Below are 243793 nucleotides of genomic sequence, written 5' to 3'. Positions count from 1 at the left end.
TTCCCCTCCGAGCGCCCACATTATATCTTTTCTTTTTCAACTCAGGAGAGCTCCCTGAAAGTACCCAGTCTCCACTGGGCACAGTATCAAACTGAGGTCTGGAGGAGGGGCATAGAAGGAGGAGCCGGTGCACACCCAGATCCAAAGTCTTTCTTAAAGTGCCCATGTCTCCTGCGGAGCCCGTCTATCCCCATGGTCCTTATGTAGTCCCAGCATCCTCTAGGACGTTAGAGAATTATTACAAGTGGTCAAAAGATCCACAGGTGGTTCTAATTATTGACTTGTGATTCTGTGAGGAGACCTGAACACATGCACAGGATTTGAGAAGCACTGGCCTAGACACACATTTGAGAAAAATAAGACCAAGGAGTTCTATTAACCCAGCACTTAAGGGGTTTATTTACTAAGAATTACAGTAAGAAACGCAGTGTTTCTGATCTAATTTATGCCCAAATGTGCAAGGGCAATAATTTTACTAGCAAAATACACCTAGTTAAAACACTGCCCTTTACATTTTGGGAACAAATACGATCAGAAGCGCTGCGTTTAGAAACCAGTTCTTAGTAAATAAACCCCAAAGAGCTACATTGCACTAAAGCTAGGTGAATCCTGAGCACAGTTGCAATTCAGGTCTCAATTTGAGTTGCACTGACACATACGAAGCAGTGACATATCTGAACTAGTGTTTAGTGTATAAGCTTTAATTCTGAAACTCAGTAAATTCTGGTGTTAACCTGCTACATAGAATTTTCTCTGTCTGATGATGGGATGGCAGCTGTTTTGTATGAAGGATCTCACAAACACTAATCATTTTGCTAATATAAATGCATCTTGTTACAGTTTCAGAGATTTATCATCAAACCATAAACAAAGAACAAATTCACAGTTACAATGAGAAAACAGTTGTTGGTTTTCGTTTTTATTTATTTATCTTTTAACTCTTGTTGTAGTCTAATTAAAGTGGAAGTTGGACTAAGATCTAAAGTTGCTACTGCACAATGTATAAATCACTCCACCGGATTAGGCATTAGAAACATAATAAATAATATTCCAAATATTTAGATGTACAGGCATAAGGAGAACGGTCATAAAAACGTAAAATGAAACCAACTAGGGTTTTAGCAGTGTTGCTACTTACAAGAACTACCATTCATTTATCAGACTTGTTCAAAGAAAGCAGATATTGACTCCTCTTGTGACAATAAAAATTGGTATCTACTTCTAGTGGTTGCACACCACTTTAGGAGAAAAGAAGTAATAAATGTGAAACAAGCATGAAAAATGTATTCTTGGAGAAAGTAAAGATCAGGTGATATAATTTGCATTGGAACAGAAAGGGCTCCAAATCTTATGCAGGTATAACATGGTCAGTACACTGAACACTGTATTCTCCATTTCCAGATGTTGCTTCTTCTTTTCAGAAACTGTGCGTTATAGTTTGTTCTGTTATATAATGTAGTCCCATATGTTTTTGGTGATCCGGAAGAGTGTGATTAAGGACCACCATAAGCCTCTTTGCAGCTGATCTCTAGCAGTCAAGAGACACAGATGATGGCAAACAATTAACCCATCCAAGAAGTTGGCTAATAAACCAGTAGTTAACCTCTACAGTTCTGTTAAATTTATGCTTCACAACCACCAAAATCGAACATACACAATCAGCATAACTGAAAACACAGCAACTGCGGCCAGTTTAGCGTAGGTGGAGCGCATGTTCAGGTATTTGGCATCTTGGCGGTATTTTTTTGACAAGGTTGACAGGTTGCTGGCCTTTGTATCCAGTGCTGAAAAAAATAACAAATACAACATAAAAAATCAACCCATACATATTTATATGAACATGCAAGAGTTGAAAACTTGATATCAAATAAAAATGATGTTTACTGTTCTGTAGCACGGTGGAAGTTCATTTTACTTCTTTGGTTTAGCTAAAGCCATCTATGGCATTAGTCAGTCAATTTCTATTAGGATACCAACAGTACCACCTAGCACAAAGGCCAAAGAATTCCACACACATGCAATAAAATGTATAAATATTATTTCAGTTAATATCATCAAAAACTAACCAGGATCAGTGGCAAATGAAGGGGGTTTTCAGAGTACACGGAAACATCCCCTGAGGAGTCAAATTTTCTATTTTTCAGTCGGCGACACAGCTGTCTCCTTCTCAGCTAAAAGCCGCGATCACGTACGCGACCGTGAAGCTGCTGCCCTTCTTACAGAATGCCCGGCGAGGAACTGCTGGCTGCACATGCTCAGCCACAGCAGCTCCCTCCGTCCTCAAGCTGCTGCCCATCTGCTCCCAGCCCCTGGTGGGGAAAACGGTATTCAACGTATGCATATATTTGTAGGTATGTATGCATGTTTGTGCTGGTGTGTATATGTGTGTGTATTGTGTATATATATATATATATATATATATATATAAGAATAGCCCGGCACTCCCGTGTACCTCAGTATGTAAATTGCTGCGGTGCCCTCCTGGTGGCAATAACCACTATATGGATTGGTAGAAAGAAGGCGGCACTCAGTCAGACTCTTAATGAAGACTTTGGGTCATTTATTTAGACCATGCTGCCCAGCATGGTCTAAATAAATGACCCAAAGTCTTCATTAAGAGTCTGACTGAGTGCCGCCTTCTCTCTACCAATCTATATATATATATATATATATATATATATATATATATATATATATATATATACACACACACACACATATATATATATATATATATACACACACACACATATATACACACACACACATATATATATATATATATACACACACACACACATATATATATATATATATATATATACACACACATATATATGTATATATATATATATATATATATACATACACACACACACACACACACATATATATATATATATATATATACACACATATATATATACACACATATATATATATATACATACACACACACACACACACACACACACACACACACACACATATATATATATACACACACACATATATATATATACACATACAACCAAGGACAGACAAAAAGTTGGAGCAAATTCAGGGCACATGATCCGTCCAACGGGGCAGGAAGATATCAGTGGAAAACAATACCAAACAAAGGGAGAACCACTAGAAATATGAGTACAGACTCCACATCAAGCCCACACATAAGAACGACAAATAGGTTCACAGCTTTACAAAAAAGAGATTCAACAGGTGACCAGGATTTTTTATCCTTAAGAACGGGTGCACGAGCAAAAGACAGTAAGAAACATGGTGAAGGAGGACAGCAGACAGGCCTCACCAATGAAAAAAAGATTCCTAGAAGAAGAGGAAAACGGGGCGGCAGGAGGGAGAGAACAAAAGAGAAGGAACCTGTAGCAGCCGAACTACAGACCAAAGGCATCTTCAATTTGTCCAAACACAACCTAACCAAACCTGAAGTGACCCTTCTGGATAAGGGACTATCCTTTGCGCCTACAAGTGGTTTAAGTAAATTTGAGACGTTCATTGATTTAAATAAATTTATACGAAAACTAACATTGAAAAGACATTTTTTGAGGAAAGAAGAAGCCGTCATCAATAATTATGAAGACAGATCCAAATCTGGTTTAAAACCAACATCTAAATATTATCCTTTGGAGTCTAAAGGTAATAATGTTAGCATTTTTTATGACTTGGTAAAGAAGGATTTATGCGACACGGAATTGAAACCAGTCAAGGAAAAGAATATGAACAACCGGGAATGTGAAGCTTTGAAGAATCTACAGAAAAACAACAATATCGTTATAAAACAAGCTGACAAAGGGGGGGGATTAGTCATTATGGACTATGAGGCATATACCAAGGAGGCACTAAGGCTTTTGGGAGACACTAATTCATATATACCGCTACAAAGTGATCCGAAAGAAACTTTTTTAGACGAACTCAGAACCTTACTCCTACATGGCCTTCGAAGTAATATACTAACTAAGGACGAATATCAATATTTGATGCAGTCTAATACCATTACCCCCATCTTCTACTTCTTACCGAAAATACACAAATCCTTGACGAATCCACCGGGCAGACCAATAGTGGCAGGGATAGGGTCACTTACCGCAAACCTATCGGAATATGTTGATGTGTTCCTAAAGAAATATGTGAAAGAGCTCCCATCTTTTTTAAAAGACACCACATCGGTACTCAACATAATAAGGACGGTGGAGTGGAAAAACACCTACATCTGGGCAACTGTGGATGTCCAATCCTTATATACATGCATCGAGCATTCAAAGGGTATAGCCGCATGCAGGGAGTTTTTGGAGAACGACCCTTCCATAACGTGTACCCATAGGGATTTTATATGTGATCTTATGCATTTTATCCTTCGCCACAACTATTTTAAGTTTTTAAACCAGTTTTACTTACAACGCTGCGGCACAGCGATGGGAACAACATTTGCCCCGAGTTTCGCTAACCTTTTTATGGGAAGCTGGGAGAGAGTCTATGTTTACAACTCTGGAGTCTTCAAGGAGAAAATAATACTATACAAACGCTACATCGACGATATTTTAATCATCTGGGACGGCACAATAGAGACTTTTAATGAGTTCCTCAATACCCTGGGAATCAATTACATGAATCTCGCCTTCACCTCCACGGTGGACAGTAGATCAGTGGAGTATCTAGATCTGATTTTAACTGGAGAGAATGGAGGGGTTACTACAAAAAACTTCATCAAGAAGGTCGATATGAATAGTTACTTACACTATCAGAGTAACCATTTGGAAAAGTGGAAGAACAACATTCCGGCATCCCAATTCTCAAGAATAAAGAGGAACTGCACCAGCTCTGATGACTGCAAAGACCAACTTGAGGTTTACAAGAAAAGGTTTGAGGACAAAAGATACCCTGGGCCTATTCTGGATACAGCCCTGATAAAGACAGAAAATCTCAACAGAGAAGACCTACTCAAGTACAAAACCAGGGAGGTAAAGAAAGACTCAGTGGCCTTCATTACAACCTTTAGTCAACATGAAAGAGTGATAACAAAATCATTGAAAACCCATTGGAACATCCTCCTAATGGATCCAGTGCTTAAAGAGATTTTACCGCCACAACCAGAACTTATCTTCAAAAAATCCAGAAATCTAAAGGACATCATTGCACCAAGTATGTTAAGAGGAGAATCTACACACAAGACTCCGAGGCTGAAATGCACAGGTTCATACAAGTGTGGAAAATGTAACATCTGCAGATACCTACACCGGAACAGGAAAACCTTTAGTGGTACAGAAGGTGATAAGGAATATACCATAAAAGACTTTATGAACTGCAACACAACATCCGTAATCTATCTTTTGGAGTGCACCTGCAGTATGAAATACGTGGGAAAGACAAAAAGACCGTTGAAACTACGGATCCAGGAGCACATAAGGAACATTAAAAACAAAGTAGAAAGTCACGCAGTTTCCAGACACTTTGCGCTACAACATAATTCCAACCCAGAGGAACTTACATTCAGGGCTATCGAACATGTGGCCTTGGGTGAGAGAGGAGGGGATCTTGTTAATAAACTTTCCAGACGGGAAATGTACTGGATATTCCAGTTAAAGACTCTACATCCAGCTGGTCTGAATGAAGGATACGAGATTGCACCTTTTCTATGAGGTGCAGTATCCTTCACCCCACTCTCGTTCTTGTTTCTCTCTCGTTTGCCTACTTTGCACTTGAATTAAGCACACTCACAAATAAAATTAACTTTTTGTATTAATAATTAGTCTGTCAGTTATTAATATACAATCCGTGTACAGTCTAACCACCCTGGCACGCCCAAACTCGTCTGATTTTGGAAGCTAAGCAGTGTCTGGGCCCGACCAGTACCAGGTAGGGCGACCACCTGGGGAGATCGGGTACTGTAAAGGATGATAGCCGTTGCACAATAAATAATATTATCATCACCACTATAGAATCACATATATAGTGACAACCGGATTCCGAGTGCAATGGTGCCATGGTATCTGTTTAAGATTCACGTACAGTCAAACCACACTGGCACGCCCAATCTAGTCTGATCTTGGAAGCTAAGCAGTGTCCGGGCCTGACCAGTACCAGGGAGGAGACTACCTGGGAAGATCAGGTACTGTAATGATAACAAACGATGTCCAATGAATATTCACCTAAAATTAGCACCTAGTTAGAATCACTGTATTTATCACTGATTTATTTATTTTATTTTTATTATATTTTTTTAGTAATATCATTCGGATGGACTTCGATATAATTCTAGTCACCTATATTTATATAGTCACAGGGCTTATTACAGGAAGATTGCACCATCACCACCAATAAATAACTAAAGTCACCTGATATAGTCACCTATACTGCACAAGCTTTTTTTATCCCATGGGCAAGGATTAATCTTAATATTATAATCTTAATATTCTAATAAATATTTTAGTTAAGAAATTTGTGTCTCTGAATACTCATATACATCACTACTTTAAAATTACCATTGTTTTCTATTTATTCTATGCATGGAATCCGTTACTATGGAAACCGAGGGGCCTGGAATCTAGAAGTGTCTGCTTATCCACACAAAGATGGCCGCCGTAACACCATGGAAAAGTATCCCAAATATCCCATGCAAAATGGACTCCGTTTGATACAGCTCAAGGAGTCAGAATGTCATCATCCACTTAGGAGCAGCCCTGAACACCCGCAGACGCATGCGCAATGAAGCCGGGAGCCGCCGCGGGCGCATGCGCAGTTGCCACCAGAAGTGGGTCGGAAGTGACCAGCGGAGTCCTCCGTCACCGGAAGTGTGGCGGAAGTGACTCTCGATTATACTGTGAACGTTTTTAAACATGTTTGTTACCTAAGATCACTCGTTTTTAGCACTAAGGAGTCTGCCTGACCTGGTAATCAATCCAACTTTGTTATAAAATAAGCTCTGTCAAGTTTTTAAAATGCATAATGTGTAATCATATCACATGATCAATTATGATGTCACAAACCTCTGACTTAGTGATATGGGTATAAATAGACATGCAGCTTCATTCTATCCTTACCCCTTGAAGAAGTCTGTTGAGACGAAACGCGTTGGGGCTTATACTGACCACCCACTATTTACAAGCTAAGTTTTGAATTCCTATCCTTTTAAGTGTATTTATATTTTTCATTTATGGACAAAAGATTTTTATTCTTGTTTTTTAAAACCATTCTTGGAAACTGTTTTTACTCTCATATATATTAAAAATATTTTTATAAATTTTAGAATTTTTTTGGCTTCTAATTTTAAGCTTTTAAAACATAGTTTTTAGCCACACTCGTCGCCAGTACCCCTATCCCCCCAGTTTTATACCTTTTAACATTACCATACCAGTTTTGTATTTTTAGGGGTAGGCAGACACCATTTTGAAAGTTTACGTGGGCTTAAAGCTTTGATAACAGAAATTTCTAATATATTCATACATTCTTTTACTGAGATTTAACCTCACAAGTGGCGCTATACTATCCTTTTTTCATATATATATATATATATATATATATATATATATATATATATATATATATATATACACACACACACACACATACACACACACACACATATATATATATATATATATATATATATATATATATACACAGTGGAGGGATAAGGGTACCGGCGACTATTGTTGTGTAAACGTGCAAATGGTTAATGTTAAAAGTTTATGATTCATGAGCCAAAAAATATATAAAATCGAACAAACAGTTTTAATAGTACATAAAGATAAGATATCAAAATTCAGGTAAAAAGGTACAAGGTAAAATGGTAAAAAGGTAAAAAAAGGTAAAAACTTAGCTTTTTCAAAATAGGCAAGGGGGTCACTACAGGGAACCCAACGCGTTTCGTCACATCAGACTTCTTCAAAGGGTCTATATATATATATATACATATATATATATATACATATATATATACACCGTATATACTCAAGTATAAGCCGACTTTTTCAGCACCTTTTTTTGTGCTGAAAAAGCCACTTCGGCTTATACTCGAGTCAGTTGTAGGAGGGACACGGAGGGCACAGCGAGCGGCTCTCCTGTGTCCCTCCAGCGTCTCCGGCGGCAGCAGCGTGTATGTGTTAAAGGAAGTGCACGAACCGGCACTTCCTTTAACACACACGCCGCTGACGCCGGAGATGACGGAGGGACACAAGAGAGCTGCGCGCTGTGCCCTCCGTGTCCCTCCTTCAGAAGACAGGGCAGGAGCGACGGGACAGCGCGGGAGCGACGGAGGGTAAGTACCAAACTGGCACTGTGGGGCACATCTGGCAGCATTAGGGCACATCTGGCAGCATGAGTGCACATCTGACAGCATAAGGGCACATCTGACAGCATAAGGGCACATCTGACAGCATAAGGGCACATTTGGCAGCATGAGGGCATATCTGGCAGCATGAGGGCATATCTGGAAGCATGAGGGCATATCTGGCACTGTGGGGCATATATGGCATTTTGGGGCATATCTGGCTGCATGAGGGCATATCTGGCACTGTGGGGCATATCTGGCAGCATGAGGGCATATCTGGCACTGTGGGACATATCTGGCAGCATTAGGGCATATCTGGCACTGTGGCGCATATCTGGCACTGTGGGGCACATCTGGCAGCATGAGGGCATATCTGGCACTGTGGGGGCATATCTGGCAGTATGAGGGCATATCTGGCACTATGAGGTCTGTGTACATCTAGAGCTGCATTTCCCACCCTAGGCTTATACTCGAGTCAATAAGTTTTCCCAGGTTTTTGTGGTAAAATTAGGTGCCTCGGCTTATATTCGGGTCGACTTATACTCGAGTATATACGGTGTGTGTGTATATATATATATATATATATATATATATATATATATACATACACACACACACACACACACACACACACACACACACACATATATATATATATATATATATATATATATATATATATATATATATACACACACACACACACACACACACACACCCACAGAGGGTGGTGGTCAGCTGACCGACAGTCACATGATCTACCCCACCATCGGCTCACTATCCCGATGGTCGGCATGCCGACTAACAGGGACTATTTCCACTCGTGGGTGTCCACGACACCCATAGAGTGGGAATAGAACTGCGGTCGCCACCGAGCCCGCAAGGGGCTTGCTGCACTCGCCCCTCCCCGCCGGGATCCCGGCGTCGGTAAGCTGACAGGCGGTCTCCTGACCGCCGGTCAGCCGTACTACACCCTCCACAGAAACCTACCCTCACTAAATCCTGCGTTTGCCCCTGAGGATATACATTATTATTCTTAGTAGCTTAATCTTAAACTTACAAACCAGTGTTCTCTATAAAAAAAATTGCCAGCCAGGTGACATTTAGAAGTAACCAGGTGGGACAGTGTAATACTGTGTAATGTTGATATCATTTGTAAAAACTATTACAGAAATGACCCACTTCCTGGATGGACACGGATACAAGGGTTGTGCAATAAGTTTTCATTTGTGCAGTACACAGATTGTATAATAGATACAATCTAACTGTCTGGTTGTGAACTGTAATCTCTGACTTTAATTCTTGTGAAATGTCAAAGCACAGAACCATGGCGGTCATTCAGAGTTGTTCACTAGCAGTTTTCGTTCGCAGCGCAGCGTTCAGGCACAAAAAGGGGCACTTCTGCGCATGCATATGCGGCGAAATGCGCGACGTACTTTCACAAAATCCGAAGTAGTTTCACACAAGGGGGTAAATTTACTAAGATGGGAGTTCTATTTAAGAAGGGATGTTGCCCATAGCAACCAATCAGATTCTACTTCTCATTTATCTAGCATCTTCTAGAAGATAATACCTGGAATCTGATTGGTTGCTATAGGCAACATCCCATCTTAAATAGAACTCCCATCTTAGTAAATATACCCCATGGTCTAGCAACGCTTTCCAGTTGCACTGTTGCCCGCAGAGTGATTGACAGGAAGTGGGTGTTTCTGGGAGGTAACTGACCGTTTCCGATGAGTGTGTGGAAAAACGCAGGCGTGTCAGATACAAACGCAGGCGTGGCTGGCCGAACGCAGGGCGTGTTCGGGACGTCAAAAATAGGATTTTGATAACCTACCGGTAAATCCTTTTCTACTAGTCTGTAGAGGATGCTGGGGACGACATCAAGACCATGGGGTATAGACGGGATCCGCAGGAGACATGGGCACTCTAAAGACTTTTCATTGGGTGTGAACTGGCGCCTCTCTCTATGCCCCTCCTCCAGACCTCAGTTGTAGGAACTGTGCCCAGGGAGACTGACATTTCGAGGAAAGGAATTACTTGACTAGTGGTGAGATATCTACCAACTCACACCCCCAACCATGCCGCACACATGGCATTCAACATAATACACGCCAACAGGCATGAACTAATTGCAGCAACATGCTGAAACCAAGATAACACAACTTGTGTAACTGTAATAACTAAACTGCAGGTAACGTACGCACTGGGACGGGCGCCCAGCATCCTCTACGGACTAGGAGAAAAGTATTTACCATTAGGTTATCAAAATCCTATTTTCTCATACGTCCTAGAGCAGGCATTCCCAACCACGGTCCTCAAGGCACACCAACAGTGCAGGTTTTAGTGATATCCAGGCTGCAGCACAGATGGTTAAATCAAAATAACTGAGCTACTAATTAAGTCACCTGTGCTGAAGCCTGGATATCACTAAAACATGCACTGTTAGTGTGCCTTGAGGACCGTGGTTGGGAATGCCTGTCCTATAGGATTGCTGGGGACGACATCAAGACCATGGGGTCTATACGAAAGCTCCAGTACGGGCGGGAGAGTGCTGATGACCCTGCAGCACTGATTGACCAAACTTGAGGTCCTCCTTGGCCAAGGTGTCAAACTTATAAAATTTAGCAAATGTGTTTGACCCTGACCAAGTAGCTGTTCGGCAAAGTTGTAAAGCCGAGACGCCCCGGGCAGCCGCCCAGGATGAGCCCACTTTCCTAGTAGAATGGGCCTTCACCGACTTCGGAACCGGCAAGCCTGCCGTAGAATGAGCGTGCTGAACTGTCCCTCTGATCCAGCGCGCAATAGTCTGCTTAGAAGTAGGACACCCAATCGTTTTGGGAGCATACAGGACAAACAGAGCCTCTGTTTTCAGTAACCGAGCTGCTCTTGCGACATAAATCTTCAAAGCTCTAACCACATCTAGAGACTGTGACTCAGTGAAAGTGTCAGTAGCTACTGGCACCACAATAGGTTGGTTTATGTGGAAGGACGAAACCACCTTTGGAAGAAATTGTTGACGAGTTCTTAACTCTGCCCTATCTTCATGGAAGATAAGGTAAGGGCTTGTGAGACAAGGCCACCAACTCATACACCCACCTTGCAGAAGCCAAGGCCAAAAGCATCACCACTTTCCAAGTGAGAAACTTCAATTCTATCTCCTGCAGAGATTCAAACCAATCTTATTGAAGGAACTGCAACAGCACATTAAGGTCCCATGGTGCCACTGGAGGAACAAACGGAGGCTGGATGTGCAGAACCCCTTTCACGAACGTCTGAACTTCTGGAAAGAAAACTGATAAGGCCGAAATCTGGACCTTGATTGACCCCAATCTAAGGCCCGCATCCACACCAGTTTGCAGAAAATGTCCCAACTCAAACTCTTCCATAGGAGCCTTCATGGATTCACACCAAGACACATATTTTCTCCAAATACGGTGGTAATGTTTAGACGTTACTCCTTTCCTGGCCTGAATAAGAGTGGGGATGACTTCCTTAGGAATACCCTTTCGGGCTAGGATCCGATGCTCAACAGCCATGCCGTCAAACGTAGCCGCGGTAAGTCTTGATACACACACGGCCCCTGCTGTAGTAGGTCCTCGCGAGGAGGAAGAGGCCGAGGATCTTCTATGAGCAACTCCTGAAGATCTGGATACCAAGCCCTGCTTGGCCAGTCTGGGGCAATGAAGATTGCTCAAACTCTTGTTCATCTTATTTTCTCTAACGTCCTAGTGGATGCTGGGGACTCCGTAAGGACCATGGGGAATAGACGGGCTCTGCAGGAGACTGGGCACTCTAAAGAAAGATTTAGTACTATCTGGTGTGCACTGGCTCCTCCCTCTATGCCCCTCCTCCAGACCTCAGTTAGAATCTGTGCCCGGACAGAGCTGGGTGCTTTTAGTGAGCTCTCCTGAGCTTGCTAATAAAGTATTTTAGTTAGGTGTTTTATTTTCAGAGAGCTTCTGCTGGCAACAGACTCTCTGCTACGTGAGACTGAGGGGAGAGAAGCAAACCTACTAACTGCGGCTAGGTTGCGCTTCTTAGGCTACTGGACACCATTAGCTCCAGAGGGTTCGAACACAGGACCTGACCTTGTCGTCCGTTCCCTGAGCCGCGCCGCCGTCCCCCTCGCAGAGCCAGAAGACAGAAGCCGGCAGAAGCAAGAAGACATCGAAATCGGCGGCAGAAGACTCCTGTCTTCACATGAGGTAGCACACAGCACTGCAGCTGTGCGCCATTGCGCCCACACTAACCCACACACTCCGGTCACTGTAGGGTGTAGGGCGCAGGGGGGGGGGGCGCCCTGGGCAGCAATTGATACCTCCTGGCAAAAGCAGCATATATACAGTTGGACACTGTTATATGCATGAGCCCCCGCCATTATTTTTATACAAAATCGCGGGACAGAAGCCAGCCGCTGAGGGGGCGGGGCCTTCTTCCTCAAGCACTCACCAGCGCCATTTTCTCTCCACAGCTTCGCTGAGAGGAAGCTCCTCAGGCTCTCCCCTGCAGATTCACGGTAGAAGGGTAAAAAAGAGAGGGGGGGGGGGGCACATAAATTTAGGGGTATATGCAATTGCGGTCGAATTCCCGAAATTGTCGAATTTCGGGACTTTTTCGCCAAAAAAAAAATATATCGACAATGCAATTCAGTACTTTCCGTCAAAAAAACGGACTTTCAAAATTCGGCTTTTTGAAATTCGACTTTTGTCAAATTCGACTTTTCTGCAATGATACAAGTGCTGCAATTCGACCAAAGTATATTCAATTGAAGTTTGGAAATTAGACAACAGTGCTTTTAGACCACAGGTTCTCAAACTCGGTCCTCAGGACCCCACACGGTGCATGTTTTGCAGGTCTCCTCACAGAATCACAAGTGACATAATTAACTCCACCTGTGGACCTTTTAAAATGTGTCAGTGATTAATTAATACACCTGTGCATCTGCTGGGTTACCTGCAAAACATGCACTGTGTGGGGTCCTGAGGACCGAGTTTGAGAACCAATGTTTTAGACAGTAAATTCGTCATTTTCAATCCGCCACACTTTGGTGGGTGAAACTAATAAAAAAAATTTAAAACATGTTTTTTTTGTGTTTTTTTTTCTTGGTAATAATATCTATATTAGAAGGGATTAGGTACTTGGTTTGTCTTTTTTGGAGGCACAAGTATTATTTATATATTTTTAAAAATAATATTTTTTTTTATTTTTTTTTAGATGGAATGGTAAAATCCCAGAAAAAAATGGCGTGGGGTCCCCCCTCCAAAGCATAACCAGCCTCGGGCTCTTCGAGCCAGTCCTGGTTCTAAAAATCCGGGGGGAAAAATGACAGGGGATCCCCCGTATTTTTAAAACCAGCACGAGGCTCTGCGCCTCGTGCTGGTGCAAAGAATACGGGGGACAAAAAGAGTAGGGGTCCCCCGTATTTTATACACCAGCATCGGGCTCTACTAGCTGGACAGATAATGCCACAGCCGGGGGTCACTTTTATACAGTGCCCTGCGGCCATGGCATTAAATATCCAACTAGTCACCCCTGGCCGGGGTACCCTGGGGGAGTGGGGACCTCTTCAATCAAGGGGTCCCCCCCCAGCCACCCAAGGGCCAGGGGTGAAGCCCGAGGCTGTCCCCCCCCATCCAAGGGCTGCGGATGGGGGGCTGATAGCCTTGAGAAAATGACATGAATATTGTTTTTCCCAGTAGTACTACAAGTCCCAGCAAGCCTCCCCCGCAAGCTGGTACTTGGAGAACCACAAGTACCAGCATGCGGGAGAAAAACGGGCCCGCTGGTACCTGTAGTACTACTGGGAAAAAAATACCCAAATAAAAACAGGAGACACACACCTTGATAGTAAAACTTTATTGCACACCTGCCGACATACATACTTACCTATGTTGACACGAAGCAGTCGGTCCTCTTCTCCAAGTAGAATCCATGGGTACCTGAAAATAAAAGATAATTATACTCACCTGATCCAGGGTCCAGTGATAAATCCTCGTACTTGTCAAAACAACAAAACGAACACCCGACCACCGGACTGAAAGGGGTCCCATGTTGACACATGAGACCCCTTTCCACGAATGCAGACACCCCCGTGACAGCTGTCACAGAAGTGTCTCTTCAGCCAATCAGCGAGTGCAACGTCCTTGCACTCTGCTGATTGGCTCTGTGCGCGTCTGAGCTGTCAGACAGCGCATCGCAAAGCCTCTCCATTATATTCAATGGTGGGAACTTTGCGGTTAGTGGTGAGGTCACCCGCGGTCAGCGGCTGACGGCAAAGTTCCCACCATTTAAAGTAATGGAGGGAGCTGTGCGATGCGCTGTCTGAGCTGAGACGCGCAAAGCCAATCAGGTGAGCGCTACGACGTGGCACTTCCTGATTGGCTGAAGGGACCTCAGTGACAGCAGTCACGTGGGGTCCCGGCATTCGGGGAAAGGGGTCTTATGTGTCAACATGGGACCCCTTTCAGTCCGGTGGTCGGGTATTCGTGTTTTTATTTTGCCAAGTACGTGGATTATCTCTGGACACTGGATCAGGTGAGTGGTTTTTTTTTTTTCACAGGTACCCCGGATCGTCGAGACGTGGCAGTCGGCGTGTCAACATAGGTAAGTATGTGTGTGTCGGCAGTGTGTAATAAAGTTGTACTTGTCACGGTGTGTGTCTCCTGTTTTTATTTGGGTATTTTTTTCCTGTAGTACTACAGGTACCAGCGGGCCAGTTTTTCTCCCGCATGTTGGTACTTGTGGTTCTCCAAGTACCAGCTTGCGGGGGAGGCTTGCTGGGACTTGTAGTACTACTGAAAAAAAAATATTCTTTCAATTTTGACAAGGCTATCAGCCACCCATCCGCAGCCCTTGGATGGGGGGGGGGGGGGACACACAGCCTCGGGCTTCACCCCTGGCCCTTGGGTGGCTGGGGGGGGGACCCCTTGATTGAAGGGGTCCCCACTCCCCCAGGGTACCCCGGCCAGGGGTGACTAGTTGGATATTTAATGCCACGGCCGCAAGGCACTGTATAAAAGTGACCCCCGGCTGTAGCATTATCTGTCCAGCTAGTGGAGCCCGATGCTGGTGTAAAAAATACGGGGGACCCCTACTCTTTTTGTCCCCCGTATTTTTTGCACCAGGCGCAGAGCCCGGTGCTGGTTTTAAAAATACGGGGGATCCCCTGTCCAATTTTTCCCCGGATTTTTAGAACCAGGACCAGCTCGAAGAGCCCGAGGCTGGTTATGCTTTGGAGGGGGGACCCCACGCCATTTTTTTTCGGGTTTTTCCTGTTTTTTCCCGTTTTTTTTAAATCGCGGCAAAATCCGTCAAATTGGCCGTTTTTCGCCCGCGGGACTGTCGAATCCGTTTTCCATTGAATATGATGAATTTCGCCAACCACTTGCCGAAATTGGACGGTCGAATTGTGTCGAATTTAAAAACGGCGATAATTTGCCGCGATTCACCGCTAATTGCATATACCCCATAGGCGCATTAATCATAATACAGCAGCTACTGGGTAAACACTAAGTTACTGTGTGATTCCTGGGTCATATAGCGCTGGGGTGTGTGCTGGCATACTCTCTCTGTCTCTCCAAAAGGCCTTGTGGGGGTCCTGTCCTCACTTAGAGCTTCCCCTGTGTGTGTGGTGTGTCTGTACGCGTGTGTCGACATGTTTGACGAAGAGGGCTATGTGGAGGCAGAGCAAGTGCAGATGAATGATGTGTCGCCACCGACGGTGCCGACACCTGATTGGATGGATATGTGGAAGGTGTTAAATGATAATGTGAACTCCTTACATAAAAGGTTGGATAAAGCTGATACCTTGGGCCAGTCAGGGTCTCAACCCATGCCTGATCCTACAGCGCAGAGGCCCTAAGGGTCTCAAAAGCGCTCACTATCCAAAATGGTTGACACAGATGTCGACACGGATTCTGAGTCCAGTGACGACGACGATGATGCAAAATTGCAACCTAAAATGACTAAGGCCATCCGCTACATGATTATAGCGATGAAGGATGTTTTGCACATATCAGAGGTAAACCCTGTCCCTGACAAGAGGGTTTATATGTATGGGGAGAAAAAGCAAGAGGTGACTTTTCCGCCTTCACATGAGTTGAATGAGTTATGTGAAAGAGCGTGGGATTCCCCTGATGAGAAAGTGCTGATTTCCAAAAGGTTACTTATGGCGTACCCTTTCCCGCCAGCGGACAGGGTGCGCTGGGAATCTTCCCCTAGGGTAGATAAAGCTCTCACGCGCTTATCTAAGAATGTGGCCCTGCCGTCACAGGATACGGCCGCCCTAAAGGATCCTGCAGATAGAAAGCAGGAAAGTTTCCTGAAATCTGTTTATACACATTCAGGGACTCTACTGAGGCCGGCAATTGCGTCGGCTTGGATGTGTAGTGCTGTAGCAGCGTGGACAGATAATCTGTCTGAGGAAACGGATACCTTAACCAGGGATACCATTATGCTGACCCTGGGGCATATAAAAGACACTGTCCTATATATGAGGGATGCCCAGAGGGACATTTGCCTACTGGGCTCTAGAATTAATGCAATGTCAATTTCTGCCAGGAGGGTCCTGTGGACTCGGCAGTGGACAGGTGATGCAGACTCCAAAAAACACATGGAGGTGTTACCTTACACGGGTGAGGAATTATTTGGGGACGGTCTCTCGGACCTGGTTTCCACAGCTACTGATGGGAAGTCAAACTTTTTGCCATATATTCCCTCACAACCTAAGAAAGCACCGTATTACCAAATGCAGTCCTTTCGCTCGCAAAGAAGCAAGAAGGTCAGAGGTGCTTCCTTTCTTGCCAGAGGCAGGGGTAGAGGAAAAAAGCTGCACCTTACAGCTAGTTCCCAGGAACAGAAGTCCTCCCCGGCTTCCACTAAATCCACCGCATGACGCTGGGGCTCCACAGGTGGAGCCAGGAGCAGTGGGGCCGCGTCTCCGACATTTCAGCCACCAGTGGGTTCGCTCACTGGTGGATCCCTGGGCAATACAAGGGATACAAGCTGGAATTCAAAGTGATGCCCCCTCACTGTTACCTCAAATCGGCCCTGCCAGCTTCCCCCATAGACAGTGGTAGCGGTAATTCACAAGCTATTTCTCCAGCAGGTGGTGGTAAAGGTTCCCATTCTTCAACAGGGAAAGGGATACTATTCCACAATGTTTGTGGTACCGAAACCGGACGGTTCGGTCAGACCCATATTAAATTTAAAGTCCCTGAACATTTATCTGAAAAGATTCAAGTTCAAAATGGAATCGCTCAGAGCGGTCATTGCAAGCCTGGAAGAGGGGGATTTTATGGTGTCTCTGGACATCAAGGATGCTTATTTGCATGTCCCCATTTATCCGCCTCATCAGGAGTACCTCAGATTTGTGGTACAGGACTGTCATTACCAATTCCAGACGTTGCCGTTTGGGCTCTCCACGGCACCGAGAATATTTACCTAGGTAATGGCAGAAATGATGGTGATCCTGAGAAAGCAAGGAGTCACAGTTATCCCATACTTGGACGATCTCCTCATAAAGGCGAGGTCCAGAGAGAAGTTGCAGATCAGCGTAGCGCACTCTCAGGAAGTGTTGCAACAGCATGGCTGGATTCTGAATATCCCAAAGTCGCTGCTGATTCCTACGACGCGTCTGTCCTTTCTGGGCATGATTCTGGACACAGACCAGAAGAAGGTGTTTCTCCCGACGGAGAAGGCTCAAGAGCTAGTGACTCTAGTCAGAGACCTCTTAAACCCGAAACAGGTGTCGGTGCATCACTGCACGCGAGTCCTGGGAAAGATGGTGGCATCGTACGAAGCCATTCCCTTCGGCAGGTTCCATGCGAGGATCTTTCAATGGGATCTGTTGGACAAATGGTCCAGATCGCATCTTCAGATGCATCGGCTGATCACCCTGTCCCCCAGGGCCAGGGTGTCTCTTCTGTGGTGGCTACAGAGTGCCCACCTTCTCGAGGGCCGCAGGTTCGGCATACAGGACTGGGTCCTGGTGACCACGGATGCGAGCCTCCGAGGATGGGGGGCAGTCACTCAGGGAAGAAACTTCCAAGGGTTGTGGTCAAGTCAGGAGGCTTGTCTGCACATAAATAACCTGGAACTAAGGGCCATATACAACGCCCTGAGTCAAGCGGAGTCCCTGCTTCGCAACCAACCGGTGCTGATTCAGTCAGACAACATCACCGCGGTGGCTCATGTAAACCGCCAGGGCGGCACAAGAAGCAAAGTCGCGATGGCGGAAGCCACCAGGATTCTCCGGTGGGCGGAGAATCACGTGCAAGCACTGTCAGCAGTGTTCATTCCGGGGGTGGACAACTGGGAAGCAGACTTCCTCAGCAGGCACGACCTCCACCCGGGAGAGTGGGGACTTCATCAAGAAGTCTTCGCGCAGATTGTACGTCGGTGGGAACTGCCACAGGTAGACATGATGGCATCCCGCTTCAACAAAAAACTACAAAAAGGTATTGCGCCAGGTCAAGAGACCCTCAGGCGATAGCTGTGGACGCACTGGTAACACCGTGGGTATTCCAGTCGGTTTATGTGTTTACTCCACTTCCTCTCATACCCAAGGTACTGAGAATCGTAAGACGAAGAGGAGTGAGAACAATACTAATTGTTCCAGATTGGCCAAGAAGGACTTGGTACCCGGAACTGCAAGAAATGCTCACAGAGGACCCGTGGCCTCTACCTCTCAGACAGGACCTGTTGCAACAGGGACCCGGTCTGTTCAAAGACTTACCGCGGCTGCGTTTGACGGCACGGCGGTTGAACGCCGGATCCTAGCGGAAAAAGGCATTCCGGAGGAAGTCATTCCTAAGCTGATAAAAGCTAGGAAGGACGTGACAGCAAAGCATTATCGCCGCATATGGCGAAAATATGTTGCTTGGTGTGAGGCCAGGAAGGCCCCTACAGAGGAATTCCAGCTGGGCAGGTTTCTGCACTTTCTACAGTCTGGAGTGACTATGGGCTTGAAGTTGGGATCCATAAAGGTCCAGATTTCGGCCCCATCCATTTTCTTTCAAAAGGATCTGGCTTCTCTTCCTGAAGTTCAGACGTTTGTTAAGGGAGTGCTGCATATTTAGCCCCCTTTTGTGCCACCAGTGGCACCTTGGGATCTCAACGTGGTGTTGGGTTTCCTGAAATCCCACTGGTTTGAGCCACTTAAGACAGTGGAGCTCAAGTATCTCACGTGGAAAGTGGTCATGCTATTGGCCATAGCTTCGGCTAGGCGTGTGTCAGAATTGGCGGCTTTGTCGTGTAAAAGCCCCTGTCTGGTTTTCCATATGGACAGGGCAGAATTACGGACTCGTCCTCAATTTCTGCCAAAGGTGGTGTCATCTTTTCATTTGAACCAACCTATAGTGGTGCCTGCGGCTACTCGTGACTTGGAGGATTCCAAGTTGCTTGATGTAGTCAGGGCTTTGAAGATTTATGTAGCCAGGACGGCTGGAGTCAGGAAAACTGACTCGCTGTTTATCCTGTATGCCCCCAACAAGTTGGGTGCTCCTGCTTCAAAGCAAACCATTGCCCGCTGGATCTGTAACACGATTCAGCAGGCTCATTCTGCGGCTGGATTGCCGCATCCAAAATCAGTAAAAGCCCATTCCACAAGGAAGGTGGGCTCTTCTTGGGCGGCTGCCCAAGGGGTCTCGGCATTACAGCTTTGGCGAGCTGCTACTTGGTCGGGTTCAAACACATTTGCAAAATTCTACAAGTTTGATACCCTGGCTGAGGAGGACCTTGTGTTTGCCCATTCGGTGCTGCAGAGTCATCCGCACTCTCCCGCCCGTTTGGGAGCTTTGGTATAATCCCCATGGTCCTAACGGAGTCCCCAGAATCCACTAGGACGTTAGAGAAAATAAGATTTTACTCACAGGTAAATCTATTTCTCGTAGTCCGTAGTGGATGCTGGGCGCCCGTCCCTAGTGCGGACTTTCTGCAATACGTGTATATAGTTATTGCTTAATAAAGGGATATGTTATGTTGGCATCCATTGGTTGATGCCCGGTTGTTATTCATACTGTTGACTGGATAAGTGTATCACAAGTTATACGGTGTGATTGGTGTGGCTGGTATGGGTCTTACCCGGGATTCCAAATCCTTTCCTTATAATGTCAGCTCTTCCGGGCACAGTTTCTAAACTGAGGTCTGGAGGAGGGGCATAGAGAGAGGAGCCAGTGCACACCAGATAGTACTAAATCTTTCTTTAGAGTGCCCAGTCTCCTGCGGATCCCGTCTATTCCCCATGGTCCTTACGGAGTCCCCAGCATTCACTACGGACTACGAGAAATAGATTTACCGGTGAGTAAAATCTTATTATTTTGAGAACTTTTGGAATCAGTGGAAGTGGAGGGAAAACATATACCGAACGAAACACCCACTGGGTCACCAGTGCTTGAGGGTCTCTCGACCTGGAACAATATCTCTGAAGCTTCTTGTCTAGACGAGATGCCAACATGTCTACTTGAAGAACTCCCCAAAGACTTGTCACCTCTGCGAAGACTTCTTGGTGGAGGTCCCACTCTCCTGGATGGAGATCATGTCTGCTGAGGAAGTCTGCTTCCCAGTTGTCCACTTCCGGAATGAAAATTGCTGACAGAGCTCTAACATGTCTTTCTGCCCAGAGGAGAGTTCTTGTCACCTCTGCCATTGCCGCTCTGCTTTTCGTTCCGCCTTGCCTGTTTATGTACGCGACTGCTGTTACATTGTCCGACTGGATCTGCATGGGATCTTGAAGACGTACCGCTTCTAGAAGGACGTTGTAAATGGCTCTCAATTCCAGAACATTTCTGTGAAGGCAGGCTTCCTGACTGGACCATTTTCCTTGGAAGCTTTCCCCGTGTGACAGCTCCCCAGCCTCGGGGACTTGCATCCGTGGTTATTAGGACCCAGTCGTGAATCCCAAACCTGTGTCCCGCTAGTAGGTGAGAACTGTGTAGCCACCACAAGAGCGAAATCCTGGCTTTGGGGGGACAGGATTATTTTCTGATGCATGTGTAGGTGGGATCCGGACCACTTGTCCAACAGGTCCCACTGGAATACTCTGGCATGAAATCGGCCAAACTGTATTGCCTCGTAGGCCGCTACCAATTTCCCCAACAACCGAGTGCATTGATGGATCGACACCCTTGTTGGTTTCAATATTTCTTTACCATTTTCTGGATTTCCAGAGCCTTTTCCACTGGAACAAATTACTCTCCGTACTTCTGTGTCCAGAATCATCCCTAAAAAGGACAATCTTGTCGTCGGTTCCAACTGCGACTTTGGAAAATTCACGATCCAACCGTGTTGTTGGAGTATTGACAGGGGGAGTGCGATGTTCTGCACAACTGTTCCCTGGATCTCGCTTTTATCAGGAGATCATCCGGATAAGGAATTATATTGACTCCTTTTTAACGAAGGAGGACCATCATCTCCGTCATCACTTTGGTGAATACCCTCGGTGCCGTGGAGAGTCCGAACGGCAACGTCTGGAACTGGTAATGGCAATCCTGTACTGCAAATCTCAGGGAACGTCTTGAAACTCTAGTTTGGGCCCATGGAACACTATTTGTAAGACCCATTGGTCCAGGCCAGATTAAATCCAGATTTGGCTGAAAAGTTTTAGACGTGCTCCCACCCGAGCGGACTCCCGCTAGGGAACCCCAGCGTTATGCTGCAGATTTGGCAGAAGCAGAGGTGGTCGGGAGACGCTGCGGATTTCTTTCCTTTTCCCCTTCCCCTACCTGCAAAAAAAGGGGGAACCTTTGGCCTTTTTGTATTTGTTGGGCCGAAAGGACTGCATGTGAGAGTGATGTGTCTCTTTCGCCGGTTTAGGAGCATGAGGCAAGAATGTCGACTTACCTGCGGTAGCCGCCGTGACTAACGCATCCAGCCCATCACCAAACAAGGCCTCACCTTTATATGGGAGAGCCTCCATATTTCTTTTGGAATCTGCATCAGCATTCCACTGGCGAATCCACAACGCCCCCTGAGCCGATACTGCCATGGTTGCGGTTCTTGATCCCAAGAGACCAATATATTTCATGGTTTCTAGTACGTACGCAGCAGCGTCTTTGATATGACCTAACGTTAGGAGTATCTCGTCTCCATCTATTGTGTCAATGTCTAATGACAAGTTTTCTGACCACTTTTCAATAGCACTGCTCACCCACGCACAGACAATGGTAGGCCTGAGTAGTGTCCCATTGGCCACAACAATAGATCACCTCACTCACTTGCGGTCTGTCGGCTCCCTAGTGAAGCCATTCCAGAAACACCTTTTCTCTTTTATGACAGGGCCCTGTCTAAAATGTGGGGTGACTCCCAACTTTTTTGGAAAAAGGTAAGCTGCCTGATATCCTTTTGGGAATCAGAAATTTCTTTTCAGGTTAAATCAGACCTGAGGTGGAGGGAAAATTACATTACTTCTTTACTAAAGTAAACCCTCTCCTTGTGGTAAAAGAGGGGGTGTCGTAACTTCTAACACCTCCTTTATAGCTAAAACATGTTTTGAATGCTTTTTTGCTAACTTATGACCTATTCCCCTGGAATCACTAGTGTCGACACAGGAATCAGAGTCCGTGTCGGTATCAGTTTGTGCTACTTGTGCAAATTTGTATGTGACCCTGAAAGGTCCCTGTGGATGAAAGGCAGAACTATTAAAAATCACATCTTCAATAGATTATTTTCATTTTCTGCATGAGATTCAATCCAACCTCTTACTGATTATTCACACTATCATGTAACCTTTCACCCAGTCAGGCTCTTGGTGTCATATTACACCTGTGTCCCTAACATGTCTCCACAGAGTTCCCTGCCACAGACATGTCACACACGAGCAGAACCACACCACAGACACTCCGGGATTTATAGGGGACAGACCCACAGTAAAATCTGTCAGAGGGACACAGATAGGATTTTGGCAGTTCACAACCCAGCGCCAGTAACACAATGTCTGTGAACACAAAATGCCCACTGACATTCAGCGCTTTTATAATGTTAATCACACAATTATATAGCACCAAATTAACTGTGCCCCCCCCCCCCCCCCTGTTTTGCACCCTGATACTTGTTCAGTAGTGGAGGAGGACCACTGTTGCCTCTGCAGCCTGAGGAGAGAAAATGGCACTGAGCAGTGTGCTGGCTGACTGAGGAGGAAGCTCCACTCTTCAATGGTGTGTTTCTCCTCAGCTTTTATGAGGTAATTTTTTATACTGGTGGGGGTAGGATTGTGCCTCAGCAACTTATGACCCTTATTTAGGCCAGTTTCCATAGGTTTCATGCTGCCCAGGGTGCCCCCCCCGCGCCCTGCTCCCTGCAGTGCCTGTGTATGTGTGGGCATCATGGCGCGCTGCGCTCCCGCCAGCCGCGCGGTACCTTTAGCAGTTACTTTCTTGATTGAAGATCTGTCTTCTAACACTCACCTGTCTTCTGGCTCTGTGAGGGGGGTGACGGCATGCTGTGGGAGTGAGCATCTAGGCACGGCTAGCGTTCAGTTCCCTTCAGGAGCTAATGGTGTCCTGTCAGCCAGAAGCAGAGCCATGAAACTCTTTAGGACGTTGGTTCCTACTTCTGCCCCCTCAGTCCCACCAAGCAGGGAGTCTGATGCCAGCAGATCTCCCTGAAAATAAAAAAACCTAACATAAGTCTTTTCAGAGAAACTCAGTAGAGCTCCTCAGAGTGCATCCAGTTGACCTGGGAACATTTCTAAAACTGAGGTTTGGAGGAGGGGCATAGAGGGAGGAGCCAGTTCACACCCAATGAAAAGTCTTAAGAGTGCCCATGTCTCCTGTGGATCCCGTCTATACCCCATGGTCTTGATGTCGTCCCCAGCATCTTCTAGGACGTATGAGAAAAGTAACAGGTCCTCGCGCAAAGGAAAAAGCCAGGGATCTCCTATGAGTAATTCCTGGGATCTGGATACCAAGCTCTCCTTGGCCAGTCTGGGACCATGAGGCTCGCTCGAATTCCCTTTTATGATCCCAGAACTTTTGGAACGAGAGAAAACGTAGGGAATACATATACTGACTGAAAACACCCACGGTGTCACCAGTGCATTCCCTGTTCCTGTTTGAGGGTCCCTTGACCTGGAACTCTGAAGCTTCTTGTTAAGATGATATGTCATCATTCCTACTTGAGGAAATCCCAACGACATGTCACCTCTTCGAGGACTACTTGGATGAGGTCTCCCCTCCTCTGGATGGAGATCGTATCTGCTGAGGAAGTCTGCTTTTCAGTTGTCCACTCTTGGAACAAACATCGCCGACAGAGCGTTTGTATGTTTCTCTAATGTCCTTGAGGATGCTGGGACTCCGTAAGGACCATGGGGAATTGATGGGCTCCGCAGGAGATAGGGCACTTTAAGAAAGCATTGGATTCTGGGTGTCCACTGGCTCCTCCCTCTATGCCCCTCCTCCAGACCTGTTTTACACTGTGCCCAGAGCGAGATGGGTGCACTGCAGGGAGCTCCCTGAGTTCTCTGCCTAGAAAGCATTTTTGTTTGGATTTTTTCTACATTTTTACAGGGAGCACTGCTGGCAACAGGCTCCCTGCATTGAGGGACTGAGGAGAGAGGGGCAGACCTTCTTGTCTAAGATAGGCTCTGCTTCCTCGGCTACTGGACACCATTAGCTCTAGAGGGGGTGAACACAGGTTCTTACTGGGCGTCCACCCCCAGAGCCTCGCCGCCGTTCTCCTCACAGAGCCAGAAGAAACGAAGTCAGAAGACGTCTCATGCAGCAGAAGCTTTCAGAGCTTCACTGAGGTAACGCACAGCACCGCAGCTGTGCGTCATTGCTCCCATACACCTCACACACTCCGGTTACTGTAAGGGTGCAGGGTGCAGGGGGGGCGCCCTGGGTAGCAATATAACACGTCTCTTATGGCAAAAAGTATATATACACATGTACAGGTGGGCACTGTACATGTATATAAAAGAGCCCCCCATATTTTAGTAAGTTTGAGCGGGACAGAAGCTCGCCACCGAGGGGGCGGGGCTTCTCCCTCAGCACTCACCAGCGCCATTTTCTCTCCACATCACCGCTGAGAGGAAGCTCCCCGGACTCTCCCGTGCTTGACACACGGTGAAGAGGGTTTTAAAGTAGAGGGGGAGCACATATTTGGCGATTATACATTACAACAGCGCTACTGGGTAAACATTCTGTGTTTTTTCCTGGGTTATATAGCGCTGGGGTGTGTGCTGGCATTCTCTCTGTCTCTCCAAAGGGCCTAGGGGGGAACCTGTCTTCAGATAAGAGATTCCCTGTGTGTGTGGAGTGTGTCGGTACGTGTGTGTCGATATGTCTGCGGTAAAAGGCTCTCCGAAGGAAGAGATGGAGCAAATCTGTGAGGGTGCGTGGTCTCTCCGTCGACAACGCCGACACCTGATTTGATATGTGAAATTAAGTGCCAAGATGACCTTATTACAAAAGATTAGAGAACAGACAGGGAATCTACCCATGTCTGCCCGTATGTCACAGAGACCTTCAGAGTCTAACAACGCTTACTATCCAAAATAATAGGCACTGTTATCGACACAGAGTCTGACTCCAGTGTCGACTACGATAATGCAAAGTACAGCCAAGACTGGCAGAAAAGTATTCAGTATATGATTATTGTAATAAAAGATGTTTTGCATATCACTGATGTCTAATCTGTCCCTGACACGAGGGTACACATGTTTAAGGGGAAGAAAGCTGAGGTAAATTTCCCTCCTCATGAAGGAAAAGAGCGGGAATCTCCAGACAAGAAGCTGCAGCTTCCCAAAAAGAATTCTCAGGGAATATCCTTTCCCGAATGGGGCCAGGATAAGATGGGAATCTTCCCCTAGGGTGTACAAGGCATTGACACGTTAACCCAAAAAGGTAGCGCTGACTTAACAGCTATCCTCAGGGATCCTGCAGATAGCATGCAGTAAAAGTACTTTGAAGTCCATTTACACACATTCTGGTACACTACTCAGACCGGCGATTGTGTCGGCATGGGTTTATAGCGCTGTAGCAGCGTAGTCAGATACCTTATCAGCGGTGGATTAACCCCTAGATAAGGATGCCATGTTATTGTTCCTAGTATATATATATATATATATATATATATATATATATATATATATATATATATATATATATATATTATATGTAAAAGATGTCATATATATATATATATATATATATATGAATGACATGCCCAAAGAGACGTTAGTCTAATGGGTTCTAGAGTCAACGCTATGTCGATTTCTGCTAGACTTGTCCTGTGGAACATGCAATGGACAGGTGATGCCGACTAAAAGAGGCATATGGAGGGTTTACCTCACAAGGCTGAGGAATTGTGTGGAGAAGGGCTCTCGGACCTGGTCTCCACAGCTATAGCTGGTAATTCTGATCTTTTGCCTTATATTCCCTCACAGACTAAGAAGGCACGACATTATCAAATGCAGTCCTTTCGGTCGCAGAATAACAAGAAAGTATGTGGAGCGTCCTTTCTTACCAGAGGTAAGGGCACGGGGCACAGCTAGTTCCCAGGAACAGAAGTCCTCCCCGGCCTCTACTACATCCACCGCAGGATGCGGGAGCTCTGCTAAGGGAGTCCGTCCCAGGGGGAGCACGTCTTCAACTCTTCAGCCACATCTGAGTTCACTCACAGGTGGATCCCGGGGCAATAAAAATTGTTCTCAGGGTTACAAAGGAATTCGAAAGGTGCCTCCTCGCCGGTTTTCCTTATCGGACCTACCGGCTTCTCCCCCAGCAAGGGAGTTATATTAAATACAATTCACACATTGTATCTCCAACAGGTGGTGCTCAAGGTTCTCCTCCTGCAACAAGGAAGGGGCTATTACTCAACCTTGGCTGTAGTCCCGAATACGTACGGTTCGGTCAGACCTATTTAAAATTAAAACCTCTGAACCTATACTGGAAAAGGTTCAAATTTAAGGTGGAATCGCTCAGAGCGATCATGGCCAGCCTGGAAAGGGGGGTTTTGATGGTGTATCTAGACATAAAGGCTGCATACCTTCATGTTCCCATTCATCCACCCCATCAGGCGTACCTGAGAATTGCGGTACAGTATTGTCATTACCAATTTCAGGGTAATGGGCGGAAATGATGATGCTCCTACGCAAGCTAGGAGTCACAGTTATCCCATACTTGGACGATCTCCTATAAGGCGAGATCAAAAGAGCAGTTGTTGAACAGCGTGTCACTTTCGCTGAAGGTGTCACAGCAACACGGCTAGTTTCTCAATATCCCGAAGTCACAGTTGGTTCCTATGACTAGTCTGCCATTCTTGGGTATGATTCTGGATACGGACCAGAAAGGGGTTTACCATCAGATAGAGAAGGCCCAGGAACTCATGACTCTGGTCAGGAACTTATTGAAACCAAGACAGGTGTCGGCATCGCTGCACCCGAGTCCGGGGAAAATCATTCCCTTCGCAGGTTCCATGCGAGGTCTTTCAAATGGGACCTACTGGACAAGTGGTCCGGGTCACATCTACAGATTCATCAGTTGATCACCCTCTCCACTAGGGCCAGGGTATCTCTCCTGTCGTGGCTGCAGGGTGCTCACCTTCTATAGGGCCGCAGGTTCGGCATTCAGGACTGGATCCTGGTGACCACGGACGCGTGCCTCCGAGGTTGGGGAGCAGTCACACAGGGAAAAATAAAATGTCCAAGGTCTTTGGTCAAGTCAAGAGACTTGTCTTCACTTCTTGGAACTAAGGGCCATATACAACGCCCTACGTCAGGCGGAGACCCTACTTCGCGACCAACCGGTTCTGATCCAGTCAGATGTCACCGCAGTAGCTCATGTAAACCGCCAAGGCGGCACAAGGAGCAGAGTGGCGATGGCGGAAGCCACCAGAATTCTTCGCTGGGCGGAGAATCATGTAAGCGCACTGTCAGCAGTGTTCATTCCGGGAGTGGACTGAGAAGCAGACTTCCTCAGCGGACACGACCTACGTACTGGAGAGTGGGGACTTCATCAGGAAGTCTTAGCACAGATTGCAATTCGGTGGAGACTGCCACTGATAGACATGATGGCGTCCCGCCTCAACACAAAGCCGCAGAGTTATTGCGCCAGGTCAGGAGACCCTCAGGCAGTAAGCTGTGGACGCCCTAGTGACACCGCGGGTGTTCCAGTCGGTCTCTGTGTTTACTCCTCTTCCTCTCATACCCATGGTGAAATAAGAAAAAGAGGAGTGAGACCAATTCTCATTGTTCCAGATTGGACACGGAGGACCTGGTATCCAGATCTGCAGGAAATGCTCACAGAGAATCCGTGACCTCTTCCTCTAAGACAGGACCTGCTGCAGCAGGGTCCCCGTCTGTTCCAAGACTTACCGCGGCTGCGTTTGACGGCATGGCGGTTCAATGCAAGATCCTATCGGTAACGGGTATTCCGGAGGAGGTAATTCCTACCCTAATTAAGGCTAGGAAGGAAGTGACATTGAAACATTATCACTGAATATGGCGAAAATAAGAATTTACTCACGGGTAATTCTATTTCTCGTAGTCCGTAGTGGATGCTGGGGACTCCGTAAGGACCATGGGGAATAGACGGGCTCCGCAGGAGACTGGGCACTCTAAAATAAAGATTAGGAACTATCTGGTGTGCACTGACTCCTCCCTCTATGCCCCTCCTCCAGACCTCAGTTAGGGAAACTGTGCCCGGAAGAGCTGACCGTACAAGGAAATCATTTTGGAATCCAGGGTAAGACTCATACCAGCCACACCGTACAACTTGTGATAAACTTACCCAGTTAACAGTATGAAAAAACAACTGAGCCTCACTCAACTCGCTCATAACAATAACCCTTTATTAAGCAATAACTTTATACACATATTGCAGAAAGTCCGCACTTGGGACGGGCGCCCAGCATCCACTACAGACTACGAGAAATAGAATTACCGGTGAGTAAATTCTTATTTTCTCTGACGTCCTAGTGGATGTTGGGGACTCCGTAAGGACCATGGGAATTATACCAAAGCTCCCAAACGGGCGGGAGAGTGCGGATGACTCTGCAGCACCGAATGGGCAAACACAAGGTCCTCCTCAGCCAGGGTATCAAACTTGTAGAACTTAGCAAAGGTGTTTGAACCCGACCAAGTAGCAGCTCGGCAAAAGCTGTACAGCCGAGACCCCTCTGGTAGCCGCCCAAGAAGAGCCCACCTTCCTTGTGGAATGGGCTTTTACTGATTTTGGATGTGGCAACCCAGCCACAGAATGAGCCTGCTGAATCGTGTTACAGATCCAGCGAGCAATACATAAATCCTCAAAGCCCGGACTACGTCCAGCAACTTGGAGTCCTCCAAGTCCCGCGTAGCCGCAGGCACCACAATAGGTTGGTTCAAATGAAAGGATGACACCACCTTTGGCAGAAATTGCGGACGAGTCCGCAATTCTGCCCTGTCCATATGGAAAACCAGATAGGGGCTTTTACATGACAAAGCCGCCAATTCTGACACCCGCCTAGCCGAAGCTAAGGCCAACAGCATGACCACTTTCCACGTGAGAAACTTTAGCTCCACAGTCTTAAGTGGCTCAAACCAGTGGGATTTTAGGAAATCCAACACCACGTTAAGGTCCCAAGGTGCCACTGGTGGCACAAAAGGGGGCTGAATATGCAGTACTCCCTTAACAAACGTCTGAACCTCAGGTAGTGAAGCCAGTTCTTTTTGGAAGAAAATGGATAGGGCCGAAATCTGGACCTTTATGGGTCCTAATTTTAGGCCCATAGTCACACCTGACTGTAGGAAGTGCAGGAATCGACCCAGCTGGAATTCCTCTGTAGGGGCCTTCCTGGCCTCACACCAAGCAACATATTTTCGCCATATACGGTGATAATGTTTTGCTGTCACGTCCTTCCTAGCCTTTATCAGCGTAGGAATAACTTCATCCGGAATGCCCTTTTCTGCTAGGATCCGGCGTTCAACCGCCATGCCGTCAAACGCAGCCGCGGTAAGTCTTGGAACAGACAGGGTCCCTGTTGCAACAGGTCCTGTCTGAGAGGCAGAGGCCATGGGTCCTCTGTGAGCATTTCTTGTAGTTCTGGGTACCAAGTCCTTCTTGGCCAATCCGGAACAATGAGTATTGTTCTCGCTCCTCTTATTCTTACTTTCCTTAGCACCTTGGGTATGAGAGGAAGAGGAGGAAACACATAGACCGACTGGAAAACCCACTGTGTCACTAGTGCGTCCACAGCTATCGCCTGAGGGTCCCTTGACCTGGCGCAATATCTTTTTAGCTTTTTGTTTAGGCGGGACGCCATCATGTCCACCTGTGGCAGTTCCCACCGATTCACAATCTGGTCGAAGACTTCTTGATGAAGTCCCCCACTCTCCCGGGTGGAGGTCGTGTCTGCTGAGGAAGTCTGCTTCCCAGTTGTCCACTCCCGGAATGAACACCGCTGACTGTGCCTGCACGCGATTCTCCGCCCAACGCAGAATCCTGGTGGCTTCCGCCATTGCCACTCTGCTTCTTGTGCCGCCCTGGCGGTTTACATGGGCGACCGCTGTGATGTTGTCTGACTGAATCAGTACTGGTTGATCTCGAAGCAGAGGCTCCGCCTGACTCAGGGCTTTGTATATGGCCCTTAGTTCCAGTATATTTATGTGCAGACAAGTCTCCTGACTTGACCACAGCCCCTGGAAGTTTCTTCCCTGAGTGACTGCCCCCCATCCTCGGAGGCTTGCATCCGTGGTCACCAGGACCCAGTCCTGTATGCCGAACCTGCGGCCCTCGAGAAGGTGGGCACTTTGCAGCCACCATAGCAGAGACACCCTGGTCCTGGAGGACAGGGTGATCAAGCGATGCATCAGAAGATGCGATCCGGACCACTGATCCAGCAGATCCCACTGGAAGATCCTTGCATGGAACCTGCCGAAGGGAATGGCCTCGTATGACGCTACCATCTTTCCCAGGACTCGCGTGCAGTGATGCATCGATACCCGCTTTGGTTTCAGGAGATCTCTGACCAGAGTCAGGAGCTCCTGAGCCTTCTCCTCCGGGAGAAACACCTTCTTCTGTTCTGTGTCTAGAATCATGCCCAGGAAGAGCAGACGCGTCGCAGGAATGAGCTGCGACTTTGGAAAATTCAGAATCCAGCCGTGTTGTTGCAACACTTCCTGAGAGTGTGCTACGCTGATCAACAACTGCTCCCTGGACCTCGCCTTTATGAGGAGATCATCCAAGTATGGGAAAATTATAACCCCTCACTTCCGAAGGAGTACCATTATCTCCGCCATCACCTTGGTAAATATTCTCGGCGCCGTGGACAGGCCAAACGGCAACGTCTGGAACTGGTAATGACAGTCTTGTACCACGAACCTGAGGTACTCCTGATGAGGGGGATAAATGGGGACATGCAAGTAAGCATCCTTGATGTCCAGAGATACCATAAAATCCCCCTCTTCCAGGCTTGCAATGACCGCTCTGAGCGATCCCATTTTGAACTTGAATCTCTTGAGATAGATGTTCAGAGATTTTAAATTCAGAATGGGTCTTACCGAACCGTCCGGTTTCGGTACGACAAACAAAGTGGAATAGTAACCCCTTCCCTGTTGAAGGAGGGGAACCTTTACTATCACCTGCTGGAGGTATAGTTTGTGAATTGCCGCCAGTACTACCTCTCTTTCCATGGGGGAAGCTGGCAAGGCCGATTTTAGGTAACGTTGAGGGGGCGCCACCTCGAATTCCAGCTTGTATCCCTGAGATACAATTTGTATAACCCAAGGATCCACCCGTGAGCGAACCCACTGGTTGCTGAAATGTCGGAGACGTGCCCCCACCGCTCCTGGCTCCGCCTGTGGAGCCCCAGCGTCATGCTGTGGATTTAGTGTAAGCCGGGGAGGACTTTTGTTCCTGGGAACTGGCTGCGCGGTGCAGCCTTTTCCCTCTACCCCTGCCTCTGGCCAGAAAGGATGCACCTGTGACCTTGTTCTTTTGTGAACGAAAGGACTGCATTTGGTAATACAGTGCTTTCTTAGGCTGTGGAGGTACATAAGGCAAGAAATTTGACTTCCCAGCCGTAGCTGTGGAAACTAGGTCCGAGAGGCCGTCCCCAAACAATTCCTCACCCTTAAAAGGTAAAACCTCCATGTGTTTTTTTAGAGTCGGCATCCCCTGTCCATTGCCGAGTCCATAAGACCCTTCTGGCAGAGATGGACATTGCATTTACTCTGGAGCCCAGCATGCAAATGTCCCTCTGGGCATCCCGCATATATAGGACCGTGTCCTTGATATGTGCCAGCGTCAGCAAAACAGAGTCCCTGTCCAGGGTATCTAACTCCTCAGACAGAGTATCCGTCCATGCCGCTACGGCACTACACATCCATGCCGAAGCAATGGCTGGCCTCAGCAGTGTACCAGAATGCGAGTAAACCGACTTCAGGATAGCTTCCTGCTTTCTATCTGCAGGATCCTTAAGGGAGGCCGTATCCTGAGAGGGTAGGGCCACCCTTTTAGACAAGCGCGTCAACGCCTTGTCAACCCTAGGCAAGGATTCCCAGCGTAACCTGTCCGTCGGCGGGAAGGGATACGCCATCAATAATCTTTTGGAAATCGCTTGCTTCCTATCCAGGGCATCCCATGCCTTTTCACACAATTCATTCAACTCATTTGACGGAGGAAAAGTCACTTCTCTCTTTTTCTCCCCACACATATAAATCCTTTTGTCAGGGACAGGATTTTCCTCAGAAATGTGTAATATTTCCTTCATTGCCACAATCATGTAGCGGATAGCCTTAGTCATTTTAGGCTGCAATTTTTCATCATCGTCGTCGACACTGGAATCAGTCCGTGTCGACATCTGTGTCAACTAACCGGGATGTTAGGCGCTTTTGAGACCCTGACGGCCTCTGCGCTGTGGGAGCAGGCATGGGTGGAGACCCTGACTGTCCCAAGGCAACAGCTGTATCTAGTCTGTTATGTAAGGAGTTTACATTATCATTCAACACCTTCCACATATCCATCCAATCCTGTGTCGGCACCGTCGGGGGCGACACCACATCTGCTTGCACTTGCTCTGCCTCCACGTATCCTTCCTCAAACATGTCGACACAGGCGTACCGACACACCGCACACACACAGGGAATGCTCAGTTGAGGACAGGACCCCACAAGGGCTTTTGGGGAGACAGAGAGAGAGTATGCCAGCACACACCCCAGCGCTATATAACCCAGGAATTACACAGTACTTTAATGTTTACCCGGTAGCTGCTGTTTTTATATCTATATATCTGCGCCTAAATTTATGTGCCCCCCCTCTCTTTTTTATCCACTATTGCACCTGTATACAGCAGGGGAGAGCCTGGGGAGCATCCTTCCAGCGGAGCTGTGAAGAGGAAATGGCGCTGGTGTGCTGAGGAAGAAGGCCCCGCCCCCTCAGCGGGCGGGCTTCTGTCCCGCGTTTCTTGTGTAAAAATGGCGGGGGCTCGCACATATATACAGTGCCTGTATGTATATATGTGTCCTTTTGCCATCAGGTATCTAAATTGCTGCCCAGGGCGCCCCGCACCCTACAATGACCGGAGTGTGCGGGTGTGCTGTGGGAGCAATGGCGCACAGCTGCAGTGCTGTGCGCTACCTGTAGTGAAGACGGGAGTCTTCTGCCGCCGATTTTAACGTCTTCTTGCTTCTGTACTTCTGGCTCTGCGAGGGGGACGGCGGCGCGGCTCCGGGAACGGACGATCAAGGTTAGGGTCCTGTGTTCGATCCCTCTGGAGCTAATGGTGTCCAGTAGCCTAAGAAGCGCAACCTAGCCACAGTTAGTAGGTTTGCTTCTCTCCCCTCAGTCCCACGTAGCAAAGAGTCTGTTGCCAGCAAAAGCTCTCTGAAAATAAAAAACCTAACAAAAACTTTCTTTAACTAGTAAGCTCAGGAGAGCCCACTAGGAGCAACCAGCTCTGGCCGGGCACAGATTCTAACTGAGGTCTGGAGGAGGGGCATAGAGGGAGGAGCCAGTGCACACCAGATAGTACCTAATCTTTCTTTTAGAGTGCCCAGTCTCCTGCGGAGCCCGTCTATTCCCCATGGTCCTTACGGAGTCCCCAGCATCCACTAGGACGTTAGAGAAAATATGTTTCCTGATGTGAGGCCAGGAATGCTCCTATGGAGGAATTCCTTTTGGGCCGTCTGCTTCACTTCCTACAAACTGGAGCAAACTTGGGCCTGAAGGTTCAAATTTCGGCCTTATCCATTTTCTTCTAAAAAGAATTGGCTTCTCTTCCTGAAGTACAAACGTTTGTGTAGGGAGTACTGCATTTTTAGCCTCCTTTTGTACCGCCGGTGGCGCCTTGAGACCTTAACGTGGTGTTAAGTTTCCTTAAGTCACATTGGTTTGAACCACTTAAGTCAGTGGTGTTGAAATATTTCACCTGGAAGGTGGTCATGTTGTTAGCCTTGGCTTCGGCTAGGCGAGTTTCGGAATTGGAGGCTTTTCTCACTAAAAGCCCTATCTGATTGTCCATATGGATAGAGCGAAATTGCGGACCCGTCCTCAATTCCTGCCAAAGGTGGTCTCATCCTTTCATATGAACCAACCTATTGTCGTGCCTGTGGCTACACGTGACTTGGAGGATTCCGAGTTCCTTGATGTGGTCAGGGCTTAGAAAATTTACGTGGCCAGAACGGCTAGGATCGGCAAAACAGAAGCACTGTTTGTCCTGTATACAGCCAACAAGGTTGGTGGCCCTGCTTCAAAGCAGACTATTGTTCACTGGATCTGTAACACGATTCAGCTGGCGCATTCTACGTCAGGATTGCCGTTACCTAAATTGGTTTAGGCCCATTCCACTAGGAAGGTGGGCTCTTCTTGGGCGGCCGCCCGAGGGGTCTCGGCACTACAGCTGTGCTGAGCTGCTACTTGGTCGGGGTCAAATACCTTTGCAAAGTTCTGTTAGTTTGATACCCTGGCTGAGGAGGACATCCTGTTATCTCAATTCGGTGCTGTAGAGTCATCCGCACTCTCCCGCCCGTTTGGGAGCTTTGGTATAATCCCCGTGGTCCTTACGGAGTCCCAGCATCCTCAAGGACGTAAGAGAAAATAAGATTTTACTTACCGGTAAATCTATTTCTCGTAGTCCGTAGAGGATGCTGGGCGCCCGTCCCAAGTGCGGACTTCTTCTGCAAGACTTGTATATAGTTATTGCTTACATAAGGGCTATGTTATAGTTTATCGGTTGAACCGAGGCGATGTTGTTGTTCATACTGTTAACTGGGTAGTTTATCACAAGTTATACGGTGTGATTGGTGTGGCTGGTATGGCTCTCACCCTTAGATTTACAAAAATCCTTCCTCGTACTGTCCATCTACTCTGGGCACAGTTTCCCTAACTGAGGTCTGGAGGAGGGGCATAGAGGGAGGAGCCAGTGCACACCCAGAATCCAAAGCTTTCTTAAAGTGCCCTATCTCCTGCGGAGCCCGTCTATTCCCCATGGTCCTTACGGAGTCCCAGCATCCTCTATGGACTACGAGAAATAGATTTACCGGTAAGTAAAATCTTATTTTTTCCGCCCAGCGGAAAATCCTTGAGGTTTCTGCCATTGCTGTTCTGCTTTTCATCTGTAGAAAACCGTTGTCAACGGCCCTTAACTCTAGACCGTATATGTGGTGACAGGTTAACTAACTTGACCATCTTCCTTGGAAGTTTTCTGCCTTGTGTGACTGCCCCCCCCCCCCCCGCCCCCACCCCCACCTCGGAGGCTTGCATCCGTGGTCGCTAGGATCCAGTCCTGGATCTCGAACCTGTGCCCCTCTAGGAGGTGTGAACTGCGCAGCCACCACAGGAGTGAGATTCTGGTCTTGGAAGACAGGATTATCCTCCGGTCTATGTGTAGGTGGGAACCGGACCACTTGTCCAACAGGCCCCACTGGAACACCCTGGCATGGAAACTGCCATACTGAGTGGCCTCGTAGGCCGCAACCATCTTTTCCAGCAACCGAATTGACACTCTTGCTGGTCTCGGAATTTGTTGAAGAACTGTCAGGGAGAGTGCAATGTGTTGCACCAACTGGTTCCTTGACCCCGCCGTTATCAGGAGACCCTCCCAGTACGGGGAAATTGTGACTCTTTACTAGCGACAGAGAACCATCATTACCGCCATCACCCTGGTGAAAATCCTTGGAGCCATGGACAGACCAAACGGCAACGTCTGAAATTGGAAATGACAACCCTGAATTGCAAACCTCAGGTAAGCCTAATGAGGAGGAAAAAGTAATTAGGCCTCCGTTATGTCTGCGAGACCATGACAAAAACTCCTTTTTCCAGATTGGAAATCACTGCCCTGAGAGACTCCATCTTGGATTTGAATTTCTTTAAGTAGAAATTGAGGGATTTAGGATTGGTCTGACCGAGCCCTCTGGCTTCGGGACCACGAAGAGGCTTGAATAAAAGCCTTCTCCCTGTTGTGACAGGGGAAACCAGGTCAATGACCTGATCCTGACACAACCTTTGTATTGCGTCACATACGACCTCCCCGTCCGGAGGAGAATCGGTAATTTGGGTAATTTGAAAAATTGGTGAGGGGAAACGTCTGGAACTCCAGTATGTACCCTTGTGACACTATTCGTAAAAACTCCCGGGTCCAGGTCCATTCCAGGACTGACTGAAGAGTTTTAGACGTGGCCCCACCAGTGTGGGCTCCCGCAAGAGAGTCCCAGCGTCATGCGGTGGATGTGGCAGAAAACAGAGAATGATCTCTTCTCCTGTGATCTTGAAGAGGTTGCGGACCTCTTCCCTTTTCTCCTTCCTCTACCTGCAAAGAAAGAGGAATCTGTATCTATTGGGCCGAAATGATTGCATCCGACAATGATGTGTCATCTTCCGTAGTGAGGGAACACAGGGAAAGAAGGCGGATTTACCAGCGGCAGCTGTCGAGATCAAATTAACTAGGCCGTCACCAATCCAGGCTTCACCTTCATAGGGAAGAGAATCCCCTTCTTCTCGGAGTCCGCATCAGCATTGCAATGGTGAATCCACAACGCCCTCTTAGCCGAGACCGCCATGGAATTGGCCCTTGAACCCAAGAGTCCTATATCCCTTGCAGTCGCACGAAAGTATGCTGCAGTGTCCTTGATATGACCCAACATAAGGAGTATGTAATGGCAGGACTAACTAACGTAGTCGTGGACACATAACTAGAATATATCGTAGCTTCCTGCATACGATCCGCTGAAGGTCTAGAGAGCATGGTGTCAAGTTTTGCAGAGGATACCAAATTGTGTAAAGTTATAAATGCGGAGGGGGATGCTGAGTCGCTTCAGAATGACTTGGTTAAATTAGAAGCTTGGGCAGCGAAATGGAGAATGCGCTTCAATACAGACAAGTGTAAGGTAATGCACTGTGGTAACAAGAACAAAAATAACACCTACCTACTAAATGGGGTAAAATTAGGGGATTCTGTACTGGAAAAGGACTTAGGTGTCGTCATAGATAGCAAACTAAGCAGTAGTACCCAAAGTAGGACTGCAGCAAAGAAGGCTAATAAGATATTAGCATGCATAAAACGGGGAATTGATGCTAGGGACGAGAGTATTGTACTCCCGTTATATAAATCACTTGTGAGGCCACACCTTGAATACTGTGTACAATTCTGGGCACCTTACTACAAAAAGGATATCCTGGAGCTACAAAAGGTTCAAGGGCGGGCGACCAAACTAATTAAGGGTATGGAGACGCTGGAATACGAGGAAAGGCTTGCAAGACTAGGCATGTTTACACTGGAAAAGAGGAGATTAAGAGGGGGACATGATCAACATTTACAAATATATAAGGGGACAATATACAGATCTTGCGCAGGACCTGTTTTTGGTTAGATCAACACAGAGAACTCGTGGACAATCGCTCAGGTTAGAGGAAAGGAAATTCCACACAATACGGCGTAAAGGCTTTTTTACGGTAAGGACGATACGTGTTTGGAAATCCCTGCCTGAGGGAGTTGTAATGGCCAACTCAGTCAACACCTTTAAGAATGGGTTAGATAAATTCCTAATGGATAAGGATATCCAGGGTTACGGGGCATAGTCACGCACTATGGATATTATAAAAAAGAGGGGTTAATCGGAACGGCAGTCAGCAACTTCAGTCAAAATTTGATACAAAATAATCGTGCATAGGAGACCACAAATAGGTTGAACCCGATGGACAATTGTCTTTTTTCAACCTTAGATACTATGTTACTATGGTAATGAGTATCCTGGATTGCAAACCTGAGGTACCTTCAGGAAAAAATGTAGATTTCAGGTTGAGGATTGGTCTTACCAAGCCATCCGGCTTTGGTACCACAAACAGGCTTGAATAAAAGCCCTCCCCTTGCTGTGCCAGGGGAACCGGGACCACAACCTGATTTTGACACAATTTTTGTATTGCTCCACAGACTAGAACTCTGTCTGGAAGCGAAGCTGGTAAGGTCGATTTGAAAAAATGGCGAGGGGGAACGTCTTGAAACTCCAGTTTGTACCCTTGGGTCCCAATTTGCAACACCCAAGGGTCTAGGACCGAACGAACCCAGACCTGACTGAAGAGCTTTAGACATGCCTCCACCGGTGCGGTCTCCTGTAGGGGAGATCCGGCGTCATGCGGTGGATTTGGCAGAAGCCGGGGAGGACTTCTGCTCCTGGGAACCCGAGGAGGCGTGTGTTCTCTTGCCCCTCCCTCTACCTCTGGTAGCAAGGAAGAAATGACCTCGGCCTCTTTTATACTTGTTGGGCCGAAAGGACTGCATTTGTTAGTGTGGTTTCTTTTGTTGCGCAGGAACATAAGGTAAATAGGTTGACTTAACCGCGGTGGCCGCCGATACCAAATCAGTAAGGCCATCCCCAAAAAGTTCACCTCCCTTAAATGGAAGGGACTCCATATTTTTCTTGGAATCGGCGTCAGCATTCCACTGGTGAGTCCAAAGCGCTCGCCTAGCCGCAACTGACATAGCATTAGCCTTAGCACACAGGAGGCCAGCATCTCTTGCAGCCTCTTTTAAGTACGTAGAAAAATATACCAAGTTTCAAGTACGTAGCCGCGTCCCTGATATAACCAAGCGTCACTAGGATGCTATCCCTATCAAGATTATCCAAATCAGAAGACAAACTTTCAGCCCATTATTCAATAGAGCTACTTACCCACGCTGACGCATAAGAAGCCTAAACTGCGTCCCGTGGTTGTAAAAATAGCCTCCTGCTTACGATCAGCCGACTCCTTAAGAGACGTCGACTGAGCCGCAAGGAGGGCTACCTGTTTAGACAAGCGCGCTAGGGCCTTGTCAACTGTGGGTGGTGTTTCCCACTTTTCCCTATAAGCTGCGGGAAAGGGGTAGGCCACCTTGATCCGGTTAGGAATTATAATTTTTTTTATCAGGGTTGTTCCAATTGCCGTCAAAGAGGTCATTTAGTTCAAAACATGGAGGAAAAGCAACTGAGCGTCTCTTTTCCTTGTAAATAAGGACCCTCGTTTCAGGTGTAATAGGGTCCTCATCAATATGTAATGTGTCTTTAACAGCTACAATCATATACTGAATACTCTTAGCTAATTTAGGATCTACATACATAGTAACATAGTATCTGAGGTTGAAAAAAGACAATTGTCCATCGAGTTCAACCTATTTGTGGTGTCCTATCTAATCTGGAATCAGCATAGTCGACATCAGCCTCAGAGTCTGTGTCGGTATCTGTGTCAACTAATTAGTCAACACCACGTTTGAGCGACCCCAGAGGGCCCTGGACCTGCAATAAAGCATCCTCCGTTGATCTCTTGCACACCTGGATTTGAGATTCAGACTGATCAAACTTTTGATTTAAAAGAGTGACATTAGCATTTAAAGCATTCAAAGTAGATAACCGGTCAGCAGTCGGCGGTGCCGACAGGGCCACCCCCAAAACATTTGGTGTCCCCAATAAATTATCCCCCTGAGAGGAATAATCTGCCTCAGACATGTCGTCCACTTAAAACAGCACCCAAATCAAAGCCTGTCAGTGAACACAAAGGGAAAAAGCCAGCTCACACCCCAGCGCCAAAATGCAGGTCTGAAAACACCCTCAAGTGCTCCGGAGCTGCAGCGCTATATTTGTCTATTAATTCTGCCCCCCTCGTTTTCTTATGCCCCTGGTATTTGCTGCTTGTGAGAAAGGACCAGCGTTGCTTGTGTGGAGGAGGAAATGGTGCCGAGTGAGCAGTGAGGAAGAAGCTCCGCCCCTATAATGGAGTGCTTCGTCCCGCTTAAATATACATTTATTTATCATGGCGGGGGTTTTGGACTGTGCCTAGGCACTTTTAGTCCCACCAGCCAGCTTTTCTGAGGTAAAAAGGCTCCACAGGGCGTCGCGTCCCGTCCCGTTCCCCCCCCCCCCCCCAGCGCCCTGCAGCCAGCAGTGTGTACTGTATGTATGTGAGCCCTGCGGGCACTGTGCACTCGCTGTGCGGTACCTCTGTAATGCCGTCTTAGTGAAGAGAAGTCTTCTTTTCTTCTACATACTCACCTGTCTTCTGACTTCTGGCTCTGAAAGGGGGTGACGGCAGGCTGTGGGAGCGAGCATCCGAGAGTACCCGGCGTTCATCTCCCCTCAGGTGCGGAGGCATCCTGTCAGCAGCAGCAGAGCCCTGAAACTCATTAGAAGTGGGTCTAGACTGCTCTCCCCTCAGTCCCACGAAGCAGGGAGGCTGTAGCCAGCAGACCTCCCTGAAAATAAAAAACCTAACATAAGTCTTTTCAGAGAAACTCAGTAGAGCTCCCCCGAGTGCCTCCGTCTCGCAGGGCACATTTTCTAAACTGTGTCTGGGGAGGGATATAGAGGGAGGAGCCAGGCCACGCCCCTTTGAAAGTCTTAAAGTGCCCATGTCTCCTGCGGATCCTGTCTATACCCCATGGTTTTTTTGGTGTTCCCAACATCCTCTAGGACGAAATAGAAACAGTAGGGAATTGCTACTACTTGCTTACATATAAGAGGAAAATGAAAGTGTCCACTTTTTAATCAACTAATTACAGAAGTATATCACTACAGTATAACAATGTGAACTAGTCTTTGAGAAAGAGGACTGGAGCACTCAGAACATGTCCGACATGTTACATGAGATTCCTAGTAAACCTCTAAGTTGTTTCAGGTCACTGCTTCAGCAAAGTTCTCAAACAGTTTTAATAAACTTTAATGAAGAATCAAACAAAAAGTAAAACACAAAAATTATGAGAAGCAGAAAAATTACAAAAAAAATAAATAAAACTCCATGAGTTTGTTGCTCTCTTCTTGGTTGGGAAAACAGCGGGTCAACAGCGCTTATACGGTTACCATGTGTGCTTCAAATGCCCCAAACACCACAACCCATCACTAATCTGCCAAATACAACTCATTCACAGCAAAAATAGGATTTTAATAACCTACCGGTAAATCCTTTTCTCGTAGTCCGTAGAGGATGCTGGGGTCCAACATTAGTACCATGGGGTATAGACGGGTCCACTAGGAGCCATGGCCACTTTATGAGTTTATTAGTGTGGGCTGGCTCCTCCCTCTGTGTCCCTCCTTCCAGACTCAGTCTAGAAACTGTGCCCGAGGAGACGGACATACTTCGAAAGAAAGAAATATACACAGATAGTGGTGAGATTCACACCAGCTCACACATAACAAGGCAAACCAAGCTAATGAGATTGAACAATGCAGCAACAGCTGAACAACAATACTTAACAAAGTAACAACTCAGTACTTAACCAAACCACAAGGTAGTACTGAACCAATTTTCTCTGACGTTCTAGAGGATGATGGTGTCCACATTAGTACCATGGGGATGTACCAAAAGCTCCCAGTACGGGAGGGAGAGCGCTGAGGATCCTGCAGAAATGATTGGCCTCTGAGGACCTAAAGTCTGGTCAAAGTATCGAACTTGTAGAACTTAGCAAACGTATTCGACCCTGACCAAGTAGCCACTCGGCAAAGCTGTAAAGCAGAGACACCCCGGGCAGTCACCCAGGAAGAACCCACCTTATGAGTAGAGTGGGCCTTAACAGATTTTGGACACGGCAATCCTGCCGTAGAATAAGCATGCTGGATAGTGAACCTGATCCAGCAAGAAATTGTCTTCTTAGAAGCAGGACACCCAATCTTGTTGGGATCATTAAAGGACAAAGAGAGTCCAACTTTCTGTGACGTGAAGTCCTCTTCACATAAATCTTCAAAGCCCTCACAACATCCAAGGACTTTGAAGTAATTGAGGAGTCAGTAGCCACAATAGGTTGGTTGATATGAAAAGCCGACAACCTTTGGAAGAAACTGCTGACGCGTACTGAGCTCAGCTCTATCTTCATGGAAAATTAAGTAGGGGCTCTTGCAGGACAATGCACCCAATTCAGACACATGCCTAGCCGAAGCTAATGCCAACAGTGTGACCGCCTTCCAAGTGAGAAACTTGACCTCAAACTCCTGTAGAGGCTCAAACCAATTCGATTGCAGGACCTGCAACACCACGTTAAGATCCCAAGGTGCCATAGGAGGCACAAAGGGAGGCTGGATGTGCAACACCCTTTTCAAAAAAGTCTGAACCTCAGGGAGAGAAGCCAATTGTTTGTGGAAGAAAAAGGACAAGTCTGAAATGTGGACTTTTATGGAGCCCAAACGTAGGCCCACATCCACACCTGCCTGCAGGAAGAGGAGAAACCGCCCAAGTTGAAACTCCAACGTAGGAAACATCTTGGATTCACACCAAGACACATACTTTTTCCAAATGCGATGGTAATGCATTGCATTATAATGCATGCATTATAGGAACTGTGCCCAGGGAGACGGACATTTCGAGGAAAGGAATTATTGTTAAACCACGGTGAGCATCTTACCAGCTCACACCTCAAGCACGCCGCGGAACGTGGCTTTCCACAGAATACAAGCCAACGGCATGAACAACTGCAGCACCTGGCTGACCATAAACGTAACACATCATGTGTGTAACCACAAAGCATCACTGCAGATATAGTACGCACTGGATTTACCGGTAGGTATTAAAATCCTATTTTCTCATACGTCCCAGAGGATGCTGGGGTCACATCAAGAACCATGGGGTTATACCAAAGCTCTAGAATGGGCGGGAGAGTGCGGACGACTCTGCAGTACCAAATGACCAAACGTGAGGTCAGCCTCGGCCAAGGTATTAAACTGTATTACTTAGCCAAATTGTTTGCTAAAGCTGCTCGGCAAAGTTGCAATGCCGAGATTTGGCGTTCAACCGCCATGCCGTCAAACGTAATCGCGGTAAGTCTTGGAACACGCAGGGCCCCTGCTGCAACAGGTCCTCCCTGGGAGGAAGAGGCCACGGATCTTCTGTGAGCATTTCCTGATGATCTGAATACCAGGCCCTCCGAGGCCAATCCAGAACAATGAGTATTGTCTGGACTCTTTTTCGTCTTATGATTCTCAGTATTTTTCAGATGAGTGGAAGAGGAGGGAAGACATAGACCGACGGAAACATCCATGGTGTCAGTAGGGCGTCTACCGCTACCGCCTGAGGGTCCCTTGACCTGGAACAATACCTCCAAAGTTTCTTGTTGAGGCATGACGCCATCATGTCTATTTGAGGAAGCCCCCAACGACTTGTTATCTCTACAAAAAGTTCTTGATGAAGACCCCACTCTCCTGGATGGAGGTCGTGTCTGCTGAGGAAGTCTGCTTCCCAGTTGTCCACTGCCAGAATGAAGACTGCTGACAGCGCGCTTACGTGATTTTCCGCCCAGCAAAGAATCCTGGTGGCTTCCGCCATTGCCACTCTGCTCCTTGTCCCGCCTTGGCGGTTTACATGAGCCACTGCTGTGACGTTGTCTGATTGAATCAGAACAGGTAGGTCGCGAAGAATAGTCTCCGCTTGTCGTAGGCCGTTGTATATGGCCCTTAATTCCAGCACGTTGATGTGTAGACAAGCCTCCTGGCTCGACCACAGTCCCTGAAAATTTCTTCCTTGTGTGACTGCTACCCATCCTCGGAGGCTCGCGTCCGTGGTCACCAGAACCCAGTCTTGAATGCCGAACCTGCGACCCTCTAGAAGGTGAGCACTCTGCAGCCACCACAGGAGAGACACCCTGGCCCTGGGGGACAGGCTTATTTTCTGATGTATTTGTAGATGGGACCCCGACCATTTGTCCAGAAGGTCCCACTGAAATGTCCTCGCATGGAACCTGCTGAAGGGTATGGCCTCGTAGGCTGCCACCATTTTTCCCAGTACGCGAGTGCATTGATGAACGGATACTCTTTTTGGCTTTAACAGGTCTCTGACCATGCTCTGGAGTTCCTGGGCTTTTTCCGTGTGGAGAAAAACCCTCTTCTTTTCCGTGTCCAGAATCATGCCTAAAAATGATAGCAGAGTAGTTGGAATCAACTGCGATTTTGGCAGATTTAGGTTCCAGCCGTGTTGCTGCAGCACTCTCAGGGAGAGAGTGACACGCTTTTCAGCAACTGATCTCTCGATCTCGCTTTTATCAGGAGATCGTCCAAGTATGGGATAATTGTGATCCCTTGCCTGCGTAAGAGCACCATCATTTCCGCCATTACCTTGGTGAAAATCCTCGGGGCCGTGGACCGCCCAAACGGCAACGTCTGAAACTGGTAATGACAGTCCTGTACAGCGAATCTCAGGTACGCCTGATGAGGAGGATAAATGGGGACATGAAGGTATGCATCCTTTATGTCTAGTGACACCATAAAATCCCCCCCTTCCAGGCTGGAGATCACTGCCCGGAGAGATTCAATCTTGAATTTGAACTTTTTTAGATACAGGTTTAGGGATTTTAGATTCAGAATGGGTCTGACCGAGCCATCCGGTTTCGGGACCACAAATAGAGTCGAATAGTACCCCTTCACCTGTTGCACTAGGGGAACCTTGATAATCACTTGCTGTTGACACAGTTTTTGTATCGCAGCTAAAACTATTTCCCTCTCTGGGGGAGAGGATGACAAAGCCGACTTGAAAAAATCGGCGAGGAGGCACTTCTTCGAATTCCAGTTTGTAGCCTTGGGATACAATTTCTATCGCCCAAGGATCCAAATGTGACAGAACCCAGATCTGGCTGAAGAGTCGAAGACGTGCCCCCACCAGCGCGGACTCCTGCAGTGGAGCCCCAGCATCTTGCGGTGGATTTTGTAGAAGCCGGGGAGGGCTTCTGTTCCTGGGAACTAGCCGTAGCAGGCATTCTTTTCCCTCTATCCTTACCTCTGGCGAGGAAGGAAGAGCCCCGGCCCCTTCTGGACTTATGCGACCGAAAGGACTGCATCTGATATTGAGGTGTTTTCTTTTGCTGTGGGGGAACATGAGGCAAAAAAAGAAGATTTACCCGCGGTAGCTGTGGAAACCAGGTCTGCGAGACCCTCCCCAAATAAAACCTCACCCTTGTAAGGCAAAGTTTCCATATGTCTCTTTAAATCGGCATCACCCGTCCAGTGGCGGGTCCACAGGGCTCGCCTAGCAGAAATTGCCATGGCATTGGCTCTTGAACCCAACAGCCCAACGTCTCTCGCAGCGTCTCTCATATATAACGCTGCGTCTTTTATATGACCCAGAGTCAATAAAATGCTATCCTTATCTAGGGTGCCAATGTCAGATGACAAGTCATCTGTCCATGCTGCTATTGCGCTACATACCCATGCCGACGCTACTGCCGGTCTGAGCAAGGCCCCCGTATGTGTATAAATTGATTTTAAGGTAGTCTCCTGTCTGCGATCAGCAGGATCCTTTAGGGCTGCCGTGTCTGGAGACGGTAGCGCCACCTTTTTGGACAAGCGCGTCAAAGCCTTGTCCACCCTGGGCGAGGATTCCCACCGTAACCTGTCCTGTGCTGGGAAAGGATATGCCATAAGAATTCTCTTGGGAATCTGCAGTTTCTTGTCTGGAGTTTTCCCAAGCTTTTTCAAATAAAGCGTTCAGCTCATGAGATGGGAGAAAGGTTACCTCAGGTTTTTTCTCCTTAAACATGCATACCCTCGTGTCAGGCACCGAGGGGTCCTCTGTGATATGCAAAACATCTTTTATTGCAATAATCATATAATGAATACTTTTGGCCACCCTTGGGTGTAACCTCGCATCATCGTAGTCGACACTGGAGTCAGAATCCGTGTCGGTATCAGTGTCTGCTACCTGGGACAGGGGACGTTTAAGAGACCCTGAAGGGCCTTGTGACACAGTCAAAGCCATGGATTGACTCCCTGCTTTTTCTCTGGACTCTGCTTTGTCCAATCTTTTATGTAATAAAGACACATTTGCATTTAAAACATTCCACATATCCATCCAATCAGGTGTCGACTGTGCCGACGGACACACCACAATCATCTGCTCTACCTCCTCCTTAGACGAGCCTTCCGCTTCAGACATGCCGACACACACGTACCGACACCCACACTTGGATATAGATTATATATATATATATATAGATATAGAGAGAGAGAGAGAGAGAGAGAGAGAGAGAGACACAGTCCCCCAATTAGGCCCTTTGGAGAGAGAGTATGCCAGCACACACCCAGCGCCACTGGACACAGACAAAATCCAAGTCTGTACAACGCTTTTATATATCAATAATACACTCACTGCGCCAAATAAATGTGTGTCCCCCCCCTCCTTTTTGCCCTCTGTACTTGTGTTCAGTGGGGGAGAGTCCGGGAAGCAGCCTGCTGTGGAGAAAATGGCGCTGGTTAGTGGCGGGGGTATATGTATATATATATATATATATATATATATATATATATATATATATATATATATATATATATATATATATATATATATATATATATATATATAATAAGAATTTACTTACCGATAATTCTATTTCTCGTAGTCCGTAGTGGATGCTGGGGACTCCGTAAGGACCATGGGGAATAGCGGCTCCGCAGGAGACTGGGCACAAAAGTAAAGCTTTAGAACTACCTGGTGTGCACTGGCTCCTCCCCCTATGACCCTCCTCCAAGCCTCAGTTAGGATACTGTGCCCGGACGAGCGTACACAATAAGGAAGGATATTGAATCCCGGGTAAGACTCATACCAGCCACACCAATCACACCATATAACTTGTGATCTAAACCCAGTTAACAGCATGATAACAGAGGAGCCTCTAGAAAAGATGGCTCACTACAGCAATAACCCGATTTTTTGGTAACAATAACTATGTACCAGTATTGCAGACAATCCGCACTTGGGATGGGCGCCCAGCATCCACTACTGACTACGAGAAATAGAATTATCGGTAAGTAAATTCTTATTTTCTCTAACGTCCTAAGTGGATGCTGGGGACTCCGTAAGGACCATGGGGATTATACCAAAGCTCCCAAACGGGCGGGAGAGTGCGGATGACTCTGCAGCACCAAATGAGAGAACTCCCGGTCCTCCTCAGCCAGGGTATCAAATTTGTAGAATTTTACAAACGTATTTGCTCCTGACCAAGTAGCTGCTCGGCAAAGTTGTAAAGCCGAGACCCCTCGGGCAGCCGCCCAAGATGAGCCCACCTTCCTTGTGGAATGGGCTTTTACAGATTTTGGCTGTGGCAGGCCTGCCACAGAATGTGCAAGCTGAATTGTACTACAAATCCAACGAGCAATAGTCTGCTTAGAAGCAGGAGCACCCAGCTTGTTGGGTGCATACAGAATAAACAACGAGTCAGATTTTCTGACTCCAGCCGTCCTGGAAACCTAAATTTCCAGGGCTCTGACAACGTCTAGTAACTTGGAGTCCTCCAAGTCCCTAGTAGCCGGAGGCACCACAATAGGTTGATTCAGGTGAAACGCTGAAAACCACCTTAGGGAGAAACTGAGGACAAGTCCTCAATTCCGCCCTGTCCGAATGGAAAATCAGATGAGGGCTTTTACAGGATAAAGCCGCCAATTCTGACACGCACCTGGCCCAGGCCAGGGCCAACAGCATGACCACTTTCCATGTGAGATATTTTAACTCCACATATTTAAGTGGTTCAAACCAATGTGACTTTTGGAACCCAAAAACTACATTTAGATCCCAAGGTGCCACTGGAGGCACAAAAGGAGGTTGTATATACAGTACCCCTTTCACAAACGTCTGAACTTCAGGGACTGAAGCTAGTTCTTTTTGGAAGAAAATTGACAGGGCCGAAATTTGAACCTTAATGGACCCCCATTTCAGGCCCATAGACACTCCTGTTTGCAGGAAATGTAGGAATCGACCAAGTTGAAAATTCCTCCGTCGGGGCCTTACTGGCCTCGCACCACGCAACATATTTTCGCCAAATGCGGTGATAATGTTTTGCGGTTATATCTTTCCTGGCTTTGATCAGGATAGGGATGACTTCATCCGGAATGCCTTTTTCCTTCAGGATCCGGCGTTCAACCGCCCTGCCGTTAAACGCAGCCGCGTTAAGTCTTGGAACAGACAGGGTCCTTGCTGGAGCAGGTCCCTTCTTAGAAGTAGAGGCCACGGATCCTCCGTGAGCATCTCTTGAAGTTCCGGTTACCAAGTCCTTCTTGGCCAATCCGGAGCCACGAATATAGTGCTTACTCCTCTCCATCTTATAATTCTCAGTACCTTGGTTATGAGAGGCAGAGGAGGGAACACATACACTGACTGGTACACCCACTGTGTTACCAGAGCGTCTACAGCTATTGCCTGAGGGTCCCTTGACCTGGTGCAATACTTGTCGAGTTTTATAAACATGTGGAAGACTTCTGGGTGAAGTCCCCACTCTCCCGGGTGGAGGTCGTGTCTGCTGAGGAAGTCTGCTTCCCAGTTGTCCACTCCCGGAATGAATACTGCTGACAGTGCTATCACATGATTTTCCGCCCAGCGAAGAATCCTTGCAGCTTCTGCCATTGCCCTTCTGCTTCTTGTGTCACCCTGTCTGTTTACGTGGGTGACTGCCGTGATGTTGTCCGAATGGATCAACTCCGGGTGACCTTGAAGCAGAGGTCTTGCTGAGCTTAGAGCATTGTAAATGGCCCTTAGCTTCAGGATATTTATGTGAAGTGATGTCTCCAGGCTTGACCATAAGCTCTGGAAATTCCTTCCCTGTGTGACTGCTCCCCAGCCTCGCAGGCTGGCATCCGTGGTCACCAGGACCCAGTCCTGAATGTGCGGCCCTCTAGAAGATGAGCACTCTGCAACCACCACAGGAGAGACACCCTTGTGCTTGGTGACAGGGTTATCCGCTGATGCATCTGAAGATGCGACCCAGACCATTTGTCCAGCAGGTCCCACTGGAAAGTTCTTGCGTGGAATCTGCCGCATGGGATTGCTTCATAGGAAGCCACCATTTTTTCCAGAACCATCTCATTGATGTACTGAGACTTGGCTCGGTTATAGGAGGTTCCCGACTAGCTCGGATAACTCCCTGAGTTTCTCCTCCGGGAGAAACACCTTTTTCTGTCCAGGATCATCCCTAAGAACAGAAGACGAGTCGTCGGAATCAGCTGCGATTTTGGAATATTGAGAATCCAATCGTGCTGCCGCAACACTACCTGAGATAGTGCTACACCGACCTCCAACTGTTCCCTGGATCTTACCCTTATCAGGGAATCGTCCAAGTAAGGGATAACTAAAAATTCCCTTCCTTTGAAGGAGTATCATCATTTCGGCCATTACCTTGGTAAAGACCCGGGGTGCCGTGGACCATCCATACGGCAGCGTCTGAAACTGATAGTGACAGTTCTGTACCATAAACCTGAGGTACCCTTGGTGAGAAGGGTAAATTGGGACATGAAGGTAAGCATCCTTGATGTACCGAGACATCATGTAGTCCTCTTCTTCCAGGTTCGCAATCACTGCTCTGAGTGACTCAATCTTGAATTTGAACCTCTGTATGTAAGTGTTCAAAGATTTTAGATTTAGAATCGGTCTCACCGAGCCGTCCGGCTTCGGTACCACAACAGTGTGGAATAATACCCCGTTCCCTGTTGCAGGAGGGGTACCTTGATTATCACCTGCTGGGAATACAGCTTGTGAATGGCTTCCAAAACTGTCTCCCTGTCAGAAGGAGACATTGGTAAAGCCGACTTTAGGAAACGGCGAGGGGGAGACGTCTCGAATTCCAATTTGTACCCCTGAGATATCACCTGAAGGATCCAGGGGTCTACTTGCGAGTGAGCCCACTGCGCGCTGAAATTCATTGAGACGGGCCCCCACCGTGCCTGATTCTGCTTGTAAAGCCCCAGCGTCATACTGAGGGCTTGGCAGAGGCGGGAGAGGGTTTCTGTTCCTGGGAACTGGCTGATTTCTGCAGCCTTTTTCCTCTCCCTCTGTCACGGGGCAGAAATGAGGAACCTTTTGCCCGCTTGCCCACGAAAAGACTGCGCCTGATAATACGGCGTCTTCTCATGTTGAGAGGCGACCTGGGGTACAAACGTGGATTTCCCAGCCGTTGCCGTGGCCACCAGGTCTGAAAGACCGACCCCAAATAACTCCTCCCCTTAATAAGGCAATACTTCCAAATGCCGTTTGGAATCCGCATCACCTGACCACTGTCGTGTCCATAACCCTCTACTGGTAGAAATGGACAACGCACTTAGACTTGATGCCAGTCGGCAAATATTCCGCTGTGCATCACGCATATATAGAAATGCATCTTTTAAATGCTCTATAGGCAATAATATACTGTCCCTATCTAGGGTATCAATATTTTCAGTCAGGGAATCCGACCACGCCAACCCAGCACTGCACATCCAGGCTGAGGCGATTGCTGGTCGCAGTATAACACCAGTATGTGTGTAAATACCTTTTAGGATGCCCTCCTGCTTTCTATCAGCAGGATCCTTAAGGGCGGCCATCTCAGGAGAGGGTAGAGCCCTTGTTCTTACAAGCGTGTGAGCGCTTTATCCACCCTAGGGGGTGTTTCCCAACGCACCCTAACCTCTGGCGGGAAAGGATATAATGCCAATAACATTTTAGAAATTATCAGTTGTTATCGTGGGAAAACCACGCATCATCACACACCTCATTTAATTTCTCAGATTCAGGAAAACTACAGGTAGTTTTTCCTCACCGAACATAATACCCCTTTTTGGTGGTACTCGAATTATCAGAAATGTGTAAAACATTTTTCATTGCCTCAATTATGTAACGTGTGGCCCTACTGGAAGTCACATTTGTCTCTTCACCGTCGACACTGGAGTCAGTATCCGTGTCGGCGTCTATATCTGCCATCTGAGGTAACGGGCGCTTTAGAGCCCCTGACGGCCTATGAGACGTCTGGACAGGCACAAGCTGAGTAGCCGGCTGTCTCATGTCAACCACTGTCTTTTATACAGAGCTGACACTGTTACGTAATTCCTTCCAACAGTTCATCCACTCAGGTGTCGACCCCCTAGGGGGTGACATCACTATTACAGGCAATCTGCTCCGTCTCCACATCATTTTTCTCCTCATACATGTCGACACAAACGTACCAACATACAGCACACACACAGGGAATGCTCTGATAGAGGACAGGACCCCACTAGCCCTTTGGGGAGACAGAGGGAGAGTTTGCCAGCACACACCAGAGCGCTATATATATACAGGGATAACCTTATATAAGTGTTTTTCCCCTTATAGCTGCTGTATCTTTAATACTGCGCGTAATTAGTGCCCCCCTTCTCTTTTTTAACCCTTTCTGTAGTGTAGTGACTGCAGGGGAGAGCCAGGGAGCTTCCCTCCAACGGAGCTGTGAGGGAAAATGGCGCCAGTGTGCTGAGGAGATAGGCTCCGCCCCCTTATCGGCGGCCTTATCTCCCGTTTTTCTATGTATTCTGGCAGGGGTTAAATTCATCCATATAGCCCAGGAGCTATATGTGATGCATTTTTTGCCATCCAAGGTGTTTTTATTGCGTCTCAGGGCGCCCCCCCCCAGCGCCCTGCACCCTCAGTGACCGGAGTGTGAAGTGTGCTGAGAGCAATGGCGCACAGCTGCAGTGCTGTGCGCTACCTTGTTGAAGACAGGACGTCTTCTGCCGCCGATTTTCCGGACCTCTTCTGTCTTCTGGCTCTGTAAGGGGGCCGGCGGCGCGGCTCTGGGACCCATCCATGGCTGGGCCTGTGATCGTCCCTCTGGAGCTAATGTCCAGTAGCCTAAGAAGCCCAATCCACTCTGCACGCAGGTGAGTTCGCTTCTTCTCCCCTTAGTCCCTCGATGCAGTGAGCCTGTTGCCAGCAGGTCTCACTGAAAATAAAAAACCTAAAACTAAACTTTTCACTAAGCAGCTCAGGAGAGCCACCTAGTGTGCACCCTTCTCGTTCGGGCACAAAAATCTAACTGAGGCTTGGAGGAGGGTCATAGGGGGAGGAGCCAGTGCACACCAGGTAGTTCTAAAGCTTTACTTTTGTGCCCAGTCTCCTGCGGAGCCGCTATTCCCCATGGTCCTTACGGAGTCCCCAGCATCCACTTAGGACGTTAGAGAAATATATATATATATATATATATATATATATATATATATATGTCAGCCAGTGTCCCTTGAGGTTTATTATTGCTGCCCAGGGCGACCCCCTGCGCCCTGCACCCATACAGTGCCGTCAGTGTGTGTGAATGTGGGAGCAATGGCGCGCAGCGTTACCGCTGCGCGGTACCTCAGTGAAGATCTGAAGTCTTCTGCTGCCTTTGAAGTCTTCTTTCTTCTTATACTCACCCAGCTTCTATCTTCCGGCTCTGTGAGGACAGGGGCGCGGCCCCGGGATGAACAGCGAGGATGAGACCTGCGTTCCAACCCTCTGGAGCTAATGGTGTCCAGTAGCCTAAGAAGCAGAGCCTATCATTTAAGTAGGTCTGCTTCTCTCCCCTCAGTCCCACGATGCAAGGAGCCTGTTGCCAGCAGTGCTCCCTGAAAATAAAAAACCTAACAAAAGTCTTCTTCAGAGAAACTCAGTAGAGCTCCCCTGCAGTGCATCCAGTCTCCTCTGGGCACAGGATCTAACTGAGGTCTGAAGAAGGGGCATAGAGGGAGGAGCCAGTGCACACCCATCTAAAGTCTTTAGAGTGCCCATGTCTCCTGCGGAGCCCGTCTATACCCCATGGTCCTTACGGAGTCCCAAGCATCCTCTAGAACGTATGAGAAATTTTCAAACCCTGACCACATGCAGAGACATCGACTCAGCGAAGGCGTCGGTAGTCACAGGCACCACAAAGGTTGGTATATGTGGAAAGAAGAAACCACCTTCGGTATAAATTGTTGACGAGTTTCCAACTCTGCTCTATCTTCATGGAAGATAAAATAAGGTCTCTTGTGAGACCAGGCCGCTAACTCAGACACTCGCCTTGCATATGCCAAGGCCAACCCGACGACCACTTTCCAACTGTGGAAATTCACTCCTCCTTACTTAAAGGTTTAAACCAAAGTGATTGAAGGAACTGCAACACCCCAGTAAGATCTCATGGTGCCACTGGGGCACAAATGGAGGTTGGATGTGAAACACACCCTTCCCAACAGTCCGAACTTCTGGAAGGGAATCCAATTTATTCTGAAAGAAACCCGCTAAGGCCGATTTTAATTGAACCCAAGTTTAGGCCCGCATCCACACCTGCTTTTACAAAATGGAGAAAACGTCCTAGCTGAAAACTCCGCCGTAGGAGTCTTCTTGGATTCTCCAAATACGGCAGTAATGTTTATACGTTACCCCTTTTCTAGCCCTAATAAGTGTGGAGAACTACTAATTCCGTGGGAACACCCTTACGGACTAGGATTTGGCGGACAACCGCCATGTCGTCAAACATAGCCGCGGTACATCCTAATACACGCACGGCCCCTGTCGCCACAGGTCCTCGCGCAAAGGAAAAAAAACAAGGATCTCCTATGAGTAATTCCTGAGATCTGGATACCAACCTCCCCTTGGCCAGTCTGGGACCATGAGGCTCTCTCGAATTTCCTTTTTATGTTCCCAGAACTTTTGGAACGACAGAAAACGTAGGAAATACATATACCGACTGAAAACACCCATGGTGTCACCAGTGTATTCACTGTTCCTGTTTTAGGGTCCCTTGACCTGGAACTCTGAAGCTTCTTGTTGAGACGAGATGCCATTATTCCTACTTGAGGAAATCCCAATGACATGTCACCTCTTCGAAGACTACTTGGAGGAGGTTTCCCCTTCTCCTGGATGGAGATCGTGCTTGCTGAGGAAGTCTGCTTCTCAGTTGTCCACTCTTGGAACGAACATCGCCGACAGATCGCATGTATGTTTTTCCGCCACGCGGAAAATCCTTGAAGTTTCTGCCATTGCTGTTCTGCTCTTCGTTTGTAGAAAACAGTTGTAAACAGCCCTTAACTCTGGACCGTTTATGTGGTGACAAGTTTCCTAACTTGACCATCTTCCTTGGAAGTTTTTCCCCGCTGTGTGACTGCCCTCCCGCCTCGGAGACTTGCATTTGTGGTTGCTAGGATCCAGTCCTGGATCTCGAACCTGCGCCCCTCTAGGAGGTGAGAACTGCGCAGCCACCACAGGAGTGAAATTCTGGTCTTGGAAGGCAGGATTATCCTCCGGTGTATGTGTAAGTGGGAACCGGACCACTTGTCCAACAGGTCCCACTGGAACACCCTGGCATGGAACATGCCAAACAGAGTGGCCTCGTAGGCCGCAACCATCTTTACCAGCAACCGAATGTATTGATGAATTGTCACTCTTGCTGGTCTCGGAATTTGTTTGACCAGACTCTGGATCTCCAGAGCCTTTTACCGTGGAAGAAAAAACTCTCTGTAGTTCTTTGTTTAGTATTATACCCAAAACAGACAACCACGTCGTTGGGACCAACAGTTATTCCGGCAAGTTTAGGAGCCAACCATGTTGTTGAAGAACGGTCAGGGAGAGTGCAATGTTTCTTTGCAGGTAGAGAAAGGAGAAAAGGGCAGAGGTCCGCAACCTCTTCAAGATCAGAGGAGATGAGATCATCCTCTGTTTTCTGCCACATCCACCGCATGACGCTGGGACTCTCTTGCGGAAGCCCACACTGGTGGGACCACGTCTAAAACTCTTCAGTCAGTCCTGGAACGGACCTGGACCCGGGGGCTTTCACGAATTGTGTCCCAAGGGTTCATACTGGAGTTTCCAGACGTTTCCTCCTCACCAATTTTTCAAATTACCGTTTCTCCTCCGGACGGAGAGGTAGTATACGACGCAACACAATGGTTGTATCAGGATCAGGTCATTGGCCTGGTTTCCCCTGTCACAACAGGGAGAAGGCTTTTATTCAAGCCTCTTCGTGGTCCTGAAGCCAGACGGCTCGGTCAGACCAATCCTAAATCTTAAATCCCTGAATTTCTACTTAAAGAGATTCAAATCCAAGATGGAATCTCTCAGGGCAGTGATTTCCAATTTGAAAAAAAGGAGTTTTTGTCATGGTCTCAGCAGACATAATGGAGGCCTAATTACATTTTCCTCCTCATTAGACTTACTTGAGGTTTGCAATTCAGGGTTGTCATTACCAATTTCAGATGTTGCCGTTTGGTCTGTCCACGACTAAGGATTTTCAGGTGATGGCGGTAATGATGGTTCTCCGTCGCTAGTTAGGAGTCACAATAATCCCATACTGGGATGGCCTCCTGATAACGGCGAGGTCAAGGAACCAGTTGGTGCAAAAGAGGAATCTGTATCTATTGGGCCGAAATGACTGCATCCGACAATGGTGTGTCATCATCCCTAGTAAGGGAACATAGGTCAAGTAGGCGGATTTACCAGCGGCAGCTGTCGAGATCAAATTAACTAGGCCGTCACCCAACCAGGCTTCACCTTCATAGGGAAGAGACTCCCCATCTTCTTGGAGTCAGCATCAGCATTTCATTGGTGAATTCACAATGCCCTCCTAGCCGAGACCGCCATGGAATTGGCCCGTGAACCCAAGAGTCCAATATCCCTTGCAGTCGCACGAAAGTATGCTGCCGTGTCCTTGATATGACCCAACATAAGGAGTATTCCCCAGGGTATCTACATCGGATGACAAGGTACCCAACCATATTTGAATAGTACTACTCCCCCATGCGCATGTAATGGCAGGACTGACTAACGTAGTCGTGGACACATAACTAGAATATATCGTAGCTTCCTACATACGATCCGCTGGATTTGTGACTGGGCCCCATGCAGAACAAGGGGCGACTCCCACTTAAATCTGTCCGTGGCGGGAAAATAAACAATCAGAATCTCAGAATCCTCCTGTGGATTTGAAACCAACTTGTCAGGGTTGACCCAGACTTTCTCACACAGAGCTCTCAGCACATGAGAAGGAGGAACAATACCTCAGCTTTCACTATAACTTTACACATATATATATATATATATATATATATATATATATATATATATATATATATATATATATATATATATATATATATATATATATATATATATATATATATATACACAGGTTGAGTATCCCATATCCAAATATCCGAAATACGGAATATTCCGAAATACGGACTTTTTTGAGCGAGAGTGAGATAGTGAAACCTTTGTTTTCTGATGGCTCAATATACACAAACTTTGTTTAATACACACAGTTATTAAAAATATTGTATTAAATGACCTTCAGGCTGTGTGTATAAGGTGTATATGAAACATAAATGAATTGTGTGAATTTAGACACACTTTGTTTAATGCACAAAGTTATAAAAAATATTGGCTAAAATGACCTTCAGGCTGTGTGTATAAGGGGCATATAAAACATAAATGCATTCTGTGCTTAGATTTAGATCCCATTGCCATGATATCTCATTATTGTATGCAATTATTCCAAAATACGGAAAAATCCGATATCCAAAATACCTCTGGTCCCAAGCATTTTGGATAAGGGATACTCAACCTGTATATATATATATATATATATATATATATACATATATATATACATATATATATATATATATATATATATATATATATATATATATACATACATATATATATATATACATACATACATACATACATACACACACACATACACTACATATACACACACACATATATATATATATATATATATAAATATATATATATATATATATATATATATATATAATAAGTATTTACTTACCGATAATTCTATTTCTCATAGTCTGTAGTGGATGCTGGGGACTCCGAAAGGACCATGGGGAATAGCGGCTCCGCAGGAGACTGGGCACAAAAGTAAAAGCTTTAGGACTACCTGGTGTGCACTGGCTCCTCCCCCTATGACCCTCCTCCAAGCCTCAAGCCTCCAAGCCCGGACGAGCGTACACAATAAGGAAGGATTTTGAATCCCGGGTAAGACTCATACCAGCCACACCAATCACACCGTACAACCTGTGATCTGAACCCAGTTAACAGCATGATAACAGAGGAGCCTCTGAAAAGATGGCTCACAACAATAATAACCCGATTTTTGTAACAATAACTATGTACAAGTATTGCAGACAATCCGCACTTGGGATGGGCGCCCAGCATCCACTACGGACTATGAGAAATAGAATTATCGGTAAGTAAATTCTTATTTTCTCTAACGTCCTAGTGGATGCTGGGGACTCCGAAAGGACCATGGGGATTATACCAAAGCTCCCAAACGGGCGGGAGAGTGCGGATGACTCTGCAGCACCGAATGAGAGAACTCCAGGTCCTCCTCAGCCAGGGTATCAAATTTGTAGAATTTTGCAAACGTATTTGCCCCTGACCAAGTAGCTGCTCGGCAAAGTTGTAAAGCCGAGACCCCTCGGGCAGCCGCCCAAGATGAGCCCACTTTCCGTGTGAAATGGGCTTTTACAGATTTTGGCTGTGGCAGGCCTGCCACAGAATGTGCAAGCTGAATTGTACTACAAATCCAACGAGCAATCGTCTGCTTAGAAGCAGGAGCACCCAGCTTGTTGGGTGCATACAGGATAAACAGCGAGTTAGATTTTCTGACTCCAGCCGTCCTGGAAACATATATTTTCAGGGCCCTGACTACGTCCAGCAACTTGGAATCCTCCAAGTCCCTAGTAGCCGCAGGCACCACAATAGGCTGGTTTAAGTGAAATGCTGAAACCACCTTAGGGAGAAATTGAGGACGAGTCCTCAATTCTGCCCTGTCCGTATGATTAATTAGGTAAGGGCTTTTATAGGATAAAGCCGCCAATTCTGATACACGCCTGGCTGAAGCCAGGGCTAACAGCATTACCACTTTCCATGTGAGATATTTTAAGTCCACAGTGGTGAGTGGTTCAAACCAATGTGATTTTAGGAATCCCAAAACTACATTGAGATCCCAAGGTGCCACTGGAGGCACAAAAGGAGGCTGTATATGCAGTACCCCCTTGACAAACGTCTGAACTTCAGGAACTGAAGCTAGTTCTTTTTGGAAGAATATTGACAGGGCCGAAATTTGAACCTTAATGGACCCTAATTTGAGGCCCATAGACCGTCCTGTTTGCAGGAAATGCAGGAATCGACCCAGTTGAAATTCCTCTGTAGGGGCCTTCCTGGCCTCACACCACGCAACATATTTACGCCAAATACGGTGATAATGTTGCACAGTTACATCCTTCCTGGCTTTGATCAGGGTAGGGATGACTTCATCTGGAATGCCTTTTTCCTTCAGGATCCGGCGTTCAACCGCCATGCCGTCAAACGCAGCCGCGGTAAGTCTTGGAACAGACATGGACCCTGCTGGAGCAGGTCCTTTCTTAGAGGTAGAGGCCACGGGTCTTCCGTGAGCATCTCTTGAATTTCCGGGTACCAAGTCCTTCTTGGCCAATCCGGAGCCACGAGTATAGTCTTTACACCTCTCCTTCTTATGATTCTCAGTACCTTGGGTATGAGAGGCAGAGGAGGGAACACATATACTGACTGGTACACCCACGGTGTTACCAGAGCGTCCACAGCTATTGCCTGAGGGTCCCTTGACCTGGCGCAATATCTGTCCAGTTTTTTGTTGAGGCGGGACGCCATCATGTCCACCTTTGGTTTTTCCCAACGGTTCACAATCATGTGGAAGACTTCTGGGTGAAGTCCCCACTCCCCCGGGTGAAGATCGTGTCTGCTGAGGAAGTCTGCTTCCCAGTTGTCCACTCCCGGAATGAACACTGCTGACAGTACTATCACATGATTTTCCGCCCAGCGAAGAATCCTTGCAACTTCCGTCATTGCCCTCCTGCTTCTTGTGCCGCCCTGTCTGTTTACGTGGGCGACTGCCGTGATGTTGTCCGACTGGATCAACCCGGCTGACCCTGAAGCAGAGGCCTTGCCTGACTTAGGGCATTGTAAATGGCCCTTAGTTCCAGGATATTTATGTGAAGTGACGTTTCCATGCTTGACCACAAGCCCTGGAAATTTTTTCCCTGTGTGACTGCTCCCCAGCCTCTCAGGCTGGCATCCGTGGTCACCAGGACCCAATCCTGAATGCCGAATCTGCGGCCCTCTAGGAGATGAGCACTCTGTAACCACCACAGGAGAGACACCCTTGTCCTTGGAGACAGGGTTATCCGCTGATGCATTTGAAGATGCGATCCGGACCATTTGTCCAGCAGATCCCACTGAAAAGTTCTTGCGTGGAATCTGCCGAATGGAATCGCTTCGTAAGAAGCCACCATCTTTCCCAGGACCCTTGTGCATTGATGCACTGACACTTGGCCTGGTCTTAGGAGGTTCCTGACTAGGTCGGATAACTCCCTGGCTTTCTCCTCCGGGAGAAACACCTTTTTCTGTACTATGTCCAGAATCATCCCTAGGAACAGCAGACGTGTCGTCGGAATCAGCTGCGATTTTGGAATATTTAGAATCCATCCGTGCTGTCGTAGTACTACTTGAGATAGTGCTACTCCGACCTCTAACTGTTCTCTGGACCTTGCCCTTATCAGGAGATCGTCCAAGTAAGGGATAATTAAGACGCATTTTCTTCGAAGAAGAATCATCATTTCGGCCATTACCTTGGTAAAGACCCGGGGTGCCGTGGACAATCCAAACGGCAGCGTCTGAAACTGATAGTGACAGTTCTGTACCACAAACCTGAGGTACCCTTGGTGAGAAGGGCAAATTGGGACATGGAGGTAAGCATCCTTGATGTCCAGAGACACCATATAGTCCCCTTCTTCCAGGTTCGCTATCACTGCTCTGAGTGACTCCATCCTGAACTTGAACCTTTTTATGTAAGTGTTCAAGGATTTCAGATTTAAAATGGGTCTCACCGAGCCGTCCGGCTTCGGTACCACAAACAGCGTGGAATAATACCCCTTTCCCTGTTGTAGGAGGGGTACCTTGATTATCACCTGCTGGGAATACAGCTTGTGAATGGCTTCCAATACCGCCTCCCTGTCGGGGGGAGACGTTGGTAAAGCACACTTCAGGAACCGGCGAGGGGGAGACGTCTCGAATTCCAATTTGTACCCCTGAGATACTACCTGCAGGATCCAGTGGTCCACTTGCGAATGAGCCCACTGCGCGCTGAAATTCTTGAGACGGGCCCCCACCGTGCCTGAGTCCGCTTGTAAGGCCCCAGCGTCATGCTGAGGACTTGGCAGAAGCGGGGGAGGGCTTCTGTTCGTGGGAAGAGGCTGTCTGCTGCAGTCTTTTTCCCCTTCCTCTGCCCCAGGGCAGATATGAGTGGCCCTTTGCCCGCTTGCCCTTATGGGGACGAATGGACTGAGCCTGAAAAGACGGTATCTTTTTCTGCTAAGAGGTGACCTGGGGTAAAAAGGTGGATTTCCCAGCCGTTGCCGTGGCCACCAGGTCCGATAGACCGACCCCAAATAACTCCTCCCCTTTATACGGCAATACTTCCATATGCCGTTTGGAATCCGCATCACCTGACCACTGTCGCGTCCATAACCCTCTTCTGGCAGAAATGGACATCGCACTTACTCTTGATGCCAGAGTGCAAATATCCCTCTGTGCATCTCGCATATATAGAAATGCATCCTTTAAATGCTCTATAGTCAATAATATATTGTCCCTGTCCAGGGTATCAATATTTTCAGTCAGGGAATCCGACCAAGCCACCCCAGCACTGCACATCCAGGCTGAGGCGATTGCTGGTCGCAGTATAATACCAGTATGTGTGTATATACTTTTTAGGATATTTTCCAGCTTCCTATCAGCTGGTTCCTTGAGGGCGGCCGTATCAGGAGACGGTAACGCCACTTGTTTTGATAAGCGTGTGAGCGCCTTATCTACCCTAGGGGGTGTTTCCCAACGTGCCCTAACCTCTGGCAGGAAAGGGTATAATGCCAATAATTTTTTAGAAATTAGCAGTTTTTTATCGGGGGAAACCCACGCTTCATCACACACCTCATTTAATTCATCTGATTCAGGAAAAACTACGGGTAGTTTTTTCACACCCCACATAATACCCTTTTTTGTGGTACTTGTAGTATCAGAAATGTTCAAAACCTCCTTCATTGCCGTGATCATGTAACGTGTGGCCCTACTGGAAAATACGTTTGTTTCCACACCGTCGACACTGGAGTCAGTGTCCGTGTCAGTATCGACCTGAGGTAACGGGCGTTTTATAGCCCCTGACGGTGTTTGAGACGCCTGGACAGGTATTAACTGATTTGCCGGCTGTCTCATGTCGTCAACAGTCTTTTGTAAAGTGCTGACACTATCACGTAATTCTTTCCATAAGACCATCCAGTCAGGTGTCGACTCCCTAGGGGGTGACATCACTAACACAGGCAATTGCTCCGCCTCCACACCATTTTCCTCCTCATACATGTCGACACAACGTACCGACACACAGCACACACACAGGGAATGCTCTGATAGAGGACAGGACCCCACTAGCCCTTTGGGGAGACAGAGGGAGAGTTTGCCAGCACACACCAGAGCGCTATATATATATATATATATATATATAGGGATAACCTTATATAAGTGTTTTTCCCTGATATAGCTGCTGTATATATTTATCTGCCAAATTAGTGCCCCCCCTCTCTTGTTTTACCCTGTTTCTGTAGTGCAGGACTGCAGGGGAGAGTCAGGGAGCCTTCCTCCAACGGAGCTGTGAGGAATAAATGGCGCCAGTGTGCTGAGGAGATAGGCTCCGCCCCCTTCTCGGCGGCCTTTCTCCCGCTTTTTTATGGAAAAATTGGCAGGGGTTAAATGCATCCATATAGCCCAGGAGCTATATGTGATGTATTTTTTGCCAAAAAAGGTATTTTTATTGCGTCTCAGGGCGCCCCCCCCCCCAGCGCCCTGCACCCTCAGTGACCGGAGTGTGAAGTGTGCTGAGAGCAATGGCGCACAGCTGCGGTGCTGTGCGCTACCTTATTGAAGACAGGACGTCTTCTGCCGCCGATTTTCCGGACCTCTTCAGTCTTCTGGCTCTGTAAGGGGGCCGGCGGCGCGGCTCTGGGACCCATCCATGGCTGGGCCTGTGATCGTCCCTCTGGAGCTAATGTCCAGTAGCCTAAGAAGCCCAATCCACTCTGCACGCAGGTGAGTTCGCTTCTTCTCCCCTTAGTCCCTCGGTGCAGTGAGCCTGTTGCCAGCAGGTCTCACTGAAAATAAAAAACCTACTTTAAACTTTTACTCTAAGCAGCTCAGGAGAGCCCCTTAGTATGCACCCTTCTCATTCGGGCACAAAAATCTAACTGAGGCTTGGAGGAGGGTCATAGGGGGAGGAGCCAGTGCACACCAGGTAGTCCTAAAGCTTTTACTTTTGTGCCCAGTCACCTGCGGAGCCGCTATTCCCCATGGTCCTTTCGGAGTCCCCAGCATCCACTAGGACGTTAGAGAAATAAATTATATATATATATATATATATATATATATATATATATATATATATATATATATATATATATACACACACACACACACACACACACACACACACACAGGTTGAGTATCCCATATCCAAATATTCCGAAATACGGAATATTCTGAAATACGGACTTTTTTGAGTGAGAGTGAGATAGTGAAAATAAGAATTTACGTACCGATAATTCTATTTCTCATAGTCCGTAGTGGATGCTGGGGACTCCGTAAGGACCCTGGGGACTCCGTAAGGACCATGGGGAATAGCGGCTCCACAGGAGACTGGGCACATCTAAAGAAAGCTTTAGGATTAACTGGTGTGCACTGGCTCCTCCCCCTATGACCCTCCTCCAAGCCTCAGTTAGGATACTGTGCCCGGACGAGCGTACACAATAAGGAAGGATTTTGAATCCCGGGTAAGACTCATACCAGCCACACCAATCACACCGTACAACTTGTGATCTGAACCCAGTTAACAGTATGATAACAGAGGAGCCTCTGAAAAGATGGCTCCCAACAATAATAACCCGATTTTTGTAACAATAACTATGTACAAGTATTGCAGACAATCCGCACTGGGGATGGGCGCCCAGCATCCACTACGGACTATGAGAAATAGAATTATCGGTAAGTAAATTCTTATTTTCTCTAACGTCCTAAGTGGATGCTGGGGACTCCGTAAGGACCATGGGGATTATACCAAAGCTCCCAAACGGGCGGGAGAGTGCGGATGACTCTGCAGCACCGAATGAGAGAACTCCAGGTCCTCCTCAGCCAGGGTATCAAATTTGTAGAATTTAGCAAACGTGTTTGCCCCTGACCAAGTAGCTGCTCGGCAAAGTTGTAAAGCCGAGACCCCTCGGGCAGCCGCCCAAGATGAGCCCACTTTCCTTGTGGAACGGGCTTTTACAGATTTTAGCTGTGGCAGGCCTGCCACAGAATGTGCAAGCTGAATTGTACTACAAATCCAACGAGCAATAGTCTGCTTAGAAGCAGGAGCACCCAGCATGTTGGGTGCATACAGGATAAACAGCGAGTCAGATTTCCTGACTCCAGCCGTCCTGGAAACATATTTTCAGGGCCCTGACAACATCCAGCAACTTGGATTCCTCCAAGTCCCTAGTAGCCGCAGGCACCACAATAGGTTGGTTCAGGTGAAAACGCTGGAACCACCTTAGGGAGAAACTGAGGACGAGTCCTCAATTCCGCCCTGTCCGAATGGAAAATCAGATAAGGGCTTTTACAGGATAAAGCCGCCAATTCTGACACGCGCCTGGCCCAGGCCAGGGCCAACAGCATGACCACTTTCCATGTGAGATATTTTAACTCCACAGATTTAAGTGGTTCAAACCAATGTGACTTTTGGAACCCAAACTACATTGAGATCCCAAATTGCCACTGGAGGCACAAAAGGAGGCTGTATATGCAGTACCCCTTTTACAAACGTCTAAACTTCAGGGACTGAAGCTAGTTCTTTTTTGGAAGAAAATTGACAGGGCCGAAATCTGAACCTTAATGGACCCCAATTTCAGGCCCATAGACACTCCTGTTTGCAGGAAATGTAGGAATCGACCCAGTTGAATTTCCTCCGTCGGGCCTTACTGGCCTCGCACTACGCAACATATTTTCGCCAATTGCGGTGATAATGTTTTTGCGGTTACATCCTTCCTGGCTTTTGATCAGGATAGGGATGACTTCATCCGGAATGCCTTTTTTCCTTCAGGATCCGGTGTTCAACCGCCATGCCGTCAAACGCAACCGCGGTAAGTCTTGGAACAGACAGGGTCCTTGCTGGAGCAGGTCCCTTCTTAGAGGTAGAGGCCACGGATCCTCCGTGAGCCTCTCTTGAAGTTCCGGTTACCAAGTCCTTCTTGGCCAATCCGGAGCCACGAATATAGTGCTTTCTCCTCTCCATCTTATCAATCTCAGTACCTTGGGTATGAGAGGCAGAGGAGGGAACACATACACTGACTGGTACACCCACGGTGTTACCAGAGCGTCTACAACTATTGCCTGAGGGTCTGTTGACCTGGCGCAATACCTGTCGAGTTTTTTAATCATGTGGACGACTTCTGGGTGAAGTCCCCACTCTCCCGGGTGGAGGTCGTGCTGAGGAAGTCTGCTTCCCAGTTGTCCACTCCCGGAATGAATACTGTTGACAGTGCTATCACATGATTTTCCGCCCAGCGAAGAATCCTTGCAGCTTCTGCCATTGCCCTCCTGCTTCTTGTGCCACCCTGTCTGTTTACGTGGGTGACTGCCATGATGTTGTCCGACTGGATCAACACCGGCTGACCTTGAAGCAGAGGTCTTGCTAAGCTTAGAGCATTGTAAATGGCCCTTAGCTTCAGGATATTTATGTGAAGTGATGTATCCAGGCTTGACCCTAAGCCCTGGATATTCCTTCCCTGTGTGACTGCTCCCCAGCCTCGCAGGCTGGCATCCGTGGTCACCAGGACCCAGTCCTGAATGCCGAATCTGCGGCCCTCTAGAAGATGAGCACTCTGCAACCACCACAGGATGGATACCCTTGTCCTTGGTGACAGGGTTATCCGCTGATGCATCTGAAAATGCGACCCGGACAATTTGTCCAGTAGGTTCCACTGGAAAGTTCTTGCGTGGAATCTAACGAATGGGATTGCTTCGTAGGAAGCCAATATTTTTACCCAGAACCCTTGTGCATTGATGCACTGAGACTTGGTTCGGTTTTAGGAGGTTCCTGATTAGCTCGGATAACTCCCTGGCTTTCTCTTCCGGGAGAAACACCTTTTTTCTGGACTGTGTCCAGGATCATCCCTAGGAAACAGAAGACAAGTCGTCGGAACCAGCTGCGATTTTGGAATATTGAGAATCCAATCGTGCTGCCGCAACACTACCTGAGATAGTGCTACACCGACTTCCAACTGTTCCCTGGATCTTACCCTTATCAGGGAATCGTCCAAGTAAGGGATAACTAAAATTCCCTTCCTTCGAAGGGATATCATTTCGTCCATTACCTTGGTAAAGACCCGGGGTGCCGTGGACCATCCCTACGGCAGCGTCTGAACTGATAGTGACAGTTCTGTACCATAACCTGAGGTACCCTTGGTGAGAAGGGTAAATTTTGACATGAAGGTAAGCATCCTTGATGTCCCGAGACATCATGTAGTCCCCTTCTTCCAGGTTCGCAATCACTGCTCTGAGTGACTCAATCTTGAATTTGAACCTCTGTATGTAAGTGTTCAAAGATTTTAGATTTAGAATCTGTCTCACCGAGCCGTCCGGCTTCGGTACCACAATAGTGTGGAATAATACCCCGTTCCCTGTTGCAGGAGGGGTACCTTGATTATCACCTGCTGGGAATACAGCTTGTGAATGGCTTCCAAAACTGCCTCCCTGTCAGAGGGAGACGTCGGTAAAGCCGACTTTTGGAAACGGCGAGGGGGGAGACGTCTCGAATTCCAATATGTACCCCTGAGATATTACCTGAAGGATCCAGGGGTCTACTTGCGAGTGAGCCCACTGCGCACTGAAATTCATTGAGAACGGGCCCCCACCGTGCCTGAGCTTGTAAAGCCCTAGCGTCATACTGAGGGCTTGGCAGAGGCGGGAAAGGGTTTCTGTTCCTGGGAACTGGCTGATCTCTGCAGCCTTTTTCCTCTCCCTCTGTCACGAGCAGAAAAGAGGAACCTTTTGTCCGCTTGCCAACAAAGGACTGCGCCTGATAATACGGCGTCTTATTTTGAGAGGCGACCTGGGGTACAAACGTGGATTTCCCAGCTGTTGCCGTGGCCACCCTTTCAAAGGCAATACTTCCAAATGCCGTTTGGAATCCGCATCACCTGACCATTTTACTGGTAGAATTGGACAACGTACTTATACTTGATGCCAGTCGGCAATTATTCCGCTGTGCATCATGCATATATAGAAATGCATCTTTTAAATGCTCTATAGGCAATAATATACTATCAATATTTCCAGTCAGGGAATCCGACCATGCCAACCCAGCACTGCACCTCCAGGCTGAGGCGATAGCTGGTCGCAGTATAACACCAGTATGTGTGTAAATACCTTTTTTGGATACCCTCCTGCTTTCTATCAGCAGGATCCTTAAGGGCGGCCATCTCATGAGAGGGTAGAGCCCTTGTTCTTACAAGCGTGTGAGCGCCTTATCCCCCCTAGGGGGTGTTTCCCAACGCACCCTAACCTCTGGCGGGAAAGGGTATGCAGCCAATACTTTTTAAGAAATTATCAATTGTTATCGGGGGGAAACCCACGCATCATCACACACCTCATTTTATTTCTCAGATTCAGGAAAACTACAGGTAGTTTTTCCCTCACCGAACATAATACCCCTTTTTGGTGGTACTCGTATTATCAGAAATGTATAAAAACATTTTTCCATTGACTCAATCATGTAACGTGTGGCCCTACTGGAAATCACGGTTGTCTCTTCACCGTCGACACAGGAGTCAGTATCCGTGTCGGCGTCTGTATCTGCCATCTGAGGTAACGGCCGCTTTAGAGCCCCTGACGGCCTATGAGACGTCTGGACAGGCACAAGCTGAGTAGCCGGCTGTCTCATGTCAACCACTGTTTTTTTATATAGAGCTGACACTGTCACGTAATTTTCAACAGTACATCCACTCAGGTGTCGACCCCCTAGGGGGTGACATCACTGTTACAGACACACTGCTCCGTCTCCACATCATTTTTCTCCTCATACATGTCGACACAAACGTACCGACACACAGCACACGCACAGGGAATGCTCTGATAGAGGACAGGACCCCACTAGCCCTTTGGGGAGACAGAGGGAGAGTATGCCAGCACACACCAGAGCGCTATATATATACAGGGATAACCTTATAGAAGTGTTTTTCCCCTTATAGCTGCTGTATGTTTTAATACTGCGCCTAATTAGTGCCGCCCTCTCTTTTTTTAACCCTTTCTGTAGTGTAGTGACTGCAGGGAAGAGCCAGGGAGCTTCCCTCCAACTGAGCTGTGAGGGAAAATGGCGCCAGTGTGCTGAGGAGATAGGCTCCGCCCCCTTTTCGGCGGCCTTATCTCCCGGTTTTTTGTATATTCTGGCAGGGGTTAAATGCATCCATATAGCCCAGGAGCTATATGTGATGTATTTTTTGCCATGTAAGGTATTTCTGTCATGTTTTATTGCGTCTCAGGGCGCCCCCCCCAGCGCCCTGCACCCTCAGTGACCGGAGTATGAAGTGTGCTGAGAGCAATGGCGCACAGCTGCAGTGCTGTGCGCTACCTTATTGAAGACAGGAACGTCTTCTGCCGCCGATTTTTCCGGACCTCTTCGCTCTTCTGGCTCTCTAAGGGGGCCGGCGGCGCGGCTCCGGGACCCATCCAGGCTGGACCTGTGATCGTCCCTCTGGAGCTAATGTCCAGTAGCCAACAAGCCCAATCCACTCTGCACGCAGGTGAGTTCGCTTCTTCTCCCCTTAGTCCCTCGGTGCAGTGAGCCTGTTGCCAGCAGGTCTCACTAAAAATAACAAACCTAAACTAAAACTTTCACTAAGAAGCTCAGGAGAGCCCCTAGTGTGCACCCTTCTCGTCGGGCACAGAAATCTAACTGAGGCTTGGAGGAGGGTCATAGGGGGAGGAGCCAGTGCACACCAGTTAATCCTAAAGCTTTCTTTAGATGTGCCCAGTCTCCTGCGGAGCCGCTATTCCCCATGGTCCTTACGGAGTCCCCAGGGTCCTTATGGAGTCCCCAGCATCCACTTAGGACGTTAGAGAAATCTTTGTTTTCTGTGGCTCAATGTACACACACTTTGTTTCATGCACAAAGTTATTAAAAATATTGGCTAAAATTACCTTCAGGCTGTGTGTTTAAGGTGTATATCAGGGCTGGCCAAACCGGTCCTCAAGTTCTACCAACAGTGCATGTTTTCCAGGCCTCCTGGAGATCTGCAGAATTGCCAGTTAGGAATGAATGCAGCACATCTTAATTAGTAATGACTACACCTGTGCACCAGCTAGGTGGTCTGGAAAATGTGAACTGTTGGTAGATCTCGAGGACCGGTTTGGCCAGCCCTGGTGTATATGAAACATAAATGTATTCTGTGCTTAGACTTGGGTCCCATCGCCATGACATCTCATTATGGTATGCAATTATTCCAAAATACGGAAAAATCCGATATCCAAAATACCTCTGGTCCCAAGCGTTTTGGATAAGGGATACCCAACCTGTATATGTGTACATACATACACACACATATCCACACATAGACCCCTCTGTCAGGAACAGCCAGAGTCCTCAGTGACGTCTTTAATGTGCACTACTCATGTACTGAATGCTCTATTTTCTTTTTCTTTTTGCGGATCTAATCAGGAAGCATTATGGTCGACATAGAAAACAGTATCCGTGTCGATTTCAGGGAGTAGTAACCGAGCAAAAATAAGAATTTACTCACCGGTAATTCTATTTCTCGTAGTCCGTAGTGAATGCTGGGTACTCCGTAAGGACCATGGGGAATAGCAGGCTCCGCAGGAGACTGGGCACTCTTAAAAAAAAGATTAGGTACTATATCTGATGTGCACTGGCTCCTCCCTCTATGCCCCTCCTCCAGACCTCAGTTAGGGAAACTGTGCCCAGAAGAGCTGACATTACTAGGAAAGGATTTGGAATCCAGGGCAAGACTCATACCAGCCACACCAATCACACCGTACAACTTGCGATAACTATACCCAGTTAACAGTATGAACAACAAATGAGCCTCATTAACAGATGGCTCATAACAAAACCCTTTAGTTAAGCAATAACTATATACACGTATTGCAGAGAGTCCGCACTTGGGACGGGCTCCCAGCATCCACTACGGACTACGAGAAATAGAATTACCGGTGAGTAAATTCTTATTTTCTCTGACGTCCTAGTGGATGCTGGGTACTCCGTAAGGACCATGGGGATTATACCAAAGCTCCCAAATGGGCGGGAGAGTGCGGATGACTCTGCAGCACCGAATGAGCAAACTCAAGGTCCTCCTCAGCCAGGGTATCAAACTTGTAGAATTTTGAAAATGTGTTTGAACCCGACCAAGTAGCAGCTCGGCAAAGTTGTAAAGCCGAGACCCCTCGGGCAGCCGCCAAAGATGAGCCCACTTTCCTTGTGGAATGGGCTTTTACTGATTAAGGATGCGGCAGTCCAGCCGCAGAATGTGCAAGTTGAATCGTGCTACAGATCCAGCGAGCAATAGTCTGCTTTGAAGCAGTAGCACCCAGCTTGTTGGGTGCATGCAGGATAAATAGCAAGTCAGTTTTTCTGACTCCAGCTGTCCTGGAAACATAGATTTTTAGGGCCCGGACTACGTCCAGCAACTTGGAATCCTCCAAGTCCCGAGTAGCCGCAGGCACCACAATAGGTTGGTTCAAATGAAAAGCTGATACCACCTTTGGGAGAAACTGGGGACGAGTCCTCAATGCTGCCCTGTCCATATGGAAAATCAGATATGGGCTTTTACACGACAAAGCCGACAATTCTGACACACGCCTGGCCGAAGCCAAGGCCAATAGCATGACCACTTTCCACGTGAGATATTTTAGCTCCACGGCTTTAAGTGGCTCAAACCAATGTGATTTTAGGAAATCCAACACAACGTTGAGATCCCAAGGTGCCACTGGAGGCACAAAAGGGGGCTGAATATGGAGCACTCCCTTAAACAAACGTTTGAACTTCAGGCAGTGAAGCCAGTTCTTTTTGAAAGAAAATAGACAGGGCCGAAATCTGGAGTTTTATGGAACCCAATTTAAGGCCCATAGTCACTCCTGACTGTAGGAAGTGCAGAAATCGACCCAGCTGAAATTCCTCCGTTGGGGCCTTCTTGGCCTCACACCAAGCAACATATTTTCGCCACATGCGGTGATAATGTTTTGCTGTTACATCCTTCCTAGCTTTTATCAGCGTAGGAATGGCTTCATCCGGAATGCCCTTTTCCTTTAGGATCCGGCGTTCAACCGCCATGCCATCAAACGCAGCCGCGGTAAGTCTTGGAACAGACAGGGCCCCTGCTGCAACAGGTCCTGTCTGAGAGGCAGAGGCCATGGGTCCTCTGTGATCATCTCTTGAAGTTCTGGGTACCAAGTCCTTCTTGGCCAATCCGGAACAATGAGTATAGTTCTTACTCCCCTTTTTCTTATTATCCTCAGTACCTTGGGTATGAGAGGAAGAGGAGGGAACACATACACCGACTGGTACACCCACGGTGTCACTAGAGCGTCCACAGCTATCGCCTGAAGGTCCCTTGACCTGGCGCAACACTGCTGACAGTGTTAGCACGTGATTCTCCGCCCATCGAAGAATCCTTGTGGCTTCTGCCATTGCCATCTTGCTTCTTGTGCCGCCCTGTCGATTTACATGGGCGACTGCCGTGATGTTGTCTGACTGAATCAGAACCGGTTGGTTTTGAAGCAGGGGTTCTGCTCGACTCAGGGCATTGTAAATGGCCCTTAGTTCCAGAATATTTATGTGTAGGGAAGTTTCCTGACTCGACCATTGTCCTTGGAAGTTTCTTCCCCGAGTGACTGCCCCCCAACCTCGGAGGCTTGCATCCGTGGTCACTAGGACCCAGTCCTGTATGCCGAATCTGCGGCCTTCGAGAAGATGAGCACTCTGCAGCCACCACAGCAGAGACACCCTGGCCCTCGGGGGACAGGGTGATCAACCGATGCATCTGAAGATGTGATCCGGACCACTTGTCTAAAAGATCCCACTGGAAGATCCTTGCATGGAATCTGCCGAAGGGAATTGCTTCGTAAGAAGCTACCATCTTTCCCAGGACTCGCGTGCAGTGATGCACCGACACCTGTTTTGGTTTCAGGAGGTCCCTCACCAGAGATGATAATTCCTGGGCCTTCTCCTCCGGGAGAAACATCTTCTTCTGTTCTGTGTCCAGAATCATGCCCAAGAACAGCAGACGCGTCGCAGGAATCAGTGACTTTGGGATATTCAGAATCCAGCCGTGCTGATGCAGCACTTCCTGAGATAGTGCTACGCTGGCTAGCAACTGCTCTTTGGACCTCGCCTTTATCAGGAGATCGTCCAAGTACGGGATAGTTATAACTCCCTTCTTTCGGAGGAGTATCATCATTTCGGCCATTACCTTGGTAAATACCCTCGGTGTCGTGGACAGACCAAACGGCAACGTCTGGAATTGGTAATGACAGTCCTGTACTCCTGGTGAGGTGGGTAAATGGGGACATGCAGGCATGCATCCTTGATGTCCAGCGACACCATAAAATCCCCTTCGTCCAGGCTTGCAATAACCGCCCTGAGCGATTCCATCTTGAACTTGAACTTCCTTATATAAGTGTTCAAGGATTTTAAATTTAGGATGGGTCTCACCGAACCGTCTGGTTTCGGTACCACTAACATTGTGGAATAGTAACCCCGCCCCTGTTGAAGGGGGGGTACCTTGATTATAACCTGCTGAAGGTACAGCTTGTGAATAGCCGCCAGTACTACCTCCCTTTCTTTGGGAGCAGCTGGCAAGGCCGATTTGAGGTAACGGCGAGGGGGAGTCGCCTCGAACTCCAGCTTGTATCCCTGAAATACCACTTGCAGTACCCAGAGATCCACCTGTGAGCGAACTCACTGGTCGCTGAAGTTCCGGAGACGCGCCCCCACCGCACCTGGCTCCCCCTGTGGAGCCCCAGCGTCATGCGGTGGACTTAGTGGAAGCAGGGGAGGATTTTTGTTCCTGGGAACTGGCTGTCTGGTGCAGCTTTTTCCCTCTCCCCTTGCCTCTGGGCAGAAAGGAAGCGCCTCTGACCCGCTTGCCTTTCTGAGGCCGAAAGGACTGTACCTGGTAATATGGTGCTTTCTTAGGCTGTGATGAAACCTGAGGTAAAAAAGTCGACTTCCCAGCTGTTGCTGTGGATATTAGGTCCGAGAGACCATCCCCAAACAATTCCTCACCCTTATAAGGCAAAACCTCCATGTGCCTTTTAGAATCAGCATCACCTGTCCACTGCCGAGTCCATAATACTCTCCTGCCAGAAATGTACATTGCATTAATTCTAGATGCCAGCCGGCAAATATCCCTCTGTGCATCCCTCATATATAAGACGACGTCTTTAATATGCTCTATGGTTAGCAAAATAGTATCCCTGTCGAGGGTATCAATATTATCTGACAGGGTATCAGACCAAGCTGCTGCAGCACTACACATCCATGCTGAAGCAATTGCAGGTCTCAGTATAGTACCTGAGTGTGTATATACAGACTTCAGGATAGCTTACTGCTTTCTATCAGCAGGCTCCTTTAAGGTGGCCGTATCCTGAGACGGCAGTGCCACCTTTTTTGATAAGCGTGTGAGCGCCTTGTCCACCCTAGGGGTTGTTTCCCAACGTAACCTATCCTCTGGCGGGAAAGGGTACGCCATCAGTAACCTCTTAGAAATCACTAATTTCTTATCGGGGGAACCCCACGCTTCTTCACACACTTCATTTAACTCATCAGATGGGGGAAAAGTCACTGGTTGCTTTTTCTCCCCAAACATAATACCCTTCTTAGTGGTACCCGGGTTAATGTCAGAAATGTGCAACACATTTTTCATTGCCGTAATCATGCAACGGATGGCCCTTGTGGATTGTACATTTGTCTCCTCCTCGTCTACACTGGAGTCAGACTCCGTGTCGACATCTGTGTCAGCCATCTGAGGTAGCGGGCGTTTTTGAGCCCCTGATGGCCTTTGAGACGCCTGGGCAGGCACGGGCTGAGAAGCCGGCTGTCCCACAGCTGTTACGTCATCCAACCTTTTATGCAAGGAGTTGACACTGTCGGTTGATACCTTCCACATATCCACCCACTCTGGTGTCGGCCCCGCAGGCGGTGACATCACACTTATCGGCACCTGCTCCGCCTCCACATAAGCCTCCTCATCAAACATGTCGACACAGCCGTACAGACACACCGCACACACACAGGGAATGCTCTGACTGAGGACAGGACCCCACTAAGTCCTTAGGGGAGACAGAGAGAGAGTATGCCAGCACACACCACAGCGCTATATATCACAGGGATTAACACTGTACTGAGTGATTTTTCCAATAGCTGCTATTATACACAATTTGCGCCTACATTTATGTGCCCCCCCTCTCTTTTTTACCCTTCTCGTAGTGTATACTGCAGGGGAGAGCCTGGGGAGCGTCCTTCCAGCGGAGCTGTGAAGAGAAAATGGCGCCGGTGTGCTGAGGAAGATAGCCCCGCCCCCTCCGCGGCGGGCTTCTGTCCCGTGTTTTGTGTATGTTAATGGCGGGGGTTTTTACATATACAGTGTTATACACTGTATTATGTGCAATTTTGCCAAATGTATAGATATTGCAGCCCAGGGCGCCCCCTCCCAGTGCCCTGCACCCACCAGTGCCCGGAGCGTGTGGTGTGCTGTGGGAGCAATGGCGCACAGCTGCAGTGCTGTGCGCTACCTTATTGAAGACCGGAGTCTTCAGCCGACGTTTTTCTTCTGGTTCTTCCGTCTTCTGGCTCTGCAAAGGGGACGGCTGTGCGGCTCCGGGAACGGATGATCGAGGTCGGGCCCTGTGTTCGATCCCTCTGGAGCTAATGGTGACCAGTTGCCTAGAAGCACAAGCTAGCTGCAAGCAGGTAGGTTTGCTTCTCTCCCCTCAGTCCCTCGTAGCAGTGAGTCTGTTGCCAGCAGATCTCACTGAAAATAAAAAACCTAACAAATACTTTCTTTCTAGGAAGCTCAGGAGAGCCCTAGGGTGCATCCAGCTCTGGCCGGGCACAGATTCTAACTGAGGTCTGGAGGAGGGGCATAGAGGGAGGAGCCAGTGCACAACAGATATAGTACCTAATCTTTCTTTTAAGAGTGCCCAGTCTCCTGCGGAGCCCGTCTATTCCCCATGGTCCTTACGGAGTACCCAGCATCCACTAGGACGTCAGAGAAATACTAATTACAGTTCCAGGTTAACTCCAAAAAACATATACAATGGCACAGCACTACGCTGCTGAAATCATATATACTCATGCCCTGATCCCCTTTAATGCAAACCTTTCCTCACTCATATGTAGAATTATCAATCACTATCCAATACTGCTGTGTATCTGTATAAGTATTTCGGATTCTCTGGTATTATATTACATGCTGATATGGTTACCAAACAACTGCAAAACAAACACGGTCACATGACTCCTATGTCGATTTTGAATAGCTGCCTTCAGCACCCATTTTTCCTAAACCCGGAAGTGATGTGGCACTACTATTCTAATTATTATCTATCTAAGTTAAAGTGAAGCCGAGACCGGCCTCTCACAGGAAGCGGAAGTGACGCGATCATACGCGGCTTCCGGTTCTACGCATTTCCGTAGCCGGAAGTAACACGCTGATCGTGGCTTCCTCACTCAAGGTTACATCACTTCCCCATGAATGGTTTGACCACTCTCCGTCCTCCACCTGTAATAAAGCCACCAAACGTATCGATTGCAAAGCCGCGATCAGCCTCACATAGGCAGCGGAGATTACGTAATCTGATGCGACTTCCGGTCCCACAAGCTTTCCGGAACCAGAAGTGACGCGCTAGACGCGGCCCTCACAAATCACATGCTCTAGTTCTCCTCTATGAGTGGCTATTGGTAAGAGACCACTCCCCCACATCTACCTTAAATAAGTCAGTCCTTTCCCATATCCTGAAACGGCCGTCTGTGTAAAGTGGTGCTGAACAGTGCACAGTTCAGCCCACTCATCTCCTGGTATCGTATACATGCCCATCTTGGGCTGCAAAATTATTTATCATTTTCTAATTTCTATTACTATGATCTATCTTTATAGAGTCAAAGGTCGAATGTCTTACTTTATATATTTTTGCTCCTATTTTGTACCCTCTTTGAAACAATCATGCATTTATCGTGTATATTAGCAGCATAATATTGATTTCTCTTAGGAACCACCATATATTGTGAGAAATTTGACTGCTGTCACTCGTACAGGTTGAGTATCCCATATCCATATATTCCGAAATACGGAATATTCCGAAATACGGACTTTTTTGAGTGAGAGTGAGATAGTGAAACCTTTGTTTTTTGATGTCTAAATGTACACAAACTTTGTTTAATACACAAAGTTATTAAAAATATTGTATTAAATGACCTTCAGGCTGTGTGTATAAGCTGTATATGAAACATAAATGAATTGTGTGAATGTAGACACTTTGTTTAATGCACAAAGTTATAAAAAATATTGGCTAAAATATGTGTGTATAAGGTGTATATGTATCATAAATGCATTCTGTGCTTAGATTTAGGTCCCATCACCATGATATCTCATTATGGTATGCAATTATTCCAAAATACGGAAAAATCCCATATCCAAAATACCTCTGGTCCCAAGCATTTTGGATAAGGGAGACTCAACCTGTATAATATTTCTAGCAGCAAACTTTTGCTCCCAAGTTATACCATATACTATGTACAGCTACTCCTCCAATTAGCAAAGCTTCAAAAATAAGAATTTACTCACCGGTAATTCTATTTCTCATAGTCCGTAGTGGATGCTGGGGACTCCGTAAGGACCATGAGGATTAGCGGCTCCGCAGGAGACTGGGCACAACTATAAAGAAAGCTTTTAGACTACTGGTGTGCACTGGCTCTTCCCACTAAGACCCTCCTCCAGACCTCAGTTAGGATACTGTGCCCGGACGAGCTGACACAATTAGGAAGGATTTTGAATCCCGGGTAAGACTCATACCAGCCACACCAATCACACCGTATAACTCGTGATACAATACCCAGTTAACAGCATGATAACAACTGAGCCTCTCAACAGATGGCTCAACAATAACCCTTTAGTTAAGCAATAACTATATACAAGTATTGCAGACAATCCGCACTTGGGATGGGCGCCCAGCATCCACTACGGACTATGAGAAATAGAATTACCGGTGAGTAAATTCTTATTTTCTCCAACGTCCTAAGTGGATGCTGGGGACTCCGTAAGGACCATGGGGATTATACCAAAGCTCCCAAACGGGCGGGAGAGTGCGGATGACTCTGCAGCACCGAATGAGAGAACTCAAGGTCCTCCTCAGCCAGGGTATCAAATTTGTAGAATTTAGCAAGCGTGTTTGCCCCTGACCAAGTAGCAGCTCGGCAAAGTTGAAGAGCCGAGACCCCTCGGGCAGCCGCCCAAGAAGAGCCCACTTTCCTCGTGGAATGGGCTTTCACTGATTTAGGATGCGGCAGTCCAGCCGCAGAATGTGCAAGCTGAATCGTACTACAGATCCAGCGAGCAATAGTCTGCTTAGAAGCAGGTGTACCCAACTTGTTGGGCGCATACAGGATAAAGAGCGAGTCAGTCTTCCTGACTCCAGCTGTTCTGGAAACATAAATTTTTAGGGCCCTGACTACATCCAACAACTTGGAAGCCTCCAAGTCATTCGTAGCCGCAGGCACCACGATAGGTTGGTTCAGATGAAAAGCGGATACCACTTTGGGGAGAAACTGGGGACGAGTCCTCAATTCTGCCCTATCCATATGGAAAATCAGATAAGGGCTTTTACATGACAAAGCCGCCAATTCTGAAACACGCCTGGCCGAAGCCAAGGCCAACAACATGACCACATTCCACGTGAGATATTTAAAATCCACGGTTTTCAGTGGCTCAAACCAATGTGACTTTAAAAAATCCAACACCACGTTGAGATCCCAAGGTGCCACTGGAGGAACAAAAGGGGGCTGAATATGCAGCACTCCCTTAACAAAAGTCTGAACTTCAGGTAGTGAAGCCAATTCTCTCTGGAAGAAAATCGATAGAGCCGAAATCTGGACCTTAATGGAACCCAATTTAAGGCCCATAGTCACCCCTGACTGCAGGAAGTGCAGGAACCGGCCCAGCTGAAATTCCTCCGTTGGGGCCTTCCTGGCCTCACACCACGCAACATATTTTCGCCATATGCGGTGATAATGGTTCGCGGTTACTTCTTTCCTAGCTTTTATCAGCGTAGGAATGACTTCCTCCGGAATGCCCTTTTCCTTCAGGATCCGGTGTTCAACCGATATGCCGTCAAACGCAGCCGCGGTAAGTCTTGGAACAGACAGGGCCCCTGCTGCAGCAGGTCCTGTCTGAGCGGTAGAGGCCATGGGTCCTATGACATCATTTCCTGAAGTTCTGGATACCACGCTCTTCTTGGCCAATCCGGAACAATGAGTATAGTTCTTACTCCTCTTCTCCTTATTATCCTCAGTACCTTTGGTATGAGAGGAAGAGGAGGGAACACATAAACCGATCGGTACACCCACGGTGTTACCAGAGCGTCCACAGCTATCGCCTGCGGGTCTCTTGACCTGGCGCAATATTTTTCTAGCTTTTTGTTTAGGCGGGACGCCATCATGTCCACCTGTGGTTTTTCCCACTGGTTTACAATCATTTGAAAGACTTCTGGATGAAGTCCCCACTCTCCCGGGTGGAGGTCGTGCCTGCTGAGGAAGTCTGCTTCCCAGTTGTCCACTCCCGGAATGAACACTGCTGACAGTGCTGACACGTGATTTTCCGCCCATCGGAGAATCCTTGTGGCTTCTGCCATCGCCGTCCTGCTTCTCGTGCCGCCCTGTCGATTTACATGGGCGACCGCCGTGATGTTGTCTGACTGGATCAGCACCGGCTGGTTTTGAAGCAGGGGTTTTGCCTGACTTAGGGCATTGTAAATGGCCCTTAGTTCCAGAATATTTATGTGCAGGGAAGTCTCCTGACTTGACCATAGTCCTTGGAAGTTTCTTCCCTGTGTGACTGCTCCCCAGCCTCGAAGGCTGGCATCCGTGGTCACCAGGACCCAGTCCTGTATGCCGAATCTGCGGCCCTCTTGAAGATGAGCACTCTGCAGCCACCACAGCAGAGACACCCTTGTCCTTGGAGACAGGGTTATCAGACTATGCATCTGAAGATGCGATCCGGACCACTTGTCCAACAGGTCCCACTGAAAGGTTCTTGCATGAAACCTGCCGAATGGAATCGCTTCGTAGGAAGCTACCATTTTTCCCAGGATCCGCGTGCAGTGATGCACCGACACCTGTTTTGGTTTTAGGAGGCCTCTGACTAGAGATGACAGCTCCTTGGCCTTCTCCTCCGGGAGAAACACTTTTCTCTGTTCTGTGTCCAGAACCATCCCTAGGAACAGCAGGCGTGTCGTAGGGACCAGCTGTGACTTTGGAATGTTTAGAATCCAGCCGTGCTGTTGTAGCACTTCCCGAGATAGTGCTACCCCTACCAACAACTGCTCTCTGGACCTCGCCTTTATCAGGAGATCGTCCAAGTACGGGATAATTAAAACTCCCTTCCTTCGAAGGAGTATCATCATTTCCGCCATTACCTTGGTAAAGACCCTCGGAGCCGTGGAGAGACTAAACGGCAACGTCTGGAATTGGTAATGACAATCTTGTACCACAAACCTGAGGTACTCCTGGTGAGGATGGTAAATGGGGACATGTAGGTAAGCATCCTTGATGTCCAGCGATACCATGTAATCTCCCTCGTCCAGGCTTGCAATAACCGCCCTGAGCGATTCCATCTTGAACTTGAATTTTTTGATATATGTGTTCAAGGATTTCAAATTTAAAATGGGTCTCACCGAACCGTCCGGTTTCGGTACCACAAACATTGTGGAATAGTAACCCCTTCCTTGTTGAAGCAGGGGCACCTTTACTATCACTTGTTGTGAATACAGCTTTTGAATTGCCTGTAACACTGCCTCCCTGCCTGAGGGAGTGGTTGGCAAGGCCGATTTGAGGTAACGGCAGGGGGGGAGACGTCTCGAATTCCAGTTTGTACCCCTGAGATACTATTTGAAGGATCCAGGGATCCACCCGTGAGCGAGCCCACTGATTGCTGAAATGCTTGAGACGGGCCCCCACCGTACCTGGCTCTGCCTGTGGAGCCCCAGCGTCATGCTGTGGACTTAGAGGAAGCGGGGGAGGACTTTTGCTCCTGGGAACTGGCTGTATGCTGCAGCTTTTTCCCTCTACCCCTGCCTCTGGGCAGAAAGGACGCGCCTTTAACCCGCTTGCCCCTATTGGGCCGAAAGGACTGTACCTGATAATACGGTGCTTTCTTTGGTTGTGAGGGAACACGGGGCAAAAATGTAGACTTCCCAGCTGTTGCTGTGGAAACGAGGTCCGAGAGACCATCCCCGAACAATTCCTCACCCTTATAAGGCAGAACTTCCATGTGTCGTTTGGAATCTGCATCACCTGTCCACTGCCGAGTCCATAACCCTCTCCTGGCAGAAATGGACATTGCACTAATTTTGGATGCCAGCCGGCAAATATCCCTCATGTATAAAAGTGCGTCTTTTATATGCTCTACGTTTAGCAAAATAGTGTCCCTGTCTAGGGTATCTATATTTTCTGACAGGGAATCTGACCACGCAGCAGCAGCGCTGCACATCCAGGCTGAAGCTATAGCCGGTCTCAGTATCACACCTGTGTGTGTATATATAGATTTCAGGATAGCCTCCTGCTTTCTATCAGCAGATTCCTTCAGGGCGGCCGTATCCGGAGACGGTAGTGCCACCTTCTTTGACAAGCGTGTGAGCGCTTTATCCACCCTAGGGGATGTTTCCCAGCGTGACCTATCCTCTGGCGGGAAAGGGTATGCCATTAGTAACCTCTTAGAAATTACCATCTTTTTATCAGGGGAAGCCCACGCTTCTTCACACACTTCATTTAACTCTTCAGATGAAGGAAAAGCTACTGGTAGTTTTTTCTCTCCAAACATTATACCCTTTTTTGTGGTACCGGGGGTAACATCAGAAATGTGCAACACATTTTTCATTGCCTCAATCATGTAACGTGTGGCCCTACTGGAAGTTACATTAGTCTCGTCGTCGTCGACACTGGAGTCAGTATCCGTGTCGACATCTGTGTCAACCATCTGAGGTAGCGGGCGTTTTAGAGCCCCTGATGGTTTTTGAGACGCCTGGGCAGGCACAGGCTGGGAAGCCAGCTGTCCCACATTAGGTATGTCGTCAAACCTTTTATGTAAGGAGTCGACACTATCACGTAATTCCTTCCACAGCACCATGCACTCAGGTGTCGACCCCGCAGGGGGTGACATCACATTTACAGGCATCTGCTCCGCCTCCACATAAGCCTCCTCATTAAACATGTCGACAGCCGTACCGACACACCGCAAACACACAGGGAATGCTCTGACAGAGGACAGGACCCCACAAAGCCCTTTGGGGAGACAGAGAGAGAGTATGCCAGCACACACCTGAGCGCTATATAACACTGGGATCCCACTATCAATGAGTGTTTTCCCTATAGCTGCTTTTTTATATATATTACATATATATATCTATGCTGCACCTAAATTTAGTGCCCCCCCCTCTCTTTTTTACCCTTCTGTAGTATTCTCAGACTGCAGGGGAGAGCCAGGGAGCTTCCTTCCAGCGGAACTGTGAGGGAAAAATGGCGCCAGTGTGCTGAGGGAGAAGCCCCGCCCCCTTTTCGGCGGACTTTCTCCCGCTTTTTCTGTGATACTGGCAGCGGTAATTTTACATCTATATAGCCTCTGGGACTATATATGATGTATATTTTGCCAGCCAAGGTGTTGTTATTTATTGCCCTCAGGGCGCCCCCCCTCAGCGCCCTGCACCCATCAGTGACCGAAGTATGAGGTGTACATGAGGAGCAATGGCGCACAGCTGCGGTGCTGTGCGCTACCTTGGTGAAGACTGATGTCTTCTGCCGCCGATTTTCCGGACCTTCTTCGTGCTTCTGGCTCTGTAAGGGGGACGGCGGCGCGGCTCCGGGAACGAACACCAAGGTCGGGTCCTGCGGTCGATCCCTCTGGAGCTAATGGTGTCCAGTAGCCTAAGAAGCCCAAACTACCACCTGTTAGGTAGGTTCGCTTCTTCTCCCCTTAGTCCCTCGCTGCAGTGAGTCTGTTCCCAGCAGATCTCACTGAAAATAAAAAACCTAAATATACTTTCTTTCTAGGTGCTCAGGAGAGCCCCTAGTGTGCATCCAGCTCGGCCGGGCACAAGAATCTAACTGAGGTCTGGAGGAGGGTCTTAGTGGGAGGAGCCAGTGCACACCAGTAGTCTAAAAGCTTTCTTTATAGTTGTGCCCAGTCTCCTGCGGAGCCGCTAATCCCCATGGTCCTTACGGAGTCCCCAGCATCCACTGAGGACGCTAGAGAAATTAACCTTACTATTTGGGCATTTGACTAATTACTTACTTTTCAATTCAATTTAGTTTCTATCCATTTCTTTATTGCACATCCACTCCTTCTAGTGGACATATTATATTTGAACCGTAATATACGGTACTGGACTTTGGTTGTATTACTAATACTGTGAATATTGTAATAGTGCCATCCTCATCTATCACTTTCAGAATTTTTAATCCTGTTTATTTTCAATAGGCCTAGGCAACCCGCCTCTCATATCCACTGTCCGCTATATTATTATATTACAGTGGACAGCAGAAGACGGGCCCTGAACCTATACATTTCTTTGTATCCAATTTTTTCAGTACTCTCTCATCCAAATGCCAGCTAATTATCTCTCTGCAATGCTAAGGTAACAGAGAATCTGTGCATAAATACTGGACAGCAGAAGTACCTCTTTTCTGGTATGCGCCAATAACCAAACATTCTCTCATTCACAACTCTTGTGATATTACTGCCATATTTCACTGGCTACGCCCAATCTCGCCTGATCTTGGAAGCTAAGCAGTGAGAAGCCTTATTAGTACCTAGATGGGAGACCGCTAGGGAATATTGGGTGCAGTAAAAAACACTCCTGATTTCATGTGAAAAGCAGAAGTGCTGGAGCAACATTTGATTCTTAAATAAAATAAAATATCTCCCAGCGCTTATAATTTTCAAGTGTATCAATATATTCCTTACTATAATAGTCGAAATATTCGATTTTATAAATAAGTACAACAACAATGTTCTTTCATAAAAATAATGTTTTCTTTATTTAAAGTATAGTGTTTACAACACCTAAAAGTAGGAGGATCTGGTCTAATATTACTCAATAAAAATAAATAAAATGTGATCCTAATACCGGTATACGTTTGACAAAAAACAAAAACAACATATAATATATACTATAAAACAGTAGGCTATTTCCGGCTGTTACACTCAGTTAAAAGTCCACGATTTTTTGTTTCCAATCACATTCCCATTCCTAGCTAAAGGGAATGAATCCTGGATTTCCAGAAATAAGGTGGTATGTCAAAAACGGATCCAAATGGCTCTGTTCACTGTAACTGTTGGTCCTTTGATTACATAAACATATTGCACATCAGAGTTCCTAGCCAGGAATATACCATATGCAGATTCACTCAAAAGCCACAGGTCCAGAACAAATCAGTATTCATGACCAAAGATAAAGTATATGCAGGATTATTTCAAATGCCACAGGTCCAGAGCAATTCAGTATTTATGGCCCGGATTAAAGTGTATGCAGACTTTGTTCAAATGTTGCAGGTCCAAAACAAAAAAACATTCATGACCAAGAGTAAAGCATATGCAAACTTACTCAGATGCCACAGGTCCAGAAAAAAGACACGGGTGTCTGCCGGCAGACAGTTACAGGTGCTTTCAGCGATCAACTAGTTTCGCCTGTCTAAGCAGGCTTCCTCAGGATGGCCGAGTGCACCTTCTACCCCGTGCTTTAACCTCTCCCAGGCATACGTTGCCATGGCGACCGGGACCTCTCCGCCCCTTGCCACTTTTCGCTGCACACAGCCCAGCATTGTGTTGTCATAGTGACCGTGATCCCTCGTCGCGTCACGTCACTTCCGCTTCCTGTCTCTTCAGTTTGTTGTCATGGTAACCCGGCTTGGTGTATTGTAGCTTTCCTGCGTCGCGTAGCTTCCCCGCATCACGTCACTGTCGAGGCGGTGGCTCCCGCCCATATGACACTCCATTCAGCATCAAGTTACCATGGTGACGGGAACCTTCTTGTCACATCACCTCCTCGTTCTCTCAGATGGAGTAGTTCTTTCTGCTCCTAGCATTTTTCCAATTGATCCTTTAAAGTGCGAATAAGGCCATTTTTCTTTTGTTGTTTATTTATATATTCTTTAATTACATTGTAATTACTGCATCCAAATGGTCTCATATTGGAAGAAAAAACGTTCTGTTATATATACACACAGTCCCTTTTTTCTCTTTAATCACTACTTCCCGACCATTCTTTTATGGTGTATTTTTATTTTTATTATTTTTACTTTTATTATTTTTACTTTTACTCAGGAATGTCGTGTCATACATAAAGACATTTAATCAATACCACAAACAATAGACATACACAAAACAATAGACATACACAAAACAATAGACATACACATAACAGTGCCTAGGGGTGAAGTTAGGTATGCACAACTCCCACCTAATTCCCCTTCCTTCTATTCTTAAACTATTTGAATCCTATTCTTTTAGGAACGGATAAAGTTCCCAATCTATATTTAATCCCTTCGGTTTCAGGGTCCCTAATTCGAAAATCGTCCTTGCTTCTTCCTTAAGGAGTGCACTGTTCCAGTCTCCCACTCTCCATGATTTTTGTATTAATTTAATACCAATAAACTCCAGGGCCGCAGGGTTGCCGTCATGGACTTTAAGGAAGTGTTCTGGAACACTGTGGTTGTCCTTCTTAGTCCTGATGTTATTTAAATGTTCGTTTATTCGGATTTGAAGGCACCGGTAGGTCTTCCCTACATATTGAAGCCCACAAGGGCAGGTCATCAAGTAAATCACCCCCTTCGAGTTGCAGGTGATTTTCTCCTTTATTTTATATTCTTTTCCTGTACTATTGGATTTGTACTTAACTATTGGTTTCGTAGATACATTCTTCGTTTTTCTGCAAACCACACAATTATTGCACCTATAAAATCCCGGCTCCATATCTTTTAACCAGCTCGTTTTGTCCCTCCTATCGTTCTTACAGTAGCTCCTCACTAGGCTATTCCTTAGGGTAGGTGCCCTCCTATAGATTATTTTAGGTTTCTCTGGTAAAAGTTCTTTAAGCTCTTCATCTGCAGTAAGGATGTGCCAGTGTTTGTATAGGCTTTCTTCTAAGAGTCTCCGTTGACTTGAAAATACCGTTAGGAACATCATGTCCCGTTCCAAATTATGAACACATCATCTATAAACCTTGCCCATACAATCAAATTGGGAAGGTACTCATTGTTTGTCCATATATACTCATTTTCCCACTGGGCAAGGAAAAGATTGGCATAGGAAGGCGCGAAATTCGTACCCATAGCTGTTCCCTGGGTTTGCCTATAGTATTTACCCCCATACCAGAAAAAATTGTGCTCTAGGGTGAATCTTATCCCTTCCAATATGAAATCAATTTGATCTCCCTTCATTTTTGATTCCTTTATGAGAATCTTCTGCACATTTTCTATTCCTTGGTCATGTCGAATTGAGGTATAGAGTGATTTCACATCACATGTATCCAATAAGTAACCTTCTTTCCATTCTATCCTACTTAATATATCCAAAATATATATATCTGTATCGTGTCTTTAATGTAACTCCGTTGTGTACTCACTAGTTTCTTCAAAAAGACATCAATGTAGCATGATAGATGAGATGTTAATGACTGGATTCCTGCCACTATTGGCCTTCCTGGAGGGGTGTTCAGGTTTTTATGGATTTTTGGTAATTGGTAGAACAAAGCCACTTTTGGATGTTCCGGATATATGTATTTGAACTCCTCTTTCGTAAGTATACCCTTTCCCAAAGCATCCTTCAGGATCCTCTCCAGGTCCTTCTTATATTCTTCCATGGGATTCTTTTGTAGTTTTGGTATGTATCAGTATCTTGCAGTAATCTCGGACATTCCTTATCATAATTCCCTTTATCCATAATGGTGATATCCCCCCCCCCCCCCCCTTATCTGCTTGTTTAATAACAATCTCGTCATTCTGTTTGAGGCTCCTCAGGGCTTTTTTCTCCTTCACACTTAGATTCCATTTCCTTTTTTCTTTCATCTTATCAGGGATTCTTTTAATGTCTTCTTCTACTAATTTTTGAAAGGTACTTAGTAAATGACCTTTTAATTGTGCAGGATAGAAGGTGGATTTATTTCTAAGACCTGAGTGTTCGTATGGTTCTGGCTCCATTTCTTTCTCCATGTTTGTTCCTTGTTTATTTCTTTTGAAGAACTTTTTCAATGTAATGGTCCTAATAAATTTTTGGAGATCTATCATTGTATCAAATTTATTGAGAGTATTCGGCGGAGCAAATTTTAGTCCTTTCTCCAGGATTTTCACTTCCGAGGGGGTCAATTTATACTTGCTTATGTTGAATATCCCCTTCGTGCAACTTTTTTGTTGTTGTATTTCTTTTGTTTTTTCTTTTGCCCTGTTTTTTGCTCCTCCTCGCTTTCCCCGTTTGTTGATGATGAGCTTCTTTTTCGTCTTCTTCTTTTTGTTGTTGAATCTGGGGATTTTTTCGGGATGGCTCCAAGATTCTGTGAGGGATTGTTCCTCTGTGCCAATTCTAAAAAAGCATCCAAATATGCTTCTGTGTCTTCTAACGTCACCTCCTCTTCTTCCTCTTCTTGTCGTTCCTGATTTTCCAATCTCAAGCCTTTTCTTCCCCTATCTTCCAAACGTTCCATGAGGGTTCGGGCTGAAAGGTCTAGGATCTTCTGATGGTCTTCTCTTCCATTATTGAAGCTTCTAATAAGGGTTTCCGTGCTGGGATAATCTCCCTTTTTCAACTTCCTTCCTTGATCGTTTCTTTTCTTCTGGATCCGCCTCTTGTTGTCTTTTGCTTTTCATCGGTTGTTGATTCTCTCTTTCCCTAATATCAATGTTTCTCTGTGTCTTTCTCCAATTTTGGGATGTATCCCTGGGGTACCTGTATTCTCCCAGCTGTCTTCCATCTTTCCTTCTCCATAAATCTCCATTATTCATTCCTCTACTGTTTTCAGTGTCATTAAACCTTCTTGTTACTTGTCCTGTGAAGTTCTGTAGTCGAGGTCGATAGTAGTTTGTCTCACCTCTGAATGGTTCTTCATTACGCCTATGGTCATCTAGGTATGGTCTTCTTTCCTCCCTTCCCATCTGGGGTCTTCTATCTATTTTCCAATTCCTAATATCACCTTTATAATCCTCATGGTCTCTAGCGAACTTCTTCCTCTTTTGTTCTATTATTTCCTGTTCAGTTTTCTGTAGTTTAATATTCGTAAGATTTTCCAGATTCTTAAAATCCGCTAGTTGTTCTATTGGTTTAAATTTCCTTCTTATATCCTTGATTTCCCCCTCTATCTTTTTAATATTTTCTTCTCTATCTGTAATTATTAATTTCATCAGATTTACTGAACAGGTATCGAGGGTATTATCCCACCTTTTTATGAAATCTTCATTCTTTGATAAAAAAGATGGGGCTTTTATTATTCTAAGACCTCTCGGAATCATTTGTTTTTCAATATACTTAGCTAGAGTGGTGCACTCCCACCATTGCTTAATCTCCTGTATTTCTAATTTTTCTAGTCTAGTGTATAGACTACAGAACGTGTCTTCTGTTGCCTCTATATTTATCACTTGGTGTATACCTGCTGTAGGTATGAGTTCATTAAGAACCCTAATTCGCTCTTCTCTACTCAGTGCCATCTTCCTGCAAACTAGCTGCTGTCCTCGTATGTGGATGTAGATGTACCAAAGAAGCAGGGGGGATTTGAGGACTGCGCTTATTTGCCTCACTTGATTGACTTACAGCTGCTATGGAGAAAAAAAGGCTTTCCACTAGCCTCTTGAAATCTGAATAAATAAAATAAAATATCTCCCAGCGCTTATAATTTTCAAGTGTATCAATATATTCCTTACTATAATAGTCAAAATATTCGATTTTATAAATAAGTACAATAACAATGTTCTTTCATAAAAATAATGTTTTCTTTATTTAAAGTATAGTGTTTACAACACCTAAAAGTAGGAGGATCTGGTCTAATAATATTACTCAATAAAAATAAATAAAATGTGATCCTAATACCGGTATACGTTTGACAAAAAACAAAAACAACATATAATATATACTATAAAACAGTAGGCTATTTCCGGCTGTTACACTCAGTTAAAAGTCCACGATTTTTTGTTTCCAATCACATTCCCATTCCTAGCTAAAGGGAATGAATCCTGGATTTCCAGAAATAAGGTGGTATGTCAAAAACGGATCCAAATGGCTCTGTTCACTGTAACGGTTGGTCCTTTGATTACATAAACATATTGCACATCAGAGTTCCTAGCCAGGAATATACCTTATGCAGATTCACTCAAAAGCCACAGGTCCAGAACAAATCAGTATTCATGACCAAAGATAAAGTATATGCAGGCTTATTTCAAATGCCACAGGTCCAGAGCAATTCAGTATTTATGGCCCGGATTAAAGTGTATGCAGACTTTGTTCAAATGTTGCAGGTCCAAAACAAAAAAACATTCATGACCAAGAGTAAAGCATATGCAAACTTACTCAGATGCCACAAGTCCAGAAAAAAGACACGGGTGTCTGCCGGCAGACAGTTACAGGTGCTTTCAGCGATCAACTAGTTTCGCCTGTCTAAGCAGGCTTCCTCAGGATGGCAGAGTGCACCTTCTACCCCGTGCTTTAACCTCTCCCAGGCATACGTTGCCATGGCGACCGGGATCTCTCCGCCCCTTGCCACAGAAAACTGAACAGGAAATAATAGAACAAAAGAGAGGAAGAAGTTTGCTAGAGACCATGAGGATTATAAAGGTGATATTAGGAATTGGAAAATAGATAGAAGACCCCAGATGGGAAGGGAGGAAAGAAGAAGACCATACCTAGATGACCATAGGCGTAATGAAGAACCATTCAGAGGTGAGACAAACTACTATCGACCTCGACTACAGAACTTCACAGGACAAGTAACAAGAAGGTTTAATGACACTGAAAACAGTAGAGGAATGAATAATGGAGATTCATGGAGAAGGAAAGATGGAAGACAGCTGGGAGAATACAGGTACCCCAGGGATACATCCCAAAATTGGAGAAAGACACAGAGAAACATTGATATTAGGGAAAGAGAATCAACAACCGATGAAAAGCAAAAGACAACAAGAGGCGGATCCAGAAGAAATGAAAAGAAACGATCAAGGAAGGAAGTTGAAAAAGGGAGATTATCCCAGCACGGAAACCCTTATTAGAAGCTTCAATAATGGAAGAGAAGACCATCAGAAGATCCTAGACCTTTCAGCCCGAACCCTCATGGAACGTTTGGAAGATAGGGGAAGAAAAGGCTTGAGATTGGAAAATCAGGAACGACAAGAAGAGGAAGAAGAGGAGGTGACGTTAGAAGACACAGAAGCATATTTGGATGCTTTTTTAGAATTGGCACAGAGGAACAATCCCTCACAGAATCTTGGAGCCATCCCGAAAAAATCCCCAGATTCAACAACAAAAAGAAGAAGAAGACGAAAAAGAAGCTCATCATCAACAAACGGGGAAAGCGAGGAGGAGCAAAAAAACAGGGCAAAAGAAAAAACAAAAGAAATACAACAACAAAAAAGTTACACGAAGGGGATATTCAACATAAGCAAGTATAAATTGACCCCCTCGGAAGTGAAAATCCTGGAGAAAGGACTAAAATTTGCTCAGACGAATACTCTCAATAAATTTGATACAATGATAGATCTCCAAAAATTTATTAGGACCATTACATTGAAAAAGTTCTTCAAAAGAAATAAACAAGGAACAAAACATGGAGAAAGAAATGGAGCCAGAACCATACGAACACTCAGGTCTTAGAAATAAATCCACCTTCTATCCTGCACAATTAAAAGGTCATTTACTAAGTACCTTTCAAAAATTAGTAGAAGAAGACATTAAAAGAATCCCTGATAAGATGAAAGAAAAAAGGAAATGGAATCTAAGTGTGAAGGAGAAAAAAGCCCTGAGGAGCCTCAAACAGAATGACGAGATTGTTATTAAACAAGCAGATAAGGGGGGGGGGGGGGTATCACCATTATGGATAAAGGGAATTATGATAAGGAATGTCCGAGATTACTGCAAGATACTGATACATACCAACAACTACAAAAGAATCCCATGGAAGAATATAAGAAGGACGTGGAGAGGATCCTGAAGGATGCTTTGGGAAAGGGTATACTTACGAAAGAGGAGTTCAAATACATATATCCGGAACATCCAAAAGTGGCTTTGTTCTACCAATTACCAAAAATCCATAAAAACCTGAACACCCCTCCAGGAAGGCCAATAGTGGCAGGAATCCAGTCATTAACATCTCATCTATCATGCTACATTGATGTCTATTTGAAGAAACTAGTGAGTACACAACGGAGTTACATTAAAGACACGATACAGATTTTGGATATATTAAGTAGGATAGAATGGAAAGAAGGTTACTTATTGGCTACATGTGATGTGAAATCACTCTATACCTCAATTCGACATGACCAAGGAATAGAAAATGTGCAGAAGATTCTCATAAAGGAATCAAAAATGAAGGGAGATCAAATTGATTTCATATTGGAAGGGATAAGATTCACCCTAGAGCACAATTTTTTCTGGTATGGGGGTAAATACTATAGGCAAACCCAGGGAACAGCTATGGGTACGAATTTCGCGCCTTCCCATGCCAATCTTTTCCTTGCCCAGTGGGAAAATGAGTATATATGGACAAACAATGAGTACCTTCCCAATTTGATTGTATGGGCAAGGTTTATAGATGATGTGTTCATAATTTGGAACGGGACAAAAAAAGATCTGGAACAATTCATCATAGAGATAAATAAAAATGGATACAATCTGGAATTTACAAGGGAGATCAGCGAAACAAGTATAAACTTCCTAGATCTGACCATCTTCATTGAGAATAATCAGATTGAAACACGAACATTCAGTAAGGAAGTGGACTGTAATAGTTACCTAGACTTCAAGAGCAACCATCATCCAAAGTGGTTGGCCAATATCCCCAAAGGCCAGATAAGACGAATACGGAGAAATTGCACTAAGAGAGAAGATTATGAGACACAAGCATTGGATCTTATGAACAAATTTGGAGAAAAGAACTTTAGGAAAAATGATTTGGAGCAGAATAAGGATGAAGTGGATAAGATGAATAGAACTGACCTCCTTCGGTATAAAAGTAAGGATGAGAGGAAAAAAGAGGATGTGATGTTCCTAACGGGATTTTCAAGTCAACGGAGACTCTTAGAAGAAAGCCTATACAAACACTGGCACATCCTTACTGCAGATGAAGAGCTTAAAGAACTTTTACCAGAGAAACCTAAAATAATCTATAGGAGGGCACCTACCCTAAGGAATAGCCTAGTGAGGAGCTACTGTAAGAACGATAGGAGGGACAAAACGAGCTGGTTAAAAGATATGGAGCCGGGATTTTATAGGTGCAATAATTGTGTGGTTTGCAGAAAAAAGAAAGAATGTATCTACGAAACCAATAGTTAAGTACAAATCCAATAGTACAGGAAAAGAATATAAAATAAAGGAGAAAATCACCTGCAACTCGAAGGGGGTGATTTACTTGATGACCTGCCCTTGTGCGCTTCAATATGTAGGGAAGACCTACCGGTGCCTTCAAATCCGAATAAACGAACATTTAAATAACATCAGGACTAAGAAGGACAACCACAGTGTTCCAGAACACTTCCTTAAAGTCCATGACGGCAACCCTGCGGCCCTGGAGTTTATTGGTATTAAATTAATACAAAAATCATGGAGAGTGGGAGACTGGAACAGTGCACTCCTTAAGGAAGAAGCAAGGACGATTTTCGAATTAGGGACCCTGATACCGAAGGGATTAAATATAGATTGGGAACTTTATCCGTTCCTAAAAGAATAGGATTCAAATAGTTTAAGAATAGAAGGAAGGGGAATTAGGTGGGAGTTGTGCAAACCTAACTTCACCCCTAGGCACTGTTATGTGTATGTCTATTGTTATGTGTATGTCTATTGTTTGTGGTATTGATTAAATGTCTTTATGTATGACACAACATTCCTGAGTAAAAGTAAATATAATAAAAGTAAAAATAATAAAAATAAAAATACACCATAAAAGAATGGTCGGGAAGTAGTGATTAAAGAGAAAAAAGGGACTGTGTGTATATATAACAGAACGTTTTTCTTCCAATAGGAGACCATTTGGATGCAGTAATTACAATGTAATTAAAGAATATAAATAAACAACAAAAGAAAAAATAAGATTTTACTTACCGATAAATCTATTTCTCGTAGTCCGTAGTGGATGCTGGGACTCCGTCAGGACCATGGGGATTAGCGGCTCCGCAGGAGACAGGGCACAAAAATAAAAGCTTTAGGACTAGGTGGTGTGCACTGGCTCCTCCCCCTATGACCCTCCTCCAAGCCTCAGTTAGGAAACTGTGCCCGGACGAGCGTACACAATAAGGAAGGATTTTGAATCCCGGGTAAGACTCATACCAGCCACACCAATCACACCGTACAACTTGTGATCTGAACCCAGTTAACAGTATGACAAACGTAGGAGCCTCTGAACAGACGGATCACAACAATAACAACCCGATTTTTTTGTAACAATAACTATGTACAAGTATTGCAGACAATCCGCACTTGGGATGGGCGCCCAGCATCCACTACGGACTACGAGAAATAGATTTATCGGTAAGTAAAACCTTATTTTCTCTGACGTCCTAGTGGATGCTGGGACTCCGTCAGGACCATGGGGATTATACCAAAGCTCCCAAACGGGCGGGAGAGTGCGGATGACTCTGCAGCACCGAATGAGAGAACTCCAGGTCCTCTTTAGCCAGGGTATCAAATTTGTAGAATTTTACAAACGTGTTCTCCCCCGACCACGTAGCTGCTCGGCAGAGTTGTAATGCCGAGACCCCTCGGGCAGCCGCCCAAGATGAGCCCACCTTCCTTGTGGAATGGGCCTTGATAGATTTAGGCTGTGGCAGGCCTGCCACAGAATGTGCAAGTTGAATTGTGCTACAAATCCAACGAACAATCGTCTGCTTAGAAGCAGGAGCACCCAGCTTGTTGGGTGCATACAGTATAAACAGCGAGTCAGATTTTCTGACTCCAGCCGTCCTTGAAATATATATTTTCAATGCCCTGACAACGTCCAGCAACTTGGAATCCTCCAAATCGCTAGTAGCCGCAGGCACCACAATAGGCTGGTTCAGGTGAAACGCTGAAACCACCTTAGGCAGAAACTGAGGACGCGTCCGCAGTTCTGCCCTGTCCGAATGGAAAATCAGATATGGGCTTTTATACGATAAAGCCGCCAATTCTGACACTCTCCTGGCTGAAGCCAGGGCCAGTAGCATGGTTACTTTCCATGTAAGATATTTCAAATCCACCGATTTGAGTGGCTCAAACCAATGGGATTTGAGAAAATCCAAAACTACATTAAGATCCCACGGAGCCACTGGGGGCACAACCGGGGGCTGTATATGTAGTACTCCTTTTACAAAAGTCTGGACTTCAGGAACTGAAGCCAATTCTTTCTGGAAGAAAATCGACAGGGCCGAAATTTGAACCTTAATGGACCCTAATTTGAGGCCCATAGACAATCCTGTTTGCAGGAAATGTAGGAATCGACCCAGTTGAAATTCCTCCGTCGGGGCCTTCCTGGCCTCACACCACGCAACATATTTTCTCCAAATGCGGTGATAATGTTGTGCAGTCACCTCCTTCCTGGCTTTTACCAGGGTAGGGATGACCTCTTCCGGAATGCCTTTTTCCCTTAGAATTCGGCGTTCAACCGCCATGCCGTCAAACGCAGCCGCGGTAAGTCTTGGCATAGACACGGTCCCTGCTGAAGCAGGTCCCGCCTTAGAGGTAGAGGCCACGGATCTTCCGTGAGCATCTCCTGAAGTTCCGGGTACCAAGTTCTTCTTGGCCAATCCGGAGCCACGAGTATCGTTCTTACTCCCCTTTGCCGTATAATTCTCAGTACTTTTGGTATGAGAGGCAGAGGAGGAAACACATACACTGACTGGAACACCCACGGTGTTACCAGAGCGTCCACAGCTATTGCCTGAGGGTCTCTTGACCTGGCTTAATACCTGTCCAGTTTTTTGTTGAGGCGGGACGCCATCATATCCACCTTTGGTTTTTCCCAACGGTTCACAATCATGTGGAAGACTTCTGGATGAAGTCCCCACTCTCCCGGGTGTAGATCGTGTCTGCTGAGGAAGTCCGCTTCCCAGTTGTCCACTCCCGGAATGAACACTGCTGACAGTGCTATCACATGATCTTCCGCCCAGCGAAGAATCCTTGCAGCTTCTGCCATTGCCCTCCTGCTTCTTGTGCCGCCCTGTCTGTTTACGTGGGCGACTGCCGTGATGTTGTCCGACTGGATCAACACCGGCTGACCCTGAAGCAGGTATTTTGCCAGGCTTAGAGCATTGTAAATCGCTCTTAGCTCCAGTATATTTATGTGAAGAGACATCTCCAGGCTTGACCACACTCCCTGGAAGTTTCTTCCCTGTGTGACCGCTCCCCAGCCTCTCAGACTGGCATCCGTGGTCACCAGGACCCAGTCCTGTATGCCGAATCTGCGGCCCTCTAACAGATGAGCACTCTGCAACCACCACAGAAGAGACACCCTTGTCCGTGGAGACAAAGTTATCCGCTGATGCATCTGCAGATGCGATCCGGACCATTTGTCCAGCAGATCCCACTGAAAAGTTCGTGCGTGGAATCTGCCGAATGGAATCGCTTCGTAAGAAGCCACCATTTTTCCCAGGACTCTTGTGCATTGATGCACAGACACTTTTCCTGGTTTTAGGAGGTTCCTGACAAGTTCGGATAACTCCCTGGCTTTCTCCTCCGGAAGAAACACCTTTTTCTGAACCGTGTCCAGAATCATTCCCAGGAACAGCAGACGTGTCGTCGGGGTCAATTGAGATTTTGGAAAATTCAGAATCCACCCGTGCTGTTGCAGCACTACTTGGGTTAGTGCTACTACGTCCCCCAGCTGTTCTCTGGACCTTGCCCTTATCAGGAGATCGTCCAAGTAAGGGATAATTAATACGCCTTTTCTTCGCAGAAGAAACATCATTTCGGCCATTACCTTGGTAAAGACCCGAGGTGCCGTGGACAATCCAAACGGCAGCGTCTGAAACTGATAATGACAGTTTTGCACCACGAACCTGAGGTACCCTTGATGTGAAGGGCAAATTGGGACATGCAGGTAAGCATCCTTGATGTCCAGGGACACCATAAAGTCCCCTTCTTCCAGATTCGCTATCACTGCTCTGAGTGACTCCATCTTGAACTTGAATTTTTGTATGTACAGGTTCAAAGATTTCAGATTTAGAATAGGTCTTACCGAGCCGTCCGGCTTCGGTACCACAAATAGTGTGGAATAATACCCCTTTCCCTGTTGTAGGAGGGGTACCTTGACTATCACTTGCTGAGAATACAGCTTGTGAATGGCTTCCAATACCGTCGCCCTGTCTGAGGGAGACGTTGGCAGAGCAGACTTTAGGAACCGGCGAGGGGGAGACTTCTCGAATTCCAACCTGTAACCCTGAGATACTACCTGCAGGATCCAGGGGTCCACCTGTGAGTGAGCCCACTGTGCGCTGAAATTCTTGAGTCGACCCCCCACCGCCCCTGAGTCCGCTTGTAAAGCCCCAACGTCATGCTGAGGGCTTTGCAGAAGCCGGGGAGGGCTTCTGCTCCTGGGAGGGAGCTGCTTGGTTCACTCTCTTACCCTTTCCTTTGCCTCGGGGCAAATATGACTGTCCTTTTGCCCGCTTGTTCTTATAGGAACGAAAGGACTGCGGCTGAAAAGACGGTGTCTTTTTCTGTTGGGAGGGGACCTGAGGTAAAAAGGTGGATTTCCCGGCTGTTGCCGTGGCCACCAAATCCGATAGACCGACCCCAAATAATTCCTCCCCTTTATACGGCAATACTTCCATATGCCGTTTGGAATCCGCATCACCTGACCACTGTCGCGTCCATAAACTTCTTCTGGCAGATATGGACATCGCACTTACTCTCGATGCCAGAGTGCAAATATCCCTCTGAGCATCTCGCATATAAAGAAAAGCATCCTTTAATTGCTCTATAGTCAATAAAATACTGTCCCTATCCAGGGTATCAATATTTTCAGTCAGGGAATCCGACCAAACCACCCCAGCACTGCACATCCATGCAGAGGCGATGGCTGGTCGCAGTATAACACCAGTATGAGTGTATATACTTTTCAGTGTAGTTTCCAGCCTCCTATCAGCTGGATCCTTGAGGGCGGCCGTTTCAGGAGACGGTAACGCCACTTGTTTTGATAAACGTGTGAGTGCCTTATCCACCCTAGGGGGTGTTTCCCAGCGCGCCCTAACCTCTGGCGGGAAAGGATATAATGCCAATAACTTCTTTGAAATTAGCAGTTTTCTATCGGGGTTAACCCACGCTTCATCACACACTTCATTCAATTCCTCTGATTCAGGAAAAACTACAGGTAGTTTTTTCAGACCCCACATAATACCCCTTTTTGTGGTACTTGCAGTATCAGAGATATGCAAAGTCTCCTTCATTGCCGTGATCATATAACGTGTGGCCCTACTGGAAAATACGTTTGTTTCTTCACCGTCGACACTAGATTCGGTGTCCGTGTCCGGGTCTGTGTCGACCGACTGAGGTAAAGGGCGTTTTACAGCCCCTGACGGTGTCTGAGACGCCTGGACAGGTACTAACTGGTTTGCCGGCCGTCTCATGTCGTCAACTGATTTTTGTAACGTGCTGACATTATCACGTAATTCCATAAACAAAGCCATCCATTCCGGTGTCGACTCCCTAGGGGGTGACATCACAATTACCGGCAATTGCTCCGCCTCCACACCAACATCGTCCTCATACATGTCGACACACACGTACCGACACACAGCAGACACACAGGGAATGCTCTTATTGAAGACAGGACCCCACTAGCCCTTTGGGGAGACAGAGGGAGAGTTTGCCAGCACACACCCAAGCGCTATAAATATATAGGAACAACCCTACAGAAGTGTTGTTTCCTTTATAGCAGCTTAATATATCAATATCGCCAAAAAAGTGCCCCCCCTCTCTGTTTTTTTACCCTGTTTCTGTAGTGCAGTGCAGGGGAGAGTCCTGGGAGCCTTCCTCGCAGCGGAGCTGTGCAGGAAAATGGCGCTGTGTGCTGAGGAGATAGGCCCCGCCCCCTATTTTGGCGGGCTCTTCTCCCGGTGTTTGTGAGACCTGGCAGGGGTTAAATACATCCATATAGCCCCAGGGGCTATATGTGATGTATTTTTAGCCAGAACAAGGTATTATCATTGCTGCCCAGGGCGCCCCCCCCCCAGCGCCCTGCACCCTCAGTGACCGCTGGTGTGAAGTGTGCTGACAACAATGGCGCACAGCTGCAGTGCTGTGCGCTACCTCATGAAGACTTTAAAGTCTTCTGCCGCCGGTTTCTGGACCTCTTCACTTTTCGGCATCTGCAAGGGGGTCGGCGGCGCGGCTCCGGGACCGGACTCCATGGCTGGGCCTGTGTTCGATCCCTCTGGAGCTAATGGTGTCCAGTAGCCTAAGAAGCCAATCCATCCTGCACGCAGGTGAGTTCACTTCTTCTCCCCTAAGTCCCTCGTTGCAGTGAGCCTGTTGCCAGCAGGACTCACTGAAAATAAAAAACCTAATAACTTTTTCTAAGCAGCTCTTTAGGAGAGCCACCTAGATTGCACCCTGCTCGGACGGGCACAAAAACCTAACTGAGGCTTGGAGGAGGGTCATAGGGGGAGGAGCCAGTGCACACCACCTAGTCCTAAAGCTTTTATTTTTGTGCCCTGTCTCCTGCGGAGCCGCTAATCCCCATGGTCCTGACGGAGTCCCAGCATCCACTAGGACGTCAGAGAAATGGCCTATAAGAGACATTCCTTATTCACACTTTAAAGGATCAATTGGAAAAATGCTAGGAGCAGAAAGAACTACTCCATCTGAGAGAACGAGGAGGTGATGTGACAAGAAGGTTCCCGTCACCATGGTAACTTGATGCTGAATGGAGTGTCATATGGGCGGGAGCCACCGCCTCGACAGTGACGTGATGCGGCGAAGCTATGCGACGCAGGAAAGCTACAATACACCAAGCCGGGTTACCATGACAACAAACTGAAGAGACAGGAAGCGGAAGTGACGTGACGCGACGAGGGATCACGGTCACTATGACAACACAATGCTGGGCTGTGTGCAGCGAAAAGTGGCAAGGGGCGGAGAGATCCCGGTCGCCATGGCAACGTATGCCTGGGAGAGGTTAAAGCACGGGGTAGAAGGTGCACTCGGCCATCCTGAGGAAGCCTGCTTAGACAGGCGAAACTAGTTGATCGCTGAAAGCACCTGTAACTGTCTGCCGGCAGACACCCGTGTCTTTTTTCTGGACCTGTGGCATCTGAGTAAGTTTGCATATGCTTTACTCTTGGTCATGAATGTTTTTTTGTTTTGGACCTGCAACATTTGAACAAAGTCTGCATACACTTTAATCCGGGCCGTAAATACTGAATTGCTCTGGACCTGTGGCATTTGAAATAATCCTGCATATACTTTATCTTTGGTCATGAATACTGATTTGTTCTGGACCTGTGGCTTTTGAGTGAATCTGCATATGGTATATTCCTGGCTAGGAACTCTGATGTGCAATATGTTTATGTAATCAAAGGACCAACCGTTACAGTGATTTATTATTAGACCAGATCCTCCTACTTTTAGGTGTTGTAAACACTATACTTTAAATAAAGAAAACATTATTTTTATGAAAGAACATTGTTATTGTACTTATTTATAAAATCGAATATTTCGACTATTATAGTAAGGAATATATTGATACACTTGAAAATTATAAGCGCTGGGAGATATTTTATTTTATTTATTCAGATTTCAAGAGGCTAGTGGAAAGCCTTTTTTTCTCCATAGCAGCTGTAAGTCAATCAAGTGAGGCAAATAAGCGCAGTCCTCAAATGCCCCCTGCTTCTTTGGAACATTTGACCCTTACCTACTTCATCTGTTTATCTATCTTTACTATAAACTATCTGACCACAGACTTATATAAAATTTATCTAGATCGCACATTTTGAACATAGATCTAAGAATAGCAAATTAGCCCATACCAGGAGATATCATCACAGTTGCCATTTGATATTTAACTATTTTTACAGTCTTAATTATTACAATAGATGCCACTGTGTTACATGTTTGAATTTGCTGTTATCTGGAATTTTTATTTCTGATATTTTCACCTCTGGTGCCACTGTCACCTAAAATACTTACAATTCTTGGAGAATTTGTTACTCCAAGTTTTTCTTATCAGATATTTGAGAATCTGTTACTTCCAATTTTGGTTAAAGATTCACGATACCAGATGAGGAAGGTTAAATTCTGCAACCTTCCCTAGTGTATCACATGTGTGTTTGTGTACTATAATTTTATCATAAACTAATTAAAAGTTAAGTTTTATTCGATAAGAGTGCCAAAACAGAGTCTCTCTTTTTTCTTTTGAAATATCGACATGTACTATTGACTCTGGGTGCACCACCAACAACATCAATTCCTTGGATACCTATTTCAGTCAGCTTTCATGTACATGCACTGTTGGTTTACAAGGGACATATTTTATAAGAGCCCATTACGAAGATTACCTATATAGTCCTGTGCGGCACCTAATTGAACTACTTCAGTTCCCAAAACAATCAACCCTACATCTAGAGCAATTTCTAATAGAATAAACTAATTGTTTGGACTTGCAGAGTTACACAAAATGCAATGTTTTAATTTGGAAACCATTACATTTTAAATTCCTATGTTTTTACATTATGGGGAATGCTATATACAGTATATGTAGAAACGTAATTGTTCTTATTCAGCTTAAAAAACAGATTACAAACTCAAATTAATTTGTTTTATGATGGTAACGTGCACAAACCACCTACCGGACAGAGCTTCGCCACGAAGCAGTACTTCTTCAATGTTAGCCACCATGATCCGCTGAACATCTTGGAGCTCTGTGTTGATGGAACCCAAATTTCTTCTGGCTCGACTATCAATATAAGTTTTCTTTGTTTTCTGAATGTAATTATCTACAATGCAAACCACGGTGGTTAACAGAGCAAAATATATTTAGTATCATATTGTAAATAGCATTTTTTCTTTGGAAAAAAAAGGATTTTAATTACCTACCGGTAAATCCTTTTCTCGTAGTCCGTAGAGGATGCTGGGGTCCACATTAGTACCATGGGGTATAGACAGGTCCACTAGGAGCCATTGGCACTTTAAGAGTTTGAGTGTGTGCTGGCTTCTCCCTCTATGCCCCTCCTACCAGACTCAGTCTAGAAACTGTGCCCGAGGAGACGGACATCTTCGAGAGAAGGATTTTACACAGATAGGGACGAGATTCATACCAGCTCACACATACAAGGCAAACCAAACCAACAAGCTTGAAACTCAGCAACCGCTGAAACATTACTTACCAAATAACAAAGCAGTACTCAATTAAAAACAAAGTTGTACTGAACCAGATAACCACTGCAGGAAAACAAAGCGCTGGGCGGTCGGCCAGCATCCTCTACGGACTACGATAAAAGGATTTACCAGTAGGTAATTGAAAATAAGATTTTAAACCTACCGGTAAATCTTTTTCTCGTAGTCCGTAGAGGATGCTGGGACTCCGTAAGGACCATGGGGATAGACGGGCTCCGCAGGAGACATGGGCACTTTAAGAAAGACTTTGACTCTGGGTGTGCACTGGCTCCTCCCTCTATGCCCCTCCTCCAGACCTCAGTTAGAGAAACTGTGCCCAGAGGAGTCGGACAGTACAAGGAAAGGATTTTTGTAATCCAAGGGTAAGATTCATACCAGCCACACCAATCACACCGTATAACTTGTGATATACTACCCAGTTAACAGTATGAAAAACAACATAGCATCAGTCCAAGACCGATGAAACTATAACATAACCCTTATGGAAGCAAAAACTACATACAAGTCTTGCAGAAGTAGTCCGTACTTGGGACGGGCGCCCAGCATCCTCTACGGACTACGAGAAAAAGATTTACCGGTAGGTTTAAAATCTTATTTTCTCTAACGTCCTAGAGGATGCTGGGACTCCGTAAGGACCATGGGGATTATACCAAAGTTCCCAAACGGGCGGGAGAGTGCGGATGACTCTGCAGAACCGATTGAGCAAACATGAGGTTCTCCTCAGCCAGGGTATCAAACTTATAGAACTTTGAAAAGGTGTTTGACCCCGACCAAGTAGCAGCTCGACACAGCTGTAGTGCCGAGACCCCTCAGGCAGCCGCCCAAGACGAGCTCACCTTCCTAGTGGAATGGGCCTTAACCGATTTCGGTAACGGCAATCCTGCCGTAGAATGCGCCTGCTGAATCGTGTTACAGATCCAGCGAGCAATAGTCTGCTTTGAAGCAGGACCGCCAACCTTGTTGGCTGCATACAGGACAAACAGTGCTTCTGTTTTCCTGATCCTAGCCGTTCCGGCCACGTAAATTTTCAAAGCCCTGACCACATCAAGGGGCTCGGAATCCTCCAAGTCACGTGTAGCCACAGGCACGACAATAGGTTGATTCATATGAAAGGATGAGACCACCTTAGGTAGGAATTGAGGACGGGTCCGCAACTCCGCTCTATCCATATGGAAAACCAGATAAAAGCCCCTATGTGATAAAGCCGCCAATTCCGAAACTCGCCTAGCCGAAGCCAAGGCTAACAACATGACCACCTTCCAAGTGAGATATTCCAACTCCACTGTTTGAAGTGGTTCAAACCAATGTGACTTAAGGAAACTTACCACGTTAAAGGTCCCAAGGCGCCACCGGAGGTACAAAAGGAGGCTGAATATACAGTACCCCCTTCACAAAAATCTGTACTTCAGGTAAAGAGGCCAATTCCTTTTGAAAGAAAATGGATAAGGCCGAAATCTGAACTTTAATGGAGCCTAATTTTAGGCCCAAATTCACTCCAGTTTGTAGGAAGTGAAGAAAACGGCCTAGATGGAATTCTTCCATAGGAGCATTCCTGGCCTCACACCAAGAAACATATTTTCGCCATATTCTGTGATAATGTTTAGATGTAACGTCCTTCCTAGCCTTTATTAGCGTAGGAATGACCTCATCCAGAATACCTTTTTCCGCTAGGATCCGGCGTTCAACCGCCATGCCGTCAAACGCAGCTGCGGTAAGTCTTGGAACAGACAGGGACCTTGTTGTAACAGGTCCTGCCTTAGAGGAAGAGGCCACGGATCTTCTGTGAGCATTTCTTGCAGGCCGGATACCAGGTCCTTCGTGGCCAATCTGGAACAATGAGAATTGTTCTCACTCCTCTTTTTCTTATTATCCTCAACACCTTGGGTATGAGAGGAAGAGGAGGAAACACATATACCGACTGGAACACCCACGGTGTCACTTGGGCGTCCACAGCTACCGCCTGAGGGTCTCTTGACCTGGCGCAATACCTTTGTAGCTTTTTGTTGAGACGGGATGCCATCATGTCTATTTGGGGTAGTACCCACCGACTTGCAATCTGCGCGAAGACTTCCTGATGAAGTTCCCACTCTCCCGGATGCAGATCGTGTCTGCTGAGGAAGTCTGCTTCCCAGTTGTCCACTCCCAGAATGAACACTGCTGACAGAGCGCTTACATGTTTCTCCGCCCAGCGAAGAATTCTGGTGGCTTCCGCCATTGCCACTCTGCTCCTTGTGCCGCCTTGGCGGTTTACATGAGCTACTGCGGTGATGTTGTCTGACTGGATCAGAACTGGTCGATTGCGAAGTAAGATCTCCGCTTGACGTAGGGCGTTGTATATGGCCCTTAGTTCCGGGAGGTTGATGTGAAGACAAGTCTCTTGACTTGACCAAAGTCCTTGGAAATTTCTTCCCTGTGTGACTGCTCCCCAAACTCGGAGGCTCGCGTCCGTGGTCACCAGGATCCAGTCTTGAATGCCGAACCTGTGGCCCTCTAGAAGGTGAGCACTGTTTAGCCACCACAGGAGAGATACTCTGGCCCTGGGGGACAGTGTGATCCGCTGATGCAATTGCAGATGCGACCCGGACCATTTGTCCAATAGGTCCCATTGGAAAGTCCTTGCATGGAATCTGCCGTATGGAATGGCTTCGTATGTTGCCACCCCCTTACACAGAACTTGAGTGCAATGATGTACCGACACTTGTTTTGGTTTCAACAGGTTCATGACTAGAGCCATGAGTTCCTGCGCTTTTTCCGTCGGAAGAAAAACCCTTTTCTGGTCATGTCCAGAATCATGCACAAGAAGGGCAGACTAGTTGTAGGATTCAGCTGCGGCTTCGGAATATTGAGAATCCAGCCGTGTCTCTCTAACACATTCAGTGAAAGTGATACGCTGTTCAGCAACTTCTCTCGTGATCTCGCCTTTATGAGGAGATCGTCCAAATACGCGTTAATTGTGACACTCTGCTTGCGCAGGAGCGCCATCATTTCCACCATTACCTTGGTGAAAATTCTCGGGGCCGTGGAAAGCCCAAACGGCAACGTCTGAAATTGGTAATGACAATCCTATACCGCAAATCTCTGGTACGCCTGATGAGGAGGATATATGGGGACATGCAGGTATGCATCCTTTATGTCCAGAGATACCAAAAATTCTCCCCCTTCTAGGCTGGCTATGACCGCCCTGAGCGATTCCATTTTGAACTTGAACCGTTTTAAGTAAAGGTTCAGGGATTTTAAATTTAAAATGGGTCTGACCGAACCGCCCGGTTTCAGAACCAAACAGAGTTGAGTAGTACTCCTGCCCTCTTTGAAGCAGGGGAACCTCTACCACCACTTGTTGAAGACACAATTTGTGAATCGCATGTAACACTATCTCCCTTTCCAGGGGTTGTTTCGGTAGGGCAGATTTGAAAAACCGGCGAGGAGGCACTTCTTCGAATTCCAGCTTGTAACCCTGGGAAACTATTTCTATTGCCCAGGGATCCACCTGTGAGTGGACCCAGATGCGGCTGAACAGTCGAAGACGTGCCCCCACAGGAGCTGACTCCCTCAGGGGAGCCCCAGCGTCATGTGGTGGATTTTGCAGAGGCCGGGGAGGACTTCTGTTCCTGGGAACTAGCTGTGTTATGCAGCTTTTTCCCTCTGCCCTTACCTCTGGCAAGAAAGGACGATCCACGTGCTCTCTTGCTTTTATTGGAACGAAAGGACTGCATTTGATAGTGAGGCGCTTTCTTAGATTGTGAGGGAATATATGGCAAAAAATTTGATTTACCTGCCGTAGCCGTGGAGACGAGGTCCGAGAGTCCCTCTCCAAACAATTCCTCACCCTTGTAAGGCAACAACTCCATAGGTCTCTTGGAGTCGGCATCACCAGTCCACTGTCGGGTCCATAAGACACGCCGAGCATAAATAGACATAGCGTTTATCCTGGAACCCAGTAAACTAATGTCTCTTTGAGCATCCCTCATATACAAGACCGCGTCTTTTATATGCCCTAGCGTCAATAAAATAGTATCCTTATCAAGAGTCTCAATATCCGTTGATAAGGAATCTGTCCATGCACTACAAACCCAGGCCGACGCAATTGCCGGTCTGAGTAACGTACCAGATTGTGTGTAAATGGACTTCAGGGTAACCTCCTGCTTGCGGACAGCAGGATCCTTGAGGGTAGCCGTATCTTGGGATGGAAGCGCTATCTTTTTTGATAAGCGCGTCAAGGCCTTGTCCACCCTAGGGGAGGATTCCCATTGTATCCTGTCCTGCGACGGGAAAGGATACGCTGTTAGGATCCTTTTGGAAATCTGCAGTTTTTTGTCTGGAGTTTCCCACGCTTTTTCACATACTTCGTTCAGCTCATGTGAGGAGGGAAAGGAGACCTCAGGTTTCTTTCCTTCATACATGTGTACCCTCGTGTCAGGGACAGGGGGTTCCTCAGTGATATGCAACACATCTTTTATTGCGATAATCATATATCGAATACCTTTGGCTGTAATTTTGTATCATCATAATCGACACTGGAGTCTGAATCCGTGTCTGTATCTGTGTCAACTATTTGGGATAGTGGGCGCTTCTGAGACCCCGTAGGTCCCGGTGACATAGGGACAGGCATTGGTTGACTCCCTGACTGTGCCCCAGCTTCGGCTTTGTCTAGCCTTTTGTGCAATAAATTAACATTTGCACTTAAAACATACCACATATCCATCCAGTCCGGCGTCGGCACCGCCGACGGAGACCTAACATTCATAAACTCCCCCTCCTCCTTAGGTGAGCCCTCAGCCATGTCGACACACACGTACCGACACACCACACATACACAGGGAAGCTCTTTTCTGCAGACAGGTTCCCCACCAGGCCCTTTGGAGAGACAGAGAGAGAGTATGCCAGCACACACCCCAGCGCTATATGACCCAGGAATAACACAGTAAATTAATGTTTACCCAGCAGCGCTGTTTTATATATCTCTCCTCAGTCCCTTGATGCAGGGAGTCTGTTGCTCCCTGAAAATAAAAAACCTAACAAAAATGCTTTCTTACAGGAAACTCAGGAGAGCTCCTGAAATGCACCCAGACTCCACTGGGCACAGTATCAAACTGAGGTCTGGAGGAGGGGCATAGAGGGAGGAGCCAGTGCACATCCAAAGTCAAAGTCTTTCTTAAAAGTGCCCATGTCTCCTGCGGAGCCCGTCTATCCCCATGGTCCTTACGGAGTCCCAGCATCCTCTAGGACGTTAGATAAATCCTATTTTCTCTTACGTCCTAGAGGATGCTGGGGTCCACATTAGTACCAAGGGGATGTACCAAAGCTCCCAGTACGGGAGGGAGAGCGCGGAGGCTCCTGCAGAACCGATTCACCAAACTTTAGGTCCTCAGGGGCCAAATTATCAAACCTGTAGAACTTTGCGAACGTGTTCAACCCCGATCAAGTAGCTGCTCTGCAGAGTTGTAAGGCCAAGAACACCCTGGGCAGCCGCCCAGGAAGATCCCACCTTACGAGTAGAGTGGGCCTTAACAGACGTAGGACATGGCAAGCCTGCCATAGAATACGCATGCTGGATAGTGAACCTGATCCAGCGAGCGATCGTCTGCTTAGAAGCAGGACACCCAATTTTTTGGGGATCATACAGGACAAACAGAGTCTGATTTTCTGTGACGAGCAGTCCTCCTCACATAGATGTTCTAAGGGCTCTTAAAAGAACTTTAATGAAATTGAGGAGTCAGTCGCAACTGGCACCACAATAGGTTGGTTGATATGAAATGCCGACACAACCTTCGGAAGAAACTGCTGACGTGTCCGAAGCTCAGCTCTATCTTCATGAAAGATAGAGTATGGGCTTTTACATGACAAAGCCCCCAACTCTGACACACGTCTAGCAGAAGCTAAGGCCAACAAAGTGACAGCCTTCCACGTGAGAAACTTGACCTCAACCTCCTGTAGAGGTTCAAACCAGTCCGACTGGAGGAACTGCAACACCACGTTAAGATCCCAGGGCGCATGTAGGCGGTACAAAGGGAGGTTGGATGTGCAGAACTCCCTTCAAAAAAAGTCTGAACCTCAGGGAGGGCACCCAACTGTTTCTGGAAGAAAATGGATAGGGCCGAAATCTGGACCTATATGGATCCCATATGGGCCCATATCCACATCTGCTTGCAGGAAGGGGAGAAAATGTCCCAGTTAGAACTCCACCGTAGGAAACATCTTGGACTCGCACCAAGATACATATTTTTCCAAATACGATGGTAATGTTTAGACGTTACTCCTTTCCTAGCCTGTATCAGGGTAGGAATAACCTTGTTTGGAATGCCCTTCTGAGCTAGTATCTGGCGTTCAACCTCCATGCCGTTAAACGTAGCCGTGTTAAGTCTTGAAAGGCGAACGGCCCCTGCTGCAGCAGGTCCTCCCGAAGAGGAAGAGGCCTCGGCTCTTCTAGTAGTAGATCCAGAAGATCCGCGTACACCAAGACCTTCTTGGCCAGTCTGGAGCAAGGAGGATCGCTTGAACCCTTGTTCTCCTTATGAGCTTTAGTACTCTTGGAATGAGAGGAAGTGGTGGAAACACGTACACCGACTGGAAAACCCACAGAGTCACTGCTTGCGGGTCCCTCGACCTGGAACAATATTGCCGAAGCTTCTTGTGGAGACAAGAGGCCATCATGTCTATTTGAGGTACACCCCAAAGATCTGTTACCTCCTTGAACATCTCCGGATGGAGATCGTGTCTGCAGAGGAAGTCGGCTTCCCAGTTGTCTACTCCCGGAATGAAGATTGCTGACAGCGCCAACGCGTGTTTTTCTGCCCAGAGGATGATTACCTCCGACATTGCATCTCTGCTCTTCGTTCCGCCCTGTCGGCTTATGTAAGCCACTGTCGTTACATTGTCTGACTGCAATTGAATGGCCCGATTCCTCAGAAGACGGGCCGCTTGGAGAAGACCGTTGTAGACGGCTCTTAGTTCCAGAATGTTTATCGGCAGGCCGGCTTCCAGACTCGACCACCTTCCTTGGAAGATTTCCCCTTGAGCGACTGCACCCCAGACCCAGAGACTTGCATCCGTGGTTAGAAAGATCCAGTCCTAAATCCCGAACCTGCGGCCCTCCAGAAGGTGAGGTAGTTGCAGCCACCAGAGGAGTGAAATCCTGGCCTTCGACGACAGACGTATTCTCTGGTGCATATGTAGATGGGATCCCGACCACTTGTCCAGGAGATCCAGTTGGAAGTACTGAGCAGTAAACCTCCCGTACTGTAGAGCCTCGTAAGAGGACATCATCTTTCCCAGAAGGCGAATGCACTTATGAAAAAAACAAAACAGATAAATTTGACTTGCGCCTTAAAAAACTGCAACTCAGGTCGCCACTCCTAAAGAGCACCACTCCTTAACACAATATACAACCAGAAAAGTGGAACGGCTCCCAAGCGCTGCTTTCTATGTATACACCAATCACTTTCTGTTGGATTTCAAAAGTATAGATCCTCAAAAGAGAAGAAAAAATAAGATTTTACTTACCGATAAATCTATTTCTCATAGTCCGTAGTGGATGCTGGGACTCCGTCAGGACCATGGGGAATAGCGGCTCCGCAGGAGACAGGGCACAAGAATAAAAGCTTTAGGATCAGGTGGTGTGCACTGGCTCCTCCCCCTATGACCCTCCTCCAAGCCTCAGTTAGGATACTGTGCCCGGACGAGCGTACATAATAAGGAAGGATATTGAATCCCGGGTAAGACTCATACCAGCCACACCAATCACACCGTACAACTCGTGATCTGAACCCAGTTAACAGTATGATAACAACGAAGGAGCCTCTGAAAAGATGGCTCACAACAACAATAACCCGATTTTGTTAACAATAACTATGTACAAGTATTGCAGACAATCCGCACTTGGGATGGGCGCCCAGCATCCACTACGGACTATGAGAAATAGATTTATCGGTAAGTAAAATCTTATTTTCTCTGACGTCCTAGTGGATGCTGGGACTCCGTAAGGACCATGGGGATTATACCAAAGCTCCCAAACGGGCGGGAGAGTGCGGATGACTCTGCAGCACCGAATGAGAGAACTCCAGGTCCTCTTTAGCCAGGGTATCAAATTTGTAGAATTTAGCAAACGTGTTTGCCCCTGACCAAGTAGCTGCTCGGCAAAGTTGTAAAGCCGAGACCCCTCGGGCAGCCGCCCAAGATGAGCCCACTTTCCTTGTGGAATGGGCTTTTACCGATTTAGGCTGTGGCAGGCCTGCCACAGAATGTGCAAGTTGAATTGTACTACAAATCCAACGAGCAATAGTCTGCTTAGAAGCAGGAGCACCCAGCTTGTTGGGTGCATACAGGATAAACAGCGAGTCAGACTTTCTGACTCCAGCCGTCCTGGAAACATATATTTTCAGGGCCCTGACAACGTCAAGTAACTTGGAGTCCTCCAAGTCCCTAGTAGCCGCAGGTACCACAATAGGTTGGTTCATGTGAAAAGCAGAAACCACCTTAGGGAGAAATTGAGGACGAGTCCTCAATTCTGCCCTGTCAGAATGAAAAATTAAGTAAGGGCTTTTATATGACAAAGCCGCCAATTCTGACACACGCCTGGCTGAAGCCAGGGCTAACAGCATCGTCACCTTCCATGTGAGATATTTTAAGTCCACAGTGGTGAGTGGTTCAAACCAATGTGACTTAAGGAACCTCAAAACAACATTGAGATCCCAAGGTGCCACTGGAGGCACAAAAGGAGGTTGTATATGCAGTACCCCTTTTACAAATGTCTGAACTTTAGGTACTGAAGCCAGTTCTTTCTGGAAGAAAATCGACAGGGCCGAAATTTGAACCTTAATGGACCCTAATTTTAGGCCCATAGACAGTCCTGTTTGCAGGAAATGGAGGAAACGACCCAGTTGAAATTCCTCTGTAGGGGCCTTCTTGGCCTCACACCACGCAACATATTTTCGCCAAAAGCGGTGATAATGTTTTGCGGTTACATCCTTCCTGGCTTTGACCAGGGTAGGGATGACTTCATCTGGAATGCCTTTTTCCTTCAGGATCCGGCGTTCAACCGCCATGCCGTCAAACGCAGCCGCGGTAAGTCTTGGAACAGACAAGGCCCCTGCTGGAGCAGGTCCTTTCTTAGAGGTAGAGGCCACGGGTCTTCCGTGAGCATCTCCTGAAGTTCCGGGTACCAAGTCCTTCTTGGCCAATCCGGAACCACGAGTATCGTTCTTACTCCTCTCCTTCTTATGATTCTCAGTACTTTTGGTATGAGAGGCAGAGGAGGGAACACATACACTGACTGGTACACCCACGGTGTCACCAGAGCGTCCACCGTTATTGCCTGAGGGTCCCTTGACCTGGCGCAATATCGGTCTAATTTTTTGTTTAGACGTGACGCCATCATGTCCACCTTTGGTTTTTCCCAACGGTTTACAATCAGGTGGAAGACTTCTGGGTGAAGTCCCCACTCTCCCGGGTGAAGGTCGTGTCTGCTGAGGAAGTCTGCTTCCCAGTTGTCCACTCCCGGAATGAACACTGCTGACAGAGCTATCACATGATTTTCCGCCCAGCGAAGAATCCTTGCAGCCTCTGCCATAGCCCTCCTGCTTCTCGTGCCGCCCTGTCTGTTTACGTGGGCGACTGACGTGATGTTGTCCGATTGGATCAATACCGCCTGACCCTGAAGCAGGGGTTTCGCTTGACTTAGGGCATTGTAAATGGCCCGTAGTTCCAGAATGTTTATATGAAGAGATGTTTCCATGCTTGACCACAAGCCCTGGAAGTTTTTTCCCTGTGTGACTGCTCCCCAGCCTCTCAGGCTTGCATCCGTGGTCACCAGGATCCAATCCTGAATGCCGAATCTGCGGCCCTCTAGAAGATGAGCACTCTGCAACCACCACAGGAGAGACACCCTTGTCTTTGGTGACAGGGTTATCCGCTGCTGCATCTGAAGATGCGAACCGGACCATTTGTCCAGTAGATCCCACTGAAACGTTCTTGCATGGAATCTTCCGAATGGAATTGCTTCGTAAGAAGCCACCATTTTTCCCAGGACCCTCGTGCACTGATGCACTGACACCTGGGCTGGTTTTAGGAGGTTCCTGACTAGCTCGGATAACTCCTTGGCCTTCTCCTCCGGGAGAAAAACCTTCTTCTGGACTGTGTCCAGAATCATTCCTAGGAACAGAAGACATGTCGTCTTGTACTACAAACCTGAGATACCCTTGGTGAGAAGGGTAGATTGGGACGTGGAGATAAGCATCTTTGATGTCCAGAGACACCATATAGTCCCCTTCTTCCAGGTTCGCTATCACCGCTCTGAGTGATTCCATCTTGAATTTGAACCTTTTTATGTAAGTGTTCAAGGATTTCAGATTTAAAATTGGTCTCACCGAGCCGTCCGGTTTCGGTACCACAAACAGCGTGGAATAATAACCCTTTCCTTGTTGTAGGAGGGGTACCTTGATTATCACCTGCTGGGAATACAGCTTGTGAATGGCTTCCAGAACTGCCTCCCTGTCGGAGGGAGACTTTGGCAGAGCAGACTTCAGGAACCGGCGAGGGGGAAACGCCTCGAATTCCAGTTTGTACCCCTGCGATACTACCTGTAGAATCCAGGGATCCACTTGCGAGTGAGCCCACTGCGCGTTGAAATTCTTGAGACGGGCCCCCACCAAGCCTGAGTCTGCTTGTAAAGCCCCAGCGTCATGCTGAAGACTTGGCAGAAGCAGGGGAAGGCTTCTGATCCTGGGAAGCGGCTGCATGGTGCAGTCTTTTTCCCCTTCCTCTGCCCCGGGGCAGAAAGGAATGGCCTTTTGCTCGCTTGTATTTATGGGAACGAAAGGACTGAGTTTGAAAAGACGGTGTCTTTTCCTGTTGATGTGAAGTGACCTGGGGTAAGAAGGTGGACTTTCCAGCCGTTGCCGTGGCCACCAGGTCCGAAAGACCAGCCCCAAATAACTCCTCCCCTTTATACGGCAATACTTCCATATGTCGTTTGGAATCCGCATCCCCTGACCACTGACGCGTCCATAACGTTCTTCTGGCAGAGATGGACATAGCACTTACTCTTGATGCCAGGGTGCAAATATCCCTCTGTGCATCACGCATATATAGTAATGCATCCTTCAAATGCTCTATAGTTAATATATTGTCCCTATCCAGGGTATCAATATTTTCAGTCAGGGAATCCGACCACGCGACTCCAGCACTGCACATCCAGGCTGAAGCGATTGCTGGTCGCAGTATAACACCAGTATGTGTGTATATACTTTTTAGAATATTTTCCAGCCTTCTATCAGCTGGTTCTTTGAGGGTGGCCGTATCAGGAGACGGTAACGCTACTTGTTTTGAGAAACGTGTGAGCGCCTTATCTACCCTAGGTGGTGTTTCCCAACGTGTCCTAACCTCTGATGGGAAAGGGTATAGTGCCAATAATTTATTAGAAATTAGCAGTTTTTTGTCGGGAGAAACCCACGCTTTATCACACACCTCATTCAATTCATCTGACTCAGGAAAAACTATTGGTAGTTTTTTCACCCCCCACATAATACCCTTCTTAGTGGTATTTGTAGTGTCAGAAATGTGCAATGCTTCCTTCATTGCCGTGATCATGTAACGTGTGGCCCTACTGGACATTACGTTCGACTCATCACCGTCGACACTAGACTCCGTATCTGTGTCTGGGTCTGTGTCGACCCACTGAGGTAACGGGCGTTTTAGGGCCCCTGACGGTGTCTGAGACGCCTGGACAGGCACTAATTGATTTGCCGGCTGTCTCATGTCGTCAACAGTTTTTTGCAAAGTGTTGACATTATCACTTAATTGTTTGAACACGATCATCCAGTCAGGTGTCGACTCCCTAGGGGGTGACATCACTAACGCAGGCAATTGCTCCGCCTCCACATCATTTTCCTCCTCATACATGTCGACACACGTACCGACACACAGCACACACACCGGGAATGCTCTGATAGAGGACAGGACCCCACGAGCCCTTTGGAGAGACAGAGGGAGAGTCTGCCAGCACACACCCAGCGCTATATATATATACAGGGATAACCTTATATAAGTGTTATTCCCTTATAGCTGCTGTTTATATTGTCATTTGCTGCCAATAGTGCCCCCCCTTCTCTTTTTTACCCTGATTCTGAAGCAGGACTGCAGGGGAGAGTCAGGGAGCCGTCCTTCCAGCGGAACTGTGAGGGAAAATGGCGCTTGTGTGCTGAGGAGATAGGCCCCGCCCCTTCACGACGTCCTTATCTCCCGCTTTTTTGTGTAAAAATGGCAGGGGTTAAAATACATCCATATAGCCCAGGAGCTATATGTGATGTATTCTTTTGCCACCTAAGGTATTTGTCATCTATATTGCGTCTCAGGGCGCTCCACCCCAAGCGCCCTGCACCCTCAGTGACCGGAGTGTGAAGTGTGCTGAGAGCAATGGCGCACAGCTGCGGTGCTGTGCGCTACCTTAGTCTGAAGACAGGATGGTCTTCTGCCGCCGATTTCACCGGACCTCTTCGTCTCTTCTGGCTCTGTAAGGGGGACGGCGGCGCGGCTCCGGTGACCCATCCAGGCTGAACCTGTGATCGTCCCTCTGGAGCTAATGTCCAGTAGCCTAAGAAACCCGATCCAGTCCGTTTCTTCTCCCCTTAGTCCCACGATGCAGTGAGCCTGTTGCCAGCAGGACTCACTGAAAATAAAAAAACCTAAATTAAACTTTTATTCTAAGCAGCTCAGGAGAGCCACCTAGCCTGCACCCTTCTCGTTCGGGCACAAAAATCTAACTGGGGCTTGGAGGAGGGTCATAGGGGGAGGAGCCAGTGCACACCACCTGATCCTAAAGCTTTTATTCTTGTGCCCTGTCTCCTGCGGAGCCGCTATTCCCCATGGTCCTTACGGAGTCCCAGCATCCACTAGGACGTCAGAGAAAATATATTCATGCAATATCAGTATCCATATGCGTGTTTATTGTTCATGTCGATGATCCTCAACTGACCTTTAGGCTGTGCCCTATGTTCACATCAAGGTTTCTTTATATCCCCAAAATTCATAACATCACTTCTTAGCTTATTGGTATATGGCTTACCTTCGGTAAATGCCCTATATGCATCAAAAGGTTTCTTTTTAGTACCCCATTCGTCAGGACCAGACTGGATTCAGAGTGGCTCTCATATTCTTATGATATGCAGAGTACATCAACCCAATAGTCCAAGCAATATTTGGTATAAACCGATTTATTTGTATAAAAGATATATAAAAAATATATAAAAGTATCCGGTCCACTATACCATAGGTCACAGAAATACACAATGTCCCCAAACGGCAAGATCTATTACACCGCACACCCCTCAGATGAAAAAAAAGGGGGGAACAAGAAAAGGGGAATGGTATATAAGGTAAAAAATATATTTTAGCCAAAAGGAAAGAATGGCACAAAAATATTTAACCAATTCCTCACAATGAGCGACGCTGTTGGACCTATGGAAAGTGCCGAAGTTCCACCGACGCGTTTCGGAACCAATGTTCCTTCCTCAAGGTGTGGGGTAGTAATGGACCCTGCCGGTCATTTTATCCCCCCTGACTTGGTCACATGTCTTTAATTAACCAGCCAGAATTTACTTATTTAAAAAAAGCCATAAACACATAAACAACACAATAAAATACACTCTTGTTCTATACAGAAATTCATATATGTAGGAATCAACCCATCCAGAATTCATAACACACCAAGCAGCTTCTTAAAATTGCATATTTCATAAATTAGGAATAATCCAAAATGCGTATTGAATCTATAAAACCCTAAACTTCCTATACAATCAATAACCTAACTATCCTAATCCATCCAATTCAAAACCACATATTCCCTCCAACAAAACCCCCATAATGCAACAGAATACTTCCTATAATGCATTGCAGGATCCAGCATCGTAAATTGTCCTCGGTTACCATAGTAACCGCACGTCTTTTCAATCAGATGGATTTCCCTGGTTTGCAGGTTACAATGGACTCTTAGTCTTCTCAGGGTCAGTCCTTTCACATCAGATCGTCCTTCCCAAGCATGAATACAACATTACCAAGGAACTCATACTCTCCCCGTAACTAGCAGGCTCCGTTAATCTGAAGCTCCGGCCGGACAGGAAGTAGCGGTGATGTGTTTCCGGTCTTTGAGACGCAAATACGGAAGCGAGTCCCGGAGGCCATGACACGCATCACTTTCTTTTCTTTATCCATCTAAGGTATACAGTGTGTAGATGTGGCGCACCCGTTTCATAATTGAGGCCCATTCATATCATTCCAAACCGAAATAGAAAAAAAGACAGGTATCATAATCTTATATCATAAATTTGTACATCAAACCCGCAAATACTTTGCAATGGTGATCATTCAATTCTCATTAATCCAAAATCCACTTACAATGAATAAATAGACATACTTTCTTTGGTCATCATTATTTCTAGGGACTATGGGATGTCATAGGCTATTGATCAACATCCATATGTGAATCTATAAAAACCATTTGGTCTCAAATTCAACGTTGAGACCCCTTGGTACAAGTGTTTGTAACTCATAAATTTTTCTCATCTCAGCCTGGGCTAATTTGACTTCTCCATTATTCCTCCGCCAATCTGATTTTATATGCATAATACCACAGAAACTAATCAGATGTTTAATTTTACATTCATGCTTAAGTTTAAAGTGTGCTGAAACATTATGGCTCTCAAGCCCTTTTTTCACATTCCGCACATGTTCTGCCATTCGTGTTTTTAGTGGGCGTGTAGTCCGTCCCACATATTGTGCGCCGCATGAACATTCTAATAAATATACACAATTGGCTGTGTCACATGTAATGAAATCCGTAATCTGATAGATTTTATTATTTTGGTTAGATTTATATTCCGTGATCTTACTATTTGTGCTTTTACATGCTTTACACATAATGCATAAACCACACCGGAAAAAGCCCTTTGACTTAATCCTAGTGGTCATCCTACATGGCATTACAGTACTCCTCACTATTTTATCCTTAATACTGTTAGCACGTCTATAAGTAAAGGAAGGATTCTTAGATATATGTTCTGTGAGCAGCGGGTCTCGTTCAAGGATACACCAATGTTTTCTAATTATTTTTTCTATTTGTCTATATTGGCTATTGTATTCTGTGACAAAGGGAATGCCATTGGGTTTTCTTAATGTTTTAGAGTCTTTCCTTAACATATCCTCACGATTCATATCAGCTCCACGCTTCATTGCTTTTACTACACTATTCTCCTTATATCCTTTTTCCTTAAACTGATTACTCAATATTTGGGCATGATATTGATATGATTCCATATCTGTACAGTTACGTCGAATTCTCTGGAACTGACTGATAGGTATACTCTGTAACCAATTTGCATGATGATTACTGGTAGATTCTATGAATGAGTTGCAATCTGTTGCTTTAATATAATTGCTCGTCTTAATCTTTGCATCTTCAATGAAAATGCGCAAATCCAAAAAATTAACCTCTTTCTCACTAATCGCAAACGTAAGTTTTATATTGGACTGATTGTCATTCAAGTACTCACAGAAGACATCCAAAGAGGCTCTATCCCCTCCCCATATAAAGAGGATATCATCGATATAACGGACCCAGGACACCAGACTGGCACCATATTCATGGCCACCCCACACTTTTTGCTCCTCCCAGTGTGCCATGAATAGGTTGGCATAACTGGGTGCCAGCCTGGTGCCCATGGCAGTCCCCATTAACTGTAAATAGAAAGACCCATCATACCAAAAAAAATTATTCCTTAAGATAAGTGAAATTCCTTCCAGCACAAAATCTCTCCTCTCATTGGTCATATTCTGAGCTTCAAGGAAATATCTGGTTGCTGCCAGACCCTGATCATGATTTATTATTGTGTATAGAGAAGTAACATCGGCGGTTACCAATAGAAAACCTGGTTTCCAATTCACCGTCATTAGTTTATTAATCGTACTAATTGTATCCTTAAGATATGACCTGGTGGATTTAACAATGGGTTGGAGTATCCGATCTATATATAAGGATAAGTCCGAAAGTCCTGCATTGGTCCCTGCTACTATGGGACGCCCAGGAGGTTTCTCCTTATCTTTATGAATCTTAGGAAGGACGTATAATACAGGGATAGAGGGATCCTCTATAGTGATATATGAACTCTCCACTTCTGTGATTACACCTGCAGACATATATAAGGCTAGGAAGGTCTTTAATTTATCATCAATACCTCTCCCTGGATTACTTTTCAATTTCTTATATGTGTGGCAGTCGGATAGTTGTCTATAAACTTCTTCATTATACAGTTCTATATCCATAACCACTACACTGCCCCCCTTATCCGCTGGCTTAATAACGATCTCTTTGTTATCTCTTAATGATTTAATGGCCTCTCGTTCATCCCTTGTAAGATTGGTTTTTCTATTGGGCCTTAAAATGGCATTTTCTAAATCCTTCTTTACTGACTTCTCAAATGCCTCGATGAAATTCCCCTTCTTAGGTTTGGGGTAGAACGTAGATTTCTTTTTAAATTTTACTTCCCCATCCTCATAGTTTTGATCCGGATTATTGGGTAATTCCTCGAAAAATCTTTTTAGGGTGAGGCGTCTAATGAACTTTTCAAAGTCCACATACACATTAAATTTGTCACATTTATTTGAAGGTGCAAACTTAAGTCCTTTTTCAAGGACACTCATCTCATGAGTGGTAAGTTGATGTTTACTTAAGTTGTAAACTTTAGTGGTTGTTTCCTGTCTAGTTTCCTTATTGATTATCATTTCCTCTGTCTCCTTGTTCTTCTCAAATCCAACCTCACCTTCCTTTTCTTTAATACCTTTTAGATGTCTCCGTCTTTTTGAGTTCAAATGTTTGTACCTCCCACCCCTCTTGCCTCGGCTTTTATTAGCCTTTGGCAATGTCAGCATCTCTTTTTTCCTATTTGTCTCCTCTCTAAAAAATGATCAGGTTGATCCTGGGTTCCTCGTCCATTTATTCCATAATTTCTTTCATATGGACTTCGTCTGTCTTCACTCTCATATCGATTATTATTGTTAAATGGTTTCCTATATTCCCTTTTGTTATATTGTTTTCCATATTCCATATGGACTGGACGATAATAATAAGAATTTACTTACCGATAATTCTATTTCTCGGAGTCCGTAGTGGATGCTGGGGTTCCTGAAAGGACCATGGGGAATAGCGGCTCCGCAGGAGACAGGGCACAAAAAGTAAAGCTTTAGGATCAGGTGGTGTGCACTGGCTCCTCCCCCTATGACCCTCCTCCAAGCCTCAGTTAGGTACTGTGCCCGGACGAGCGTACACAATAAGGAAGGATTTATGAATCCCGGGTAAGACTCATACCAGCCACACCAATCACACTGTACAACCTGTGATCTGAACCCAGTTAACAGTATGATAACAGCGGAGCCTCTGAAAAGATGGCTCACAACAATAATAACCCGATTTTTGTAACTATGTACAAGTAATGCAGATAATCCGCACTTGGGATGGGCGCCCAGCATCCACTACGGACTCCGAGAAATAGAATTATCGGTAAGTAAATTCTTATTTTCTCTATCGTCCTAGTGGATGCTGGGGTTCCTGAAAGGACCATGGGGATTATACCAAAGCTCCCAAACGGGCGGGAGAGTGCGGATGACTCTGCAGCACCGAATGAGAGAACTCCAGGTCCTCCTTAGCCAGGGTATCAAATTTGTAGGATTTTACAAACGTGTTTGCCCCTGACTAAATATCCGCTCGGCAAAGTTGTAAAGCCGAGACCCCTCGGGCAGCCGCCCAAGATGAGCCCACCTTCCTTGTGGAATGGGCATTTACATATTTTGGCTGTGGCAGGCCTGCCACAGAATGTGCAAGCTGAATTGTATTACACATCCAACTAGCAAAAGTCTGCTTAAAAGCAAGAGCACCCAGTTTGTTGGGTGCATACAGGATAACAGCAAGTCCGTTTTCCTGACTCCAGCCGTCCTGGAACCTATATTTTCAGGGCCCTGACCACATCTAGCAACTTGGAGTCCTCCAAGTCCCTAGTAGGCGCAAGACACCACAATAAGCTGGTTCAGGTGAAACACTGACACCACCTTAGGGAGAGAACTGGGGACGAGTCCGCAGCTCTGCCCTGTCCGAATGGACAAACAGATATGGGCTTTTTTGAGAAAAAAAACACCAATTTGACACTCGCCTGGTCCAGGCCAGGTCCAAGAGCATGTTCACTTTTCATGTGAGATGCTTCAAATCCACAGATTTGACTGGTTTTAAACCAATGTGTTTTGAGGAATCCCAGAACTACGTTGAGATCCCACAGTGCCACTGGAGGCACAAAAGGGGGTTGTATATGCAATACTCCCTTGACAAACTTCTGGACTTCAGGAACTGAAGCCAATTCTTTCTGGAAGAAAAATCGACAGGGCCGAAATTTGAACCTTAATGGACCCCAATTTGAGGCCCATAGACACTCCTGTTTGCAAGAAATGCAGGAATCGACCGAGTTGAAATTTCTTCGTGGGGCCTTCCTGGCCTCACACCACGCAACATATTTTCGCCACATGTGGTGATAATGTTGTGCGGTCACCTCCTTTCTGGCTTTGACCAGGGTAGGAATGACCTCTTCCTGAATGCCTTTTCCCTTAGGATCCGGCGTTCCACCGCCATGCCGTCAAACGCAGCTGCGGTAAGTCTTGGAACAGACATGGTACTTGCTGAAACAAGTCCCTTCTTAGCGGCAGAGGCCATAAGTCCTCTGTGAGCATCTCTTGAAGTTCCGGGTACCAAGTCCTTCTTGGCCAATCCGGAGCCATGAGTATAGTTCTTACTCCTCTACGTCTTATAATTCTCAGTACCTTAGGTATGAAAAGCAGAGGATGGAACACATACACCGACTGGTACACCCACGGTGTTACCAGAACGTCCACAGCTATTGCCTGAGGGTCTCTTAACCTGGCGCAATACCTGTCCCGTTTTTTGTTCAGACGGGACGCCATCATGTCCACCTTTGGTAATTCCCAACGGTTTACAATTATGTGGAAAACTTCCCCATGAAGTTCCCACTCTGCCGGGTGGAGGTCGTGCCTACTGAGGAAGTCTGCTTCCCAGTTTCCATTCCCGGAATGAAACACTGCTGACAGTGCTATCACATGATTTTCCGCCCAGCGAAAAGTCCTTGCAGTTTTTGCCACTGCCCTCCTGCTTCTTGTGCCGCCCTGTCTATTTACGTGGGCGACTGCCGTGATGTTTTATCCCACTGGATCAATACCGGCTGACCTTGAAGCAGAGGTCTTGCTAAGCTTAGAGCATTATAAATTTACCCTTAGCTATATTTATGTGGAGAAAAATCTCCAGACTTGATCACACTCCCTGGAAATTTTTTCCTTGTGTGACTGCTCCCCAGCCTCTCGGGCTGGCCTCCGTGGTCACCAACATCCAAAACTGAATGCCGAATCTGCGGCCCTCTAGAAGATGAGCACTCTGTAACCACCACAGGAGAGACACCCTTGTCCTTGGATATAGGGTTATCCGCTGATGCATCTGAAGATGCGATCCGGACCATTTGTCCAGCAGATCCCACTGAAAAGTTCTTGCATGAAATCTGCCGACTGGAATTGCTTCGAAGGAAGTCACCATTTTTTTACCATGGCCCTTGTGCAATGATGCACTGATTTTAGGAGGTTCCTGACTAGCTCGGATAACTCCCTGGCTTTCTCTTCCGGGAGAAACACCTTTTTCTGGACTGTGTCCAGAATCATCCCTAAGCACAGGAGACATGTTGTCGGGATCAGCTGCGATTTTGGAATATTTAGAATCCACCCCTGCTGTTGTAACAGTATCCGAGATAGTGCTACTCCGACCTCCAACTGTTCCCTGGACTTTGCCCTTATCAGGAGATCGTCCAAGTAAGGGATAATTAAGACGCCTTTTCTTCGAAGAACCATCATTTCGGCCATTACCTTGGTAAAGACCCGGGGTGCCGTAGACAATCCAAACGGCAGCGTCTGAAACTGATAGTGACAGTTCTGTACCACGAACCTGAGGTACCCTTAGTGATAAGGGCAAATTTGGGACATGGAGGTAAGCATCCCTGATGTCTCGGGACACCAGATAGTCCCCTTCTTCCCGGTTCGTTATCACTGCTCTGAGTGACTCCATCTTGATTTGAACCTTTGTAAGTGTTCAAATTTTTTTAGATTTAGAATAGGTCTCACCTAGCCTTCTGGCTTCAGTACCACAATATAGTGTGGAATAATACCCCCTTTTGTAGGAGGGGTAATTTAATTATCACCTGCTGGGAATACAGCTCGTGAATTTTTTCCCATACTGCCTCCTTGTCGGAGGGAGACCTTGGTAAAGCAGACTTCAGGAGCCTGCGCAGGGGAAACGTCTCGACATTCCAAACTGTACCCCTGGGATACTACTTGTAGGATCCAGGGGTCCTGTACGGTCTCAGCGTCATGCTGAGAGCTTGTCAGAAGCGGTGGAACGCTTCTGTTCCTGGGAATGGGCTGCCTGCTGCAGTCTTCTTCCCTTTCCTCTATCCCTGGGCAGATATGACTCTTATAGGGACGAAAGGACTGAAGCTGAAAAGACGGTGTCTTTTTCTGCAGAGATGTGACTTAGGGTAAAAACGGTGGATTTTCCAGCAGTTGCCGTGGCCACCAGGTCCGATGGACCGACCCCAAATAACTCCTCTTCCTTTATACGGCAATACACCTTTGTGCCGTTTGGAATCTGCATCACCTGACCACTGTCGTGTCCATAAACATCTTCTGGCAGATATGGACATCGCACTTACTCTTGATGCCAGAGTGCAAATATCCCTCTGTGCATCTCGCATATATAGAAATACATCCTTTAAATGCTCTATAGTCAATAAAATACTGTCCCTGTCAAGGGTATCAATATTTTTAGTCAGGGAATCCGACCAAGCCACCCCAGCTCTGCACATCCAGGCTGAGGCGATCGCTGGTCGCAGTATAACACCAGTATGTGTGTATATACTTTTTATGATATTTTTCCAGCCTCCTGTCAGCTGGCTCCTTGAGGACGGCCCTATCTATAGACGGTACCGCCACTTGTTCTGATAAGCGTGTGAGCGCCTTATCCACCCTAAGGGGTGTTTCCCAACGCGCCCTAACTTCTGGCGGGAAAGGGTATACCGCCCATATTTTCTATCGGGGGGAACCCACGCATCATCACACACTTCATTTAATTTATCTGATTCAGGAAAAACTACGGTAGTTTTTTCACATCCCACATAATACCCTCTTTTGTGGTACTTGTAGTATCAGAAATATGTAACACCTCCTTCATTGCCCTTAACGTGTGGCCCTAATAAGGAATACGTTTGTTTATTCACCGTCGACACTGGATTCAGTGTCCCTGTCTGTGTCTGTGTCGACCGACTAAAGTAAACGGGCGTTTTAAAACCCCTGACGGTGTTTTTGAGACGTCTGGACCGGTACTAATTGTTTGTCGGCCATCTCATGTCGTCAACCGACCTTGGCGCGTGTTGACATTATCACGTAATTCCCTAAATAAGCCATCCATTCCGGTGTCGACTCCCTAGAGAGTGACATCACCATTACAGGCAATTGCTCCGCCTCCTCACCAACATCGTCCTCATACATGTCGACACACACGTACCGACACACAGCACACACACAGGGAATGCTCTGATAGAGGACAGGACCTACTAGCCCTTTGGAGAGACAGAGGGAGAGTTTGCCAGCACACACCAAAAACGCTATAATTATATAGGGACAACCTTATATAAGTGTTTTCCCTTATAGCATCTTTTTTATATATTTCTAACGCCAAATTAGTGCCCCCCCCTCTCTGTTTTAACCCTGTTTCTGTAGTGCAGTGCAGGGGAGAGCCTGCGAGCCTTCCCTCCAGCCTTTCTGTGAGGGAAAATGGCGCTGTGTGCTGAGGAGATAGGCCCCGCCCCTTTTTCGGCGGCCTCGTCTCCCGCTCTTAACGGATTCTGGCAGGGGTTAAATATCTCCATATAGCCCCCGGAGGCTATATGTGAGGTATTTTTAGCCAAAAAAGGTTTTCATTTGCCTCCCAGGGCGCCCCCCTCCCAGCGCCCTGCACCCTCAGTGACTGCCGTGTGAAGTGTGCTGAGAGGAAAATGGCGCACAGCTGCAGTGCTGTGCGCTACCTTAAGAAGACTGAGGAGTCTTCTGCCGCCGATTCTGGACCTCTTCTCGTTTCAGCATCTGCAAGGGGGCCGGCGGCGAGGCTCCGGTGACCATCCAGGCTGTACCTGTGATCGTCCCTCTGGAGCTAATGTCCAGTAGCCAAGAAGCCAATCCATCCTGCACGCAGGTGAGTTCACTTCTTCTCCCCTAAGTCCCTCGTTGCAGTGATCCTGTTGCCAGCAGGACTCACTGTAAAATAAAAAACCTAAGCTAAACTTTTCTAAGCAGCTCTTTAGGAGAGCCACCTAGATTGCACCCTTCTCGGCCGGGCACAAAAATCTAACTGAGGCTTGGAGGAGGGTCATAGGGGGAGGAGCCAGTGCACACCACCTGATCCTAAAGCTTTACTTTTTGTGCCCTGTCTCCTGCGGAGCCGCTATTCCCCATGGTCCTTTCAGGAACCCCAGCATCCACTAGGACGATAGAGAAAATTGGGCCTCCTCAGGGTGTCATGATCTCTACCTCCCCTTTGGGGATAGTCATTTGACCTATTGATATTCCTGGGGCCTCTATAATAATGGGTTTTATTCTTTACCTCTAAAGGTTTCATATCCTTCTTGATCTTATTGTCACCCCTAGAATTTTCTCCTCCATCTACCTCTCCAGATGTTCCTTCTTGCTCAATTCTACTCTCTTTCACATCCCTTATAAATTTCTTTTGCTTTTTTGGTTTTTATTTCTCTTTCATTTTTCTCCATCCTTTTAATAATTACTGCTTCCATATCTTTAAAATCTTTTAACCCAGAGAAGGGTTCAACTAAAGATTTCATTACATTGATTTCCTCCTCTATTTGCTTCAACATTCTGCCCTTCTCCCCTATGATGAGTTTCATAAGCGAGAAAGAAAATGAATCTAGTATTTTTTGCCATTCTGCAATAAAATGACCTGGTTCATTTTGGAAGGAAGGGACTTTATTGATCTTAAGACCTCTCGGAATGAGATTCTCTGAACAGTATTTTTCTAGAGATGCTACCTCCCACCAGATTTTACTCTCCTTGATGAGTAGTTTTTCTAATTTTAACATAGCTCCCTCCAGATTTTCATCCACTAATTCAATATTTCCATTTTCTAAAAATAAATCCTCCATTTGTGCTCATTTGAGTATGAGTTCCTTGGTAATGTTGTATTCATGCTTGGGAAGGACGATCTGATGTGAAAGGACTGACCCTGAGAAGATTAAGAGTCCATTGTAACCTGCAAACCAGGGAAATCCATCTGATTGAAAGGACGTGCGGTTACTATGGTAACCGAGGACAATTTACGATGCTGGATCCTGCAATGCATTATAGGAAGTATTCTGTTGCATTATGGGGGTTTTGTTGGAGGGAATATGTGGTTTTGAATTGGATGGATTAGGATAGTTAGGTTATTGATTGTATAGGAAGTTTAGGGTTTTATAGATTCAATACGCATTTTGGATTATACCCAATTTATGAAATATGCAATTTTAAGAAGCTGCTTGGTGTTTTATGAATTCTGGATGGGTTGATTCCTACATATATGAATTTCTGTATAGAACAAGAGTGTATTTTATTGTGTTGTTTATGTGTATATGGCTTTTTTTAAATAAGTAAATTCTGGCTGGTTAATTAAAGACATGTGACCAAGTCAGGGGGGATAAAATGACCGGCAGGGTCCATTACTACCCCACACCTTGAGGAAGGAACATTGGTTCCGAAACGCGTCGGTGGAACTTCGGCACTTTCCATAGGTCCAACAGCGTCACTCATTGTGAGGAATTGGTTAAATATTTTTGTGCCATTCTTTCCTTTTGGCTAAAATATATTTTTTACCTTATATACCATTCCCCTTTTCTTGTTCCCCCTTTTTTTTCATCTGAGGGGTGTGCGGTGTAATAGATCTTGCCGTTTGGGGACATTGTGTATTTCTGTGACCTATGGTATAGTGGACCGGATACTTTTATATATTTTTTATATATCTTTTATACAAATAAATCGGTTTATACCAAATATTGCATGGACTATTGGGTTGATGTACTCTGCATATCATAAGAATATAAGAGCCACTCGGAATCCAGTCTGGTCCTGACGAATGGGGTACTAAAAAGAAACCTTTTGATGCATATAGGGCATTTACCGAAGGTAAGCCATATACCAATAAGCTAAGAAGTGATGTTATGAATTTTGGGGATATAAAGAAACCTTGATGTGAACATAGGGCACAGCCTAAAGGTCAGTTGAGGATCATCGACATGAACAATAAACACGCATATGGATACTGATATTGCATGAATATATTTTTTCTTCTCTTTTGAGGATCTATACTTTTGAAATCTAACAGAAAGTGATTGGTATATACATAGAAAGCAGCGCTTGGGAGCCGTTCCACTTTTCTGGTTGTATATTGCGTTAAGGAGTGGTGCTCTTTAGGAGTGGCGACCTGAGTTGCAGTTTTTTAAGGCGCAAGTCAAATTTATCCGTTTTGTTTTTTACTATATTTCGCACCAACTTAATTTGGTCTTGCTGCCGCTCTACAATATGTTTGCTCATAGAATGAATAGAAGGGCGCAAATGGAGGATTTATTTTTAGAAAATGGAAATATTGAATTAAGGGATGAAAATCTGGAGGGAGCTATGTTAAAATTAGAAAAACTACTCAAGGAGAGTAAAATCTGGTGGGAGGTAGCATCTCTAGAAAAATACTGTTCAGAGAATCTCATTCCGAGAGGTCTTAAGATCAATAAAGTCCCTTCCTTCCAAAATGAACCAGGTCATTTTATTGCAGAATGGCAAAAAATACTAGATTCATGTTCTTTCTCGCTTATGAAACTCATCATAGGGGAGAAGGGCAGAATGTTGAAGCAAATAGAGGAGGAAATCAATGTAATGAAATCTTTAGTTGAACCCTTCTCTGGGTTAAAAGATTTTAAAGATATGGAGGCAGTAATTATTAAAAGGATGGAGAAAAATGAAAGAGAAATAAAAACCAAAAAGCAAAAGAAATTTATAAGGGATGTAAAAGAGTAGAATTGAGCAAGAAGGAACATCTGGAGAGGTAGATGGAGGAGAAAATTCTAGGGGTGACAATAAGATCAAGAAGGATATGAAACCTTTAGAGGTAAAGAATAAAACCCATTATTATAGAGGCCCCAGGAATATCAATAGGTCAAATGACTATCCCCAAAGGGGAGGTAGAGATCATGACACCCTGAGGAGGTCCAATTATTATCGTCCAGTCCATATGGAATATGGAAAACAATATAACAAAAGGGAATATAGGAAACCATATAACAATAATAATCAATATGAGAGTGAAGACAGACGTAGAAGTCCATATGAAAGAAATTATGGAATAAATGGACGAGGAGCCCAGGATCAACCTGATCATTTTTTAGAGAGGAGACAAATAGGAAAAAAGAGATGGTGACATTGCCAAAGGCTAATAAAAGCCGAGGCAAGAGGGGTGGGAGGTACAAACATTTGAACTCAAAAAGATGGAGACATCTAAAAGGTATTAAAGAAAAGGAAGGTGAGGTTGGATTTGAGAAGAACAAGGAGACAGAGGAAATGGTAATCAATAAGGAAACTAGACAGGAAACAACCACTAAAGTTTACAACTTAAGTAAACATCAACTTACCACTCATGAGATGAGTGTCCTTGAAAAAGGACTTAAGTTTGCACCTTCAAATAAATGTGACAAATTTAATGTGTATGTGGACTTTGAAAAGTTCATTAGACGCCTCACCCTAAAAAGATTTTTCGAGGAATTACCCAATAATCAGGATCAAAACTATGAGGATGGGGAAGTAAAATTTAAAAAGAAATCTACGTTCTACCCCAAACATAAGAAGGGGAATTTCATCGAGGCATTTGAGAAGTCAGTAAAGAAGGATTTAGAAAATGCCATTTTAAGGCCCAATAGAAAAACCAATCTTACAAGGGATGAACGAGAGGCCATTAAATCATTAAGAGATAAAGAGATCGTTATTAAGCCTGCGGATAAGGGAGGCAGTGTAGTGGTTATGGATATAGAACTGTATAATGAAGAAGTTTATAGACAACTATCCGACTGCCACACATATAAGAAATTGAAAAGTAATCCAGGGAGAGGTATTGATGATAAATTAAAGACCTTCCTAGCCTTATATATGTCTGCAGGTGTAATCACAGAAGTGGAGAGTTCATATATCACTATAGAGGATCCCTCTATCCCTGTATTATACGTCCTTCCTAAGATTCATTAAGATAAGGAGAAACCTCCTGGGCGTCCCATAGTAGCAGGGACCAATGCAGGACTTTCGGACTTATCCTTATATATAGATCGGATACTCCAACCCATTGTTAAATCCACCAGGTCATATCTTAAGGATACAATTAGTACGATTAATAAACTAATGACGGTGAATTGGAAACCAGGTTTTCTATTGGTAACCGCCGATGTTACTTCTCTATACACAATAATAAATCATGATCAGGGTCTGGCAGCAACCAGATATTTCCTTGAAGCTCAGAATATGACCAATGAGAGGAGAGATTTTGTGCTGGAAGGAATTTCACTTATCTTAAGGAATAATTTTTTTTGGTATGATGGGTCTTTCTATTTACAGTTAATGGGGACTGCCATGGGCACCAGGCTGGCACCCAGTTATGCCAACCTATTCATGGCACACTGGGAGGAGTAAAATGTGTGGGGTGGCCATGAATATGGTGCCAGTCTGGTGTCCTGGGTCCGTTATATCGATGATATCCTCTTTATATGGGGAGGGGATAGAGCCTCTTTGGATGTCTTCTGTGAGTACTTGAATGACAATCAGTCCAATATAAAACTTACGTTTGCGATTAGTGAGAAAGAGGTTCAATTTTTAGATTTGCGCATTTTCATTGAAGATGCAAAGATTAAGACGAGCAATTATATTAAAGCAACAGATTGCAACTCATTCATAGAATCTACCAGTAATCATCATGCAAATTGGTTACAGAGTATACCTATCAGTCAGTTCCAGAGAATTCAACGTAACTGTACAGATATGGAATCATATCAATATCATGCCCAAATATTGAGTAATCAGTTTAAGGAAAAAGGATATAAGGAGAATAGTGTAGTAAAAGCAATGAAGCGTGGAGCTGATATGAATCGTGAGGATATGTTAAGGAAAGACTCTAAAACATTAAGAAAACCCAATGGCATTCCCTTTGTCACAGAATACAATAGCCAATATAGACAAATGGAAAAAATAATTAGAAAACATTGGTGTATCCTTGAACGAGACCCACTGCTCACAGAACATATATCTAAGAATCCTTCCTTTATTTATAGACGTGCTAACAGTATTAAGGATAAAATAGTGAGGAGTACTGTAATGCCATGTAGGATGACCACTAGGATTAAGTCAAAGGGCTTTTTCCGGTGTGGTTTATGCATTATATGTAAAGCATGTAAAAGCACAAATAGTAAGATCACGGAAAATAAATCTAACCAAAATAATAAAATCTATCAGATTACGGATTTCATTACATGTGACACAGCCAATTGTGTATATTTATTAGAATGTTCATGCGGCGCACAATATGTGGGACGGACTACACGCCCACTAAAAACACGAATGGCAGAACATGTGCGGAATGTGAAAAAAGGGCTTGAGAGCCATAATGTTTCAGCACACTTTAAACTTAAGCATGAATGTAAAATTAAACATCTGATTAGTTTCTGTGGTATTATGCATATAAAATCAGATTGGCGGAGGAATAATGGAGAAGTCAAATTAGCCCAGGCTGAGATGAGAAAAATTTATGAGTTACAAACACTTGTACCAAGGGGTCTCAACGTTGAATTTGAGACCAAATGGTTTTTATAGATTCACATATGGATGTTGATCAATAAACTATGACATCCCATAGTCCCTAGAAATAATGATGACCAAAAAAAGTATGTCTATTTATTCATTGTAAGTGGATTTTGGATTAATGAGAATTGAATGATCACCATTGCAAAGTATTTGCGGGTTTGATGTACAAATTTATGATATAAGATTATGATACCTGTCTTTTCTTTTTCGGTTTGGAATGATATGAATGGGCCTCAATTATGAAACGGGTGCGCCACATCTACACACTGTATACCTTAGATGGATAAAGAAAAGAAAGTGATGCGTGTCATGGCCTCCGGGACTCGCTTCCGTATTTGCGTCTCAAAGACCGGAAACACGTCACCGCTACTTCCTGTCCGGCCGGAGCTTCAGATTAACGGAGCCTACTAGTTACGGGGAGAGTATGAGTTCCTTGGTAATGTTGTATTCATGCTTGGGAAGGACGATCTGATGTGAAAGGACTGACCCTGAGAAGATTAAGAGTCCATTGTAACCTGCAAACCAGGGAAATCCATCTGATTGAAAAGACGTGCGGTTACTATGGTAACCGAGGACAATTTACGATGCTGGATCCTGCAATGCATTATAGGAAGTATTCTGTTGCATTATGGGGGTTTTGTTGGAGGGAATATGTGGTTTTGAATTGGATGGATTAGGATAGTTAGGTTATTGATTGTATAGGAAGTTTAGGGTTTTATAGATTCAATACGCATTTTGGATTATACCCAATTTATGACATATGCAATTTTAAGAAGCTGCTTGGTGTTTTATGAATTCTGGATGGGTTGATTCCTACATATATGAATTTCTGTATAGAACAAGAGTGTATTTTATTGTGTTGTTTATGTGTATATGGCTTTTTTTAAATAAGTAAATTCTGGTTGGTTAATTAAAGACATGTGACCAAGTCAGGGGGGATAAAATGACCGGCAGGGTCCATTACTACCCCACACCTTGAGGAAGGAACATTGGTTCCGAAAACGCGTCGGTGGAACTTCGGCACTTTCCATAGGTCCAACAGCGTCACTCATTGTGAGGAATTGGTTAAATATTTTTGTGCCATTCTTTCCTTTTGGCTAAAATATATTTTTTACCTTATATACCATTCCCCTTTTCTTGTTCCCCTTTTTTTTTTCATCTGAGGGGTGTGCGGTGTAATAGATCTTGCCGTTTGGGGACATTGTGTATTTCTGTGACCTATGGTATAGTGGACCGGATACTTTTATATATTTTTTATATATCTTTTATACAAATAAATCTGTTTATACCAAATATTGCATGGACTATTGGGTTGATGTACTCTGCATATCATAATAATATGAGAGCCACTCGGAATCCAGTCTGGTCCTGACGAATGGGGTACTAAAAAGAAACCTTTTGATGCATATAGGGCATTTACCGAAAGTAAGCCATATACCAATAAGCTAAGAAGTGATGTTATGAATTTTGGGGATATAAAGAAACCTTGATGTGAACATAGGGCACAGCCTAAAGGTCAGTTGAGGATCATCGACATGAACAATAAACACGCATATGGATACTGATATTGCATGAATATATTTTTTCTTCTCTTTTGAGGATCTATACTTTTGAAATCCAACAGAAAGTGATTGGTGTATACATAGAAAGCAGCGCTTGGGAGCCGTTCCACTTTTCTGGTTGTAGAATGCACTTATGAATCGACACGCGGGCTGGCTTCAGAACATCCCGGACCATTGTTTGTATCTCCAACGCTTTTTCCACTGGTAGAAACACCTTCTGCACTTCCGTGTCAAGGATCATTCCCAGAAAGGACAACCTCCTGGTTGGTCCCAAATGTGATTTTGGAAGATTCAGGATCCAACCGTGTTCCCTGAGCAGGTGGGTTATGAGAAGAATGGACTGTAACAGCTTCTCCCTGGACGATGCCTTTATCAGCAGGTCATCCAGATATGGAATTATGTTCACAACCTGTCTGCGGAGGAGAACCATCATTTCCGCCATCACCTTGGTGAATACCCTCAGTGCTGTGGAGAGGCCGAATGGCAGGGCCTGGAACAGATATTGACAGTCCAACAGTGCGAATCGGAGATAAGCTTGATGCGGCAGCCAAATCGGAATGTGGAGGTACACATCCTTGATATCCCCCTCCTCCAGACCCGATATCACTGCCCTCAGAGACTCCATTTTGAACTTGAACTCCTTCAGAAAGGAGTTTAGTGATTTTAAGTTCAGAATGGGCCTGACCGAACCATCCAGTTTCGGTACCACAAAAAGGTTCGACTAGTAACCCATGCTTTGCATCTGTGGAGGAACTGGTACAATAACCTTTGTCTCCACCAACTTCTGAATGGCTCCCTGTAGTATAGCCGTCTGCCGGCAAGCCTGATTTGAAGAACCGGTGCGGAGGGAGACCTGGAAATTCCAGCCGGTATCCCTGGGACACAATATCTTGTACCCAGGAATCCAGACCTGACGACACACAGACGTGACTGAAATGTCTGAGTCTTGCCTCCACCGGCCCTACCCCCAGCCCGCGCGGTCCACCATCATGCTGAAGTCTTTGGCGTACCTGAAGCAGGTTTCTGTTCCAGGGAACCCGAAGCAGCAGGTTTTTGGATTTTGGTCGACCTCCCCTAAAAAAAGTGTCGGACGGTTTGGCCTTTCTTGCTTTAGTAACCCGAAAGAGCTGTGAAGCAGCTGAAGAAAAAGGTTTCTTCGTAGCAGGTGCAGCTGAGGGAAGAAAAGGTGACTTACCCGCGGTAGCCATGGAAATCCACGCATCCAACGCTTCCCCAAAGAGAGCCTGACCTGTGTAGGGTAGGGTCTCCACATCTTTCCTGGATTCCGCGTCGGCAGACCACTGGCGCAGCCACAGTCCTCTGCGAGCTGAGACAGACATGGAAGAAATTCCTGCAGCCATTGAACCCAGGTCCTTCATGGATTCCACCATAAATCCTTCAGAATCCTGAATGTTACGTAAAAATAAATCAACGTCAACCAGTGCCTAACCACTTTGCTATAAGCTTTGGAAATCCATGCACAGGCAATAGTAGGACGTAGTATCGCCCCTGAAGCCGCGTATATGTATTTGAGTGTAGCATCAACTTTGTTATCAGCCAACTCCTTTAAGGCAGTAGATTCTGGAACCGGTAAAACCTTTTTTGAGAGTCTGGATACAGACTATGGGTGGGTTTTCCCATTTTTTTCTATCCTCCTCAGGAAAGGGGAAAGCAACCAGAACCCTTTTAGGGATCTGGAATCTTTTCTCCGGGTTTTCCCACGCTTTTTCAAAGATAGCATTCAATTCTTTGGATGCAGGGAAGGTTAGCGAGGCTTTCTTACTGTTTGTGAAGTAAGACTCCTCATTCTGCTCAGGTGTTGTATCAGTAATAATAAGAATTTACTCACCGGTAATTCTATTTCTCGTAGTCCGTAGTGGATGCTGGGAACTCCGTAAGGACCATAGGGAATAGACGGGCTCCGCAGGAGACTGGGCACTCTAAAAGAAAGTTTAGGTACTATCTGGTGTGCACTGGCTCCTCCCTCTATGCCCCTCCTCCAGACCTCAGTTAGGATACTGTGCCCGGAAGAGCTGACACAACAAGGAAAGGATTTGGAATACAGGGTAAGACTCATACCAGCCACACCAATCACACCGTACAACTTGTGATAACTATACCCAGTTAACAGTATGAACAAAAACGGAGCCTCATTTAACAGATGGCTCATAACAACAACCCTTAAGTTAAGCAATAACTATATACATGTATTGCAGAGAGTCCGCACTTGGGACGGGCGCCCAGCATCCACTACGGACTACGAGAAATAGAATTACCGGTGAGTAAATTCTTATTTTCTCTGACATCCTAGTGGATGCTGGGAACTCCGTAAGGACCATGGGGATTATACCAAAGCTCCCAAACGGGCGGGAGAATGTGGATGACTCTGCAGCACTGAATGGGCAAACTCAAGGTCCTCCTCAGCCAGGGTATCAAACTTGTAGAATTTAGCAAATGTGATTGAACCCGACCAAGTAGCAGCTCGGCAAAGCTGTAAAGCAGAGACCCCTCGGGCAGCCGCCCAAGAAGAGCCCACCTTCCTCGAGGAATGGGCTTTTACTGATTTAGGATGCGGCAATCCAGCCGCAGAATGTGCCAGCTGAATCGTGCTACAGATCCAGCGAGCAATAGTCTGCTTTGAAGCAGAAGCACCCAGCTTGTTGGGTGCATGCAGGATAAATAGCGAGTCAGTTTTCCTGACTCCAGCCGTCCTGGAAACATAAATTTGCAGAGCCCGGACTACGTCCAGCAACTTGGAATCCTCCAAGTCCCGAGTAGCCGCAGGCACCACAATAGGTTGGTTCAAATGAAACGCTGATACCACCTTTGGGAGAAATTGGGGACGAGTCCTCAATTCTGCCCTGTCCATATGGAAAATCAGATATGAGCTTTTACATGACAAAGCCGCCAATTCTGACACACGCCTAGCTGAAGCCAAGGCCAACAGCATGACCACCTTCCACGTGAGATACTTTAGCTCCACGGTCTTAAGTGGCTCAAACCAGTGGGATTTCAGGAAATCCAACACAACGTTAAGATCCCAAGGTGCCACTGGAGGCACAAAAGGGGGCTGAATATGCAGCACTCCCTTGACAAACGTCTGAACTTCAGGCAGTGAAGCCGGTTCTTTTTGAAAGAAAATAGACAGGGCCGAAATCTGGACCTTTATGGAGCCCAATTTTAGGCCCATAGTCACTCCTGACTGTAGGAAGTGCAGAAATCGACCCAGCTGGAATTCCTCTGTTGGGGCCTTCCTGGCCTCACACCAAGCAACATATTTCCGCCATATGCGGTGATAATGTTTTGCTGTTACATCCTTCCTAGCTTTTATCAGCGTAGGAATCACTTCATCTGGAATGCCCTTATCCGTTAGGATCCGGCGTTCAACTACCATGCCGTCAAACGCAGCTGCGGTAAGTCTTGTAACAGACAGGGCCCCTGCTGTAACAGGTCCTGTCTGAGAGGCAGAGGCCATGGGTCCTCTGATATAATTTCTTGTAGTTTTGGGTACCAAGTTCTTCTTGGCCAATCCGGAACGATGAGTATTGTTCTTACTCCTCTCTTTCTTACTATCCTCAGTACCTTGGGTATGAGAGGAAGAGGAGGGAACACATAAACCGACTGGTACACCCACGGTGTCACTAGTGCGTCCACAGCTATCGCCTGAGGGTCCCTTGACCTGGCGCAATAATTTTTTAGCTTTTTGTTGAGGCGGGACGCCATCATGTCCACCTGTGGTCGTTCCCAACGATTTACAATCTGTGTGAAGACTTCTGGATGAAGTCCCCACTCCGCCGGGTGGAGGTCGTGCCTGCTGAGGAAATCTGCTTCCCAGTTGTCCACTCCCAGAATTAACACTGCTGACAGTGCTAGCACGTGATTCTCCACCCATCGAAGAATCCTTGTGGCTTCTGCCATCGCCATCCTGCTTCTTGTGCCGCCCTGGCGGTGGTTTACATGGGCGACCACTGTGATGTTGTCTGACTGAATCAGCACTGGTTGGTTTTGAAGCAGGGGCTCTGCTTGACTCAGGGCGTTGTAAATGGCCCTTAGTTCCAGTATATTTATGTGTAGTTAAGTCTCCTGACTTGACCACTGTCCTTGGAAGTTCCTTCCCTGAGTGACTGCCCCCCATCCTCGGAGGCTTGCATCCGTGGTCACCAGGACCCAGTCCTGTATGCCGAATCTGCAGCCCTCGAGAAGATGAGCACTCTGCAGCCACCACAGCAGAGACACCCTGGCCCTTGGGGACAGGGTGATCAACCGATGCATCTGAAGATGCGATCCGGACCACTTGTCTAACAGATCCCACTGAAAGATCCTTGCATGGAACCTGCCGAAGGGAATTGCTTCGTAAGAAGCCACCATCTTTCCCAGGACTCGCGTGCAGTGATGCACCGACACCTGTTTTGGTTTCAGGAGGTCCCTGACCAGAGATGACAATTCCTGGGCCTTCTCCACCGGGAGAAACACCTTCTTCTGTTCTGTGTCCAGAATCATGCCCAGGAAAAGCAGACGCGTCGCAGGAATCAGCTGCGACTTTGGGATATTCAGAATCCAGCCGTGCTGTTGCAACACTTCCCGAGATAGTGCTACGCTGACTAACAACTGCTCTCTGGACCTCGCCTTTATAAGGAGGTCGTCCAAGTACGGGATAATTATAACTCCCTTCTTCCGAAGGAGTATCATCATTTTGGCCATCACCTTGGTAAATACTCTCGGTGCCGTGGACAGACCAAACGGCAACGTCTGGAATTGGTAATGACAGTCCTGTACCACAAACCGGAGGTACTCCTGATGAGGTGGGTAAATGGGGACATGCAAGTAAGCATCCTTGATGTCCAGCGACACCATAAAATCCCCCTCTTCCAGGCTTGCAATAACCGCCCTGAGCGATTCCATTTTGAACTTGAACTTACTTATATAAGTGTTGAAGGATTTTAAATTCAGAATGGGTCTCACCGAACCGTCTGGTTTCGGTACCACAAACATTGTGGAATAGTAACCCCGTCCATGTTGAAGGAGGGGAACTTTGATTATCACCTGCTGGAGGTACAGCTTGTGAATTGCCTCCAGTACTACCTCCCTTTCCCTGGGAGCAGCTGGCAAGGCTGATTTGAGGTAACGGCGAGGGGGAGTCGCCTCGAACTCCAGCTTGTATCCCTGAGATACAATTTGTACAGCCCAGAGATCCACCTGTGAGCGAACCCACTGGTTGCTGAAGTTTCGGAGAAGCGCCCCCACCGCACCTGGCTCCGCCTGTGGAGCCCCAGCGTCATGCGGTGGACTTAGTGGAAGCAGGGGAGAACTTTTGTTCCTGGGAACTGGCTGCCTGGTGCAGCTTTTCTTTCCTCTACCCCTGCTTCTGGGCAGAAAGGATGCGCCTCTGACCCGCTTGCCTTTCTGAGGCCGAAAGGACTGTACTTGATAATGCGGTGCTTTCTTAGGCTGTGAGGGAACCGGAGGTAAAGTCGACTTCCCAGCTGTTGCTGTGGATACGAGGTCCGAGAGACCGTCCCCAAACAATTCCTCACCCTTATAAGGCAAAACCTCCATGTGTTTTTTAGAATCAGCATCACCTGTCCACTGCCGAGTCCATAATACTCTCCTGGCAGAAATGGACATTGCATTAATTCTAGATGCCAGCAGGCAAATGTCCCTCTGTGCATCCCGCATATATAAGACGACGTCTTTTATATGTTCTATGGTTAGCAAAAATAAGATTTTACTTACCGATAAATCTATTTCTCGTAGTCCGTAGTGGATGCTGGGGACTCCGTCAGGACCATGGGGATTAGCGGCTCCGCAGGAGACAGGGCACAAAACTAAAGCTTTAGGATCAGGTGGTGTGTACTGGCTCCTCCCCCTATGACCCTCCTCCAAGCCTCAGTTAGGATACTGTGCCCGGACGAGCGTACACAATAAGGAAGGATATTGAATCCCGGGTAAGACTCATACCAGCCACACCAATCACACCGTATAACTTGTGATCTAAACCCAGTTAACAGTATGACAAACGTAGGAGCCTCTGAACAGACGGCTCACAACAATAACAACCCGATTTTTTTGTAACAATAACTATGTACAAGTATTGCAGACAATCCGCACTTGGGATGGGCGCCCAGCATCCACTACGGACTACGAGAAATAGATTTATCGGTAAGTAAAATCTTATTTTCTCTGACGTCCTAAGTGGATGCTGGGGACTCCGTCAGGACCATGGGGATTATACCAAAGCTCCCAAACGGGCGGGAGAGTGCGGATGACTCTGCAGCACCGAGTGAGAGAACTCCAGGTCCTCCTCAGCCAGGGTGTGCCCCTGACCAAGTAGCAGCTCGGCAAAGTTGTAAAGCCGAGACCCCTCGGGCAGTCGCCCAAGATGAGCCCACCTTCCTTGTGGAATGGGCATTTATATATTTTGGCTGTGGCAGTCCTGCCACAGAATGTGCAAGCTGAATTGTACTACACATTCAACTAGCAATCGTCTGCTTAGAAGCAAGAGCACCCAGTTTTTTGGGTGCATACAGGATAACAGCAAGTCAGTTTTCCTGACTCCAGCCGTCCTGGAAATCTATATTTTCAGGGCCCTGACAACATCTAGCAACTTGGAGTCCTCCAAGTCTCTAGTAGCCGCAGGTACCACAATAAGCTGGTTCAGATGAAACGCTGACACCACCTTAGGGAGAAACTGGGGACGAGTCCGCAGCTCTGCCCTGTCCGAATGGACAATCAGATATGGGCTTTTGTGAGACAAAGCCGCCAATTCTGACACTCGCCTGGCCGAGGCCAGGGCCAACATCATGGTCACTTTCCATGTGAGATATTTCAAATCCACAGATTTGAGCGGTTTAAACCAACGTGATTTTAGGAATCCCAGGACTACGTTGAGATCCCACAGTGCCACTGGAGGCACAAAAGGGGGTTGTATATGCAGTACTCCCTTGTCAAATTTCTGGACTTCAGGAACTGAAGCCAATTCTTTTTGGAAGAAAATCGACAGGGCCGAAATTTGAACCTTAATGGACCCCAATTTGAGGCCCATAGACACTCCTGTTTTCAGGAAATGCAGGAATCGACCGAGTTGAAATTTCTTCGTGGGGCCTTCCTGGCCTCACACCACGCAACATATTTTCGCCACATGTGGTGATAATGTTGTGCGGTCACCTCCTTCCTGGCTTTGACCAGGGTAGGAATGACCTCTTCCGGAATGCCTTTTTTCCCTTAGGATCCGGCGTTCAACCGCCATGCCGTCAAACGCACCCGCGGTAAGTCTTGGAACAGACATGGTACTTGCTGAAGCAAGTCCCTTCTTATCGGCAGAGGCCCTGAGTCCTCCGTGAGCATCTCATGAAGTTCCGGGTACCAAGTCCTTCTTGGCCCATCCGGAGCCACGAGTATAGTTCTTACTCCTCTACGTCTTATAATTCTCAGTACCTTTGGTATGAGAAGCAGAGGAGGGAACACATACACCGACTGGTACACCCATGGTGTTACCAGAACGTCCACAGCTATTTCCTGAGGGTCTCTTGACCTGGCGCAATACCTGTCCAGTTTTTTGTTCAGGCGGGACGCCATCATGTCCACCTTTGGTCTTTCCCAACGGTGCACAATCCTGTGGAAACAACTTCTCGATGAAGTCCCCACTCTCCCGGGTGGAGGTCGTGCTGAGGAAGTCTGCTTCCCAGTTGTCCACTCCCGGAATGAAAACTGCTGACAGTGCTATCACATGATTTTCCGCCCAGCGAAGAATCCTTGCAGCTTCTGCCATTGTCCTCCTGCTTCTTGTGCCGCCCTGTCTGTTTACGTGGACGACTGCCGTGATGTTGTCCCACTGGATCAATACCGGCTGACCTTGAAGCAGAGGTCTTGCTAAGCTTAGAGCATTGTAAATTGCTCTTAGCTCCAGTATATTTATGCGGAGAGAAGTCCCCAGACTTGATCACACTCCCTGGAAATTTTTTCCCTGTGTGACTGCTCCCCAGCCTTTCAAGCTGGAATCCGTGGTCACCAGGACCCAGTCCTGAATGCATAACTGTGGCACTTTAGTAGATGAGTACTCTGCAGCCACCACAGAAGAGACACCCTTGTCCTTGGAGACAGGGTTATCCGCTGATGCATCTGAAGATGCGATCCGGACCATTTGTCCAGCAGATTCCACTGAAAGGTTCTTGCGTGAAATCTGCCGAATGGAATCGCTTCGTAAGAAGCCACCATTTTTCCCAGGACCCTTGTGCAATGATGCACTGACACTTTTTTCCTGGTTTTTGGAGGTTCCTGACTAGCTCGGATAACTCCCTGGCTTTCTCCTCCGGGAGAAACACCTTTTTCTGGACTGTGTCCAGAATCATCCCTAGGGACAGCAGACGTGTCGTCGGAGACAGCTGCGATTTTGGAATATTTAGAATCCACCCGTGCTGTCGTAGAACTACTTGAGATAGTGCTACTCAGATCTCCAACTGTTCTCTGGACCTTGCCCTTATCAGGAGATCGTCCAAGTAAGGGATAATTAAGACGCCTTTTCTTTGAAGAAGAATCATCATTTCGGCCATTACCTTGGTAAAGACCCGGGGTGCCGTGGACAATCCAAACGGCAGCGTCTGAAACTGATAGTGACAGTTTTGTACCACGAACCTGAGGTACCCTTTGTGAGAAGGGCAAATTTGGACATGGAGGTAAGCATCCTTGATGTCCAGGGACACCATATAGTCCCCTTCTTCCTGGTTCGCTATCACTGCTCTGAGTGACTCCATTTAGAATAGGTCTCACCGAGCCGTCTGGCTTCAGTACCACAATATAGTGTGGAATAATACCCCTTTACTTGTTGTAGGAGGGGTACTTTGATTATCACCTGCTGGGAATACAGCTTGTGAATTGTTTCCAATACTGCCTCCCTGTCGGAGGTAGACGTTGGTAAAGCAAACTTCAGGAACCTGCGAGGGGGAGACGTCTCGAATTTCCAATCTGTACCCCTGGGATACTACTTGTAGGATCCAGGGGTCCACTTGCGAGTGAGCCCACTGCGTGCTGAAACTCTTGAGACGACCCCCCACCGCACCTGTTTGTACGGCCCCAGCGTCATGCTGAGGACTTGGCAGAAGCGGTGGAAGGGTTCTGTTCCTGGGAATGGGCTGCCTGCTGCAGTCTTCTTCCCTTACCTCTATCCCTGGGCAGATATTATGGGGACGAAAGGACTGAGGCTGAAAAGACTATGTCTTTTTCTGCTGAGATGTGACTTGGGGTAAAAAAGGTGGATTTTCTAGCTGTTGCCGTGGCCACCAGGTCCGATGGACCGACCCCAAATAACTCCTCCCCTTTATACGGCAATACTTCCATGTGCCGTTTGGAATCTGCATCGCCTGACCACTGTCGTGTCCATAAACATCGTCTGGCAGATATGGACATCGCACTTACTCTTGATGCCAGAGTTTCGCATATATAGAAATGCATCTTTTAAATGCTCTATAGTCAATAAAATACTGTCCCTGTCAAGGGTATCAATATTTCCAGTCAGGGAATCCGACCAAGCCACCCCAGCGCTGCCCATCCAGGCTGAGGCGATCGCTGGTCGCAGTATAACACCAGTATGTGTGTATATACTTTTTAGGATATTTTCCAGCCTCCTATCAGTTGGCTCCTTGAGGGCGTCCGTATCTGGAGACGGTAACGCCACTTGTTTTTATAAGCGTGTGAGCGCCTTATCTACCCTAAGGTGTGTTTCCCAACGCGCCATAACTTCTGGCGGGAAAGGGTATACCGCCAATAATTTTCTATCGGGGGAAACCCACGTATCATCACACACTTCATTTAATTTATCTGATTCAGGAAAAACCACATGTAGTTTTTTCACACTCCACATAATACCCTTTTTTGTGGTACTTGTAGTATCAGAAATATGTAACATCTCCTTCATTGCCCTTAACAAGTAACGTGTGGCCCTAAAGGAAAATACGTTTGTTTCTTCACCGTCGACACTGGAGTCAGTGTCCGTGTCTGTGTCGACCGACTGAGGTAAAAGGACGTTTTAACGCCCCTGACGGTGTTTGAGACGCCTGGACAGGTACTAATTGGTTTGCCGGCCGTCTCATGTCGTCAACCGACCTTGCAGCGTGTTGACATTATCACGTAATTCCTTAAATAAGCCATCCATTCCGGTGTCGACTCCCTAGAGAGTGACATCACCATTACAGGCAATTGCTCCGCCTCCTCAGCAACATCGTCCTCATACATGTCGACACACAAGTACCGACACACAGCACACACACAGGGAATGCTCTGATAGAGGACAGGACCCCACTAGCCCTTTGGGGAGACAGAGGGAGAGTTTGCCAGCACACACCAAAAACGCTATATTATACAGGGACAACCTTTATATAAGTGTTTTTCCCTTATAGCATTTTAATATATATACATATCGCCAAATAAGTGCCCCCCCTCTCTGTTTTAACCCTGTTTCTGTAGTGCAGTGCAGGGGAGAGCCTGGGAGCCTTCCCACTAGCCTTTCTGTGAGGGAAAATGGCGCTGTGTGCTGAGGAGAATAGGCCCCGCCCCCTTTTCGGCGGGCTTCTTCTCCCGTTTTTCTGAGACCTGGCAGGGGTTAAATACATCCATATAGCCTCCAGGGGCTATATGTGATGTATTTTTAGCCAGAATAAGGTATTATACATTGCTGCCCAGGGCGCCCCCAGCAACGCCCTGCACCCTCCGTGACCGTTGGTGTGAAGTGTGTGACAACAATGGCGCACAGCTGCAGTGCTGTGCGCTACCTTCATGAAGACTGAAAAGCCTTCTGCCGCCGGTTTCTGGACCTTCAATCTTCAGCATCTGCAAGGGGGGTCGGCGGCGCGGCTCCGGGACGAACCCCAGGGTGAGACCTGTGTTCCGACTCCCTCTGGAGCTAATGGTGTCCAGTAGCCTAAGAAGCCAATCCATCCTGCACGCAGGTGAGTTGAACTTCTCTCCCCTAAGTCCCTCGATGCAGTGAGCCTGTTGCCAGCAGGACTCACTGAAAATAAAAAACCTAAAAAACTTTTTCTAAGCAGCTCTTTAGGAGAGCCACCTAGATTGCACCCTGCTCGGACGGGCACAAAAACCTAACTGAGGCTTGGAGGAGGGTCATAGGGGGAGGAGCCAGTACACACCACCTGATCCTAAAGCTTTAGTTTTGTGCCCTGTCTCCTGCGGAGCCGCTAATCCCCATGGTCCTGACGGAGTCCCCAGCATCCACTTAGGACGTCAGAGAAATAGTATCCCTGTCGAGGGAATCAATGTTGTCCAACAGGGTATCAGCCAATGCTGCTGCAGCACTACACATCCATGCTGAAGCAATAGCAGGTCTCAGTATAGTACCCGAGTGTGTATACACAGACTTCAGGATAGCTTCCCGCTTTCTATCCGCAGGCTCCTTTAGGGCGGCCGTATCCTGAGACGGCAGTGCCACCTTTTTTGATAAGAGTGTGAGCGCCTTGTCCACCCTAGGGGATGTTTCCCAACGTAACCTGTCCGTTTGCGGGAAAGGGTACGCCATCAGTAACCTCTTAGAAATCACTAGTTTCTTATCAGGGGAACTCCACGCTTCTTCACACAATTCATTTAATTCATCAGATGGGGGAAAAGTCACTGGCTGCTTTTTCTCCCCAAACATAATACCCTTCTTGGTAGTAACAGGGTTAATGTCAGAAATGTGCAATACATTTTTCATTGCAGTAATCATGCATCGGATGGCTTTTGTAGACTGTACATTTGTCTCATCCTCATCTACACTGGAGTCAGACTCCGTGTCGACATCTGTGTCTACCATCTGAGCAAGCGGGCGTTTATGAGCCCCTGATGGCCTCTGAGACGCCTGGGCAGGCGCGGGCTGAGATCCCGGCTGTCCCAAGGCTGCTGCGTCATCGAACCTCTTATGTAAGGAGTTGACACTGTCAGTTAAGACCTTCCACATATCCATCCAATCCGGTGTCGTCCCCGTCCGGGGGCGACACCACACTTATCTGCCCCTGCTCCGCCTCCACGTAACCCTCATCAAACATGTCGACACAGCCGTACCGACACACCGCACACACACAGGGAATGCTCTGACTGAGGACAGGACCCCACAAGATCCTTTGGGGAGACAGAGAGAGAGTATGCCAGCACACACCACAGCGCTATATAACACAGGGATTTACACTATAATGAGTGATTTTTCCCAATAGCTGCTTATTATCTTATTTGCGCCTAAATTTATGTGCCCCCCCCTCTCTTTTTTACCCTTCTTGTATGGATACTGCAGGGGAGAGCCTGGGGAGCGTCCTTCCAGCGGAGCTGTGAAGAGAAAATGGTGCTGGTGTGCTGAGGAAGAGGGCCCCCTCAGCGGCGGGCTTCTCCCGTGTTTTGTATAGCTTAATGGCGGGGGGTTTTACACATATACAGTTTTCCAGACTGTATTATGTGTATTTTGTGCCAAACGGTATCATGATTGCTGCCCAGGGCACCACCCCCCTCCCCCCCCCAGCGCCCCTGCACCCAACAGTGACCGGAGTATGTGGTGTGCTGTGGGAGCAATGGCGCACAGCTGCGGTGCTGTGCGCTACCTTAATGAAGACAGGAGTCTTCAGCCGCCGTTTTCGTCGTTTCTCTTCTGTCTTCTGGCTCTGCAAGGGGGACGGCGGCGCGGCTCCGGAAACGGACAATCGAGGTCAGGCCCTGTGTTCGAACCCTCTGGAGCTAATGGTGTCCAGTAGCCTAAGAAGCACAAGCTAGCTGCAAGCAGGTAGGTTTGCTTCTCTCCCCTCAGTCCCACGTAGCAGTGAGTCTGTTGCCAGCAGATCTCACTGAAAATAAAAAACCTAACAAATACTTTCTTTTCTAGCAAGCTCAGGAGAGCCCAATAGGAGCACCCAGCTCTGGCGGGGGACAGATTCTAACTGAGGTCTGGAGGAGGGGCATAGAGGGAGGAGCCAGTGCACACCAGATAGTACCTAATCTTTCTTTTAGAGTGCCCAGTCTCCTGCGGAGCCCGTCTATTCCCTATGGTCCTTACGGAGTTCCCAGCATCCACTAGGACGTCAGAGAAATTCAACATATCCCTTAAAGCCTCTATCATCAACTGCACCCCTTTAGCAAGCGATGCGGTCCCCCTGAGCACATCCCCATCACCGTCTGCCATATCAGAATCGGTATCCGTGTCATCCTGCATAATCTGAGCAGGAGCACGTTTATGGGAACCTACAGAGGGAGGTCCTGAGGTAACAGAACCGGACCAAACAGCCGTAGAGTTCTGTAAAACCTGAGTTGCAGATTCATTATGTGCAACCCTAGTAGAAATCTCAGCAATCATAGATTTGAAAGAGGAAAACAATTCAGGCTCCCTTGCTGGTATCTGTGTTAAAACAGTGCAATCCTGATTACCTGGAATGACATCATCCTGAGAGGACAAATCCTCTGCAGCATATGACACAGAGTCCCTAGACATAGCTAAATTGAGAACCCAAACACTACACACACACACACACACACACACACAGGGGAGTTCAGACAGCGTTTCACCCCCAAGGATGGCACAGAGACACACAGAGATTGGAGCCAAACCACACACAGCGCTTTGTAAGATAAAGGACACCCCTTATCAGTGCCCACTGTGTACTGTAATAGGGTACACAGACTAATTCACCCCCCCCCCCCCACCTTCCCCTTCTACAACCACCTGGTACCGCACAGGATAGCTGGAGTTGCTTGGAGGGAGAGCTCTGTCAGCGTCTGTGTACATGAACTGCAGGCAGGAAAATGGCGCTGAACGCTGCTGGTTCCGCTCTGAGGAGAAGCTCCGCCCCTTGAAGATGGCGCGTCTTCCCGCACAAATTCTTTATACTGGCCTGAGGATTCCGTCGCTAGGCGGGGGATTCCGTCCCCTGTAAGCGTCTGTGTACGGAGGATTCTGACGCTAGCCTGGGGATTCAGTCTCCGGTTAGCATCAGTGACCAGTGTAAGGTATTTAGACGCTTGCTCAGGACGCCCCTCAAAGCGCCATCACTGTGTGCTGCTTTTCCCGGAGCGCAGCCGTTCAGAGCTGCGCTCCTATCCTTGTGCCGCCATATCTCGCCATCTTCTGATCTTCTGGCTCTTTAAGGGGGTGGCGGTATGCTGCGGGAGTGAGCGGTTGCCTAGGGCGGAAAACGATCATCACCCTTAGGAGCTCAGTGCCCTGTCAGCGGAGATAGTGGCTCAGACCGCGCAGAGCGGACACTACTCCCCCCTCTTAGTCCCAAGAAGCAGGGAGGCTGTTGCCAGCAGCCTCCCTGTAAAATAATAATCTCTAAAAATAAACTTTACTAGGGAAACTCTGGAGAGCTCCCCTAGCTGTGACCGGCTCATCCGGGCACATTTTCTAAACGGAGTCTGGTAGGAGGGGCATAGAGGGAGGAGCCAGCCCACACTATTAAACTCAAAGTGCCCATGGCTCCCAAGGGACTCCTCTATACGCCATGGTACTAATGTGGACCCCAGCATCCTCTATGACGTAAGAGAAACTGGGGGGGGGGGAATCTTCGGAAACAACATAGCACGTGGTACAGCAAGTATTATGCAGCGTTTCTGCTCAAGCGTTTGAGTGCCCAAACCTGCTTGAGGACTGTTCATCGGTTTGGACGGAACCAGATATCAGGGTTTCCATTAATCCTTTTAAGGATCTGATTGAAACAGACTTATTTCATTCACAATGTTCTAATGCCCTAAAGTGGGTTATGTACAATAACAGTATAATTTTGTGACAGTACTGTGCTATAAAATGGTTGGCCTTTTTTATTATTTTTTTCATATAAGTTATTTCCACGGGCCAGCTAATTCTTGCAACCTCATGCTTGTCAAAAAAACAATTTTACCCTACACACCAAAGATCACTTCCAACCCTCGTGAACACCTCCCAATTTATTGGATATAAACTCTTTTTCGGTCTTCAATCTACTTTCTCGATTGAAAACACAGGATATGCAATTGCCACCACAAATTAATGTGACCTAAAAAAGTTAAACATTTCTATTTGTTGATAGACTGTATTTTTTAGTTTAATGTGTACAGTTTATTATTGTAAAGGGCCCCATGCACTAGGACGATAATGCCCGATTTCATCCGATTTCGGGCATTCGGCCCAATATATCGGATTAAGTCGGGCATTTTGGAGGTGTTTCCGATCCGATCCAATGCCCATTCCTGTGAGCATCGGATCGGATCCTCCAGATTGAATGTGCAGCACATTCAATCATGTCCGACACCGCAGGCATGGCTGGGATCACCTAGGATCGCCCAAGAAACATTGTATGCAAAAGGTTAGCATATGATGTATCTTGGGCAATCCTGCCCCCCTTCCCCCATCTTGCCGGGAGGCTGCCGGGGTGATCACCTGCGACATGTCAGACAGACATGTCGCGTTAGTGGTATGGGGCCCTTAAGTCTTATTATAGTTTAATACAAAACAACCTCCAAAAATAGGATTTTAAATTACCTACCGGTAAATCCTTTTCTCGTAGTCTGTAGAGGATGCTGGGGTCCAATTTAGTACCATGGGGTATAGACGGGTCCCTTGGGAGCCAGTGGCACTTTAAGAGTTTAACAGTGTGGGCTGGCCCCTCCTACCAGACTCAGTCTAGAAACTGTGCCCGAGGAGACGGACATACTTTGAGAGAAGGAAATACACAGATAGTGGCGAGATGCACACCAGGTCACACAACAGAAAATCAAGTAACCAGCTTGAAACAAGTCAGCAACGGCTGAACAACTGTACTTAACCAAGTAACAAGGCAGTACTGAACCAAGTAACCACTGCAGGAAAACGAAGCGCTGGGCGCGCACATAGCATCCTCTACGGACTACGAGAAAGATTTACCGGTAGGTAATTAAAATCCTATTTTCTCTTACGTCCTAGAGGATGCTGGGGTCCACATTAGTACCAAGGGGATGTACCAAAGCTCCCAGTACGGGAGGGAGAGCGCGGAGGCTCCTGCAGAACCGATTGGCCTCTGAGGACCTAAAGTTTGGTCAAAGTATCGAACTTGTAGAACTTAGCAAATGTGTTCGATCCTGACCAAGTAGCAGCTCGGCAAAGTTGTAAAGCAGAGACACCCCGGGCAGCCGCCCAGGAAGAACCCACCTTACGAGTAGAGTGGGCCTCAACAGATTGTGGACACGGCAAGCCTGCCGTAGAATATTCATGCTGGATAGTACACCTGATCCAGCAAGAACTCGTCTGCTTAGAAGCAGGACACCCAATCTTGTTGGGATTATAAAGGACAAACAGAGCGTCCGACTTTCTTCTCTTCACATAAATCTTCAAAGCCCTCAACATCCAAGGAATTTGAGGTAATTGAGGAGTCAGTAGCCACTGGCACCATAATAGGTTGGTTGATCTGAAAAGCCGACACAACCTTCGGAAGAAATTGCAGACGCGTCCTGAGCTAAGCTCTATCTTCATGGAAAATTAAGTAGGGGCTCTTGCAGGACAATGCACCCAATTCCGAGACACGTCTAGCAGATGCCAATGCCAACAGTGTGATAGCCTTCCAAGTAAGAAACTTGACCTCATCCTCCTGTAAAGGCCCGAACCAATCCGATTGCAGGAACTGCAGCACCACGTTAAGATCCAAAGGTGCCGTAGGAGGCACAAAGGGAGGCTGGATGTGCAGAACCCCTTTCAAGAAAGTCTGAACCTCAGGGAGGGCAGCCAAGTGTTTCTGGAAGAAAAAGGATAAGGCCGAAATCTGGACTTTAATGGAGCCCAGGCGTAGGCCCACATCCACACCTGCTTGCAGGAAGAGAAGAAACTGTCCAAGCTGAAACTCCACTGTAGGAAACTTCTTGGATTCACACTAAGACACGTACGGTTTCCAAATCCGATGGTAATGTGTTGACGTTACTCCTTTCCTAGCCTGTATCAGGGTAGGAATAACCTTGTTTGGAATGCCACTCCGAGCTAACATCTGGCGTTTAACCTCCATGCCATCAAATGTAGCCGCGATAAGTCTTGATAAGCGAACGGCCCCTGTTGCAGAAGGTCCTCTCGAAGAGGAAGAGGCCTCGGATCTTCCAACAGTAACTCCAGAAGATCCGCGTACCAAGCCCGTCTTGGCCAGTCCGGAGCAATGAGGATCGCCTGAACTCTTGTTCTCTTTATTAATTTGAGAATCCTTGGGATGAGTGGAAGTGGAGGGAACACATACACTGACTTGGACACCCAGGGCATCCACCGCCACTGCCTGTGGGTCCCTCTACCTGGAACAGTACCTCCGAAGCTTCTTGTTGAGGCGGGAGGCCATCATGTCTATTTGAGGCACGCCCCAAAGACTTGTCACCTCTGCGAATACCTCTGGGTGTAGGCCCCACTCTCCTGGATGGAGATGGTGTCTGCTGAGGAAGTCCGCTTCCCAGTTGTCCACTACCGGAATGAAGATTGCTGACAGCACCACCGCGTGCTTTTCCGCCCAGGGGATGATCTTGTTACCTCTGATATTAACGCTCTGCTCTTCATTCCGCCTTGTCGGTTTACGTACGCCACGGTCGTTACATTGTCCGACTGAAACTGAATGGCCTGATCTTTTAGAAAAAGATGTGCCGCTTGTAGAAGACCGTTGTACACGGCCCTTAGTTCCAGGGACCACCTTCCTTGGAAGATTTCCCCTTGGGTGACTGCTCCCCAACCTCTGGAGACTTGCATCCGTGGTTAGGAGGATCCAATTCCGAATCCCGAAACTGCGGCCCTCTAGTAGGTGAGAGGTTTGCAGCCACCAGAGGAGCGATATTCTGGCCTTCGGTGACAGACGTATTCTCTGATGCATGTGAAGATGAGATCCCGACCATTTGTCCAGGAGATCCATTTGGAAAGATCGTGCATGAAATCTTCCGTACTGTAGAGCCTCGTAGGAGGCAACCATCTTCCACAGAAGGCGAATGCACTGATGAACCGATACCCGAGCTAGCTTCAGGACATCCCGGACCATTGTTTGTATAACCAACACCTTCTCTTCCGGCAGAAACACCCTCTGAACTTCCGTGTCGAGGATCATCCCCAGGGAGGACAGCCTCTTTGTCGGCTCCAAGTGCGACTTTGGAAGGTTCAGGATCCATCCATGATCCCGTAGCAGCTGAGTTGAGAGAGCAATACTCTGTAACAGCTTCCCTGGAAGATGCTTTTATTAGTGGATCATCCAGATAAGGAATTATGTTCACAGCCTGCTTGCGGGGCAGTAGAATCATCTCCGCCATTACCTGAACACTCTTGGTGCCGTGGAGAGGCTAAACGGCAATGCTTGGAACGGATAGTGACAGTCCAGCAGCGCAAATCTGAGACAAGCCTGGTGAGGCAGCCAGATCGGGATGTGAAGGTAGGCATCCTTGATATCCAGAGATACCAGGAATTCCCCCTCCTCCAGACCTGAGATCACCGCTCTCAGACTCCATCTTGAATTTGAATTCCCTCAAGTAGGGGTTCAATGACTTTAGGTTTAATATCGGTCTTACCGAACCGTCCAGTTTCAGTACCACAAACAGGTTTGAGTAATAACCCTTGTGTTGCAGGTGAGGTGGAGCTGGGACAATGACATTTGACCTTAGTAACTTTTGAATGGCTTCCTGTGGGATAGCACTTTCTGCAGGCGAAGCTGGTAAGCCTGATTTGAAGAATCTGAGGTGGGAGTTCTTGAAACTTCAGTCTGTACCCCTGGGCAACAATATCCTGTACCCAGGGATCCAGGCATGAGGACGCCCAAACAGGACTGAAATTTCTTAGTCTTGCTCCCACCTGCCCGATCTCCAGGTTGGGAGGTCCACCATCATTCCGAGGATCTTGAGGACACCGAACCCGGTTTCTGATCCTGGGAACCTGTGGGTGCAGGTTTTCTGGATTTCCTCGGACCACCTCTAAAGAAAGTGGAGGGGGATTTGGACTTTTTAACTTTAGCGGTCCGAAAGGACTGCATTGCAGACGTAGGATATGATTTCCTAGTCGGTGGTGTAGCAGAGGGAAGAAAAGTTGACTGCGGCAGTTGCTGTGGAGATCCACACATCTAACGCTTACCCAAACAGGGCCTAACCTGTTAAGGGTAGGTTCTCCACACTCTTCTTGGATTCCGCATCCGCAGACCATTGGCGCAGCCAGAGTCTTCTGCGTGCCGAGACAGCCATGGAAGAAGCCCTTGCGTTCAAATGTCCAAAGTCTTTCATGGCTTCCACCACGAAACCTGCAGAATCCTGTATACGATGTAATAACAATTTAATGTCACTTCTATCCATAGAATCTAATTTCTCTAGCAAAGTGCCTGACCACTTTACTATGGCTTTAGAAATCCATGCAGAAGCAATAGTGGGTCTCAAAGCTACGCCATTTGCTGTGTATAATTTGCAGTCGGCCGGCTCTTTTAAAGCGGTGGACCCAGGGACAGGCAAAACCACTTTTTTAGACAACCTAGAAACAGAAGAGTCTACTACCGGCGGGTTTTCCCATTTTTTCCTATCCTCCTCAGGGAAAAGGAAAAGCAAAAAGAGAACCCTTTTAGGGATCTGGAACTTTTTCTCTGGGTTTTCCCAGGATTTGTCAATCAATGCAGTTAATTCCTTAGACGCAGGGAATGTAAGGGAGGATTTCTTATTGTCAGTAAAGTAAGCCTCCTCTACCTGCTCAGGTACTTTATCAGTAATGTGTAAAATGTCCCTTATAGCCTCAATCATGAGTTGCACCCCCTTAGCAAGGAATGCCTCACCCCCCAGTATATCCCCCTCACCGTCTCCTGTATCAGAGGCAGTATCTGTGTCTACTTGCATTATTTGGGCAAGAGTACGGTTTTTAGGGTATACATCAGGGATTTTGGATGAGGTAGCGGGAGCAAAATACGACAAAACCTCTACAGATCTTTTCAAAACCTGTATTCAGTCTCATGAGCTATTCCGAGATGAAATCTGGGATATCATTCCCTTAAGAGAAGCCACCCATGGGGGTTCGGAATCAGAAGACTGAGACAGTACATTGCATTCCTGAGTACATGGAATAGACTCCTCTGGAGAGGACACACACCCCGCAGCACAAGATACAGAGACCCTAGACATGGTAATGTGAGATATATAACATACACACACACACACACACAGGAAAAATGAGACTTATGGTAATAACTTACCATTGTTAAATCTCTTTCTGCGAGGTACACTGGGCTCCACAAGGAATAACATCGGGGTGTAGAGTAGGATCTTGATCCGAGGCACCAACAGGCTCAAAGCTTTAGACTGTTCCCAAGATGCAAAAAAATTTATATAGACCCACTGAAAAGTCACAGCTGCTGAAAGGGGTTTGTCAGACCTCCAGAGGTAAATAAATAAAGCAAAAAATACCAACGCTAAGAGTTGTTTTAACCAAAGTATTGACAGGAAACAGTTGGATCAGTTAATCAGTATCTTTATTTTACTTATTGGGTATAAAATAATATTAGTAAAACATTACTAAAAACCATAATAGAGACTAAATAGTCAATAACAGCATGTAAATAAAAAATAAGGAAAACATTAGTTAATCCTATATGGCGCTGAAGTAATCAAAATATTAGGTTTTGCTGATAGGAACAGTACCATCAATTTAGAAGATCCCGGACTTAAGTGGAAATCCGCTCCTCCTTAAATAGCAGTATAAAGCACAGTCAGCTGGTAATACCCTAGATATATCTCATCCACAGATCCACGAAAAAGATGACTCTCAATATTCGTCTGTGTAGGTGATTGAAGGGGTTTCCATAGATTGCTGGAAGTGCTCAACACAGGGGGTATTTGCGGTTTTTTGTATTCCAATGAGAAAGGAAAAGTCCTTATCCAGATCGATATTAGATGGTAGAAAGCACAAAGGTTCCTCAGCATAGGCCTTAACGAGTTTCCCTGGACTAGGTCCTTCTGAGGAAGCTGGACGTCCTAGTCCAGGGAAACGCGTTAAGGCCTATGCTGAGGAACCTTTGCACCATCTAATATCCATCTGGATAAGGACTTTTCCTTTCTCATTGGAATACAAAAAAACGCAAATACCCCCTGTGTTGAGCACTTCCAGCAATCTATGGAAACCCCTTCAATCACCTACACAGACGAATATTGAGAGTCATCTTTTTCGTGGAACTGTGGATGAGGTATATCTAGGGTATTACCAGCTGACTGTGCTTTATACTGCTATTTAAGGAGGAGCGGATTTCCACTTAAGTCCGGGATCTTCTAAATTGATGGTACTGTTCCTATCAGCAAAACCTAATATTTTGATTACTTCAGAGCCATATAGGATTAACTAATGTTTTCCTTATTTTTTATTTACATGCTGTTATTGACTATTTAGTCTCTATTACGGTTTTTAGTAATGTTTTAATATTATTTTATACCCAATAAGTAAAATAAAGATACTGATTAACTAATCCAACTGTTTCCTGTCAAGGTTAAAACAACTCTTAGCGCTGGTATTTTTTGCTTTATTTATGTTCCCAAGATGCACCTCTAACCCCGCCTCCATGCCAGTGAGCTCAGTTTAGTTAACCAGCCCAATGCAGTTGCAGGTACCAGAGACAACCGCTCGTAGCCAATTACACCACACACTCACCGCAGGAGAGGGCGTCAGTGGCTATGCCAATACCAACCCAAAAGAGCGAAGTGCGTCAGGGTGGGCGCCTTGTGGAACCCAGTGTACCTCGCAGAAAGATTTAACAACGGTAAGTTCTTACCATAAATCTCATTTTCTGTTGCGGGGTACACTGGGCTCCACAAGGAATAACATCGGGGATGTCCTAAAGCAGTTCCTTATGGGAGGGGACGCACTGTAGCGGGCACAAGAACCTGGCGTCCAAAGGAAGCATCCTGGGAACCGGCAGTATCAAAGGCATGGAACCTAATAAACGTGTTCCCCGAGGACCACGTAGCTGCCTTATACAATTGTTCAATGGTCGCACCATGGTGAGCCGCCCAAGAAGGTCCAACCGACCGAGTAGAATGGGCTTTGATGGTAATAGGAACCGGACGACCGGCCTGTACATAAGCATTTGCAATCACCATTCTAATCCATCTGGCCAATGTCTGCTTAGAAGCCGGCCAGCCACGTTTGTGAAAACCAAACACAAAAAGAGAATCGGATTTCCTAACGAAGGAATTTCTCTTCACATAGATATGGAGAGCCCGTACCTCATCCAAACACCGCTCTTTGGAAGACAACTCAGGAGAATTAAAGGCCGGAACCACAATCTCCTGGTTAAGGTGGAAAGAAGACACCACCTTGGGTAAATAACCTGGGCATGTCCGAAGAACCGCCCGGTCACGGTGAAAACTCAAATAGGGTGACTTATAGGATAAGGCACCCAAGTCCGAGACCCTTCTACCTGAAGCAATAGCCAGCAAAAACAACACCTTAAGGGAAAGCCACTTAAGGTCAGCAGAGGTAAGAGGCTCAAACGGAGACTCTTGTAGGGCCTCCAAAACCACCGACAGATCCCAAGGAGCCACAAGTGGCACATAAGGAGGCTGAATCCTCAGCACACCCTGAGTGAAAATATGGACATCAGGCAGGGTAGGGATCTTTCTCTGAAACCAAATCGACAAGGCCGAGATGTGAACCTTGAGGGAGGCGAGATGCAGGCCCAAATCCAGGCCTTGTTGTAGAAAGGCCAATAATCTGGTCGTACTAAACTTGAAAACGTCATGATTGTGAGACGCACACCAAGTAAAGTAAGCATTCCAGACCCTATGGTATATCCGAGCAGAAGCTGGCTTACGGGCCTGGTAAACACAAGGGCCCTGAACGAGGAGATCTGGTCGTTGTGGAAGTAGAAGGGAACGATCCAACGAGAGGCCCTGTAGCTCGGAGAACCAGTGCCGCCTGGGCCACGCTGGAGCGACTAGAAATAGGTTTCCTCCTTCATGCTTGAACTTCCGTATTACTCTGGGCAGGAGGGACACCAGAGGGAACACATACGGCAGCCGAAAGTTACACGGGATTGATAGTGCATCAACGAACGCTGCTTGAGGATCCCTTGTCCATGCTCCGAAGACCGGAACCTTGTGATTGTGTCGAGACGCCATCAAGTCCACATCTGGGAGACCCCACTTGTCCACGAGAAGTTGAAACACCTCCGGATGTAGGCTCCACTCTCCGGCGTGCACGTCCTGACGACTGAGATAGTACGCCTCCCAGTTCAGAACAACCGGAATGAACACTGCTGATATGGCCGGCAGATGGCATTCTGCCCACTGAAGAATCCTTGATACTTCCCTCATTGCCATGCGGCTTCAAGTGCCGCCCTGATGATTGATGTACGCCACTGTGGTGGCGTTGTCCGATTGTACTTGACAGGTCTGCTTTGTATCAGATGCTGGGCCATTGTCAACGCATTGAACACTGCCCGCAGTTCCAGAATGTTTATCGGGAGTAGAGACTCCTCCTCGGTCCACCGACCCTGGAGAGAATGTTGTTCCAACACCGCGCCCCAACCTCTCAGACTGGCATCCACTGTCAGCAGGACCCAGTGGATATCTAGAAAAAACGGCCCCTGCGCAATCGTTGGTCCTGAAGCCACCAGCTCAGGGACAGACGGACCTCCGGAGATAGGGAGATCATGTGGGATCTGATCCGGTGAGGCAGGCCGTCCCACTTGGACAGAATCCACTTCTGCAGAGGGAGAGAATGGAATTGAGCATACTCCACCATGTCGAAAGCAGACACCATGAGACCTAGCACTTGCATTGCCGAATGGATCGACACTTGCGGACGGGATAGGAAGCATCGGATATTGTCCTGAAGCTTCAGGACTTTCTCCTGAGACAGGAACAACCGCTGGTTTTACATGTCTAATAATGCTCCTAGGTGTACCATGCTCCGAGCCGGAACCAGGAAGGATTTCTTCCAGTTGATCAGCCATCCGTGGGCATGCATGCACTGGATTGTCAAATCAATATGACATAGGAGAAGTTCTGGGGAACTCGCCGGGATCAACAAATCGTCATCATGGCCATCATGACCGCCATAAACTTGGTGAAAACCCGCGGAGCCGTTGTCAAACCAAAAGGTAACACCCGAAATTAATAATGAAGGTTGCCCACTGCAAACCGCAGGTACTGCTGATGAGATACCGCAATAGGAATATGTAGGTAGGCATCCTGTATGTCCAGGGAGACCATATAGTCCCCATGCTCCATGGCCAGAATAGAGCGCAGCGTTTCCATACGGAACTTGGAACTTCGAACATGCTTGTTCAAGGACTTGAGATTGAGAATGGGCCGCGAGGACCCGTTTGGTTTCGGGACTAGAAACAGCGGTGAATAGAACCCCTTGCCCCTCTGAGTCAGAGGCCCCTGTACCACCACTCCTGTGGACAGGAGGGAATGTACCACCGAGTGCAACGCATTTGCTTTTGCCGGATCCAGAGGCACATCTGTTAGGCAAAATCGATGATCCCCCAGAGTGAGGCCCGTCCCGTCATGCGGTCGGCTTATCAGTTTCTGAAGCTGGCTGATGGGCGTCCAAGCACGCTTCAGTCTGGGCTTGGTAGGCCTGGAAGTATGGGCTTGCTTTTGGGCACGCCTGACCTTTTGCTTTACCTGGAGTACGAAAGGGCCGAGAGAAAGTACTTTTAGCCTTCTGTGCTGAAGGAGCTGTACTAGGTAGGCAAGCTGTTTTAGCAGTAGCCAGATCAGCCACTATCTTATTGAGGTCTTCTCCAAAGAGAATGTCTCCCTTGAAAGGAAGTACCTCCAGGGTCTTTCTGGAATCCAAATCCACCGACCAGGATCTCAACCAAAGGATACGTCTGGCCAAAACGGACGCAGTAGCAGCTTTGGCCGCGAGCACCCCGGCATCGGAGGCCGCCTCCTTAAGGTACAGAGAAGCCGTGGCAATATATGAGAGACATTGTCGAGCATGCTCAGATGCATCAGAAGGCAGTTCCGCCTCGAGTTCCTGAGCCCACGCTTCAACAGCTTCAGCAGCCCAAGTCGCTGCAATAGTTGGTCTTTGTACAGCCCTAGAAAGGGTATAAAATCGCTTTTAAACTGCCCTCCACCCGACGATCCGTCGGTTCCTTCAGAGAGGTGACGGTGGGTACTAGCAGGGCAGAGGATACAACCATACGCACCACATGAGAATCTTCAGGCAGAGGGGTTTCCCAGTTTTTACACAACTCCACAGAGAGGTACAGCGAGCCAACAGTCTCTTATTCGGTGTAAACTTTGTCCCCGGATTTTCCCAGGATTCCTGACGTATTTCAATCTAGGTAGAACCTACTTAACCACCTTCTTACGCTTAAACCTATCAGGTTTCTTGAGATAGTCTCAGGCTCAGAATCATCAGCCACCTGAAGAATGAGCCGTATCACCTCAATCAAATCCGAGACATCCATGGACCATTTCCAGTTCCCATCTGAAACATCAGCGTCCGAGGGGTCAGTATAAGCACCGTTCTCCTCGGAGGACGTGTCAGTTAAGGCCGCGGATCGGGAGGAGGTAATGGCTTTTTTAGAAGACAACTTAGTCTTATGCGGGCGAGAGTGATCCTTAAATTTGTACATGGATCGGTTCAAATGCTGTAACTGAGTGGAAAGCTGATCTGCCCATGGCGGGTTCACAGCGGGGACCATAATCTGTGGTAGCGGCACAAGTGGTCCCACAGGGGGCGTCAATTTAGTTACAAGCGTGTTTAACAATGTGGAAAATGTAGCCCAAGGTGGTTCTTGTGATCCCCCGAGTGCTACCGACCCACTGGGGGGCAAGGAAGCCCCTGAACTTGAACTCTCAGCTGCTAAATTATCCTCCATTCCATCAGTGGCCTCACTACCACGCAGTGTGGAAAAGGCCGCAACGTCGTTGCCACGTGTAGCAGACATAATGTGCACAGTAATGGGCAACCCGGTACAAAAAGATATTTATTATTTTGTAGCAGCACTATACCTAGTAAGAACTCTGCTGGCACAGACCGAGGGTTCAATAGGTAAGAACATAAAGTGACCATAATTCACAAGTAAAAAATACTCCAGTAGCATATCTTGTGAAACAAACCTATATTATCAGAGAAAACCTGAAACACTTGGCCCCCACAGGTATAGTAATATAGGAATAGCACGCTGAGTGAAATACCCTGCAATAAGGCAACCACGCAGCAACTACATGCACACACACGTATATAGTCACAAACGAACCATGCAGAAATTATGTACCATAAACTGCACTGGACTAGCAATACAAAGTTATACTCAGTATGGCTATATGTGAGGACAATAGATATAACAAACTCAGTAAACACTGGATGTTTATCACAGGGTGTTTGTACCACACAACCCTGACAGTATGCGCTCTTTCTTAACTAACACAGTCGCAGTGACAGGTAGAATACTCAAGTGTCCTGTAGGAAGCACAGCACTGGCAGTCAGGCGGTTCCACAGAGGAGGATTTGCCCCAGCAGTCCTAGAAACATGCAAACAAATAAACAATAAAAAACTAGCGCTGCTGATGTTTTATAAATTATTGAAACATTAAAACAGTAGAACTTTCACAATGAAACATCTGATGGGGGAGTTTTAGAAACGAAATGCTTCATCCACAATCTGCCCTCAAATGGCTCCACGTATTTAGAAAGACACTCACATCAATATTCAGCCTTGCGTTCCTATAAGGGTATCTTTATGGCTATAGGAAATAGCTAGTGCTCTTTTCAATCACAGTGAACCATAAGAATGACACCTACATTGAAGTTGAGTCTCGAGTGCACTGAAAGGTTTCTTTTTATTTCTCCACTCACTGCAGACAGGAGGCAGGCAGACTGTAGTGCTTAAAAATGTACACAAATTTATTCATGAAGCATAAAAACACACGAATACTGCAACACACGTCCCGCAGCTGATGGATGGTCATCACAGCATAAAAACTTCAACCGGTTTCAAGGATTCTCTCCCCTGTGTCAAGAAGACTTCTTGACAAAGGGGAGAGAATCCTTGAAACCGGTTGAAGTTTTTATGCTGTGACGACCATCCATCAGCTGCGGGACGTGTGTTGCAGTATTCGTGTGTTTTTATGCTTCATGAATAAATTTGTGTACATTTTTAAGCACTACAGTCTGCCTGCCTCCTGTCTGCAGTGAGTGGAGAAATAAAAAGAAACCTTTCAGTGCACTCGAGACTCAACTTCAATGTAGGTGTCATTCTTATGGTTCACTGTGATTGAAAAGAGCACTAGCTATTTCCTATAGCCATAAAGATACCCTTATAGGAACGCAAGGCTGAATATTGATGTGAGTGTCTTTCTAAATATGTGGAGCCATTTGAGGGCAGATTGTGGAGGAAGCATTTCGTTTCTAAAAACTCCCCCACCAGATGTTTCATTGTAAAAGTTCTACTGTTTTAATAATTTATAAAACATCAGCAGCGCTAGTTTTTTATCGTTTATTTGTTTGCATGAGTCCATATTTGGGAATTTTTGAAGGGTAAATTCCATTGATTTTAAACCAGCAGCTTTTCATTGCAGCGCAGGGCTACATCTAGTATATTTGTTGCAGTCCTAGAAACCAGCTCAGCTCAATCTGTGATGGCCGCTGGTCAGGAGTGAGGGAGAGATATGCAGCTCCAGGGCGGGAACATTGTAGAAATGGCGCCCTTGGGCTGGGGGGAGGGGCCTCAGGTCCAGCCTGCCCCCACTGCTGGCATCCCCAGCGGGCAGTAAAGAAAGCAGGGGGGGGGGGGGTGTAATGGTACAACGTCCCCCCTGACCTGTGCCCATATAGAATCACCCTGGTGGCTAGTGGAACATCAGACCAGTATTCTGCGTCCACGCCAGAGCGCGCGGGCCGCCTCCTACGGCCGCGCGGGATCGCGGTGCAAAGTGCGGCACAGAAGCCCCTTAACTCCCCCTATTCAGCAGCCCCGCGATCCGAGAGACGGCGGCGTGTGTTTGACTCACGTGAGGACAGAGGAAGAAGCCGGCGCCTCCGCTGTAGTGACCCGGCAACCGCGGAGCGGGAGTATACAGCGCTGCTGGGGGTGATGGAGTTGCAGCAGAGACGTCGATCAGACACAGCCTGCTGCAGCCCTTTGTATAGTCCTCTTCTGTCTTTAAAGTTTAAGCTAAGAATAAGCTGCCTGAAGCAGTCCCCTGTTAAGTGACCTGCTACTGCAGGCACCAACTACAAACTGAGCTCATTGGCATGGAGGCGGGGTTATAGAGGAGACGGCGCTGTGCATCTTGGGAACAGTCTAAAGCTTTGAGCCTGTTGGTGCCTCGGATCAAGATCATACTCTACACCCCAATGTTATTCCTTGTGGAGCCCAGTGTACCCCGCTGCAGAAACGTCAGACACAGTTTCGCCCCAAGTACCTTCAGAGAGAAACAGAGTATAAGGAGCCAGCACACACAGCGCCCCAGTAGGCAGTTATGATAAATGCCTGGCGCGGACTGAGTAACCTTAATAGATTAAACAGTGAATAACACTCTTCCCCCCCTTCTACAACTCCCTGGTACTGCAGAGGATAACTGGAGTTAAGTGGTGGGCAGCGCTCCCTGTTAGCGTCTCTGTAGTGTGATCTGCAGGGAGAAAATTACGCTGGTGAGTGCTGGATCCGCTCTGAGGAGAAGCCCCAACCCCTGTAATGGCGCGTCTTCCCGCATTTTTTATTTTATACTGGCCTGAGGTGTGTTTGTTGCTAACAGTGGGATTAGCCCCTGTTAGCTCAGTGACCAGTGTTCGGGTGTTGCGCTGGCCCAGGGCGCCCCTCACAGCGCCACACAGCTGTACCTCTGAACCCTCCAGAGCGCAGCGCTGCGCTCACACCCCTGTGCCGGCATTCCCACCGGCACCCCGCTTACAGGGCGCTGGAGTCATACTCACCACCACATCTTCTGGCTCTGTTATGGGGTGGTGCCAGTGCTGCGGGAGCGAGCGGTCGCCTCGGCGGCTTGCGATCAACACCCTCAGGAGCTCAGTGTCCTGTCAGCAAAGATAGGAGCCATTAACCTCAAGAGTTGGACCATATCCCCCCCACCCTCTAAGTACCACGAAGCAGGGAGGCTGTTGCCAGCAGCCTCCCTGTACCTAACAGCTCCTAAAAAATAATAAAACTAGAAAAGCCCCTAGGAGCTTCCCTAGCTGTGACCGGCTCCACCGGGCACATTTTCTAAACTGAGTCTGGTAGGAGGGGCATAGAAGGAGGAGCCAGCCCACACTATTAAACTCTTAAAGTGCCCATGGCTCCTAGTGGACCGGTCTACACCCCATGTTACTAATGTGGACCCCCAGCATCCTCTAGGACGCAAGAGAAAACTAATCTTCCTTCTAAGTTTCACAATTATTTAAACTTGTTCATTGTTATCAGAATGTCCCTATTTAGCACATAATAGAACTTGGGAGAACACTAAATATAGTGTTCCTTCTAGGCTGTTTCAGCAGGGTGCTGCACCCTGCCCATTTTTGAAATGTGAAAAAGCACCCTGCCCTTTTTCAGTGCACCCAGCAGGATCATAAACAGCCCCCTTGTATACAGAATGCAACAGAGTGCATGTTACAATGTAGTTGTCTACTCCTTGCCTACCTCTGAAATTGGAAACAGTTCCTATCCTTAATGAACTGGATGGCAGAGGAGGTACTGTAAATGGCATCACTGCAGTGGCTGCCTGCATAACACAGCACTCTGATATAGAGGGAAAGAACAGGGTAAGCAGTGAGCATGTACTGCTTACACTATTTCCTTAGTAGACGAACAGACTTTTTTTATTTTGTACCTATACTGTATATTTTAACCCTCTGCTTAACTTTTCTGTTTTATAACACATAGGGATTATAACTACTTCATCAGTGGAGGAGACATTTATTATTATCTACTTATGTGTATATACTATAGCCATTCTTTCAAGGAGACTGGACAAATATACTATTTTTCTCAGTACAGATGTTGGGTGTTACATGGGTGTTCTATATGTATGTAGCGGTAAATGATACATTAAAGGGAAAATATATATAAAAACTATAAACATATGCGCTATGCTTTGTGCGCAAAGAGTCACATCAAAAATGTGCCCTTCAAAATGAAAATGTGCCCTCCTCAATGATCAGCACCCTGCCCTAAAAAAAAAATCCTAGAATTAACACTACTAAATATAGTTTCACATTTTTAAGGAAACCACTTCTTTACTGTTGAGTTTCTTTTAGATTTTTTTTACTCCAGTAGTTGTTTTCTCTCCCTGCAAGAGAGCACTGTATCAAGTGGTGTGAAATGAATCCAAGCAGTACTTCATTTTGTATGCTTTGCCCAGTATCCTACTGAATGTTGTGCGTGAATGACTGAGCAGTCAGTAAATGCAACATAGCCATGTTACCAGGTACAAAAAAAAGGTATAGAGTATCAGTGAGTTAAAGTTGGTAATTGTGCCTTTTTAATTTGTCATATTTATTTAGAACACCTTGCTTTATTGATAACTTACCAAACTCTATAAAGGAGTAAGGTCTAGATACGGTGGGTACTTTCTTCCCATGTTGCTCATCAAATTCATTATATAGATCTTCTAGATAGGCAAATGCTAGCTTCTTTGGATATGACATCTCACAAAGAACCAGATAGCAAACACCCTTCTCAATTAGGTAGCTGAGGATGAAAAATACATAATTATTTTTTTTTTCAGGAGACACTAAACCTGTATTAACACTGTGCTTGTGATTCAGTTCCTGACCCCTTCAGAATACGTTTTAATAACTAATCTCACTGCATCTGCATGCCACAGACTGTACTACTCAGCTGGAAAATGGTCAAGGGTGAACAAATATAATAATTACATAAATAACTCTGATCATCATGCTTGAAATGGCCACATGTATATTATAAACATTACTAAAATGAACAGACCAGTTGTGCTAAAGGTTTTGATTTTTGTTGAAGTACTCACTGGAATGCCATGACGCCAGCCTCCAGTGTGCACCGAGTGGGTGACTGTTCGTTAAGCTTGCGGAAGAGCTGCTTTGCTTGGTTCTGATATTGCTGCAAATCCCGTCCAGACTATCAAAAAACAGAAGCAAACATTAAGCACAAACATTACTAAGAAATGGATATAAGCAGTCTCATTAATGAAAAAAAAATGCCACAAATCGCAGAGCGTTTGGAAAATTTGGAGCCAATAAGGCTAAATTGTAATCCTGTATCACAATTATAATTTTTTATAGCAAAAGTGCTCATTGCACAGATGTAAGTATCAGGATAGTGGCTTCTACAGGGGAGCAAACTTAAATCATATCAAGGGAAGAGTGCAGCTAATTTTGGTGTTCCTAACTCAAGTCTGAGAGGAGGCATTGTACATTCAAATGGCATCCATATGCAAAGACAAGATTTTATTTTGCAGGAACAGATATTTAAAATGAGATTAGGCAAAATGTACCAGTAATCATGTACTAACTGGAAGTGCATTGCTGCAATTTTATAATGGGCATTAATGATTAATCTTATGATCTAGTCCAGAGGTTCCCAAGTGTAGTCCTCAAGAACTCCTAATGGTCCATGAGCCTAAAGGGCCCTACACACATGCCGATTTGTGTTAAAGATATGAACGATCTCGTTCATAAATGAACGAGAACTCGTTCATATCTTTCAGTGTGGAGGCTCCAGCGACGAACGATGCGCGGCCCCGAGCTCGTTCATCGCTGGTCCCCCGTCGGCTGTGCATGCAGGCCAATATGGACGATCTCGTCCATATTTGCCTGCACTTCAATGGAGCCGCGTGACGGGGGGAGTGAAGAAACTTCACTCCCGCCATCACTGCCCCCGGGCGCGGGTCGCCCGTATCCGCTGTCGGCCAGCTCGGCGGCGGATCGGCCAATGTGTAGGCCCTATAATTCAGATCTGATCACAGCAGCAAATTTGTTAGCTAATGGGCAAAACCATGGCCCTCATTCAGAGATGATCATAGCTGTGCTAAATTTAGCACAGCTACGATCATTCACACTGACATGCGGGGGGACGCCCATGGTCCGCCCCACATGCGAGTGCCCCCCCCCCCCCGCAGAAGTACAAAGACATCGCACAGCGGCGATGCCTTTGCACTTCAAGAGTAGCTCCCGACCAGCGTAGCTTTAGCGTGCTGGCCGAGAGCTACTCGTCGCTCCCCGGCCCGCAGCCGCTAAGCTTTCCCCCCTCCCCCCTTCCCAACGGTCCTGCATTGGCCGGACCGCGCCCCCTAAGCTGCAGCTGGATGCCGCCGTCCAGCGACAGCCTCTGCCTCAGAGGCGATCGCTAGGCAACAACGGCTGGCATGCGTCGGCGCATGCGCAGTTCCGACCCAATCTCTGCGCTACTATAAACTGCAGCAAACGATCGGGTCGGAATGACCTCCCATGTGCACTGCTGGTGGGGCAGATATAACATGTGCAGAGAAAGTTAGATTTGGGTGGGGTGTATTAAAACTAGTGATGAGCGGGTTCGGTTTCTCGGAAACCGAACCCCCACGAACTTCACCCATTTTACACGGGACCGAGGCAGGTTAGAACCTTCCCGCCTTGCTCGGCTAACCCGAGCGCGCCCGAACGTCATCATCCCGCTGTCGGATTCTCGCGAGATTCGGATTCTATATAAGCAGCCGCGCGTCGCCGCCATTTTCACTCGTGCATTGGAGATGATAGGGAGAGGACGTGGCTGGCGTCCTCTCCGTTTATTGTAGAAGTTGATTGGTTGTTTATTGCTTAATTGTGGGGAGGATTGGGGAGCAGCTGTTAGGAGTACAGTGCAGAGTTTTGCTGATAAGTGACCACCAGTTTTTATCTGTTCTCTGCCTGAAAAAAAACGCTCCATACCATATCTGTGCTCAGTGTGCTGCATAATATATCTGTGCTGAGTGCTCACACTGCTTAATTGTGGGGACTGGGGAGCAGCTATAGCAGGAGTACAGTGCAGAGTTTTGCTGACAGTGACCACCAGTATACGTTGTCTGCCTGAAAAACACTCCATATCTGTGCTCCGTGTGCTGCTTTATTGTGGGGACTGGGGACCACCAGTATAATTAATATTATATAGGAGGAGTACAGTGCAGAGTGCACTGCTGTACCTACCTCTGTGTCGTCATCCATTAAGTATACTATACATCTACATTCTATACCTGTGGTGCATTTTAGTTTTGCAGTTTGCGGACACAGTGTCCACCAGTATACTATATATAGCAGTACGGTAGGCCACTGCTGTACCTACCTCTGTGTCGTCACTCGTCATCCATTAAGTATACTATCCATCTACATTCTATACCTGTGGTGCATTTTAGTTGTGCGCAGTATATATAGTAGTAGGCCATTGCTATTGATACTGGCATATAATTCCACACATTAAAATATGGAGAACAAAAATGTGGAGGTTAAAATAGGGAAAGATCAAGATCCACTTCCACCTCGTGCTGAAGCTGCTGCCACTAGTCATAGCCGAGACGATGAAATGCCATCAACGTCGTCTGCCAAGGCCGATGCCCAATGTCATAGTAGAGAGCATGTAAAATCCAAAACATAAAAGTTCAGTAAAATGACCCAAAAATCAAAATTAAAAGCGTCTGAGAAGAAGCGTAAACTTGCCAATATGCCATTTACGACACGGAGTGGCAAGGAACGGCTGAGGCCCTGGCCTATGTTCATGGCTAGTGGTTCAGCTTCACATGAGGATAGAAGCACTCATCCTCTCGCTAGAAAAAAGAAAAGACTTAAGGTGGCAAAAGCACAGCAAAGAACTGTGCGTTCTTCGAAATCACAAATCCCCAAGGAGAGTCCAATTGTGTCGGTTGCGATGCCTGACCTTCCCAACACTGGACGGGAAGAGCTTGCGCCTTCCACCATTTGCACGCCCCCCTGCAAGTGCTGGAAGAAGCACCCGCAGTCCAGTTCCTGATAGTCAAATTGAAGATGTCACTGTTGAGGTACACCAGGATGAGGATATGGGTGTTGCTGGCGCTGTGGAGGAAATTGACAAGGAGGATTCTGATGGTGAGGTGGTTTGTTTAAGTCAGGCACCCGGGGAAACACCTGTTGTCCGTGGGAGGAATATGGCCATTGACATGCCTGGTCAAAATACAAAAAAAAAAAATCAGCTCTTCGGTGTGGAATTATTTCAACACAAATGCGGACAACAGGTGTCAAGCCGTGTGTTGCCTTTGTCAAGCTGTAATAAGTAGGGGTAAGGACGTTAACCACCTAAGAACATCCTCCCTTATACGTCACCTGCAGCGCATTCATCATAAGTCAGTGACAAGTTCAAAAAATAAGAATTTACTTACCGATAATTCTATTTCTCGTAGTCCGTAGTGGATGCTGGGAACTCCGTAAGGACCATGGGGAATAGCGGCTCCGCAGGAGACTGGGCACATCTAAAGAAAGCTTTAGGATCACCTGGTGTGCACTGGCTCCTCCCCCTATGACCCTCCTCCAAGCCTCAGTTAGGATACTGTGCCCGGACGAGCGTACACAATAAGGAAGGATTTTGAATCCCGGGTAAGACTCATACCAGCCACACCAATCACACTGTACAACTTGTGATCTGAACCCAGTTAACAGCATGATAATAGAGGAGCCTCTAGAAAAGATGGCTCACTACAACAATAACCCAAATTTTTTTTTATTTTTTTTTTGGTAACAATAATTATGTACCAGTATTGCAGACAATCCGCACTTGGGATGGGCGCCCAGCATCCACTACGGACTACGAGAAATAGAATTATCGGTAAGTAAATTCTTATTTTCTCTGACGTCCTAGTGGATGCTGGGAACTCCGTAAGGACCATGGGGATTATACCAAAGCTCCCAAACGGGCGGGAGAGTGCGGATGACTCTGCAGCACCGAATGAGAGAACTCCAGGTCCTCCTCAGCCAAGATATCAAATTTGTAGAATTTTACAAACGTATTTGCTCCTGACCAAGTAACTGCTCGGCAAAGTTGTAAAGCCGAGACCCCTCGGGCAGCTGCCCAAGATGAGCCCACCTTCCTTGTGGAGTGGGCATTTTAAGATTTTTGGCTGTGGCAGGCCTGCCACAGAATGTGCAAGCTGAATTGTACTACAAACCAACGAGCAATCGTCTGCTTAGAAGCAGGAGCACCCAGTTTGTTGGGTGCATACAGGATAAACAGCGAGTCAGATTTTCTGACTCCAGCCGTCCTGGAAACATGTATTTTCAGGGTCCTGACCACGTCAAGCAACTTGGAATCCTTCAAGTCCTTAGTAGCCGCAGGTCCCACAATAGGTTGGTTCATGTGAAATGCAGAAACCACCTTAGGTAGAAAATTTGAGGACGAGTCCTCAATTCTGCCCTTTCAGAATGAAATATTAAGTAAGGGCTTTTATATGATAAAGCCGCCAATTCTGACACCCGCCTGGCTGAAACCAGGGCTAACTCGTCACTTCCATGTGAGATATTTTAAGTCCACAGTGGTGAGTGGTTCAAACCAATGTGACTTTAGGAAACTCAACACAACATTGAGATCCCCAAGGTGCCACTGGAGGCACAAAAGGAGACTGTATATGCAGTACCCCTTTTACAAATGTCTGAACTTCAGGCACTGAAGCCAGTTCTTTTTGGAAGAAAATCGACAGGGCCGAAATTTGAACCTTAATGGACCCTAATTTTAGGCCCATAGACAGTCCTGTTTGCAGGAAATGGAGGAAACGACCCAGTTGAAATTCCTCTGTAGGGGCCTTCTTGGCCTCACCCCACGCAGCATATTTTCGCCAAATGCGGTGATAATGTTTTGCGGTTACGTCTTTCCTGGCCTTGACCAGGGTAGGGATCTTCAGGATCCGGCGTTCAACCGCCATGCCGTCAAACGCAGCCACGGTAAGTCTTGGAACAGACAAGGCCCTTGCTGGAGCAGGTCCTTTCTTAGAGGTAGAGGCCACGGTTCGTCCGTGAGCATCTCTTGAAGTTCCGGATAACAAGTCCTTCTTGGCCAATCCGGAACCACGAGTATCGTTCTTACTCCTCTCCTTCTTATGATTCTCAGTACTTTTGGTATGAGGGGCAGAGGAGGGAACACATACACTGACTGGTACACCCACGGTGTTACCAGAGCGTCCACCGCTATTGCCTGAGGGTCCCTTGACCTGGCGCAATATCTGTCTAGTTTTTTGTTTAGACGGGACGCCATTATGTCCACCTTTTGTTTTTCCCAACGGTTTACAATCAGGTGGAAGACTTCTGGGTGAAGTCCCCACTCTCCCGGGTGAAGGTCGTGTCTGCTGAGGAAGTCTGCTTCCCAGTTGTCCACTCCCGGAATGAACACTGCTGACAGTGCTATCACATGATTTTCCGCCCAGCGAAAATCCTTGCAGCTTCTGCCATTGCCCTCCTGCTTCTCGTGCCGCCCTGTCTGTTTACGTGGGCGACTGACGTGATGTTGTCCGATTGGATCAATACCGCCTGACCCTGAAGCAGGGGTTTCGCTTGACTTAGGGCATTGTAAATGGCCCTTAGTTCCAGAATGTTTATATGAAGAGATGTCTCCAGGCTTGACCATAAGCCCTGGAAATTCCTTCCCTGTGTGACTGCTCCCCAGCCTCGCAGGCTGGCATCCGTGGCCACCAGGACCCAGTCCCGAATGCCGAATCTGCGGCCCTCTAGAAGATGAGCACTCTGCAACCACCACAGGAGGGATACCCTTGTCCCTGGTGACAGGGTTATCCGCTGAAGCATCTGAAGATGCGACCCGGACCATTTGTCCAGAAGGTTCCACTGTGCGTGGAATCTGCCGAATGGGATTGCTTCGTAGGAAGCCACCATTTTTACCCAGAACCCTTGTGCATTGATGCACTGAGACTTGGTTCGGTTTTAGGAGGTTCCTGACTAGCTCGGATAACTCCCTGGCTTTCTCCTCCGGGAGAAGCACCTTCTTTCTGGACTATGTCCAGAATCATCCCTAGGAACAGAAGACAAGTCGTCGGAACCAGCTGCGATTTTGGAATATTGAAAATCCAATCGTGCTGCCGCAACACTACCTGATATAGTGCTACACCGATCTCCAACTGTTCCCTGGATCTTACCCTTATCAGGGAATCGTCCAAGTAAAGGATAACTAAAATTCCCTTCCTTCGAAGGAATATCATCATTTCGGTCATTACTTCAGTAAAGACCCGGGGTGCCGTGGACCATCCCTACGGCAGCGTCCGAACTGATACAGTTCTGTACCATAACCTGAAATACCCTTGGTGAGAAGGGTACATTTTGACATGAAGGTAAGCCTCCTTGATGTCCCGAGACATCATGTAGTCCCCTTCTTCCAGGTTTGCAATCACTGCTCTGAGTGACTCAATTTTGAATTTGAACCTCTGTATGCAAGTGTTCAAAGATTTTAGATTTTAAAATCGGTCTCACCGAGCCGTCTGGCTTCGGTACCACAATAGTGCGGAATAATACCCCGTTCCCTGTTGCAGGAGGGGTACCTTGATTATCACCTGCTGGGAATACAGCTTGTGAATGGCTTCCAAAACTGCCTCCCTGTCAGCGGGAGACGTCGGTAAAACAGACTTTTGGAAACGGCGAGGGGAATACGTCTCGAATTCCAATTTGTACCCCTGAAATATTATCTGAAGGATCCAGGGGTCTACTTGCGAGTGAGCCCACTGCGCACTGAAATTCATTGAGAACGGGACCCCACCGTGCCTGAACTTGTAAAGCCCTAGCGTCATACTGAGGGCTTGGCAGCGGCGGAAAAGGGTTTCTGTTCCTTGGAACTGGCTGATCTCTGCAGCCATTTTCCTCTCCCTCTGTCACGAGCAGAAAAGAGGAACCCTTTTGTCCGCTTGCCAACCAGGACTGCGCCCGATAATACGGCGTCTTATTTTGAGAGGCGACCTGGGGTACATCCCCTCTTTTAAGGCAATACTTCCAAATGCCGTTTGGAATCCGCATCACCTGACCACTTTACTGGAATAATTGGACAACGCACTTATACTTGATGCCAGTCGGTAAATATTCCGCTGTGCATCCTGCATATATAGAAATACATCTTTTAATTGCTCTATAGGCAATAATATACTGTCCTTATCTAGGATATCATATTTCCAGTCAGGGAATCCGACCACGCCAACCCAGCACTGCACATCCAGGCTGAGGCGATTGCTGGTCGCAGTATAACACCAGTATGTGTGTAAATACATTTTAGGATACGCTCCTGCTTTCTATCAGCAGGATCCTTAAGGGCGGCCATCTCAGGAGAGGGTAGAGCCCTTGTTTTTACAAGCGTGTGAGCGCTTTATCCACCCTAGGGGGTGTTTCCCAACGCACCCTAACCTCTGCGGGAAAAGGTATACTGCCAATAACTTTTTAGAAAATATCAATTGTTATCGGGGGGAAACCCACGCATCATCACACACCTCATTTTATTTCTCAGATTCAGGAAAACTACAGGAAGTTTTTCCTCACCAAACATAATACCCCTTTTTTTTTTGGTGGTATTCATATCAGAAAAGTGTAAACTTTTTCCATTGCCTCAATCATGCAATGTGTGGCCCTATTGGAAATCACGGTTGTCTCTTCACCGTCGACACAGGAGTCAGTACCCCTGTCGGCGTCTGTATCTGAGGTAACGGGCGCTTTAGGGCCCCTGTATGAGACGTCTGGACATGCACAAGCTGAGTAGCCGGCTGTCTCATGTCAACCACTGTCTTTTATACAAAGCTGACACTGTCACGCAATTTCAACAGTACATCCACTCAGGTGTCGACCCCCTAGGGGGCGACAACACTATTTCAGACACTCTACTCCGTCTCCTCATCATTTTTCTCCTCATACATGTCGACACCAACGTACCGACACACAGCACACACACAGGGAATGCTCTGATAGAGGACAGGACCCCACTAGCCCTTTGGGGAGACAGAGGGAGAGTTTTCCAGCACACACCAGAGCGCTATATATATACAGGGATAACCTTATATAAGTGTTTTTCCCTTTATAGCTGCTGTATTGTTATATACTGCGCCTAATTTGTGCCCCCCTCTCTTTTTTAACCCCTTTCTGTAGTGTAGTGACTGCAGGGGAGAGCCAGGGAGCTTCCCTCCAACTGAGCTGTGAGGGAAAATGGCGCCAGTGTGCTGAGGAGATAGGCTCCGCCCCTTTCTCGGCGTCCTTATCATCCTTTTTCTGTATGTTTTGGCAGGGGTTAAATGCATCCATATAGCCCAGGAGTTATATGTGATGCATTTATTTTAGCCATATAAGGTTTTTTTATCGATTTATTGCGTCTCAGGGCGCTGCCCCCCCCAGCGCCCTGCACCCTCAGTGACCGGAGTGTGAAGTGTGCTGAGAGCAATGGCGCACAGCTGCGGTGCTGTGCGCTACCTTATCTGAAGACAGGATCGTCTTCTGCCGCCGATTTTTCCGGACCTCTTCGCTCTTCTGGCTCTGTAAGGGGGACGGCGGCGCGGCTCCGGTGACCCATCCAGGCTGAACCTGTGATCGTCCCTCTGGAGCTAATGTCCAGTAGCCTAAGAAGCCCAATCCACTCTGCACGCAGGTGAGTTCGCTTCTTCTCCCCTTAGTCCCTCGATGCAGTGAGCCTGTTGCCAGCAGGTCTCACTGAAAATAATAAACCTAAACTAAAACTTTCACAAAGAGCTCAGGAGAGCCCCTAGTGTGCACCCTTCTCGTCGGGCACAGAAATCTAACTGAGGCTTGGAGGAGGGTCATAGGGGGAGGAGCCAGTGCACACCAGGTGATCCTAAAGCTTTCTTTAGATGTGCCCAGTCTCCTGCGGAGCCGCTATTCCCCATGGTCCTTACGGAGTTCCCAGCATCCACTAGGACGTCAGAGAAACTTTGGGTGACAGCGGAAGCAGTCCACTGACCACTAAATCCCTTCCTCTTGTAACCAAGCTCCTGCAAACCACACCACCAACTCCCTCAGTGTCAATTTCCTCCTTACCCAGGAAAGCCAATAATCCTGCAGGCCATGTCACTGGCAAGTCTGACGAGTCCTCTCCTGCCTGGGATTCCTCCGATGCGTCCTTGAGTGTAACGCCTACTGCTGCTGGCGCTGCTGTTGTTGCTGCTGGGAGTCGATCGTCATCCCAGAGGGGAAGTCGGAAGACCACTTGTACTACTTCCAGTAAGCAATTGACTGTCCTTTGCGAGGAAGATGAAATATCACAGCAGTCATCCTGCTGCAAAGCGGATAACTCAGGCCTTGGCAGCCTGGGCGGTGAGAAACGTGGTTCCGGTATCCATCGTTAATTCAGAGCCAACTATAGACTTGATTGAGGTACTGTGTCCCCGGTACCAAATACCATCTAGGTTCCATTTCTCTAGGCAGGCGATACCGAAAATGTACACAGACCTCAGAAAAAGAGTCACCAGTGTCCTAAAAAATGCAGTTGTACCCAATGTCCACTTAACCACGGACATGTGGACAAGTGGAGCAGGGCAGACTCAGGACTATATGACTGTGACAGCCCACTGGGTAGATGTATTGCCTCCCGCAGCAAGAGCAGCAGCGGCGGCACCAGTAGCAGCATCTCGCAAACGCCAACTCGTTCCTAGGCAGGCTACGCTTTGTATCACCGCTTTCCAGAATAGGCACACAGCTGACAACCTCTTATGGCAACTGAGGAAGATCATCGCAGAATGGCTTACCCCAATTGGACTCTCCTGGGTATTTGTGACATCGGACAACACCAGCAATATTGTGCGTGCATTACATCTGGGCAAATTCCAGCACGTCCCATGTTTTGCACATACATTGAATTTGGTGGTGCAGAATTATTTAAAAAACGACAGGGGCGTGCAAGAGATGCTGCCGGTGGCCCGAAGAATTGCGGGCTACTTTCGGCATTCAGGCACCGCGTACAGAAGACTGGAGCAACACCAAACATTCCTGAACCTGCCCTGCCATCATCTGAAGCAAGAGGTGGTAACGAGGTGGAATTCAACCCTATATATGCTTCAGAGGATGGAGGAGCAGCAAAAGGCCATTCAAGTCTATACATCTGGCCACGATATAGGCAAAGGAGGGGGAATGCACCTGACTCAAGCGCAGTGGAGAATGATTTCAACGTTGTGCAAGGTTCTGCAACCCTATGAACTTGCCACACGTGAAGTCAGTTCAGACACTGCCAGCCCGAGTCAGGTCATTCCCCTCATCAGGCTTTTGCAGAAGAAGCTGGAGACATTGAAGGAGGAGCTAAAACAGAGCGATTCTGCTAGGCATGTGGGACTTGTGGATGGAGCCCTTAATTCGCTTAACCAGGATTCATGGGTGGTCAATCTGTTGAAATCAGAACACTACATTTTGGCCACCGTGCTCGATCCTAGATTTAAAACCTACGTTGTATCTCTCTTTCCGGCAGACACAAGTCTGCAGAGGTTCAAAGACCTGCTGGTGAGAAAATTGTCAAGTCAAGCGGAACGTGACCCGTCAACATCTCCTCCTTCACATTCTCCCGCAACTGGGGGTGCGAGGAAAAGGCTAAGAATTCCTAGCCCACCCGCTGGCGGCGATGCAGGGCAGTCTGGAGCGAGTGCTGACATCTGGTCCGGACTGAAGGACCTGCCAACGATTACGGACATGTCGTCTACTGTCACTGCATATGATTCTCTCACCATGGAAAGAATGGTGGAGGATTATATGAGTGACCGCATCCAAGTAGACACGTCAGACAGTTCATACGTATACTGGCAGGAAAGAGAGGCAATTTGGAGGCCCTTGCACAAACTGGCTTTATTCTACCTAAGTTGCCCTCCCTCCAGTGTGTACTCCGAAAGTGTTTAGTGCAGCCGCCCACCTTGTCAGCAATCGGCGTACGAGGTTACTTCCAGAAAATGTGGAGAAGATGATGTTCATCAAAATGAATTATAATCAATTCCTCCGTGGAGACATTCACCAGCAGCAATTGCCTCCAGAAAGTACACAGGGACCTGAGATGGTGGATTCCAGTGGGGACGAATTAATAATCTGTGAGGAGGGGGATGTACACAGTGAAAGGGGTGAGGGCATCGGAGGATGATGATGAGGTGGACATCTTGCCTCTGTAGAGCCAGTTTGTGCAAGGAGAGATTGATTGATTCTTTTTTGGTGGGGGCCCAAACCAACCAGTCATTTCAGTCACAGTCGTGTGGCAGACCCTGTCGCTGAAATGATGGGTTCGTTAAAGTGTGCATGTCCTGTTTATACAACATAAGGGTGGGTGGGAGGGCCCAAGGACAATTCCATCTTGCACCTCTTTCTTTTTTTTCTTTGCATCATGTGCTGTTTGGGGACAATTTTTTGGAAGTGCCATCCTGCCTGACACTGCAGTACCACTCCTAGATGGGCCAGGTGTTTGTGTCGGCCACTTGTGTCACTTAGCTTAGTCACACAGCGACCTTGGTGCGCCTCTTTTTTTCTTTGCATCATGTGCTGTTTGGGGACAATTTTTTGAAGTGCCATCCTGCCTGACACTGCAGTGCCACTCCTAGATGGGCCAGGTGTTTGTGTCGGCCACTTGTGTCGCTTAGCTTTGCCATCCAGCGACCTCGGTGCAAATTTTAGGACTAAAAATAATATTGTGAGGTGTTCAGAATAGACTGGAAATGAGTGGAAATTATGGTTATTGAGCTGAATACTATGGGATCAAAATGACCCCCAAATTCTATGATTTAAGCTGTTTTTTAGGGTTTTTTGAAAAAAACACCCGAACCCAAAACACACCCGAATCCGACAAAAAAAATTTCGGTGAGGTTTTGCCAAAACGCGTCCGAATCCAAAACACTGCCGCGGAACCGAACCCAAAACCCGAAAAATTTCCGGTGCACATCACTAATTAAAACTGAAATCTAAAGTGCAGTGTAAAAATAAAGCAGCCAGTATTTACCCTGCACAGAAACAATACAGCCCACCCAAATATTAAGGGCCCTACACATTTAACGATCCACGGGCGAGCTGCCCGACGGCGGATACGGCCGACCCGGCGGCAGGGGGGCAGTGAAGGGGGGGGGGTGAAGTTTCTTCATACCCCCCGTCAGCTGGCACCATAGAAGTGCAGGCAAATATGGACAAGATCATCCATATTGGCCTGCATGCACAGCCAACGGGGGAACCAGCAATGAACGAGCGCGGGGCCACGCATTGTTCATCGCTGTTGCCTCAACACTGGACGATATGAACGTTATCTCGTTCATTAATGAACAAGATCGTTCATATCTTGCAGTCAGATCGCCCAGTGTGTAGGGCCTATAACTCTCTCTGCAAATGTTATATCTGCCACAGCTGCAGTGCACATGGATTTGCCCATTTGCTAACAAATTTGCTGCTGCGATCAGATCTGAATTAGGCCCCGTTTTATGTATATCCATGGCTCAGAACAGATGGTTAAATCAAATTGACTGAGGCACTAATTAAGTCACTTGTGGCCAAGCATGGATATACTTAAAACTGGGACCATTAGGGTACCTTGAGGACTGCGTTTGGGAACCTCTGATCTAGTTCCTCTAATTGTACTAGGTTTAGGTGAATAAATATTAATGCCAAACACCAGCATATTGGTAGTGCGAGGCATGTGATACGCCTCTTTTCCTTCTCATGTGTCCGCGACTTTATCTTCCAATAAACTGTTTATCAAACTGTACTTCATTCTTAAGCTTCCATATAATTAGAAAGCTACCAACTATAACATACTGTATATCATGTATACTTAAATGCTGCAAGGCTGCTATTGTCAAAGCTCATTTGTATGTTTAGTAGATGCATCTATTTCATACTTGCCTACCTGACCCTCTCCATGAGGGAGAAAATAAGATTTTACTTACCGATAAATCTATTTCTCGTAGTCCGTAGTGGATGCTGGGGACTCCGTCAGGACCATGGGGAATAGCGGCTCCGCAGGAGACAGGGCACAAAAGTAAAAGCTTTAGGATCAGGTGGTGTGCACTGGCTCCTCCCCCCATGACCCTCCTCCAAGCCTCAGTTAGGATACTGTGCCCGGACGAGCGTACACAATAAGGAAGGATTTTGAATCCCGGGTAAGACTCATACCAGCCACACCAATCACACTGTACAACCTGTGATCTGAACCCAGTTAACAGCATGATAACAGCGGAGCCTCTGAAAAGATGGCTCACAACAATAATAACCCGATTGGGATGGGCGCCCAGCATCCACTACGGACTACGAGAAATAGATTTATCGGTAAGTAAAATCTTATTTTCTCTAACGTCCTAGTGGATGCTGGGGACTCCGTCAGGACCATGGGGATTATACCAAAGCTCCCAAACGGGCGGGAGAGTGCGGATGACTCTGCAGCACCGAATGAGAGAACTCCAGGTCCTCTTTAGCCAGGGTATCAAATTTGTAGAATTTTACAAACGTGTTCTCCCCCCGACCACGTAGCTGCTCGGCAGAGTTGTAATGCCGAGACCCCTCGGGCAGCCGCCCAGGATGAGCCCACCTTCCTTGTGGAATGGGCATTTACATATTTTGGCTGTGGCAGGCCTGCCACAGAATGTGCAAGCTGAATTGTACTACACATCCAACTAGCAATCGTCTGCTTAGAAGCAAGAGCACCCAGTTTGTTGGGTGCATACAGGATAACAGCAAGTCAGTTTTCCTGACTCCAGCCGTCCTGGAAACCGATATTTTCAGGGCCCTGACAACATCTAGCAACTTGGAGTCCTCCAAGTCCCTAGTAGCCGCAGGTACCACAATAAGCTGGTTCAGGTGAAACGCTGACACCACCTTAGGGAGAAACTGGGGACGAGTCCGCAGCTCTGCCCTGTCCGAATGGACAATCAGATATGGGCTTTTGTGAGACAAAGCCGCCAATTCTGACACTCGCCTGGCCGAGGCCAGGGCCAACATCATGGTCACTTTCCATGTGAGATATTTCAAATCCACAGATTTGAGCGGTTTAAACCAATGTGATTTGAGGAATCCCAGAACTACGTTGAGATCCCACAGTGCCACTGGAGGCACAAAAGGGGGTTGTATATGCAGTACTCCCTTGACAAACTTCTGGACTTCAGGAACTGAAGCCAATCCTTTCTGGAAGAAAATCGACAGGGCCGAAATTTGAACCTTAATGGACCCCAATCTGAGGCCCATAGACACTCCTGTTTGCAGGAAATGCAGGAATCGACCGAGTTGAAATTTCTTCGTGGAGCCTTCCTGGCCTCACACCACGCAACATATTTTCGCCACATGTGGTGATAATGTTGTGCGGTCACGTCCTTCCTGGCTTTGACCAGGGTAGGAATGACCTCTTCCGGAATGCCTTTTTCCCTTAGGATCCGGCGTTCAACCGCCATGCCGTCAAACGCAGCCGCGGTAAGTCTTGGAACAGACATGGTACGTGCTGAAGCAAGTCCCTTCTTAGCGGCAGAGGTCATGAGTCCTCTGTGAGTATCTCTTGAAGTTCCGGGTACCAAGTCCTTCTTGGCCAATCCGGAGCCACGAGTATAGTTCTTACTCCTCTACGTCTTATAATTCTCAATACCTTGGGTATGAGAAGCAGAGGAGGGAACACATACACCGACTGGTACGCCCACGGTGTTACCAGAACGTCCACAGCTATTGCCTGAAAGTCTCTTGACCTGGCGCAATACCTGTCCAGTTTTTTGTTCAGGCGGGACGCCATCATGTACACCTTTGGTCTTTCCCAACGGTTCACAATCATGTGGAAAACTTCCCGATGAAGTCCCCACTCTCCCGGGTGGAGGTCGTGCCTGCTGAGGAAGTCTGCTTCCCAGTTGTCCACTCCCGGAATGAACACTGCTGACAGTGCTATCACATGATTTTCCGCCCAGCGAAAAATCCTTGCAGTTTTTGCCATTGCCCTCCTGCTTCTTGTGCCGCCCTGTCTGTTTACGTGGGCGACTGCCGTGATGTTGTCCCACTGGATCAATACCGGCTGACCTTGAAGCAGAGGTCTTGCTAAGCTTAGAGCATTATAAATTGCCCTTAGCTCCAGTATATTTATGTGGAGAAAAGTCTCCAGACTTGATCACACTCCCTGGAAATTTTTTTCCCTGTTTGACTGCTCCCCAGCCTCTCAGGCTGGCCTCCGTGGTCACCAGCATCCAATCCTGAATGCCGAATCTGCGGCCCTCTAGAAGATGAGCACTCTGTAACCACCACAGGAGAGACACCCTTGTCCTTGGAGATAGGGTTATCCGCTGATGCATCTGAAGATGCGATCCGGACCATTTGTCCAGCAGATCCCACTGAAAAGTTCTTGCGTGGAATCTGCCGAATGGAATCGCTTCGTAATAAGCCACCATTTTTCCCAGGACTCTTGTGCAATGATGCACTGACACTTTTCCTGGTTTTAGGAGGTTCCTGACTAGCTCGGATAACTCCCTGGCTTTCTCCTCCGGGAGAAACATTCGCTATCACTGCTCTGAGTGACTCCATCTTGATTTGAACCTTTGTAAGTGTTCAAATATTTCAGATTTAGAATAGGTCTCACCGAGCCTTCTGGTTTCAGTACCACAATATAGTGTGGAATAATACCCCTTTCCTTGTTGTAGGAGGGGTACTTTGATTATCACCTGCTGGGAATACAGCTTGTGAATTGTTTCCAATACTGCCTCCCTGTCGGAGGGAGACGTTGGTAAAGCAGACTTCAGGAACCTGCGAGGGGAAACGTCTCGACTTTCCAATCTGTACCCCTGGGATACTACTTGTAGGATCCAGGGGTCCTGTACGGCCCCAGCGTCATGCTGAGAACTTGGCAGAAGCGGTGGAAGGCTTCTGTTCCTGGGAATGGGCTGCCTGCTGCAGTCTTCTTCCCTTTCCTCTATCCCTGGGCAGATATGCTTATGGGGACGAAAGGACTGAGGCTGAAAAGACGGTGTCTTTTTCTGCATAGATGTGACTTAGGGTAAAAACGGTGGATTTCCCAGCAGTTGCCGTGGCCACCAGGTCCGATGGACCGACCCCAAATAACTCCTCCCCTTTATACGGCAATACATCTTTGTGCCGTTTGGAATCTGCATCACCTGACCACTGTCGTGTCCATAAACATCTTTTGGCAGATATGGACATCGCACTTACTCTTGATGCCAGAGTGCAAATATCCCTCTGTGCATCTCGCATATATAGAAATGCATTCTTTAAATGCTCTATAGTAAATAAAATACTGTCCCTGTCAAGGGTATCAATATTTTCAGTCAGGGAATCCGACCAAGCCACCCCCGCGCTGCACATCCAGGCTGAGGCGATCGCTGGTCGCAGTATAACACCAGTATGTGTGTATATACTTTTTAGGATATTTTCCAGCCTCCTACCAGCTGGCTCCTTGAGGGCGGCCGTATCTGGAGACGGTACCGCCACTTGTTTTGATAAGCGTGTGAGCGCCTTATCCACCCTAAGGGGTGTTTCCCAACGCGCCCTAACTTCTGGCGGGAAAGGGTATACCGCCAATAATTTTCTATCGGGGGAACCCCGCGCCTCATCACACACTTCATTTAATTTATCTGATTCAGGAAAAACTATAGGTAGTTTTTCCACACCCCACATACTACAAGTACCACAAAAAAGGGTATTATCAGAAATATGTAACACCTCCTTCAATGCCCTTAACAAGTAACGTGTGGCCCTAAAGGAAAAATAAGAATTTACTTACCGATAATTCTATTTCTCATAGTCCGTAGTGGATGCTGGGACTCCGTCAGGACCATGGGGAATAGCGGGCTCCGCAGGAGACAGGGCACATCTAAATAAAGCTTTTAGGATCACATGGTGCGTACTAGCTCCTCCCCCTATGATCCTCCTCCAAGCCTCAGTTAGGTACTGTGCCCGGACGAGCGTACACAATAAGGAAGGATCTTGAATCCCGGGTAAGACTCATACCAGCCACACCAATCACACCGTACAACTTGTGATCTGAATCCAGTTAACAGTATGATAACAATCCGCACTTGGGATGGGCGCCCAGCATCCACTACGGACTATGAGAAATAGAATTATCGGTAAGTAAATTCTTATTTTCTCTAACGTCCTAGTGGATGCTGGGACTCCGTCAGGACCATGGGGATTATACCAAAGCTCCCAAACGGGCGGGAGAGTGCGGATGACTCTGCAGCACCGAATGAGAGAACTCCAGGTCCTCCTTAGCCAGAGTATCAAATTTGTAAAATTTTACAAACGTGTTCTCCCCTGACCACGTAGCTGCTCGGCAAAGTTGTAATGCCGAGACCCCTCGGGCAGCCGCCCAAGATGAGCCAACTTTCCTTGTGGAGTGGGCCTTTACAGATTTAGGCTGTGGCAGGCCTGCCACAGAATGTGCAAGTTGGATTGTGCTACAGATCCAACGTGCAATCGTCTGTTTAGACGCAGGAGCACCCATCTTGTTGGGTGCATACAATATAAACAACGAGTCAGATTTTCTGACTCCAGCTGTCCTTGAAATATATATTTTTAATGCTCTGACAACGTCCAGTAACTTGGAGTCCTCCAAGTCGCTAGTAGCCGCAGGCACCACAATAGGCTGGTTCAAGTGAAAAGCCGAAACCACCTTAGGGAGAAAATGAGGACGTGTCCGCAGTTCTGCCCTGTCCGAATGGAAAATCAGATATGGGCTTTTGTATGATAAAGCCGCCAACTCTGAAACTCTCCTGGCTGAAGCCAGGGCCAATAGCATGGTTACCTTCCATGTAAGGTATTTTAAATCTACCGATTTTAGAGGCTCAAACCAATGAGATTTGAGAAAATTCAAAACTACGTTCAAATCCCACGGTGCCACTGAAGGCACTATTGGGGGTTGTATATGTAGTACACCTTTGACAAAAGTTTGTACTTCAGGCACTGATGCCAATTCCTTCTGGAAGAAGATTGATAAGGCCGAAATTTGAACTTTAATGGACCCCAATTTTAGGCCCATAGACAATCCTGCTTGCAGGAAATGTAAGAATCGACCCAATTGAAATTCTTCCGTTGGAGCCTTCTTGGCCTCACACCACGCAACATATTTTCGCCAAATGCGGTGATAATGTTGTACAGTCACTTCCTTTCTAGCCTTAATCAAGGTAGGAATAACTTCCTCTGGAATGCCCTTTTCTTTTAGAATCCGGCGTTCAACCGCCATGCCGTCAAACGCAGACGCGGTAAGTCTTGGAACATACAAGGTCCCTGCTGAAGCAGATCCCTTCTTAGAGGTAGAGGCCATGGATCCTCCGTGAGCATCTCTTGAAGTTCCGGATACCAAGTTCTTCTTGGCCAGTCCGGAGCCACCAGTATTGTTCTTACTCCTCTTTTCCGTATAATTCTCAGTACCTTTGGTATGAGAGGCAGAGGAGGGAACACATACACTGACTGGTACACCCACGGTGTTACCAGAGCGTCCACAGCTATTGCCTGAGGGTCTCTTGACCTGGCGCAATATCTGTCCAATTTTTTGTTGAGGCGAGACGCCATCATGTCCACCTTTGGTCTTTCCCAACGGTTCACAATCATGTGGAAGACTTCTGGATGAAGTCCCCACTCTCCCGGGTGAAGGTCGTGTCTGCTGAGGAAGTCTGCTTCCCAGTTGTCCACTCCCGGGATGAACACTGCTGACAGTGCTATGACATGATTCTCCGCCCAGCGCAGAATCCTTGCAGCTTCTGTCATTGCTCTTCTGCTTCTCGTGCCGCCTTGTCGGTTTACGTGGGCGACTGCCGTGATGTTGTCCGACTGGATCAACACCGGCTGACCCTGAAGCAGCGATTTTGCCAGGCTTAGAGCATTGTAGATCGCTCTTAGCTCCAGTATATTTATGTGAAGGGACGTCTCCAGGTTTGACCACACGCCCTGGAAGTTTCTTCCCTGTGTGACTGCTCCCCAGCCTCGTAGGCTGGCATCCGTAGTCACCAGGACCCAGTCCTGTATGCCGAATCTGCGGCCCTCTAACAGATGGGCACTCTGCAACCACCACAGGAGAGACAACCTTGTTCTTGGTGACAGTGTTATCCGCTGATGCATGTGCAGATGCGATCCGGACCATTTGTCCAGCAGATCCCACTGAAATGTCCGTGCATGGAATCTGCCGAATGGAATCGCTTCGTAAGAAGCCACCATCTTTCCCAGGACTCTTGTGCATTGATGTACTGACACAGTTCCTGGTTTTAGGAGGTTCCTGACAAGTTCGGATAACTCCCTTGCTTTCTCCTCCGGGAGAAACACCTTTTTCTGAACCGTGTCCAGAATCATTCCCAGGAACAGCAGACGAGTTGTCGGGGTCAATTGAGATTTTGGAAGATTCAGAATCCACCCGTGTTGCTGAAGCACTACCTGGGTTAGTGCTACACCGACTTCCAGCTGTTCTCTGGACTTTGCCCTTATCAGGAGATCGTCCAAGTAAGGGATAATTAATACGCCTTTTCTTCGTAGAAGAACCATCATTTCGGTCATTACCTTGGTAAAGACCCGAGGGGCCGTGGACAAACCAAACGGCAGCGTTTGAAACTGATAATGACAGTCTTGTATCACGAACCTGAGATACCCTTGGTGTGAGGGGTAAATTGGGACATGCAGATAAGCATCTTTTATGTCCAGGGACACCATGAAGTCCCCTTCTTCCAGATTCGCTATCACTGCTCTGAGTGACTCCATCTTGAACTTGAATTTCTGTATGTACAGGTTCAAGGATTTCAGGTTTAGAATAGGTCTTACCGAACCGTCCGGCTTCGGTACCACAAATAGTGTGGAATAATACCCCTTTCCCTGTTGTAGGAGGGGTACCTTGACTATCACCTGCTGAGAATACAGCTTGTGAATGGCTTCCAAAACAGACGTCCTTTCTGAGGGAGACGTTGGTAAAGCAGACTTTAGGAACCGGCGAGGGGGAGACCTTTCGAACTCCAACATGTAACCCTGAGATATTATCTGCAGGATCCACGGGTCCACTTGTGAGCGAGCCCACTGATTGCTGAAAATCTTGAGTCGACCCCCCACCGCTCCTGAGTCCGCTTGTAAAGCCCCAGCGTCATGCTGATGGCTTTGTAGAACCCGGGGCGGGCTTCTGGTCCTGGGCAGGGGCTGCTTGCTGCCCTCTCTTACCCTTTCCTCTGCCTCGCGGCAGATAAGACTGTCCTTTTGGTCGCTTGTTTTTATAGGAGCGAAAGGACTGCGGCTGAAAAGACGGTGTCTTTTTCTGTTGGGAGGGGGTCTGAGGTAAAAAAGTGGATTTGCCGGCAGTTGCCGTGGCCACCAGGTCCGAAAGACCGACCCCAAATAATTCCTCTCCTTTATATGGCAATACTTCCATATGCCTTTTGGAATCCGCATCACCTGACCACTGTCGCGTCCATAAACTTCTTCTGGCAGATATGGACATCGCGCTTACTCTTGATGCTAGAGTACAAATATCCCTCTGAGCATCTCGCATATAAAGAAAAGCATCCTTTAATTGCTCTAGAGTCAATAAAATACTGTCCCTATCCAGGGTATCAATATTTTCAGTCAGAGAATCCAACCACACTACCCCAGCACTGCACATCCAGGCTGAGGCTACTGCCGGTCGCAGTATAACACCAGTATGTGTGTATATACTCTTCAGTGTAGTTTCCAGCCTCCTATCTGCTGGATCCTTGAGGGCGGCCGTATCAGGAGACGGCAACGCCACTTGCTTTGATAAACGTGTGAGCGCCTTATCCACCCTAGGGGGTGTTTCCCAGCGCGCCCTAACCTCTGGTGGGAAAGGGTATAATGCCAATAACTTCTTGGAAATTAGCAGTTTTCTATCTGGGTTAACCCACGCTTCGTCACACACGTCATTCAATTCCTCTGATTCTGGAAAAGCTACAGGTAGTTTTTTCACCCCCCACATAATACCCCTTTTTGAGGTACCAGCAGTATCAGAGATCTGCAAAGCCTCCTTCATTGCCGTGATCATATAACGTGTGGCCCTATTGGAAAATACGTTTGTTTCTTCACCGTCGACACTAGATTCATCTGTGTCGGTACCCGTGTCGACTGACTGAGGTAAGGGACGTTTTACAGCCCCTGACGGTGTCTGAGACGCCTGAGCCGGTACTAACTGGTTTTCCGGCCGTCTCATTTCGTCAACTGACTTTTGTAATGTGCTAACATTATCACGTAATTCCATAACTAAAGCCATCCATTCCGGTGTCGACTCCCTAGGGGGTGACATCACCATTACCGGCAATTGCTCTGCCTCCACACCAACATCGTCCTCATACATGTCGACACACACGTACCGACACACAGCAGCCACACAGGGAATGCTCTAATCGAAGACAGGACCCTCTTAGCCCTTTGGGGAGACAGAGGGAGAGTTTGCCAGCACACACCAAAAACGCTATAAATGTATATAAACAACCCTAGAAGGTGTTGTTTTTGATATAAGCGCTTTTAATATATCAATATCGCCAAATTATGACCCCCTTCTCTTTGTTACCCTGTTTCTGTAGTGCAGTGCAGGGGAGAGTCCTGGGAGCCTTCCTCACCAGCGGAGCTGAGCAGGAAAATGGCGCTGAGTGCTGAGGAGAATAAGCTCCGCCCCTTTTTCGGCGGGCTTTTCTCCCGGGTTTTAAGAAAACTGGCCTGGGTTAAATACATACATATAGCCTTAATGGCTATATGTGATGTATTTATTTTGCCACTAAAGGTATTTAATATTGCTGCCCAGGGCGCCCCCAGCAGCGCCCTGCACCCTCCGTGACTGAATCAGTGAGACGTGTAGCAACAATGGCGCACAGCTGCAGTGCTGTGCGCTACCTTCATGAAGACTGAGGAGTCTTCTGCCGCCTGCTTTCCGGACCTCCGTCTTCAGCGTCTGTAAGGGGGATCGGCGGCGCGGCTCCGGGACGAACCCCAGGAGGACCTGTGTTCCGACTCCCTCTGGAGCTAAGTGTCCAGTAGCCTAAGACTCCAATCCATCCTGCACGCAGGTGAGTTGGAAATCTCTCCCCTAAGTCCCTCGATGCAGTGATCCTGTTGCCAGCAGGATTCACTGAGATTTAAACCTAAAAAAAAAAAAAAACTTTTTCTAAGCAGCTCTTTAGGAGAGCCACCTAGATTGCACCCTTCTCGGACGGGCACAAAAACCTAACTGAGGCTTGGAGGAGGGTCATAGGGGGAGGAGCCAGTACGCACCATGTGATCCTAAAAGCTTTATTTAGATGTGCCCTGTCTCCTGCAGAGCCCGCTATTCCCCATGGTCCTGACGGAGTCCCAGCATCCACTAGGACATTAGAGAAATATGTTTGTTTCTTCACCGTCGACACTGGAGTCAGTGTCCGTGTCTGTGTCGACCGACTGAGGTAAAATGGGCATTATAACGTCCCTGACGGTGTTTTAGACGCCTGGACAGATACTAATATGTTTGCCGGCCGTCTCATGTCGTCAACCGACTTGCAGCGTGTTGACATTATCACGTAATTCCTTAAATAAGCCATCTATTCCGGTGTCGACTCCCTAGAGAGTGACATCACCATTACAGGCAATTTGCTCCGCCTCCCAACATCGTCCTCATACATGTCGACACACACGTACCGACACACAGCACACACACAGGGAATGCTCTGATAGAGGACAGGACCTACTAGCCCTTTGGGGAGACAGAGGGAGAGTTTGCCAGCACACACCAAAAACGCTATAATTATACAGGGACAACCTTTATATAAGTGCTTTTCCCTTATAGCATTTTAATATATGTAGTCATATCGCCAAATCAGTGCCCCCCCTCTCTGTTTTAACCCTGTTTCTGTAGTGCAGTGCAGGGGAGAGCCTGGGAGCCTTCCCACCAGCATTTCTGTGAGGGAAAATGGCGCTGTGTGCTGAGGAGAATAGGCCCCGCCCCCTTTTCGGCGGGCTTCTTCTCCCGTTTTTCTGAGACCTGGCAGGGGTTAAATACATCCATATAGCCCCAGGGGCTATATGTGATGTATTTTTAGCCAGAATAAGGTACTATCATTGCTGCCCCCCCCAGCACCCTGCACCCTCAGTGACCGCTGTTATGAAGTGTGCTGACAACAATGGCGCACAGCTGCAGTGCTGTGCGCTACCTTATGAAGACTGAAAAGTCTTCTGCCGCCGGTTTCTGGACCTCTTCACTTTTCGGCATCTGCAAGGGGGTCGGCGGCGCGGCTCCGGGACGAACCCCAGGGTGAGACCTGTGTTCCGACTCCCTCTGGAGCTAATGGTGTCCAGTAGCCTAAGAAGCCAATCCATCGTGCACGCAGGTGAGTTCACTTCTCTCCCCTAAGTCCCTCGATGCAGTGAGCCTGTTGCCAGCAGGACTCACTGAAAATAAAAAACCTAACAAAACTTTTACTCTAAGCAGCTCTTTAGGAGAGCCACCTAGATTGCACCCTTCTCGGTCGGGCACAAAAATCTAACTGAGGCTTGGAGGAGGGTCATGGGGGGAGGAGCCAGTGCACACCACCTGATCCTAAAGCTTTTACTTTTGTGCCCTGTCTCCTGCGGAGCCGCTATTCCCCATGGTCCTGACGGAGTCCCCAGCATCCACTAGGACGTTAGAGAAAAAGCCCTGTTACTGGACTTTCCTGGTAATGTATGATTGCCATCACATGTGGTGAGCTAGTTAATTGATAAGAAAGGTGTTTCACCACAGGTGATGGCAATCATACATTACCAGCAGTGGCGGTTCTTGCCACGAGCAAGCGGTACTTTTGCCCGGCGCGCCGCCTTCCGGAGGGCGCCGCACCAGGGCAAGAACCGCCACTGTGCCCCCCGTAGTGCCCTGCTGTGCCCCCCGCTTTGAAGGGAACCAGACGCGTAGCGTCTAGTTTCCCTTCATGGAGAGGACCTTAGTTGTGCGGTGCGCGATGACGTCATCGCGCACAGCAAAGGTCCTCTCCATGAAGGGAAACTAGACGCTACGGTCTAGTTTCCCTTCGTCTAGAGGACCTTTGCTGTGCGATGCGCGATGACTACATCGCGCACCGCACAGCATAGTGGCACAGACACTAGGGGGTCATAATTGACCTCTAGTGTCTATGCTGTTCTATGGAAGAAACGTAATAACGTCTCTCCCATAGATCGAAGAGAGGAGAGCAGAAGATCGGCGCCGCCGGCGGAGGGGGTCTGGATCAGGAACGGGGATGGTAAGTATTCTTTTTATTTATTTTTATTTTTTCTTTTAGCGCATTGACCACGCCCCCAATTGAAGCCACACACCCCCATATTTTGCCCGGGGCGCCACAAACCTTAGAACCGGCCCCGATTACCAGGAAAGTCCAGGAACAGAGCATTTTCTCCCTCAAGGAGAGGGTCAGATAGGCAATAATGATCTATTCATATGCAGCCTGAAAACTCATGCAGTAGCTAGATCGCATATGGCAACCACAACTAAGCAATGGCTGGGAGATGTCTCACATGAGGTCACCACGAGGACAGCAGGGCTGAAAAGGCACAGAATGGGAGTATGTTGTCACTACAATGAGTGGCTGCAAGTGGTTTGAGAAGCCTCCATGAAATCAGCTACTTTGTGCACTCACAGAAAAAAAAACTGTGAGCTTAGGGCAATCTGCGGCTGCGCAAGTTAGGTTCTGCGCATGCACAGAATGGGCCTTGTGATATGTCCGCACTTCCTCTCTGCCACTGCCTGTCAATTGTTGAGGGTATGGAGGGAGACCTGCGTTCCCAGAAATGGGGGCATGTCACCATGCAGACTTCCTGGCCTTGCAACCCCCACTTCCGTCGGTCAGCTAAGTAAGCTGGGGCTTTCTCAGCTGGCCATCTGTGTGGAACATCTCGAGCAATGGTCACAATGTTGGATTCCAGCTTGTGACATTGTTCGCAGTACTGGGATTTCAGCTACATGCAGGAGGCATGTCTCCTACTGAGGGGGTCTCCTGCATTATCCTCCTAAAGATCGGATGAAAATACAATGCTGCTTGCATGCAGCATTACATTTACATCCATCTCTGAATCAGGCCCTTAGTCCATTCCGTGTGGGCAGTGGAATAAAAAACGTGGTTCAGCAGTCACAGTTACTGGAAATAGATGCTGGTAAGTTACTGGGGTGTTTGTATTGCAGTGTGGTGAACCCCCCCTTGGCATTGCCTCATTTATGATACTATTTTGCAGTGTGTACACCTTTAACACACTATGGGGCAGATTCAAGTAGCCTATTACAACATTAACTTTGTACCTGGACAAAACACTGTACTTTTTTTTTTTTTTTTGCCTTGCTCCCAACTCAGGATCAGCCCTTATTTGTCTATTTGATTTATATACCCCATATCAAGGTATTATAAAGGCCAGGAGCTACACATAAGGCCTGACTTACAAGCGAATGAGACCACAATGACACAGTAAAAAAAAAAAAAAAAAAAAAAGAAAACCAGAAAAGTTTAATGTCATTTTAGCCCAGTATTTTATTTATTATTTATAAACAGTTTCTTATATAGCGCAGCATATTATGTTGCGCTTTACAATTAGAGCAACAGTAATAGAACAAAACTGGGTAAAAACAGACAGACTGAGGTAGGAAGGCCCTGCTCGCAAGCTTCCAATCTATTTTCATAGCTGGACTGAAGATTTACTGTAAAATGATTATGCAATTGCAGATTTACAGCTCTCAAAAATATGAAATCATCTGTGTCAAAGAACATACAGTGGGGGGAATTCAAATGTTTGAAGAGTCAGTTGGATGTCTTTTTTCCCTATTAGATACGAAAAAACAGACACCCAACTGACTTTTCAAACAATTGAATATCCCCCAGTATATGCTGTTAAGGGAGAAAATAAGAATTTACTCACCGGTAATTCTATTTCTCGTAGGCCGTAGTGGATGCTGGGGACTCCGTAAGGACCATGGGGAATAGACGGGCTCCGCAGGAGACTGGGCACTCTAAAAGAAAGATTAGGTACTATCTGGTGTGCACTGGCTCCTCCCTCTATGCCCCTCCTCCTCCAGACCTCAGTTAGGGAAACTGTGCCCAGAAGAGCTGACACTACAAGGAAAGGATTTGGAATCCAGGGTAAGACTCATACCAGCCACACCAATCACACCGTACAACTTGTGATAACCATACCCAGTTAACAGTATGAGCAACAACTGAGCCTCATTCAACGGATGGCTCATAACAATAACCCTTTAGTAAGCAATAACTATATACACGTATTGCAGAAGAAGTCCGCACTTGGGACGGGCACCCAGCATCCACTATGGACTACGAGAAATAGAATTACTGGTGAGTAAATTCTTATTTTCTCTGACGTCCTAGTGGATGCTGGGGACTCCGTAAGGACCATAGGGATTATACCAAAGCTCCCAAACGGGCGGGAGAGTGCGGATGACTCTGCAGCACCGAATGAGCAAACTCAAGGTCCTCCTCAGCCAGGGTATCAAACTTGTAGAACTTAGCAAATGTGTTTGAACCCGACCAAGTAGCAGCTCGGCAAAGCTGTAAAGCCGAGACCCCTCGGCCAGCCGCCCAAGAAGAGCCCACCTTCCTCGTGGAATGGGCTTTCACTGACTTTGGATGCGGCAATCCCGCCGCAGAGTGAGCCAGCTGAATCGTGCTACAGATCCAGCGAGCAATAGTCTGCTTCGAAGCAGGAGTGTCAACCTTGTTGGCTGCATACAGAATAAACAGCCGTTCTGGAAACATACATTTTCAAAGCCCGGTCTACGTCCAGCAACTTGGAGTCCTCCAAGTCCCTAGTAGCCGCAGGCACCACAATAGGTTGGTTCAAATGAAACGATGATACCACCTTAGGGAGAAATTGGGGACGAGTCCTAAATTCTGCCCTATCCATATGGAAGATCAGATAGGGGCTTTTACATGACAAAGCCGCCAATTCCGACACGCGCCTAGCCGATGCTAAGGCCAATAACATGACCACTTTCCACGCGAGATATTTTAGCTCCACAGTTTTAAGTGGCTCAAACCAATGGGATTTCAGGAAATCCAACACCACGTTAAGATCCCAAGGCGCCACTGGTGGCACAAAAGGAGGCTGAATATGCAGCACTCCCTTTACAAATGTCTGAACCTCAGGCAGTGAACCAGTTCTTTTTGAAAGAAAATGAATAGGGCCAAGATCTGGATCTTTATGTACGCCAATTTTAGGCCCATAGTCACACCTGACTGTAGGAAGTGCAGAAATCGGCCCACCTGGAATTCCTCTGTAGGGGCCTTCCTGGCCTCACACCAAGCAACATATTTTCTCCATATACGGTGATAATGCTTTGCTGTCACGTCCTTCCTAGCCCTTATCAGCGTAGGAATAACTTCATCCGGAATGCCTTTTTCTGCTAGGATGCGGCGTTCAACCGCCATGCCGTCAAACGCAGCCGCGGTAAGTCTTGGAACAGACAGGGTCCCTGTTGCAACAGGTCCTGTCTGAGAGGCAGAGGCCATGGGTCCTCTGAGATCATCTCTTGTAGTTCTGGGTACCAAATCCTTCTTGGCCAATCCGGAACGATGAGTATTGTTCTCACTCCTCTTTTACTTACTATTCTCAGCACCTTGGGTATGAGAGGAAGGGGAGGAAACACATAGACCGACTGGAACATCCACGGTGTTACTAGTGCGTCCACAGCTATCGCCTGAGGGTCCCTTGACCTGGCGCAATATCTTTTTAGCTTTTTGTTTAGGCGGGACGCCATCATGTCCACCTGTGGTCGTTCCCACCGATTTGCAATCTGCTCGAAGACTTCTTGATGAAGTCCCCACTCTCCCGGGTGGAGGTCGTGTCTGCTGAGGAAGTCTGCTTCCCAGTTGTCCACTCCCGGAATGAACACTGCTGACAGTGCTTGCACGTGATTCTCCGCCCAACGAAGAATCCTTGTGGCTTCCGCCATTGCCACCCTGCTTCTTGTGCCGCCCTGTCGGTTTACATGGGCGACTGCCGTGATGTTGTCTGATTGGATCAGCACTGGTTGGTCTCGAAGCAGGGGCTCCGCTTGACTCAGGGCGTTATATGGCCCTTAATTCCAGTATGTTTATGTGCAGACAAGTCTCCTGACTGGACCACAGCCCTTGGAAGTTTCTTCCCTGAGTGACTGCCCCCCATCCGCAGAGGCTTGCATCCGTGGTCACCAGGACCCAGTCCTGTATGCCGAACCTGCGGCCCTCGAGAAGATGAGCACTCTGCAGCCACCACAGAAGAGACACCCTGGTCCTCGGGGACAGGGTGATCATCCGATGCATTTGAAGATGCGATCCGGACCACTTGTCCAACAGATCCCACTGAAAAATCCTGGCATGGAACCTGCCAAAGGGAATGGCTTCGTATGACGCCACCATCTTTCCCAAGATCCGCGTGCAGTGATGCACAGACACCTGTTTTGGTTTCAGGAGGTCCCTGACCAGCGTCACCAACTCCTGAGCCTTCTCCTCCGGGAGAAACACCTTCTTCTGCACTGTGTCCAGAATCATACCCAGGAAGGGCAGACGTGTCGTAGGAATTAGCTGCGACTTTGGAATATTCAGAATCCAGCCGTGCCGTAGCAACACTTCCTGAGAGTGTGCTACGCTGATCAACAATTGCTCCCTGGACCTCGCCTTTATGAGGAGATCGTCCAAGTACGGGATAACCGACTCCTTGCTTCCGAAGGAGTACCATCATTTCCGCCATTACCTTGGTAAATACTCTCGGTGCCGTGGACACCCACTGATTGCTGAAGTTTCGGAGACGCGCCCCCACCGCTCCTGGCTCCGCCTGTGAAGCCCCAGCGTCATGCGGTGGACTTAGTGGAAGCCGGGGAGGACTTTTGTTCCTGGGAACTGGCTGCATGGTGCAGCTTCTTTCCTCTACCCCTGCCTCTGGCAAGAAAGGATGCACCTCTGACTTTCTTGCTTTTTTGAGAACGAAAAGGACTGCATTTGGTAATACGGTGCTTTCTTAGGCTTTGAGGAAACCAGTGGCAAGAAAGTCGACTTTCCAGCTGTCGCTGAGGATACGAGGTCCGAGAGACCGTCCCCAAACAATTCCTCACCCTTATAAGGCAAAACCTCCATGTGTTTTTTAGAGTCGGCATCCCCTGTCCATTGCCGAGTCCATAAGACCCTCCTGGCAGAAATGGACATTGCATTTATTCTAGAGCCCAGCAGGCAAATGTCCCTCTGGGCATCCCGCATATATAAGACGACGTCTTTAATGTGGCCAAGGGTTAGCAATACTGTATCCCTGTCCAGGGTATCTAACTCCTCCGACAGAGTATCTGTCCATGCTGCTACAGCACTGCACATCCAGGCTGAAGCAATAGCCGGTCTCAGTAGAGTACCAGAGTGTGTATACACTGACTTCAGGATACCTTCCTGCTTCCTATCCGCAGGCTCTTTTAGGGCGGCCGTATCCTGAGACGGCAGGGCCACCCTCTTAGATAAGCGCGTCAGCGCCTTGTCAACCCTAGGGGAGGATTCCCAACGTAACCTATCCGTTGGCGGGAAAGGGTACGCCATTAGTAATCTTTTGGGAATCACCACTTTCTTATCAGGGGAGGACCACGCTTCTTCACATAACTCATTTAATTCATGAGACAGGGGAAAAGTCACTGCCTGCTTTTTCTCCCCGAACATATGTACCCTCTTGTCAGGAACAGGGTCATCCTCTGAAATGTGTAATACATTTTTCATTGCAATAATCATGTATCGGATGGCCTTGGTCATTTTAGGCTGTAATTGTGCCTCATCATCGTCGACACTGGAGTCGGACTCCGTGTCGGCATCCGTGTCAACCAACTGAGATAGTGGGCGTTTTTGAGACCCTGACGGCATCTGAGGCGCCTGGGCAGGCCCAGGTTGAGGGCCCGGCTGTCCCCCTGCTGCAACGTAATCAAACCTTTTATGCAATGAGTTTACATTGTCATTTAAGACCTTCCACATATCCATCCAATCAGGTGTCGGCACAGACGGCGGCGACACCACATTTATCTGCACTTGCTCCGCCTCCACGTAACCCTCCTCATCAAACATGTCGACACAGCCGTACCGACACACAGCACACACACAGGGAATGCTCTGACTGAGGACAGGACCCCACAAAGGCCTTTGGGGAGACAGAGAGAGCATGCCAGCACACACCACAGCGCTATATACCTCAGGGATACACACTACACAAGTGATTACCCAATAGATGCTGAAAATATACTTTTTTCGCCTAAATTTATGTGCCCCCCCTCTCTTTTTACCCTTCTGTACCAGTGAGACTGCAGGGGAGAGCCTGGGGAGCGTCCTTCCAGCGGAGCTGTGAAGAAAAAATGGCGCTGGTGTGCTGAGAAAGAAGGCCCCGCCCCCTCAGCGGCGGGCTTCTGTCCCGCTTCTGTGTATAAAAAATGGCGGGGGTTTTCACATATATACAGTCTGTGACTGTATAGATGCTTATTTATGCCAAAGGTATTAAAATTGCTGCCCAGGGCGCCCGCGCACCCCCCCTCCCCCAGCGCCCAGCACCCTACAGTGACCGGAGTGTGTGGTGTGCTGTGGGAGCAATGGCGCACAGCTGCGGTGCTGTGCGCTACCTTAAATGAAGACAGGAGTCTTCAGCCGCCGATTTCACGGTCTTTCCAGCTTCTGTTCTTCTGGCTCTACGAGGGGGACGGCGGCGCGGCTCCGGGAACGGACAATCGAGGACAGCTGCCTGTGTTCGAACCATCTGGAGCTAATGGTGTCCAGTAGCCTAAGAAGCGCAACCTAGCTGTGAACAGGTACGTTTGCTTCTCTCGCCTCGGTCCCACGTAGCAGTGAGTCTGTTGCCAGCAGAAGCTCACTGAAAATAAAAAACCTAACAAATACTTTCTTTAACAAGCAGGCTCAGGAGAGCCCACTAGGAGCACCCATCTATGGCCAGCCACAGATTCTAACTGAGGTCTGGAGGAGGGGCATAGAGGGAGGAGCCAGTGCACACCAGATAGTACCTAATCTTTCTTTTAGAGTGCCCAGTCTCCTGCGGAGCCCGTCTATTCCCCATGGTCCTTACGGAGTCCCACTAGGACGTCAGAGAAAATAAGATTTTAAACCTATCGGTAAATCTTCTTCTCCTAGTCCGTAGAGGATGCTGGGGACTCCGTAAGGACCATGGGGTATAGACGGGCTTCGCAGGAGACATGGGCACTCTAAAGACTTTAGATGGATGTGCACTGGCTCCTCACTCTATGCCCCTCCTCCAGACCTCAGTTAGAGAACTGTGCCCAGAGGAGACAGACAGTACGAGGAAAGGATTTTTGTTAATCTAAGGGCAAGATACATACCAGCCCACACCATCCACACCTTACAACAAGGAACATACGAACCAGTTAACAGTATGAAACAAAACAGCATCAGCCAGAGACTGATCAAAACTGTAACATAACCCTTATGTAAGCAATAACTATATACACAAGTCTTGCAGAATTCAGTCCACACTGGGACGGGCGCCCAGCATCCTCTACGGACTAGGAGAAAAAGATTTACCAGTAGGTTTAAAATCTTATTTTCTCTTACGTCCTAGAGGATGCTGGGGCCTCCGTAAGGACCATGAGGATTATACCAAAGCTCCAGACCGGGCGGGAGAGTGCGGATGACTCTGCAGCACCGATTGAGCAAACAAGAGGTCCTCCTCAGCCAAGGTATCAAACTTGTAGAAATTAGCAAAAGTGTTTGAACCCGACCAAGTAGCCGCTCGGCAAAGTTGCAATGCCGAGACACCTCGGGCAGCAACCCAAGAAGATGCCACCTTCCTAGTGGAATGGGCCTTTACCGAATTTGGTACCGGCAATCCAGCCGTAGAATGAGCCTGCTGAATCGTGATACAGATCCAGCGAGCAATAGTCTGCTTAGAAGCAGGAGCGCCAACTTTGTTAGCCGCATACAGGACAAACAGTGCCTCTGTTTTCCGAACTCGAGCCGTCCTGGCTACATAAATTTTTAAGGCCCTGACTACATCAAGGGACTTGGAATCCTCTAAGTCCCCCGTAGCCACAGGCACCACAATAGGTTGGTTCATATGAAATGATGAAACCACCTTAGGCAGAAATTGAGGACGAGTTCTCAACTCTGCTCGATCCACATGGAAAATCAGATAGGGGCTCTTGTGAGACAAAGCCGCCAATTCGGACACCCGCCTTGCAGATGCCAAGGCCAGCAACATGACTACTTTCCAAGTGAGAAATTTTAATTCAACCGTTTTAAGAGGTTCAAACCAGTGTGATTTTAGAAACTGTAACACCACGTTAAGGTCCCATGGTGCCACTGGGGGCACAAAAGGAGGCTGGATGTGCAGTACTCCCTTCACAAAAGTTTTGACTTCCGGGAGAGAAGCAAATTCCTTCTGAAAGAATATTGATAGGGCCGAAATCTGTACCTTAATGGAGCCTAACTTTAGGCCCATATCCACTCCCGTTTGTAGAAAGTGGACAAAACGGCCCAGGTGGAAATCTTCCATAGGAGCATTCTTGGCTTCACACCAAGATGCATATCTCCTCCAGATACGGTGATAAGGTTTCGCCGTCACCTCCTTCCTAGCCTTTATCAGAGTAGGGATGACTTCATCCAGAATACCTTTCCCAGCTAGGATTCGGTGTTCAACCGCCATGCCGTCAAACGTAACCGCGGTAAGATTTAGAACACGTAGGGCCCCTGCTGCAACAGGTCCTCCCTGAGAGGAATAGGCCACGGATCTTCTGTGAGCATGTCCTGAAGATCTGAATACCAGGCCCTTCGAGGCCAATCTGGAACAATGAGTATTGTCTGCACTCTTTTTCGTCTTATGATTCCCAATATTTTTGAGATGAGAGGAAGAGGAGGGAACACATAGACCGACTGGAACACCCATGGTGTCGCCAGGGCATCTACCGCTAATGCCTGAGGGACCCTTGACCTGGCACAATATCTCCGAAGCTTCTTGTTGAGGCGTGACGCCATCATGTCTATTTGAGGAAGTCCCCAACGACTTGTTATCTCTGCAAAAACTTCTTGATGAAGTCCCCACTCTCCTGGATGGAGATCGTGTCTGCTGAGGAAGTCTGCTTCCCATTTGTCCACTCCCAGAATGAAGACTGCTGACAGAGCGCTTACGTGATTTTCCGCCCAGCAAAGAATCCTGGTTGCTTCCGCCATTGCCACTCTGCTCCTTGTCCCGCCTTGGCGGTTTACATGAGCCACGGCTGTGACTGTCTGATTGAATCAGCACCGGTAGGCCGCGAAGATTCACCGCTTTCGTAGGCCGTTGTATATGGCCCTCAATTCCAGTACGTTGATGTGTAGACAAGCCTCTTAGCTTGACCATAGTCCCTGAAAATGTCTTCCTTGTGTGACTGCTCCCCAACCACGGAGGCTCGTGTCCGTGGTCACCAGAACCCAGTCTTGAATGCCGAACCTCCGACCCTCTAGAAGGTGAGTACTCTGCAGCCACCACAGGAGAGACACGCTGGCCATGGGGGACAGGCTTATTTTCTAATGTATTTGTAGATGGGACCCCGACCACTTGTCCAGAAGGTCCCACTGAAACGTCCTCGCATGGAACCTGCCGAAGGGGATGGCCTCGTAGGTCGCCACCATTTTTCCTAGTACTCGAGTGCATTGATGGACTGACACTCTTTTTGGTTTTAGCAGGTCCCTGACCATGTTCTGGAGTTCCTGGGCTTTTTCCGTTGGGAGAAAAACCCTCTTCTGTTCCATGTCATGCCTAAGAAAGATAGCCGAGTCGTTGGAATCAACTGTGACTTTGGTAGATTTAGAATCCAGCCATGCTGCTGCAGCACTCTCAGGGAGAGCGACACGCTTTTCAGCAACTGATCTCTCGATCTCGCTTTTATCAGGAGATCGTCCGAGTATGGGATAATTGTGACTCCCTACCTGCGCAGGAGCACCATCATTTCCGCCATTACCTTGTTGAAAATCCTCGGGGCCGTGGAAAGCCCAAACAGCAACGTCTGAAACTGGTAATGACCGTACTGTACAGCGAATCTCAGGTACGCCTGATAAGGGGGATATATGGGGACATGAAGGTATGCATACTTTATGTCTAGAGACACCATAAAATCCCCCCCCCCCCCCCACCCTTCCATGCTGGAGATAACTGCCCGGAGCAATTCAAGTACAGGTTTAGGAATTTTAGATTCAGAATGGGTCTGACCGAGCCATCCGGATTCGGGACCACAAACAGAGTTGAATAGCACCCCTTTACCCGTTGGACTAGGGGAACCTTGATAATCACTTGCTGTTGACACAGTTTTTGAATTGCAGCCAAAACTATTTCCCTCTCTGGGGGAAAAGCTGGTAAAGCCGATTTGAAAAATCGGCGAGGAGGCACTTCTTCGAATTCCAGCTTGTAGCCTTGGGATACAATTTCCATCGCCCAAGGATCCACGTCTGACTGAACCCAGACCTAGCTGAAGAGTCGAAGATGTTCCCCCACCGGCACGGACTCCCGCAGCGGAGCCCCAGCGTCATGCGGTGGATTTAGTAGAAGCCGGGGAGGACTTCTGCTCCTGGGAACTAGCCGTAGCAGGCACTCTTTTCCCTCTACCTTTACCTCTGGCGAGGAAGGAAGAGCCCCGACCTCTTCTGGACTTATGCGACCGAAAGGACTGCATCTGATACTGTGGTGTTTTCTTTTGCTGTGGGGGGAACATAAGGTAAAAAAGTAGGTTTACCCGCGGTAGCTGTGGAAACCAGGTCCGCGAGACCCTCCCCCAAAAAAACCTCACCCTTGTAAGGCAAAGTTTCCATATGTCTCTTTAAATCGGCATCACCCGTCCATTGGCGGGTCCACAGGGCTCACCTAGCAGAAATTGCCATGGCATTGGCTCTTGAACCCAACAGCCCAACGTCTCTCGCAGCGTCTCTAATATATAACGGTGCGTCTTTTATATGACCCAGAGTCAATCAAATGCTATCCTTATCTAGGGTGTCAATGTCAGATGAAAAGATCTGTCCATGCTGCTATTGCGCTACATACCCATGCCGACGCTACTGCCGGTCTGAGCAAGGCCCCCGTATGCGTATAAATTGATTTTAAGGTAGTCTCCTGTCTGCGATCAGCAAGATCCTTGAGGGCTGCAGTGTCTGGAGACGGTAGCGCCACCTTTTTGGACAAGCGCGTCAAAGCCTTGTCCACCCTGGGCGAGGATTCCCACCGTAACCTGTCCTGTGCAGGGAAAGGATACGCCATAAGAATTCTCTTGGGAATCTGCAGTTTCTTGTCTGGAGTTATCCAAGCCTTTTCAAATTACGCGTTCAGCTCATGAGATGGTGGAAAGGTTACCTCAGGCTTCTTTTCCTTAAACATGCATACCCTCGTGTCAGGGACAGAGGGGTCATCTGTGATATGCAAAACATCTTTTATTGCAACAATCATATAATGAATACTTTTGACCATCCTTGGGTGTAACCTTGCATCATCGTAGTCGACACTGGAGTCAGAATCCCTGTCGGTATCGGTGTCTGCTACTTGGGACAGGGGACGTTTCTGAGACCCTGGAGGGCCCTGTGATACAGCCAAAGCCATGGATTGACTTCCTGTTCTTTCTCTGGACTCTGCTTTGTCCATTCTCTTATGTAATAAAGACACCACGACGGAGACACCACAATCATCTGCTCTACCTCCTCCTCCTTAGATGAGCCCTCCGCTTCAGACATGCCGACACACACGTACCGACACCCCCACACACTCTGGGATATAGATATAGATATATAGAGAGAGAGAGTTAATGTGGAGACAGTCCCCCAATAAGGCCCTTTGGAGAGACAGAGAGAGAGTATGCCAGCACACACCCAGCGCCACCTGACACTGGAATGAAATCCCAGTCAGTACAGCGCTTTTATATAAATATACTCACTGCGCCAAATAAATGTGCCCCCCCCCTCTTTTTTGCCCTCTGTACATGTGTTCAGCAGGGGAGAGTCCGGGGAGCCAGCTTCTCTAAAGCGTGCTGTGGAGAAAATGGCGCTGGTTAGTGCTGAGGGATCAAGCTCCGCCCCCGCTCAAATCCTTATACTGGCAGGGGTTTTTGCAATATACAGCCTCCTACCTATGCCAGTGTACCTAGAAGGTTTAATAACTGCTGCCCAGGGCGCCCCCCCCTGCGCCCATACAGTGCCACCAGTGTCTGTGTAAATGTGGGAGCAATGGCGCGCAGCGTTACCGCAATGAAGATCTGAAATCTTCAGCCGCCTTTGAAGTCTTCTTTCTTCTCTCTCATACTCACCCGGCTTCTATCTTCCGGCTCTGTGAGGAGGACCGTGGCGCGGCTCCGGGACGAACGGCGAGGGCGAGACCTGCGTTCCGACCCTCTGGAGCTAATGGTGTCTAGTAGCCTAAGAAGCAGACCCTATCATTTAAGTAGGTCTGCTTCTCTCTCCTCAGTCCCACGATGCAGGGAGCCTGTTGCCAGCAGTGCTCCCTGAAAATAAAAAACCTAACAAAAGTCTTTTACAGAGAAACTCAGTAGAGCTCCCCTGCAGTGCACCCAGTCTCCTCTGGGCACAGGAGCTAACTGAGGTCTACAGGAGGGGCATAGAGGGAGGAGTCAGTGCACACCCATCTAAAGTCTTTAGAGTGCCCATGTCTCCTGCAGAGCCCGTCTATACCCCATAGTCCTTACGGAGTCCCCTGCATCCTCTAGGACGTAAGAGAAATATGAGCGTGCCGAGCCATAAATAATCCTACAATTACATATTACACCGGATATCACACAGATTGATAACCCTCCCTAACAATCTTTGCTGAGTTCACAGTCTTTGCAGTTAATTAACGGCCTTGGAATACAGCCTTCATCTTAAAAAACATTTCTAATAAACACCTGCAGAATTATGCAAATGATTTAGGACCAGTGGGCTGATGTTTGAGAAAAATGATTAAACCCAATGATCAATTTTACTAGCAAAAACCCATGTAATTAACTCCTTAAACAAATGATAATTTGGACATTTTAGTTTAAGAGATGATATCTGCTTATTTCTTGGAATTTGGTAGACTAGTTATGCATAATATTGAATATTAATGATCCTATGTGAATTGTAACAGATAAAAGCCTTGTATGTGTTCCATGCAGGATGCTTTTTGGACTGAAAGCCAATGTGAATGCATTTACAATGTAATGGCTGGTTTGCTGTAATACTTTTTCTTGGCACATGAAGTAAACTTTTTAATTACTTCAAACAATCAACTTTTGTGCGGACAGTTATTTCTTCTTATAATAATTCATTACATATTGGACCAGACACTTTCACTTTGATGTGCCTTGGGAAAATGTTCACCATCCACACACACATTGAAATTAATCCAAGTAGAAATTATTGTCACTACATATTGTTCTATATTTATAGGTATATAAATTAATGCCGATTCACTCATCTCTTAGCATAATGGTGCCACTACCATGCCAGCAACAAAATCAGGACACAGATATAAATGTTGAATTATCCATTTATATGAAACAGAAAATAAAGGCCAATAAAGAGTAATCTATGTCTATATGTTTAAATTAATTAAATAATAGCTGTAGAGGATTAGGTCTACTAAATTAGCAGGGCCTTATACTGAATGAGGAATTCAGCTAAAGGGAGCAAATTGTGGTATGATACAAATTTCACACACACATATTGGGCAGCTTTATTTTAAATCTGTGATTAAGAGTTTAGCTAAATTGTGACCAACACCTAACTCTAATGGTGTGTACTCACAACGAAATATTTTCTTACTATTTTGACTATATATAGTCAAAATCGTAAGAAAAGTTAGTGCAGATTGCAAGGTGAAAGTCACCTTGCGATCCTGATTTGATGCTGATGCGCAGTCGGCATCACAAGCCTAGACGGGCTGTGCAGGCAAGTCAATTTTGACTATCTCTATTGAAGAAGTAGACAAAATTGACACTTAGCCAAAATCGCACAGTCAGTATCGCAAGCACACTCATTATGTGCTTGCGATGCCGACCTAGCCCCTGTCGCATAGCGAGAATCGGGCATAGCCCGAATCTAACCTTGTGTATGGGCCTTAAGGCTGGATACACACTTGACGATATGCACCCAATATATATCGTCCAAGCTGGCCTTTCGGACAAAATATTGGTCATATTGTCCAGTGTGTACACTCTATGGGGGGTTATGCAGGTTTGTTAGCAAACCAAAAAAGGTAGCAACTGGGCAACACCTTGTTGCACTGCAGGTGGAGCAGATGTAATTTGTGCAGATAGATTCAGATTTGGGTGGTTTATATTGTTTCTGTACAGGGTAAATATTGGCTGATTAATTTCTACACTGCAATTTAGATTTCAGTTTGAACAGGCTCCAACCAACTAACTCTCTCAGCACGTTACATCTACCCCACCTGCAGTGCAACATGGTTTTGCCCAGTTGCTAACTTTTTTGGTTTGCTAACCAACCTGAATAAGGCCCAATATTGTTAACAATGCACACTCCTGCACGTCATTGACGAAGTCCAATGTCTTTAGTTTCTGCTTTGAAATCTTAAAATTTTGGACAAGACTGCATACACCTGGATCTGGGTGCATGCCATCACTGACGACTATTGGTGAGGATATCGTTCAGTGTGTGTGTCCGATATCATTTCACTGCTCACGCGCATCGTCAAGTATAACAAAAGTGTCGTCAAAATTGCACCTTCTAGCTTGTATATTCCAAAGTCCAAGGGGTATATTTATCAATTATCAGGACTTGGTCACTATAATTATAATTTATCGTATTAATTATCACTGGAATTTAACTTTTAATCACAAGCAAAGAACCTCTCTGCGCTATGTAAGCAGAAAAACTATTGCTTATGCGATCACATTAGTCTACAGTACTTCCAGATTCGAGCCCCTGTTGCGCTACTGTACACGTGTGAGTGGTCATTACCGTGGGGGACAACCTTCAAATTCCTCTACTGCAAAATTTAGCAGAAATTGCCCATTGGCTAAAATGGCTACTGGCATCTAAAGATCACATTCGCTACCAGAGCAAAATTTCGAAGCTTGGTAAAGTTGGCATTTTTGCAGGGGCTGCTTTTGCAATGAAAAATTGGGATTTTTTTTTTTGTTTGTTTGTTTGTTTTTTAAATGTGCCCCTATAGGAGATCCATTGGCTACAATTTTTTATTGATAGAATACATGGAAGCAGACAGCGCATTCAGGAGTTTACATTAGGGGGTCTATTCATGAAGCAGTAAAAAGTGTGGAGAAGTGAGCCAGTGGAGAAGTGGCCCATCACAACCAATCAGCATTGAATTAACATTTATAATTTGCATACTATAAAATTGTACGGAGCAGCTGATTGGTTGCCATGGGCAACTTCTCCACTGGCTCACTTCTGCTCACTTTTCACTGCTTCATGAATAGACCCCTAGTCATTAGTAACTTATCAGTTGTCACCTCACAGAATTGTGAACACATTACTCAAACGACCACTTCAATAAGCTACCTTAATATTAATACAGACAGACAAACGGATATCCCTTTCTCTTACTGCCACCAGATACTGCCATAGACACGTCAGGCGAATCCAATCTTGAACTGAACAACACCACATACTATACGTACATACACACATGATCATCAGCATCCATGTAACTTCGCCGTGATCGTTCTGTACCCATAACCTACTTGCTCATCTTCTTGCATGGAGGCCGCCAGAGGCAGCCCGTCCGCCACCCGGGCGATCATCGTCAGCAGCACCATGTTTCGGAGAGGAGAAGCAACTTCTACCACACTACCACTGACATAAGCGATGAGGTGGCCGGAAGTGTTCCTAAGGGACCTTTTCCGTAAGGGGAGGAGTTACGACGCAAGGGGGAGGAGTTACGCCGCAAGGGGGAGGAGCTACGACAGCGGGATAGTTCCTCTACTATCCACGCCACCAACTATTACCTTTAGTAATCAGGTGGCGAGCGAAGCGAGCCACCGTGCCCGAAGCGTGGCGAGCGAAGCGAGCCCGCGAGGGTACTTTTCGGGTACCCTGTTCGCCCGTAGCTCCTCCCCCTGATGACGTAGCTCCTCCCCTAGGTACGTCACAAGGTCCCTTCAGCCACTCTGATATAGAACCAACCCTTCGAATCGGCAGTGCTTGTCAGAGTGTTCTATTCTATTAATTCCGGCCGCTCGTACCGGGACAAACGTTCCTAGAGTCAAGGGTTCCGAGGTTACTGGGACTAACTAGGAAGTATTTTATTAGAAGTCGGATTTTCGTTTTAAGCTGCTTTGAGCACACAGAAAAAATATACACAGTCTCACACATTTTATATGAATACTGTATGTGCAGTATTAAATATAGTTTATACAGTAACATATTCTTTAATAAATACGCGCTGGATATCTGTGCTTTATTATCTGCCATTAGTTGCTGTGCTAACTGATTAGCGATTATTCAAAATCATCGATTGCATATGACAAATGTTGAATACTTTTGCCATCAATGAGGGAGAACCAGATGGTTTCCTGTAGAGAGTGGGCACCTGGCAGAGGCGCTGGTCCCCATCCCTCTTTGGCGCGCCGGCAGGCTCTGGCACGGCGGCGGGCTTCGGGTCAGGAGGGACTTGCATCCGTTAGGATTCAAGTCCCTCCAATGACATCGTGGTAGCATGAGCCAATCGGGGCTCGTGCCTTGGCAGACAATGAGACAAGGCCGCGGCGAGCCAATCCGGGCTCGCCACGTCATCGCTCTGCCCTCTCCCATCGTCATATAAGAGACGCTGCGGAGTGGAGAGCGCAGTCGGACGCCGGACGTGGAAGAAAGAAGATCTCCAAGAAAAGAAAGGAGTAGAAGCGACGTCGGAGAGAAAGAAGAAGAAGAGGAAGAAGACAGAAGGAGAAGCAGCGAGGGAAGGCGCCCAGCAGCGGAAGTCCGGAAGAGAGTGCTGCAGCGTGTGCGAAGCAACTGAGCTGACGAAGCTCCCCGCTGCATCCTCTCCCACCGTGACGGGTAGGAGGCCTTGGGCGCTTTCACCTACATATAAAACCTCCCTAGAACACCAGGGACAGGCACTAGGCCTGCAGGGACTTCCATGCCCTTCCGGGCTGTGCCACCATTAGTCAGGCCCTTCCGGCCTGTGCCCAAACACCAGGCCTCCAGCTTGTGCCCCAAACCCCAGGACTCCGGCCTGTGCCCCAAGACCAGGACTCCGGCCTGTGCCCCAAGACCAGGCACCCGGCCTCTGCCCCAAACCCCAGGCCCCTGGACTTTGCCCCTGTCGAAGTCAAAAATATTACATAGAGAGAACATCCAAACTCCACACTGATGAGTCGCTATGCTTGCGAATACGCACAGCGAGCACAGCAATATATGGTAACATACGCACTTATACAGACATGCCACAAAGACATATTCAACACATATTTCATACAGCACATAAATTGAACATATCAAGCACTAGACATTATAAGCTTTTAGATTATATAATGGAGTATAACGTCATGTATATGTATTGTTGGAGCGGAGCAAGATGGACATGTCGTGCTTGGTGTCAAAGTAATCAGATTAATGAGTGGATTCATTTGATGCCTGTGGTTAAGTTGTAGCTCATTGCAACAATTAGTTATGATTAAATGTAGGAATATGAAGCCACAATTCAGCTGAGAACAAAGGACATTCCATTTAAAGCATGTGGACAGGAAACCAGAGGCCAGCCCATTTGATGTCTTCAAGGCTTGCATATGAACTGACCAATGACTCATCATGAATGAGAAAGTTCCCTCCCCATGACCAATAACAGAATACCTATACTCCCCCAATATACACAGTGTATAGCTGATCCCACACACAAGAGCTTCCTGTTTTTCCTGGGTGCTAATCGAGATGGTGTTTTGCTGATACTCAGCTGCCGTGGGCATTGAGGGAGAGCTAAAGATGGAGGAAATGGAGCGAAGTGTGCATAAAGTGCATTGAAGGAGATGGTAATTGTATGTTGGCTGTAATTGTATGGATTCTTGCTTTTTATGTAATTGTACTCTGTAACTATATATATATATATATATATATATATATACAACAAAGAATATACAAGCGTCACAAATGTTATAAATACACCCAACTAAAAACACTCCCAATGATTTTGGGCGTCTGCCGTCCCTTAAGTATGCAGTAATGGTAAGTTACTGTAAGAGTGGTTTATGAACAATTGGTATAAGGGTTCTGGTGACCACAGGTGTATTAATTAAAATATATATCAGTCCATGTGTATAAAAATATACAACAAATTTATTTGGTACAGATAAAATAGAGTAACAGTAAAAAATGTATATATGTATAATTTTAAACTCTTAAAAAAGGTGGGGGGAGGGGATGGATTGTACTTTAAAACCACATAAACATGGTTCTAAAACCAGAAAAAAAAATGTTCAGATATCTAAAATGAATAAAGCAGAGTCTTAACTTATATGTACATGTGTTATATTGTATGCATACCCTTTTAATAACAAATATATACATCAATGAGCTTTGGAACTCATACAATGTGCACGTGTACTTGTTTTCTCTTAAGGGATGTAGTGTTTGCAACGCACAGCACACTTTTATAGGATATGGTAATAAGATGCGCCTTGCGTCGGCAACATATATTAACGCTGGCATTTTGGATAATTAGAAATAGATCTGACTTTCTCAGATGGGGGATTCGTTCGGGATATCACGTTAATAATGATTGCACTGTACAAACGCGGCTGTGGTCTACCAACTAAAGATGGACGCATCTTGATGCTGCCGAATCACATCCATTTGTGTTTTTTGTGTTATCAGTAAGGCGCTAATATGAAATTCAAGGGACAATGTGTTTCTCACAATATTTAAAATGCTACAGCGTATTTTTATTGTTGCAAAACAAAGTTCAAATAAGTTATATTGTATTTGATTCAGATTGGATTGTCTATCTGTTAAGTAACTTTAAAAGAGTATTTAAAAAGTTGGTGCACAGGTATAATATAGCTGTGTTAGCATGCTGAGGCCAATTCGCATACTTTTAAACCCAGGCCTAAAGTAACTTTTGGTGCTTGTATAGATTGTGAATTCTTTGTGACAAAGGGCTAGACACATGGTGTCCTCTATTTTGGGATAGCCACATGGCCTGTCCACCATCTTGTTGAAGCACATGGATGGGAATGAGGGGGAGGAGCAGTGGCCATTTTAGGAAGGTCACTTTGTCCAACTTAGCTAAATAGCTGACTTTCAGTCTGGTTAAAACAATCAGTTTCCTTTGTCACAAATAAACAACATATATGTACAAATCCAACACCATTTATAAGCTACCAATGAATTGATTTAACCCATGCCATAGTCAATTACAAATAGTTTCAATTGGGCCTGGTGAGAGTTTTTTAAAAAAAAAAAAGGTATTTTCTTTTTTTTTTCCTTTCCAGGATTTGGCAACTCTCTGTTTGCTAGGGTAGGATAGCCATTGAAATGTTAATTAACTTGTTTAACCACTTTAGTCTCTGAGAGAAACTACATTCATTCAGTGTGTTTCCGAATACATATGAAGGGGTGAAGGGTCTCATAGGAGTGCAGTAAATGATGTATATATAGTAAACATTTAGGTATACACTCAAAAGAGGATTACCTTTGGGGGTAACTTCCGGCGAATGTAAGGAACAAGTGTGTTGTGTCGTGTAGTGAGCAGTAGTATTTTGTTGCTCACATTTGTCGTGATATAGTGTGGTGTATTTAAGTTATTAACGCAAGGTGTACACGTGGTACAGTACGTGAAGTAAGTGTACAGGAATGCGCACGTGGCACAGGGACATGCACAGTTGCGTGCTTTATGCAAAGTTGCGTGAAGTAGCGAGTGGAAGTTTTACCACACAATAGAAATACATTTAAAAGGTGGGGTAAAGCATTTGTAGTTATACACTAGCAAATAACTATCCGATTTTAAAAGCAGATTATTATAATATTTTGTTTAAAGTGTACTACCTCTGGAGCAAGCTATCAATCAAAGGGAGTGATATTTTTCTGTACAGAATAACATTGTGTATTTGTGTGAGCTGAAAGTAGGAGTGGACGTATTGAACCCCGGGAAAATTCGGGATCCCGTGAGAGATGCTGAATTAGCAGAGGCTCGCAGCGTGAAAGGTTCGCAACCTTACGTATTGACTGAAGTGGACTAGGTGGTCTAAGTGAACTAGGTGGTCTAAGTGGATTCGTGATAGTGATCGTAGGGCTTATAGATAACAAGTATCTATAGGCTGTGTGATTGGACCGCACGTCTGTGTGTTGTACGCGGCGGAACGTGATACAATTTACATTGTTTTGCGCAAATTGCGTCATCATATGCGATTTGTAGAAGCCTACGCAGACGTGATTGTGTAAACAAAGGGTTTTTTCGCTCTTCAGGAAATCTCCCTGGTGGACATTAACTGGAAAGGGTGATCTCATCCTACAATAATTCCAGTGGAAAGATACCGAAAAGGAATTTTTCGCTGTCTCTCTCATGAAAATATTCCAACAGAACCTCCACTGAAAGAAATTATGGTGCTGAAGGGTCTGATAGCAGCCGGAAGGTTGGGTACATCGCGATCCCACTATTTACAGTGGGTCGTAGTACAGGCCAGCAAGGACTGGAGTGAGTGAAAGCGCTCGGTAAGAACTTACACCGTTTCTCTTTGTGCATTTGGGGATTGTGTATAAAAGGCCCACAATGGGAGCCAAGTGCACAAGTGAGAGGCGTTCAGCAGCCAGGGTTCAGGCTGAAGCAGAAGAAGGGCCAAGAGGGTCCGCAAGGTTAGTAATGTGTGGTAAGTATGGTCCACGTACAGAGGCTTTTTGTGATGAATGGGTATGTATGACTGTTGATGATAGGGCATCATTTCCTAGGGTTGGTGAGTTTGATCCTGAGGTATTGCAGGTAGTATGTCTAACCAAAGTCATATAAAACAAGAACGGAAATATAAAAACTGTTCAAGCTTGTAGCAACAATAAATAAGTAGAAAAAAAAGAGAAAGCAAGTACACCACCATATGTAGATGTTGAAGCAGTTACAGCCAGCATACAAACTATAGAAAATAATACAAATAAAAATATAAAAAATATTAATGTAACCTATATATGTACTAATGAATGTCGAAGTTTTATTTAGGAGGAGAAGGTTACCCAACTCTTGTTTCAGCCATTTCTCATGCACTCAGAGGAGTATCCAACCGGTAAAAGAGGAGCAGTAGCCTGCAGTGGGAGTTGCTGAGACCAGTGGAACTGGTAAGTATGAAGTAATTCGAGTACATATACAGTAAAACCCAAAAATAAAATAAAAATCAATTAAATAACGTCATAAATAGAGAATATCCTGTCAGCACATTAGTATTTCCCAGTAGGAAAGCAGACAGAGATAGGGCAACCCGCGGGTATTTCTTTTAGTTACCATGTAAGAAGTATTAATTTCTAGTAATGCCCCTATTCAAGATGAGCTCGGAAATGTTTGTTGGACCATGTACAGACCCTTAATACGGGATGAGAAGGATTGAATGAATACTTTGCATGACCTAGAAGCTTGTTGTTGTTTTTTTTCTTGCAGTACTAGAAAATTCTCCGTCCTGATAAAATCACTGGTAAACACTAATTTGGAAAATGGGAGGAACGAGAGAAGTGCAACATTACCCTTTGACAAAACCTACTGAAGTTAAGATTGGGCCTCTATGATGCTAAACTCTTTCCTTTTTTTTTCCTAGCAGCAGTGGCCCCTGACTAACTTAATCGACAGAGATTTGGTTAAATGTGAAATACATATATTGTACTCCCGCTCAGGAAGTACAAGGTATGTTAGATACCCACAAAGACTAATGTTGCATTCCACTGTTCTAGATTTATGTCCATCACAGGTAGAGGAAATTATCTCACAGATACCGGGTTCCCTTTGAACTTAGGATGGACAGGACACTGGATTGATGGCTGAGGTAGTCCCAGTAATGACACAGCATGCACAAGCTTTAAGGGGGGTAGACCAAGTAGTTAATCAATTCCCCATAGTGCCCAATCCAGTTGTCATTTTAATAAAATCCCCTCCACCTCTACAAATTTATCTGTCACCAACCTCAATTCTCTTTTTTCTTCACAGTTTTCTTCTTCATCCTTTGCGTTCACACAGGGTGGTACAATACATGGACCTGACTCTCCCAAGATTACGAATGAAAACCTGAGTATTGTCTCCCAAGCCCTGCATGACTGTTTACAGTCCTTTCAGCCTGAGAGTGGGTCGGTGCTGATACAATATGTTGATGACTTGTTGTTGTGCGCTGATTCATTTGAGTCGTCCCTGGCAGATACGAAGCAGTTTCTGTTTCGTCTCTTCCAAACAGGACACCAGGTATCAATGGATAAACTACAGTTGTGTAGGACAAGGGTTAAATACCTGGGACGTAGTACTGGTACATGATTTGATAGTTCATACACCACATGCCGTATTGGTCCTTCAAAGTTCTGCCCGAACCCGATATGTCTCATCAGCACGATGACACCAGTATATTACTGCAGTGTGCCTTGTCAGGCACAAAGGGTGGAGGATGAAAATACTGGTGAAGGGAAATTTTGTATAGACACTGATATGCATGATGGTATGGAATATCTGAATCAGACCTTTACTACGAGACCAGACATAAGTGACAGCCTGCTGATGAACGCAGACCGGATATTTTCTTCTTCTGCTTCTCCTCTAGAGATGTTTTTCTTTTTCTTTTTTTTTATTATGCTCATGGTACTCTACATTTGCAAACACACAACCATTAAATTAAGATGCAAATTTGTGTTTCCTATATGAAATGGATGTCTGGAAGTCGAAGGGGTATGGTTATGGTTCCTCAGGACTCTGGAGAGATGGACAAGGTAAGCCAGTGGCCCCCAGGACATATCTCCCAAGCCTAGCTGAGGCAGCATATGGTCTGACTCACCTAGGGTAAGAAAGGTATGTGCAAATTGGTAAGAGCTTACTGGCGTGTACCAGGGTTCTCTTCTCAGGCAAGCAGGAAAGCAATGACCTGTCTTACTTGCATGAGGAAGAATGTTTGGTAAGGTAATACTAACAGAGCCATCCCATATCCCTCCTGCAGACAGACCTTTTCAGGTAATAAAAATCGACTTCGTACAGTTAACACCTTTTAGGAATTATTGTTATGTATTGGTGTGCACTGATGTTTTCTCAAACTGGGTAGAGGAATTTCCTGCCACCACGGATACTGCTGTGTTTACCGCAAAGAAAATTGTGCAGAAATTTGTGTGTAGATATGGTACCCCTAGGAGTAGGAGCAAAGTGATAGCTTGAAACTGGACTATTGTGGACATAGACACTGCCACTAGTATTATGTAGCATCAGAACCACTCCCAGATCCTCACTTAACAAAAGTCCTATGATTAAGCTCATGCGAAACGGTCGTTAGGAGACAGCTCACACGCAGTGTGTCTGTCAAATAGCATTTTTAAATGTTCAGTCACTGCATATAGAAATATCCATTGTTTAATATAAATGTTCCTTATACATTGTTAGTTGTGACATAATCTTGTAGCGTACTGCAAAGCCGCAGCTGCAGCCGAGGCGGGACATACACCCGGCGGCCTCGCACTGACGGATATCATCAGCAGTGCGTGTGACCTGTTAGACGGGAAGCGGCGGTCAGCGGCCATAGCGGGACACTCACCCGGCGGCCCGCACTGACGGATACCACTATTGGTGACCGCACCCTGGGCAACGGGAAGCGGGGGTCAGCGGCTGCACGGAAGTACAGCTTGCGGGTTTAGCAAGCTGTGCTCTAGACGGCTCCCTATCACACTGTATATAAGCTGGAAATTGGGTGCATGTTATAATACAATACATCTCCATAGAAAGATATATCTATTTACTTTATTATATTAGCATTGTCTAACAAGATTTATAAATGGGAGATGTGAAAGGTATTATAAACAGGTAGCCGTGACACCTCTGTATTTTCTAACACACCTGTCTACACTAGGAACTTAACCTGAGTAATAAACACTAACAATCGTGTGGGACATAGTGTTATTACCCTGATAGGGAATGCTATGTGGACCCCTGACCATATGTGTGGAACTGCAGGCACAAGCTACGACCAGCAGGTATAAGCTGGGTCACGTAACAGAAGGATAATATTTTAGCTTTGCCTAAAACAGTATATGATATAACATACTACCTATAATATATCATTGCCACGACCAGCAGGTATTAGCTGGGGTATGTAAGAGAAGGACAATATATTAGCTCTGTCCAAATACCATACGATATAGTGTATTTATAACATACCATTATCATACCTTTCTAGTGGGCGAGGTATAAGATCTAGGTGCTAACACGGATATACACCTCAATTTGGATGTGGGAGTATAAGCCACAATCGGGGGGCACAAATCATCTATTAGCATAGTGCTTGTTATAGGAAATTAAACGGGCAATATTCCTGAACAATTGGCAGGGAACACAATTGTCCTTTGAATGTATTTAACATGAACTAAGATCAATAATACAGGCAGGCAAAAATAGCATGTGTAGATTGTCAACTCAGTAGTGTCATATGGTACGACTATCTTCAGTCTCATCACATTAATATTCCATCTGTATTGAAATGTTTAATCGGATGAACTATAAATCTAATACAGTAGAAGATATTATCAAGAAATAGAAATTGAAAAATAGGGGGCTATAAAGGATTATTCTGCAAAACAGACAGCTTTAATAAAGGACTTATTACAGGTATTATACAGGGCATGAGTGCCTGATTATAAAACTTGGAAAAGAGTGGTGCGCACACTCCCAAGAATAAGAGATTGTCAACTAAGAATGGCAATCTAGTCCTTTACAGCTCTCACAGTAGCACTTACAAAGGATACATTTGTTTCCAATAGGATGGTAAAGAAATGATTTCTGTAACAAAAATGGATACATTCTAAACACTTGAGAGAGTGAAAAATTAAAGGCAGCAGTGACTGAATTTTTAGCTTCATTTCACATTTTGTTTATTATTTTTGCACTTGTTTTCACTTGCACAATATTTTCGCAGATGTTTTAAGATAATAAATAAAAGTTATATTTTAACATTAGTGGTCAAATATCATTCAGATATTTGACTTTAAGTATAGTGTCACAAAGTCCGAGTGTGCCCATAATAGGGAATACTTTCTTCTTCTGGTTTCTACAATGTATAATTTATTCCCAGGAGCACCTCCCATAGAATATAAGTGATAGATAAACAATAAGATTTAATATATGGGAAAGGACCGTATGTGACTTACTGAATAATCATTGTCTAATACATATATAGGTCTGTGCGACCCCCCTTTTTCTCTTTTTTCTACCCACTGAGGCAGCATATGGTCTGACTCACCTAGGGTAAGAAAGGTATGTGCAAATTGGTAAGAGCTTACTGGCGTGTACCAGGGTTCTCTTCTCAGACAAGCAGGAAAGCAATGACCTGTCTTACTTGCATGAGGAAGAATGTTTGGTAAGGTAATACTAACAGAGCCATCCCATATCCCTCCTGCAGACAGACCTTTTCAGGTAATAAAAATCGACTTCGTACAGTTAACACCTTTTAGGAATTATTGTTATGTATTGGTGTGCACTGATGTTTTCTCAAACTGGGTAGAGGAATTTCCTGCCACCACGGATACTGCTGTGTTTACCGCAAAGAAAATTGTGCAGAAATTTGTGTGTAGATATGGTACCCCTAGGAGTAGTAGCAAAGTGATAGCTTGAAACTGGACTATTGTGGACATAGACACTGCCACTAGTATTATGTAGCATCAGAACCACTCCCAGATCCTCACTTAACAAATCACCCTCTTCAAAATGTTTGTTTTGGCTTTTGTTTTTTTGGAAGACAACCTCATGTCATGATTGATTCGCACAATGATCAGAAATACACCAATGAGGTGACAGTACAGTACCATCGAGATGAGCCAGCATTTGAGAACTTGACAAAAGAACTTGAAACTGTTGATTCCTGGTATGCCAAATACTAACTGTCTTGATTGTGAACCAAGAGACTGTGTGATTGTTCTTACGCTCAGGTTGCCTTATAGACAGGTGGGAAGGACCGTACCAAGTTTTGTTGACCACACGACCCAGTGAAAGTAGCCAAGAGAGATACTTGGGTCCACGATTCCCATCGCAGGAAAGTCGGTAGTTCAGAAGGAACTCATAAATGGAGTGAGATCAAAGAAGTATCACCAGAGAGTCTGTTCCATGAAGACTGAGAGGCGGCACTGTTGAACACTACCTGAGCGTACTTAAAGATTACAGAAAGACCAGTCGTTGCAATTGATTTGCTATGGACAAGATTTTTTTTGTTCTATCTTTCTTTTTTTTACCGCTGACAAACATTTTTTTTTCAGGACATTCTATTTTTGTGAGGTTTTTCATGAGGAGTCAAGTGTGGGACTGGAACTGGTTCTGGAGAAAGGAGTGATGTCTTTATAGGATCCCAGGATCAGCCTATCACTTTGTTAAAGCCAGATAAAATCAAAGGTCTAGTAGTTACGGAGTTCGGAGGTAACGTGATAGGCTATTGTCTGAGGAATACTGTATTTTGTAGTTATTGTGACCCCATAATTGAAGATGAGTGCATCCAGAGATGTCAGTCTAGTAATAAGGCAGCATTTGACATACATCCCTTGAGTGATTACCACTCACTAGTGGGTAAGGTTTTAGACCAAACGGAATGTTGGATGTGCTCACAGGTACATCTAAGACCAAATAATGCAGGATTAGTGCCACATTCTTTAAAGTTAGCCGAGGTACTTGAATTACACCGAGGGGGGACTGGTGGACAAGGAATATAATATAACTAGACCCCCTAGTCTTAAGATCCACCAGTACTATAGATAAGTCCCTGGTATGTTTAAATCTCACCAATTTCAGAAAGTCAGGAAATTGGGAGGTAATCAGGAACAATCAGACAATGGCTATTCACACATAGCAGATAAAGAGCTCATTAATATATGTGGAAGAAAAGTTTATGAGTGGCTCTCCCCGAACCCCGAAGGTTTATGTTATCTAGGAAGGACACAACCTGAAATAATAACCCTTGTTCAATGATGAAACAGACCTAGCATACATTCCAGAAATGGAAACAATGTTCAGAGAGTGATAGAAATATATACCATGAAAATTTTCTATGTCTTTTTCACGTTTTGTTTGTGTTTTCTCCCTCTACCCAGCAGAACCTCTATCGAATCCGAACATCAGTGTACAAAGACGTAGGTACATGTACGTGTGAAACATTCGATCAAGTCAGACATCCAGTGGCGTAACTACTGCCCCCGCAGTCCTCGCGGTGGCTTGGGGGCGAGGGGCTGCGGGGGCGCCACTGATTTACAGCAGACTGACATGCGGACGAGCGTCCGCATGTCAGTCTGCAGTCTCCTTCCCTCCGCCGCTTGTTGGAGGGACACGGAGGGACAGCGCGCCTCCCTGTGTCCCTCCTGCTGCATCATCTCCGGCGGCCGCGGGTCTAATAGGGGAAAGTGCCGTCCGTGAGCTCTAATTGGCTCACGAACCGGCACTTCCCCCTATTAGACCCGCGGCCGCCGGAGATGATGCAGCAGGAGGGACACAGGAGAGACGAGCTGTGCCCTCCGTGTCCCTCCAAAAAGCGACGGCGGGGGGGGGGGGGGAATATCAGGCACTGGGGGCATATATGGCAGGGGGGGGGGAGGAATATCTGGCACTGGGGCATTTCTGGCACTGGGGGGAATATCTGGCACTGGGGGCATATCTGGCACTGGGGGGGGGGGTATCTGGCACTGGGGCATATATGGCACTGGGGGGGGAATATCTGGCACTGGGGGCATATATGGCACTGGGGGGGGGATATCTGGCACTGGGGGCATATATGGCACGGGGGGCATATATGGCACTGGGGGGAATATCTGGCACTGGGGGCATATATGGCACTGGGGGGGGGGATATCTGGCACTGGGGCATATATGGCACTGGGGGGAATATCTGGCACTGGGGGGGGATATCTGGCACTGGTGGGAATATCTGGCACTGGGGGGAATATCTGGCACTGGGGGGGGGGTATCTGGCACTGGGGGGGAATATCTGGCACTGGGTGGGAATATCTGGCACTGGGGGCATATATGGCACTGGGGGGGATATCTGGCACTGGGGGCATATATGGCACGGGGGGAATATCTGGCACTGGGGGGGAATATCTGGCACTGGGCTCATATATGGCACGGGGGGAATATCTGGCACTGGGGGGGAATATCTGGCACTGGGGGCATATTTGGCACTGGGGGGGAATATATGGCACTGGGGGCATATCTGGCACTGGGGGCATATGTGGCACTGGGGGGGAATATCTGGCACTGGGGGCATATGTGGCACTGGGGGGGTATATGTGTACCTGGCACATGGGGGGGGGGACTATATTTGGCACTGGGGCATGTAAGTACACTGGGGACATATGTGGCACTGGGAGCACAGCCCTAGCAACAAGGACTACCTCCTAGCAACGAGCATGACACCCAGTGCATGAAACACCTGGCAACGAGCATGACACCCAGTGCATGAAACACCTGGCAACGAGCATGACACCCAGTGCATGAAACCCCTGGCAACGAGCATGACACCCTGAGCATGAAAACCCCTGGCACCGTGCATGGAACCAAGAGCATGAAACCCCTGGCAACGAGCATGACACCCAGTGCATGAAACCCCTGACAACGAGCAGGTAATTGAAAAGTAATTAGAAGCCTTACTGTAGGACTTAATGTGTAATGGGCATTACGGTGTGTGGCATAATGTATCACGGACATTGCGGTGTGTGTCATAATGTGTCACAGGCATTACGGTGTATGGTATACTATATCGCGGGCATTGTGATATGTGGTATAATGTCTCAGGGTCATTGCAGTGTGTGGCATAATGTATCACGGACATTGCGGTGTGTGTCATAATGTGTCAGGCATTACGGTGTGTGGTATACTATATCACGGGCATTGTGGTATGTGGTATAATGTCTCAGGGTCATTGCAGTGTGGCATAATACATAACGGGCATTGCGATGTGTGGCATAGGGTATAACGGGCAGGGCATTGCGGTATGTGTCACAGGCATTACGGTGTATGGTATACTATATCACGGGCATTGTGGTATAATGTCTCAAGGTCATTGCAGTGTGTGGCATAATGTGTCACAGGCATTGTATGTGCTATAATGTATCGGGCATTGCAGTGTGTGGCATAATGTATCACGGACATTGCGGTGTGTGTCATAATGTGTCACAGACATTGTATGTGCTATAATGTATCAGGGGCATTGCAGTGTGTAGCATAATGTATAACGGGCATTGCGATTCCTGTCATAATGTGTCACAGGCATTACGGTGTGTGGCATAATGTGTCACAGACATTACGGTGTGTGGCATAATGTGTCGGGGGCATTACAGTGTGTGCATATTGTGTCGTGCATTATTGTGTGCGGCATAATGTCTAAGGGCCATTGCAGTATGTGGCATAATGTATACTGGGCATTACTATAAGGAGGAAAAATGACAAATAATGTAAGGGGCATGAATCAGGATTATTTTTCTTTCCTGTGGTGGCCAACGTATGGGCGTGCAGGTTGCAAAACTGGGGTATAAGGTAGTCTTTTCCTGCAATGCCACGCCCCTTTATGTGAAACCACGCCCACTCCAACAAAACCACGCCCCTTTTTTGGCGCGCGCCTTAGGCGCGCGCATATTTATCCCTTTCTTGCTCCCAATTATGGAGCATGAAGGGGGGGGGGGGGCGCCGAACAATTTTTTGGCTTGGGGGAGAAAAATTTCTAGTTACGCCACTGCAGACATCATAGGCCATAGCACTGTCCCAGCATACTCTATAGGTTGAATGTCATTCCACACCCAACCAGTGGTCTCGTGCCCGCCGAGTGCATATAGAGGATGTCTCATCCTCCTCCCTGTCTTCCCCAAATAAAGCCAAATGTCTGACTTGCAAAATGAATAAATACGTGTGTCTAGGTCACCGATTATTGTTTGAAATATTTTTTTCTTCTGTTAATAATTTATGGCAGTTATTAATTATTGCCAAAGGGTGGACTATCGAAGTCAAAAATATTACATAGAGAGAACATCCAAACTCCACACTGATGAGTCGCTATGCTTGCAAATACGCACAGCGAGCACAGCAATATATGGTAACATACGCACTCATACAGACATATTCAACACATATTTATACAGCACATAAATTGAACATATCAAGCACTAGACATTATAAGGTTTTAGATTATATAATGGAGTATAACATCATGTATGTGTATTGTTGGAGCAGAACAAGATGGACATGTCGTGCTTGGTGTCAAAGTAATCAGATTAATGAGTGGATTCATTTGATGCCTGTGGTTAAGTTGTAGCTCATTGCAACAATTGGTTATGATTAAATGTAGGAATATGCAGCCACAATTTAACTGAGAACAAAGGACATTCCATTTAAAGCATGTGGACAGGAAACCAGAGGCCAGCCCATTTGATGTCTTCAAGGCTTGCATATGAACTGACCAATGACTCATCATGAATGAGAAAGTTCCCTCCCCATGACCAATAACAGAGACCTCTACTCCCCCAATATACACAGTGTATAGCTGATCCCACACACAAGAGCTTCCTGTTTTTCCTGGGTGCTGATCGAGATGGTGTTTTGCTGATACTCTGCTGCCGTGGGCATTGAGGGAGAGCTAAAGATGGAGGAAATGGAGCGAAGTGTGCATAAAGTGCATTGAGGGAGATGGTAATCATATGCTGGCTGTAATTTTATGGATTCTTGCTTTTTATGTAATTGTTCTCTGTAACTATATATATATATATATATATATATATATATTGTACATGTGTTATATTGTATGAATACCCCTTTAATAACATATATATACATCAATGAGCTTTGGAACTCATACAATGTGTGCATGTACTTGCTTTCACTTAAGGGATGTAGTGTTTGCAACATACAGCGCACTTTTATAGGATATGGTAATAAGATGCACCTTGCTTCGGCAACATATATTAACGCTGGCATTTTGGATAATTGTCAGAAATAGATCTGACTTTCTCACCCCTCACCCAGGCCCCCGGCCTGCGCCTCACCCAGGGCTCAGCCTGTGTCTCAGGTGGTATTCCATAGGACCAGGAATTGCAGTGTACAGAACCGGGTTCCGCTGGGAGTGGGTTCGTATGGCAGCCCCCAGAGAACCCATGTCTGGTCAGGTGCGAGGGACCGGCTGGTTCCACATGGTGCACAGTGTAAGGGATTGGAGAGGGGTATGGAGTAACGGTCCCGTCCCACGCGCCTCAACTTCCCGTTAACCTGGAGTGGACGGCTGTCCATAACAGAACCCTATTCACGTCCACAGTAAGGGGGGGGAAGAAGAGGCACCCAAAGCCCAGTAACCAGTAAGTGGAGTTTGTCATTTGGGGTTAACTTATTGTGCCGGGGTGTTATTCCAACTGATTTGTTGGATTGTAGTTGTATCTTGATAGTCTGATCTCTGTTAGTTTGGATTAGAACCAGGAGTCCCAGTTGTTACTGTTAATTTGTTCGGCAGGCGTAGATAGTCTGTAGTTGTTAGACATTAGAGAAGCCTGCAGTTAGGGAGGCTGCTCTTCTTGCCTTTACCGAAACAGAGACCCGCGTCAATCAAGGTGACCAGTGAGTCAGGTGTGAGTATTGCTCTGTGTCTATTACTTTCCCCCGTACACCGGTTAGGGGTTTGCTCACGGGCGGGAGAACCCCCTTTATCACACTTTGCGCGAGAGTGCGAGTGCGTGAAAGTTGGGTAGCTGAGGCCCCGGCCAGTGATGACCTTCCGCCCAGCCAGTGAAGGTCTCCGCTACCCCTGTTGTGTCCCCCTCTTTGGTGAAAGAGAGGTTTGACACGTTTTAATTGGGACGTTTCCCTTTCTAGATTGTCGGCCGTTTGTTGGAAGAAGGTGTCCGGGCCCTGGTTCGGTCCGGAGGTTTTGGTTCATAGACACTTCCACGTACTGCAAGTGACAGGGGAGGCCGCAAGTAAGTAGTGAGTCTACACCTGCATGGCAGCAGGCACTACTCCGCAGCGTCTCCCTTGTTACATCTGGCGTAGTCGGCAGGATATCGAAAGATGAGCAAAGCCGCCAGGCCAGGAAGAGCTCAGATGCGAGCTCCACTCAAGTGGTCTGGCGGGAGTCGGATGATGAACCGCGTAGATCATCCCGGTGACTCAACATAGGTCCTGCCCTTGCCCACCTACTCCATTATAACGGTCATAATATGACCTTGAAGAAATGGAAGGCCCAACTGGAGGGGACCTTTCTTATCTACAGAGTACCCCCGGACTTACGAGTGCCCCTCGGCCTAAACTCCCTGGAAGGCGAGGATCGTCGGACAATCCTCTTATGGCCTAAAGATGAGCGTGAGGAATTAGAGATTTATGACATATTAGGGAATATTTACAGAGACACTTCCTACGCGGGAAGCCTACGACAGCAACTGTTTTGACGGTTTCGGAGGGAGGACGAATCCATACCACAATATGCAAATGCACTCAAGGAAATGATGGGGGAGGTACATCGGAAAGATCCCGATGGGTTTGGAGTGATCGCTAATACCAGTCAGATACTACGGGATCAATTCGCCATGGGCTCAGGAATGTGCCCTTGAGGCAGGTCATTCTGGACAAAATATCACAAGATGACACCCTGACTTTCCATCAGGTGGAAATTGACGCTGTAGCTAAGGACCAAAATGCAAATTACGGCCCCACGCCATATTCCCACAATGGGTGCAGCCGATGTCCATGCCAGTGGCTAGTAGGGAAGCCAATCCCTTGGAGACCTGTGTTCAAGACTTAAAGGAAGACTTCCTTCAGGTGACCAAGGAAATGAGGGATGAAGTTGCCCAACTGCGGGATGAAGTGCTTTTGTGGGATCGCCAGGGTAAGGAGTCCAGATCCCGGGAGAGAGACGTCGGACGGACCCGGAGACAGAGCACTGGAGACAGCCATTCTGGAGACAGCAAAGGACCTTGTTGTTACCGATGTCATCTGTATGGTGATATCGCCCAAACTGTACCAAGACGATCCCAGAGTCTCAGTTAAACAGACCTTCCTCGCGGTAGTGGGACCATCCAAGGGGGAAAGTGACGAGGGGGATTCAGCCATCAACAAACAGGCTGAATTGGTAGGGGAGTGTCCCATCGTAGTCGGCCGCCTTGGGGGAAATTATCAGTCCTGCCTGTTGGATACTGGCTCTCAGGTATCCACTATGTCTGAGGCATGTTTCTTGGAACACTATGCCTATCTCAAGGATGAGGTGTCCGAGAGCTTTATTACCCTCTCCGTGGCTAATAACCTGCCCATCCCAGTTGTGGGGGTGGTGTGGATGGAAATGGCAGTTTGTGGCCATAACCTGTGTAGAAAGGGGCTGCTGGTAGTCAGTAGCCCCGGATTGAGTCATGGCCCTGTGATTATCAATATGAATGTACTATGACATCTAGACTAATTACTATTTCAGGAAAATTGGCCGCGATACTGGAAGAATTTGGGAGTTCAGTGTCCTGTCCAGCAGGCTTTCCAACAGGTAGGCTGGTGACAAGGGGCCAGGGGACGATCGATGAACATCTGGGCCTTATAAAGATCGGTCACCACCAGTGCCTGGAATTACCTCCTCGTCAAGAGACCATTATTCCCTTGGAGGTAAGGACACATCAGTGCCTGAATGGCATAATGGTAATCGTGGAGCCTACGGATGTGTTGGGAATAGGATCTGGGGTGATGGTGGCCCAAACCGTGTCGGTGGTGGGCGGAGGGAAGGTCTCCATCCGTTTCTGCAATCTTTTTTGCGAATTCTGGTGGGGACAGTTATCGCTCAGGTGGTGGCAATCGATGAAAGCAGCATTAAAGGGATGCGGAAACTTTCTCTACAACCAGAGGCTTCGGAAACATGGGCCATGTCCGTTCGAGTGGAGGAGGTAGAGGAGACCAGCCCCGAGTGGAACGGCACGGTTATTCCAGAACAGATGGACATGTCACTGGAAGAGTGTGATGCCAGGGATGGGACCAAGTTGGATCAGATGTGGGGGGTGGAGCCTGGTGCAGCATGGAGTAGCAGCATGTAGCTTCAGCTCCCTCCACTAATAAAACTCCCGAAATCCTGCTTCCCTGATGGAATCTCTCCTGGGCTGAGCAATGCACACTGAGCGGCTGCCAAGATAACCTTTCTCCCGCTTATGCCCTTACCGCTGTGCTGCTGGAGCCTTGCAGGGGGCCGCTTGCTGGCGCTGAATCTCCTGGACATCCTGATGTCCTGCAGCCTCTGCCAAAGGAGAGCGGGACAGACGGTCTGAGAGACGGGAGACGACGGAAGCAGCGTGCGCTGGGATCGGCGGTCAGAGACGGACTCTGAATGCGGGGGCACTGTGGAGGGTCCCGAAGCCGCCGCTGCTGAACAGCTGACTGGAGGAGGACAGATGCAGGTTTGCTGTGCTGGGAGAGAGAGGGAGTGTTCCCCACTGGCTGGGTTTCTGCAAATTAGATTGCAGATTGAACACACCACACCCAAATCTAACTCTCTCTACACGTTAAATCTGCCCCCCTGCAGTGCACATGGTTTTGCCCAACTGCTAAAAAATTTCCTGCTGCGATCAACTTGGAATTACCCCCATGGTTTTGCCCAACTGCTAACAAAATTCCTGCTGCGATCAACTTGAAATTACCCCCATAGTCCTGTTTGTTTGGGACATAGACATTGGACATACATTGAAACCATCTCAGCTACCTGAACAGTGAAATGCCAGCTGGCATAAGGTTGGTTAAGCACAATATGCACTTTGTTTTTTAAGCATTCAGCACCTAGTATGTTTGTTGGCTTTCAGGACTAATGAGACTTTTTATCTTCTATGAGCAAACAGCACTTTAATATAACAGATCGGCCTGAGGAGAGCTGGTAACAGTGTATACTTTGTGAGTGCAGGATATAGACACTGGATATATATTGAAATCCTCTCAGCTACCTGCACAGTGAAATGTCAGATGGCATAAGGTCGGTCAAGTATAATGTGGATTTTTGTTTTTGAAGCATTCAGCACTTAGTATGTTTATTGGCTTTCAGGCCTAATGAGACTTTCTATTACTTTTAAGCAAACAGCACTTTAATATAACAGACTGGTATGAGGAGAGCTGGCAACAGTGTATACTCTGTCAGTGTGGGACATAGCTATTGGACATAAATTGAAATCCTCTCATCTGCACAATGAATTGTCAGCTGGTCGGTCAAGCACAATATGCACTTTGTTTCTGAAGCATTTAGCATTTAGTATGGCTGTTGGTCTTCAGGCCTAATGATATTTTATACTAGCTTTGAGCAAACAGCACTTTAATATAACAGACCGGTATGTGGAGAGCTGGCAACAGTGTATACTCTGCGAGTGCAGGGACTTGATTTTTAATGTGACTTTATTTTTATTTTTGTATAGTCTTTTTTTTTTGGCTATAGCTGCAGTGTAACATTGTGGCTTGAAAAGAAGAGAGCTGGCCTTTTTTGCTATTGCCGGAGTTATGTGTAAAGACTTAGGCCCTCATTCCGAGTTGTTCGCTCGGTATTTTTCATCGCATCGCAGTGAAAATCCGCTTAGTACGCATGCGCAATGTTCGCACTGCGACTGCGCCAAGTAACTTTACTATGATGAAAGTATTTTTACTCACGGCTTTTTCTTCGCTCCGGCGATCGTAATGTGATTGACAGGAAATGGGTGTTACTGGGCGGAAACACGGCGTTTCAGGGGCGTGTGGCTGAAAACGCTACCGTTTCCGGAAAAAACGCAGGAGTGGCCGGAGAAACGGTGGGAGTGCCTGGGCGAACGCTGGGTGTGTTTGTGACGTCAACCAGGAACGACAAGCACTGAAATGATCGCACAGGCAGAGTAAGTCTGGAGCTACTCTGAAACTGCTAACTCGTTTGTAATCGCAATATTGCGCGTACGTCGGTCGCAATTTTAAGAAGCTAAGATTCACTCCCAGTAGGCGGCGGCTTAGCGTGTGTAACTCTGCTACATTCGCCTTGCGAGCGAACAACTCGGAATGAGGGCCTTAGGCCCTCATTCCGAGTTGTTCGCTCGCAAGGCGAATGTAGCAGAGTTACACACGCTAAGCCGCCGCCTACTGGGAGTGAATCTTAGCTTCTTAAAATTGCGACCGACGTACGCGCTTCTTAAAATTGCGACCGACGTACGCGCAATATTGCCCAGTAACACCCATTTCCTGTCAATCACAATGCGAACGTCGGAGCGATGAAAATGCCGTGAGTAAACTTACTTTCTTCATAGTAAAGTTACTTGGCGCAGTCGCAGTGCGAACATTGCGCATGCGTACTAAGCGGATTTTCACTGCGATGCGATGAAAAACTCCGAGCGAACAACTCGGAATGAGGGCCTTAGCTTGAACTAGATATTGCAGTCAATTACCAAAATTGCCTAAAGAGATCACCACCTGATATCACTAAAGTGCTCTCACGTGTTAATAAATTATTAACATTAAAATGGGGAAAACAGGAACAGCAGCTGCTGCAGCCGCAAAGCTGGAAAAATATGCAAGATCATCACAGCCTCCCTCATGAGGTGCATCAAACCCCTCTTCTCCCTCAAAACTGGAATCAATATCAGAAAGTGGTAATAACCTTATATTTACACAACAAATCCTTCAAGCTATTATGGCATCTGAACAAAGGGTTACAGAGAAAATTGGCCAGGTGCAGGCAGATGTCTCTCTGCTACACCAAGATATGCAAAATATAAGGGAGATAGTGGGTGAAATGGAAGTATGCATCTCCAATCTGGAGGATAGCTCCGCACCTTTAAAAAGTAAAATTGAGGGCCTGGTATCCCAGGTAACCGTTATACAGGCAAGATTATCAGATATGGAGGGGCGGCTTAGACGCAATAATATACGAATTGTCTGACTCCCTGAGAGAGCAGAGGTGACAGCACCTGGAAAATTCCTTGAAGATTGGTTAATTCATTTATTCACACGAGAGGCCTTTAGTAGTCATTTCTCAGTGGAGCGGGTCCATAGACTACCAGCAAGGCCTCCGGTGCCAGGGGTCCCCATGAGAACATTTATTGCTTGTATACTTCATTATAGGGACAGAGACGCCATCCTTTGATTAGCATGTCTTAAAGGCACAGTATAATTTGAAAATCATACAGTGTCTTTCTATCCTGATTTTGCGCAAGAAGTGCAAAAAAGTCGCTATCAATTTCTTCAAGTTAAACGTAAACTTAGAGACAGGAATATTCAATATTCTATGTTATATCCACGCAACTGACAGTTGTGCACAATAATTCTACACAATTCTTTGTCTCATCTAAAGACTGTCAAAGTCAGAAAAATATCACGCTGCACATTGCCATATATGCACCTCATGCGTGTGCCCGCTGCACGTGCATGAGCCCTCCCGTGCGTGCGTGCACTCGCAGGCGCACGATATGCGCATTTACGGTAGAGTTTGTGTGTGTCTAGCGGGCGACTCGATCGTTACATATTTTAGTCATATAATGTATTTTGTGGATTATGGTCCCTTTGATAAAATCTGAAAGTTCAGTAAATGTAGTATGTTCAGAGAAAAAGAGATCCCTCTTTGTTTGATACGAAGGGTCAGACAGGGGTGACACAGTGGTGTTTAGTATCCATCGTAAGAGTATTAAATTAGCAATATTCCGGTGTTGGTTAAAAACGGATTAATCGCTCGTGCGTATAGTTATGGCCATAAGAAGTTTATGGACATTTTCTATATTTGCAGTTTATTACCCATGCGGCGGGAAACCTGAGTTTCCCTCCCACTTGAGCAGTTTGAAATAGTCACAGCCCACCTGTATGAACCAACCTATGACCTTTTGTTATAATGCGGAGACGGATTCCTGTGTCCAATGAACAATAAGAATGTAGGGACCATTGTTGTTAGGCGCCGAGGGTCCGCCCGTCAGTGCGGCCCGGCGCCTAGCAACTAGGGACGCCGCAGGCAGACAGCCGCCGGCTCCCTAGCAACGCTAGACGCCGGGCGCACGGAGCCGCTCAGACCCTAGCAACGGGGACGCCACGGTCGGACCGCGTTCCCCGTTGCTGGGTCTTAATTAATCAGTTCAATTGTATCCTGGCCGTGCAGCATGCAGCTGCACGGCATGATTATGTGATTACCCTGTCTGGATCTTGATTGGAGGGCTCCCAAATTTAAGCACTCTCAGGACTTCTCACAGACGCCGGTGATAGCTTCCTGTTTGCTGTGTCAGTTACAGAGAGTTTCCAGTCCTGCTCAATCCGGTTGTTCCTGTCCTCAGTGGTCCTGTACTCGGAAGTTGTCATCTATTCCTGGAGTCCGACCGAGCACCTTTAACATCCTGTGGTGTTCGTGAGTCGCGGCGTAGCCGTGTGTTGCGGCTTGACCGCTTACTGTTTATGATTTAGTTTCATTGTGTTCCGGAGCTTTTGCGGAGGATTCCGCTCCCACAAATCCACTCTGGTATCCAGCGGTGCTGGATAGGAGTAACGGATCAGTGGATCTTTGGTTGTCCTTTTCCCTGGCGGTTTGTCCGCACATACTTTTGGTTTAAGTTAGTTAGCTTGTAGCCCCTGGCCTGGTTGCTTAGTCAGAGGGCCCCTTGTTATCACCCTGTCTCGGATTTCCCTTTGTCTCCCATTAAGACCTGAGGGGGCATCGAAGTTGGGCAGACATAATCCGCCCTTCAAACGCGGCTGCCATGGGCTCAAGCAACCATAGTCTCGCAGGGGATTTCTGATAACACGGGCGAGACAACGGAGTTAGGGCGCCAGGGGTTACTAGGCTTTCCTGCTCCCGTAACCAGCATATCTTTCCAGTACTCAGACCTCTGCCATAAGATCTCCTCTGGTCTGGAGTACGGGAATCATAACAATTGTACTGTACTGTGTGTAAGTGTATATAAAGACAAGCCGACCTGGGCCAGCTCTCTACTCTTCTCAACGGTTCTCATCACTGATAATCGGGAGCTGGATATCCAGAAAGGCGCTTGCGATTGTTTCCCCTTGTGCATAAGTTCTCTGCAACCATATTTATCTCCTATTTGTTGTAAGCCATTTCTCTCTCTCCTTCCCCTTAAATGTAATTGTGCCGCTATTGTAATTTTAACGTGTAGTAATTCGGTTAGGTATTTTATGTTAGTTTGGTAGTGTATAAATTGTAATGTGTATTCTTTTGCAATTGAACGTTCATTCTCTCCCTTAAAAGGTGTTAGACCCTTAGACCTGTATTTGAGTGTTTATTATATTGCTAAGTGTTCTCAGAGCGTCACGGACGCTCATACAGCTTTTAAACTAACAAGGTTACACTGTGTTGCATTTACACCCTAACACTGCACAAAGGTTTACAGTATAAGTACATTATCAGAATCAGAATCAGCTTTATTGGCCAGGTGTACTCACGTACACTAGGAATTCTTTGTGGTACAATGCATCGCCAAGCAGCAACATGAAGCGGGAATACATAGCATACGAAGGGGGAAGAAAATAGCATACATTACACACATTACACGTATGAGTTGATACTGCACATTGCAACTGTACAATAGACTCAACATATTAGACATGTTATACACGTAGGACTAAACACAAAGGCTGCTTGGCAGAGCAGCACCGAGGCAGCCATCCGCGACGCCAACTAGAACTCAAACAATGCACATAATGCAGAAGATTTAAGTATTACATCAAAAGATAAACCACACAGACAATAAAGACAGAAAGCATAATGCAGGGTTGGTGTAAGCATTTTGGGTAATAACCTCCAGGGGTTGTGTATTCCACCCTCACAAGGTACCAGGTGCGGCAGCCATCTTAGGCGCTCTGCGTAGGATTACCCAGGGTGGAATAGTCCACCCCTAGAAGAGAACACAAAACGGGGAGATTGCAGAGTCCTTAGGTTCAGAGTAGGGTTCCAATAAAACCATCAGGTCCATGTATTTTTCATCCCATCCACAAGTTTACCAGATAAGGCAGCCATGTTGGGCGCACTACGAAGGTTACACAGTGGGAGATGAGCCATACAAGGGCCAAATGCATTCACTGGAAAACTGACACGAGTGTAGGAGTATGCTATACCCTGCATGGAAAGATCCAAATGAAGCACACCCTGCCCATGGAGGAACCATCCGAGGCAGCCATGTGAGGCGCACTGTGTAGGTTACTGCTGGCAGGGTGTGCAACCAATGGAGGTACACATTACATGAATAGCACACAGTGGGGGGAAAGTACCCTGTAAGAAGAAAGAAGAGAAAGACACATTTGCAGGAAAACATTAATTTGTGAAAATGATAAATGTCCTGGTCTCCTGAGAGCAGTGCGGGTGGGTGTGAGAGTGTGGGGAGCAGTGCGGGTGGGTGTAAGAATGTGGAGTGCACACTAATGTCCAGTGGACCTGACCCAGCAAAATCTGGTCCTGATGCGCACGCCCCTCAGTTCCCTGCTCAGCTTGAGGGGTAGTCTTGGGGGCAGTCATGATGTTCTTGGACAGAGAAGTAGTAGGCATTGGTCCTGGTGTTCTCAAGGCAGAGGTGAGGAGAGGCCACATGATGGTCCTGAGTTGCAGTGTTTGGGGAAATTGTATTATTCGTGATTTTAGCGCAGTCCAAATCCAGTTCAAATTCCGGTTCTAACTCCATTCTTAAATCACATTCTTAACAATTGCAATCTTCACAATTGCAAGCAGGCCAAGTCCTGACTGCAGGCCTTGATAATATTGCTCTTAAATGCTCCAACTATATCAGCTGGCAAAGGGGGAGGTATGCAATCAGAAGTTCAGCTAATTAGCAGAGGTTATTTTGCATAGTTATAAAGGTTTAACTCTGTGAGCGTCAGCGCCGCTTGTGATCTCCTCGTGGTCTCGAGCGTCCGCTACGCTGGTAGCGTATCATTACGGTAATCGGCAGCCTATAGCGTGCTTGCCTCTACGCATTAAGCCGTGAGCGAACGTGCCGCTCGTGCGTCTCGTCCACGGCTAAGCGTCCGCTACGCTAAGTGCGTACCCTTACGGTACCACATACTCCAATAGCGTACTGAGTCTCTTAACCTTTTTAGAGTGTTTAATAAAGGATAAATATTAGGCTTTATCAAGATGCAGAGGAATGGCTGGGTTGGCAGCCTGAGGCAACGTGACTTTGAAAGTTTAAAGTGGTTAATGTGCACAGTCTAGTGTGGTTGGTGTTTTTTTTTTATATCAAGCATGGTGCATAGTTGCTTTAAGAGTGGAGTAACTGTTCCAGTTAAGTACAGTATAGCACTGTGTAAACAAATGGAAATTAATGGGCTGAAAGATAATAGAATCATGTAGTTGAATATAGGAAAACTGTAAAATCAGGGAACTAATGTCCTAAAAACAGGGAGTTGTTTTTTTTTTTTTTTTTACTTCATGCTGAATACGGATGTAGAGTTAATTCCTTACAACCTCCATGTGAATGGGTAGGGTAGTTTGTAAAGATTGAGAGTTGATGGGGAACAGGTATATCTTAGGATGTTGGAGATATACAGGGAGGGGGGAGGGGAATATAAATAGGTTTTTCCTGTGTTTTTTTCCCTCTCTCTCTCTCTCTCTCTCTCTCTCTCTCTCTCTCTCTCTCTCTCTCTACTACCTCCTCCTCCTCCTCCTCCTCCAATTGCACAAGAACATGGGACACAGAAAAATGCTCCATATGACTGCCAGAAGAGAAGCATGGGTATAATGTTAGCTCATATTAAAAGGATAGATAAATGAGTGGGAAAACTGGAAATATAAAAGTACTAGGATGGAATGTGTGAGGGGTAAATGACAAGATAAAAAGATCATTGGTTATGTCCCATCTTAAGAAGCATAAAACAGATATGATATGTCTCATGGAAATGCACCTGTATGGAAATAAGGTATTATCCTTAAAAAAAGCATGGATAGGTTATATGCTACATTCAGTTTTCTCACATAATGCTAGAGGAGTTGCAGTACTTGTAAAGAAATCTGTGAAGTTTCATCAGGAATCTAGCCGGATCAGGTTTGTTTTCTTGCAAGCAATGGTTAATCAGACATTTTTGCATATAGTGGCTATGTATATTCTTCCTCCATATAATAATGAAGTGCTGAAACAGGCGGCTTTGTTCGTGGATCAACCACCAGACACCCCTGTGATAATCATAGGTGACTTTAATAACATCATGGTTGCCAGGTTGGACAGATTGCGACAAAGCCAAGATACAGATATTGTAACATCATCTGGTACACCATTTTCCAGATTGATTGAAGAAATGGGTTGGAAGGATAAATGGAGGTTGCGCAATCCTACACATTTAGAATACTCATGCAAGTCTACATCATACTACACAATGTCACGGATAGATTTGGCTTTTGTTTCAACCTGCTTGATTCCTTCAGTAGTTGGAATCGAGTATTTGCCTAAGGGAATATCGGACCACTCTCCTATGCTCCTAACTGTAAACTTTGGGGAACGATAATGGTGCTACCTTTTGGAAACTGAACCCATACTGGGTATCCCAGATGTTACTGTTATCATTCAGGGTGCTGGGGGAAACCAAATGCCTTTTTTTCCTGTATCCCAGATGGGCACAGGTTTGGATCTGGTGTCTGAATGGCAGAGCTTCAGGGCTGATAATATTTCATATATGAACCCGACTATTCGCCATGATGCCTTTAAGGTATGCATGAGAGGTACATTTATTAAAAAGATAGCAGAAATTAAGTTGGAAAAAAGGAAAGAAGATGTTAGCCTTGAACGTCAATGTAAAAACACGGAAGCCCAATATGTAAGGTCTGCACTATCTAGTGATAGGGTAGCTTGGTTGGAGGCACAGAGAGAGTGGTTTTATTGCCTATATGATAAAGCCAGATGAAGATTACTGTAGTGTTTACTAGACATGCACAGTATTTTCAAGCAGAGACGGGGAAGAAAACTTGATTTTCTAGCTAGAGAGGATCATAATAATAATACTATCCAATGTATTAGGAATCTTCATGGACATGATTGCTATTCAAGATCAGAAATTGCAGATGTGTTTGGGAAATATTACTCAACAATATATGCCTCTAAGGTCTCATATAGTGAAAGGCAGCTTCAAGAGTATCTGGAACATATTGAACTCCCAACTCTGTCAGGGGAAGCAGTAGAAATACTAGAAGCTCCTTTTACACTGGAAGAGATTGAGGCTGCAATCTTTTCACTTCCAGTGTCTAAGGCGCCAGGATTGAATGGAATACCTGTGGAAGTGTATAAAAAATTTAGAGAATTTTCTCTCCCATATCTGCTGGAGTTGTTTAATTCACTATATGAGTGGGGGTCTATTACTTCCTCCATGACAGAGGCAATTATTATTGTACTACCTAAAAGAGGAAAGGACCCCAATTTCCCTGAGTCATATAGGCCCATTTAACTTTTGACAACGGATGTTAAGATAATCGCTAAGGTATTAGCGATGCGGTTAAATTCAGTAATACAGATAATTATCCATCCAGATCAAACAGGCTTTATGCCAGGGGAATCTACAACACAGAACCTGCGTAGATTGTTTTGCCATTTACAGGGATGCAATGTAGAAGGGTCATATCACTCGATGCGGCCAAGGCCTTTGACTCAGTAGAGGGGTGATACTTGTGGGCAGTATTAGAAAAATTCTCATTTGGGCCCAGGTTTATAAAATGGGTCCAAATGCTGTACACCCTACCAACAGCATGGGTATTCGTCAATGGATATATGTCAGAATCTTTTCCCCTGTTTAGGATGCCCACTGTCACCTGCATTATTTGCATTGGCAATTGAGCCCCTTTCTTGCTCTATAAGAGAAAACGCAGGAGTTTGTGGTATCAGACAGGGACAGAGGGAGGATGTGGGTCATTCCAACCCGATCGCTCGCTGCAGTTTGTTGCAGCGCAGCGATCAGGTCGGAACTGGTGCATGCGCAGTTCTGACCCGATCGCAGTGCGCCGGCGCATGGCAGTCGTCGGTACCCAGCGATCGCCTCTGAGACAGAGGCGGTCGCTGGGCGGTAGGGGGCTGAACGGCAGTGTTAGGCCACCGTTTAGTAGGCACAGTCCGGCAAATGCAGGCGTGGCCGGACATTGAGGGGGCGCGGCGGCTGCGTGCGCAGTGACAGCGACACACAACTCCCGGCTAGCCGCAGGAGCTGCACTGGCTGGGAGTTACTCCACAGATACAAAGGCATCGCCTCTGTGCGATGCTTTTGTCTACAGTATGTGCAGTGGGATCTGGCACTGACATGCGGGGCGGACTAGCCCTGTGCTGGGCGTCCCCCCCCCCCCCCCCGCATGTCTGAGTTTACGATCGTAGCTGTGCTAAATTTAGCACAGCTACGATCAACTCGGAATGACCCCCTATGTGCAGATGACATGTTGCTATTTTTGAAAGACTCAGAGAGCTCGTTAGAAAACTTACTAAAAACGGTTAATACATTTGGGGCTTTTTCGGGCCTATTAATAAATTGGGAAAAGTCAATTATTTTCCCTATCTCAGGCCTTATACTGGAGGAGCGGCAGGATCATTGCCTGCTGTTGTGGACAGTAAGATTTAAATCAAAAGAAGGAGGATGGGGGCTCCTATCACATTGGAGCCTATAAGCTGCCCTGAACTACGTCCCTTCCTAAAGTGTCACCACACTTTCAAAACAGACAATAGATACACAGAAGTTGGAAGGGATATGGCTCTTGGCGCTACTATAAAATATTCAATGTTTTACATGTATACATATATGTTATAATTTCACCAATACGTTCCTCTTAGTGTATTTCCAGGGTATTCTTATTTCTTTAACAAACTAGAACCCTAATATATTTAGGATATAGGCCCTCATTCCGAGTTGTTCGCTCTGTAAATTTCTTTGCATCGCAGCGATTTTCCGCTTAGTGCGCATGCGCAATGTTCGCACTGCGACTGCGCCAAGTAAATTTGCTATGCAGTTAGGTATTTTACTCACGGTTTTTTCTTCGTTTTGGCGATCGTAATGTGATTGACAGGAAGTGGGTGTTTCTGGGCGGAAACTGGCCGTTTTATGGGTGTGTGCGAAAAAACGCTACCGTTTCTGGGAAAAACGCGGGAGTGGCTGAAGAAACGGAGGAGTGTCTGGGCAAACGCTGGGTGTGTTTGTGACGTCAAACCAGGAACGACAAGCACTGAACTGATCGCAGATGCCGAGTAAGTCTGGAGCTACTCTGAAACTGCTAAGAGGTGTGTAATCGCAATTTTGAGAATCTTTTGTTCGCAATTTTACTATGATAAGATTCACTCCCAGTAGGCGGCGGCTTAGCGTGTGTACTGCTGCTAAAAGCAGCTTGCGAGCGAACAACTCGGAATGAGGGCCATAATCCCAGGCGCAATAATATATTACTATAATAAATATAGATTGCCAATAAAATAATATGCTGCTCCCATAAGACAATCTACTTTTGTCTAAAAGATACTAGAACTAGATAAAGAGAAGAGAGCGCAAAAATAACTTGATAAAATGAAGAATATTATTTATAAACAACTCTGATGAAGAGCGCAAAACTATATAATAAAAACAATTTATTGTTATAACCACATATATTTCAATTAAACATATCAATCAAAGCTGGCGAGCTGCAAACCAGAAATAAGAAATTTTTAGTCATCAGGTAAATACCATATAATACAATTATCACATATTAAAAATGGATATATTGATGGAGTCCCCAATGATTCCTGTTAACAAGAATCCAGTAACAACCAAATGGAAAAACAAATCCTTAATGTCCAAGACAGTTGTTGTACAGCTGAATCCCAGTTATTAATAAGGTGACTAGTATGCTGTATAAATTAGCCCATTAATTTATGCCAGTATTAATGTAGTGATGCGCAATGATTCCCCAAAGAGTGTGATGCCTACAACTCCTTTAACAACATAATTATAACACCCCTCTGCTGTTGTTCAGGTATGTTCTCACCGAACGTGCTGTTCCTATAGCTGTGTCCTATTGCACAAGGATGAAGCGGCTGCAGCGGCGGTGGATGTATAACGTTGGTGCCGGGTCCTATCGCACAAGGACCCGATGGCACTTGAAGAAGCAGCAGCAAGCCGGGCTGTGAATCTGAATAGGTGAAGCGCACCAGTGGCAGCGCTGGCCATCTTTAGTGAAGCTGGGTAGGACTGTCCTGGGCAAATAAATTGGTGGTATTGCGGCTCAATATCTCAGACCCTTAACGAGTTTCTCCGCTATCACGGATGAGCGGTTTCATCAGAAGGAAGTGCTGAGTATCAAAAGTGTCCACAATTTAAACAGGAAACATCCAATAAGATTGTGGGAGTGGACCGGTTATGAGGTGAAATTGATTGCGACCAGCTACATATATTCACTTTACCAAGTAACAATTAAAAAGCTAAAGGCAATCCAATACATGGACAATAAATATATAAACATTCATATAAAACTTAGTTAATAATTAACTCAACAATTTAATACAGTCATATATTGGTTGTATGAGACACTATTAGAGGTGTCGCTGAAAGGAGAAAGATAATACAAGAACCAGATGCAGCTCTTCAGCTGTGTCACCTGTGGCCCAGCTGACTACAGCCTTAAATCCCCTAGGAGACAGGCTTAGACAACTCGGGTTCATATCCCACAGTCTCAATTTTTTATTTTTTATTTTTGTTTTGTTTATAATTAGTTTTAATTTTTATTATTATTATCATTATTGACACAACTATCTTTCATACGCAATTCTTTTTTCATATTGTTGTATTTATAAACTGTTAGGTGCCGCGTTGCCCGGCGCCTAGCAACTAGGGACGCCGGGCGCGCTGAGCCGCCGGGTCCCTAGCAACACTAGGACGCCGTGTGCGCTGAGCCACCGGGTCCCTAGCAACGCTAGGACGCTGGGCGCGCCGAGCCGCCGGGACCTTAGCAACGGGGACGCCACGGGCGGACCGCGTTCCCCGTTGCTGGGTTAATTAATTAGTGTGCACACATGTTTCTCTGGTCATGCAGCAAGGCAGCTGCACGACATTTATTGTAATTAGGCTCTGTACTCTGATTGGAGGATTCCCTGGTAAATGCCTTCTCAGTGCCTCACACAGACGCCTGTGATAGTTTCCTGCATGCTGCTCATGTTTGGTGAACGTCTGTTCCTGGTCTGCTGTGCCCGGTCGTTCCAGTCCTCTGAGTTCCTGAGTCTTGGTGTTTGTCATCTCATCCCAAGGAGTTCTCCTGGTCCTCATTTACCTGTGACAGTCTATTGAGGATCTCATTTGGTTTCGTGAGTGGCGGCTAGGCCGCTTCATATTGTTTTCTGGTTTTGGAGCATTTGAGGAGGTATCCGCTTCCACAGTCCTCTCCGGTACTCGGCGGTGCCATGTAGGAGAGTGGACAAGTGGAGTATTTTGGTTGTTCTTTTCCCTGGCGGTAATCCGCGCATACTTTAGTTTTAGGTTTGTTAGTAGCCCCTGGCCTTGTTGTTTAGTTAGAGGGCCCCTTGTTATCACCCTGTCTCGGTTCACTCTTTGTCTCTCATTAAGACCTGAGGGGGCATCGGAGTTGGGCAGACGTAATCCGCCCTTCAAACGCGGCTGCCATGGGCCCAAGAAACCATAGTCTCGCAAGAGTGTACTGACAGCACGGGCGAGACAACGGAGATAGGGTGCCAGGGGCTATTCCCATTCCTTTCCCCATTCCCAGCATTAAGTTCTGGTATTCAGGTACCTTCATATAAGATCACCCCAGACCTGAGTATTAGAATCATAACATAAACTGGGCACTCAGTGTCACAATCTAAAGGGCTGCATAAGCGTGTATACATAGATTTACTCAATATTAGAGCTAATCATGGAAGATCGATTTATGCCTATTATTCAGCAAAAAAATCCACTTTATAACCAAAGTGCTATTAGTAAAGCTCTTGTATGCCTATATAAAGCACCATAACGAAGAAACACCACATCACCTCTTAGGGACATATTAATTTATTTTAATCTAATCTATATTCATCAACATTGTAAGTAACTGTGGGATTTAAAATATTGTATAGTAATTATCCATAATATAAATACACATTGTTATTTAATATTAACTGTCATAGTTACTATAGCTAAATGTTAATAATGAAAATACAGATATCTTTATACATTCAATAATATCGACATATTCTTTGAAGGAAAAGACCATGTAGAGAATAAGAAAAAAACTCTTAGGTATAGAGGATCTAGGAAAGAACAAAGAAATTATGAATAACAAGGGAAAAAGTTGAAAATAATTCTGTGTTGGTAACTTATATCTTTAATAAACTTCATATAGCATTAAAAAAAGGGAAAAAAAAGATGGACTAATTTTCCCCAGGATCAGCAAGATCTATTCAAAAAGGGTCCAAAACATGAGAATAAACCACCAAACAAAAATAATCAACTGGATATATTTAGACCAGCTGTGATATATTGTAAGGTGGTTATAGTTTAAACTAGAAAATCAGTGGATGTTATTAATCTCAATATTTTCATTCAGACCCTGTGGAAACAAAGTACCTAGTGAGAAGATCCAATATGCTTCACGCTTACAAAGCACATTGAATCTATCTCCTCGGGATGTGAGTGGTATATGCTCTATACCTTGAACTTTAATAGCTTTTATATCTCCTTGATGTTGCCGGATAATATGTTTGGATAAACTGTGGTAAGGGCATTTGTTCAAGATATTCCTCCTATGCTCCAGAAATCGTGTGTTTAGACTTCTGGTAGTACGACCTACATATTGAAGTATACAATCACAGGTTATCAAGTAAATGACATACGAAGATGGCCAGTTTACATTTAAAAGTATGTCAAACACTTGCCCAGAAAAGTTGAATGTAAATTGAGTGCTTTTGTTGATGAAATTACAAGTTATGCACTTCAATTTGCCACATTTGTAACAGCCCTTTTTAGTTTGTCTTAGATCATTCAACCAATTAGATGTTTTTATATATTTATTATTATCATTAATATTACTTCCAGAAAAATTACTTGACACTAAATAATTTTGTATGTTTCTCCCTTTCTTAAATACGATCTTAGGTTTATCTTCTAAAAATGTGGATAGAATATTATCCCCCTTTAGAATAGAGAAGTTTTTTCTTATGATATTACTCAATTGACTGGAGAGATTATTATATTTAGAGATGAACATAGGAATATATTTAGGAAAAAAATGCACCAAATTCCTAAAAGGTAGTCCCATTTAAATTGTAAATGACAAAGGATGGTGATTTCTCTTTTTTGAGGAGAGTCATACGATCATATTTTAAGACTTCCTAAAAGGCTTGTAAAATAATTATCTCTGGATAGCCTTGTTCTAAAAACACAACTGCCAGAGTAGACACCGTTCAAGAAAGGTATTCTCATTAGAGCAGTTTCGGAGTATTCGTAAAAATTGGCTCTTGTTAATATTGTCAACCCAAGGTCTGCGGTGGCAACTAGAATAGTTAAGAAATCTGTGACTATCTACTTCCTTGGTATACGTAGAAGTGATAATTTTATTATTTACAATAGTGAGGGCAATATCGAGAAAAGTGATATCAGTGTGGTGAATGGTGCTGGTGAATTTCAAACTATAAGTGTTGTGATTGAGTAAAGAGACAAAGGCTCTGGCTGAGGCCATATCTCCTTTCCAAATAAAAAACATCATCAATATAGCAGCCATAAAGCACCAGACTCACCCCAGACCGCCTCTCCACACATGACGCTCCTCAAAGTGACCCATGTATAGGTTGGCGTAGCTGGGGGTGAATCTGGTGCCCATGGCAGTGCCATGTTTGAAAAAAATATTGCTAATTAAAAATGAAATAATTGTGAGTAAGTATAAAATGTACCGCATCTCACAGAAAACATATTTTAATATCACTCAGGTTAGCATCCAAACTCAAATAATATGCAAATCTACTAAGTCCTCCATGGTGGGGTATGTTGGTAAAAAAAATTGCACAAATTTTCAGATCAGTGATAAAATGTGACGTGGGTGTACCCCAACTCACACTGCTTAACATGACTCTAAATGTATAAAGGTATCTCTTTTTACTTTCCACCACCACCAGTACTGCTGCGTTTAGATTGGCGTACCCCACTCACTCAATTTGTAGAGTGGAGAAAGCTCATAAAGGTATCTTTAATCTTCTATAGTGTGTAGCCTACTCACAAGGTTGAAAGTGATGACAGGTGTATCAAGGTTTCTTTTCCCTTGGTTCTCTGATGGGAGTTGCTCAATATTCTTCCCAGTCTCCCCGGGAGTTCAGTGCAAAATAAGTGAAAAAAATTAAAAGACCAATGTGTGGACTGAACAATAGAAGTGAATGCAAAAAATTATATATATAGAAGGATATACCAATGGATGAACTGGATTAAAATTTACCCCTGTAAAGGTATATTTGTGTAAGTATAAGAACTCCCTCTCTCCAATCACCAAGAGGAATGTCTTAATAAAAAATAGGTTTAGACTAAACCATAGGTTCTCAAACTCGGTCCTCAGGACCCCACACAGTGCATGTTTTGCAGGTAACCCAGCAGGTGCACAGGTGTATTAATTACTCACTGACACATTTTAAAAGGTCCACAGTTGGAACTAATTATTTCACTTGCGATTCTGTGAGGCGACCTGCAAAACATGCACCGTGTGGGGTCCTGAGGACCGAGTTTGAGAACCTGTGGTCTAAACCTTTGTGACTATATATATATGTGTGTAAAACTCCCACAACTAAGGAGACATACCCTGTTCAAGTATGGTTCATATAACCGTGAAAAGTGCATCAAGTTTAACCCTGTGTATAAAGGGTATTTAAGATAAAATGGATGTACCCCACTTACACAAGGTAGGTGGAGTAATTACACATAATGGTTTCTTTATGTGGAAAAAAGTGGAGAAATTCCAACAAGCGTACCCCACTCACTATATAGCTGGTTCAGAACATGCGCATCAAGGTTTCTTAAAATCCTTTATCATACAACTCCTCTGAGGGACTTCCAACCAGATGAATACAGTTCCATACATTAGAAAAGTCCACGTGAACATTTAGAAAAAATTGTATTTTATTCCACACCACTCCCAAACATGGGAGTATGCCAAATATCAATGTTCAAAAAAGACAGTCAGATATGTACAAAAACCCAGAAGGGAAAAAACCTTCTGGGTAAACAATTTAAAAAAAATAAAAATAGTAAAAACAGGATTTTTACCTTTAACAAAGTCCAGAGAAGGTAAAAGATGAAAAATGGCTGTCCACACTCCTCTTTGTCGATGCATTTCGGCCTATATTTGGACCTTTATCAAGACATGTGGAGAGTGTGGAAAGCCACATATTTATATGGAGGACAGCCAATCAAATTTCCAAGGAAATTACATCATAATTGTTACATAACATTTAGATTCATTATTACATATAAAATTACATACATCATTTTAAAACTATGGGGGTCATTCCAAGTTGATCGCAGCAGGATTTTTTTTAGCAATTGGGCAAAACCATGTGCACTGCAGGGGAGGCAGATATAACATGTACAGAAAGAGTTATATTTGGGTTGGTTATTTTGTTTCTGTGCAGGGTAAATACTGGATGCTTTATTTTTACACTGCAAATTAGATTGCAGATTGAACACACCCCACCAAAATCTAACTCTCTCTGCACATGTTATATCTGCCTCCCCTGTAGTGCACATGGATTTGCCCAATTGCTAATAAACTTGAAGCTGCGATCAACTCAGAATCACCCCCTATATTTTATCTGAACAAGGACTTCTTTCTTTATATCCAATATTCGATTAATCTGGACATTTATATACAATCCATGTGGTAACCAAAGTGTATCCAGGAAGTGACATCTTTCTACGAATCGTTGCCATGGAAACCATCCAACCACCCAGTATTTAGTGGTGACTATTCCAATAAAACTATTTGCTGGGTGTTCACCAATAATTCCCTCTGGGGATTGTGTATGTTGGATGGAAAGGGGTTTTATCTGATTTTTAAAAAAATCCCGTGGTTTACATCCATCTGAATGTCGGACTTCTTGTTCCGGAAGTGCGCTCCATTTGGAACGCACTGTGAACCACAAGTGACTGTCTTACCGGAAAACCTCAGCACATTGCATAGCCGGCATTGAAATAAAGCGCCCACGTTGCTCGGCTCCCTGGTCACCGGAAGTCGTCATCCGACATCACTTCCGGGTAATTGGAACGCATATCAGTTCAAGTTAACTAGGAAGTAATGACGGGTTCCATGGCAACAGATTCCTACCAAAATAAACATACCACAATCACAACCCAAAAATAGATACATAAGACAGGATAAATACGATAACACACATATGATGACCCAAACGTCTTTTGATCTTCTTACATTCGGGATCTTGTCATTATTTTTCCATCTATAATAAAAGCTGTCAAAGAGTGGTTTAAGTCTCCATATAATGATTTAGGTTAATGACATTGTAAAACATGGCATATCCAATCTATATAGTAAGTAACATACATGATTTTAACATATATTACTGTAGCTCAACAACACATACTGTATTTGTCATTAGTGCATATCCTACATACTGCTTATATTGCCATGATCACTATCTAATAAATACCATAATAGTAGTAAATTCGACCCCAGATTATCCTATGGTGAATATATTTATAATTTAATAGCACTGGTATTTGATGATAAGGAGTCACCACATTATTTTTCAAATACATTATATGGTAAAGAAAAATTTTTAATAAAAAAAAAAACGTTTTATAGAAACCACTTAAACTTGAACTCGCTATGTAACCCGTCTGGCATCAGGGTTTTACAATTATACATATAATTCATCTCACTCTTGGCCAACATAGTTGCCTGATCATGGCACCTTATATTGCCCTTAATTGCTTTAATACCCCAAAAGCCAGATATATTTGAAACAGAGCAGTTGTGGTCTTTCTTAAAATGGGCGGATAAAGCATGAATCTCTAATCCTTTTTTTACATTTCTAAGGTGTTCACCCATGCGCACTTTTAATGGACGTGATGTCCTTCCAATGTAGTATTTGTTGCAGCTAAATAAAATAATGTAAACTACATTTCTGGTGCTGCATGTGATGAACTCCTTAATTGAAATTATCTTCCCATTTATGGAATACAGGTATACAGGTGCGCCAAAGAAAACAACACTCTCAAAATGATGCTAATGGACTAATAATCATGTAGTTTTCAGTTTTTTATTATTCAAAATAATGTTGTATCTGCATCAGCTGCATGCATACAGAGGCTTATGCAGTTCTAAAGAAATGATTGTGGTTAGAAAGGGGGGATGGGGGAGGGGGGGCAATGAGGGGTGGGAGGGAGGTACAGTATCAAGTCTGTATTTTGAAAAAATTATAGTCAAAAAACACACTGTGGTGAAAAACACTCAGGTGGCATCCCACCTCTGTAGTGTCTAATGTCCTGCTGTAGTGGTCAGAGCCTCTGGGGAGTGTGTCCGTACTGGTGTCCAATACTAAGTCAGAAAAAGTTCCAAATAGAAATAGGGGTACCCCTTGAGGGCCGCTTTCGGCACAGGATCCTGATCGTGGCTACTTGTCAGGTAGTTAGGGCTCCGGACATACCGTCCACCCCTGTGCTCCGATAAATCGCGGTGTCGCTCTTATGAGCGCACCGTGGTTATCCGTGCTGTTTGGATGGCGGTCACCGTCTTGGAGAGAGAGGAGGACAACTGCTTCTAGCTCTATTGGGCTATCTGCCGTGCCTCCTCCTCTCCTACAGAGTCCCTTACCTTATCCTCGTAGCTCCGTCTGTTCTCCTCTTGCCGGCGGCTTGCTCCATTCTTCTTCGTCGATGGTGTCTTCCTTCTGCTTCCGGGTGGTTCTGGTCACGTGACCGCGATGTTCTCTTGGTGCAGGGGCTGTTCTTTTTCACCCGTCCTAGTTCTCTCTTCCTTGAGGCTCTGATGATATTAATGGGGATGAGTGTAATGATCTGTAATGATGATGTGCTTCCAACGCGTATCGGCCCGTAGAGGCCTTCGTCAGGGAATCCAGACTAGTAGCCACGATCAGGATCCTGTGCCGAAAGCGGCCCTCCAGGGGTACCCCTATTTCTATTTCTAATTGGAACTTTTTCTGACTTAGTATTGGACACCAGTACGGATACATTCCCCAGAGGCTCTGACCACTACAGCAGGACATTAGACACTACAGAGGTGGGACGCCACCTATCTGAGTGTTTTTCACCACAGTGTGTTTTTTGACTATAATTTTTAAAAAATACAGACTTGATACTGTACCTCTAGGTACATAGACGTATTTTCATTCCTCCCACTCCTCATTGCCCCCCCCTCCCCCATCCCCCCTTTCTAACCACAATCATTTCCCTAGAACTGCATAAGCCTCTGTATGCATGCAGCTGATGCAGATACAGCATTATTTTGAATAATAAAAAAACTGAAAACTACATGATTATTAGTCCATTAGCATCATTTTGAGAGTGTTGTTTTCTTTGGTGCACCTGTATACCTGCATTCCATTATGTCTTTACTGAAGTCTGAGGTACTTCATCAACAGGTTGCAGCCTAAGGACAATCAAAATATCCATGCACACGAGCGCTGGATACCCCTTCTGATAAACAAATCTTCCCATTTATGACTAACTGATCTGTTTTTTTTCACACCTTTACTTGAAATGTTTCTACATCCTATGCATGTTGCACACCTGTAGAAACCTGTGTATTTTATATTGGATCCACAGGGAGTGGATCCATACATACTGGAAACAAGTTTGGATTTTAAATTAGGTGCTTTCCTATATATATATATATATATATATATATATATATATATTTGGGTTTGTCAGGTAGCATAGGGCCTAAAGTGATATCCTTTTTTAAAATATGCCAGTGTTTAGCGAATACCTTTTCCACTTTTTTGTGTTCTTCTGAGTATTGTGATATAAATGCAAACTCATAACTATTATTTTCTCCATTCTTCCTAGGTTCCGTACTTTTAGCCTTTAGAATTGCTTCATTGACTTTACCTTTCTCATAGCCACTTGCCAGAACTTTGTTTTTCATGGTAATGGCTTGTTCGTTGAAAGTTGAATCCTTTGAACAATTCCTTTTTAACCTTTTAAACTGTCCGTTAGGAATTGATTCAATCCAATTAGAATGATGGCAGCTAGATGCTGCCAGGTATGCACTAGAGTTAGTAGGTTTTGTATAGTTTTGAAATTGTAATTCCCCTTCCTCTACATATACCATGATATCCAAAAAATCTATAGCTTGACTTTGTATGTCAAAGCTTAAAACAATATTTTTGTCATTATTATTCAAATACACGCAGAAAGAGTTGAGGTCCTCTCTCTCACCCCTCCACATGAAAAAGATATTGTCAATGTATCTTGCATAGGACACCAGGCTTGCTTCGAAAGGGTTGTTAGCCCAAATGGTGTTAAGTTCCCAAAAACCTGAAGAAAGGTTTGCATAACTCGGAGCGAACCTGGTGCCCATCGCTGTTCCTCTCTTCTGTAGAAAGAAGCTATCCTTAAAAAGAAAAAAGTTATTTTGTAGGATAAATGGTATTCCCTCTAAAAGGAACCCCTGAAGTTCATTGGCAACATCTGATTGCTGAAGAAAGAATTTTGTGGCTTCTATACTATCCTGATGTTCTATTTTTGTGTAGAGGGAACTTGCATCCACCGTGACTAATAGTAAGTTCTCCTCCCACTTGATGGTTTTCAATAATTTAAGAAAATTCCCTGTATCCCTCAAATGGGATTTATTTGTAAAACCAGAGACTGGAGATGGAAATCGATAAACTTGGACAAGTTGGCCGTGATGGATTCTACTCCAGATATTATGGGCCTCCCTGGGGTTTTTTCTAGACATTTATGTACTTTAGGGAGGATGTATATTACTGGTACTATCAGGGTTTCGTTTCTGATAAATTTACCCTCTTTTTCAGTAATAATTTTGGTTTCTACTGCTTGTATCACTACTGAACGTAACTTAGTCTGTATAGATTCAGATGGGTCTTTTCGTAACTTTTTATATGTCAAAGAGTCAGATAATTGACGCATTATTTCAGCTTCATAATCTTCACAATCTAATATCAAGATCCCCCCCGCCCCCCCCCCCCTTATCAGCCGGTTTTATAAGTATGTCCCTATTATCTTTAAAGTTCTTGAACGCTTTTCATTCTTTCCAGTTCAAGTTGGAATTTCACTTAGAGTGGTCTTTATCAAAGGTGATCTTTTCTAGGTCATCCAATACCAGGGTCCCAAAAGTGTCCAACAGGTGTCCTTTACAGTGTTGAGGGAAAAAGATAGACTTGGGGCGGAAAGGGGTACTAGGTTCAACTTCCTCAACCTCTAGATCAATCTTATTTTTTATACCTTATTTATTCTTAAAGCTAATTTTTGGATGAATTTCTGGACATCAATAAAAATATCAAATGGTTCCACATGATTTGTGGGGGCATATTTCAGACCCTTTTTTAACAGAGAGTCTTCATCATGTGTTAGAATATGAGAGCTGAGATTGAACATTTTTATTGTAGGTATTTCATTAGGTATGATTTTCTCTCCTAAATCTTCTTCCTCCCCTATGAGGTGTCTATCTTTAATTACGTTCTTCTTCTTTTTCCTCCTCTTTCTTTTGGTTTTGATTTGTTTCCCTCTTTTTTTTGCCCCCCCTATTCCCTCTCGGGCATGAGTGGCATCTCATCTGTGGGATTGAATCCATTCTGACTTCTCTAAAAAAGGAGATCTCCTACTTCTTTCTCTGTATATGGGTGTGAATGGGTCTTCCTCCCATAATGCCGTATATATCTGTTACGAAGGACAGGGGTGTGTCATATTTCCTAGCCTCTCTTTCTTTATTTTCCCCCATGTGTCTACGTGGTGGAAACCTCCACTCAGGGGTTCTCTCCCTATACCTCATTTGGTTTTAATAATTTTGCGTTCCATATGTAACAGGAGTTCTCAAACGTGCTCTATTGGATGTCCGATGATTGAGTTCCTCGTGCACATATGGTACCTTTCTGTATGGCCTACTGTTCCTAGAATTCCATTTTTCTCTGGATACCTTTTCCTGTTTATAATTTCTCTGTGGGGTCTGTTTACTTTTGAGACTACCCGTGTCTATAGTCTCTCCTTCCTCTGATGGAGTGAGGGCTTCATTTTTATCCCTGTTGAACTTCCTTACTTTTTTAGTGATTATACGTTTTTCTGTCTTCTTTAACTTTCTCTCTATATTATTTTCAAGTTCTTTATAATCCTCTGAATCTGCGTAAGGTTGTATCAAAGACTTATATTCTTTGATTTGCTCATCCAAACTGATAAGCTCTCTTTTCCTTTCTTGAACAATAAGTTCCATTAGGGAATAGGAGCAGTTCTCAATGATCTCACTCCATCGTTTTTTTAAATTCTCTCCTGCAGAGGAGAAGGTGGATACTTTGTTAATTTTCAGACCTCTTGGGATTATTTTATGGGATAAATATTTCTCCATTAGTACCACCCCCAACCAAATTTTACTTTCCTTTTGGAGAATGGTTTCTAACTTTAACATGATCCCTTCTAGGTCACCATCAATCAGGTCCACCGATTCCCTCTCATCTCTAAAGGCATTTTCCAAAACAAGAGTTCTTTGATCTCTAAATGCAAACATGTTGTTATGAAATCTGGGATTTAGATGATAGTTTTCAATAATCCCTATACACTGCTGCCTATGACTGGAGTCCCCTAGTGGTGAATTCAATTTTAGTCAAAAGAAAGGAGGATGGGGCTCCTATCACATTGGCTTCCTAAAGTGTCACCACACTTACAAAACAGACAATAGATACACAGAAGTTGGAAGGGATATGGCTCTTGGCACTACTATAAAATATTCAACGTTTTACATGCATTCATATATGTTATAATATCAACAATACGTTCCTCTTAGTGTATTTCCAGGGTATTCTTTTTTCTTTCTTCTTCCAATATTCATCCAATGATGTTTTCCAATGATATAGGCGATTTGAAAAATAAAAAATAGTACATGTGTAGAACAGTCTCAATGTATCATGCAATCTCTTTTTCTCTATTCAATATGCACACATTTTCAGATCATTGATAAAACGGGACGTGGGCGTACCCCAACTCACACTGCTCAATGTGATGCTATATGTATAAAGGTATCTTTTTTTACTTTCCACCACCACCAGTACTGCTGCGTTTAGATTGGCGTACCCCACTCACTCAATTTGTAGAGTGGAGAAAGCTCATAAAGGTATCTTTAATAATGTGTGTTTTTAATATTTGAAAAATAATATGGTGACTACTTAGCATCAAATACCAGTGCTATTAAATTATAAATATATTCACCATAGGATAATCTGGTGTGGAATTTACTACTATTATGGTATTTATTAGATAGTGATCATGGCAATATAAGCGGTATGTAGGATATCCACTAATGACAAATATGTTTTGTTGAGCTACAGTAATATATTTTAAAATCATGTATGTTACTTACTATATAGATTGGATATGCCATGTTTTACAATATCATTAACCTAAATCATTGTATGGAGACTTAAACCACTCTTTGACAGCTTTTATTATAGATGGAAAAATAATGACAAGATCCCGAATGTAAGAAGATCAAAAGACGTTTGGGTCTTCATATGTGTGTTATCGTATTTATCCTGTTTTATGTATCTATTTTTGGGTTGCGATTGTGGTATGTTTATTTTGGTAGGAATCTGTTGCCATGGAACCCATCATTACTTGCTAGTTAACTTGAACCGATATGCATTCCAATTACCCGGAAGTGATGTCGGATGACGACTTCCGGTGACCAGGGAGCCGAGCGCCGTGGACGCTTTCTTTCAACGCCGGCTATGCAATGTGCTGAGGTCCTCCAGAAAGACCGTAACTTGCAGTTCACAGTGCATTCCAAATGGAGCGCACTTCCGGAACAGGAAGTCTGACATTCAGATAGATGTAAACCACGAGATGTTTTTTTTAAAAATCAGATAAAACCCCTTTCCATCCAACATACACAATCCCCAGAGGGAATTATTGGTGAACACCCAGCAAATAGTTTTATCAGAATAG

At 46.3% G+C, this 243793-nt stretch overlaps 1 protein-coding gene and 1 pseudogene across 1 annotated transcript; one reads left to right on the top strand and one right to left on the bottom strand.

The window, feature by feature from the left end:
* Nucleotides 1-898: 898 nt before the first annotated feature.
* On the bottom strand, nt 899-200507 carry SEC22B (SEC22 homolog B, vesicle trafficking protein). The gene is made up of 5 exons (XM_063940307.1): nt 200332-200507; nt 160799-160908; nt 160340-160500; nt 99794-99940; nt 899-1784 (listed from the first exon to the last, which is right to left on the bottom strand). Exons 1-5 carry the CDS (start codon nt 200404-200406, stop codon nt 1630-1632), a joined length of 648 nt encoding a protein of 215 aa, XP_063796377.1. The 5' UTR covers nt 200407-200507; the 3' UTR covers nt 899-1629.
* LOC134963032 (5S ribosomal RNA) lies at nt 82520-82638 on the top strand (annotated as a pseudogene).
* Nucleotides 200508-243793: the final 43286 nt, after the last annotated feature.

Source organism: Pseudophryne corroboree, chromosome 9 (assembly GCF_028390025.1).
Source record: "Pseudophryne corroboree isolate aPseCor3 chromosome 9, aPseCor3.hap2, whole genome shotgun sequence".
Classification (NCBI taxonomy): domain Eukaryota; kingdom Metazoa; phylum Chordata; class Amphibia; order Anura; family Myobatrachidae; genus Pseudophryne; species Pseudophryne corroboree.
Note: the sequence above shows the minus strand (reverse complement) of the source record. Positions and strands in the feature narration are given on the sequence as shown.

Bases quoted from the DNA above. Each gene is read 5' to 3' on its own strand.
- SEC22B (XM_063940307.1), bottom strand. From the start codon at position 200,406: ATGGTGCTGCTGACGATGATCGCCCGGGTGGCGGACGGGCTGCCTCTG. The intron at 160,501-160,798 runs GTGAGTACTTCA...TTTCATCCTCAG, and splicing joins GCTGGCGTCATGGCATTCCA to CTACCTAATTGAGAAGGGTG. The intron at 1,785-99,793 runs GTAGGTGGTTTG...TATTTTTTTCAG, and splicing joins TCGTGGCGAAGCTCTGTCCG to CACTGGATACAAAGGCCAGC.